The 287,736-nt window shown below is 46.2% G+C and overlaps 4 protein-coding genes and 1 pseudogene across 5 annotated transcripts; 2 read left to right on the top strand and 3 right to left on the bottom strand.

Annotated features, from left to right (window-relative positions):
- Nucleotides 1-63,562: 63,562 nt before the first annotated feature.
- Nucleotides 63,563-83,243, bottom strand: UBE2V2 (ubiquitin conjugating enzyme E2 V2). Its single transcript, XM_068983656.1, has 4 exons — nucleotides 83,213-83,243; nucleotides 70,168-70,316; nucleotides 65,753-65,878; nucleotides 63,563-64,568 (listed from the first exon to the last, which is right to left on the bottom strand). The coding sequence occupies exons 1-4, from the start codon at nucleotides 83,226-83,228 to the stop codon at nucleotides 64,422-64,424; spliced, it is 438 nt and encodes a 145-aa protein (XP_068839757.1). The 5' UTR covers nucleotides 83,229-83,243; the 3' UTR covers nucleotides 63,563-64,421.
- Nucleotides 83,244-83,547: 304 nt separating this feature from the next.
- Nucleotides 83,548-109,657, bottom strand: LOC138088299 (nucleolar RNA helicase 2-like; annotated as a pseudogene).
- Nucleotides 109,658-110,267: 610 nt separating this feature from the next.
- Nucleotides 110,268-121,318, bottom strand: MCM4 (minichromosome maintenance complex component 4). Its single transcript, XM_068983857.1, has 16 exons — nucleotides 121,255-121,318; nucleotides 121,044-121,133; nucleotides 120,768-120,931; nucleotides 120,581-120,682; nucleotides 119,579-119,674; nucleotides 119,402-119,497; nucleotides 117,386-117,524; nucleotides 116,250-116,470; nucleotides 115,753-115,873; nucleotides 115,079-115,338; nucleotides 114,447-114,812; nucleotides 113,895-114,022; nucleotides 112,980-113,187; nucleotides 112,013-112,241; nucleotides 111,476-111,609; nucleotides 110,268-110,829 (listed from the first exon to the last, which is right to left on the bottom strand). Exons 1-16 carry the CDS (start codon nucleotides 121,316-121,318, stop codon nucleotides 110,737-110,739), a joined length of 2,511 nt encoding a protein of 836 aa, XP_068839958.1. The 3' UTR covers nucleotides 110,268-110,736.
- Nucleotides 121,319-122,308: 990 nt separating this feature from the next.
- PRKDC (protein kinase, DNA-activated, catalytic subunit) lies at nucleotides 122,309-252,703 on the top strand. 2 transcript variants are annotated; one of them, XM_068983807.1, is made up of 86 exons: nucleotides 122,309-122,462; nucleotides 124,122-124,198; nucleotides 124,302-124,394; nucleotides 124,716-124,790; nucleotides 125,652-125,760; nucleotides 126,288-126,400; nucleotides 126,488-126,587; nucleotides 133,699-133,754; nucleotides 133,838-133,868; nucleotides 134,303-134,460; nucleotides 135,639-135,785; nucleotides 137,013-137,177; nucleotides 137,578-137,746; nucleotides 138,100-138,149; nucleotides 138,933-139,058; nucleotides 140,514-140,666; nucleotides 142,013-142,128; nucleotides 142,707-142,866; nucleotides 143,537-143,623; nucleotides 143,965-144,084; nucleotides 144,330-144,489; nucleotides 145,131-145,237; nucleotides 147,469-147,559; nucleotides 148,240-148,403; nucleotides 149,050-149,202; nucleotides 154,748-154,855; nucleotides 157,057-157,283; nucleotides 164,712-164,806; nucleotides 166,097-166,196; nucleotides 167,301-167,434; nucleotides 170,365-170,616; nucleotides 171,999-172,222; nucleotides 173,162-173,370; nucleotides 173,558-173,690; nucleotides 174,116-174,274; nucleotides 175,180-175,383; nucleotides 177,139-177,324; nucleotides 177,693-177,797; nucleotides 178,543-178,710; nucleotides 180,685-180,812; nucleotides 184,725-184,932; nucleotides 188,633-188,811; nucleotides 190,220-190,388; nucleotides 190,593-190,658; nucleotides 191,630-191,702; nucleotides 192,685-192,833; nucleotides 193,682-193,819; nucleotides 194,018-194,137; nucleotides 195,995-196,138; nucleotides 197,540-197,691; nucleotides 198,653-198,784; nucleotides 199,863-199,974; nucleotides 201,998-202,122; nucleotides 202,301-202,450; nucleotides 203,401-203,574; nucleotides 204,056-204,154; nucleotides 205,101-205,308; nucleotides 206,869-207,058; nucleotides 207,858-208,070; nucleotides 209,618-209,730; nucleotides 211,211-211,342; nucleotides 212,380-212,559; nucleotides 214,140-214,345; nucleotides 215,616-215,754; nucleotides 216,539-216,727; nucleotides 217,835-218,059; nucleotides 218,786-218,894; nucleotides 223,409-223,520; nucleotides 229,650-229,824; nucleotides 235,300-235,474; nucleotides 236,085-236,266; nucleotides 236,881-237,061; nucleotides 237,436-237,596; nucleotides 239,952-240,163; nucleotides 241,228-241,315; nucleotides 241,399-241,542; nucleotides 242,642-242,846; nucleotides 243,978-244,045; nucleotides 244,433-244,653; nucleotides 244,859-244,951; nucleotides 247,543-247,632; nucleotides 247,803-247,874; nucleotides 247,951-248,152; nucleotides 248,603-248,791; nucleotides 249,307-249,446; nucleotides 251,104-252,703. In XM_068983807.1, the coding sequence occupies exons 1-86, from the start codon at nucleotides 122,309-122,311 to the stop codon at nucleotides 251,306-251,308; spliced, it is 12,375 nt and encodes a 4,124-aa protein (XP_068839908.1). In that variant the 3' UTR covers nucleotides 251,309-252,703. The 2 variants fall into 2 exon arrangements, with proteins under 2 accessions (XP_068839908.1, XP_068839909.1); XM_068983808.1 differs by lacking the exon at nucleotides 244,859-244,951.
- A 3,303-nt stretch (nucleotides 252,704-256,006) lies between these two features.
- LOC138088526 (histone H3.3C) lies at nucleotides 256,007-256,417 on the top strand. The gene has a single exon (XM_068983802.1). It carries the CDS (start codon nucleotides 256,007-256,009, stop codon nucleotides 256,415-256,417), a length of 411 nt encoding a protein of 136 aa, XP_068839903.1.
- The last annotated feature ends 31,319 nt before the right edge of the window (nucleotides 256,418-287,736 follow it).

Raw genomic sequence — 287,736 nt, 5'->3', positions numbered from 1 at the left:
CCTGGACTCCGGCTCCTGGCCTGGCCGCCTCCCTGCAGATCTGCACCTCAACACTCCCGCCCGGCTGGGACAACCCCCGCCGGCCAGGGCTGTCGGCGCCAGACTGCGGAGTAGGTGAAAGTCCTGGACCCTTCACAGAAAAGTCAGTTCTTGTAAAACGTCCAGGGTGTTTTCGTTAGCCCCACAGGGAGGTCGCAGCTCTGCCCCTGCGAACGGGCAGCAGGACTTTCTTGGACGCTGAAGCAAGCCGCCCATACAGCCCGACAGGAGGTTAGCCTCACAGCCCACAGAAATACAGACCGCAAGCTGACGAAACAGATGCATCAGAAGGAAGACAGCGCAAAGCCACTCCCGCTGGGCCATGCCAGGCCCTGGACAGTGATCTCCAAAACGCCAGGGGGCAGAGCGTTTGACCCCCTGGTGTCCTCTGAGGACACAGTCAGATGGACAGAGGGACGAGAGGCCACTGAGAACGTGCGGGGAGGGGCATGTTTGTAGAGACGCCCCATGGGCAGCCACACCTGGCTCCCCTGAGGGAAGAAATATGGTCCAGCTCTAGCTCTCACTCATGAAGAGGGCACGTGTGCCTGACCAGGGCTGGACTTAATCCCAGACACAAAAGGGATGGGATCCCCCTGCATGGGAAGCATGGTTATCCTGTGAAGGACTACCTTCATCAGCTGAGCCCCCCAGTCTGTGTGCTCCTCAGCCTCACCCCTCTGGTCACCGCGGTCCTGGGTGGCCACCCAGCCCGTCCTCTGAAGATGGGTGAGGAGCCCATCGGTCAAGAGGAAAGAGCCTGGATTTGTGGATTTGTTCAGAGTGCTTTCACTTTCACTTTTCACTTTCATGCATTGGAGAAGGAAATGCCAACCCACTCCAGTGTTCTTGCCTGGAGAATCCCAGGGACAGGGGAGCCTGGTAGGCTGCCGTCTATGGGGTCGCACAGAGTCGGACACGACTGAGGCGACTGAGCAGTAGCAGTGGTGTAAATGCTCCCACCATGGACCAATTCAAGCCACCGGTGCTCAACCCCTGGGGACAGAGCTCGTTGGTCTCTGACAACCCACCCTCTCAAGTTGCTTCTGCCAGGCCCAGCCCACAGCTGTCTCCTGCCACATTCAGTCCCCATCTGGACGGATAACGACCACCACCACACCTCAGCACCACCCACCTTCCAGTTGGACCATCTCACACCCAGGCTGTCGGCACAGCCTCCCTGTAGGCGTCCACAGCCTCTGTCTCCTTGTCTGTTTTCAACATGACTTTAACGTTTTAAAGCTGGAACAAGAACATCACAGGCCTTGGCTGAAGCCCCGTCTCACCAGGGTCACAGCCAGTGAGCCTCTGCCACAACAAGCTCATAGCCACCAGGGCAGCCTTCCCGCCTCCTCCTGTGGTCCCCCAGGGATACCAGCGTGCTCCTGCCTCTGTGTCTGGGCCACGTGGTCCCAAGGCCACCCCCATGAAGGACTCCCTCATGTCCCACAGGAAAACTGTCCCTGACTGGTGCCCTACACTGGCCCCCTTCCCGGTTCATCTCGCCTTAGCTTTTCTCACCATCATCACCTGCATGGCTTATGGGTCTCTTCCCACAGAAGGCAGAGTCCACGGAGGCCCACGACTTGGTCTGCTTCGGCCACCAGAGGTCTGCAGCCTCAAGCGCCATCTGGTGAGTGGCTACCGCCCCACACTCACTCACCCCGAGCCCCGCTCCTGCGGCTCCCCCATGGGGGGAGCCACTCCTGGAGCCTTTCCAGGGCCACCTTTCCTTGGGGCACTCTCTCTGCCCTGGCCACTTAGACCGTCATATCACAGCCCAGACACTGGTCATCCTGTCATAGGACCAACTCCTTCAAGCAAGAAAGGAAAATAAGGAATCTGCCCACATGTGCCTCTGGGAGAAAGAACCCTCGTGAGCCCAAGGGCCAGCTACTCCCAGCTGGGCAGGCAGGAGAAAAGGGTCACCTTCCTTTCAGCAAAGGCCTATTCACAAAGCAAAGAGCCCTGCCAGCCGGGCCATGCTGACAGGCTTCCTCGCCACTGTCGGGGCCTGGACACAGGGAGCATGCATGGGTGGACGTGCAGACGTGCTGCTTTACCATCTTCGTCATTTCTGGCCACCCCAGCAGCTCCAAGCCTTCTAGATGAATATGAGTGTTATCTCTCCCACACAAACAACTGCTTCCAGTAGTAACTGCAGGTGTTCCTGTGTATACAATAAGAACAAATACTAAAACGGTGGAACACTACAGAAAGGTGTAACACTCAAGAAATACTTCTAAAAATTATCAGAAAAATTAATACAAGCCCAGGTCCATGCCACCCCTGCAACCAGCCAGGGAAACTGCAATCTTCCCTGAACCCCACCTCTGTCTCAAAGGAACGTGTTTCCAAAAGACTGGTCCCTCCACACGTAATTTCTTCTAAGGTTTCCCTTGGGGCAGGTGCCTCCCGCAGCTGTGTGACATCAGTTGTGGCTTCTCAGCCTCCCCCTTCACTGCACCCACCCCAGGACGGGTCCACGACCCCGCGGGGGCACCGAGCACTCGGCCTCCCGGGTCCGGAGGAAGAGCCAGCCCCGTCCTTTCCTCTCTCCTTGCGTTTCCTTCCTGCAAAGCGGAAACTGGTGGCGGGACTCCAATGCGCAGGTGTGGCCTCAGGGCGCAAGGGGCAGGTGAGGCGCGGTGCGCGTGCACTGCAGGTGCGGGGCGCGCTGGCAGGTGAGGGGCGCGCTGGCAGGTGAGGGGCGCGCTGGCAGGTGAGGGGCGGGGCGCGGGCAAGTGCGGGGCGGGGCGCGGGCAAGTGCGGGGGCGCGCAGGGCGCGTGAGTCCAGCGCTTGGTCCCGTGGCACATCCATTCGTGGAGCCGCGCGGGAAGCGCTCTAGCCCCGCCTCGCTCGCTCCTCGCCGGCCGGGGCCCGCAGCGCAGCCGCTAGACTCAGGGACATCTGCCGGCCCCGGGCGGTACCCACTCTGATAGACACACGTTTTCTGTACGAGGAGCAGGAAAGAAATCGCGAAAACGCTCCTTACAGCCTCGTAAACCCCCACCCCCACCCCGATTGCTAGAAAAGGGGCTGCGGGCGGTCCGTGCTCTGAGTCTCGAGCTGCTGGGCGGTCTGGCTTTTAGTCCAACTCCTGTTTGCAGAACAGCTTCGCGACCGCGAGCCGGGAATGCAGCGGGTGGACGGGCAGGTGCTCTCGGGCTCAGGGTGGGGGGTTGGGGGCGGGAAAGGCGGCCCCCAGGCGCTCGGAGGAAGGGTGAGCTCCACAGTCCGCAGGTCTGCGCACTGAGTTTCTCCCCCTTCTCAGCGCGACCTCCATCGCAAGGACCAGCATCTCCACGTGCTGCTGCGATGTAAGCCAAGGACCGCGCCTCTTCCGCCGGGACAGTCACAGCACTGAGCGAAGACGCGGAAGTATATCCGAGCCTTAAGTCACGCTTCATGCCGTTTACATTTGCAAAGACATTTATTACTTGGGGTGGCAGGAAGTTTAAGTGCATATGCCCAGTTACCACAGAGGGCGTTCTTGATATTAATACGTCTCCATATGGATAAAAATATTCATCACATAGTCAAAATTCAAACATAGAAAGTCAAGAAATGTAGAAAACTCATTTTTTAGAAAATAAAATATTTTAGAAGGTTTTTTTTTGTGGGGGGGGTGGCACTTGCTTATGTGACTTATGGATACTTGGAGCAGTATACTGTGAAATTCCTGTGTTCATACACCGCCGAGTGATGTCCCAGGAAAGTGCCAGTCTGCAACTGTGAACTGACCTGCTTGTGCTTGAATCTAAATGGTGTCCTGGAGTCTGAGTTTCCCTGATCTCAAGGGCTGCTAGTCTTTAGGAAAGAGAGTCCCTGGGAAGTATAACCACCATCCCACGTACACCTGTGATCTGCAGCGTCCAACTTCCAGAGTCCCTGGGCCATTTTTCAAATCACTCTGAGAACTACTACTGCTGCGTGTCCTAGTTACATGCCTCCCACTAATGAGCGCATCATACTATTACATAACAAGACATCAAGAAAATGTCCTTATTTAAGGGGGAAAAAAGTAATAGGACTTCCCTGGTGGTACAGTAGATAACAATGCACCTGCCAACGCAGGGGATATTGATTTGATCCCTGGTCCAGGAAGATCTCACATGCCATGGGACAACTAAGACTGTGTGCCACAACTCCTGAGCTGGCACGCCCTAGAGCCGGCGCTCCAAAACAAGAGAAACCACTGCAGTGAGAAGCTCATGCACCACAACTAGAGACTCACCCCCACTCGCCACAACTCGAGAAAGCCTGCCCAGCAGCGAAGACCCAGTGCAACCAAAAGTAAAATAAAAATAAATAAATAATTTTTAAAGCAAAGAAATTTTGAAGACAAAAAGAACTAAGGAAAACCCGGCTGACTGAAGACAGGACCAGTAAAATGTTTCCACCCCAGTCCTTCCCTGAGATGACCAGTGAATCAAGAAGACAGGTTATCCCATGCCCTCTGACCAGCGTCTTTGAGATGGAGACCTACCATGCCCACTCCTTCTATCGCCCTCGGGTAGAGAGGCCACTGGGTGTGTGTTTGTTTCCCCTTGGGGCAAAGTCGGCCAGTGTCATCTCAGAACAGAGTGTCCAAGAGAGCCTGCAGGGGAGGCGGGCAGCCGGACTCCTTTTCCAGAGGGAATCAGATGGGCAGAAGGGAAGCCCCACAGCCCAACCCACAGTGGGGCATTGTCCACCAGGCCCTCTAAGGAGGAGAGGGGCCCATCCCCTGCTTTTCCCGGTCCTCTGACAGCCCATGCCATGTCCTGGAACATTGACTCAGGAATGACTCAGAGAAGATTTCCCACTGCGTGAATCAGCGGCCTCAGGCCCTGCCTGTGCACCCTGGGTGCTCCTGGGAGGTCTTCCTTACATTCCTGGCCAGGCCTGGTCCTGCTCCGCTCATGAGATCACAGCCCAGGGTGTGGGCCTATCTCCCCACCTATCCCACTGAGGGGACCCAGAGCCTGCCTGCTGCACATCCATGTGTGCGTGGGTTCCTGTCTCCTCCTTCCGATCAGGCAACTGGGGGACCCTCCCCTTCTCTCCCCAGTGACCACACCCCTGCCCCAGGACCCTCCTGCATCTGCAAGGCCCATATGCTTACAGTGTGCTCAACTTGTTCACCCTGTGGCCCAAGGGTCTGGGGTTCTCGGAGGCAGGCTGGTCGCTGGGCTGTGTGGCCCTGACTCCAACTGGGGGAGCGTTTCAAACAGGGCAGAACAGGGAGCCATCTGCCCAGCCTGTCCTCACCCCCCTTCCTCCTGAGGGAAAAGGTCAGAGAGGCTGTTGCAGCCCGCATCCCACCCCACCCCTCTCCCCAGCCCAGCAAACATCAGCCCCTCCCAGCAGGAAAGGAACAGGAGAGCTTCAATCTCTCGAAGCCTCACAACAAAACACCCTGAACTAAGCGGCAGCCTTTCTGAGTCGATTTTCTTCAACAACGCGTCCCTGGACCAGGGTGTGAGCGGCCTAAACAGAAGTGGGGCGGGTGGGGCGGGCAGCTCACAGGGCACTCCAGGATCCCTCATGACTTGACGTGTTATGTAAATCCAGGTGCATTATCATTAATCTCAGTGTAGATTCATCTTTCTCTTCAGCCACCAGGTTAGTTTGATGATGCAGCTGCTGTGAGACATGGAGAGACACTGAGCACAGGCCCCAGAGGAGGAGAAGGGCTCCCCAGGTGGCCTGGGGCTACTCACGTCCTGAGCCAAGACCAGCCTTCACTCTGGGAACAGATAAATATGGGCTGTGTAACTGTCCGGAGCCCTGAAATTTTCTAGAGTACAGCCTGGGTGGTCAGGTGATGGCCAGCATTATTCTCTTACCACTCTCTGACTTTCTGGGTTTTGTTTAAAACATTATCGATAAAGTTTGCATGACTTTAATTGCTCAAGTTCTAACTGGCATCAAACATCTCAAGCATTTTGTTGTCCAGCACCTCCTTCCCACAGCCACCTGCTTTGATTGCGCTATACATGTCCACACGCACACACGTGTATACACACGTGCACACGTTCACAAACAGGCACACATGTGCATTTACATAAGCACACACATATGTGGACGTTCACACACAGGCATATGCACACACGTGTATAAGCATACAAACACACATGCACTCATGTACATGTTCACACACAGACACACACCTGCTCACACACAGGGAAATGTATCTTTTGGGTTACAAAAATAAGAGGAATGGGAAATGTCAGAAACTGTTGAAGCAAAGAGATTCAGAGAAAAAACCTCTTGTAAAATTACGGTGGCTCGCCAGGAAGTGGCGGTCTGCCTGGTGCATGGGGTGGGCACAGCCACATGCAGGTTCAGAGTCCCAAGGGCAGCCCTGAGTCCCCAAGTATCTTACTAGGAGGACCAGTGCAGCACCGCCTGCATGGGACTTACTCGATGTGTTCTCAGGATGCCTTCTCCACCTCCTTGCCTGCGGTCAGGAGTTTCCCAGATGATTCTCCAGGAGAGGGGTCTCCCTGTCTCCTTGAGCCTCCACATCTGTGCAGCCTGATTCCCTCTGGGTGTCCATATAAAACCAACATCAGCCTCCCCGGACCCTCCAGCAACTCACTCACTAGCTGAGCTGCCCAGGACTCAAGGCGCCTCATGGCTCTCCCTGCAGCCACACCATCCACACCTTGGCTGAACCACCAGCCCTGCCAGGGTCTCCTGGAGCTCCTGGTTGAGCCCAGGAGCCTCTCAGAGTGCTGCTGTCACCTGCACAAATCAGACAGCAGTGGGCAGCATGCGGCTGGCGCTGAACCCCCCGCTGACCTCCAAGGCTCATGGCTTTTGAACCTAATACTGAGTCTAAGTATTCCTTCAAGTTTTAGACATAAGCCCTCTTCTAGGGAAATAACTCTTTACTCATAACACTGTGTGGGAAAATCAGAAGTGAATACATCACTTCCTCTGACACATCTTCTTTCAAGAAGAGCAGAGCTGCCTTGAGGACAAGTGGCACTTTCTCATTCCTTTTCCTCTTGGACTGTCTGAGTCCTGTGGGGTGCTTTCAGGCAGGATGGTAGTAATGACAATCGAGAGGGAGAGGGTGGGGATTAGAGCAATGATGAAATGGAAAGGCACACGGACATAGAGACCCTGCGTTACACCCACCAGGTCATGCTGCTGTCCCAGAACAGAAGTAAAAAGCCAGATTTGGAGGCTGAGAAACCTCGATGCACAACGCACATGACCCCCAGCTTCAGAAGAAATTCCAAGTGACAAGAGATGTTGAAATGGCCATTATCATCACCACCCTTGTCATTAGTAATCTTTCACTCAGTTTCCCTCCACTCAGCAATTTTTATACTTTTTTATTGGAATATAATTGCTTTATAATGTTGCATTGGTTTCTGCCGTTCGACGACGTGAATCAGCCATATGTATACACATATCCCCTGCCTCTTGAACTTCCCTCCCGCCCCATCCCAACCCTCTAGATCATCACAGAGCACCGAGCTGAGCCCTCGTGCTATAGAGCCGTTTCCCACTAACTATTTTAAACACGGTAATGTATATATATTGGGGGCAGAAAAATTGAGAGAGTAGCATAGGGCAATGTTTAAATGAAAGTTTGAACTGCAATTTTTCTGTTTCAAAGAACATATTTCTGTTGTGCTTCCACGCAGAGAAGCTTTATTATATAAGCAAATCGAAGGTTCTGAGATCGTCACAGGCTGACGTTGAGACTTGTTCCTGGGAAACTGGTCCAGCCTGGGGTGGACGGTCAGCTCTGGACACTCCAGTCACCTGAAGAGCTGACGGGTGACAGGGAGCTGACGGGAGCCATCAGAGCAGCGTGCCCGGACCTGCTTGTGCTTCCCTTTGAAGTTTTAGACATAGTACCTGTCAGATAGTTCCCAGATAGGACCTCATTTCTTAATAGCATGCAGGGTAGTCACAGGAGAGAAAGCTTCAGAGCTTCAAAGATAGACACGCTACTGCATGCAGGTCTTCTCCTTTCATGAGTTGGGGGCTATCAACTTCAGAATTCTCTTTTATTGACACAAGGTCGCTCTCAGCGGCTCCTGGTTGGTCGCGCACACTCCCTGGCTCCCCCTTCCTGGGAGGTCCCCTCGGAAAATGTGACGCTCTTACCTTCATGCCTGAAGCCCCCTCAATGAGGCCAGTGTTTCACACCCGGCTCCCTCAGCGGGTGCGAGGTGTGAGGCTCAGCCTCTCGTTCATCACGGGGCTCCCTCTGCTGGTGACCGACGCCAGGAGCCTACAGTCGCCGAGGAAGCACAAGGAATTTTTCCTGGAAATCAGCCAAACACAACGTCTCCATAACCGTCAAAACTTGGAGAGTTGGGGACCTGTTTTCTCCTCCTTAGATGTCTCCATCCCACGGATGCTGAGAAGACCTGCATTCTGGGGTTAGAGACGCCGGCTCCAACAGTTGGGGCCCAGTGGTGGTCCTGGAGTCCCCAGGACCACACGAGATGTAGATGGAAGGATGTCCACATGCCGTGGGTTGTGTGGTGGCTGAGACCCCGGAGTGTGGGCGCCCACCTGCTGCAGCCCCCCTCTGTCCTGGAAGGAGACCCCACCCCATCGCTGAGGTTACTCACAGGGACCCCACAGAGAAGTGACTCAACTGGAGCCTGGTCCTTTGTGTCCCAGCCAGACCCGTAGAAGCTCAAAACCCACAGAGAGCGTCTTCCCCAATGCAGATGGGTTGTCACTCTTATCACTAAAGTTCCAGTTTCACTGACATCCCTGCCAAACTTCTTCTTGTGTTTTATAGGTGCTTTCCTTTTTCACACTATTTGTTAAACTATGTAGTTCTCCTTAAATACTTTATTTAATACTTCTCTTTATTTCTCTTGAAACAAATACTTCACTCCTTTTTGTCAAGTACTCTCTGGTCCATTTGGTTGATGGTGAGTGAGGACTAATGTTTTACAAAGTGTGAAAACTGACAACACAAGATAAAATGACCAGCACTGAGGTTCCTTGTCTACACATGAGTACTTTTCAGAGTATCTTTTGAAATACTCAGGGCTATAGAATTTTTGAAAGGGTTACAGTATGAGGCACTGAGAAGCAGAGGTCAGGCGATGGATGGAGGCCGGGCCGGGAAGCTGGGCTGCATCTGCACCGAGCTGCTCCCGCAGCCACTTTGCCCCATGCTCCATCCACAGAGGTGCTGGCCAGAAACAGAAAGCCTTACTCAGACTTACTTAAGTGGCAAGGAATTTACAGGCTCTCTGACCAAGCAGCCCAGGGAAGGTCAGTTCAGTGTGGCCAGGAGAAGGCCCCCTCTGCTTTCTGCCTCAATACAGTAAAGCACCCACGACCCCACATACCCATCACCCCCCGCCCAGCCACCAAGGAACATTCCTGAGCCCACCCTGCAGGCCAACCACACCGAGCTCTTCCACCAGACTTCACAGCATGGAGTGGCGCGGTGTCCACTCACAGGCATCCTGGAGAATGCGCACCACTCAGCACTCAACCCTCAGGGAGCTTGTCCACCTCCAGGCAGGGAGTAAGCCCCAGATTTGACCCCACAACCTTCCATCCACAAGTGCTGTGGCTGTGCGCCTTTCACAGATGAGGAAATCAGGGCTCAGATCAAAGAACTTGTCTAAAGGCACCCCATTTGGAGGATGGACACCCTTGACTTAAGCAGATGGGCTGACCCAGTGCCCATACAACCGTCTCTGACCCAGGGCCACATCCCATGTGCCCTCCCGGGAGGCACAACCACCTGAAGACAGGAGTATCTGCAAAAAAGGCACCACCCTGCTTAACCGGATATGTTTCAAACTCACGTTGCCACCAGGCTCTGTTTTCTGGCAGCTTTGGGGTTCATTCACTACTGGGTCCACTTTTCTGGCTTCAGTGGTCAACTTTGTCACAGGATGTTGCGGTGAAATTCATGGTGGTGAAGTTCCTTTCCTCAGAGAAGCTTCATTTTCATCTCTAGCTTCACTTTGGCTGCAAATTCCCTGAGGCCCAGAGTCTCCTGGTCTATTTACACCGGCCCAGCTCCCTACAGACTGTGGTCAAGGGTGCACTGTCCTAGCACCTCTCCTGTTGAAGACATGGTGCTGCTAAGACACAAATAGCAGTGCTAACCCTTTAGTCCCCAGTCTTCTTAGGAAACACACAGGAGTTCTCACTGAGCACTTGGTAAATAAAGAGCCTTGTGCCCATAGACGAACCCGAGGGAGAGGAAAAATCCCTGCAGCATCAGGCAGCTAGGGCCTGGCCAGGAAGGTGTGCAGCACATCCCGGCCCTGGGGTTTCCACAAGGGGGTCACACTCTCCACGGCCAAGCCCTCCGTCCCCAACCCCCATCCCCAAGCCCTCCCTGGGTGAGACTGAACCACTTTCTCATGCTTTTGAACGTGTCTCGTTCACAGGCTCGGCTGGCAGCCCACCACTGCCTCCCAGGTCATCTACAGCCCTGAGATGACTCTCCAGGAGCCTGGCCATCAGCTGGTGAACTGCTAGACATCCACGTGGAGCCCTCCTGGACCAGCTGACCTCAGACACACAGATAAGCCCACCAAGACCAGCCTAGCTGGACCCCCACCCAGAAGGTGATCAATGATGAATGGTGCTTGGTTTAAGCCAGTACATCTGGAAGCTGTTTGCACAGTTGTATGTATAAAGCTTTAAATTAATAGATTTTCAGCATTCAATAATATTAGCAGTAATTTTTCCCATCATAGTAATTTAAAAATATAGATTCTCATCTAACATGCAAATCTGAAATCTACAAAAGCACAATGGCCTTGTCTTCGCATGCCTTATTGCTATAAGGGACCATATTATTTGATTTAAATAGCCAACAAGCACTTTCCATTTAGCTGTGCAGACCTCCTGGGCCATCGCATTTCATGTTGAAGGCTGGAAGCCATGGGGGATGAAAGCGGACAAGAGAGTTAGTGAGCACGGCAGGTATTTTCATCACAAAGGCATGTGGGATGGGATTGGATGGTACCAGCAGGACTAAGTGATCTGCGATGGAGCATGGGACCACTTCCTGACACCTCTCACCCTTGGGGTTCCTTCAGCCTGGAGTCAGAGGCCCCGGGCATCATCAGGGACATGCCACCCGGTCCCGCCTTGGCCTCTGCTCGCATGAGCCAGGGGATGGTGTTGAGTGTGGTAGGTCCTGTTTCTCTCAGAACACATGTCCCCAGGACCTCTCTCTCTCAGCCTGATGTTGACATTCAGCTGTGCAAACAAGCTCCTGTTCCCGTCTTGGCTGATCAGAGAGGCATTTTCAGAGATGTCCCACCGAGGCCCTCACAGCAGGACCTAAGAAACCACAAGAAAGGATCCAGCGTCGAGTGCACACAGCAGGCAGCGCAGCCCATCCACCTAAGGGCCTTCTCTTGTTTTTTATCCACATAATCCCATTTCACCAGGGCCAACAACACACCTCATGCCCAGCTGCAAACCCTCGGTGCCTCCAGCTGCTCGCAGAGCAGGTGCAGCCGTGAGACACAAGCCCTCTGTGTGGTCACGTCTGTGACCAGGCGGCGCCCCCATCCCCAGTAGAACCCAATTCTAACTGACACACAACAAGGACTGCTACCTCCACACACACAACTCTACCTAAACCATAAGGTACATGATAAAAGAAGATGCTGGAACATGACTTAACACAGTCTCTCATGTGCCATGGCAAACAGTGACGCACAGAGCAGCCGAGAAGGGAGCGCTAGGTCTGCACACTGGCTTGTCCATGGTCTAATATTCTTCTAAGACCAAGCCATAACGTCCCATAATGCAAGGTCATTTCCAAACTCAGATCTTATTTGCAAAGGAAACCTAGAATCTTGAACTTGAATAAACATCTTTGCTCATCTGATGGCCAACCCAACTTCAAGAGCCAAATATAAACAGACTCCAACCTTCCTATTGATTTAGGGGTGTGGAGCAAAGATGCCCAGTTCAGCCAATTCACTCCATAAACACGACTGAGCACCTATTCTGGGCCAGACCATGGCCAAGCTCTGGAACATCAGAGGAACTTGTGGCTCCAGAAAGCTTTATTCCATGTCACCGGCGAGCAGAGCCAGCTTGGACGGGGGCCTTCAGACGTCTACCTGCCAAGGGTAAGTCTTCTGGCTGGTGAAGCGTCCCAGTGGAGGAGGTGGTAGTTTGAAGCTGTGTTTGCCGTGGGCCTGATGGATCCATGACTTTTAAAAATAATCTGTGTTTCTAACGTTATTCTAACCAGCTTTTAGTCTTCCTTTTATGAATCTGAACTCCGAAATCTGTCCAGGGTTTGGATCCAAAAATAGTTTCCATTTCTATCCCTCGTCAGAAACAACACATGAATGGAAAAGTTGGGTCTGAGGGCCCATTTCAGGAGACGTCAGTAGGTGCCCTGTCTTCACACCACTTCCTGTCTCTCGGGAAATCTGGTGACACTTCATCACACGCGGGCACTCACTCCCCGTTTTCCTCTGTGTACTTAACAGCAGCATCTGTCTCTATGGTGATCCCTGAGCACAGAGCCGCCCGCCCGCCTGCCAGGACCCGCGCGCCTTTGAGAGGCTCGAGTTCACTCTCCTTACGAGGTGGCGCAGGAAATCCACTAATGCGTCTCTTCCAGCAACAGCCACTTAAGCCCATCTCTGCTTGATGATGTGAACTGTGAAATAGCTGTGCTCAGAAGACAGGCCCCGCCCTTCCTGGAGCCTGCCGGCCTGGGCTCCCTGCTCCAGAAAGTCACCACCCTGTGCAGCAGCTTTTATGTTCGCTTTTGTCCACCTTGGCTGTCCTGATGAAATTCAATGCAAGGGACCCAGAATAACCCAACATAAATCAAGTATGTGCAAACTAAGTGCCTCCAGCAAGAGGCCCTTGGCACTGCAGGCAGCCAGAAGGGATTCCGGTCCTCTCTGGAGGTGACCTCGTTGGGCCGTGGTGGCAAATTTACGTACAAAGGCCCGGACTCTCTGCCTTGCACTTGCAATTTATACTATTTGGCAAAGACACTTAAATGTTAATAACACGTCTCTTGCTTCTGGGAAGACAGAGTTGGTGTACTTTCCTCTCCTGCCCACACGAAAACCCCTAGAGGTGAGAAGAGAGGCCAGACTGGCCGGCGACCTCGGGACCTGAAGGAGCACCACGCCTTATCCCTGGGTTTCTTTCTGCCTCAAACATCACAGACTTAGAGCTGAAGAACCCGGTAACCTGGAAATGCTGACTGACACGGATAAAGAAGCCCCTGCAGAAGCTGCTTTTTCTGGACAAAGGACCAGGCAAAGGGCAGCCCATCCAGAAAGAGAACTCTTAGGAAGCGGCCACTGTGCTCCAGCCAAGCACCACAGGCAAAGCCAGGGTCCCTCCCCAGCACTGTGCCAGGGAAGGCCGAGACAGGAGCCTAACACCCCCACCCAGGTCCCAGGCCCCAGGGTGGTGTCAGTGGAGATTACATGGGAGCCTAGATGGCCACCCCAACGTGGACTGTAGCCCCAGGGACCTTCCCTCTACCGTCTGGGTGGTGCCGGGGGAGGCCGAGGGGACAACAGGACTTTCAGCCCCAGTGATGGGGCTGCCCTGCCATGACATCAGTGAAGGGCATGAGGGGGCAGTCCCACCCCTCACAGCCAGGGACGTGCCCATGGAGGCCCAGGGGAGCTGGGCCTCTCCCAGAGCAACAAGGGATCCCCCTCGCTGTCAGGGGAGCCCGAGTGGGGATCCAGGACTTCACCCCACCTGGCAGTGATGAGAAAGCACACTCCTGGCCCCACAGGACCAGTGTTAGAGGAAACACCCGAAAACCAAAGGGTTCAGAACATAATAACCAGTGTTCAGGCTCCTGTCTAAATTCACTCATCATGCCAAGAACCAGGAGGATCTCAAATTGACTGAAGAAAGTCAGTCTACAGATGCCAACACTGAGATGACCCACGTGAGAATGATCTGACAAAGACTTTAAAGCAGCCAGTGCAGAAATACTTCAGTGAGCAAATAAAAACATGCTTGAAACAATGAAAAATAGAGCCTTAGCAAAGAGAGAAAGTCGCTGAAAGAAACAGAAGAAACAAGAACCAAATGGAAATTTTAGAACTGAAAAATATAACTGAAATGAAGCTTAATAAACATGCTCAAAGACAGATGGAGGGAACAGAGGAACAAATCAGTGAACCAGAGGACAGAGAAAGAGAATTCATCCAACCCAAGCAACAGAGAAGACAGGCTGAAACACAGCAATACCCAGAGCCTTCAGTTCAGTTCAGTTCAGTCGCTCAGTCATGTCTGACTCTTTGTGACCCCATGGACGGCAGCATGCCATGCTTCTCTGTCTATCACCAACTCCCAGAGCTTGCTCAAACTCATGTCCATCGAGTCGGTGATGCCATCCTACCATCTCATCCTCTGTCGTCCCCTTCTCCTCCCGCCTTCAATCTTTCCCAGCATCAGGGTCTTTTCTAATGAGTCAGCTCTTCACATCAGGTGGCCAAAGTATTGGAGCTTCAGCCTCAGTATCAGTCCTTCCAATGGATACTCAGGATTGATTTCCTTTAGGACTGACTGGTTTGATCTCCCTGCAGTCCAAGGGACTCTCAAAAGTCTTCTCCAACACCACAGTTCAAAAGCATCATTTCTTCAGTGATCAGACTGTAGCAAAAAATTCAACAATTGTGTCACAGGAATCTCAGAAGCAGAGAAGAAAGTTGAGGGGAGGGCACTGAAAATTCCCAAAGAAACTAGCTGAAAACATCTTAAATTTTGCAGAGGACATAGATTGGAGAATTAAGGGAATCCTGATCCCTGGGTCAGGAAGATCTCCTGGAGGAGGGCGTGGCAACCCACGCCAGTGTTCTTGCCTGGAGAATCCCATGGATAGAGGAGCCTGGCAGGCTACAGTCCGTGGGGTCACTAAGAGTCAGACATGACTGAAGTGACTAAACTCACACAAACAAGATAAACCCAAAGAAATCAATACCAAAACATCTCATAATTAAACTTCTGAAATCTAAGTCCAAGGAAACCCTTGAAAGAATCCAGGGGGAAAAAAAAACCCTCAGCAATAATGGGAAGGAACCCAAATGATCATGATTTCTCCTCAGAAACCAAGAGAACAAGAGGAAGTAGTTCAACACAAGTCAAGCTCTGAAAGAAAAAAGAACAAATGGAATTCATCGTCTGTTGAAACGTCCTTGAGGAATGAAAGGGAAACCAAAGACCCTCAGATGAAGGAAAACCAAGCAAGGTGTCATCCGTAGACCTGCCCTGAAAGATGGGCTAAAGGAATTCCTCTGAACAGAAAGGAAACAATAAAAGAAGGAATCTTGGGGTATCAGGAAGAAACAAAGAGCACAGTAAGCACAAATGTGGGAACACACACCAAACTTTTCTTCTCCTGAGTGTATTATATTATATTATACTATGCAGTTGAAGCAAAAATTACAGCGGTCTGGTGCGGTTCTAAATGTATGCAGAGGAAATGTTTAAGATAATTGTGTTATAAAAATGGGAAGATGAAGGGACTGGAAGTAAACTCCTACAAGTCATTCCACTGGCAGAGCAACAGGGGGGCCCCTGACCGGGTGGTCTGCCGCCGCCAGGGGCCACCAGCTCGGAGCCCCCAGGCCCCGAGGCACCCACAGCTCATCCCAAGGGTTCCTGTTCTGTACCCAATTGTTCATTTCAGGGCAAAGGTGCAATTATCCACGCTGCTCATCTCTGGGACCCACAGTACAGAGACTCACTCTCCGTATCCAAGCAGACCACACAGTACCTCATGAGGAAGGGTGAACCCTGCTGCTCCTTCTGGTCTGTTTCAAAAGACCCAGCAGCGCCAACATCCTTTGGAAGTTACCCCCTGGGTGCCTGAAGTAAAGCATGAAAAACTGATCAAATCTGTCTACAGTATCTGCAACCACAGCTCCCGGACTATCACATCTGACTCTCAGAACCACATCAGCAGGGACTTACAAAAATTCGCTGTTCAGCCCATTGCTACCAGACCACCTCCTCTGCCCACGGCCCTGCCTGGCCTGGAGGAAGGAGGCGGAGGGTGTCCCAGGCAGTTGAGGCAGGACTGAGGCTGCCCCACAGCAGCCACACAGGATGTGGAACGTGTGGATAAGTCACTAAACAGGTGAGGCTGGTTCACTTACAGATACGCTGCGCTCACCCTGGGCGTTTATGGCCTGGGAGCTGCAGAAGTTTGCATCAGGCTTGCCTTATGGTCTCTAGGAGCCAAACATGACATTGAAATGATCCATTCCACTAATATCGTAACATTTTGTCAATCTGGAACGCATTTTAATTGAAAGGCCCCTCAAAACGGTCTCCTTTGTTGTATTTTCTTGTTGGCTCATTCCATCAACATCTGCTCTGTTTAGACAATAAGAGTTAGAGCTGTGGATGCTGTCAGTACTCAGCCGCTTTTTGGGGGTGGGGAAGCCCACCCCAGCCTGGCAGTGTTTATGTAAATCAGTGTGGCTGACACAGCCTTCATAAACACACAGGGGAATGTAACAAACACGCGGTTCACGCAGGAAATGCTTGCCTGAGAGCTGGCTTTGGTCTCAGCAGACTGATGAGGAGCCGCTGACACGGCAGATCTGGGTTCCCCGCGCCCAGGGCTCCACCCACAGCTGCGCGGGACCAGAGGGGCCTGGCCCACCGAGGGGCCCTGGGGTTCTCTGGGTGGGACGTGGCCCTGCATGCCGGGCCCTGGGCCCCTCTCTGGCTCTGGGACCCCACCAGCTCCCATCACCTCGGCTAGAGAGGTTGTGGGAAGGCCCTTCTGACCCCAACCCTTCGTGTTTATTCAGGAAACAGGGTGGAAGGAACCATCACAGGCACATGCAGACACATGGAGACCAGGCTGTTCATATAAGCAGATGGGGCACCAGGAGGGGCCTGGTTCACCAGCTTAGGCAGCTGAGAGAAAGCAGGAGACTCGGGACACTTCGCTGTGCTGTGTGCTGTTGTGATGTGAAACCCACATGCCGTGCTCGCTGTGTGCACAGTGCTCTGCTGTGCTGACCGGCAGTGTACGCTATGCTGCCCTGTGCTGTGCTGCGCAGTGTCCTGGACTCTACACTGCACTCTGCACTCTGCACTGTCCACTGTAACAGCAACAGCTGCAGAGCACAGCACTGTGCAGGGCAGGACACCACGGTGCAGCAGAGCACAGCAATGCAGGGCAGCATGTGCAGTGTGGTCTAGCACCAGTGCGGTGTGTGCGGTGTGTACAGTGTGTGCAGTGTGGTGTGCGCAGTGTGTGCAGTGTGGTCTAGCACCAGTGCGGTGTGTGCAGTGTGATCTAGCGCCAGTGCGGTGTGTGCGGTGTGTGCAGTGTGGCCTAGCACCAGTGTAGTATAGTACGCCACACAGCACAGCCTTGGATAACACAGTGCAGTGCGGTGGAGTGCATGTGCAGTGTCCTGGGCGGCAGCACAGCCGTGCAGAGCAGCCTGCCCTGCAGCAGAACACGCATGTGGTCCTCTCACACCGCAGTGCCACAGGCAACTGCTCCCCACTGCCCCGGCCTCTGGCGTGGGCTGTACCCCGGCGGCCTGCACAGCCCTCTGCCTGCGCTGCGGGACCCTGTGCTCTGCTGGCTCTAGGCCCTCTGGTTCCTCCCGGCACTTCTGAAGGAAGGTCAAAGGCTGCCCTACTCGCGACACAACTTGATGAGACCTCAAAAGTCAGTCTTCTGAGCCAACTCTGACGGAAAGAGATACCCAGACACCCTTGGGCACAGGCAGGGGCCTAGCTCACCTACAGGATCATGAAGTGGATACCCTGGCCTCAACCCTCTCTGGCCGGGTCGAGTCACTGACTCAGACCTCCTGGTGCTCAGTCTAATTATGTCATCTCGATTCCAGAAATTTCCCTGGGCTGACGACAGCATAGAAGGAATGTCCAACAACTTATTCCTTTTTTGCAGATAACACAGACTGAGAAAAAGCTTTCAGAACATGGCACTGAATCAGACACAGGGACTTGCAGCTAGAAGTAAACCCAGAAAACACTTTAAGGCCCTCACTTCACAAAAGAAGGGACAGACTCAAAGCAGTTCATTCACCCCCATCACAGGCCATTGAATGTTCAGGCAAGGTTGAGCCCCTATGCTCCGGGTGCCTCCCCTGACCCTACACACCTGCTTGTCTGGGACCACAACATACAAGTCACCTGGCATCACAGACTTGCCTGGTCCCATGGGACCACAGAGAGCACCCCGACCACTGCCCCCCAGGCCAGACACAGAGGGGCAGGCAGAGGGCCATGCCGGGAGGATCCACCAGCACAGAATTTCCTCCCACTCAGAGGCCGAGATTCATGTCTTCTGAGTAAGAAAATCAAACTCCATCACTTCGCAATCAAGATTAGCCACAGCCCCAGAGGATGAATTACTCACCAGATTGCCATCTGGGAAACGTCCACAGCTCTATCTCTTCCTGGGTGAGGAGTCCCAGATGTCCAGATGTGGGGGCCGCTGGCTACCAAGGCAACCAGACCAACACAGAGCAGCCTCTCCACGCTGTGCTCCAGGGAGGTGGCCTAACCCGAATTCTCTCTCCTGCCACCAGACCCAGGCTTCCCACTCAAGTGGAAGCAAGTCCCTAAGAGGGTCTCAAATGCCCCCTGTCTGTCATCCACCAAAGCCCAGCTAGGGGTCCAATGGAACACCACACAGACCAGGAGCTTCTGGAAGATGGAGGGCAGACTCTTCCACCCTGGATCACTGTCCTGATGGAAGGTGAGGGGCTTAAGCACAAGGCAGGAGCTGCTGCTTACAGGCACCATCTTCCTTATGGGAAGTGTGTGATCCTACATAAATTCAGGGTGATCCTTGGGCTGAGTGGAGGCCCTGGTGCAGGGCCGCTGACGGCTGAGCCCGGCTTGCTGCCCAGTTAGGCTCTTCAGCTTCAGGAGCTCCAGAAGCCTTCTTATGAAGACAGAGTGGGAGGGAGAGAAGACCTTTCACTACAGCTGGGCTTATTTCTTGGCCCTAAGTAAAAATTTCAGAAAATATTTTTAACCTTATTTAAACAGAAAATGAACACTAAAAACACCTCCGTGCCCCCCGCCAATTCCTGCAAAGAAGGAGCTGCTTGGATAACACTGAGTCGTTATAAAATATTTATCTAAAACAGTTTACTTATAATTACATTAGACTCTGTGATATATTTCTGATCACAGGCTGCCCAGCACAAACCGACCAGACGGTTCTCGGAAGCCAGCACTTCTCAGAGGTGGGCCTGGAAAGGGCCTGCGTCAGCTGGTTCCTGTCTAACAAGAGTCCACACAGTAATTAGCTGCCCTGCTCCCTGGCCCAGCAGCGAACCTCTGGATCTGTTTTCTGATCTGTGGTCCGAGAGGCTGAGCCATGGGAGAGGCTGAGCCACAGGCATGGCCGCCTCTTCCAACACTGGTGGCCATGAGCACCCAGTCCCTCAGCCCAAGGGCCAAGATCGTTCCTGTAGACAAGCTCGGGAGTCTCTGGGGCACCCACAGGCACGTGTACTGTGGTCACTACCCTTGCCCTGGCTGCTGGGAAGTGCCGGGGACGCTGCCCCTTCATCCTCTTTGTTGTCCTGAGCAAACGCATCTCCGGAGCAGAGGGCCACCTGGCAAGGCTCAGGGAGCGTGTTCTGGGAGCTCGTCTTCTCCAGCAGCACCATGGGGGCGGCTCCTCGGTCTGTGACCGAGCCCAACGCCAGACCGGACCCCGTGGAATCTGAGAGGCACTAGCAGCACCCATGGGTGGCCCTGGCCAAACTTCACGTGCAGGGCCTCAGGTTCTGTGGGGTCAGAATCTTGGGCAGGTTCTTCGTTAGGAAGAAAAGTGCACAATCACAACTACAAAATGACACTGAGACTTGACCAGGATGAAAAAAACAAACCACACAAATTCAGTGAGCTCTGAGGACTCAGACCCTTTCTTCTGAAAGCCCTTCACCAGAAATGCTTATATACAAGGGGCCTCCTCTCCACCCAGAGCCACACCCACATCCCACCCACCCAGGCAGGGGGTCCCTGAGCTCAGACCCTCCCTGGGCTGTCCCTCCCGCCTCCCACACCTGCTCTGGCCTCTGTGATCCGCGCTGCTTCACTGTTTGAGTGACTTTTCCACCTACAGGAAACCCAGGGACACAGCAAGGGTCAACGGCAGGGTCCCGAGCTCCACATGTGGCCCCGACGTCAGCCTGAAACATGCACTGAATGGAAACAGACGCGTGAAAACGGGCTCGCAGGACGCGTGTCCCACACCTGTCACCTGAGTCCCAGCCCCGCAGCGCTGCCCGGGGCATCCCCGAGTCCCGCCCTCAGACTCGGAGGACTCCAAGCCATAAACGGCCGTGGAAACGAATACACACGTCCTCGTCCCAGCGGCCGTCTTCTAAGGGCTATTTCTGTGTGATCCAGCTTTAGGTTTTCAACTCTTGTCATATTTTCTAAACTCCGGTCTCTTGCATTTACTTTAGGTCTGCGGCACCGCCCTCCCCAGAGGGAAAGCTAAACAGTGCGGTCAGGACTTGGTGTTCCCACGCGGCCCGTGAAAGCCCCTGTCCTCGCTGTTGACTGTGGTGCTAAGAGCTGTGCTGACCCACCCCGCAAGGTCTATACCCCCCCACTGCCCGATGGATGGGCGGGCATGTGGGTCCATGTCCACGCATGTCAGGACCAGGTGTGTGGGAACTGGTCCACGCAGCAAGCAGCTCGGCTCCCAACCAGCAAAAAAACCCATGCAGAGAGCCTTCACTGGAGGTCCATGCCACATCGCTGAACGACAAGCTGGGCAGCAAGACCTAATACAATATTGCCTTCTTCATGTACATATCTATCTGCCTGTGTTTGCAAATTTCATACACACACATGAAGATTCTAGAATAGTGTTCAGTCAGCAAGTCAGCAGACTGATTACTTCTGAACAATGGGATCTTGTCTGACTCTGAATCCCTTATCTGACCCTCTCTCCAGATAAACACAAAAAATAGGCACAACGTGCAAAATATAAGTTTTACAGTGAACAGTGAATATTTTTCAAAAGTAGTAAAGCATTTAAAGATGAAGGTGGCAGGCCCGGCGGCTCAGAGGGAAGCGTATGGAGGAGCCCTTGGGGTGGCAGGGGCCGGGGAGGACAGGCACCCAGGCCAGAGGGATGCACCCGAGTTGCGGGGGGTGGGGGGGCAGCCTCAACTTCCAGCTACAGGTGCCCTGTGTTTTTGCTGTTTTCTCTCTCAGCATTGCTCCAAACTCCCAGTCCCACAGGATTCAGAGGAGATGGAGGACAAGAGGGGCTGATTACAGCGGGAGGCACCTGGGATCAACGTGGGGCCTGAGTTTAGAATCCAAAGACCTGGGTTCAGACCTGGTCTGGCTGCTGAGTGACGACAACGACAGAGTCAAGGGCACTTTCCAAACCTCTGTCTGCTTGTCAGTCCCATCTTTACCAGGAAACCCACAACACCACACATTTAACAATGTCATCTCCATCTCTAGGTTGTGCTAAACGGAAAACCAAATAATTTTACGACTGTATTTTGTATTTTCAGAGGCTCAGAAATAGCAGCCTTGGAAGTCGTGCCCACCTCCCCCTGGACCACGAGCGACCCTCACCCAGAGCGGCCCTGCCTGCACATATGAGAACCCTGCCCCTGCCCTGTGAAGCCCCCATGCTGGTCCACCAAGGTTGGCAAAGATTTTTAGTCACTAGAACTTACTAGGGGCTTTCCAGGTGGTGCTAGTGGTAAAAAAAAAAAATCTGCCTGCCAGCACGGGAGACATAGGAGACGTGGGTTGGATCCCTGGGTTGGGAAGATCCCCTGGAGAAGGAGATGGCAACCCACTCCAGTAACTCCTGCCTGGAGAATCCCACGGACGGAGGAGCCTGATGGGCTACAGTCCATGGGGTCGAAAAGAGTCAGACATGACTGAAGCGACTGAGCACACAGCACTTACTGAAGGATCCTCACAGAGAATGAGGATCATATGATGCCCAACTGATATATCTACGTTGTTATGTAATGACACATGAGGTGACAGTCAGCACCTGTGTTTAGAGGATGTGGCGGGGACTCTGTGGGAATTCACTGCTGTCTTGTCTCCTTCTTCTCCAACAGAAGAAGTTTTGCAGCTGGGACGGCCATGACCTGTCGGGGAGACGAGATGGAATTCTACTCAGTGGCTCTTCTAATAAAGCCATTATGTTCCTAAGAAAAGGGGCCCAGCTGGCAGATACCCCCTGCCCTGCCCTGCTCTTTCTTCCCTCCTGGAGCACAGAGGGTGTCTGGCCGTGGAGCCAGCACCCTTGGAAGCCAGACTGAAGCTCACACTGAAGGAGGAGCGGACTCTCGGCATCCACACCAGCCCCAGATTGCCTCTCTCTGGACGTCTTGAGAAAAGGGGAAACGGACACTGTCCCAAAGTGATGGACAAACTTCTGCTACTTCTGTCAAACACAGCTCTGCTGAGTGAGAAGACCTGCCTGTTCCCAGGCCTCCCCAGCCAGACCCTGAAATGGGGCAGGCCTCCCCCCAGAGTCAGAGGGCGCCCCATCCACCTAGCACCCTGCTCAAGAGCAGGGCGCCTGTTTCCTTGAGGTACCCAGCCCATCTCCTCTGGCCCCTCACCTCAATGGAGATGGCATGTCCCTTGTCACAGCAGCTGCCTCCTCCCTGGCAGGAGCCTTGCAGAACAGCTCAGTCCATGATGACTGTCCAGGTGACCATCCATGGTGACCATCCATGCCACACAGAGGGGGCTTCTGAGACCCGCGTTTCTGCCCTTCAGGGAGTCAACAGCCAACTCCTCGGGTCAGAAGGTACTTGTGGCAAAAATCACTGGCTGTCAAAAAAGTTCAGGAAGTATCTTCCACAAATCACGAAGACCAGATGTGTAACCAGTGGGAGAGATTTTTTTCCAAGGGGTTGATCACTAAAAAGTAAATGATCCAGCCCCCTGTGGGCACACCCACTGCCCCGGCTGCTGCCCCTCCCCCAGGGCTGCTGTCCTTGTGGTCACAGACACCTCAGGGTCTCTTCCCTGCTTCCTCTTTCATCTCATGTTTCATGGTCCATGAGCTGGACTAGGTCACAGGCCTGTTCTGTGTTTGAAGATCAGTAAGAATAAGAAGTTGTGCTGGACATAAGATGCAGTCCCTCGGTTTTACTACCAAACCAGAAACAAACTCCCAGTGGGGTTGGTGACATTGGGATGGAGTGGTTGCAGTCCCCAGCCCCTCCTCCACCCTGGGACCAGCGGTGACCTGATCTCTGCTGGGGGAGCCACACATACCCCCCTGGGGCACACCAGCTACTGTCTGGGTTCCTGACCCTTTATTCAGGCTCAGCACCACCTCGATGTAGCACAGCGCTTCTCTGTGAAACTGGCTCTGTGCGTTTAATTCACGATAATTCCTTCAGCTCCTCTGTCTCTCCTCCACCGCCAGCTTCGTTCCCATCCAGAAGTCTATTTTATCTGATAGAAGGACAGTTGCCTTGCTTTCTTTTAGTTTCCACTCATATGGAATATCTCTCCTGTTGGCAGATAGTGGGTTTTCATTGATTGGTGGGTTTGATCCATTTACATTTAGAGTGACTATTAATGCGTCAGGATTTTCACCTGCCTTCTTATTGTTTGCCTTCTGGTCGTTTGTGTTTCTCTCTCTTTTTTTTTTCTTTTCTTTTTCCCCTCTGTCTACCTTTGTATTAGGTTGGTACATACATAATTAGGATTTTGGATCATGAATTTTATTAATAGGTTAGTTTCTTTTTTCACTGGTTGCCTTTAAGATTCTTTATCATTGATTTTTGACAGTTTCATTAGAATCTGTCTTACAGAAGGTCTTTCTGAATTGAGATAATAAGATCTAATTAGCTTAATGGATGTGTACGTCTAATTTCCCAGATTTGGGAAGTTCTCAGCTATTACTCCTTTAAATAAACTCTGTCTCCTCCCCTTCTCTTCTCCTCTGGTGCACATTTATTATTATATCTGTCTTTCTGAGCAAACCTGATAGCTCACATAAGGTTTTTTCACTTTCTTAAGTCTACATTCTCTATTCTAATGGAATTATTTCTTCAATCCTATCCTTCAAGTCACTTATTCTTTCTTTTATCTGGTTTGCTCTGTTACCAATACTCTCTCTTGCTTCTTCATTTCATTCACTGAATTCTTCAGCTCTAGAATTTCTGGGTTTTGTGGGGTTTTTTTTAATAATTTCAGGGTCTGATAAAGAAATCCTCTGTTAATTTTATTCCTGAGGTCATCAAATTGCCTTCTGAGATTTCTTACGACTCATTGAATTTATTTATAACAGCTGTTTTAAATTCTTTATCAGCTATATTGTAATATTCTGTGTCCTTGAATTTAGTTGCTGAAGAACTGTTTTTTTCCTGATCTCATCTTTTCTTGATTTTTCACAGTATCTGACAACCTGTGCTTCTACTCTCACACCTGAATGAGCAGACATCTTCCTTAGTTGAGAATTTATTCTGTTTCTAACAATTCAACAAAGGTCTGTCTAGTCAAAGCTATGGTTTGTCCAGTAGTCATGTATGGATGTGAGAGCTGGACTGTAAAGAAAGCTGAGTGCCGAAGAACTGACGCTTTTGAACTGTGATGTTGGAGAAGACTCTTGAGAGTCCCTTGGACTGCAAGGAGATCCAGCCAGTCCATCCTAAAGGAAATCAGTCCTGAATATTCTTTGGAAGGACTGATGCTGAAGCTAAAACGCCAATATTTTGGCCACCTGATGCCAAGAACTGACTCATTTGAAAGACCTTGATGCTGGGAAAGACTGAAGGCGGGAGGATAAGGGGACGACAGAGGATGAGATGGTTGGATGGCATCACTGACTCGATGGGCATGAGTCTGAGCAAGCTCTTGGAGTTGATGATCCTGTCCTTCCCACGCCAGGACAGGGAAGCCTGGCGTGCAGCAGTCCACGGGGTCTCCAAGAGTCGGACACGACTGAGCGAATGAACTGAACTGAACTGAACTGAACAATTCAGCAGACTGGCAATTAGAAACCTTTCTCCTGTGTCCCAGAAGGTGGCGCTACAGCCCAGTCTTGAGGCCTCTCCTGAAGGCGTTCGGGCGGATCCACAGAGGCTTGTGCACCCAAGCTGCCTGAGAGGGGCCTGGACTTGGCACCGGGCCTTGGGGGACCCCGCGCGCGCAGTAAGGTGACCCTCCGGTAGGGTGCTCCCGGAGGTCCCGGGGGAGGACTTCGGGGCAGCAGCGGGAGACACGATCCTTCAGAGAGTGTTTCCTCTGCCTCAACCAACCCCCCACCCCAGACACCCCGCCTTCCCATTTCCCCTCCCCTCCTCCCCGCCGCCCCTCCCCCGTCTCCATCCCCGATCATCCATCCGGCCTGAGGAGTCCAGGTGCCGCTGGACAGAAACAGGTCCCTGCTGCCACAATCCCACCGCTGAGTCAACTAGATGGTCATTCGCAACGTCCCACCTTCTCGGCCAAAGCGATCCCCTTGGGGAGGGGAGCTGACGGTGTGAGTCCCTCCACCGCCCCTCCCTCAAAACCCACTGCCAGGTTCCCCATGGGCAGGCGGGACTGCCACCGATGCTCGGCCATCGGCAGACATCTGCCCAGTTTGCACCCGAGGCTGCCTTCCCATCACGGCACGTGGGGGTGGGGCAGGCTCCCCGACCCCCTTGGACCTTCTAAGGCCTGTCTGCTGACTGTCGGTGCACAGGTGGTTAAAGCTCCCTGGTTAGGGCCAGTCACAGGTGTCCAGCTAGTGGCAAGTCAAAGGGGAGGGAAGAAAGGAGCGACTCAAGCTGCCACGACGGTGACTCCACTCCCCCCCTCACGTTCAGCCTACTTGTGGCCTTGGAGCCAAAGTGGGTGTCTGGCTTGGGGCAGGTAGTTGGATCATGCTTCTGGTTTTCTGTTTTTTTAATCCCTTCTGCCAATCTCTGCCTTTTGGTTGGAGGGTTTAATCCAGTTAAATTTAAAGCAATTGCTCATAAGGAAAGACTTATTTCTGCCATTTTGCCATTTGTTTCTGTATATCTCATATAATTTCTTACCCCTGTTTCCTTCCGTTACTGCTTTTTATGTTAGGTGATTCTTTGTAATGGTGTTTTGATTCTTTTTTAATTCACCTTGTGTATATTTTATAGATATTTTCTTTTTGGTTGCCATGGGGGTTATATATAATACCCTAAAATTACAATGATCAAATCTAAAATGATATCAACTTCAATCACATTCAATAACTGCTGCTGCTGCTGCTAAGTCACTTCAGTCATGTCCGACTCTGTGCGACGCCATAGACAGCCTCCTACCAGGCTCCTCTGTTCCTAGGATTCTCCAGGCAAGAACACTGGAGTGGGTTGCCATTTCCTTCTCCAATGCATGAAAGTGAAAAGTGAAAGTGAAGTTGCTCAGTCGTGTCCGACTCTTAGCGACCCCATGGACTAGCCTACCAGGCTCCTCTGTCCATGGGATTTTCCAGGCAAGAGTATTGGAGATACAATAACTACTCCTAAGCAATTCTACATTATCAGTGTCACAAATTACATTTTTATACATCGTGTGCCAAATTAGATTGATACGTGATGTACACAGATTTTTAATTATTTTTATGTATTTATCATTTAAATCCTGTAGAAAATAGTTATAAACCAAAATACAATAATACTGTTCACATTTGCCATGTATTTATCTGTGCCAGAGATATTTATATCTTCTGTGACTACTATTTACATCAAACACGCTTGCATTCCACCGTCAGCAGTCCCTTCAGCATTGCTTATAGGGACGGTCTAATAGTAATGAGTCTCCTCAGCTTTTGTTTACCTGGGGATGTCTTAGTTTCTCCCTCGTTTGGAAGGGCAGATGGAGAATTCTTGGTTGACAGTTCACTCTAACACCCTACTGCTTTCTGACCTCCGCAGTTTCTTCTGAGAAATAGGCTGACAATCTTACAGAGGATACCTTGTATTTAAGGAGTCATTTTTTATATATTTTATTTCATTTTATCTCATTTATTTATTTACTTTTGGCTGCACTGGGTCTTCCTTGCTGTGTGCAGGTTTTCCCTAGTTTTGGTGAGTGGGGGCTACTCTTTAGTTGTGGTACACGGGCTTCTCATCGCATTGAGATTTCTGCCATTTCTGAGCTCTAGGCTCTATAGTTGTGACACATGGGTATAGCTGCCCCTTGGCATATGCAGTCTTCCCTGACCAGGGATGAAACCGGTACCCTTTGCACTGACAGGCAGAATCTTGACCACTGGACCACCAAGGAAGTCCTGAGTTACTTTTCTCTTGCTGCTTTCAAGATTCTCTTTTTGCCTTGCCTTTTGACAGTCTGATTATAATGTATCTCCATTTGGGTCTCTTTGAATTTATCTTACCTGGAATTATTGAATTCTTACTTGTAGACTCACATCTTTCATTAAATTTGGGGGTTTTAGCCATTATTCTTCACATAATCTCTCACTCTCGTGTTTGGCGACTCCCATAATGCAAACATGTATCTGCTTGATCAGTTCAGTTCAGTTCAGTTCAGTTGCTCAGTCGTGTCCTACTCTTTGCAACCCCATGAATCACAGCATGCCAGGCCTCCCTGTCCATCACCAACTCCTGGAGTTCACTCAAACTCATGTCCATCGAGTCGGTGATGCCATCTAACCATCTCATCCTCTGTTGTCCCCTTCTCCTCCTGCCCCCAGTCCCTCCCAGCATCAGGGTCTTTTCCAATGAGTCAACTCTTTGCATGAGGTGGCCAAAGTATTGGGAGTTTCAGCTTTAGCATCAGTCCTTCCAATGAACATCCAGGACTGATCTCCTTTAGGATGGACTGATTGGATCTCCTTGCAGTCCAAGGGATTCTCAAGAGTCTTCCCCAACACCACAGTTCAAAAGCATCAATTCTTCGGCGCTCAGCCTCCTTCACAGTCCAGCTCTCACATAGTTTCCCACAAATCCCTTCAACTCTGTTCACTTGAACCTGCCCCAGCTGCAGGCAGGAGAGGGGTGAGATAGGGAGGAACACCCCAGGACTCTCTGACCACTCTGAACATGGTGTGTTCTTGACTGGACATTGGCTTGGGGACTGTAAACTGCCGGTTTTCCAGAGCCCCAGTTGAGGTGGTTGAGGTGGTTTGTTTCCTTCAAAGCTTCTGTCAGGGAGCAAGAAGTATAAGCTTCTCAAACCACCATTCTGCTCATATCAACCCCTCTCCCAGTTCTTGTTCTTATTTTACCACTTTCATTCCATTTCTTGACCTTCTAGTGTAGTGACATTTTGAAACAAAGTATACAAATCTACCAGTTTACTCGCCAGACTTTGGCTTGCTGGATCTTCATCACACTGCCTTTCAGGTAATCATGTCCAGCGTGATCTTTGTCTCCACCAGCTTCCTGTCATCCACAATTCTCTGTTCAGAGTTTTAGAAAAACAGCATGCTTAGTTGTCATGTTCTCCTAGTCTTCTGCCCTGTTCTCTTAATGTTCTCACCAGCATCTGTCCCATAATCAGAACCCTGCATTAGAGCTATTTTGGTTTTTAATGAATCATAAACTAAGGTTCCCAAGCCATGAAATCTCCCCAGGGAAAACAGTCAGCAGGTGTCAACAGTCTTGTAGGTGCCAGAAGCGCTAAGAGTCAAAGGTGATAATTACAGATAGCCTCATGAGCGTATGCTTAGCCGCTAAGTCATGTCCAACTCTTTGTGACCCCGTGGACTGTAGCCCCACAGGCTCCTCTGTCCATGGAATTTCCCGGGCAAGAACACTGGAGTGGGTAGCCATTTCCTCCTCCAGGATAGAGACTCATCCATTCCTAAAATTCCATCATAAGAAATAATGTTTGTCCCCACTTAAAATTAAGTAGAACTTTATTTGCAGCAGTGAAAACCAGGAGGTAGTTTATCACAAAAACAAAGGCTTTGAAATAAAACAGACCAGTATTCAAATATGGATATTGGCACTTAACTGATAGCAAATTATACTTAATTTCTATAAAACTCTGTCTCTCATCTGAAAAATAAAATGGAAAAAGCAACAACTGTCTGGCAGGGATAACATGAAAATTAAATAAAATAGCAGATTCAAAGTTGTAATATTGAATTTCATGTTCCCTTCACTAAGAAAAAAAATGAAAATTTCCCCAAAGCTATGAATTCTAACTTTATTAAAGAGATACTACATGGACACCAGTCTTGGTTTATATACTTTTTCATTTGCACATGCTGTAACAGTGTATAAATGTGATGCAGTGTATCGGGAGGTTCCAGGGTGAAAGTCTAGGGTATTTCTGGAAGACACATGGAGTGGCCTACCAGCGGGATATTTTGCACAAGGGGTCAAGATTCCTAGGAAAGTTTTCTTATAAGAGAGGAAAGAGTCAAGGTCACAGATATGGCCCCAAGCTGGTGAGCACAAGTCAAGGTGAGGTTTTCCTGAGTGTTGCTAGCACAGTGATGTCTAACATCACTGGGTAACTCAGCACACCCTCCACCCGCTCCCAGCTCAGGACTGACTCCCAGGGGCAGAGGAACAAAGCACAGACCAATGAGAAATGGGAGCCATTTCCTCGATCTCCTTGGGACATGGGGGCACTCGTCCACTCTGGTTTACAAACAAATGAAACAGGAGTCCCGGAGAGAACTGTCTCCAACGTAGGCACAGCTTCAGACTTCAGACTGACAGGCAGAAGCCAGACCAGGCAAGAGGGGACCAACTCTGCTCATTGTAAATACACACAGCAAACTGAAGGAGCATGCAAAGGAGCAAACTGGGGGGCACAGCCTTCACGGGAGGTCCGGCCTGGCACATCCCCCGGGACATGGCCCCGCCACCACCTCCCCGCCTCCAGCCCACTCTCCTTGGCGAGGGCGGCCATGTCCAGATGTGGTGCCGGTCTGTGGGTTGAACCACTGTCCTCAGCTGGGACCAAGGCTGCCCTTGCACACGGGGGGACATGTGGGTGTGAGAATGGACGTACGAGTTACATACTTGTGTGAAAAGTTAACCTACCTTCTCAATCCCCCTCACCATAAGCACAGCAGACCTTGCACAGTGGAGCTGGACCCAGGGCGCTGAAAGCACTTCTCTCACTCTCCTGTGGTTCTGTCCACAGGTCCTGAGGGGTCGCTCAGCAGCCAGGACTCACCACTAAGCTGAGAACCAAGGGCACTGAGAAACAGCATGCCATCTCTAACTGTTCATGTTATTCATGAACCTGTGTGTGTCAGTCTGGACACAACATGCACAAAGCATGATACCAGATCTTTATGTCAGCAACGAGATGGACATCTAGATGGATGCTAGATACACAGATTGCTTTATATTGATAAAGCACAAATAACACAAATTACATATCATCAGACTTTATAAAATTAAATTTCTTTCAGCTTTATTTCAATCATTTTGATTTGAAATTAATATTCATTTGTGAAATTTTACATCTTAATGTTAATGTTGTAAAATAAAAATTGAAAGATTTTACTTTTTGTAATTTTCACTTGTTTTAATTTATATTTTTTTAGACATTTCCATCTTAACCGTTTAGAGCACTACTGTCAATTGAACACAAATTATGTAAAAATCATTGTTATATCTATATAATTTGTGACTTAGCTGAAATAAGAGAAAATAAATTTTATATGATAAATATATACTAATTATATAATTATGTATATTTTATTTTATTATTTATTCAAATATCCACAGAATATCCATATATGTAGGATAATAGTTAAAATCATCTTTGATATTTTGCTCTTAGTCATACAAAACTTGTACTTTACGTATATTTTTATTTTGTCATTATGAAGACACTTATCAGGATAAAACAACAGAACATGTACACTTGGTACCTGTCTACTGGTCTGAGTTATAAGCTTAATATTACATGTGGCATGTGGGGCCAACTGGATGGAGGGGCCCAGAGACACCCCAGGCCCGAGCCCCAGGGCCCCCACAGCCCCAGCAGCCCTGGGAGGAGCCGCTAAACCCCAGCAGCAAGCTGGAAATAACAGCCCAGCAGGTCCAGGCACCAGCACCCCCACCCCAATACTCCCAAGAAACAGCCAGAATCGGGGGTGAACTGGGGCCCAGTCTGTGATTGTGCTGAGAACAGAGAACACCTCTGAGCTTCTGCCCTGGGGACCACTTCTACCCCAAGACCATGTGGCCCTAAAAACATTAAATCACATAAAGAAACAGAAAAGTCCCTCTCTTACCAAGCCTTCCAGAAAAATGTGCTCTGCAAACGTCTAGACTGATCTTAATTCTGCTGTAATAAGCAACTTAGGGCTTCCCTGACAGCTCAGTGCAAAAGAATCTGCCTGAAGTGCAGGAGACTTGGGTTCAATCTCTGGGTCGGGAAGATCCCCTGGAGGAGGAAATGGCAAGCCATTCCAGAATTCTTGCCTGGGAAATCCCATGGACAGAGGAGCCTGGTGGGCTACAGTCCATGAGGTCACACAGAGTGGACATGACTAAGCAAACAAACAACAACAATTGAGACACCATGGAGTGAAGTAGGATCCAGAGCTGAGCTGAGCTGAGCTCTAGGAGAGGCAAGTGGTGCCTGACCCTTGCAACGCCCAGGGTCCTGCATAAACACATCCTCTCCAGCCAGGGCGGCCCCCTAGGAGTGGTCAGTGTTCACAAACACCGGCCTGCAACCCTGCTGTCTGGGGTGGAGGGGTTGGTGTGTCCAGGTCTCAGCTTCCTTGGCATTGAGTGGGGGTGACAATCTTCAGAGGCCCCCGCACCTGGGAGAGGACACAGTTGTCCCCAAGATAAGTCAGGCTCCTCTGGGACAGGAAGGATGAAGGAGAAAGCAAGGAGGCTCTATCTTCATGCAGGCCATGCCTGCCCAAGGGGCAGCCTGGACAGTCTGGAGACCTGTCCAGGACATGCCACTGGGTAGTCTCTGAACCCCAGACCTGCAGGAGGCTCCCTTTACTCTCTCTGTATCTTGCTGTCATCAGAGCATCAGTCACTGTCTGGAACTGTGTGGTTTATCTCTTGACATAATTCTCTCTCTCCCTCTCTGGAAAGTAAGTTCCAAGAAGGCCTGAACTTCCAAGTTGCCTTACCTGTGCCACTCTGACGTGATGAGGACTCAATAGAGATGCAGAAGAAAGTGGGGAGGGGAGAAAGGAGCTAAAACTGAGACAACCCCTCACATTCCCCCAAACGGAGACAAAGATGAGGCCATGTCATAACCACACCTGAGCACGCCCCCAAAGGTGTCCCCATAAACAGCTCCTGGCCAGGGCCCAGGCACAGCCCTGGTGGCATGTTTTTAACGGTTCAATTTTTATCTAGTAAAAATGAATTGGCACCAAACTGATAATTAAAACATTAAAAAGACTGTTGAGTGTTTTATTTAAATTTTTCTAGGCCTATTTTCTTAAGGAAACGTGCCTTTCAGCCAGTGATCTTGGCCGAGCTTTAACGACTTCTTTATGGATTGCATTTTAAATCCCCATTCTGCTGATTGAAAACAGCACTGTCTTTGGAGGGAGACTCCAGAGTGAGATAACTTCCTGAAGCTGGTGAACATTCACCAATGCCTCACTCAGAAGGCACTGTTACCTGATTTGGATTCGCTTAAGCCCACGTCCCCAGTTTCAACTCTATTAAGCTGCATATTTATACACCATTTACATTAAAGCCTCCAGACTTGATCACCAACTTTCTGAAGTCTGAACAGTCATGGTTGTGCCCTCCCAGCCCCTCTGAACCACATCTTTCTGGCCCTCTCAGTTGCCCCGTCCGCTCCTTCATGAAAATGACAGCTCCTGGTCCCTCGTCCACTGTGAACCTTCTCTGTCCTGGGCGGGCACTTCCATCCTTAGAGCCATCTGCCCATGAGAGACAGGGCCTGGGTCCTTCCCCTGAGTGTCCAGAGCGTGGTGGTGTGGGCAATCTCACCGTGGACAGCTTGCCCAGAGGAGGCAGTGCAAGAGTGAGGTGACTGTTGTGACCACGTGACATGAGGACTCCCTGAATTGAAGGCCGTCAGACAAGGGCACAGACAGCAGCAGGATCTGAGCACCTTGCCCTACAGCTTCAGAGAAGACCGCAGGGCGGCAGACACCTTGTTCCAGCCCAGGAACACCCCGGTTGGCTTCTGATATACAGAAACGTGAGAGAAACCGGGGTGTCTGAAACCACTATATTCGTGGCAATCTGTTATGGCAGCAATGGGAAACCAATATGCCATGGAGTGAAAATAAACTCTTTTGGAGAAAAATAAACACTTTGAGAAATATTTTTTAAATAAATTTTCAAATTCGGTCCTGGTTTTCCTGATTATTAATAAAACTTCTCAATAGGATAAGTTGCAAGAATATGGTAACTGGTATTCTTAATTTTTCCCCTTCCCCTCCCTCTGGCCATCTCTTGATCCAGCTTCCATGCTGTTCTAAGCTGTAATTTAATGTGAAGCTGAAAGACCGCAAAATGGAAAGCTGTCATAAGTGGTTCTCTCAAGTTGCTTGGGCCCTGGGACCAGAACCTTGCTGGTGGCTTTTTTGGTTTGACCCAGTTAATTCTCTGTTCACTGAATTCTTTATTATGAACATAAAATGTAATGACCACTTTCTATTTTTAAAATTGTTAATAGATCTTTGCATGAAAGCAAAAACGCAAACTCTTATGCATTAAAACTTCTCTTAAAATGAGAAGAATTTTTTCAAGCCTGCTTTTTTTTTCTTTTATTCAAAACTCAAGTTTTACTTTATATTTTTCTAAATTTCATGTTTGGTTGCCCTGAGTCTTCATTGCTGCAAGTGGGCTTTCTCTAGCTGTGGCAAGCGAGGCACCTCTTCATTGAGGTGCACAGGCTTCTCACTGTGGCTTCTCTTCTTGCAGTGCATGGGCTCTAGGGCACTCAGGCTTCAGCAGTTGTGGCACATGGGCCTAGTTGCTCAGAGGCACATGGAATCTTCCCAGACCCAGGATCGAACTGGTATCCCCTGCTTTGCATGGCAACACCACCAGCGAGGCCTGATTTTATTTAACTTTTATTGGTGTCTAGTTGATTTATCGGAGAAGGCGATGGCACCCCACTCCAGTACCCTTGCTTGGAAAATCCCATGGACTTAGGAGCCTGGTAGGCTGCAGTCCATGGGGTCGCGAAGAGTAGGACACAACTGAGCAACTTCCCTTTCACTTTTCACTTTCATGCACTGGAGAAGGAAATGGCAACCCACTCCAGTGTTCTTGCCTGGAGAATCCCAGGGACAGGGGAGCCTGGTGGGCTTCCGTCTACGGGGTCGCACAGAGTCGGACATGACTGAAGTGACTTAGCAGCAGCAGCAGCAGCAGTAGTAGTGTGAGTTGCTCAGTCATGTTCGACTATTTGTGACTCCGTGGACTGTAGCCCACCAGGCTCCTCTGTCCATGGGATTTCCCAGACAAAAACACTGGAGTGGGTGGCCATGCCCTTCTCCAGGATGTATAACATAACAGAAATAAAAACGCTAGATAATTTACCATCGTGTATGTGTCTGATACTATCCTGAGAGACTTACAGACATTTTAATTTTCACAACAGCTGTATGAGACAGGCACTATTAATATTATTACCTTTACTGATGAGAAAACTCAGGCTCAGAGAGATGGTAACTCACGCATGAGTCACACAACTCGGATGTCACAGTTAAAAGCATGACAGAGGGCGTAGGGCACCTCCCAGCCATTCCCCAGACCTACCTACCCTGGTCCTTGCAGCCCATTCGAAAAGGCAACCTCATTCGTCACCAACTACATCAGCCTGCAGTCCTCACCCCGGCAAGGGGTACAGGACACTGAAGGATGGACACACGTGGATATGTCTAGTGCTTGGACAGCTGCTCCTTTTCCTCTGCCCAACGGCTGTGTTTGTCCAGGTCCACACACCCAGCCTCGCAGAGAGCACGCCCGCATGGACCCCAGCCAGAGGGCAGTGGCCCTGACCTGGTCCTGCTCACACCGCTGGGGCACTGCTGCTGTGGTCCCATGGGCTTGACTAAACCTGGCCATCTAACTACATTCTTCAGTGTAATTTCAGAACCTGGTATTTCATGAGCACAGGCGCTGCTATTACAGCCTAGTTGCCAGGAACCTCTGTTTCCATGATGTGGAGCCTGCACAGGGATAGTCAGGCACAGAGACCCTGAGCTTCAGCCCAGAGGGAACTTTCTCCCCGTGAAACTGAGGGAAAACTATTTGGCTGTTTAAAAGCTAAAAATAAATACAACTTACTGGTTCCAAACAGTGTTTGCGGTAGTTCAGCTCCAAGATCATGGCAGTTTGGAAACGAGTTGTTTGTCAAACAATTAGGCCACAAGGTTACAACTGCTTTTGCTATTTTAAATAATAAAAAACAAAGTATTCTGATTTAAAAAATGGACAGCTGTACAGTAAATTCTCACTCATTTTCCTGAGGATATCAGGAACCTAGAGGCAGGGCCCTGAGATGATCCTTTCAGCAGAGAAACTTGCTCCACCAACCACAGCATTCCACCCAACATCACAGAAATCCACAGGCTCACTCACTCAGGATAAAAATTAGGCTGCACCCTCCACAAGCCCTCTATTCATGCCTCAGGACTGAACAAATGGTTTCTGTCTGTTTCAAGCTCCTCACGAGAAAGAAGGAGATTTAGAATGCGGATTAGCAAATGTAAATTCAATGGTTAGGCAATGGGAAGTTTAAGTGTGTTTTGATAACGTGGCCTGTAAGCTGAGCTCCAGCCTCCTCCACCCAAACGCACAACCTGGGCTGGGCCACCCGCCTCCCCTCTGCTCCTTCCCTCAGTCCTGCGACCCTGTGACCGACTGGGAACTGCCATCTCGGGCCTGTCCTCGCTGCGCCCCGCTCCCCACACCCTTCCTCACCGGACTCCAGGTGGGGTGAGTGACAGAGGCAGTCACAGGGAACCAGCTCCTCCCCGGGGTGGGGGTGCTCCCTGGAGCCTCCTTCCTGCACGGCAGAGACCTGGGCATGTCCCCTGGGCCACTGTGCTTGGGGAGAGTGTGGCCCTGCACGGTAGTTAGCGAGGTGGCAAGAGTCACCGCAGCCTCCTGCAGGGGCCACCATGGCCCAAGTGGCTGAGGCCTGCCTGCCCTCAGTGGAGACCCTTCTGGGAGCAAACCCAGGTACCTGAGCCCCAAGGTCTCAGAGCTCAGTTAGAGACACGATCGCGTCCCCCACCAACACCACACACACACACCACATACCACATACACAGATACACACACACACACACCACACACAGACATACAAACACCACACAAAGACATACAAAGGCATATACTACACAGACAGCTCACATACACACAGATACACATACACCACACAACCACATCACACACAGATACACACATTCCGTACACATACATAGAAACATGTACACCACACAGCTCACATACACAGAGATACACACAGACACATACCACACACAGATATACACACACCACACAACCACATCACACACAGATACACATACACCATACACACAGACATACAAACACAGATACTACACACAAAGGCATACACCACACACACATATGCACACACTACACAACCACATCACACACAGATACACTCACACCACTCACAGACACACATACACACACAGCTCACATACACACAGATACACACAGACATGCATACACACCACACACACAGAGATACACACACACCACACAACCACATCACACACAGATACACACACATCACATACATATACACACACACCACACACATAGACATACAAACACACACACCACACACACAGCTCACATACACACAGATACATGCACACACACACAGATACACACAGACAGACCACACACACACAGGTACACACTCACCACACACACACACCACACACAAAGACATACAGACACACATTTCACACGCACACCACACCACGCCAACACCACATATACACACAGACACCCAACCTCCTCTGCTCCCTTACCTCATCCAGCTCAACACCTCCTGCCAGCCCTGAATTCTGCAATCAGCCGGAGGGTCCTGCAGGCTGGCTCTGAACCTGCAGCCTCGCTGCACACACTTGCAGCGCTCCCTGCAGGCTCCACAGAGAAGACACACAACCGCACCCAGGAGCCCTCTTCTGGCACCTGCTCAGAGAAACTGAAGGATCAGATCCCATTTCCCCAAATGATGAGAAAGTGAACAAGTCTAAATTCGAGAATCTGAGCATGCCCTCTGACTGGTATGCTTCTGGACACACTCTGAAAATAAATCGCAGAAAAGGAAACATAAGACGTGGACTGGGGTCCGACACTGCACACTGTGCACACAACGGCCATAGTTTTTGAAGCGCTTTCACACCTGTCATCTTATTTGACCCTCACAACCACTCTGTACATAGAACAAGTATTTAATTTCCATTACTCAGAGTCAAGTGGAAGCTTGGTGTGGATGGGACCAGAATTCAGCAGCCTCAAATGAAGGTCGGTCCCACTGTTTAACTTTATATCTTTCCTGTTGCACTTTCTGTGAAACATGCAGGAAAAATTCCAAAACAGCACAGGCTGAGGTCTCTGTTTATCCAGTTTACATGTGGATTTCCCCCCTTTTCAAAAGTGACGGCTTAAATGAGAATTGCATGAGTAATCAAGTCATTTGTCTTCTTCATTAAACCACCAGCAAGAGCTGGTTATAAAAGTGCTTCAGCATGAGGAAGGGGTGGCCCTGGAGGGTCCTCACTCCCCCAGCCACCAGCCCCTTGTGGGCTTGGGAGACCCTGGGGTGGCTTTGTGAGGACACTTCGGGTGTGGCTGTCAAGATGGCAATATCTATCTGGGCCCTTTGTTTGGACCACTGTTTCTCCACTTTCCTTGTGTCTTTTGGTTGGTATCTGGACATTAGAAAGAACAGACCCTTCTCTTGGCCAGCACGACCTGACCGCTTCAGCATACAGAGAGGACCCCTCAGCCTGGCCAGAGACTCCGGAGGCTTCTTGGATCTCCGTGCTAAACCAAACCACCGCCTGCTTCTTACTGGCACCCTGGAAGCTGGAGCAAGCTGGGCCCTTGGACACCCCCAGGCCAGCAGGATGGAGACCGGCTGTGTTCCCACCCTCCCCTGCAGGAAGCACCTAGGAGCTGGGGGTCCCCTCCTCCTGCAGGCCTGGGTGGGGGAGGGATTATACCTGGAGGAGGTCTCAGACTTTCCTACCAGCTTGGACAGGCATGTGTACCTGCCAGTGCTGGGCACTGGTGGGCACAAAACACCACCTGCTTCACAGTCAGCCCTCGGCACAGAGGGTCCACCCACAGCCTTGGGCACCAGGGGGCCTCACTCCCCTTTTCTGGAGGTCAGCCAACTTCCTTCAGATCATCACCCTCAGCCCCCATGGGGCCACATGTGCCGCAAGCCCACCAGGCCTCTCCCCTTTTGCTCCGGAGCCACGTCCTGGTGGCTCTAAACTGCTCTGCTGGGTGTGACCCTGAGTCACACCTATGGGCTCCTCTCCACATCCCCAGACCAGCCAGAGCCAGCGTGAAGCCCAGGCGTCCAGGTGCCCCCAGCCAGGAGAGACCGCCCCCAGGAGGGACAGAGGCGGCAGGAACCAGGCTCCATCTTCAGAGGCGCTTGCCCTGGAGCCAGACAGCAGCCAGTATTCTGGAGCCAGGACGCTGGCTGGTGAGGAGAGTCCTGGGTGGGCAAGGCCAAGGGTGGGACCAGCCTCTCCAGCCTTTTCCAGTGAAAAGAACTGGGTTTGGTTCTCAAGACCCGACGTGTGGAAGCAGGAGCTGTGGCCAGGGAAGCGGGCAGCTTGGCAGCCCCTGCACTGGTTTCTCAGAATTGCTGTGTCTTCTTCCAGACCAGCCTCAGGAGAGCCACAATTTACAGCTGACTTCATCCGGGAGAGTCAAGTCATGCTGGCAGTTCTCTGCAAGGGGGAAGAAAGACAACTAACCACTTCCCAGCTCCCTCCCGTGGACAAGAAGCAAAGTCACAACACAGGGTTCTGGGAGCTGGAGGCAGAAACACGGGGACACCCGCTGAGCTGCGCGTGTGTGTGAGTTTGAAGAAGCAGTGCTGAGGCAAAGCATCCAGAGACTCTATTGAAGCGGCTCTTTGTCTTTGCCCAGCCAGGCCTGCACCTCAGGGTCACAGGAAAGGCCTCTGTGTCCTTTACAAATCAGGAAACTGGGCTGGTGGAGCAGGACCTTCGGACACCTGGGCCAGGAGGGCGGGGCCTTCGGGCACCTGGGCTAGGAGGGCAGGCCTTGGCTTCAGGAGCCTGAGGGTATGCCTCTGCACCCTGCTGAGAGAGGGTCCAGTCCAAGGCCTTTGTTAAGGAGACACACTCGCATTGTTAATGTACAAGATGCATGTCTGACACATGGCTCCACAATGCACACAAGGCAAAATCTCAGGCTCGCCCAGCATCCCCAGGCACTCGACCCTCTGGTGCCCACTCTGCGCTCAGAGAATGGCCAGTACAGCGGGAAGCAGCCCAGGGGCCCAGTTAGAATGGGGGGCGGGCTGTAGGGTGGGGGTGCAGCTTCTACTGGAGAACCATTTGGAGAAACAGTATTGTTCTGTTGTTCAGTCACTAAATCGTGTCCGAATCTTTGTGATCCCATGGACTGGAGCACTCCAGGCTTCCCTGTCCATCACCAACTCCCGGAATTTGCTCAAACTCACATCCATCGAGTCAGTGATGTCATCCAATCATCTCATCCTCTATCACTTCCTTCTCTTCCTGCCTTCTGCCTTTCCCAGCATCAGGGTCTTTTCCAATAAGTCAGCTCTTCGCATCAGGTGGCCAAAGGACTGGAGCTTCAGCTTCAGCATCAGTCTTTTTAAAGAATATTCAGGACTGCGCTCCTTTAGGATTGACTGGTTTGATCTCCTTGCAGTCCAAGGGACTCTCAAGAGTCTTCTCCAACACTACCGTTCAAAAGTATCAATTCTTTGGTGCTCAGCCTTCTTTATGGTCCAACTCTCACATCTGTAATTGACTACTGAAAAAAACCACAGCTTTAACTATATGGAACGTTGTTGGCAAAGTGATGTCTCTGCGTTTTAATATGCTGTCTAAGTCTGTCATAGCTTTACTTCCAAAGAGAAAGTGTCTTCTAATTTCATGGCTGCAGTCACCGTCTGCAGTGATTTTAGAGCCCCCCAAAATAAAATCTCTCACTGCTTCTACTTTTTCCCCATCTATTTGTCATGAAGTAATTGAAGGCAGGAGGAGAAGGGGACGACAGAGGATGAGATGGTTGGATGCCACCACCAACTCGATGGACATGAGTTTGAGCAAGCTCCGGGAGTTGGTGAAGGACAGGGAAGCCTGGCATGCTGCAGTCCATGAGGTCGCAGAGTCAGACACGACTGGGTGACTGAACTGAACTGAATGGGACCAGATGCCATGATCTTAGTTTTTGAATGCTGATGATGACAGAGCACAAATTATTAACCATGTAACGTCACAAAGAGTGGAAGACCCTGACAGGAGCCTCAAACTTCCCGGGACAAGGGGTGCCCTATGAACTTCAGGGGTTATTCAGCCTTAGTGGAGGGAGCAGGGAGTGCAGACACACAGCCTGTGAAGCTGTGGGCCCCCCAGGCAGGCAAACTGCAGGGAGTGGTGGGCCCCCTCAAGCCCACCTGGGGTCCTTCCCTCTCCTTGCCCCTCCCCCACATCAGCACGTCCCACCCTCCACCTCCTCTCACCTCCTGATGCCAACGCAGGGGTTTCCTCCGAACTGCAGCCCCTCCCTGCAGCAGTGAGAGTCCAACCATCTCTTCAGGACTCCAAAGGCTCCCCTGCAGCCACTAAAACACTGATGCCCATGGGCAGCTGGCCTGGTCCTGCCACATCGGGAGCCCCCGGCTCCAGCCCCTACCCCAGCCTGGGCCTGCGGGACCACACACTGTCTCAGTCCCCAGCACTGTGACCATGGATGACTTGCCTGCTCATGGCCCTGAGGGCCCCACAGTCAAGGTCAGAGCCACATTCAGACCTGGTGCTGGCTCCCCACGGTGGTGTGCAGATGGGAGAGGGAGCCAGGGTCTCACCCATGAGAACACTGATCAGGAACTTGGTCCACTAACTGCAGCATGGGGATGAGAGCCTGTCACCTAGCAACTGTTCCACAAGCATCTTTGGAGGAATGAAGATGGCCTAAGAACATGGCCCATCCAGGAGCCACGGTGTTTGTGTGAGCGGGAGGAGTAACAAGCAACAGAGAGCACAGGGGGGTGAAAGGTAGGAGCACAGGGGGGTGAAAGGTAGAAGCCCAGTGGGGTGAGACATGTTCTTCGTTCTGAAACCAGTAAAAAGCTACTGATGGAGCTTCATCCACTGCAGCAAATGACAGCAAATGATTCCCGAGAAACCAGAGTAGAGGCGGAAGAAGGGTTAGAAAACTGTTCCATCATCCAGGCCAAGAACATGGCCCAAACCAAGAGAGTGGCTTTGGGACTGGACAGCACAGACTAGGCTGGTTTGTGAGCCGTTAGTGATGAAAACTTGGCTAGGGTTCATCTTCCACTGGATGCCACGTGCAGAAGGGACGAGCCCAGGACAAATTAAAGGTTTCTGAACGGACAGAGGGGCAGGGCACTGAGAAGGGAGCCCTGGTCCAGGTTTGGAGAAAATGAGTCTGATTCTGAAAATGCTGAATCTGACATCACACACCCACGTGACGGCGGCTGGTTGCAGTTGGAGGCCCAGGCTTGGCGCTCGGAACAGTTTGAGCTGGAAGCACGGCACGTAGGTTGGATTTAAGCCACGAGAGTGGATGGGCTCATGCAGGAAGGCTGTAGAGAACACGGAAAGTAAGAGAAGTCTGAACACAAATCCTAATGAAAACTACACCGAGGGTGCAGGTAGGGAGCACCACAGGAACAGGAAAGCGGCAGAGAAAGACCAGGGTGTGGGGTCTCATGGACGTCTGGAGAAGGGTTCCAGGGGGATAGAGGCAGACGGCAGTCCAGTGACTTGGAAGTCACAGTCCAGTGACTGGGCAGTCTTCTGGAATCTCAGCAACATGACCTCAGGGGATGGTGGGAGCGGGGGAAGGAGGATGGAAGAGGAGAGGAGACTGCACAGCATCCTTGACCCAGCCTTCCAGCCTCCAAGTGTGTTCCCATCCACGAGTATAGGAAGTAGTGCTGATCGGGGAGTGCTGGCACCACTGCCCTAAAGCCACCAGAAAGCTGGCTTGACCTTGCCACGCTGACACAGCCATCTTTACTATGAAGCCACTGCATTTGGGAGGATGCAACTTTTTAAATTTCTAAGCTTTATTTTATTTATATTTCTGGTCACACCACGAGGGGATCTTAGCTTCCCAACCAGGGATTGAACCTAGGCCCTGGCAGTGAAAGTGCCAAGTCCTAATCTCTGGACTGCCAGGGAATTCCCAGGACACAGCTTAAAAAAAAAACAACTGATCACAATATAAAAATAGGAACCATAGAAGTGAGTGTGTGAGGTGTCAGTGGAGAATATGCCATGGAGAACTTTCTGTGTTTGTGTCTATATTTTGCAAAGCCCCACAATATTTCATAAGCTACATACTTGCACTAGAAAGCACTCACTATTCTCTAACAGACATGAAGGTGGATTCCAGGATTCGCTATGCAGCACTGCAGGGGATATTTAATTTTTATTCATCTTGTGTCCATATGCAAGTATTCATGCAAGTTGTATGCCAAATATGGAATGGCTGGGTCAAAAATATGCATTTAACATTTTTTCAGATTCTGCCAAATTGTGATGGTTATTGCCAAAAGCCAGCACGATGACCACAACAATATGCACCTCAGGACCTGACCCCACCAACCCCAGGACAATTTCTATCTACTTAGCTTCCACAGGGCTAACCAGTGAAATATGGCATCGTGCTGAGTTTTTAATTTGCAGTCCCCTAATTATTAGGGATGCCAAGCAGAAAGGAGAAAGGGGGCATTTCAAGAGAACAGCTCCTCCTCCCAGGGACTGCCAGGGAAGGTAGGAGAGACTAGCCAAATCCTGGTGCTCTGGGGGTGATGCAGCGGCTCCCATTACTTCTTCAAAGGAAAATACACGCTTTATTCTGAATACTGCTTTCATATACTTCACCAGCATGCGTGGCTCACCTCTGGTGACCATTCCAAGGCAACTGCCACTCGGCCCGGCTGCCACTTATGGCCAGCAGCCCAGACGTGTGTCACATCTCACTGACACTGTGACAGTCACACTTCCGATTGTTTTCACTGTAATTTTTAATTCCTCACAGGCCTGGGCCATGTGTGAGGCCTCTGTGTGTGTACCAGACCATCTTCCAAGGACCTGCCACCAATCAGACAACAGACACAAATGCCAACAAACGACCCCCCTCCTCCAGACCTCTGACATAGTGCAGCCACAGGCACGGACAGCTCAGATCTCTGTTGAGCCGGAAGAGGTAGGGACACTGAGTTTCAGAGTCCAATACTGCCCCCCTACCCCCCGCCAGCCTGAGAAACTCTCTGCACGAAGGTCGTCAGTTTCCTCACTTCAGGGTCCACGGAGCCACGTACTGGCAGACAGTACACGGGTGAGGCCTGTCACAGGCGCAGATTCGGGGAGCAGGTGGACGCTGGGGCCAGGCCAGGCAGGTCAGGAATTCTGCCCCCATGGCTGTAGACACTGCCCTCACGCGGGCATGCTAGGTGGCCTCTGGTATGTCATTACCTTCCCAAATGGGCAGTTTCCTTTCCTGAGAATTTGGGATAATGACCACTTTGGGAGACTCAGAACACCATGGGAATGATTGCAAATTCCAGGCAAATATTATTTGTGACTATTTCATCGCTGCAGTGAACATCCTCAGAGGTATAATCTACACACAGAGACGATGCTGCCAATGCTACAGCCCTGCCCTGAAAGGGGTGACGCCCTGAATGTCCTTCCTGGGAGTGAGGGTGGCCAGGTCTTGCTCCCGTGACTCCACCTGCCCCAAGGGTATGAGTAAGGGCTCGGGGATGAGGGGAGAGCTTTGTGAAGAGACGAAGTGAAGAAAATGAGAAGTTGTGACCAGACACATAACAGCAATAGGCCATTTCCTTGGGGTCCGGAGCCAAGGGGAGGGGCAGTGACCAGGTCACCAGGGTCTTAGGGAGAGCGACACAGGCATCTCCGGGCTTGGCCAGCCAGCGAGGAGCAGAGATACACACCCTGAGCTTGCACCTCTGCTCTCCAACAAACATCCCACTGGTCCTTCCATCGACTGAACCCCTAGAGCCCAGAAGGAAGCAAACCTGGACCCTGCAGTCGACGACAATCAGAAGTCCACGCCCAGAGCATGGAGCATAGCAGGAACGCTGGAAACAAGTGACCTGGACACTCAGGAAAAAGTAGATGTCATTCATAAATAGACATATTTTTCTTTTTGCTGCAGCAACAAACAGCTCCAAATCCCAGGGGCTTTTGGTAATGGCCATGCATCTGTCTAGGGATGAACCAGTGCAGGGTGCTCTACACCATCATCCCTGAGGCCAGCAGAGCCCCCTCACCCCCACCCTGCCAACCTGCCTCCCACTAGAGCACGTCCAGCCTTGCGGACAGAATGAGAGGTAAACCCATTCAGCTGCAACAGCGCCCCCTGCAGACGGCATCCACTGGGCCCCAGGATGTCGTGACGGATAACAGCACTGTGAGAGGCTTGTAGGAGGAGGGCCAGCGTATCCAACAGACGTGAGTATGATGTAACTGCCAGGGGGTGAGGGGTACCCACACCTGCCTGGTTCCCACACAGAGAACACGGCTAATTTTATGTTAATTTTACGTTACACAACTTACAATTTTTTAAAATGTATTTTAACTGCATGTTGATGCAATGTCAGAAATCTACTGAAACATCTTGGATGCTCGATTTAAAGAGGCAGATGTGGGTCTTGTCTGGGCCTTGGGCGCTCAGCCCCAGACCTGAAGCCCCTCCAGGAGGCTCTGAACCTCGGGGCTCTGAGAAAACTAAAGCCCATCTCCCTGCTTCACACAGAAAAGCACGGAGGCCCAAGGATGTGGCAGATGCTTAAGAAGCTCCGGCATTTGTGGAAGATCAGAGACACGTTCCTGGTTTCTCTCACGTGAGAAGACACCTGAGCATGGCAGTGTGGCAACACACAGAGGTGTGTGGACAGCTGGGGGGAGGCCTGCTCCATCACCGGGCAGCCTGCACCTCGGCCGTCACGTCTGAGGCCTGAGCTAACGCAGGGAAGGCGAGCGCAGGAGACGGTGGGGCAGGGGGTGGGGGGCACCGGGAAAGTGGTGTGAAAGTCGTGCACACACCTGGGCTTCAGATGAAAGACATTAACGTCCACTCGGGGGAAAGACGGACACACCCATGTACTTGGGGGTGATGATGATGTCACGACTGGCCGACACTCGGCCTCAAAGCTCATCACATGGAAGCCAGGCTGTGTCCCCACGGCTCCTGTAGCAGAAACAGCCACCAGGACCAGTGTCTGGACAGGAGGGTGTGGTCCTAGGCTTTGAGCAGGCAGAGTGACCAGCATGGTGTGGACTTAGTCCTCATGGTGACCGTCACACCCCCACCCACCCCGGCACCTGCTCCCACTCTGAACGCAGACCCTGATCACCAGTAGGGCCCAGGTGGAGGCAGTCGGGGGGCCCTGGGTCACGGCCTGTAGGAGTTAACCTGTAGGTTCTGAAGTCGAGAAGACAGGACACTTCACTTAGCAGACACACACACTGCCCAGACCCCTCTGTGCTTCCTTCACGGTTTTATTCAGAGGAACAGCGACGCCTCTGCCCCTGCAGAGCTGAGGTCGCCTTCAGCGAGGAGACGCTCACACTGCAGGGGAGATAGCAACACCTGCCTGCATCTGAGGCATCTGGGTCCCTGTGGACGGGCATCCTTCCCTGGGGAACTGTGTCCTCTGTTCTTTATGAGGGTGGGTACTGCCCCCTGCTGATGACTCAGAGTTGGGGGAGGACAACTGCCTGGTGCGGGCAGAGCAGGCATCTCCCTCACACCCTCCCTCATCTGTCCCCTCCCTGCTGGAGGGGGGAGGGGACAGGCAGGCAGACCCCCCGAGTCGTGTCCAGCCTGATGCCATCCGCTCATCACCAAGACCGCGCCCGTCACAGACTGGACCTTGGTCCCTGCAAAGCTCAGGGTCACCAGGGAGACCCCTGAGCACAGATGTGTCAGGGACCTAGGCTCCTCAAAGGGAACAGGAGTCCAGGGGCAACCCTCCTAGAAGTCACGGCCACATACAGGGTCCCTCTGCTTGGTGCCAATGCTAGGAGTGAAGACTGCCCCACACAGAGAAGCTTGTCACCCAGGACAGAGCGTCTTCCCCAACGTGGCCGTGTGAATATGTGTGTCGACCTCATGAGGCTCAGAGTGATGCCACCCATGGCCCCTTCCAGAACACGGTGCCCCCTTATGGACTGACACAGAAAGTTGAATAACACACATTAGATTTTCAAATACACGTGTCAGTGTTTAAAAGTAGGAAACATAATAAGAAAGGATCTTCTCCAAGTCTCTAAGGAGCCTGTGCTGTTTTCGTCTAAGTATAGAGAAACCATGTCCTAATATTTAATGGGGCTTCCCAGGTGGTTCAGTTGGTAAAGAACCCACCTGCTAATGTGGGACACTCAAGAGACAAGGGTTCAGTCCCTTGGTTGGGAAGACCCCTTGGAGGAAGAAATGGCAACCTGCTCCAGTGTCCTTGCCTGGAGAATCCCATGGACAGAAGAGCCTGGTGGGCTATAGTCCATGGGGTCGCAGAGTCAGACACAACTGAAAGAAAAGAAGTGGATTTGTTAAAATGAGTCTGTCTGGGTTAAAATTAAGATTTCAGAATATGATTTAAATTACTACAAATTCTTTCCTTGGAATAATACTTTAAAAAATATACTTTTATTTCTTGAGATCCCCTTAGGCTATGAAGTTAATACACTCAACAATGCTTGTTCTGCATTTAATTATCCACGTCCTCCTTATTCCCACACTCAGAAGTATTCTCTTCACTTCATCCCTATTGGGAAGAAACGAAACTTCTTGGCAGGCAACCTGAAGGAATAGCATCTAGGGAAGCAGCTCAGACCCGTGGGTCGCAAGAGCCTCAAGAACACCCTGCAGAGGCGGCGGCCTGAGTCATGACACAGCACTTCCCCTGGGTCCTGGGCTCAGCTGCATGGCCTCAAACCTCCGGTCACATCCTGGGCAGGGGGCCACTGTCACCGCCACTCTCCCGGAGCATCAGCTGGGCCTGGACCCGACTGGGCCTCCCTCCCACCTGGGGCCGCACTGAGCCACAACCCTCAGGCTGGAGACACGGCAGGAAATGTGCAGGGGCCTCGGCCCACCCCTCACTCAGGCCCCACAGCACCGTGTGCTTACACAGCAGCCCCAGGAACACCTGTTGAATGCCTATGCCTCAGGGGCTCGGCCTGGTACTGGCAAATCCTCCGCCTGTCTCCCACGCCCTGCAGTGACCACTTCAGGTGATTTTCAACAACAGGTAACACTGGTCTCACAGAATGAGTGGGAAGTGTTCTCTCCTACTTTTTTCAAAGTCTGTCTGAATTCTCCTTAAATGTTGGGTGCAATCCATCAGTGAAACCTTGAGCCTGGGCTTTCCTTTGTGGGAAGTTGTTTTTATTACTAATTCAGTCTCTCTCTTGTTCTAAGCCTGTTCAGACTTTTTCTTGGTCTGTAACTGATAGTTCACAGCTTTCTAGGAATTGGTCTTGGTTAGCTGATGTATCCCCCGGATCCCCTCTCAGCCCTTTTACTGGGGGCAGTGGGGGGTCTGAGAAGATTCCCCCAGGGTTATGGACGCAGCGTCCCCACACAACATGGAGAAAGACCCCAGCCTGGAAAGGTTCTCTATGTGGCTGATCAGCTGCGGGAAACATCCAGGCCTCTGGGAGAGGTCTCGGAGCCCCGGACCAAGGCCTGAGCCCGCCTGGGCAGGCGCCCCTGGCTGAGGGGCGGGAGGAGCGAGGTGCGGTCCCTCCACTCTGACCCTCTGTCACAGGGCCCCCCGTCCAGGCGGTTGCACCTGCTTGCTGCCCAGCCAGGTCCCACCCCTTACCTGGAGGTCTTCTTGCCTGAGGGCCTGGGCTCTGGGGACATAGTGAACCTCCATTGGCTTGGGCCATTGGGGGTTCCCCTGGACAGGCGCGCACACACACACACACACACACACCCTGTGCACTCTTGGGGGTTCCCCTGGACAGGCGCACACACACACACACACCCTGTGCACTCTTGGGGGTTCCCCTGGACCGGCGCGCACACACACACACACACACACACACACCCTGTGCACTCTTGGGGGTTCCCCTGGACAGGCGCGCGCACACACACACACACACACACACACACACACACACACACACACACACACACACACACCCTGTGCACTCTTGGGGGTTCCCCTGGACAGGCGCACGCACACACACACACACACACACACACCCTGTGCACTCCATGTGTCCCAGCACTGGACAGGCGCGCGCACACACACACACACACACACACACACCCTGTGCACTCCATGTGTCCCAGCACTGGACAGGCGCGCGCGCACACACACACACACACACACACACACACCCTGTGCACTCCATGTGTCCCAGCACTGGACAGGCGCGCACGCACACACACACACACCCTGTGCACTCCATGTGTCCCAGCACTGGACAGGCGTGCACACACACACACACACACACACACACACACACACACCCTGTGCACTCCATGTGCACACACACACACACACACACACACACACACACACACACACACCCCTGTGCACTCCATGTGTCCCAGCACCCATGTCCAGGGGCATGGTGGGGACAGTCAGTGGCTCTGGGAACATTCAGCCTCCAGCTCTGCCACGAGGCTCAGACCCAGAGAAGCCCCCAGTGCACTGAAGGGCCAGAGGACAGGAGCCAGGCATCCCACAGCGAAGCCCCTCAGAACCAGGCCTGCCCTATTTGCAACCTATTCTTCACCCATATTTCTCCTCCAGTAAATTTAGATTTTAAATTAGATTGTAAACATTTGGAGAGAAGCAGAGACCAGACCTCCACCCACACTGCAACTAGCGGACGGAGATACTCATCTGGTGGTGGGAATTAAGTAAACTCTTAATAGAGTGAAGTTGTTGGAGACTTTCTCAAAAACCTCTTCTATTGTGACACATCACAAACAGCCAGCATCACAGCTGAGCGAATTATCCCCTCAGTTCTCAGGAGCCTCTCTTGACAAAACAACAGGATCCACGCTCTGTAGCTTCATCCACACTCTTTGTATGCTGAGCAACATATGGACGGAAATACCACAGTGCGTCTCCTGCCCAGGGCCCAGCCACCACACACACCTCCAGTACCTGTTCCTTGGGGCCCATGCACAGCGGCTGGTTTTCTTGAGAAGGAACGACTGTGCCTTGGGGAAGGTGTATCCTAGATTTCAAAAGATGATGCAAGTTTCCAGCAAGTGTTTATGCGTCCTCCCTAGCTTTGCATCCTCACCAGCACTTGATGTCACTCTAATTTTAACCACTGGGGAAGTATCAGTGATAACTCATCGAGCACCTTTTTATGTTTCTGGGCCGTGTGTGTATCGTCTTTTGTGACTTGTTGATTAGTACCCACGCTCTTTCTTGCTGCTGATACTCTACATTTGAGTTTTCTGGTTATTTGCAGTGCAAATATCTAACTTTGCCTTTTTTTTTTATTGAAGTATACATGATTTACAATGTTTCAGGTATACAGGAAAGTGATTCAGTTACATACACACACACTTTTCCATTATAGGTTATTAAGAGACTAAATAGTAGGGCTGAGTCCCTTAGCTGTTCACCTGCAACTACCACAACATTGTTAATTGGCTATCCTCCAATACAAAATATAAACTTTAATGTTTGAAAGATAACTGAATATATTTCCCTGGGCTATACAGTAAATCCTTTTAATCTATTGTATATATTGTACTGTGTATGTGTTAATCTCAAACTAATTTATCCCTCCCCTGCCTTCCCTCTTGGTAACCAATTTGTTTTCTGCATGAGTCTGTTTTGTAAATAAATTCATTTGTATTATTTTTTTAGATTCCACATAGAAGTGGTACCATGCCTTCTCTTATTTCACTTGGTATGACAATCTCTAGGTTCCTCCATGTTGCTGCAAATGGCAATAATTCATTATTTTTTTAAGACTCAGTTATATTCTATTTACATGCCACATTTCTTCATACATTCATCTGTCAACAGACACGTTGCTTCCATGTCTTGGCTACAGTGCTGCTATGAACATTGGCCATTTTTGTCTTTTCCAGAATGTGAGACTGCTGGATCAGACGGTCATTCTATTTCTGGCTTTTTAAGGAAACTTCATGAAGTTTTCCATAGTGGCTGTACAACTTACATTCCCACAATCAGTGCAGGAGGGTACCCTTTTCTCCACATCCAGCTTTTATTATTTCTAGACTTTTTGATGATGGCCAGTTTTTTCCTTTTCTTAATGGTATCTTGGTTCTATCATACATTTCTTATTTATTGATCTCTATTATTTTATTTCCTCCCATCTACTTTCCTTAAGTTTAATTTTGCTTTCTATGACCTCTTGAGATGAATGTTTAGATGATCAACTTTCAGCCTTTCACAATTTTAAATATGTTTGTGTTTATACACTTTCTTCTACACAATATTTTTGCTTCATCTCACAGGTTTTAGCATGTAGTATTTTTGTCATCACTCAATTTAAGACATTTCCAGTTTCCATTGTGACTTTTCCACTGACCCACTGGTTACTGACACAGAATTCCTAGTGTCTAATCTCATCACCTTCTGATGGTCGTTTTGATTTCCTCAATGCTCGGAGAGCACACTCAATGGCAAAGACGTGCTTCCAAGGAGTGTTCACTCTGCAATTGGCGGGTGGCACTTTTCTACATTCGGCCTTCAGTTCAAGTCTGCTAATCGTGTTCAGATCTTCCATAAACTTCATGGCCTGTGCTATATCTTACACAAACAGACGTATGTTGGTGTGCGTGTGTTGTTTTCTTAAAGATCTCTAATTTCCTATCAATTTTTCCTGTGCCTATTTCAAGGCTATGTTTCATGGGTATGAACATAGGATGCAGATGTTTCCTAGTGACCAGTCTGCTTTATCTTCAGCAAGTTGTCTTTCTCTAGTGTTTGTATTGTTACCTTCCTCCATCCTTTTATTTTCAATCTTTCTGTATCCTTATTTTTTAACAGCTTTACTGAGGTAGAATACAATTAAACAGGATATGTTTAAACTGCACAATTTGATAAATTTCATGTTTATGTAAATGAAACCACCCCCATAATCAAGATATTATTACCCATTATCCCCAAGTTCTTTCACACTCATTTATGACTTCTCCCCTCCCAACGTCCTGTTACGAGGCAACCATCAAGCTGTAGGCGTGATGGATTACTACATTTTCTAGAACCTCATAAAATAAAATCACATAGTACGAACTCTTTGTCATCTTTCACTTATTTTGAAATTTCATTTTATTGCTGAATAGCACTCTATTTATGGATATATCAGTTTATCCATTCACTTGATGATAGACATTTGAATATTACATGATAGGTTCTGACTACTGCAAATATTCTGAGTATTCATTTCTTTGCATGGACATATGCTTGTCACTGTCTTTTGAGTGCATACCTGGGGATGGAAATGCTGTCAGATAGTAGATGTTACTTACAGAAGTCATACCATTTTACAGACCCACCAGCAACATATGAGAACTCGTTTACCTACATCTGCCCCAACATTTGGTATGGTCAATCCTTTTTAATTCAGACATTCATAGGTGTGTAATGCTATCTCATTATAGCTTCTATTTGCATTTCCCTAATAATGAATGATATTAACCATCTTATGTGATTGCCACCTGTATATTTTTGTTACCCAAGTGTCTGTTCAGTTTGTGCCTATTTATTGGGTTGTTTTCTTATTGGTGAGCTTTGAGAGTTCTGTATGTTTTCTTATACCAGTGTATCAGTTTTCAATTTGTCATCAAAACAACCAAACACAAACTTAAGTGCTTTAAACAAATATATTACCTTTCAGTTCTGCAGGTTAGAAGCCTGAAATGTCTCACTGTTTGGCTAAGATGAAGCTGTGGTTCCCTGCAGGCTTGAAGTGCGTGTCCTCTTCCTTTCTCCAACTTCTAGAGGCTGCTCGCCCTCCTTGCCCTGGGGGCCGGCTCCACCCTCACGGCCAGCTTCGCCCATCACACCACCCTGACCCTGACCCTTGTCCACGGTCAAGTGTCCCTGTGATCACTCCAGGCTCACACAGACAGCCTCTTCTCAAAGTCAGCTGATGAGCAACCTTGATCCTGTCTGCAACCTGACCCCCTTCTGCCTTGTGACGTAACATTTTCACAGATTTGCAGGATGGGGACATAGGTGTGTTCGGGAGACAATTACATGTGAGTCACAATGTTTTCTTCCAGTCATGGCTGGTCGTTTTCTTCTCTAACAGTCTTCAAAGAGCACAAGTTACTCATTTTAGTGAAGTTCAGGTTTCGAAATTTTGTTCTGCAAATCCTGTTGTGGTTTGTTATCTAAGAAATCTTTGCTGAGCTGCCCCAAGGTTAACATTTTTCTACTTTTTCCTCTAAAAGTTTGAAGAAAACGTAAACGCTTTACATTTCAATGATCCATTCTGAATTAACTTTTTTATGTGGTGTGAGCTATGGGTTTAGTTTTGCATAGTGATCCCAATGGTTCCAGAATCATTTGTGGAAAAAGATTATGGGAAGTGACAAAGGGTTCCGCTGGTCAGCAACGAGCCTGGCAGGAGTGTAGCTGGGAGGTCACAGACACAGGGGTCGGAGAGGCAAGCAGATGGTCCTCTGGGAGTTGGCACAAAGCATGAAGACCACCGATCACATGTCAATGCCCCTTAAGAACATCACCTGGACATCCAAGCAGACAGAACCGCCAGCTGGCTTGCTATCACAACCTCGGTGTGGGCAAAGGGTATGTGAAGAGTGTCCGTGGTAGTGGGTGGGGGCCACAGGTGGGCTTCTGCTCAGCAAGGCCTATCTCCAGCTGCACCACCACCCTAGATGGTCAATCAGACACTTTGGGGCAAGGATGAGTCCACGGGACCTGGTCCACCTTGGGGAAGGTTGGCTTCCTCCTCCACATTCCGCCTGCTTCCCTGCCAAAGCCACCTCGGATCTCTCATCAGCCACCTCAGAGCTGGAGGGGAGGGGAGCAGGCTCCTGGTGCCCGACTAGTACTAGTGCTCCTTCAGACTCAAAACAGAAACACACCTGAACGCTGTCAGGACATGAATCTGGCCTCTCACTAGTCTTTCAGGAGCAGCCTGCTTCTCACATACACTCGCTCCACCCAGCTTGGGCTCCCTTCACTGATTCCTACCGCGCAACATGACAACCTCAGTTCAACATGTCTGCACACCGTCACATCTGCCAAGTTCCGGATTCCAAACAAGTATGCTGCTTGCGCATTTTCAGCATTTATTTAACTAAGCCCACAGCAGAACAAATAAACAAATGCCCTATTTCGCTGAGAAACCTGCCTCCTCTGGTCAAGTACACGAATTTTTGCTCACAGATGGCCTAGATGGCCTCCATGTGTGTGAAGAGCAGAGGGGCATTCCTGAAGAGTGACGCATGAGGACGGGTTGTGTCAAGCTGCTTTCTCACTGTGGGCCTTGCATCTTCTCCAGTCAGTGTGGTCCTGCCAGGCACTGTAATCTCCACCAGATCATAGGAAACAAGATTTCTGTAAGTGGTCCTTCATCCTGAGTGCTGCCAGTTCACACCACTGCCCACTCAGGTTAAAGTTTTTCTGGAAACCGTCCAGGCTGTCACCCAACGCAAAGGAATATAAAGCACTGTGTTCAGGCTTTCTCGCTGTCTGGCCACTTCCCAATGCCAGAACCCTATTAGCTCCAGTTTCAGTGACAACCTCACACTGTCCTCTGCATCCTGCTACCCAAGTGGCCACTTCTTACTGGAGCTCTTGACTTGGGCACAAGGGGACACACAGATGGGGGTGTGGAGGACCCCTCACCAGTGCCTGGCTGCAGGAACTTGACTGCCTCCCTGCTGAGGAACTGCCGGGGTGGCCAAGGACACAGACCCGCTCCTCTCTGTGATTTGGAAAATCCACACCTTCACACAATACTAACAGACCCATAAAGAGCATTTGTCCCTACCACTGCTGATGTCACCTGCCAAGCGTCAGCCCTCCTGGACTTCAATCTCACTTGTACAACAAGGATCTCAAAAAAAACTGCTATTTTAAAGTTATTGCTTACTCTAATAAACTTGTTTTTTCCTCTCCTCTAGTTTTAGGACATTTTTATGTACAGAGAATATCTGTGTACCCCCGCCCCTTGCTGCTTCTCCTATTACTAGCAACAAGCCTTAGTTACTGTGGTACTTTTGCTACAACTGATGAAACAAACCTAATTATTACTAACTCAAGTTCATAATTACTCTGAGGGCTCACTCTCCATGCTGTACACTCTATGGGCTGGGACATGTCTCCACCATTAGGAACAGTGTCACTGTCCTAAGATCTCCACCAGTCATCCCTCTTCCTCCCCCATCCCTCCCCGAAGCCTGGGCAACCACATTCTTTTCATTGCTTATCTCTACCAGAAAGTCACATAATTGGGATCATACAGAATACAGCCTTTTCAGATTGACTAGACTTCTAGAACAACTTGTTCTCCGCAGTTTATCAGCTCCAAGTTCAGGGAAAGTTAGCACACACTGCTGGAAAGCATACTGAGGACTGAAGGAACACAATCCCATGGGCCAGTTGTAGAACACAGAGCATTTCAAGACTATACTCCCTTGGATTAAAACATAAACACAAACTAAGCCTTTTATCCAATTCATAATGAATGTTACTGCTAGAAATCTCTAGATCTCCAAAACAAAAAAAGTTCTTAATTAAGGAAAGGAAGAAAAAATGAGCTAGGAAACTTGAATTAGAAATTATGACTGCAAAAGATAGCAGAAGAGCAATTACGTTAAAAAAAAAGAAGACATGAAAGACATTCAGAGTGGAAAATAAGGATGACAATCTTTATTTGCAGATGACACAAACCTACATACAGAAAACCCTTAAAAATTTACACCAAAAACCTACCCACACTAGTAAGTTCAGTAAGATGGCGAACACAGGACCCCAAGCAAAGTGGGTACAAAGAGGATATACCTTACCACAGTGAAGGCCACAAAGTGCAAGCCCACAGCTAACACCTCACTCAGCGGTGAAAAGCTGAATCTTTTCCTCCAAGATAAGGAATAAGACAAGGTTGTCTACTTCTACCACTTTTATTCAACAAAGCACTGAAAGTTCTAGCCAAAACAATTAGGCAAGAAAAAGAAGTGGAAGGGATGCAAGTGAGAGAGAAGAACGCACAACTGTACTTGCGGACAACTTGCTATTAGTACACAAAACCTTAAAAGATCCCACCAAAAATATGTGTGAACCCATCAACAAATTCAGTAAAGTGGCAGGATGCAAAATCAATATACAGAAATCAGCTTCATTTCTATACACAAATAATTAGCTCTCAAAAAAAAGAAATTAAGAAAATGTTTCACTGAAAATTGCATCAAAAACTAAAATACCTAGGAATAAATTTAAACAACAAAGTGAAAGAACTGTACATTTGAAAATGTACAGGACCCAGAATAACCAAAACAATCTTGAAAAAGAACATAATTGGAGGACTCCTAGTTCTTGATCCCAAAACTAACTATAAAACTATAGTAACTACCTGTGCTTCTGGCATTAAGGCTAAATACATAAATCAATGGAACAGAATCGAGAGTCCAGAAATAAACTCATAAAGACATATGGTCAAATGATTTTCAACAAAGGTGAACCATTCAACAAATGGTGCTAAAAATGAATGGATATGTATATGCAAAAGAATGAATCTAGACCCCTCCCTCACACCATATGCAAAAACTCAAAACAGACCAAAAGCCTAAATGTAAAAGCTGTAAGAATAAATTCTTAGAAAATATAGATGCAAATTTCTATTACTGTATCAGTTAGAACACAACAATACAGATAAATGGCAGACAGAGAAAGAAGACAGAGAGAGACAGGCATAGAGATAGATTTATTTTAAGGAACTGGCCTAAGTGACTGCGGGGACAGGCTGGCAATTCAGGCAGCACTCAACACTACAATCCTGAAGCAGAACTTCTCCTCCAGGAAACCTGTTTTCACTCGAGGCCTTCGGGAGACCGGAGGTGGGTTCATCAGGTTGTTAAGGGTGAGGTCCTCTACTAAACACCTCCAAAGGACCCAGGTTAGTGTTTGATTTAGTCACTGCAACCTAGCAAAGCTGACACAAAACTAACCATCACAATGACTTTGGACTAGGCAATAATTTCTTAGACACAGTATTAAAATGACAAGTAACCAAAGGAAAAATAGAAAAATTATACTGCATGAAAATTTCAAAATCTGCACATCAAAGAAATAGTATCGGAAACAGTGAAAAGATAGCCTAGAGAACAGGAAAAATATCTGCAAACCATGTATCTAATTAGGTCTAATATCCAGAATATCTAAGACCTGGCGTGCATGCTAGTTTGCTTCAGTCATGTCCAACTCTCTGTGACCCCATGGACTGTAGCCCACCAGGCTGCTCTTCCACAGGATTCTCCAGGCAAGAATACTGGAGTAGGCTGCCATGTCCTCCTCCGGGGGATCTTCCTGACCCAGGAATCAAACCTGCGTCTGTCTCCTGCATTGGCAGGTGGGTTCTTTACCAATAGCACCACCTGGGTATCCAGAATATCAAAGACCTCTTACAGTTCAACAATAAAACAACAAATAAGCCAGTTTTTCATATGGACGAAGGACATGAGTAGACATTTCTCTAAAGAAAATATGCAAACAGCCAGTGATCTTGTACAAAGACACTCAGCATCATTAGTGACGAGGAAAACCTGCAATGTAAACTACTTTACACCTACTGGGATGGTGAGAATCAAAGAAAGTAACAGTGTCGCTGAGGAAGTGGAGACGTATGGCTTAGCCACTTTAGAAGACAGCCAAGCAGTTCCCCAAATGCCTGAACATGGGGTTACCTTATGACTCAGCAATTCTACCTCTAGCTATCCACCCAAGAGAAAATGACAACAGGTCTTCACAAACATTTGTACACGTCTGTAACAGTGTAACTTATCACAGCCAAAATACATAAATAGCCCAAATATCCATCATTCTGGAGTGTTCTACAGTTAGACAGTGGTGAAGTTTGCAGTCTTGTGGATATGGTAAGTCACTAAGCTGAACAGTTTAAAAAGTGAATTTTATGATATGTAATTTACATCTCAACTTTGCAAGAAACAGTAGTAATAAATATGACCCGACCTCCTCTCCCAGCTCTCCTGGCCTTGGGCCTGCACTTCCAGATGGGGTGGAGCCCCGTCCAGTGGGGCTTCAGCTCCAGGGAGCCCCCTCACCAGGTGTATAAGAGGATCCGACTGAGATGTCAGTCACTACCCTCCAGTAAGGAGCCTACCAGGCAGCATTTCACACCAAGTTAGCTCAAATGGCTCAGTCCCTTTGGTCCAGGGCTTCGTCTACACGCCCTGGACAAAAAGGATGGCCCAGCCTCTGCAGGCCTGCTCTAAGTTCCAGGTCAGGGTCTGTGCTTCTGGTGGGCCAGCGAGGTGTGTGACCCCACGGTGTTAGATGAATGCATGGATGAACCACACCCACTCCCCTCCAGGTCCACTTGTAACTTGTATTGGTCAAAACAATGATGCCAACAATCATAAATGCACTAATAATGCACATGACATGGGAGGGCAGGCATGGTGTCCCCCAGGGGTGGACCCACTACACCCAGAGGGTTGGGGGAGGGGTGCCAGGCATGCCAGGGCTCCCTAGCACCCAGAACACCATCTGTCTGTCTTCAACCATGAGCAGAAATTAACTTCAGACAGCATGAGTGGTTTAATGAAGCCTATAGAACCTCATATAACCTCTTGGAAAGTCCGCCTACCCCTTACACAGGAGGACAGACCTGATGTAAATACATATCTTAACATGATTTAAGTGAATGTTCTTCGATTAAGTAACTTTTTAAAATACAACCATTTATTGATAAGTCATTCTGCATCTGACTGTGATTAAAAGCATTTCTACTATTTCATGAAACCATAACTCTACAGGGTAAGCATAACCTCCTCTCAGGAGAAACCGAAGGACACAGGGCTAACTGGCCCAAAGCCATGGGGTAAAATGCCCTAGGATTTGCACCAGGTCAGCTTAGAACCTCATGGTTGACAGCGCTAGGGCTAGGGCTAGGGCTAGGGCTAGCCCTAGGGCTGTCAGTGAGGAGCTCCAGGGGAGGCCCCCAGGCCTCATCACTCACTCCATCACCAGGGCTGATTATAACTGGCAGAGGCCTGTAACATCCATAGTACTGTCTACCTTTATGTCTTCACCAGGACTTAACACAGGGAGGGCTGGAAAACACAGCCCAGCCTGTCTGCTCAACAGGACTCAGTAAAATCTGCATCACATAAAAAGTAACCTAGTTTCTGGCAGATATGTCAATAATTTTTAATCTAAATAAATAATTCCAACATTTCTTTGTAGCCAAGTACGTTGCTTTCAAAAATGTATTTCTAATAATCTTCAATATCTCAAATAAGAAAACACTTACTTTTTGATTTATAGTTTCAAAAAATATACTTTGGAGATTTTTTTAATTTAGAGAATATTAAATTATTAGAATACATTTATAAATATTAAAATTTTATTACTATGATGGGCAACTTAGACATAACTCTCAGAAGCAAATAAAGCAAGAACATCACACACAAGGATTCAGCTCAGGGTAGGGTCTGCGTTTCTGGTGGGCCAGTGAGGTGTGTACCCCCACAGTGTAAGATGCATACATGCCCTCCCATGTTGTGTGTCAAACAGGAGTGACAAGGGAGACCACCTGCAGATCAAGGCGGTAGCGAAGGTGTGAGAGGACCCAGGTAATGCGGGGATGGGGTAAACAAAGGGCACAGGCAAGAAGGAGCCACGCACAGCAGATGGTGTGAGCTACCGCTCACAGTGGTAGTCGCTCAGTCGTGTCCGACTCTCTGTGACCCCATGGACAGCCTGCCAGGCTCCTCCATCCATGGGATCTCCCAGGCAAAAATACTGGAGTGGGTTGCCATTTCCTTCTCCAGGGATCTTCCCAACCCAGGGATCAAACCCCGGTCTCCTGCATGGCAGGTGGATTCTTTACCATCGGGGCCACCAAGGAAGCCCCATCACGAGTCTTCTTTAAGTCTGAGGTGAGAGCTGATGTGCGGAGAGCACATCCAGGATGATGGGAAGAGCAGCTGAGAGAACAGATCCACTGACGTGACGGAGCACAGGAATGGGCTGATGAAGAGGGAGACAGAGACCACAGGTGAGGGGGACTCACCAGAGAGCCATGGATGACAGACTCACAGAGGGAGGGGCCACATTCACCTGCAGTTCACTTTCTAAACCAATAAATGCAGTCAGCAACTCGCAGCACTAAGCATGAGGAATTGCAGCACTTAGCCGTAACACACAAGGGATTAAACCGTATCACCCAGATTTAAAACAATGTTACTAACAGATCAATTTATCGACCATCACCAATCACAGATTATGTTATGTTTGTGTCTACAGAGGGCCACGAACACAGCAGTGAGTGTCACGGTCATTCTTGAGAACACAGGGTTTAAAACAACTATGGTCTCAGAGTGGAAGCCAAAAACTCAGGAGTTCTAGTTCTCTGGTAAAGAACAGCACAGAGGGGGACTTAATGCAGAAGTGTGCGTATACCAAATGAAGGTCAGACAACACAAAAAAGTTTTCTTTCTACCAGTATGGCAAGAAAAAAAAGATAAAGAAAAAACAAAACAAAACAAAACTAAGGTCCAGCAGCACATAGTATAGACATGGCAACAACAGAAAGCCAAGGAGAGACAACAATATTTACATTTCAAGTAGAGATTAATCCAATAAAACATTTTCAGTATTAAAGTCTTTTACATTTTAATTACTGTGTAACTTTTATAATTTTATTGGGCTTTATAATTTTATAGGACTAAGAAGTATATACATTTGCATTAACACAGTTTTATGCATTAAACAATATTTTAACAAAAAAAATTCAAGACAATATTGAGTCCAAAAGAATTATTTTTTTCCTTAAGGAAGTCCACATGTTACTCAAGGTAAAGAAACCCAGGCAATTAGATACTGCACTTTTCTTGTGAACTCAATTTTTTCACTTGGGTATTCAGATGATTTTTTTAAACTATAGCAATAAAAAGATAATCTATGTTAGTGGATATAATCTGAACGTCTGTCAATCACTACTTATCTGGACAACCTGGCTTAAGAAGCAGTCAGACAATACATTTCTCTTTGTCAATTATCAACTGTGTAGAAAATCTACTCTTCTCTCACGTTAAGGACAAACCACACAGGCTATAAGACTCCGCCCTGTGTAATACAGCGTTCACAATGACCAGGTGTGTTGACTGCAAAACAGTTGAGTCTTCGGACCCAAAAACATGACCGTAAGTACTATAACCAACTTTACATTTTAATGCAGGTGTCATGTCAAAACCTCACTTTACATTACATGGTTAATCTTCAGATTACTTGGTAAAGTTATCTACTGTTAAGTGCCTGTTAAAAAAAAACAAAAACTATTATATTAGATACAGGAAAACGATCCACTCAGTAGTTAGCAGTGTTTCCAGATAACTTTTGAACAATATGTAATTACTCAAGTGCAGTGAACAAACAATGCAAAGTTTCACTCTCAGTGTATTCAACAGTCAGCTTCTTTCCTGCCCACAGGTTTCTGACTTCTGCTGGCTCCTCAATAATTAGCCCTCCTTTGAAGGTGGAATATTAACTTCACTTTATAATATTTTAGCTGCCAAAACCTCAGACGTCAGCAGCTGTTCTTACAGAACAAAGACAAGATGAAGGAATTCACAGGAAGTCTACATCCTGAGCAGAGGGGTCAGTGCCCAGTCCTGACACGCTACCTGGTCAGTCACCACTGGAGGGAGGACAATTCCTGGACTCTAAGAAGTGAAATCCATCTGACTCTAATCACCAACTTCATAAATGAACTTGAAGATAAAATCTTGTACGGATCTTCAGACTGCATGTGAAAATGAGATGGAGCAGACCTTTAGGGAATCTTTAGTGAGACTGTCCTATTAAAGACATAAACTCCATGGGCAATCTCTTCAGATCCAGTGATTTTTTTTTTTTTAAATGACATACTCACTCCATGAGTTCCTCAAACTCCCTTACTTCACAGGATAATGGTTTTGACTTGTCATTTATTTTCTGTCATCAAACACCTTCAATACTTTTCTCTTCAGAAGATATTCGTGGTGTACCTTTTCTTTTCCGTACTCTACTATACTTATAAAATAACCAACATTTTCAGTTTGACCCATAATAACATTTCCATCTACAGTTTAATAACTTCAGAGGCATATTAATTTAGCATAAAAGACATTCTATTTCCATACACTTCCTGCTTTTCAATAAACACAGTACTGGGAAGGAGTTAACTGCTAATGCTCCTATCAATCCTGTAACATACTGTATCCACTGCTTTTCATGTTTCTATTTTTATATACAAAATATATACACTTCCCAAAATCTCAGGAGCCGGACTCTTTTTGTGAATATAACCAAAAGCCAACCAAGTTGTTACTGGAAAATCATATTGGTACTTCATAGTTTTCTGGTAGAAAAGTGAAATCAGTACCTTTTAGATCCTTCCCAGCAATTAATTATACTATAATGCTACACATATGCATCTAAAAAATATAAAAGGAAATCTGGGGGGAAAAAAATCCGTTAAGTAACTCACTAATCCTGTAACTCATGGCACCAGATGGTATCACACATACTTCTGATATGAGAGCATGGCTGTGTGCCCATCAGAAAGAACACAACTTTGACCAAAGCCAACAATTCACAAGGCTCCTTCCAGAGCCCGCCTGCTCCGTCACGCCCACGTCACCACACACCACATCTAGAATGGAAAATACATTGATATTTTCCAACTGTGTCCTCTAAATTTTCAAAACAACTGAATTTCATGTGTATTTATCAATAACAATATACACTTAGTGGAAAGTATTTAAGTCAATGAATCGGTATTAAGTAATCCAGACTATAAACTATATGCAAGTCAAACCAATTCTCCACACACTTACTCAAATTTGAAGTGATAAATTCCTTTAAAGAGATTTAAAATAATTTTTTCTATTTTATACCCAAAAGATCAAACACCACTGACTACCTGTAACAAAAGTTTATGTTCCAAAATCTTGAAAAGTCACACATAAACCTGCAACAACAAATGCCTTTAAAGTACTAGAAAAAATATTTTTAAAATAAGGGATTCTGAAAATTAGTAACTAAAACCATTCAAGAATAACACTGACCTAACAAGACAAACACTTTACTTTTGCAATTTTTATTAATGTATGATCAACCCCGAGGGTCTTACCTGCTAGCCTTTCAAAGGCAATGCACACCTTGGGGGGGAAGAGGAGGGGAGGCCTTCACAACACTGGATGTGGGGAAATGAAAGACAAGAGGTCAAGGTGCCCAAGTGATCAGCCCACTAATGTGGAAACAACAAACAGCATTCAGGTGGTTACTGGCGCCCATGTAGGATAGGACACACTCTCCCTACGAAAGGGGCCACTACACACCAATCCAGACCATCAGGAACCACCATTCTCACATAGGATGTCAGTGGGATTCCACTTAATCTCAACCAGTTAAAATTTTTAAAGAATGTATGCCAAGGTAACAGTCCATTTCAAACCCATTTTAACAAAGTACCCATGCACTAGTATGTATGTATACATTCTCTATGTGTCACTTTAAACATCTTCGCTATTTAAAGTCAGACTGATATTAGTAACTTTAGATATAGTGCTGCTAACTTTAATGTATTCTGGCCAAGAAAAGGTAGCTCAAAGGTAACTCTGAATGCACTTGATAAAAACACGTCAGTGGTTGTTTGAGAAATAAGTTCTTATTACACGACCACCTGTCTATTTTCTTCAGAAAGCAGAACTCTTAAGAAGGAAGGATTTTCAACAAAGTAGTACACCCAAGCTCTATGAGATGAGAAACAGTGACCCAAAGCCTCAAGTCACTGTGGTCAAAGCAGAGCACAGGTGAACTTTCAATTCAGAAATACACAGCTGCCAGAGTTAAGGTAAGTGGACAAAATTAATCCCAGTCAGTACTAAGAGCACTGGGGGCAGATACTATGAAGAAAACTAAAATGTATATTTGGATAATCTGTAATCTAAATTTTATAAAAAACTGCTAGAACTCGGACATCTCTTTTAATAATATTTCTAGTGAAATCAAGTTGAAAACATAATACCTGGGATTATTCCTAACAAGAAATTAAAGCCTATTAGGAAATCTGTACTCTGAAATACTCTGCAAATTCCAATTTGCAAGAAGTATACCATACGGGATAAATAATGAGAGGTGTGTATAGATGAACAGCTACAAGAATTCCAATTTTTGCAATCTCAGCAAGTTACTGTACACACACATCAATATAACAGAAATGGCACCGTTTCTGAAGACACATTCCACATTTTATTTACAATTTAAGACTAACTTTAATCTCCAAATCACATATCCATACACCTAATTCCTTTTTGATTTCATTTAAACGTAAATGCATGGTCTGTCCAACAAAGACTGTAAACAAATATTTACCACATCTGTTACATGGAACACACAGGAACAGCTTGTAACAGAAATTCATCCACCTCCCCCACAACATTTTTTATTATAAATACAGGTATCAAAACAATCCTGAACATATTTTTGATACTACTAGTAGTCAGCACCCATACCGCTTCAAAAGTGAACACATTTTGTGACAATATTCATTGTACCTGCTACTTTAGACAATTTCAACTGAAGCTCTTTCTCTAAGCAAGATGATGGAGCACGCCACTCGAGTTTCCTTCTCGGCTTTCTCGTCAGAAACACACCTGCCTGCACAGCCAGCCGACACTTCTTGCTGTGCTCTCACCTGCAAACCTGAGCTCCAGTGAGGACTCCAGGTGCGTGCTTAAGTGGTGGTGCCTTAACAAGAAAAGACTGCTGAATTTTCTTCCTGTTACCTGAAAACATAATGGGTGTACATATATTAAATATATTCTTACAAATGTCCAGGTCATGTTTACCAGCTGGAATTATCTTACTTTAATGTGTGGGTATTTTGGATTGTGATATTTAATCAAGACATTAACATGAGTAGAAGGTTGCTGATTTAAGACAAGTTTGAGATCCACTAAAATTAATTGTTGTATGTTTGTCCTTCTGGTGGCTGTGGAAGCTTCATATTTTCTTTGGACATCATTAGACGTCTTAGCTCTTGAAGTACAACTTTAATGCTATATGAATTTTGCCATTTTGCTAACACTGGTATGCTTCGTGCATCCACCTGAAAGGAGGGGAAAAGTACAGTTAACTACGAAGTTTAAAGTACTTGGGCACCAATTTACTAGATGAACTTTAATAAGAAGGGCTTTAAAAATCCACAGTCAGGTACTATTTTCACAAAAGCAAACATTATAAAACCACCGATCCACACAATACTTAGGGCCACAATCCAAGGCCTGGGCAGTTACTCACATCAGGGATCAGCAAATAGTGGTAACCCTGACTTCTGCTTTCAGATCCCACTCCAGCATGCTCTTTGCACTGTGCTGGACTCGTCTTCCACTGGGGGAGACGGACAGGCTGGGGCTACAGCCTCTTCAAAGCCTTAGCCACAGGTACATGCTATCGCCTGGCCTATCTGGCAGCTCCCTGGAAACTTGCCCACTGAGGACCATCTATTCCCCAACCACCCCCTCTCTACCCTGGTACCTGTCAAAAATAACCAGTGTCCAATGTGTAACAGCAGAGACACAGACTACTATGTAGAAAATACACAGGTACCACAGATGTGTTCTACAGCACAAGGAAAGATAGCCATAATTTTGCAATAACTTTAAATGGAGTATAATTTATAAACTACTGAATCACTACACTGTACATCTGAAACAAATATAATATTGTAAATCAACTATACTTCAATAAAAAATACAATTTTTTTTAAGTTAAAGAAAAAACTGTTTTTAGTTCTACTGCCTGAAGCAGCAGCAAGAGGGCAAGCAGGAAGGGAACCAAAGACGCCACAGGAAACGCTGGGAGAGGAGATGTCCAGTGAGGCTACAAAGTCCCACACACACCTGAGGGTCCAGGAGACACACACGTGTGCAGTGCTGCGCACAGGCTTCAAAGCCTGAGAAAGCTATAAACTCTCACCTATGGCTGACCCTGATCAACATACAGACATTTTGATTATGCACTATAACCAAGTAGAATTTATCCAGGAAGTGCAAGGTTGGCTCAACATACAAAGATCAATGTGACACACCATATTAACAGAAAAACCCACGACTATCTCCACAGACACACAACAGCTTCTGACAAAATCCAACACCTTTCATAATAAAAATACTCAACTAACTAGGATTATCAACCCAATAAACAGCTTCCACTTGCTTTTCTGTTGTTTTAATGTTCTCCTAACTATAAACTTATAGGTTGCGTAAAAATAAAATAACAACTTTAACTTACCATTCCACTGGAATTATTTATTCCATTCATATTAATTTTGGTTACAAATCTAACTGATGGAGGAGCTTCTGGGTATTTAGGTCCACATTCTACTTTCAAGCTATATATTCTGTTCTCATAATTTGTCTGGAAGGCAGAAATAATAACAACAATATTCAAGCGCTAATAAACTGGAAAAGCACAAGATAAATGTACTTAATACTGCCATGTGTGTGATCAAGAATTTACTTTTCAACAAATTTATTTTATCTATATGGTTAGCAAAAATACAGTTAGTGTGCAATTAAAACAAGAAAATAAAACATAAATGAAAGTGAAAAATTTAATACCTGATGATTCTTGTATAAATCTGGAAAAAAAGAAGCTGACCATCTATGGATCTCAGTCACCCCAACAGATCCATGGCTTTCTCTCTCATAGTAAGAGATCTCCCCAGTGGAGGTGGATCTCGGGTGTTAATAACCATGGTTTAAAATGTATACAACAATCTTGTTCATATATTAATAAATGTTTCAGTATTTTTAAAAAGTAAGCAGCTATATAAAACTCACCTAAGTTTAACAGCAAGCATATATTAACAGTATGCCCAGGACCCGGAGAGGCTAAAAAGAACTAAAAAGGTCAAGGAGACACCTGTCTGTCGCTCTCCACTCACATGCATACCATCCTCTCTAGCACTTGCAGTAAAAGTACAATAATTAGGTAACCAACAAGGGCCCCACTGTACAGCACAGGGAACTATACTCAGTATTTTGTGATAATCTTTAAGGGAAAACAATCTGAAATAAAAATAGACACATAGGTAGATAAAACTGAATCACTCTGCTGTACACCTGAAACTAAGACAACACTGTTAATCAACTACAAGAAAAAGAAAACAAAAAAAGCCCCTGAAAAATCTCATACTCTTAAAAATACTCAAAGTACATGGAAACAATCAGAATTCTCATACTTTGCTAGGAGTAGGGAATGGTATAACTATTATGGAAAAAATATGGGATTTTTTTCCCATACATTTCACTACACACATTCAACTCCCCTTCCCTAACTCCCCTGCTGCTACAGCTGCTAAGTCGCTTCAGTTGTGTCCGACTCTGTGCAACCCCATAGACGGCAGCCCACCAGGCTCTGCCATCCCTGGGATTCTCCAGGCAAGAACACTGGAGTGGGTTGCCATTTCCTTCTCCAATGCATGAAAGTGAAAAATGAAAGAAGCCGCTCAGTCGTGTCCGACTCTTAGCGACCCCATGGACTGCAGCCTACCAGGCTCCTCCATCCATGGGATTTTTTAGGCAAGAGTACTGGAGTGGGGTGCCCTTGCCTTCTCCGTGTAACTCCCCTACTATGCAGCAATTCCAACCCTAGGCATTTTTGATCCAAGAGAAATGGAAACAAACCTACGTTCACAAGATGACCTGTAATCACAGCAGCTTTATTTGCAATAACCAGAGAGAACCATGATCAGAGGAAGTGACAAGCACACTGCGGCATATCCCCACCATAATAAACAAACCACTATGTAGCGCATGAATGAAACAACGCAGGTCAACCTGAGGGGCACCAGTCAAAAGGAGCAGGCCTCTCGGTACACACACTACATGACTCCACTTGCATCAAGTTCTATGATGGGCAAAATACTCTAGGGCATAGAAGTAGTAACTGGGTCAGGTCTGGGGTGGAGGAAGGGCAAGGGACTCTCTAGGGTGACAGAAATGGTCTATATCTTGACACAGGTGCAGGTAACAAGATATACCTTTCGAAAGTCATGATAAGACCTATGCATTTAACTACATGCAAATTATAAAAGTTTTTAAGTTAAAAACAAACAAACTCTAAACTAACCTACAATGCTTAAAATTAAACATCCTAACTTTTGATACCCTGGATTAATTTCATCATCACTGGATTTTAAATTAACAGCCAATCCCTTCTGTTACCTAACAAAAGAGTAGAGAAGAGAGTAACAAGTAAAAGGAACTACGATTTACGAACTATATGCTAGAGTCAGATACTCTCCTATTGCCTAATTATTAATTTAATTCTCAAAATTTCTAAAGTGATACGGTACTGCACTTACATAAAAGTAAACTTGGAAAAGTTACTAAATCTCTAATGCTAAAAATTTAACAAATGTGGAAAAACAAAACTGGATTTATTTAAATCCAAATAAATAATAGAATAATATAAAGCAACCAGGGATCTTAATAACATAAAAAAAACAAGAAACAACTAACCAAGCAACAGAATGTTAAGGCAGCAATTTTCACATTACCCTAAAGCTGGGACAAAACAGTTCTAAATCTGGTACCCTGCAAAGAAAAAACAACCAAGATGAGATGCCAGCTCCTGCAAGTTTAATTAAAAGGCAGCTGAACGAATGGTGAGACCACAACCCCTCACCCAGCCCCCCAGCTCAGCGAGGGGGTCTGAAGCCTGGCTGGAGGACACAGTCCACTCAGGCTGCGCCCTCCTGCACCACAAGAAGGGGAAGGGGCTCCAAGTCGACCAACACAGAAAGTGGCAGGAGGCACACCTGTCTCTGAAACCCTGCCAGCTGGCCCACCCCCACGTTACCCTACAACAGCCAAGCCCCCAGTGGGCACAGCCGGACACAGGGGCTTCCTGTGGCTCAGTGACACCAGGGAACAGCCAGTGCGGGGCTCCTGCGGATGACCCGAACCGGGAGAGCAGTATCTGCAAACTAGATTATGGGGCTGAGGGTCTTACTTCACACAGACTCCAATACTCTTCAAGTTCTCTCAGAGGAACAAATGGGAGAAAAATCAAATCTAAGCAATTTCAGGACTTCCTGGTGGCTCAGTGGTAAAGAATCTGCTTGCCAATGCAGAAGACGTGGGTTTGAGCCCTGATCCAGGAAGACCCCACATGCCGCGGAGCAACTAAGTTCGTGCGCCGCAACTACTGAGCCTACGTGCTGCAACCACTGACTCCTAGAGCCGTGCTCCACAACAAGAGAAGTCGCTGCAATGAGAAGCCCGAGCACCAGAGCTAGAACGGAGCCGCCACTCTCCACAACAAGAAAAGCCGATGCAGCTGTGAAGATCCAGCACAGCCAAAAATAAATAATTAAAAAAGAAAAAATCTAAGTAATTCTGAAAACATACTCAGTTCAGACTGTCCAATCTTCAAGTTATTCATTAAGAATGCTCAAAAGTTATAAGCACTTACTTTTACCAAACAGACCATGGTGATACTGTTCACAGGTAGTAAAACATCAAGGTTTTCATTACAAATACTGAGTTATAAAACAACATTTTTAACCATCAGCATTTTATTTCCTTCCTTACATGTCTAATGGAAAAATCAGAGCAGTGGAGGAAGAGGGAACTTGTTAGTTTAGCAGAGTGCATGAATTCTACAAAGGAATATCAGAAAATGGTAAACAAACATTTGTCGGAAGTTATCAATGCTACCTGACCATTTTTCTTTTATAAAAATCAAAAAAACCTAAATTCTACCCAACAGCAAAACAGTTGAAAAAGTCCCATTACAGGTAGCAACCAGTACACAAAACCAAAGACTAAAAAGAAACTTCAAATTTGCGTTCTTTCTAACAAAGTCAAAGGTCATACAAAACGTATTTAAAAGACTTGCTGCAGGGCATGCCGCAAATGGGGCCTTTGAGTGAAGGATGCAAGGTACAAAAAAATTTCCCAATCTAAAAAAGATTTTGAGTAAAAATAAAAAGTCATGAACTTGAGAAAGACCTAAAAATAAAACAATAGGTCTGTGGCCAACAACAGTAGGAAACATGCAAGAATCAGCCTTTCTGACATATTTTACAGGTGAAGACATCGAAGCCAGAACATTTCCAAGGCCAATCAACTGTCACTGGCCAACAGCAATGTGCACTCAACACAAACCAGTTTAGGAACCCTGCTGATACACACGGCCGGTTAGCAGCGTGTTACATACAGCACATTGTTCGCTCTTCCCAAATACCCCTCCGCTCCGTGCCTCACCTTTTCTCCTCTCTATCTGGAATGCTCTCCATCCCCATCATTACCTTCTGAAATCCTACCAGCCAGTCCTTTAGGTATTCCAAAGGCAACTTCCTCCACTGTCCAGCCTTCCTCAATTATTCCAGCTAGAAGAGACATATTCTACAGTCCCACAGTGAACTCACTCTGCCACATTCGGTCTGTCGTCTGCATTCATGCCTTCTCCTCTACTGAATTGCAAACACTTTCACAGCAATGATCACACCAGTCTTCGCCCCCACTCCTCCAGAAAATCCAGCATCAACAAATGTACAAAAATAAGTAAAAAGTGAGGAACTCTTTCAGTTAAAGTTATCTTAACTATTTACTTTAATATTAATAACATAAAATAAAATGCATGCTCAAAAGTTACAATAAATATTCACAGGAAATAAATGTAATGTATGCACTGACCCGTGGTGGCCCAATGATCATGCCTGTCCACCTTGTGAGTGTCATGTCTTCATCATCTTCCAGGCCCCAGCTGACCGTACCGTCGCCCACTCCTTTCTGTCCTTCTTCAAGTTCTTCCAACAAACGAAAATTACGAGGAACTTTAACGCCTATACAAAAGGAAGCCAATGTAAGTAGCTCATAATTATAAGGGCTACACACAGTCAAATTCAGCTTTTCCCAAATTAACTGTTAAAAATTATCTACTAAAAAGGCAAAATTCTCTAAAAAGTCTTCTGCCCCAGGAAATGCTGAATCTAATAATAATAAGTCTTCAAAATGAAAAAGCTACAGACAACATTGTTCCAAACATAACAGCAGCACAGAACATGTATCTCAACACCTAACCAGTTTTACAGTGACATAAATCAATCACGAGGGAATCATTACAAGTGATTGTTTTCCCATAATTGAGATTTCTGCCAAGAACAATGCATCAGGTAAACAGGCATGACCAGAAAGTGTCATAAAAGTGTCACTGCATTAGCACATACTCTCCAGTGATCTGTAAAAAAGAGAACTACATTCCATTTGTAAAAAGGCACTAAGAGGCACTACTTTTTAGAATGCTGACCCCACCCTGGGTCCTCAACCAGTGTGCTGGCTGCCTAATAACGAGTGTCCTACCTCCCCTGTGAGCAGGTCTGACGCTGGAGAGCCAGTCTCCCGGTGGCTAATTTCCTATGACATGTCCGTCCCACCCTGGCCCAACCCAGCGACACTTTCACAGCCCTTCTCACATCTCCATTTCTGAACCTGTTAGACCTCATCACTCTATTTCTCAAATCTTAATAAAAAATCTTCCCCTCTGCCCAGAACCCCAGCCTTTCACAGTCCCCACCACCTCATTCTCACTGAACCCGGTTTTGCCACCATCACCACCCTCACCTCCAACCCCTGGAACCAGCAGGGCTGGTGATACAGCATGTGACTTGATCACAGCCTCTCTCAGGATCACTGGCCTGGCCTCTCCAGAGGATAGACCCTGTGGTCTTGCGAGCTCTCTACAGCACCCAGCCTGAAACACTTCCCAGCCCCACTGCACAAGTTCTGAGAAAAACCAAGACCCTTCCGCTGGCTCTGGAGCACTGCCTCCCTCCTTCCCTTCCCACTCTAAAAAGCAAGCACACACATAATTGCGAGGCAGGAAAAAACGGTGACATCTCTTTTAAGGAGACTGTCATTCTGCATAACTTATCTCTCCTGCTGAAACTAAAACACCTCTTTCAGGGTTTCCCTGGTGGCTCAGTGGTAGAGAATCCGCCTGCCAATGCAAGAGACATGGGTTCAATTCCAGTCCAGGAGGATCCCACATGCCGCAGAGCAACTAAAACATCTCTTTCAGTTACTAATTCATAGTAGTCCTTCCGGACAAATAATGAAAAGCCAATAAATATTGTAACTTAGAAATAGTAGCCATTTTATGTACTGTGCTTCAGAAAAAGCACTTTAAAATTTTGGGCCACAGAAACATGGATATGACAGAAACCACAAAACAAGAGTAAGCATTATTACAACTATAATAACTATTAATAACCATTTGCTTAGTGTACCCTCTACACTAAATAAACTATCCCATGGGATCCTAAAAGCACCCATTTTACAGTTGTGGAAAGTAGGAGTTTGAAAGAGTTAAGTGACCTACTCAAGATCACACAGTTTTAAGTGGCAGCTGTTGCTGTTGTACTAAGTCATGTCAGCCCCAGTATTAAAGCCCACTTTCCAGACCGAAGTCACTCTCAAGCATTAGGCTCTCCAGGCAGCACCGTGGGCACAGACCAGGCCTCCGATGGCCGCAGCCGCTCCCAGTGCTGCTGCCGCTCGGGCAGGGCCCCTGCAGTGTCCTCACCTATACAAGGGGAACCGCCACGGTCTCTACTTCACAGAGCCACTGTAAGGTGATCGATCTCAAACAGGATAAACGATGACTCTCATCATTTTAGTGTTCATATTAAGAAAAATTACACAAAGCTTCCATTCACCTTGACCTACGTTTTGTGAGAATTCAAGCTCTCTGCAGTCCTGAAGAATGACCTAGAAGGGGTCCCTGAGCCGAGGGTTTCTATGCACTCACACTGTGCTCGCACCCTGGAACAACAGCCACTCTGTCAGAATCTCCACAATCTGTTGCTCCTGAGCTGCTCTTTAAAGGAATATGAAAGGAGCCTGATCACCCTCACCATCTATGAAACCATTCCCCAAGACAAATTCTCAATTTATGTGTAATTTCCTTTCCTCCTTTTCAAAAACAATTCAGTCAGGAGAGCTTTATAAGCATCCAAAACTACAAAGTAAAAAATGTAAAGATGTTTCTTTTTATGTAAGTGCCATAAAAGCAATAAACTGAGTGACTGCTAAACTTCTCACCATTTCTCAAAGCAGCATTTTGGGAAAATAGTTCTAAGATTACCAGCAATGCTAACATTTAAAGGGCTACAGCAGCTAAGGTTGTTCTTTTTTTTTTTTTTTAAAAGTATAAGACTCAAACAAATATCAGTAAGCTCTGTTTTCAAACTGAGGCCTTGAGTACTCTGGCTTCTTTTCACGCACCAATGTCTGTAAAGAGAACACACCACAAGGTGGAGCTGTGGGGCTGTGAATGCTGCAGCAGGTGCATAAGCTGCCCTCTGATCGCTGGCTGTCTCTCAGCCCTTTCCTGTTACTTCCACTTGCCTTTATCCTGTGTGTGTCTATGTGTGCCTGGTGATGGTACTATTCTTATTTAATAGTTTTAAATATTTTAAGCCCTTAGTCTGAGATCTTCATTAAAGGGAAAAACAAAACAGCCCATATACATGATATGAGTTCCAAAGGTCAACCTCTTAGCCAGAACTCTCACTGCCTGGAAAAACAAGAACTAAACCCTAAAGACCATCCGCCGGACTGACAAATGTTAACTCTGGCAACGCCTGGTTTGACAAAGATATGGAGATGAAGGCTCTTCCACTGCTGAAGCTGGAATAAACTGGCACAACTACTTCAGGAGGAAACTGGTAACATTTACAGAAATGCTGGCACTGGGCTAGAGAAAGGCAGGAACACTCACGTACTGTGATTTCTAACTGTGAAAATTTAGAAACAACCCAGACATAACAAAGCATAACCCATGACACAATGCTACTGCAATTAAAATGAAAGAATCAGAGCTACAAGTATCAATTAATGCTGAAATTTTAAAACACATTGTTTAATGAGTGCACAGTTTCAGGTTTATGGCTGTACAACAAAGTGAGTATGTAACACTGCTGAACTGTACAGAGGAAGTTAAGACAGTACACTGTCTATTACATACACTTTACCAAAATCACAAAGAGAAATAAAAAAGCTATATATCAACAGATCTTTATACTGTTCTGAGTACATACACATCTAGCAAGAGTATAAAAATACTTGTGGAACAGACTCCAAAATCAGAATACTGATGACCTCTGGGCAAAGAAGAAGTGGCCTAGTACTTGGAAGGGTGCAGGTAACGTCTTGTTTCTCCAAAAAACAAAACAACCTGAAGCAAGAAAAATTTATTACCATTTGGGAGAGCTGGGGGTGTGGGTGTGGGGGGGTAACATGTATATTCATGCATTTTCTTGTGTTTTAAATCTTTTGTCTCAACAGAAAAGGAGAAACAGTATCCAAAAAAGGAGAGAGGGAACTGCAGGCAATGTTTGGGGACAGCAGTTGAGGATAAATGAGCAAAGAGCCAGAAACTGTCAGGAGGGACAGGTGTGCTTGCAAAGTCAGACTTAACCTGTGGTGACAAGGACCCAGGGAGGGACTGAAGCCCAGACTTGAAGGACAGGGAGGTGGGGTACAGTATCAGCTGTGACGAAAGAGGAATCAGGGAAAAAACACCACACGCCTCCACTAAGGAAAATGTGGTACATTTTATTGTAGTTCTGTGATTCTGTCATCTGACAACCAAAACTAAACGTCAAGTACGAGCTAGGAACTGCGCTAGGCCAACGGGATCTGACACTGACGGCCCTGCCTTCGTGGAGTGCACAGCACACCAGGGCAGCAGGACAAGGAAAACAAGGGGAGGAGCGGCGAGACGACCGCGGCGGCGGGCACGCTCCATAAGGCAGTGGATCTGCTCTGCCACAAAGGCAGACAGCTGCGTACTTTGGCATCAACTACGGAGCTAAAACTCACAGGTGATGACGTCCAACCGTTGCCCACTCCACCCCAGCTCAATGATCGACGTGTGCAAGCCTCCTTCTGGAGGGAGTCCACTGGACTGGGCAGAAAGGAGAACTCCTGTCCCTGGTCTCTGCCCCCCACCTCTATCCTCAGGTTCAGAATCCCTGCAGAACCACAGTATTCCCAAAGCTCCTCCCAGGTTTAGGACCCTTGAATTTCATTTGAAGGAGTTTTAAAACAAAAGACATGACTCGAAGAAGTTAAAAAAACACAAATGCAAAGGGGGGAAAAGTAATAAATATAAGGTGTAAAAATTTTAAAGAGTGAAAGTTGCTCAGTTGTGTCTGACTCTTTGCAACCCCATGGTCTATACAGTTCATGTAATTCTCTAGGCAAGAATACTGGAGTGGGTAGCCTTTCCATTCTACAGGGGATCTTCCCAACCCAGGGATCAAACAAACCCAGGCCTCTTGCATTGCAGACAGATTTTTAAACCAGCTGAGCCATAAGGGAAGCCCAAGATTACTGGAGTGGGTAGCCTATCCTTTCTCCAGTGGATTGTCCCAACCCAGGAAGTGAACTGGGGTCTCCTGCATTGCAGGCGGATTCCTTACCAACTGAGTTATAAGGGAAAAATTTTAAGTTGATTTTTAAACAGCTAAAACCCTATGTCAATAACCAGTTTCACTTAAGTAGTAAATGGATAATATATTTCACAGGTGTGAAACACAAATGATAATTAATAAAAATATGCAGATAAAAAATATTATTATTAAACTCCGATCAAAAAATAAAATTAACACCATGGTAAACACAATGCTGACAAAACAGTGGAAAAACTCTATTTATCCACCTCAACACATCACTGAAAACTGAATACACCTTGCTGAAGAGGTAAACTGACAAACCATCACAAGAATTTTTAAATATTCATGTGCATTGACTTAAAATCCCACTGAGTGAAATTCGCCCCCAAGAGCAAAGCACGAGGAGGCAGGCAGCCTCCAGCACAGAGTCAGTTGCGAGCAGTGGTTCTCGGGCTGTAGGCTGGGCCCCTCCCAGCCCCCTGACTCTGAGCTGGCCTTGCCACTTGTTCTGGCAGAATGCGACACTGGTGTGGTTCTGGGGCCAGCCTTGTTAGAGCCCTGATACCTTCTGTTTGGTCTCTCTGAAGCCAACCACCATTTAAGTTCTGACTCCCAGACACTACTGGGAAGTAAGTCCAAACAAGACGCCTAGACTAACCACATGGACGAGAAACAAGGTCCTGGGCAAAAGGCCAAGCCCGTCGTCAGGCGAAGGGAGACAATCAGGCCCAGTCAGTCAACCCCCAAATCATAAGAATAAATCTCTGTCTGAAGCCATATATCCATTTAAGATATTAAAATGTGTCTTAGAATTGATGAACTAATGGCACCCCACTCCAGTACTCTTGCCTGGAAAGTCCCATGGATGGAGGAGCCTGGTGGGCTGCAGTCCATGGGGTCACACAGAGTCGGACACGACTGAAGTGACTTAGCATCAGTAGTAAATAAAAATAAATCTGAAAAAATTTCAACTCAACGGTGTACCTGTGAAGCATCTGAATTTACCTTCAATCACCAGGAAAACAGACCTCTGCATCACAGGGTTTGTGAAGTACCTGGAACCAAGGTGTGGAGGCTGCGCAACATACAGCAGACGGTGAATGACGCTACTGGTACAGGTTACAGCCAAAACCACTCTGCCCCCAGCCACTCCCCAAATTCTGGAACTCTTCTTATATCCCATGTGCGATATACTAACTCAGGGAAGGAAGAAAACAAGCAGCTTCGTGTGTTTATTTAATGAATGCACCCGAACACAAAATATCCTTAGTACTGTTCATTTCAGAAAAGTAAGCTCAAAACAAAATTTATGAGTAGAGCATTATAATACACTAAGGAGGAAAGCTAGATTTTCCTTGAGTCATTTGTCTTCTCATCATTAAATCACTTACATAGAAACTGGACCGTAAGTAATGCCGAGACTACCAGAGGCGCTCAATAAACCTGGGGTGCGTTTCCGGCAGATGCTTACTGTCCACCTCTCTGTCTATACTTAAGGGCCTGTCCTGTAAGTGCTGCTGGTGGAGGACACAGCATCCTTTGCCTAGCATCTTGGCAGAGATGGCAAGCGAGGATGAGCACGGAAGCAGACGCATTCAAATGCAGTAAGCTGTCCCAAAAGATTTGCTCGAACACACTATTGGTATCTCCGTGCGACAGACAAGCCAGTGAGAACAGAGTGACTCAACGTTCTCCAGGAGAGCTGACAGCACCGTTTACTTCAGGGCTAAGGAGGAATGCCTCCCTCAGAAGAAACGGGGGTGGAGGGCGGTCAGGGCGTCTCTGGTCCCTCGCTAGCAGGGACTTCTAAGGGGATCGAGGGCCGGCACACTCTCCCCTGACAGAGACCACTTCCAGGAGCACAACTGCTCGTCTGGGACTCCCGGGAGCTGCAGCTAGAAACAAAGGAGTGATCCTGCCAAGTCGTTGCTGGTAGGTAAACACTTCAGAAAATTAAAAACTTCTCAATAACTTACATATATCCTCTCAGGAAACAACCACTTGTATCAATACTGGTTAGTCAACCATAACTGATAATTGAGGGAGCAGGTGACACTACCATGAGAAACAAACAGTAAACCAAGCTCTGCGCTGTTGGTCCTTTTCAACAGCATTCCAGTCACTAGGCGGAAAAAAATCTTTGCATGATTATATACATACAAAGAATAAACTGCTTGGAGCATGCCTGTTACCTGGCTATATTTCTCTTTAATGTAACCTTAAACCTCACACCTGGCAAGGCAGGGTTTAGACTCCTGCCCTCTGTCAGATGGTAATCATGTACAGTAATCACAACCAGACCATCACTGAGAACTCACATATATCAACATTATGTTTTTAAAACAGAGTCAAACAATGAAGCACATATCAAATGCCAGACTTCCCATCTTAATAAAGTAGAAAAAAATAAATTGGACTTTATCAAAATTTACAGCGCTGGGGTTTCAAAGGACACCATCAAGAAGGTAAAAGAAAATACAAACACATAGCTATGGAACCTGTATCCAGAGTATAGAAAGAACTTTTACTACTCAACAATAAAAAGACAGTTAACACAATTTTTTAAACATGGATAAGCCAGAAATAAGCCCACTCTTGCATGAGCAATTAATCTACAAGGGAGACAAGAATATACAAAGAAGCAAAGACAGTGACTTCAATAAATGGTGCTGGAGAAATGGACAGCAATATGGCCACGGATCATACTAGACTACTCCCTCATACCATCTACAGAAACACACTCAAAACTGATCGAAGACTTAAACCTAAGACCTGATGCCTTAAAACTCCTAGAAGACACACGGAGCATGCTCTCTGACATCAGTTTTAGCAATAATTTTCTAGATCTGTCTACTCAGGCAAGGGGGAAAAAAAGCAAAAATAAACAAAGAGACTACATCAACTAAAAGCTTCTGCAGAGCAAACAAAATTATCAACAAAAGAAAAAGGAAGTTTATGGAATGGAAGAAGACATTTGCAAACACTGAAATCTGACAAGCAGTTAATACCCCAAATATACAAAGAACTCATACAATTCAACATTAAAAACAAACAAACAAGAAAATTGGATTTTAAAAAGTGGGCAGAGGATTTGAATAGGACATTTTCCCAAAGACACATAGATGGCCAACAAGCACATGAAAAGATGATGCTCAACGTCACTAGTCATCTGGGAAATGCAAATGAAAACCACAATGAGACACCACCTCACACCCATCAGAATGCCTGTCATCACAAAAACAACAAATAACAAGTCAGCAAGAATGTGGAGAAAAGGGAACCCGTGTGTACTGCTCATGGGAATGTAAATTGGTGCAGCCACCATGCAAAACAGTATAGAGCTTCCTCAAAAAATTAAAAATACAACTACCATACAATTTAACAATTCTACTCCTGGGTATTTAATGGACGAGAACAAAAACACTATTTTAAAATGATACATACATCTTTATGTTTATTGCAGCATCATGTACAATAGCCAAGATGTGGAAGCAACCTAAGTTCCCATCAACACATGAATGACTGAATAAAATGTGGCAGGCATGCACACACACCACAACACTGCTGCTGCTGCTAAGCTGCTTCAGTTGTGTCCAACTCTTCTCAACCCCATGGACTGCAGCCTACCAGGCTCCTCCATCCATGGGATTTTCTAGGCAAGAGTACTGGAGTGGGCTGCCACTGCCTTCTCCAACACCACAACACTACTCAGCCATAAGAAAGAATGAAATCTTGCTATTGCAACATGGATGGACATACATAGTATCATGCTACGTGAAATAAGCTTCTCCAAGTGAGGCTTCAACAGTATAATTAGAACCGAACATGGAACAACACACTGGTTCCAAATTGGGAAAGGAGTATGTTAAGGCTGTATGTTGTCACCCTGCTTATTTAACTTAAATGCAGAGTACATAATGCAAAATCCTGCGCGGGTGAAGCACAAGCTGGATTCAAGATTGCCGGGAGAAATATCAATAACCTCAGATATGCAGATAATACCACCCTTATGGCAAAAAGCGAAGAAGAACTAAAGAGCCTCTTGATGAAAGTGAAAGAGGAGAGTGAAAAGCTGGCTTAAAGTTCAACATTCAGAAAATGAAGATCATGGCGCGTGGTCTCATCACTTCATGGCAAATAGATGGGGAAACATTGGAAAACACTGCAGATGGTGACTGCAGCCATGAAATTAAAAGACGCTTGCTCCTTGGAAGAAAAGCTATGACCAACTTAGACAGCATATTAAAAAGCAGAGACATTACGTTGCCAACAAAGGTCCGCCTGGTCAAAGCTATGGTTTTTCCAGTGGTCATGTATGGATGTGAGAGGTGGACTATAAAGAAAGCTGAGTGCCAAAGAACTGATGCTTCTGAACTGTGGTGTTGGAGAAGACTCTTGAGAGTCCCTTGGACTGCAAGGAGATCAAATCAGTCAATCCTATAGGAAATCAGTCCTGAATATTCATTGGAAGGACTGATGCTGAAGCTGAAGCTCCAATCTTTGGCCACCTGATGCGAAGAACTAACTCACTGGAAAAGACCCTGATCCTGGGAAAGATTGAGGCAGGAGGAGAAGGGAACAACAGAAGATGAGATGGTTGGGTGGCATCACCAACTTGATGGACAGGAGTTTGAGCAAGCTCCAGGAGCTGGTGATGGACAGGGAAGCCTGGTGTGCTGCAGTCCATGGGGTCGCAAAGAGTCAGACATGACTGAGCAACTGAACTGACTGAAGTGAAATAAGCCACACAGAAAAAGACAGATGCTGTATGATTTCATTTATATGCAGCAACCGAAAGCTTACAGAATACAGTGTGATACAGAAGCAGCACCAAAAAAGCTGAAATCAAGAAACTAGTTTGGCATCAATATCGAGCTAAATAATCTTGGGAAACTCACTTTATATCTATATATTCACTGTTCATCTATAAAATGAACTTAGCTAGAGCCTAGATGATTCATAATGTACTTTCCATGAGAACTATTATTCCAGTGTATGTAAGCACCTATAAAAAGCCCTAAGAATTTCTCCCCTTCTGTGGTCTGAAATTTTGCTGAGTTACAACTTAAACTGAAAATAACATCCACTTTAACACAAATCAGCGAAGCCCTTGTAAACAAGAACACACTCCCAAATCCAGTCTTGCAGTGCCATCTCACAGTATCTCAAACATCTTATAAATATACTGGCTCTTTTCTAACAGTCAATTACTTTTAAAACAAACTTTTAAATGCTGGGTTTCATTCCATTTATTCTATCAATTTTGAAGCTTTGTGTCAAAAAGCTCCCCAAATACTTGCTAAATGGATGTCTCCACATATGGGCAATCTCTGCTTTTCATGGTTTCCATATGCGTGACTTTCAGTTACCACGATTTAAATGCCAATCCCCCAACAAGAGGGTTTGGACTCCAGTCTCCAGGGTACATACACTAGGAATAAGTGCACAGAGTACACATGGCTGCTACTCTTCTGTCCACAAGACCAACAAGAGAACTCGGACTCCATTCTCCAGGGCACACACATTGTGAGTAAACGCACAGAGTATACACGACTGCTACTCTCTGTCCACAAGTCACTATGTGAGTAACTGCCGAGCAATCCTGACCAGCGGCCACACGCCACATCTCTCAGTCTGCAGGTGGTGGTTCACCACATGGCTTATTCAATTCATAGACAACAAAGCCTGTAGTAGAGCTGCCTCCTTGCAATTAAATTTTTGAATCACACGTACTAAATATACTAACAAATTTCTATTCTGTAGAGTCATGCCCTATGAAATTATCTTGATTCCCAGAGGTGACTGTCTCTTGGGAAAGGGAAACCTAGCCAGTGGAGTCTCCACCACGGCCCTACTTCCGTCCATGAGAAGCACTAGACAGTGTGAGACAGGAACCTGCAGAGAGAAGAGAAGTATGAAAGCCACTCTCAAGTCTCAAAGGAAGTAAGATTCTTCATTTCAGGACTATTCCAAATTCACAATTCCAGACTGAGTAAGACACCTGTATTCTGATCTGGACTCTATTGCTAACCAACTATGTAAAAGCTTATACTTCCTTAGGCCTCAGTCTTCTCAACTGCAAAACAAGAGAACCAAGTGGTATGGCAAAGTATTTTCCAGTTTAAAAGGCTCAGTCTAATTAGTACCAAGTCGCTTCAGTCATGTCTGACTCTGTGTGATCCTATGAATTGTAGCCTGCCAGGCTCCTCTGTCCATGGGATTCTCCAGGCAAGAATACCAGAATGGGTTGCCATGCCCTCCTCTAGGGATTCTTCCAGACCCAGGGATCGAACCTAAGTCTCTTATGTCTCCCGCATTGACAGGCAGAATCTCTACCACTAGCGCCCCCCTAGAAGTCCCAAGTCTAATTAAAATTCTTCCCAATTTTTCTTCTTAGTAACAGCAAGTGTAAAAGCATATGACTTAAATAATACATGTTAAAATAAAATGCTTTAAATAAGATATAAAAAAAAATCTGTTGGGTGTTTTTTTTCTTTCTGGCCAAACAGTTATTTTTACATTAATTTGGCTTAAATAAAAAACATGTACAGCACATCCATCTAGCTCATCTATTTTAAATTTCAAACTTTATCATATTTATTTCACAAACAGGTACTGTTTTCCTCCCTTGCTACCAAGAAGCAAGCAATACCAAAGTATAACTAAGCGAAAACGTAATTTAAAAATAGTTATTTACAAAACATAGCCTAAAACTGCTTCTGCATTCCTCTCTCTTCATGCTGGATAATACTGTCAAGCTTACAAAACACAGAAGAGGAATAAATATGATAATGACCAAGGCAATTTTCAGCAACAATGTCAAAACAAGTTCCAGGGTCTAAGAAAACATCCATTAACAGTCTAACAGTTATTCTTCCAAATTATGCTAAGATTTCAAAACTCATAGAACATAAAATCAGTGCAAATGTAAGAACTAGAATGCTGAAATATAAACTATAAAACTCAAGCTTCAGATGTACAACAAAATACGCTAATAATCTCTCCGCAACTTCTTTATAACTCATATCAACTTCCAAAAATGACTTAAATGTTGTTACCAAGAAGTATCTGCCATTAATATAACCTAATCACTGGTTTTTTTCAAAATATTTCCACACTCTTTCATATGTAAAATGGTACAGGAGAAAAAACTGTGTTTAAAAAATGAAATCTACAAAATGAAAACTATCAAGTTAAAATACACCATTTTATTACTAATTTTTCAAGAACCTAAAGATAGGATGCACAAGTCTTAAAAAAGACATGGCCCCATTCATGAGCACACTCGATTTCAAATAGCAAGGACAACAGCAGTCTCAACACTAAAACGTCACTTTTTAAATCACCTATGCTTTACCTCTTAGGTCTGACCCTAAGCGTGAAATAGTTCCGCAATGCTAAAATCGTTAAACAGCTTATCCTGACACCTGCACGGAACAGAGACACAAAAGACGCAATTTTTCATTAAAAGGTAGCTAGAAAGGTACTACCTCGAAAGTACCAATCGCAACATACAATGAAGTATTCCACTTAACGAAAATTCGTGCAATGATGGCAAGAAATACAAAACCACACTGTTCTCTAGTCAGGTTTCAATAACGACCAGAAAAACTAAAGACCACACGTACTAAGGTTTTAGGTTAATACAGCTTTCAACATTTTTAAACAGTCAAATTTCTAAAACCTCAGTGTTAACGTCTAATTTCAAAATCTGTGCTTACAGGAAACCAAAATTGTATTCAACTGGAGAGAAGAGTTGAAAAGCTAATCTAAGAAGTCGTTTTTTCTTCAATGAGCGTTCACCTCGCTCGTTGCTTTTACTTGGCACCGCAGCTATCCACTCAAGGGAGACAGACAACACGCATTCAGTCAGGTAAGAATGGGCCCTCCGCCCACGTTAGGGCGAACCGGAGGATCCGACTCGCTCCATCCACGACCCCCACACGAGCCATCGCGCGCCGAGGTGGACAGCAGGCCGCCCCAGACTCCTCTCCTAGCTCCCGCATCACCCGCGGGACTCCGCCAGCCGGATCCTGCACCGCCTGCCGGACCCCCAGCGAGCCCGGCCCAGCCCAGCCCCCCGGCGCGCAGCAGACGCGGGGCACGACCGCCGCCCCGACGGTCGCCAGGACCCTCCCTGCTCCGCCTGCGCTACGCAGGAAGTCTGGCCATCGAGGGGCCGTACTCTGGCTTCTCTCACACAGCCAGGCCGGTCGCCAGATGCAAGATGAGACGCCGCGCGGGCCGGGGTGGAAAAGCAAGCAGCCGGGCAAGGAACCGACCTGTGGAGACCGCCATCTTCTCCTGCAGCCCGACGCACCGCTCAGACGCACGCGACGTCCGCGCCACTTCCGGGAGCGCCACCACCCGCCCCGCGGCTTCCGGCTCCAGGCTCCCTCTGCTCTGTTTCCGGTGCGTCTCTGCGGACCCGCCCTGCGGCTTCCGACTTCCTGAGACGGAGCCGCTGAGTCTGAGGGAAAGGTTGAAGGCTAAGATCGTGGAACAGACTTGAGTCAGTCAACATGAAAGAGCAAGAGCGTGAGGCGAGAATGCTCTGTGAGGGGCTGATGCTCCGGGAGCTCCCCCCGGCGCCAACATATCACAGGCGTGCGTCGAATCAGGTGCGCGAGCGCCGTGCGCGAGCGCCGCCCAGAGGGCTGTCCTCTGTCTGGGAGAGGGTGGCTTCTGTGTTGAGGTACACCAAGTGTCTGTGGAAATGAGGCCCTGACTGGGGCGTTGACGGTTCTGCAGGAGTGACAGAATGTTTAAAGAGACCTTACAATTAAGCCGCCGTATTCATGTTTTCTTTTGAGATAGGCATGCTGGAAAAACATGATTAAGTCTCTGTGACTCTAGAAAGTTCTTTACGTTTCTGAGTGATTAGGGAGCATGACTCCGTCCGGAGAGCTGAGGTGCCCACGGGGCTTGGGCGGCCGCTGGCACGGGGCGGTTCCCGGCGGTGACAGCCAGGACGACCCCCCTGGGGCGCGCCGATCTCTCCCCGAGGCCCGAGCTCGCCCGAGTGGGACTTGCTCTGCGCAGGGCGGTGGTCCCTGCGGGGTGGACCTCTTTCCATCCTGCGCGCTCATTTACCCATGCCTTAGCACGAAGGAAATGGCAACCCACTCCAGTACTCTTGCCTGGAGAAACCCATGGAGGGAAGAGCCTGGTAGGCTACAGTCCATGGGGCCGCAAAGAGTCGGACACGACTGAGTGACTTCACGATAGCACGACCGAGGCCTGGGGAAAAGACAGGCCGTAGTCTTAGTTCTGAACGTAAAGTGTCAGCTGCTGCTTCTTCCGAATTGGTCCCAGCTACCCCCCTAATGTGAAGTGACACTGCTGGGCGCTCCGTTACTTTACTTTTCACTCTGGTGGAAAACTCTATCGTGGCTCCCCTCTTGGCTTTCCTGTTGTTCTTTATAATCCTCTCGCTTTGTGTGTGCGCTGGGTTTACTGACCAGCTTCCATTGAATAAAACAAGCGTGGGGAGGTGGGGTGGCGGAGGTAATCACTTCCGAAATTTTGTTTTAGAAGACTAGATCGCCGGGAATTCCCCGCAGTCCAGTGGTTAGTACTCAGCTCTTTCACTGCCAGGGGCCCTGGGTTGGAACCTTGGTGGGGAACTAAGAGAACTAAGATCCCACGGCCCTGGTCTGGGCCAAAAAAATTAGATTGCATGCATTGCTGTCCCTTGCTCCAGTCCTCTCTTTGAGGGAAGCCAGCTCTCAGTTATGACTCAGCTGCCTTATAGAGAAGCCCACATGGCAAGGAATTGAGATCAGTCTCTGGTCAGTAAACTTGACGATGTGAGGAGCTCAGTTCAACAGCCTGAGGAGCTGAATCTTGTCAACAAACAGGGCATGAGCTTTAAAGCAGATCCTCCCCAGTCAGGTCTTCAGCCTGCCCCAACATCTTAATGGCTACTCTGCTAGAGACCTTGAGACAGAGGAACCCATCTGGTCACCCCGTTCCTGACCCTTAAAAATTGAGATAACAAATGGTTAAGTGTTTCGAGCAAGGACATTTTGGGATAATATGTTATGCAGCAATAGGAAACTAATACACTCTTTATAGTAGCCAAGATATGGAAGCAACCTAAGTGTCCATCAACAGATGAATGGATAAAAATGCAGAATATGTGTGCAATGGAATATTACCCTTTAAAAAGAATGAGATTATGGGAGTTTCCTGGTGGTTCAGTGGTTAAGAATCCACCTTCTAATTCAGGAGATGCAGTTCAATCTCTGGTCAGGGAACTAAGATCTTAAATGTCGAGGGGCAACTAAGCCTGTGTGCTGCAAGTACTGAACCCACATGTTCTAGAGCCCCTGGGCCACAGTTAAGACCTGCTGCTGCTGCTAAGTCACATTGTCGTGTCCGACTCTGTGCGACCTCATAGACTGCAGCCCACCAGGCTCTTCTGTCCCTGGGATTCTCCAGGCAAGAACACTGGAGTGGGTTGCCATTTCCTTCTCCACAACTAAGATCTGACACAGCCAAATAAATCATTTTTTTAATGAAATTTGACCACTGTCAAGAACGAGTATGGACCTGGAGGGTATTACACTAAGTGAAGTGAGACAAAGACAAATACTCAAATGTTTTCACTTCTATGTGGAATCTAAAAAATGAAACAAGGAAATAGATACAACAAAACTGAAACAAACTCTGAGATGTAGAAAATAAGCTAGTAGTTACCAGTGGTGAGAAGGAAGGAGGAGGGGCAAGATAGGGGGAATGGATTAAGAGGTACAAACTACTATGTATAAAATAAACTACAAGAACAGGACAGGAAATATAGCCAATGTTTTATAACTTTAAATGGAGTATAACATAAAAGTTTAGAATCACTATGTTGTACACCTGAAACTAGTAAATCAACTCTGCCTAAATTTAAAATAAATTTTGTAAATTTCTCGAGATTTTTTTATTGTTGCCTCTGCTGTTATTTAGATGTGTGCTATTCTGTCTCCATATATTTTGGGAGTCAGTGAACTTTTTTGACGTATGGTAATGGTTATTATAAGATGAGCTAATTACAATAACAGTAAGTAGTTATATTCTTGCCTTCTCTGTTGTAGATTAATTGACCCTAAGTGCATGGCTTTATTACTGGCTCTTCTGTCCTATTGATTTATGTGCCTGTGTTTGTGCCCATTTCATCCTGTTTATGGTTTTTTGGCGGGGGGCACAGGGATGAAGCATCTGTACATCAGCCTCCTGGTAAGCCAGTGGTGTTTGTTAGTGGTTTTACCTTGTGCACCCTGGGTTAGGGGTGGAGGAGGAAGCAGACAGTCCAGGAGAAAGGGAATGTTCCACACAGCTCATCTAATGGGAGTTGTTAGATCTGGACTAGCTCTTGTCTTCAGCATTATCTGACTGTGCGGGCCTCTGTAGATCTCAGCTGCCTCATCATCAGCTGAGGGGTGAGGACTGAATGATGCTATCATACTGTTTTGATTAAGGTAGTTCTGTAGTGTAGTCTGAAGGCTGGAAGCATGCTGCCTCCTGCTCTGTTCTTCTTTCTCAAGACTGCTTTAGCTATTCAGGGTCTTTATTGTTTCTCTACAAATTTTAGAATTATTCTAGTTCTGTGAAAAACAGCATTGGTGTTTTGATAGTGATTGTGAGAAAGCTTTTTTTTTTTTTCTTTGCCACTCTGTGAGGCTTGTGGGATCATAGTTCCCCAACCAGGAATTGAATATAGACCCTGGAAATGAAAGTGCTGAATCCTGACCACTGGACTGCCAGGGAATTCCTGGGATTGCTGTAAAGCTTTTTAAATAAGTGAAAACACAACTTACCAAAATTTGTGAGATACAGTGAAAGCATTACTTAAAGGGAAATTTAACACCAGGCTCCTCTGTCCATGGAATTCTCCTGGCAAGAATACTGGAGTGGGTAGCCATTCCCTTCTCCAGGGGATCTTTCCAACTCAGGGGTTGAACCTAGGTCTCCTGTATTGCAGGCAGATTCTTTACGGTCTCAGCCACCAGGGAAACCCTAATGAAAAAATAGTATAAACAAATCTATGCCCCACATTTGACAACCCAGATGAAATGGATCAATTCCTTAAAAGGTATAGTCTGCCAAAGCTTACAGACAGACTGAATAGGTCTGTGTATATTGAAGAAGATACATTAATAATTAATCACCTTTCAAAACAAAGCACCAGGTGCAGATATGTTCACTGGTAAATTCTATCATATTTAATGGAAAAATTACACCAATTCTCTACAGTCTGTTTCAGAGAAAATAAACTGAATATGTTCTACTTCATTTTATAAGGTCAGCATTACCCTACCACCAAAACCAAAGACATCAGAAAACTGTGATCTGTCTCTTCGACATAGATAAAAAATCTTCAACAAAATATTTGCAAATAGATTCAGTAATACATAAAAAGAATTACACATTGCAACCAAGTAGGATTTATCTCTGGAGAAGGCAATGGCACCCACTGCCATTTTCCAGTAATCTTGCCTGGAAAATCCCATGGACAGAGGAGCCTGGTAGGTTGCAGTCCATGGGGTTGCTGAGGGTCAGACACGACTGAGCGACTTCACTTTGACTTTTCACTTTCATGCATTGGAGAAGGAAATGGCAACCCACTCCAGCGTTCTTGCCTAGAGAATTCCAGGGATGGGGGAGCCTGGTGGGCTGCCGTCTATGGGGTCGCACAGAGTCGGACGCGACTGAAGTGACTTAGCAGCAACGGGATTTATCTCACGGATACAAAGCTATTTCAACATTCAAAATCAATTAATATAGTTCATGATATCAGCAGGTTAAAAACAAAAACACATGATCATATCAATAGATACAGAAAAGCATATGATGAAATTCAAGATTCATTCATGACAAAAACTGTCAGTAAACTAGGAATAGAGGAAGGGCTTCCCTGGTGGTCCAGTGGTTAAGAATCTGCCTTGCAGTGCAAGGGACACCATTTCAATCCTTGATCCTTTTCAACATTGTACTGGAAACCAAAGAAATAAACTATTTGCCAATGACATGATTTTCTGTGTAAAAAATCTGAAAAAATCAAAAAATATTCTGGAACTAATAATCGATTATAGCCAGGTTGCAGGATACAAAGTTATCATACAAAAGTCTATCAGTTTCTCATATATCAGCAATGATCAACTGCAACTTGAAGTTAAAAACATAATACTAACATAAGTACCCTCCAAATTAAACACTCAGGAACAAACCTAACAAATTACATATAATATCTTATCTGAGTAAAGTTATAAAAACTCTGATAAACAAAATCAAAGAAGAACTAAATAAGTGGAGAGATATCTCATGTTCATGGATTGGAAGACAGTATTGTCAAGATGTCAGTTCTTTCCAAATTAATCTAGTTTCAATGTGATCCCCATCAAAATCCTGGTAAGTTAGTTTGTGAATTGTGGACAAGCTGATTCTAGAGTTTAGAGAGGCAAAGATCCAGGGTAGCCAACACAATATTAAAGAAGAACAAAATTGGTGGACTGACACTGCTCAAATTGAAGAGTTACTATGAAGATGCAATATTCAAGATAAAATCATTTTGGCGAAAGAACTGGTCATTGGAACAGAATAGCCATCCCATAAATAGACCTCTAGAAATAGAGTTAGCTGATCTTTGACAGATAGCAGAGGCAGTACAATGGAGGAAAGAGAGTCTTTTCAACAAATGGTACTTGGACAACTGAACATTCAGATGCAAAAAAAAAAAAATCTAGACACAGACCTTATATCCTTCACAAAAAATGAACTTGAAATGTATCACAGACCGAAGTATATAATGCAATACTATAAAATTTCTGAAGTTAACATGGGAAAAGCCTAGATGGCAATGGATTTGGCAATGACTTTTTAGATAGGACCCTGAGGGCACCATCCATAAAAGAACTGATAAGCTGGACTTAAGTACAATTAAAATTTTTCTTCTTTGCAATAAACGCTGTCGAAAGAATGTAAAGACGAGCCACAGGCAGGAGAAATATTTATAAAAGACCCATCTTGTAAAGAACTGTTATCCAAAATATAAGAACTTCAACAACAAGAAAACAAACAACCTAGTTTAAAAAATGAGCTGGAGATCCTAGCAGACCCCTCAACAAAGAAGAAATACTAATAGCAAGTAAGCACATGAGAAGGTGCTCCACATCATGTGTCATCAGGGAGAGGCAAAAACTAAAAGAGCAGTGAGATGTTGCTACACACCTTTTAGAATGGCCAAAACCCAGAGCCCTGACAGCACCAAATGCCAGCGAGGATGTAGAGCAACAGGACTTCTCGTTATTTGCTGGTGGCAATGAAAAATAGTGCAGCCACTTTGGAAGAAGTTTGGCAGTTTCTCACAAAACTGAACATATTCTTCATATATAATCCAGTAGTTTTGCTTCTTGATATTTACCCAAAGGAGCTGAAAACTTACGTTCACTTGAAACCTACACACTAATATTTATAGTAGCTTTCTTCATGATTGCCAAAACTTGGAAGCAACCAATGTTACTAGGTGCATGGATACATAAACTATGATGTATGTAGACAATGGAATACTATTCAGTGCTTTAAAAAAATGAGCTATGAAATCTTGGAAGAAACTTAAATGCATATTACTGCATATTAGGTAAAAGAAGGTAATCTGAAAAAGGTTATATACTAGTTGACCTTCTGAAAGTCAAAACTATGGAGTCCATGAAAAGATGGGTGGTTCCTCAAAATAATGGGAGAAGTAGGGATAGATAAACAGAGGACTTTAGGGCAGCGATTAGTCTTTATGATTCTGTAGTGGATTTGTGTCATACATTCATCCAACCCATGGAGTTACAACACCAAGAGTGAACCCTAATATAAACTGTGGACTTGGGTGATTATGGTGTTTCAGTGTACATTTATTAATTATGACAAGTTTGCCATCTTGTTAAGGGTGTTGATAATGGAGGCAGGGTCGGGGGGACTATGCATGTTTGGGCAGGGAGTTATATGGGAAATCACTCAGTTGTGCTATGAACCTAGACTGCTCTTTAAAAAAAAAAAAGCATTTTGTAAAAACCTTAACAGTGGCTTTTCTTGTCCTCAGCTAAGGTTCCTGCAGTGGACTAGAAGGTTCCACATTGTCTGTTCCCATGCCTGCTTCCTTATCTCCCATGCTCGCCTCTTGGTCTTCTCCTCTCCTCTCTGCTCTTTCACATATGGTCCATGTGCTTCCTCACTGTCTGTCCAACAGTGTAGATTCAGAGTCAGTTCTGGGTCTGTCCCCCGGCCATTGCTCCTACGTGGACCCCTTTCCTCCCAGTACATTGCAGCTGAACGTCCTCCCTGCTGGCTCCTTGCAGTGTGTTGCAAGTGCATCCTGACGCTCACTTGTTTTCAGTCAGGCTGATGAGAGCCCATCACCTGTGATTTGGATTACCGCTGGCTGTGCTCTGCTGAGAGCAGCCCCCAGGGGGATGTCTGCATGTTTCTGCTGCCTATTCCAACCATCCCTGGGTTAGAGCATCCTTTCTGGAGTGTCCAACCAGGCAGAGCTGTGGGGTGAGAGTAGATTCATCCTTCACCATCTACTGTGAGCTGACTGTTCAGGCTCCACAGGTAAGCACTTGCACCCCAATGGTGAGCGCTCTCAAGTCTCCTCTGGTTGGTTAGAACAGTGATTGGTGTCATGGTGTTAAGTTCAGATTTACTGGGTGCATTCTCCCTCCTCTCATTCAGCAACTGGAGTATTCTTAAATCTAAATAAACAGGAGATAATGAAAACTTAAGATAATACAGATGGAATTTGTTCTTACTCCAGTGTGTTATTTTCTCACTATGAAAGAGATTCTTAGAAACATTGATAACATTTGAAGTTTTAAGTCCATAACTGGAAAGAATGGACAACCACTGAAATAACATGAACTATGCACGCTAAAAGTAGGGAGAGGACTCAGGGTTACAAAGAACTCTGAAAGAGAGGATCTGACATAAAGTCATAAATTTCTTAAGATATTTAAATTCCTTCTTTTTAAAAAAAGATGCAATATTTTATTAATAATAATTCTATAATAATTTATTCATGACCATTACTTTGAAAGTGAAAGTGCTAATCACTCAATCATGTCTGACTCTTTGGGACCCCATGGGCTGTAGCCCGCCAGGCTTCCCTGTCAAAGGGATTCTCCAGGCAGGAATACTGGAATGGGTTTCCATTCCCTTCTTCAGGGGATCTTCCTGACCCAGGGATCAAACTCGGGTCTCCTGCATTGCAGGCAAATTCTTTACTATCTGAGATACCAGGGAAGCTAACACATCTATTTTTAGTTTCTTATACACCTTTCACATAAACATACTTTTTAATTACTGCTCTTCCATCCTACATATTACTACTTTCAGTAAAACATTTTTTCCACTCAGTTTTCAGAAGTACAATTTTAAAGGCTTTAAAATATTAATATTTATCATATTATCAAGACATTTTCTTCTCTGGTCATTTGTCACTGCTTCCAAGACTCTTGTAGAATAAGATCTTCTGTCCACATCCTTAGGCAGTTAGGGGAAAGGTCAAAGGCTCTTCCTGAGTCTTCAGGGCCTTAAACACAGTCAGCCTAAATTAATCCTCATGCTACCAAGCCAAACTCAGGTTTGCTCACCTGACGATCGCCAAAGCCAGTCTACCTGGTTGTGGTGAAGAAAAGTACAGAGTTTAGTCATAGGCGCGAAGCAAGGAGAACAAGCAGCTGGTGCTGGAAAGACTTGAACATCCCAAGGACTTCCAGGGAAGTTTTTAAGGCAGCAACTGGGGTGAGGGTCTCAGGGTGTGGGACCAGCTCAGGTACATTCTTCTGACTGATGGTGAGGTTACAGGGTGATGTTTCAGGAATATTAATCATCAGTCTTCTGGTTCCAACTGAAACCACACAGCTGGTCTCAGCTTAATGAAGCTTAGGTTCTTTATGTCTCAGCACAGAAGGAATTCGGTCAGAGACAAAGTGAGAGGTAAGAAGTGGATTTGTTAGTATAGGATTCTTGTGAAGGATATGAGCAGGCAGGCAGAAGAGCTCCACCCCAAGAACTTACTGGGCTACACTTTTATAACCAGAGGAAAAGTGGGGCAGGAGAGAAGGCCATCTTCCCTCTCATTCTTTGAATAAACTCCAAGCTTATATCGCTAGCTCCTTCGAGTCTTAAAAGCAGAAATAAGCAGTTCTGCATAACAGTTGGAGTCTTTGGCACCCCACTTCTGATAACAGAGACAACCATGAAGCAGAAGATTGAGAAAGAAATTGAGGACCAAGCAATAATATGGACAAGTTGGACAGTTGACTCAGCAACAGTATCACCCACCGTTTTCTCAAGTGCGCATGGAGCAGTCTCCAGGATGAGCATCTGTCACAAAACAAGTTTCAAAATAAATTTTAAAAGACAAGAACCATAAAAAGTATCTTTTCTTATCACAAATGAAACAAGTCATTAACAGAAGAAAATCTGGATAATTCACAAGTATATAGAACTTAATCAATACACTCTTAACCAGTGTATCAAAAGAGAAATCACAAGGGAAATTTTCTAATTTCCCAAGAATACAATTTACCAAAACTTATGGGATGCAGTGAAAGCAGTGTAAACAGGGAAATGAATAGCTTTAAATATTTACATTAAAAAAGAAAAATCTCAAATTAATTACCTAATCTTATAGCATAAGGAACCAGGCAAAGCACAAACTAAACCCAAAGCTAGTAGAAAGAAGGAAGATTAGAGTGGAGAAAAACAGAATAAGAAAACAATCAAGAAAATCAATGTAATCAAATGATGGTTCTTTGAGAGGAACAATGAAACTGACAAACCCTTAGCTATATTGACTAAGAAAAAGACTGCTTATGTTTCATGAAACTGACAAATGTTTAGCTACATTGGCTAAGAAAAAGACTACTTTGTTTCATGATTAAAATCAAAAATAAAAGTGGGTATGTAACGAACTACACAAAAATAAGTATTATAAGAGACTGTCATGAACAGTTGTACACTAAAAAAGTGAGATAACCTAGATGAAAGGGACAGATTCCTAGAAACACACAATCTCCTGAAACTGAATTATGAAGAAATAGAAAATCTGAATAGACCTATAACCAGTAAGATTGAGTCAGTAATTAAAAAAAAAAAATCTCCCAACAAAGAAAAGCCCCAGATCAAGATGGCTTCACTGGTGAATTTTACCAAGGATTTAGGGAAGAATTAATGCCAGTCCTCTCAATATTTCCCCAGAAATTAAAGATGAGGGACTTTATAATGGGTGTTATGAAGTCAGCATTTCAGTTCAGTTCAGTCGCTCAGTCATGTCTGACTCTGCGACCCCATGAATCGCAGCACGCCAGGCCTCCCTGTTTATCACCATCTCCCGGAGTTCACTCAGACTCACGTCCATCGAGTCCGTGATGCCATCCAGCCATCTCATCCTCTGTCGTCCCCTTCTCCTCCTGCCCCCAGTCCCTCCCAGCATCAGAGTCTTTTCCAATGAGTCAGCTCTTCTCATGAGGTGGCCAAAGTACTGGAGTTTCAGCTTTAGCATCATTCCTTCCAAAGAAATCCCAGGGTTGATCTCCTTCAGAATGGACTGGTTGGATCTCCTTGCAGTCCAAGGGACTCTCAAGAGTCTTCTCCAACACCACAGTTCAAAAGCATCAATTCTTCGGCGCTCAGCCTTCTTCACAGTCCAGCTCTCACATCCATGCATGACCACAGGAAAAACCATATCCTTGACTAGACAGGCATTAGTTGGCAAAGTAATGTTTCTGCTTTTGAATATACTATCTAGGTTGGTCACAACTTTTCTTCCAAGGAGTAAGCGTCTTTTAATTTCATGGCTGCAGTCACCATCTGCAGTGATTTTGGAGCCCCAAAAAATAAAATCTGACACTGTTTCCACTGTTTCCCCATCTATTTCCCATGAAGTGATAGGACCAGATGCCATGATCTTCATTTTCTGATTGTTGAGCTTTAAGCCAACTTTTTCGCTCTCCTCTTTCACTTTCATCAGGAGGCTTTTTTAGCTCCTCTTCACTTTCTGTCATCTGCATATCTAAGGTTATTGATATTTCTCTCAGCAATCTTGATTCCAGCTTGTGTTTCTTCCAGTCCAGCGTTTCTCATGATGTACTCTGCATAGAAGTTAAATAAGCAGGGTGACAATATACAGCCTTGACATACTCCTTTTCCTATTTGGAACCAGTCTGTTGTTCCATGTCCAGTTCTAACTGTTGCTTCCTGGCCTGCATACAGATTTCTCAAGAGGCAGGTTAGGTGGTCTGGTATTCCTATCTCTTTCAGAATTTTCCACAGTTTATTGTGATCCACACAGTCAAAGGCTTTGGCATAGTCAATAAAGCAGAAACATGTTTTTCTGGAACTCTCCTGCTTTTTCGATGATCCAGCAGATGTTGGCAATTTGATCTCTGGTTCCTCTGCCTTTTCTAAAACCAGCTTGAACATCAGGAAGTTCACAGTTCACGTATTGCTGAAGCCTGGCTTGGAGAATTTTGAGCATTACGTTATTAGCATGTGAGATGATGCAATTGTGCGGTAGTTGGAGCATTCTTTGGCATTGCCTTTCTTTGGGATTGGAATGAAAACTGACCTTTTCCAGTCCTGTGGCCACTGCTGAGTTTTCCAAATTTGCTGGCATATTGAGTGCAGCACTTTCACAGCATCATCTTTCAGGACTTGAAACAGCTCAACTGGAATTCCATCACCTCCGCTAGCTTTGTTTGTAGTGATGCTTTCTAAGGCCCACTTGACTTCACTTTCCAAGATGTCTGGCTCTAGATTAGTGATCACATCATCATGATTATCTGGGTCATGAAGATCTTTTTTGTACAGTTCTTCCGTGTATTCTTGCCACCTGTTCTTAATATCTTCTGCTTCTGTTAGGTCCATACCTTTTCTGTCCTTTATCGAGCCCATCTTTGCATGAAATGTTCCCTTGGTATCTCTAATTTTCTTGAAGAGATCTCTAGTCTTTCCCATTCTGTTGTTTTCCTCTATTTCTTTGCATTGATCACTGAAGAAGGCTTTCTTATCTCTTCTTGCTATTCTTTGGAACTCTGCATTCAGATGCTTATATCTTTCCTTTTCTCCTTTGCTTTTCCCCTCTCTTCTTTTCACAGCTATGTGTAAGGCCTCCCCAGACAGCCATTTTGCTTTTTTGCATTTCTTTTCCATGGGGATGGTCTTGATCCCTGTCTCCTGTACAGTGTCACAAACCTCATTCCATAGTTCATCAGGCACTCTATCTATCAGATCTAGGCCCTTAAATCTATTTCTCACTTCCACTGTATAATCATAAGGGATTTGATTTAGGTCATACCTGAATGGTCTAGCGGTTTTCCCTACTTCAATTTGAGTCTGAATTTGGCAATAAGGAGTTCATGATCTGAGCCACAGTCAGCTCCTGGTCTTGTTTTTGTTGACTGTATAGAGCTTCTCCATCTTTGGCTGCAAAGAATATAATCAGTCTGATTTCGGTGTTGACCATCTGGTGATGTCCATGTGTAGAGTCTTCTCTTGTGTTGTTGGAAAAGGGTGTTTGTTATGACCAGTGCATTTTCTTGGCAAAATTCTATTAGTCTTTGCCCTGCTTCATTCCGCATTCCAAGGCCAAGTTTGCCTGTTACTCCAGGTGTTTCTTGACTTCCTACTTTTGCAATCCAGTCCCCTATAATGAAAAGGACATCTTTTGGGGATGTTAATTCTAAAAGGTCTTGTAGGTCTTCCTAAAACCGTTCAACTTCAGCTTCTTCAGCGTTACTGGTTGGGGCATAGACTTGGATAACTGTGATATTGAATGGTTTGCCTTGGAGACGAACAGAGATCATTCTGTCGTTTTTGAGATTGCATCCAAGTACTGCATTTTGGACTCTTGTTGACTATGATGGCTACTCCATTTCCTCTGAGGGATTCTTGCCCGCAGTAGTAGATATAATGGTCATCTGAGTTAAATTCACTCATTCCAGTCCATTTTAGTTCGCTGATTCCTAGAATGTCGACATTCACTCTTGCCATCTCTTGTTTGACCACTTCCAATTTGCCTTGATTCATGGACCTGACATTCCAGGTTCCTATGCAATATTGCTCCTTACAGCACTGGATCTTGCTTCTATCATCAGTCACATCCATAGCTGGGTACTGTTTTTGCTTTGGCTGCATCCCTTCATTCTTTCTGGAGTTATTTCTCCATTGATCTCCAGTAGCATATTGGGTACCGAATGACCTGGGGAGTTCCTCTTTTGGTATCGTATCATTTTGCCTTTTCATAGTGTTCATGGAGTTCTCAAGGCAAGAATACTGAAGTGGCTTGCCATTCCCTTCTCCAGTGGACCACACCCTGTCAGACCTCTCCACCATGACCCGCCCATCTTGGGTTGCCCCACAGGCATGGCTTGGTTTCATTGAGATAGACAAGGCTGTGGTCCTAGTGTGATTAGATTGACTAGTTTTCTGTGAGTATGGTTTCAGTGTGTCTGCCCTCTGATGCCCTCTTGCAACACCTACCATCTTACTTTGGTTTCTCTTACCTTGGGCGTGGGGTATCTCTTCACAGCTGCTCCAGCAAAGCACAGCTGCTGCTCCTTACCTTGGACGAGGGGTATCTCCTTACCGCTGCCGTTCCTGACCTTCAACGTGGGATAGCTCCTCTAGAAGTCAGCATTCACTTTCTAATGTGTGTTATAAAGTCGGCATTACACGATATCAAAGCCTGACAAAGACAGTGCAAGAAGAGGAAACTGCAGACCAACATCCCTCATGAATATTGAAGCAAAAAATCTCAACAAAATACCAGAAAGCTAAAATCAGCTGCATAGTGAGATGACTGTACACCATGACCAAGTGGGACATATTCCAGGAATGCAAAGTGTGTTCACATGATACCCACATTAATAGGATGAAGAAAAAACTCACATTGTAGTCCCAATTGGTGAAGTAAAAGCATTAGACAAATTCACAACCCTTTCACGATTAAAAAACACTCAAAAACCTAGGAATAAAAGGAAACTTCCTCAATATCATAAAGTCCACATCTGAAAACCCTACATCTAATGTCATTCTCAGTAGTGAAAGACTGAAAGCTTTTCCCATAAGATCAGCAGTAAGATAAGGATGCCCACTTTGTCACTTCCTTTTAATGCATTGGTTTTAGAAGAATTAGGCAAGATAAGGGGATCAAAATTACCCAAATTGGAAAGGAATAAATAAAATTTATCTCTGTTCACTGGTGACCTGATCTTATGTGTAGAAAACCCTAAAAATGCCAAAAAACAACTTTTAGAACTAAGAACCTAATTCAGCAAAGAGGCAGGATACAATCATCACACAAAAGTCAGAAGCATTTCTATACACTAACAATGAAGAATTTGTAATGGAAATTATGAAAACCATTTCATTTGCAATAGCATAAAAATAAGACTGAACAATGTTGAAAACATTGCTGAAAGAAACTAAAAACGACATACCTAAATGGAAAGACAGCCCATATTCACAGATTGGAAGACCTAACCTTGTTAAGATGAGAGTATACTGACGTGGCTGCAGGTAAGCATGCAGGCAAGAACATAAGCAGATGTGCCAGGATCTGAAGGGAAGGAGGTGCCTCTGCCGCAGGGCTGTGTTCACACCTGCTCCCAAAGGAGATATCTGCCTCCTTCCCACAGGTGAGCCAGTGCTCTGCACCTGGGAAGGGGTGCAGCTGCGGACGGAGTGGCTGCTCCTTTACTGCCCCTGGGTCTCCGGCTGACCACTCCTGTGGCCAGCCCAGCCCAGACAGCCCAGGGAAGGAACTGCACAAAACACAGCTTCAGGGCTTCCCTGGTGGCTCGTGGTAAAGAATCTGCTGCTGCAGGAGACAGGGCTATGATCCCTAATCTGGGAATATCCTACACCCCACTAAGCCGGTGCGCCACAACTTTTGAGCCTGTGTTCTAGAGCCCGGGAACGGCAGCTACTGAGCCCACACCACAGCTGCTGAAGCCAACATGCCCTGGAGCGTGTGCTCCGCAACAAGAGAAGCCAACGAGCTGAGAAGCCCATGCACTGCAATGAGAGAGTAGCCCCGGCTCTCTGCAACTAGAGAAAGCCTGTAAAGAAGACCCAGCACAGGCAAAAATAATAAATTAAATTGTATTTAAAAAAATAGTTACAGCTTAACCAAGTTGACAGGGAACACAGCCACCACACATGGAATATTTATAACCCAAGAAAGAGAGTCTGTTGACAAGTCAGGAGGCTGCAAATGCTTCATGTAAGGCCATTGGACTGTGTTCTGGCTTTGATTGTAACTGACATCTCCTTCCAGTTGTCTAAGAAATTCAACGTGCAGATTTGAGGACACTCATCATGTTGGTTTGCACAGAGCCTCTTTTCCCATTCAAACTACTTTTATGCTTGAAGAGACATCAGAAAGATTTATTAAATATATTTTAGATTATTTCCAAATTCATAAAATTTTTTGATAGTTCTAACTTGTGTGCATATGTATCTGATTATTTTAGATACATCTGAGCTTACAGTGAATTCACTTTTTCTTTTTTTTTTTTCCCCACCTTAATCTAGAGTAGTTTTTTCCACATACTGCTTTCAAAACTAAATGTATCAGGCTTCCCTGATGATCCAGGGGTTAAAAATCTACCTGACAATGTAGGGGATATGGGTTTAATCCCTGGTACAGGAAAATCCCACATGCCAAGGGCCAAGTTAACTGGTGCACCACAACTATTGAGCCTGTACACTCTAGAGCCCATGCTTTGCAATGAGAGAAGCCACCGCAGTGAGAAACCAGTGCACAACAGCTACATAGTAGCCCCTGCTCACTGCAACTAGAGAAAGTCTGTGCACAACAAGGAAGATTTGGCACAGCCAAAATAAAAATAAGTAAGTAAAATTGTAAAAAAAAAATGCATCTTCTGATGGTTGAAATAGGTGTTTCAATTGCCATCTCCCTGCTGTTGCCATTTATAAAACACTTGAAAATTTTTTTAACATTTTTGACAGTTTCAAACTTAAAGCAGTAAAAGGAAAAACTGTAAAAAACAAACAAACTATGAAATGGACTGAGAAGCTCACTGGGTATGTACGATGGAAACATGTCTGGGTAACATGATTCTGCAGGTTCTCTGCTCATTTTGCTGTCTTTATGCTATTTTACAACTCATTAATTTGTAAACAAAAAACTGGTAGTGATCCATGATTTTTGTCCACAGAAATACAAATCAGTTGTGTCCAGTAGTTTGCTATGGATTATTCCCTGTGGTGGGATTCCCAGGTGACTCAGTGATAGAGAATCTGCCTGCACAGGCAGGAGACACAGGAGATGTGGGTTCAATCCCTGGGTAGGGAAGATTCCCTGGAGAAGGAAATGGTAACCCACTCCAGTATTCTTGCCTGGGAAATCCCATGAATGGAGGAGCCTGGCAGTCTACAGTCCATGGGGTCGCAAATAGTTGTACATGACTGAGCATACACATGTGCATTCCCTGTGTGTAGTTCCATTTTGCTTCAATTTATAAATTAATGCCAATATTCTTCCAGTTTTCATTTGAACCAACTGTAATTTCTTTTTGATTCTCTGATTAATAAGTTAAAATCTTTGACAATCATTTTATCTTTCTCCATGTCTTGATTGTATCTTTAAAAAGTCACCTTTTACCAACAGCAAGAGTGAACCAAGAACTTCCAGATGCCATCTGAGCCACCAGGAAGCCTACTAAGAGACATTTCTAAGTATAAAAGATCAACTTAAAAAGTATCAGCAGATACATGCTTGACTTTATCCTATAATCTATAGACAATTTATTAGAATATGTAATAAATCCATACACCTTTTCCAAAGGAATACCCAAGATAGAAGTAGCAATAAAGTTATAACTGACAGTCACCACAGATTAAATAATTTAGATAAAACTTATCTCTCTCAAAGAGATGGACTCTGGGCAAGTGGTTCAGAAGGAAATACAGTGTGCTTTTAACTTTGTATGAAAAACAATGTTCAGTCCCATGTTGCTGAACATATTTGTTTTTGCCAAATAAATCCTTTACTTCAAATTTCTGTCCAAATGTTTTATTAAAACTCCACTTCTGGCCTTTGTTTTGGAATCTGTTACTTTTGTTGCCACCTCCTGATTGCTGTCCTCTGAAGCTTTTACTTCCTTCCCACTGTCCCCTGACACCTTGGTTGTTCTCGGGCTGTCCCCTGAAGCCTCAACTGCCTTCCCCCTGTTGCGATATCGCTCCCGTGGTCCTTCTAGCTCTGGTTGCTCTGTGGCCACAGAAAGGTTCCAATCGCCATGAATCATTCCACTTTTCCTGTTCTTCTGTTACTGATGCATTAGGGATATCAAAGCAAACACCCTGCTTTCCTTCGAGAAAGACCATTCTCTTCACTTTGGAATCAGTATCCTCACCCAGCTGATCTTTAAGTTCTTTCCAAGCATAACTAATGTTTGGCGTCTCAGTTGAGCATCGCAGATCATGGTCACAAAGCCCACGTTTGAGTTGATCAAGGAGCGCTGATCTATTGATGTGGCACTGGAAAACTGGGCCAGGGCTGCTGCCAAGGCTTCCACAGCTCCCTTCTCCTCAATCAGCTTCTCAGCTGACTGCTTGAAGTGACCAATCGCAGTGGGAGGCACAGAGTCCAAGAGCCTGATGGCACCTTTGCTAGAAGCTTTTTTATTATCTCTGCTGCAGAAGAAATACCTGTTCGCTTAAATTTAATTCCCACTTTTTGCTCCACTTTGGCTAACTGGTATTCTTCCTTGTGCTGATAAAAGCAGATGCAAACCCTGGTCTCTCCAGCTGTGTTCACCCAGAATGGTGAATGTAGGACTCCACATCCTTTGGTGGGGATCTTGTAACAACCAGATCAACCTCAGGGATGTCTAACCTGTGTGCAGCAACATTGGTTGCAACCAGAACTGCAACATCATCGTTTCTAAAACCTTTCAGGGTGATTTCCCCTTCCTTCTATGGAATGTCTCTGTGTAAAGACTGGGAATCCTGCTTTATGGCCACATTCTGTGACAACTCCTGGGCTTCTTCCTTCGTTTCACAAAATGTGATAGTGCGCCCTTGATAACCACTGTACACTCAGCTCATGTCCCCAATAACTGCTGCCCTCTCAGTCCAGTGGCACTTGATAGCCAGAGGCTCTACAGTTATTGCTGTTTTCTGTGTCTTTTTACCAATCAGGACTGCCTGTTCATATGTAGATTTCATGTATTTTTTAGCAACATTATACACCTAATGAGGGCAAGTTGCAGAAAAGACCAATGTTTGGGGATTGTCTTCTGAATCTTTCTTGTATGCTACGTATAAAATCTCTTCCACTTGATCAGCAAAGCCCATGTCCAACATCTGGTCAACTTCAGGACATCATGCCTAAGTGTGTTGAGAAGCTTTGCTTATATTCCATATGGTGAATTTTAGCAAGAGCCCATGGGACTACAAGTGCACTCCAGTTGTATTTATGTATTTCTTCCACTCCCTAGAGCACTCAAGCCCTGCGCTGGGCCCTGAGGAGGAGAGAGGACACCCACAACAGTAGGTACAGAAGGTCCCAGAGAGGTGGGTGCAGGGCAGTGGGAGGACCTGGGGACATCCGTGATCTTGGAGAACAGGTGGGACTTGGTCAGATAAAGCATTTGTGTAGAAGCACCAAGTGGGGGAGCATAACACATCCAGGGGTGAGTTGGGGGCAGTGGAAGGAAGGTTGGTGTCTTCTCCACATGGGCTGCTGTAAAATGAAATACCAGAGACTAGATGGCAATATAAATGTATTTCTCACATTTCTGAGGCCTGGGAAGTCCAGGATCATGGCACCAGCAGATTCGGGGTCCGGTGAGGGCCCTTTCCCGGGTTGCAGAAGGCCTATTGTGTGCTCATGGCATGGTCTCTGGGGCCTCTGTTACAAAAGAGTGCTGCTTCTATCGTAAGGCTCTGCAGTCACCCCACCCCCCCCCACCCCCACCCCCCCACTCCCCCCACCCCCCACCCCACCTGCCAAATGCTACCCACTAATACCATCACCTCGGGTATCAGGTTTCAACATAGGAATTTTAGGGGGACTGAACATTCAGCCCACAACAGTTGGAGACCTGGATAGGCCCCCTCCAGCCTGAATGAAGTCCTCTGAAGGACTGCACATGGCAGGTCCTGCCAACAGGAGTCTGTTTTTCTTTGGGAAGATGTGGCCCTGTCTTTAGGGGTGGGGTAGGAGAGTGCCTCTGGAGAAGGCAATGGCACCCCACTCCAGTACTCTTGCCTGGAAAATCCCAAGGGTGGAGGAGCCTGGTAGACTGTAGTCCATGGGGTCACGGAGAGTCAGACACGACTGAGTGGCTTCACTTTCACTTTTCACTTTCCTGCATTGGAGAAGGAAATGACAACCCACTCCAATGTTCTTGCCTGGAGAACCCCAGGGACAAGAGAGCCTGGTGGGCTGCCATCTCTGGGGTCGCACAGAGTCGGACATGACTGAAGCGACTTAGCAGCAGCAGCAGGAGAGTGCCTCAACTGCCCACATGGCTCAGCTGCTGCCTCTGTGTACACTGTGTTACCCAGAATCCAGGGACAAAGGGCTCGGCCCCTCAGGGCCAGTGGAGCTGGACAAAATGGAAAAAAATTCTCATTTGCCTCTTCTTGACGCATCATCTTCAGTTTATCTGGGACATTTTTCCAAAGATGGCCAACAGGCACATGAAGAGGCCCAGTATTTCTAATCATGAGGGAAATGCAAATTAAAACTACAATGAGATACCACCTCACACCTCTCAGAATGGTTGTCATTAAAAAAAGAATAATAACGAATGCCAAGTGTTGGTGAGGATGTGGAGAAAAGAGAACGCTTGTGCACTGGTGGTAGGAATGTAAACCCATGCAGCCACTGTGGAAAACAATATGGAGCATCCTCAAGAACCTGAACAGCTACTGTTTGGTCTAGCAATTCCACTCCTGGGCATGCATCCCAAAAGGAACCAAGACAGTAATTGGGGGAAAAAAAACATGCACCCCAGTATTCATTGCAGCACTGCTTATAATAGCTCAGGAATGGAAGCAATCTAAGTGTCCATCAGCAAATGAATAGATAAGGACGATGTGGTGCGTATATAGGGTTGATATTATTCAGCCATCAAAAAAGAATCTTGCCATTTGCAATAACATAGATGGACTTGGAGTGTATTATGCTAAGTGAAATAAGTCAAACAAACTGTATGATATCATTTAAATGACTCTAAAAAATAAAACCAGTGAATATAACAAGAAAGACTCACAGATGTAGAGAACAAAACTGTGGTTACCAGTGGGAACCAGAGTGATACGTAGGGAGAATGGAGGAGTAAGAGGCGTGAACCACTAGGTATACAATAAACCAGCTACAAGTTCCCTGACCCAGGAATATAGCCAGTACTTTATAGTAACCTCTTAACAATTGTGAATCACTATGCTATACGCCTGAAACTGATATAATATGGTAAATCAACTGTGCCTTCCCAAAAAGTTGATATACCTATGGCACCTTCATATCTAGTTATTAATATGCAGAGGGCACAAGATGTAAAAGTAAAATATTATTACTGTTTAAATGGGCTTATCAACAGCATGAATTAATCTTTCCTTGGTGGATAAATGTCTAATTTCTTTAATAACAGCTATTAATTAAGCAACCCAATAGTTTGACGTGACATTAACTTTGTTCTGGTCTTCCTTCATTGCTCAGTTGGTAAAGAATCCACCTGCAATGCAGATCCCAGTTCGATTCCTGGGTTGGGAAGATCCGCTGGAGAAAGGATAGGCTACCCAATCCAGTATTCTTGGGCTTCCCTTCTGGCTCAGCTGGTAAAGAATCTGCCTGCAACGCGGGAGACCTGGGTTTGATCCCTGGGTTGGCAAGATACCTTGGAGAAGGGAAAGGCCACCCACTCCAGTATTCTGGCCTGGAGAATTCCATAGACTGTATAGTCCATGGGGTCGCAAAGAGTCGGACTTTCACTTTCTTTCTAACCTTGTTCTAAAAGAATCATTAAGGTGTAAAGTTAATAGTTTAGAAAGCACCTGGACCCCACAGTCAAAGCCTGTCTCATGGAACTGTCTGTCCTTTATCCATAAGAAGTTGAGTTTATGTAGGATCATCCACAGCCCAGAAATCTGACGTTGAGAACAAGTGAGTAGAGTGTTTCTTGAAAATTCTCCAATCTGGCATCTTTTCTTCTCACTTACAAATTCATTCTGAGCAAAAATTCACATTTGGCAGTGTTTTGATGTGGAAATCCTTCCAGATATTTTGCATCTTGACAGCAAACTCCAGAGTTAAACTGCGGCTAGGCTGATTGGGTAAGTTTAGGTCCTGAGACAGAGCCGCTGAAAGGGTCCGCTCAGGTCCCATGGAGCCATTATTATAAATGTGCAGAGACAGTTACTCAGTGAGTCACCGAGGACAGGCTGTACCTGGTTCTGAAGCTTTCTTCTCTGTGACTGTAATTTTTACTTCTTTGCCTGCCTTTACTGTATCCTTTTTTTAATTTTCAGGAGTCTTATAAGAAACAGTCATTGAACTTTATTCCTAAGTCAAATGTGGCTTTGCTGTAATGATGCCAAAAGTCTTAAGGAGCAACATGAAGCCAATTGAATCATTATTCCCCAGTGCTTCAGCCCTTTTCAAGGTTCAGAGGGAAGAGACTTCATCCGTTTAACATACACATCGCTGAGCTTGAGTTTGGCCCTCTGGTTGCGCAAAACTTTAGAATGTATCTGATATGGTAGAAATAGGTTTCAGGGATCTTTTACTGTAAGCCCTTTTTGAAATAATCACAGCAGATAGCTTATAGAAATCGTTAGCACAGATCCTATATGTTCTATAATATTACAATATAACCTTCCAACTAAGGGAAGACTGTTTTCACCTTTGTGAGATTATGTGTTCAGGGTTCACAGCAATTCAGGCCAGCAGATCACACACTCTGCCTGTGAAATCCCACTGAAGACAGAGTGGCCGTGCCGGAAGCACAGCCCTCAGAGGAATAGACAGGATGTTGGAGACTCTGAGCCGGAAATGTCACTGAATTGGATGTTTCCAATAAAGACTGATATTCTGTTGGGTAGAGCAGGGCCCCTGTTTAGCTACTCCCAGGTGGTTCTGGAGCAAACACTGCAGAAGGCTGTCCATTCCTCAAAGACAGCTCTCCACCGTTGCAGGAATCAGCCCTGCATTTCAGCCCCCATGCCAGGAGACCCCACAAAGGTAAGGCAGCTGGATCAGCTGCTTCTCTTTCACGAGGGAAGGAGCTGGACCAGTGTCCTTCTCCATCCCTCCCTTGTCCAGGGCCTCAGAGACGTGCCTGTTAAACGGGACCAGTGCTGCCCTGCGGAGCTGCTGAGAGGGGAGAACACTGCACATGGGCCGCGTGGTGTGTGTGTGTGAAATAAAACATGGAATCCATTACTTGGTCTCGGCAGAGCCTGATAAAGCCTTGGGAAACAGAAAACAGTGGAAGTGTTATTTGCTCAGGTGTGTCCAACTCTTTGCAACCACCTGGACGGTAGCCTTCTAGGCTCCTCTGTCCGTGGACTTCTCCAGGCAAACATACTGGAGTGGGTTGCCATTCTCTTCTCCAGGAGATCTTCCCTACCCAGGGATCGAACCCAGGTCTCCCGCATCGTGGGCACATTCTTTACCATCGGAGCCACCAGGGAAGCTTGAAAAACATAGAAGCAGATCTTAAATCCAACTTTCCATTTGCAACAGTAGACAGAGAGCAGTGAGAGAAAAGAATCCAAAGAATAAACACCTCTGAGGTTTTAAGTTTTGTTTTGTTTTAGACTCCACGTAAAAGAGATCATACAGTATTTTGTCTTTCTCTGTCTGACTTATTTCCCTTGGCATAATGCCCTCTAGTCCATCCATGTTGTCACAAAGGGCAGGATTTCCTTTTTTATGGATGAATGATATTCCATTGTGTGTATATGTACATACGTGTATGTATAATTACATATATGTATTTATATAGAATTTCACATCTTGTTTATCCACTCATCCACCAATGGACACAGGTCATTTCCGTGTGTTGGCTGTTGTGAATAATGCTGCAATGATCATGAGGCCCATGAGGTTTTATAAATTGTTCTTTTAATCTGGAAAACTTAAAAAAGGTCCCTGCCTTCATGGAGCTTACGTGCTAATGGAAGTAGACAAACAGCAGACTTAAACAGTACATACATGAGACACTTTCCCATCATGATAAGTACTGAAAAGCAAATGGGGCAACAGAAGAGCAACAGAGTTGGCCCCGTTCTTTAGTGCAGTCAGTGAGGGAGGGGCCCTCTCAGAGGAGGGTTGCAGCTCAGATAATAGGGCAGAGCTCCTGTGAAGCCTGGAGAGAACCCAGGCAGAGGCCGGCGGCTGAAAGAGGAGGGCCTGGGACCTGGGGAATGGGCCTCTGGGAGGGAAGCCCTGGTATCTGTCATAGGCCTTAGTAATGAGCTTATTTGGCCACCAGAGGAAGTCCGGTGTGACTGAAAGTGTGTTAGTGTTGTGTCCCTGAGGTCCCAGAGACAGCTGGAGCCAGATCCTGCAGTATTTTACTTATGAATGACAAGGAGTTTCTGTTTTAACTAGAATAGGCAAACTTGGAAAGGTTTTTAAGAACAGGATATGTAGTGTTAAATCATGTGGCATTGCCAGATTGCAGTAATGTGATTTGTTTTAAAATGATCAATGCTGATATTTAAGGGTTGTTGTTATCAGTTACTAACTAATTGTTGTCCAATTCTTTGCTACCCCATGGATGCACATCAGGCTCCTCTGTCCTCCACAGGACAAATTCACGTCCATTGAGTCAGTGATGCTATCTAATCATCTCATCCTCTGTTATCCCCGTCTCCTTCCTGCCCTCAATCTTTCCCAGCATCAGGGACTTTTCCAGTGAGTCGGCTCTTTGCATCAGGTGGCCAAAGTATTGGAGCTTCAGCATTAGTCCTTCCAATGAATATTCGGGACTGATTTCCTTTCGGATTGACTAGTTTGATCTTACAGTTCCAGGGACTCTCAAGAGTCTTCTCTAGCACCACAGTTCAAATGCATCAATTCTTTGGTGCTCAGACTTCTTTATGGTCCAGCTCTTACATCCATACATGACTACTGGAAAAACCATAGCTTTGACTACATGGACTTTTGTCAGCCAAGTGGTCTCTGCTTTTAATACGTTGTCTAGGTTTGTCATAACTTTTCTTCCAGGAAGCAAGTCTTTTAATTTCATGGCTGTAGTCACCATACTGTCAGAAGTGATTTTGGAGCCCAAGAAAATAAAATCTGTCACTGTTTACAGTTTTCCCCCATCTGTTTGCCATGAAGTGATGGGACCAGAGGCCATGATCTTAAGTTTTTTAAAGTTGAGTTTCAAGCCAGCTTTCTCACTGTCCTCTTTCATCTTCATCAACAGGCTCTTTAGTGCCTCTTCACTTTCTGCCATTAGAGTGGTATCACCTGCATATCTTAGGTTATTTGTTCTGGAAATCTTGATTCCAGCTTGTGATTCATTCAGCCCTCATCGCATTATGTACTCTGCATGTAAGTTTAAATAAGCAGGGTGACAATATACAGCCTTAATGAACTCCTTTCCCAATTTTGAACCAGTCAGTTGTTCCATATAAGGTTCTAACTGTTGCTTCTTGATCGCGCACAGATTTCTCAGAAGACAGGTAAGGGGATGTGGTATTTCCATCTTTTTAAGAATTTTCCAGTTTGTTGTGATCCACACAGTCAAAGGGGTTAGTATAGTCAATGAAGCAGATGTTTTTCTGAAATTTCTTTCCTTTTTCTGTGATCAGATGTTGGCAATTTGATCTCTGGTTCCTCTGTCTTTTCTAAATCTAGCTTGAACATCTGTAAGTTCTCAGTTCACACACTGTTGAAGCCTGGCTTGGAGAATTTTGAGCATTACTTTGCTAGTGTGCGAGATGAGTGTAATTGCGCAGTAGTTTGAACATTCTTTGGCATTGCCTTTCTTTGGGGTTGGAATGAAAACTGACCTTTTCCAGTCCTGTGGCCATTGCTGAGTTTTCCAAATTTGCTGGCATATTGAGTGCAGCACTTTCACAGCATCATCTTTTAGGATTTGAAATAGCTCAGCTGGAATTCCATCACCTCCACTAACTTTGTTTACAGTAATGCTTCCTAAGACCCACTTGACTTCACACTTCAGGATGTCTAGCTCTAGGTTAAGTGACACACCACTGTAGATATCCAGATCAATAAAATCTCTGGGGTTCAAATGTACTACTTACTCTCAAAATCTGACAAGAACAGAATATTTACATTGCCCCAGATTGTCTCCTCACAAGATACTTCTAATTTAAAAAGGAAAAAAAAAAGACACCAAAAACATAATTTACAATGAAGAAACCAGAACACCACTTTACTCAGGTGATCAAGTTCAACCTCAGCAGTAAAGGTCAGGTTCATGACCCCCTGGTGTGATGCGCTGAGGACACAGCCTCACCTGTGCTGCTGCTGCCAAAGGGTCCCCAGAATCCAACCAGAAAGATGTCAGTCAGACCCAAATTGAGAGACATCTCCAAAAGCTGTGGCCTGCACTCCTTAAAAATGTCAGAGTCGCAAAAAGATGAGATAAGACTGAGGAATGCTCCAGAATGAAGAGGAGAGACATGAAAACTAAATGCACCTTGTGATCCTAAAGCAGAAACCTGAATTTCTTAGTTTTACTATGAGCGTTATTGAGACATTTGATGAATTCTGAATGTCTGTAGATTAGGTAACGGATAACTTTTTAAAAAAAAATTAATTTTTGCCACTGCATGGCAGTGAGATCTTAACTCCCCAACCAGGGACTGAACCCACGCCCCCTGCAGTGGAAGCACTCATTAACCACTGGACCACCAGGAAAGTCCCTGAATTTTTGATTGTTATGAATAATTCTCTGGTTTTATATGAAGGCTACTGGATTTAGGACATAAATTATATTAAGGACATACTTATAAGTAAAGGGGCATCCTAAGTGTCTCAAATAAAATTTTATAGAGAATGTTAAAGCACATTTGAGAAAGTGTAACAGGAATTTGAGTGAAGGGTCAATGAGAATTATACTAACAACTTTTTTAAAGCCTGAAACATCAAAGTTTTAAAAATTGAGTTGCAGAGGTATTTAAGAAATTACCTCAGACTTAATAAGTAACAGCACTTTCTTAAACCAAACATTTCCTAACTTTGTTCTAAGAGTTACATTCTGAGCTTCTTGTCTTGCTGATCTTTGATTCCTTGGGTGGAGGTGGTTGTATTTATAACAGATGCTAGGAGTATCTGTGTCTGTGTCTAAATCCAGTAAGGATGCTCCAACTAGTAAGTCTGGGTCAAAATTAGAGGGAAAAATTCAAATTCAATTACATTATTTTACAGCATTTGAAACATGTACTTTTAGGAATTCAGCTGAATTGTACTGTCCTACCAAGAAAAACCTACGTTCTTTTGTTTGCAGGGACACTTGGGCAGGGACCACGTGCCAGCCCTGTGAGTCGGGAAGAAGAGGAACCAGGACCCCGGCCTGGAACACCCATACCTATGCTCAACAAACCACGTTCCACAGTTGGGAAGGTGTCATCCTTCCTGCCCCAGCACTTGGGGGTGAGTCCGCACGCTCACCCTCCAGCTCCAGCTCTCGGAACTGGGTCTGGCAGAGCTCTCCAGGGAGATGCATCTTCCTCCTCCACCTCACTGCCTGCAGACCCTCTTCCCAGCTCTGCCAACAGGACAAACCCCGCTATCCCCGTGGCTCTTGGGGACCCCCCAGACCAAAAGGGACCAGAAATGCACCCTAATAAGCTTGGATCCTGCACAACAGAACCCCCATTGGGTTCATTTGACTCAAATTCCCTTAAAATCAAACATCATTTGCAGCCTTCAGTTCCACGTTGGTACTGAATTAAGAGTTCAGAAAAACATCATTAATGTATTATTTCAGGGGAAGTCAAAGGTGACACTGCTCGGATGACCTCAAATTCCACCCCCGACGCCCAATGTAATGCTGTTTAAGCACTCAATTCGGTCTGGACACTTTCCCAATGAATAGTGACTTTAAGTTATAAGAAGGCCAAACTCACACAGTGACACGTTTCAGGGATTACTTGTTATAGTCGTATTTCTGCCTGAGATTGCAGCCAATAGTGGTTTTATGAGAATGACTGCTAAAACTGAAATTTTTAAATATGATGAAACTTATTAGTGACTTATAGGAAGTAATTAACATCATGAATTTCCGTAAAAGCAGTGTTTATTAAAGCTTTTTTCTTAGTGAAAAGTGCCAGATAACCAAGTATTACTTATTCTATCACTTATTGAGGAAGAAACTTTACACATTAGAGCAAAGCAATACAAGTTAACATAGAACCCCATTGTTACCAGCCTCTTGTAGGCAAGAAAACAAGCCTGGAGGACTCAGCGGGGCCTGTCGCCTCCTCATAGGGAGGGACGGGAACACCTGCGTTGCCAGTACCCGACAGAGTCCAGCACAGACCAGGACTGAGATTGCAGTCTGCAGAGAAAAGTGCGTCCTGCTGTCTGTAGGGACACGCTACTCAGCCCTGGTGCTCCATGGTACTCAGTCTCTGCCGCACACACTCAGATGGCCCAGGACGCTTCACTCAGTGTCAACAGATGAATACACGGGCTTCCTAGGACAGTGAAGCCACGTGAGAAAATTCTCATGGTGCCAAGCAATGACCTTGAAGCCCCTCCTCCTGCGGGCGGCAGGGCCAGGACCATGCTGCTCCTGGGCCTTCAGAGCAGACGCACAGTCTTCCCAGTTACTGTCAAGAAGTCGTCATCCGCCAGGGCGCGCAGCGCTTCTTCAAACATGTCCTTGGTGATTGCCTTCGGGGAAGAGCAAAGAGTTTACATCTGGAGCTGCCCTCCCCAGACACATAAGGAGCCCAAGTTCAGAAACCACTGGAGTCTCCTGCCTTCTGGGCGGCTGGACAGACATTTCATGCTCCAGCTCTTCCCCTAAAGGGCTTGATGCTAAGCACCACAGGCCTGGCGCCCCTGGTCTGTGTGCACCACTCAGCGGTCATGTGGGGCCAAGAAGGGGGTGTCAGGAAAGCAGGCAAGGGCTGGTCCCAGCCAGCAGAGCCCCTGCCGTGAACCTGGCTTTCCTAATAACAGCCAAAAACTGCAAACACTAAATGTCCACCAACAGTTGAGTACATGATGGGGAAGGCATGAGACAGAGCAAACATGTCGCAGTGGATTCAGTGTCACAGAGAGAGCTAAGACTGTCACTGATTAAAAAAGAAACCATTGACTCCGCTCAAAACTACTCATCTACATCCACACAGAAGACTGAAAAAATTCTCAATGTGATCACTCACTGTGGATGGGGACCGTACTTCTCCTATGTGTATCTACATTTATTACTCAAGCAGTAAATGAAGGGGGAAAGCTAGGGAAAAAAACTTTAAAGCAGCATCAAAGGAAAAGAAAACTATTAAACAAACAAAATGTCCATGTAAACACTTACTATGTCAGACTGTCCCCGAATATCTTCAAAGAGCTGCTGGTATTTCAGGGCTGGTGTCTTGCCCTTCGATAAAATAAGCTTTCTCAATGCTTCCGCTAACTCTTCTTTCCGCTTCCGAGAGGTAGCACTCATTCCTGAGTTAAGAAAAAGCAATGAAGATGTTTCTCCCATAATGAAGGGAACACCTTTCAAATCTCTAGTATTTCTTCAGCCATAAATCAACTTTAGTCTAAAATAATCTTTAGTCTTGTCACCAGACAAGGTAAGGGGATGGTGGCTGAATGCCAGAGTGAGGTCTGAATCCTGTCCCCAGTTTTATAAAAGCTCAGAGCCGCTACTGGCCACTGAGACACAGCCCAGCAGTCCACACAGGAGCAGAGTCCCCCTTGTGGGGGCCTGAATCACTCCGTGCCTGGACGGCTGGGTGGGACAGAGCTGGGCCGAGTGTGCCAGCGTCTGCCTCCGCCCAGCCCCATCGCGTGTTCATGGGGGCTCTGACTCGAGATAGGGCAGCAACCACGTTGGGAGAAGGCTGACCTGTGGTGAGGATGGAGATGTCTACAATGCCTGTCCGCGGGTCGGTGGCCGACTGCTTCAGTGCCTCCCGGTGCAGGCGCTTGGCCTCCTCCACGTCAATGGCCTCCACCTTGTTTGAAAACCGCACTTTCGCGTGGGCTTCTGCCAAGCGGATCAGCGACTCCAGCTGCCGGGGGTACGCAGACACCATCCCTCGGCTGCTGCCAACCTTCCTCATGTCCACGTAGGCCTGCAAGACAGGAGACAGGCTGACTCCTCACATGGTGACCGCAGGGAGGGAAGTCCTGAGGGGAACAAGAGCGTGGTCTAGCCTTAGGCCTCCACCCTCATCCGGGGGAGAGGTGGCACCAGTGGGGGGATTGTGGCACTGGGGAGGGAGTTGAGGACTTGGCCTGTTCACACCCTGGGAGGACCAAATAGCAGCAGGCCAAGGGGCGCTGACACAGAGCACGCCAAGGGTAAACTGTGAACTCGTGTGGATGACCTGATTCTCTCAAGATGACCCAGAGGGAAAACTATGAATCACTTCTAACTGTCACTTGAGCATCTTCAGAACTGTCAGGATGGAAAGCCCACCAAAGCACCAGGAACCTTCCTAGTGTCAAACGTCCATGCGTGTGTCACCAGGCACTGCTGCCCACTTAAAAGGTACTGAGAAGTGAACATAAAATACTTCAGTTCTTTAGAAATGAGCAAATGCAGCTCAGAGACCAGAATTACAAAGTCACTAAGTATTAACAGCCTCACCGATATTTCAACTCAGGCATCCTGGTCTTAAATACACTGTGCTTACAAGAACTTTAAAAAGAGCACACAACTTGTAGAAATAATCCTTTTCCCTCTTCCACACGTGGAAAAGTCAACTTTGCAACACAGGAAGGAAAACAGTTGTAGAAGACAGTGTTGTTCTTGACTAAAGACTGTTTCAGGGCTGAGCAGGGCCCAGCAGCACTTCGGGCCGTGGTACCTCGACGAGGGCCTGGCTGGCGTCCTGGCTAAGCCTTGGTGTCACGGTGCTGTGCGCGTAGGCGATGTAGTCCCTGAGCACCGCCATGTCCATGCCCTCCTCCTGTGCCTGCTCCTCACTCTGGTAGTACAGGGACACCAGGTGGTGAGCCAGGCGCCGGTCGTATGCCTCGTCCTGGGGGTCCAGCATGAGGAAGATCAAGTCAAACCTGAGGAGACATGGTGACGGTGCCCAGTCAGGACACCCACGCACCTGACGTGGACCCGCGGCCTCCGTGGGAGTGGCAGGCGTGCCCGGCCCACGTGGTCCAAGGAGTTCAGGCCCCCGGGTCTCCTGCCCTGGCCCTCAGTCTGCCTGGGAATAAGTGTTGGGCACTGAAGGTGAGTCAGAAGCAGGAGGCTCTGGAGGGAAACACTGCTGTGATTCTGAAGACTGGAGGAGGTGAGTGAAACACATTGAGCTGTGCTGGGGAAAAGGAACTATTTGTATAAGAAGTGAAGGAGCCAAATTCTAAAACCCATTTATGAAATACATCCATCCTTGAGGGGAAGCCTGGGTCACGTCTCCCCTCCCACAGAGGCAGCTCTCAGACCCTTGTCTATTGCAGGAAGCTGCTCTCTGCACTTTGCTGATTGTCTACAGTGGCTATAGGACCAAGAGCAGCAAGAGGTGGGCTTCTGACAGAATGGAGCAGACAGGCCCCAACTACTCCAAGAAACAAGCATCCGTCAAGGTGAGCAAACGCGTGGTCCTCACCTCAGGACCCATGACTAAGCAGACATGCAGACCACGCCAGCATGAAGAGATGACGATTGGCTGTGTTAACTCTGGTTATTTCCTTCTCACCCTCACCCTGAACCTTCCACAGATGAGTAAAATGAAAGCATTTGTTTGATGAACATGTGCTTATCATACCTTGATAAGAGTGTGTGGGGCAGCTGGATGTTTTCAATGGTGGTTTTTTTCGGATTCCACTGAGACTCAATCGGGTTTGCTGCTGCCAGGATGGAGGTGCGGGCGTTGAGCTGACAGATGATCCCAGCCTGTGGGAGGGACCGATAGCGCAGTCAGCAGCCTCACGCTGAGGCCAGCAGGAGCTCAGAGCCCCTGCCTCGGGTGGCCTTTGCCAGGAACCCCTGGCACCACAAGCACGGTACCTACAGCATCCACTGGGGAAGCCTAAGCTGGGTTTCACGCCAAGGATGGAGGTGGGGGTAAACATTTGCTGTGACTACATCCTTCTCAAAAACCAAATCCCTGGCATGAGATTTAGGACAAAAGTTCTGTGAGCACCAGGCATTAGAGGTTAGTACTGCACAGAGGACCCAGGTCCTGTAGAGGACACTCAGATGGGCTGGGACCTGACAGCAGAGTGTTGGCCAGCCTCCCGAGCTGCAAGTCCAGACGCTGTGGTCCAGGCCCCATCCCCCACCCCCATGCAGACATCAGAGCGGGCGGGTGGCTGACCTTGGCGATGGACAGTGTCTGCTGCTCCATGACCTCGTGTAGCACGGAGCGCGTGCTTTCATTCATCTTGTCAAACTCGTCGATGCAGCAGACGCCATTGTCGCTCAGCACCAGGGCGCCAGTCTGCAACACCAGCTGCCGCGTCTCAGGGTCCTTCATGATGTAGGCAGTGAGGCCCACGGCACTGGAGCCCTTCCCGGACGTGTACTGGCCCCGCGGGACCAGGTTGTGCACGTATTGCAGCAGCTGGGACTTGCTGGTCCCTGGGTCCCCGCACAGCAGGATGTTGATCTCCGCACGGAACTTGCCCCTCCCTGTGTGGCTGAAATCCTTTCTAGTCCCGCCGAAGAGCTGAAGCAAGATTCCCTGGATAGACGGACAGACAGGTCTCAGCACTCACCTGAGGTGGGTGGTGGAGAGGCAGGGGGCTGAGCAAATGGATGGTGAAGAGATCAGAGGACGAGAGCGGGTCAGAAGCCACGCAGGGCCTGCCTGGAAATGGGTGAGCTGGGGGTGGAGATGAGGGTGCGGCCCCTGTTCCACCCGAGGCTCAGCCTTTCCCGGTGTTCACACTATCTGACCTTGAGCCTTCAGGCCTGGCCTTAAGCAAGAAGCCTTTCGAGGTCAGTTACCTTCTTTATATCTTCATGCTCATAGATGCTTGGCGCCAGGGCAGATGCAAGCCTCTCATAGATGTCTGGCTTCCTGGAAAGCTCTTTGAGCAACTCCACACGTTTCTCAGAGAAAAGTTTCTGCTCTGCTTCTTCGTCAAGGCCATGCAGACGCTTTGAGTCAGTCTTCCGGTAGTGAATGACATCAATGTGGGTTTTGTAGACAGACTTCACATTGCTCACTCTGGGGTTGATGCGAATGGGGACGGCTCGATAGATGCCTGAGGGCACGAAGGACACCCTCTCACCTGCCTGCTCTCAGTCCAGAGCAGGGGGAACAGGGCTCTGGGGGCTCTGAGCACAGCCGAAAGGCTGACTGGGGAAACCCACCTCCACCCGGCGCCTGCCTGCTGCTGTGTTCAGTGTGAGACAGAGTTCTTATTTCTCTTTAAGGGAATGTACAGTTATTAATAATTTGACTAAAAATATTAAAATCCTGTTCCAAAAGCCTAAAAAGAAAGGAAATCCAAAAGGCTCACGTATTTAAAGTCACTCACTAGTTATTTCGGACAACAGGAAGACAACCTGTTGTCTGGGAAGGCACCACATTGGAGGTCAGAGGCTGGCACTGAAAACAGCAGCCCCAGGTCATCTGCCCCCGACTAGGTCAGAGGCCTGACGGTGGAGCCCCTCACCTGTGACGTGCACTCTGTCCCCAGGCTGGACCTTGTCCACGAGGTCATTGTGAGCAAAGAGGACGACCGTGTGCGGCGTCTGCCCCGCGGGCATGTCTTCGGGGGACTCCTGAAGCTTGATCTGGAAGGACAGGGAATGGACATCTCAGGACATCCAGATACCCGGCACCTCCACTGCCCCAGGGACGTTGCTCTGGAAGATGGCTATGCTCACCACAACACACCAGTCTCCAGCAACTCAGTCTCACCTCCATTCCGAGAGCATTGTTGAGTAAACACTCCCCTACATGGGGGTGGGATGGCCACATCAGGGTGGCGGTGGGTGAGCCTGCATCCCCCTCTGCCTGCTTTTCTAATCCGTTCTGGGCAGCACTCCCTTCCAGGTCAACCCAGTCAGGAAGCGTGGTTTTAGGGCCGCACGAGTGGACTGGTTACACTGGGCTTTGGAGGACCCAGCAGGGGCAGAACAAGGACGGGGTTGTGGAGGGCGCACGCACCATCTGCTTGTCGGAGAACACGGAGCGGTTGTGGATGAGGGCCATGCTGTGGCTGGTGTGGCAGCGCTCACACACGCAGGGCTCGGCGATGCGGCCACGGTCTATCTCCACGCGGGCCGTGTGGGCACACACTTGGCACTGGAAGAAGGCCTCCTGCATCTCTGGAATCAGCTGGGATGTCCTGATCACCATGCCACTGATGGCGATGAGCTGATCGATATCTGCAAGGCGGAGAGAAGGCAGCTCGTCCCAGCTGGGCGTGGGCCTCCCCAAGGTCTGGGTCTGCTGTCCAGCCCTGGAGGACCTTGCCGAAGGCCGCATGGGGATGCTGGAGTCACAGGAGACGCTGTGGCCAGAGCACCAACACTTCGCTGGGCACCCTCAGCTCTGGCCTGGGACGCCCCTCCTGTGTCCAGCCAGATTCCTCTCAATCCCTCAAGTCTACTGACCTGCACCAAGCTCAGCTGGCCCAAGGCTGCCTGGGGACGAGTGGACTTCTGACGTGGCTGCAACAGCCCATGTGCTTGTGATGTTCTTTATAGCCATAACCACCACCCCACTATACATGTGGGGTTCAGACTTACCAGTCCCACTAATACCTGGGGCCCTGAAACAGCGTTTCCCCAAATAAAGAACAGAAGCTTCAGGTCTGGTTTCCAAACCTTCAGCTGCAAACCCTCCGATGGGGGCCCAGAGTGCGCCATCTCCCTGAGCTGAGACCCCTACACTGTTTTTCTGCCTCTTCTCTTTCTTCCCAAACCAGACATTCTCCTATGCATCAGGGAAGGGACCATATTTTATAGATCTGCACTGATTCTGAGAAAGTGCCTACTTAGTAAAGTAACTAAAACTATCATCATTGGGTAAGTTTACCTTAAGATAGAAAACTGTCAAAAGTTACATCTTTTATATAATTTCATTTGTTATTAATAAAAATAGGTATGGTGGACCTACAAGCATATGGCAAAACAGAGCCTGCTCCCGGTTTCTGTCAACTCACACTCCACCGTCACTGTTACCAATTCCTTTAAGGTTCCTTGGTGAAGTGACTCTCACGTAAGATATTTTCCTGCTGTTAAAAACATTACCTTCTATATGTTAAGAGTATCTCAATAAAGCTGGGAGAAAGACAGTACCTTCTGGATTCAGGTTCCTCATATTCTTAGTCTTCAAGGCGTTGAATGGTCTCACTTGAATCTGATGCTCTAAGATTGAGTCAGGGTAGCGGTCAAAGAAGATCTCATTGACTGCCATGTCAAAAGTTGGGATGACTTCCTAAAAAACAAATGTGGGATGCCAAGCTATGCTTGTATTTTTAGCTTAGGATTAAATATAATAAAGCAACTGACATTAGCAAGGCATAAAAACAAAAGAACATGGTATAATCCAGAAGCATTATCCTAGAAATCACACATGTGCAGTTCACAAACCCTTGGGCATGCTGTAATCTCACACATCAGCACTTTCTCACTTAAAGAGGCGAGTCTACAGTAGTTCCTTCAGGCTGTGCTGACATGACTGTAGGCTTTTAATTAGTAACACAAGCCTAGACTTTCATGTCTTTTCCTCCATATCAAAATGATAGCAAGGTATGTAAAATTATAATTCTTACTCAAATTTGTTAACACCTGTTCTGTTCTGTAGATGAGGAAATGCTGCTCGGAAGCTGAGGAACTGAGTCAAGGTTACACAGCAATTCAGCAAAATCAAGATTTAATAACAAGTCTGCTTGCCTCCAAAGCCTACAGCTATTAATAGGATCAGTATAGCTGATGCTTTGTTGATAAAGCCTGGCCTTAAGCCCAGAGAAGACTGTAGTATGGTTAACACACCCTGTTAAGACATGGCAGGCGTGTGACCATTTTCATTCAAGATATTTCACATCAGCAAACCCAACACACTATTGTGAGCCACTATTACCTTATGCATATACTAAGAAACACTGCCAATCAAACTATGACATGCCAGCAAAAGTAACACGTATCTTGATTTTCAATGTTAATATGTAAAAAAAACAAGTGTTCAACTTAAAAAAGAAAGAACATGATTTAAGGAATTTGGGGGGAAATTCCCTGGCAGTCCAGTCATTTGGACTCCAAATCCCACATGCCATGAGGCATGGCCAAAGGGAAAAAGAGAAAAAGGAAAAAAAAGTCTCTTTGAAGCATATTCTATTTATAAAAAAATTTTTTTTAAAATTCTCATTGCCTTTTTTATTTGGGTAATTGTAGATCCACATGCAGGTGTAAGAAATATGAAGATCTGACTCTGCCCAGTTTCCATTAATGATAACATTTTGCAAACAGTCTAATATCACAAGCAGATATTAACTTGGTACAATTCACTTATATTCAGATTTCCCAGTTTTACGTGTATTCACCCTTGTATATGTATGTGTGTATATTAAGTTCTATCAATTCTATCACCTGCATAGGTTCATGAATCTGCCGCCATAGTTAAGGTACTGAATAGTCCTTCAAAGCCACCAAGATCCCTATATTGTCCCTTTGTCACCATACCGAGCTCCCCTCCCCTATTCCTTCTCTGTAACCCCAAGCAACTACTCATATGTCCATCTCTATAATTCCGTTATCTCAAATGTTATGTAAGTGGGAACCGTTATTAACATCACCTTTTAGATATGTATGTAACCTTTTGGAATTGCTCCCGTGGGATCCATCCAAGTCACAGTATGTTTTACCTCTGAGGCATGTTCCAGACTGGCTATACCACAGCTGTTTGCCCACAACTGACCTGAAGGACATTGGGGCTGATTCCAGCTATGAACATCAGTGTACAGGTTTTATGTGAACATGAGCTTTTGCTCCTCTGTGATAAATTTCCAGACATGCAATTGCTGTGTCATATAATGGTTATATGTTCACTTATTTTTTTCTAATTGGAGTACAATTACTTTACAGCATTGTGTTAATTTCTACTGTACAACATGAATCAGCCATAAGTGTACACACACACCTTCCTCACGACTATGCTCTCAATTTGTCCCATCCTCTCATCCCCTATAGTGTCCACACACACATACACAGGCACTCTGCAGGCATATTCTGTTACTGAGAAGACTGCTATCCAGGAACCCTGCAGGTGTTCTAGATATTTATTGTAGTCCGCCAAGGTCAAAGCCAAATTCTTACCTGTGGGTAACAGATGAGCTGTCTGTAGAGGTTTGTATCAAATGATTTTATGTGTTCACAGTTTACGTTTAAAAACGGCTCTCCAGTAACATTAATCTATAGGATAGAACAAACAAGTTATATTCTGCTAATTGTTTTAAAAGTTAATTGAATTTTTAGGTAAGCATATTTCATTACCTCTCCAAGTCGCTGCATGTACAGAGGTTCAGTAATGTCTATGCCAACATTTTCTTCTTCTTTAGCCAGAGGATCAATGAAACGCTGAAGAAATCTCTAAACATAGAGAAAGATTAAGCAGCTACTCAAGTTATGGGCACTAGGGTGCATGTATCTTTTCAAGTGCTCATCAATAAACAATTGGCTTAAGAAGATGTGATGAGACTTCCCTGGTGCTCCAGTGGTTAAGAATTCACCTGCCAATGCAGAGAACATGAGATCCACCCTTGGGAAGAGCCCACACGCCTCGAGGCAACTAAGTCCCACAACCACTGAAGCTCACAAAACCTAGGGCCCATGTTCTGCAACAAGAGAAGCCACAGTAGTGAGAAGGCTATGTACCGCAACTAGACATAGTTCCTGCTCACTGCAATGAAAAACCAGGCACATACACACACAAAGTGACATATATGTTTGTATAAAATGGAATACTACTCAGCCATAAAACAATCGGCCACTTGCAGCAACACAGATAGGTGCAGACAATATTGTACTTAATGAGTCTACATACAAAACAGAAACAGACTCACACAGAAAAGAAATGTGTGGTTACCAAAGAGGAGGGGGAGAGGGGAAGGGAGGGATAAATTAGCAGTATGGGGTTAACAAACACAAACTACCTGATGTAAAATAGAAAAGCAACAAGGATCTACTATAGCACAAAAAACTATGTTCAATATCTTATTAGTTACCTATAATTAAATAAAATCAGAAAGAAAATTTATTACGGCAACTGAATTACTTTGCTGTATACCTGAAACACAATATTGTAAGCCAACTCGACTACACAAAAATAATAGTAGGAGTAGTGTCAAAATTTGAAAACAAGCACTTTTTTTTCCTAAAAACTATATCTATGATTCTCACCCACATAAGCATCTGTGCCTAAACACTGGGGCACTTGGACATAGGTCATGCACACTTGCTCCCACATTTTCGAAGCTTGGAGGAATGACACCTCACCTGAAAGTTTTCTTTGCATGTTGCCACGTTTACATCTGTTCCCCAAATCACGAGTTTTTGGCCCAAAGACTGCTCGCTCGCCACTGTATCTTCTGCGGCCGGCTGCACAGGAAAAGCCGACGGGAGCGGGTTCGGGGGACCGCCCGCATCGCGCACCCCACCGCGCCCCGACCGGCCCTGGACTCACCCCGTCCGAGTGCAGGTCCACCTGCAGTCCCTTTCGGGCCGAGCCCAGGTCGGGTCTCTGCCGCAAGGGAGTGCCGCGCACGCCGCTCCTTGGGGTGCCCTCCACCCGCGAGCTGGGCGTGCCGTAGGTCAGCGGCGAGCTCAGGTCCAGGTCCAGGGGGACCGCTGGGGATCGCATCCACACGGGTGAGCAGGGGCGGGGGGAGGGGGAAGGAGCCCAGGGGGGCGTCCACCCCCCACCCGGGTCCCACCCCCGACTCCCCACCGGGCAGCGCACCTGCGGGCGGTGCGCGGGACGGGGTGCGGGGCTCGGCGCCAGGCGACGAGGGCAGCGGCTGTGGCTCTCCGGACGACAAGGGGTCCTGGCCTGCGGGGATGGAGGGGACCGCGGCGTCGGCGGTGGCGGCCCGGGCCTGCACGGGGGCTGACCCGGCACCGCCCGCCCTCCCCGGGGACTCCGCGGGGCACGGCAGGGACCAGACACTCACGTGGCTGAGCTGAGGCGGCCCGCCGGGAGCCGCGGCGGCTCGGGGTAGATGCAGGAGACGACATGGCGGGCTGCGCAACAGGGACGCGGGTTCGCGTGGACGCTCCCTATAAACCCCCCCGTCCCTTTTCCCTCGCTCCTGTCTTCCCTGCTCTCAACTCCTACACCCCCTCGCCGCCCCCGGCCAACCACAACCAACCCCCCGGACCCGCCCGGGCCCACCTAAGGTGCGCGTTTTAGCTCCGCTTCAGCAGTACGCAGATTTCCCGCCGGCGGCACTATTGGCTCCGCCCCCAGCGGCGGCCCGCCAATCGCGACAGCTTCCTCGCGCGGCCCCCGACCCCGGAAGGCACCACTGGGCAGTGATAGGGGGAACTGGACGGCCTCAGCCCGCGCCCCGCAGGACACCTACGCACAACTGGCTCGGCGCTCCCCTTCTAGAATGGTCTTGACCGCCACCGCAGCGCGATTTCGCGGGAAATCTGTGGAGGCTGCATTCCCGGCCGGCCTCCACGGCGGGGGTCGTCCCTGTGTCCCTTGGGATTCCAGACGACCGCCCTTACCCCGACCCCCGTTACCAAGGACTAGCGGTGGCCCCTGACCCGAGCCCTAGCCTGTCTCTGTCTGCCTCGGGCACTTGGTCACCTCCAACTCGCCCCTTGTCCTCCACATCTATTTCCGGAGGTCGAGCGGTTGGGTTCCTGACTCTCCCGAAGTTTGAATGCATTGTGCTCTGTGTATCTTAACTTAGGATGTCTAAGCCGCCGGTCCTACGGGGCAGGCCACCTCCTCGAGGATCTCCATCAGGGACCCGTCGCCCGCAACGAGTCCGGAGCACTACAGGGCCGAGGCTGGGTGTGCTCAGGGCTCATGGAATTCCCCTCCCCGGCCCACTAAGGCCCCATTCGGCCCAGCACCTCGCCCCCTAGTCCTAGGGGCAGGTCCGGGCCCAGGCAGTTGTGCGCACGCGCCGGAAAATCCTCCCATCCCCGCCCTTTCCCGCCCAGCGGCACTTCCGGTCCCGGCAGGGAGAGTGGTGTTCGCTGCTGGAGGTTATGGCTGATTCGGGATCCTGCGTGCGGGGCTCCCTACTGCAGCTACAGGAGTCCCTGTCCGCTGCCGATCGCTGCGGCGCGGCGGTGGCCAGTGGTCAGCTGCTGCGCGGCCTGGGGCAGGAGTGCGTGCTGAGCTCTGGCCCCGCGCTGCTGGGTGCGTACAGCTCCGGGCTCCGGACCGCCGGTGCCCGGCAGCCCGTTCGAGTCCGAGTGGGCACCCGGGATGGTGCTTGAACGGGTCCGTGGGAATTTGTGATCTGTGTAAAACTGTTTGTCAACTTCCTCTGTTCTTAACGCCAGAGGAAAGGTATTTCAAAGCCTGAGGTGGTGGAAATGCTCTGAATTTGGCATCACTGCTAACCACGGTGGGGAGCGACGATGAGAGGAAAGTTTTATGTTCTTCCACCTCATTGTCGCCTCAACCCACCAGCACCTTTTCCAAACCCCAGTTTTGCTGTTCCTTTTGAGAAACAAGTCATGCTCTTAACTTTTGATTTATGCCTGGGTAAGAACTTGACCCTTTGCAGCAGAAGTGCCTCTTAGCATTTTTAATGTGTCATTGCGTGAAAACTTCGGTTACACCCCCTTTTAAAAACACAAATATGCAGACTTCATGATGCGTCCTCTTAATTAGAGGATGAGATTTTCTTCCGAAAACGTCATTGTTAATAAAGAGGAGAAATAAAGCCTTAAAGAGATTGCTGTGTAGTGCTTACAGACTGCCAGGGTGTATTCATGAGGACAGCATCACTGTGGTAATGCTTTCCAATCTGTTCTACGAGTTCAGTTTTGTTCCTTTAGTAACCTTGTCGTAAAGCAGTTCGAGGTTCACTCTATCCAGGATGTGTCCTTTCACTTGAGGGATTGTAGGGCTGTGTACTAATTTCCTATTGGTCCTGAAATACACCGCAAAGTTAGTTTTTACAACAGCTCAGGTTTGTCGGTTACCGGTCTGTGGTTGGAAGCCAGCAGGGATCTATCTCATCAAGCTAAAACCGAGGCAGCAGGCAGGGCCACTCCTCTTTTGAAGCCCCTGGGGGAGAGTTAATTTCCTTTTCATTCAGGTTGTTAGCAGAATTCAGTTCCTTGCAGTTGTAGCACTGAGGTTCCTTTCTTCTGGCATTCCTTGTTTCCAGAAGACACCTACATTTCTTAGATCACGCTGCCCCCCTCCCCGCTTCCTCAAGCAGCAGTGTCAAGTAAGACGCCTGGAACCTGTCCTGCTTGCCTGCCTTCCCATCTCCTCTCCCTTCCACTTGTGAGGGCCCTTGTGACTGCATTGGGCCCATTTGATAACCCAGAAGTGAAGTGAAGTTCTCTCAGTTGTAACCAACTCTTTGAGACCCCATGGGCTATACAGTCTATGGAATTCTCCAGGCCAGAATACTGGAATGGGTAGCCTTTCCCTTCTCCAGGGGGTTTTCCCAACCTGTGGATGGAACCCATGTCTCCCGCATTGCAGGCAGATTGTTTACCAGTTGAGCCACAAGGGAAGCCCTGAAGACCCAGGGCACTCCCCAGTTTAAAGTCAGATGATTGGCAGCCTTAATTCTATTTGCAACCTAATTTTCATTTGCTGTGTAAAGTTAGCACATTCACAGGTGTGTCGCTAGGCATCAGGGTTCTGGCCTCTGGGACCATTATTCTGACATCACTGTGGAACATTGTCTAGAATTTCCCGTTTTCCGTGTCAAGGCAGACTTAGGCTTGTGTTTTATCACTTATGAGGCTGAATTGAAAAACAAGCATCACCTTTAGTGTGCATTTGTGGAGAATCTTGGCAACTCTCTCTCTCTCTTTTTTTTTTTTCCAGCATTACACACTTCCTTAGTTTTTTCCAAAGATTTTGGTTTGCTTGTATTTGTTCGGAAATCACTTAGCATTGATGAAGTAAGTTGACCATTTCATTTTGCTCTTCTAGTGTATGTCTCTTCATGTTGAGGCGACTTTTTTTTAGCCCATGTTTCCGTAATGTTTATTTCTTTTATTATAGTTTCGTGATTGTAGAGAAGAAGCCCTAAAGTTTTTATGTGTTTTCTTAGAAAAAATTGGCCAGAAGATCACACCTTATTCTCTAGATATTAAGGTAAGAAGGAAAAAACCTCTTTATATATCAGCATCTCTTGACTTACATGGAAAGTTACATGGTAACTTGTAACTTAACATGGTTAAGCTTAATTTTATTTCTGCCTTTCTTGTTGAGGAGTTTACTTATTTTTGCTTGATTGTATTAGAAATTAAGTGGCTAATTTTTTAAAAATTTAACAAGCTGAGGCCCTTGTGGAAAACTGTTAAAGTGTAGTATGTCAAGTATTGGTATTTCTTCTCCCAGGTGTAGATTTAGCTATTAAGTCTTAGTTATAAGAAAATCTTGTTGATGATTTTGTGGTCTCCTTTTAAATCCTAGAATACTTGTACCAGTGTTTACACAAAAGATAAAGCTGCTAAATGTAGAATTCCAGCCCTAGAACTTCTTATTAAGGTAATTAAAAAAATATTTCTAAGTGCACGTATTTTATGGTACACATATAACTTGAACTGAAAGTGAGAGTTGTGGGTGAGAGATGCTGAGGACTCCCATTGGTGTGAGAAAGTGTCTGTTTCCAGCCATCACCCAGCAGCACCTTGGTGTTCTCCCCTCACACCGCTCTGGGGAGCAGAGGAAGAATTTGGTCTGTGAGGGGCAAGAAGTGAGAAGTGAAAGTTGTTCAGTCCTGTCGGACTCTGCTACCCAATAGACTATATAGTCCATGGAATTCTCCAGGCCAGAATACTGGAGTGGTTAGTCTTTCCCTTCTCCAGGTGATCTTCCCAACCCAGGGATCAAACCCAGGTCTCCCGCATTACAGGCGGATTCTTTACCAACTGAGCTGTAAGGGAAGCCCTTACTCTGAAAACCTAACGCTGCTGAGACTTGCCCAGATTCACCTCATTTTGTCCTTGAATGTTTTCTTGAAACCTTACACTCACACTGTGAAGGGTCTGTGTGTTGTGTGTATGTGGTCGTTGGGCTCACTCTCACCTGGGTCTCTGCTTAGATGCGTATCTTTTTTTTTGTAGAATTTCTCTGGGTTTTGTTGGTCCTTAAGTGCCTCTGAGAGAAAGGGTCTAGTCACAGGATAATTTTCTTGGGAAGGTGAAATTACGTCTACATCCCTTTCCACTTGGTCTCCCCTGTTTTTCCACTACCCACCTCAGCCCCTCATCCCCCATAACCTAGCTTGATGCCAAGCACGAGTGCCTGGAGACCATGGCTGTGGAACATGGCTATGTGCGAACAGGTGCAATAGATGGAAGCCTTCCGCTGCTTCCTCCTAGACTCTGCTAACTCGTGTTCTCTCAGTTACTTCAGACTTTGAGGAGTTCTAGACTCATGGATGAATTAAGAGTTGGAGAGTTATTTACCAAATTCTATGGAGAACTTGCATTGAAAGCAAAAATACCAGATACAGGTAAGATGTATTTAAATGTGTCTTTAAAATGCTTTAACAAATTTAACAAGTTTTTAGTGTAAAACTTGGATTTTTTTCTGCCAAGGTATTTATATTTTACAGATGAACTTTGTTTTAAACTTCTGTTGGAGCATTGTTGCTTTACGACATTGTATTAGTTTCTACTGCACACAAAAATGAATCAGTTCTCTCTTTTTTTGGATTTCCTCCCCGTTTAATACAGATGAATTCTTTTTGCTGAAAAGAAACCAAAATGGAAACAGAAATAATGTGTTAAATGTGCTTATAAAAATTTTAATCTATACAAAATGATTTCTTCAAATAGAAAACTCACATGTCAAATGTAATTTAGCTTATAATAATACATTCACATAAAACATATCAGGAAAGATTCAGTACATAAAACTAGATAGTTTGTGTGGCTTATTGTTAAATTATTTTGAAGTGAAATCCTCTCCTTTTATTTGGGGATTTTTGCTTAATTTATTTAATTTTAGGCCTTAATTTGTCTAAAATTTATTTTTCAGTTTTAGAAAAAGTATATGAGCTCCTAGGAGTATTAGGTGAAGTTCATCCTAGCGAGATGATAAACAATTCGGATAAACTCTTCCGGGCTTTTCTGGGTGAACTTAAGTCCCAGGTATGATAAACTTTATAATCTATTCTGCTTCCTTGTATCTGGTGGGCTTTTCTCTTTTTATGGTACCTTGTTAAACTCTCCTTTCAGATGACATCGACAGTGAGAGAACCCAAACTTGCGGTGCTGGCGGGGTGTCTGAAGGGACTGGCGTCACTTATGTGTAACTTCACCAAGTCCATGGAGGAAGGTATCGCTTGATGGCACTTGAGTTTCTTTCTTTATTGAAGAACTACTAGTCTGAAATGAATTCCTGTGTGATTTTTGAATTTTGTACCAGTTGTGGATTCACATGCAGTTGTGAGAGGCAATGCAGAGATCCACGTGTGTCCTTCACCTGGCACCTCCCAGTGACGCCTGTCATGACGTAGTGCAGCCTGATAAACCTTCGGGTCTTGCTTGGTTCCAGTTGCTTCCCATGCACCCACTTGGGTGTTGAATTTAGTTCTGTGCCGCTTTATCGCATGTGGGCTAGTGTGTGCCCATGACAGTCGAGGCCCTGGCAGCCTGCCACAGGAGCAGCCTCCCTCCTGTCCTTCTGTAGCCACATCTCCCTCCCCTCCCCTTCTCTCCCCTCCCCTACTGTCCTCTCCCTTCCCCTCCCCTCTCCTCCCTTCCCCTCCTCTCCTCCCACAGCCACTGCTCAGTCTCGCATCTTGAGCTTTGTCCTTTCACGTCTGTGCAAATAGACTCATAGCAGGTAACTTCCTGGCTGCCTTATTTCATGGTGCTTAAGGTCTTCAAGGTACACCCCTGTCGTAACAGAATCCCGCTGTATGAATATAGTACACGTATATCTATTGGGCCATCAGTGAGTACTTGGGTTGCTTCTGCTTCTTTGACTGTTGTGAATGATGCTGCTGGACATGGGTGTGTGAACGCCTGGAGTCCCCGCGTTCCCTTAGAGCATCCCCAGGAGTGGGCTTGCTGGCCCACGTGGTGGTTCTGTAATTTCCAGGGGCTGCACTAGTTCCTGTTCCCCCCATCAGGGCACAGTCTCTTCACGTCCTCAGGGTACTTGTTTTCTGTTGATCGTAGCCTTCCTAGTGAGTGTGAGGTGGTTTCTCACTGCATCTCCCCTATGGCTCTTGGTGTTAAGTGTATTCACAAGTGCCTCTTGCCCACTTGGGTGTCATCTCGGTTGAAATGTCTATTCAGGTTCTCTGCCCATTTGAAAAATCATATCATTTGACATTTTGTTACTGAGTTGTATGAGTTATTTACGTATTCTGCATGTCAGTTCCTTATGGGACCATAATTTGCAAACATTTTCTCCCATTCCCTTGGTTGTCTTTTCACTCTATTGATTGTGCCATTTGATGTGCAGAGGTTCTTCGTTTTGATAAAGTTCAGTTTTTCTCCTTTGGTTCTCCTTTGGTTGCTTGTGATTTTAGTGCCACATCCATGAAATCATCACCAAATCACTGAATCGTTGTGTCTTTGTAGAAAGCCAGTTGGGCATTAGCTGATTGGCTCATCACTTGTGGGGATGGATCTTGGTTCTCTGTTCCCCTGCCCACACCACACTGTCTGTATGATATAATTATATAGTAAGCTTTAAATGTCCAGTGTAGTTCTCACATTTTATCCTTTAAAAATCGCTTGGGTATTATAAGGTCTGTGCCTTTCCATGTAAATCTTAGAACGAATTGGTCTGTGTCGACGAAGTCTTGCTTGGATATTTGTGGTCTTTGTGCTAAACCTGTGGATCAGTTGGAGGAGAGTTGATGCCTTAACCATGTTGAGTTTTCTAGCCCATGAGCACAGTGCACCTCTTCATTTAGTTGAGTTGGGTCCTCTTTGATTTCTTTCATTAGCATTTTGTAATTCTTGTGCTGCAGATCCTTGCCTGTTGGTTTTAAACTCTAATACAATTTTCTTTGTAACTGTCAGTAGTGTTCTTCTATAGTATCTCAAATTTAAGCTTAGAGGATAATCTAGCTGTGAGAGCATTATAATGAATTCATTTGTTTTTAAAGGACAAGTCAAACAAAATTCTTTAAAAGAACTTGTTTGCTGTTGCTTACCATTTTTGTTCAGATAATTGTCAGATTTTTCTACCTCCTGCATGTGTTTGTTTTTATTGAATTGCAATTTAAGAAATTGCCAGATCTGATCATTTCAACCTGAGGAAGCAGCGGTTTCTAACGTATCAACCAGGTGTTCCCAGTCTTTGCTGCCTCTGAGTAGAGAAGCTGGCCCAGCTGCTCCTGCTTCCCCTCCTTGGTCTCTCTCTCCGGCTCCCTGTCCATGGAGCATCCCGCCCTCTCAGCTCCCTGCTCAGGGATCTCCTGTTTTCTGAAGCCTCTGTGCTTCCTCGTGTGAGCCGCTTTCTTGGGCTTCTGTAGTCCTCTCTGTTACAGCACTTTCTGCGACATGTTTTTCATCTCCTAGACTGTCTATTTTGTCACTTGACCTCGGTGGCAGGTGGCGTTGCTTATTTCTGTTTGTCTTTGCTTGGCGTAACTGACATTCGGTGAACAAGAAAATTAGTAGTGCTTATTGCTCATTAACCATGTGCTAAGGATTATCCTGTTCATGTTGCAAGGGAAATTCCTGTGACAACTCACTAAAGCAGGTGATAATATGTTTGTTTCCTGGATTAGAACACTGGACTGAGGTGGACAGAATGATGGCTTCCAAAGATGTGCCATAGGTCTGAGTCAGAGGGGAATCAGGTGTGGATGGGACGTTGAGACGAGGCTGTCCAGGTAAACCCAGTGTGATCACCGGGACACTTGACTGTGGACGAGGGTCGGGGTCAGGGTGCTGTGACGGGAGAAGCTAGCTGTGAGGATGGGCCTGGGGCCCCAAGGCAAGGAGGGTGAGCAACTTCTAGAAGCTGAAGGCAGCCCTCAAGCCTCTAGAGAGGAGCACACCCAGGGACTCCTTCCTTTGTCTTATTTTAATGACTTATTCATTTTTCTGGCCGTTCTTTGCAGCTTGTGGGATCTTAGTTCCCTGACCAGGAATCAAACTTGGACCCTGTCGGTGAATGCACCAAGTTCTAAGCCAGGAAGTTCCCTATTTTATTTTTTAATTGAAGCGTAGTTGCAGACCAGTATTGTGTTACTTCAGGTGTACAGCATAGTGATCTGACGATGAAGCACCTTAGGAAATGACCACGACAAGTCTCATAGTGTCTGTCACCAGAGTTGTTATGACAGTGCTGACTGTACTCCCCAAACTGTGTGTCACGTCCTGATCTGCACCTGGGTCTCTCATGCTCCCCGCTCGCTTCCCTCTGGCAACAAGCAGTTTGCTCTCCGTATATGTTTCCGTGTTTCTTTGTTCTTTTAGGTTCTGCTTTTAGGTGAGGTCACGTGTTACATGTCTTTCCGTGACCCTGCGTCGCTTAGCATAATGCCCTCTAGGTCCATTTGTGTAGCAGCAGATGACAAGACCTCATTCTTTCTGCAGCTGAATAGTATTCCTACAAATACGTATACCTGCACATTCGCCACATTTTCTTTATCCGTTCTTCTGTCTGTGGGCACTTAAAGGTTGCTTCCATGTTTTGGCCATTGTCAATAATGCTGCTATGAATACTGGAGTGTGTATATCTTTTCTAACTACTGTTTCTGTTTTCTTTGGATCAGTACCCAGAAGTAGAATGCTGGATCACGTGGTAACTGTAGTTTTCTAGGAACCTCCGCTCAGTTTTCCGCAGTGGCTGCACCAGTTTTCATTCCCATCAGCAGTGCATGAGGTTCCCTTTTCTCCGCCTCCTCATCAATACTTTTTATTTGTTGTCTTTTTGATGACAGCCATTCTGACAGGTGTGAGGTGAGATCTTGTGGTTTTGATTTGCATTCCCCTGGTTAGTGATGTTGAGCATCTTGTGCCTGTTGGCCATCTATGTGTTTTTGGAAAAATGTCTATTCAGGTCCTCTTTCTCATTTTTTATTTTTATATTTTTTCAGTTTTAAATTTATTTGTATCTAATTGGAAGATTATTGCTTTACAATATTATGTTGGTTTCTGTCAAATATCAGCATGAATCAGCCATCTGTGTACATACGTCCTCTCCCTCTTGAACTTTCTTCCCACCCCATCCTGCATCTCTGTATTGTCACAGTCTGCTCATTTTTCTTTTTACTGAGGTGTTTTTTTTTTATATTGAGTTGTTAAGTTCAGTGTGTTCTTTGGATGTTAACCCTTTATTAGACCTATCATTTACAAATATCTTCTCTCATTCAGCAGCCTGCTTTTCTGTTTTGTTGCTGGTTTTCTTCACCGTGCAAAAGCCTTTTAGCTTGACGTAATCCTGCATGTTTCTGCTTTTGTCATCCTCTAGTGAGGTAACCAGAGAAGGCAATGACACCCCACTCCAGTACTCTTGCCTGGAAAATCCATGGACGGAGGAGCCTGGTAGGCTGCAGTCCATGGGGTCGCTAAGAGTCGAACACGACTGAGCGACTTCACTTTCACTTTTCACTTTCATGCATTGGAGAAGGAAATGGCAACCCACTCCAGTGTTCTTGCCTGGAGAATCCCAGGGACGGGTAAGCCTAGTGGGCTGCTGTCTATGGGGTCGCACAGAGTCCGACACAACTGATGCAACTTAGCAGCAGCAGCAGTGAGGTAACTCCAGGTGGCGCCAGTGGTAAAGAACCTGCCTGCCCGTGTAGGAAATGCAAGAGATGCAGGTTTGATCCCTGGGTTGGGAAGATCCCCTGGAGTAGAAATGGCAACCCACTCCAGTGTTCTTGCCTGGAGAATCCCAGGGACGGGGGAGCCTGGCAGGCTATAGGTCATGGGATTGCAGAAGAGTCAGACATGACTGAGCACACATGCATGCATGAGGTAACAGAGCAAAAACAGTACTGCTAAGACTCATGTCAAAGAGTACAGTGTATGTTTCCTCTAGTTTTGTGGTTTCAGATTTAGGTTTAGGTCTTTAATCCATTGAGTTTACTTTTGTGTGTGGTGTAAGAAAAGGTCAGGTTTCATTCTTTTGCATGTAGCTGTCCAGTTTTCCTACCACTATTTGTTGAAGAGGCTATCTTTTCTCCATTGTATATTCTTGCCTCCTTTGTCATAGATTAATTAACCATATTTGTGTGGGTTTTTTTCTGGGCTTCCTATTCTGTTTCTTTGATCTATGTTTCTGCTCTTTTATGCCAGAACCATAACGTTTTGATTACTGTAGTGCAGTTTGAAATCAGGGCACACGATGCCTCCAGCTTTGCTCTCCTTTCTCAGAGACTATTTTGACTATTTAGAGTCGTTTGTGTTTCCATTCAAGTATTTTGCTTAACTGTTACAGTTCTGTGAAAAATGCCATGGATACTTTGATAGAGATTGCATTAAATTTGTCAGCTGCTTTGAGGAGTGTGGACATTTTATCAAAATTAGTTCTCTCTACCTGTGAGCACAATATACGTATGTATATTGTATGTATGCACACGTATGTATATTTGTGTGTATTGCACAACACATGTATGTATATTATATATATACATATAATATGTATATTTGTATGTATGCATATATGTATGTATATTTGTATGTATTTTTATATGTATATTTGTATGTATTGTCTTCAGTTTCTTTCATTAATGTCTTAGAGTCTTCAGGGTATAGATCTTTTACCTTCTTGGTTTAATTTATTCCAAGTATTTTATTCTTTTAGATGCGACTATGAATAGGATTGTTTGTTCAGTTTTTCTTTATGATAGTTTATTATTAATGTGTAGGAACACTATAGATTTCTGTATATTAATTTTATACTCTGCAGCTTTACTGAATTCATTTATTCTAATTGTTTTTTGGTGCAGTCTTTAGGATTTTCTATATATAGTGTGTCATCTGCAAATAGTGACAGTTTTACTTCTTCCTTTCCACTTTGGGTTCCTTTTATTTCTTGTCTGATGGGTCTCACTGGGACTTCCAATACTATGTTGAATAAAAGTAATGAGAGTGGTCATCCTTGTGTTGTTCCTGATCTCGGAGGAAATGCTTTCAGCTTCTCACCATTGAGTATGACGTTGGCCCTGGCTTTGTCATGTACGACCTTTACTGTGTTGAAGTACATTCCTTTTTTTACCCACTTCATTAAAAGTTGTTATCATAAATGGGTGTCAGTTTTGTCAGAAACTTTTTTCTTAATCTATTGAGATGGTCATATGATTTTTAGTTCTTTGTTGAAGTTCTTACTGTGTTCTTCTATTCTTCTCCCGAGTTCATTGAGCATTTTTATGACCATTACTTTGAAATTTTTTTCTGGGAAGTTACTTACCTCTGTTTTGCTCAGTTCTTTTTTTGAGATTTTGTCTTCTTCTTTCTTGTAACATGACCTTTGGCCCCTCGTCCTGCCTAATTCTTTATTTGTTTGTATTTGGTAGCTCAGTTACGTTTCTTGGTCTTTGTGTAGAAGGTGTCCTGTGGGGTCCAGGAGTGCAGCTCTCCCCCTTCCCTGGACTGCCCTGGAGCTGGGCACTCCAGAAGCCGGGCACTCCAGGAGCATCCCCTGTGGTGGGTGGGCCAACCTGGCCTGGGGGCAACTGTGCTGCAGTTTCTAAGGCCTGGTTACCGCTGTGGCTGGTGCTCTGGCGTGTGAGGGCAGCCTGGCGGAGGGAGCCACTTTGGGGGATGCTGGTGCTGGCTGAGGTGTTGGCAAGGCAGGGGTCACTTTGGAGGGGTCCTGATGCTGGCCAAGGGCCCGCATAAAGGGCTCCTGGGGGTGCAGCTTGGAGGAACACCAGCTGTGTCGGGTGTGCAGATAAAGCCGGGTGGGGTGGGTGGTGCTGCTGGCTTAGATGGAGAGTCAGACCCTGCACCTCATCTTCTGGGTGCAGGGTCTCCAGCTGGGGAGCTGAGGTGGAGTCCAGACCCTGGGGCCCCAGTGCTGGGGATGGCCTGACAGCACCGCCTTCCTCCAGGGGCCACTCCTTCTGTCTCCACTTGTGGAAGGTCCATCCTGCTGTCTTCAGGTCATTCTCGGGGTTTTCTGCTTATGTCTGTGATGTTGGTTCCAGATTGCTCACCTCCAAAACTGGGTGGTAGTAAGTTTGTGTTGTTTTAAGGCATAAAGTTGGTGAGAATTGATTACAGTGGTGACAGGAAACTGATGTAACCAGTGCAGGACTGGGACTTGAGCCTTGGTCTGAGGCTAAAATTCAGGTTTTTGGGCATGCTGTGATTATGTGACTCCAGGCAGTAGTACTGGGTACTAGCATGTTCATTAATGGAGGAAGAGGTCCTACTGTCTGCAGCAGAGCGGTGGGTCGTGAGTCTCATGAGCTTTGCCAGACACACCTTATGATCTGTGACAGTGGCTGCTTTCTGTCTTTCCTCAGATCCCCAGACTTCAAGAGAGATTTTTGATTTTGCATTAAAGGCAATCCGTCCTCAGGTAGGATTTAGTATTCTAATTCTTGCACGACTGAGCCTTGTGATTGTCAAACATTGATGGCAGTTTTGTTTTTTTTTTAATAGATTGATCTGAAGAGATATGCCGTGCCTCTGGGTAAGATTCTACTTTTAAGGAGGTTATTAGGTTGGTGTCTGCTTAAACTGTGAGTGAAGGTGGCGCTGTGACCCCTGTGATGCTCCCACGTGGTCACTGATGGCAGCTCTTGGTGCTGTTCGAGATGGTCACACTAAGATTGCACCATTTCAGAAGAAATTACTTTAGAACAATCCAGATCTTTTGATTCTGTCTTTAAATAAACCCTGATCCTACCTCTGACCTTTGTTTTGGGGGTCACTGGCCGGATTGTGGGCCTCTTGATTCAAATAGAGGGTAGAGGCATCAGGTGTAAGGGGACCCTGGGCCCCTGAAGTAAGGATTCGGGGGCTTTGTGAGCACAGTTGTGGTTTGATGTGTGGCTGAAGCTTCCTAAGTTCTTTGTCCTGCCCTTTGTCATCCTGTTTTAAATACGGTGTGTTCTGTGTTTGCAGCTGGGCTGTCCTTATTCACCCTGCACGCATCTCAGTTTAGCACCTGCCTTCTGGACAACTATGCTTCTTTGTTTGAAGTCCTGTCGAAGTGGTGCAGCCACATGAATGTGGAATTGAGGAAAGCTGCACACTCAGCTCTGGAATCTTTTCTGAAACAGGTACTATGTAAAACTCTTTCTATGCAAAGACATAAATTCCAGTCTTCTGCATGAACATTTGAAAAAAAAATACAAGTTGGTCCATTAGCTTCTGTAGTACTTAAAGAGGAAAGTTGGTTATCCCTCTGCCACAGGAGTGGCAGCAGGTTTGGAAGAAAGAAAGCTTCAAAGACATCAAGTCTGATCAGGTCCTCAGAGCCAAGGGCGAACAAGAGAGTGAGGAGGTGGGACAGAGGGAAGGCTGGCGGTCAGAAGGTCAGGGCTCCCTGGAGGCGGTGGCTGGGTCAGGGTGGGAGCAGGGAGGGGAGGGGGGCGGTGGCGGGGTCTGCTGTCCTGTTAGACTGGATGCTTGTGTCTCTGTGGCTTCTCGGCTGAGGTGAGCTCTCCTGCCCCAGGGTGTTTCTATCTAGGTTGGGTGTGGGTGCAGGGAGCCTGCAGGTGGCCTGCTGTCTCCGGGTGCTGAGATCTGGGGCCTTCATACAGGTCTGGGCGCGGGCTGCAGGTCGGCAATGTGGATGCATGTCTTCCTTCTCCCTTTGGTGATTGTCTGGCTTCTTCCCATCCTTGTCTCGGACGGTTGTGGGCAGGTTGCGAGAGCTTCCTGATGCCCTTGCTGGTCTTGAGTTCTGGCAGGTGTCACTGTGTATGGTGCATCGTCATCTGCTTGCTTCTCAGAGTACTTGCTTTGGCTCACGTAATTATTGTAGCTTATTGTTTTGAGAAATGAGACACCTTTTTTTTTTTTCTTCCCCTGGTTGTTAGTTCTGAACCCTCTCTGTGTTCCCTCCTGGGGGTCCTGTCTGTGGGTGACTCTGAGCTCGCCAGCTGCTGGGCCTGCCCAGCTCTGTGTCACCTTGAGTCAAAGATGAGTCTAAGGAAGCTTTCTGCTTCATCAGGGAGCTTTAGTCTGGAGCCTGTGTTTTGTGCATGTCTTCCTGTGTCTACCTGGTCTCTCTCTCAGTCCGTTTCTCTAGGAAGAATGCATCACGTGTAATAAAGGCTTACTTAAGGAAGTGGCTTTTCTGAACCTGATGGAGACTAAGTGGATTGAACAGATGGTTCTTTACAAGTAATAGCTGCTGTGGACCTGTAGTAGCACACTGATGTTGTCCCATTCGGCTGTTCCAGCCTTTTCACGTTTGGATGGATGCCTCTAAAGTGAACGTTGTGTGATGCAGGTTTCCTTGTTGGTGGCACACGATGCCGAGGCGCACAGGGGCCCACTGCGCTTCTTCATGGAGCAGTTCTACAGCATCATCAGGAACATGGACGCCAACAGCAAGGACCTGTCCATTGCCATCCGTGGATATGGGCTCTTCGCGGGGGTATGTCTCACTTATTGACCCCTTTTACTTTCATTTGAATGTTTAAATGAATATACTTTAGTATATTTTGAATAGCATCTCACACTTTTGAAAATATTGTTTGTTTTGTTGTTAATGTGTTTTTTCAGTGCTTCCTCTGTATTATCTCAAATATTCATAACTCTCCTATAAGCTTTTAGGAATATTATTCCACTTTACAGATGAGGAAAGTGAGGCCAGACGAGTTAGGGGACTCATGTAAGGGTTCAGCCAGCAATAGACAGAACCGAGACATGGCTGCAGCCTGGAGACGAGGAACACCATGTTCTCCTGGCCATGCCTGGCCGCCCATCACTGATGAGCCCCTGTGCTCACTCTGGCATGAGCCCCTGAGCCCGGGTGAGGTCTGCTGGGAATGCTGGGATTTGGCGTGGCTGCATCCTCCTAGAGGGGTCTATGGCTCCCACTGGCGGATTACGTCCTCTGCTGTTTCTCTGTACAGATCCCCATCAGGGCTACTCCCCTGTTGTTGGGATGGAGAGTCTCTTCCAGCCCTCTGCTCAGTCCTCCATCCTGATGCTTCCTCATTTGCTTCTTCCCAACACTCCTTTCCCCTTAAAGTCTTCATCTCCACATGTTTCTGTGGCTTGTTTATATGAGCTTAGGGCAGAGGAAATGTGTGTGAGGAGGCTCAGAGGTGACCGAGAGCATGGACTTTGTATCCTCAGACCCTGAGGTCTGGCAGTGGGGACCTGTTCACTATAATGAGCTGGTGTAGACAGAGTAAGGTGGAACAAGGGAGAGGATGCGGATCAGGCGCTGGTCCAGGCCCGTGAGGAGGCGGGACTGGGGCCGGCGTCTGAGGAGCCTTTGGGACATGTGCGGCTGGACTGTCTCCGAGTTAGGAGGGTGTGGCTGTGGGTGCCGCTGCTGTGCTGTGGGGGAATTGGGCCTGTCCCTCCTCTGGGCATCGGGCCTCTGCAGGGATGGCACCCAATTGTCTGCAGTCTGCCCCTGCCAGAAACACAGGTGACAATCAGTAGGTGTTTTTTGTGTTAGTAACTGTTTAGAATGTATTTACAGGTTTTTCGGAAAGCATCTTTCTGATGTATAGTGCATTCTATATCTGTATTCTCCACTGAGAAGTTGTTAACATTCCATTATAATAACGTGGCCTAACGAGATGCCTTAGGTGCCATCACCCTGAGGTGGAACAGGTTGATGGAGACTGGTTTTGCCTCCCTGCAGCCATGCAAGGCAGTGAATGCCCGCGACGTGGACTTGATGTTTGTGGAGCTCATCCAGCGGTGCCGGCAGCTGTTCCTCACGGAGGCGGATGCTGCCGAGGACCACGTGTACCAGCTGCCCAGCTTCCTACAGTCTGTGGCGAGCGTCCTGCTGCACCTCGACGCCGTGAGTGAGGGGGTGGCCTGCTGAACATGGGCTTGGCGAGATTAGCCCAGGTCTTCAGCTGGTTTGATGCAGTTCAGGCACCAGTATGACCAAGGTGACCTCTTTAGCTAGTACCTTGTACAGTTTTTTGGTATGGTTTTTGTCATGAAACTTGATGATTTGTTTCCAAAGCAGAAAAGCTATCTGTTACTCTTTTCATATTTCTAAAAGATTAGGATTGCTGCTTGAGATAGAATCGTAGGTAACATGTCATGCAGACAGTTTTACTCCGCTGTGTTCAGGCAGTCCCAGCGAGGAGTTAGTCCCCTAGGTAACAAGCTGCTTCTTCATGGATTCTGCCCCCTGTGTCTGCTGTGCCTGTTGTCGCAGCCCCGACCTGCGTGTGCTCTCGTCCCTGCAGGTTCCTGAGGTGCACTCGCCGGTCCTGGAACACCTCGTGGTCCTGCAGATGGACAGTTTCCCCCAGTACAGCCCCAAGATGCAGCTGGTGTGCTGCAGGGCCATTGTGCGATTGTTCCTGGCCCTGGCGGAGAAGGGGCCCATCCTCTGGAGTTGCATTGGTGCTGTGGGTGAGTTTAGAGCTTACTCCTGAGATGATGCATGAAGAATCTTACCGTGTTATTTGAGATAAAGAACATCCAGTTGCCAAATTCTTTTTTGTCTTATGATACCTCTTGTAGAACTGCTAATATTTTGGTGAACCAAAATCTTTTTTTCTCTAGTTTTTTGAATTTCTTCATCTTTTCCTTTTGAATCTTAATAGTCTAAAATTTGAAACTAAACATTAAAAAAAAGAAAAAAAAATTAAAGTGTTAGCAAACTTAGAGAAAAAAACAAGAGGTACTGTATATTCAAATGGCTGTCTGTTGAGTTTAGTATTTTTCAGTGTAATTTTTCATTTTTGTTTTATTTTCTTTTTTAGTACATCAAAGTTTAATCAGAATATGTTCTAAGCCAGTGATCCTTCAAAAGGTAAATTCTGAATTTATGCTTTGAAAATTAGTCTTTTCTCACCCTGCAAGTTAGAGATGTTGCTGGAACTTTTAGTCTGTAAATATACAAAAGTGGCCTTTTTGATTGCCTGAAAGATTTTTTTTAATGAAATTGTCCAATAGGATGGTTGTCACTTAAACGAATAACCATTACTTTCTATAGTATGTGATAGCTGCTTTCCCAAATGCAATGTTAATATTATATTCAGGTGTTTGAAATTGCAGACGAATGTGTGAATTACTTGCAATGATTGGTAATTCTTATGGGGGAAAAAAATGGCGTTTCTATTATTAGCAATGCCTTAGATTTTGGTAAGTGTAGGATGTCATACCTATTTTTTCAGATAAATAAACTTCTGGGTGTGAGACATCTTTAAACATAACCTTATTACCATACGTACATTTTTACAAAAGGATATTTTCCCCTTGAAACTCTAGGACAAAATACTTAGTATATAATGGGAGGCTTGTTTTAAGTTTACTTCAGTTAGAGAAAATAGGATGAGATGAGAGATCTGTGTGAGGAGGTGAATTATTGGGTATTGTTTTGAAGCTTAGTTCGTACATCACCATTTCCGTCCTAGAGAATGGTGACTTTTTCCTAGCTTTTTTATTGTGCTTTCATAACGTGCTGTCTTCCTCAATCAAGCTGCATGCTTCAGCCGGGGGCTCCCTTAGCTCCGGGAATGCACATTGGGAGGCACAGCAGTGCTGCTCTTCTCCGTCCCTCCTCAGCGTGGCTGGCTGTCTGTTTTCCCGCCAGGGAGCCGAGCCCGAGTCTGAGGACCCCGGAGTGTTGGGGGAAGTCAGGACCGGCAAGTGGAGAGTGCCCACCTGCAGAGACTATGTGGACCTGTTCAGGAGCCTGCTGAGCTGTGACCAGACGATGGTAAACACTGCAGCTGAAAGCCACTGAAGCGCTTTGGCTCCCCTGAAGTGTCCGTAGTTCACACTGGAGGCTTAATTATTTCAGAAGCCTGTTTTACTTTCAGTCAGTTTTTCGTTTTGTTTTTTAAAGTACTTCAAGTAATGTAAATCAGGATAAAGTGAGACTTGGAAAAAAATCAGATTAGAGGAGCAAAGTCATAGAACTCATTTGAAACTAATGAGTAGTTGTAGCCAAGTCCTCATTTTAGCTTAAGAAACTGCGTACAAGGTATCAGAAATGTGGCAGTGTTACCATGGTGGGAGAGCTGTGCTCTCTGTATTTGTTAAGGGTGATGTGACAGGATGGAGACGGGCGCACAGTTGTGTCAACATTAGAACCACCCCTCCTGCTTCCTGTGTTGCTGGCAGGTGTTTCTGCAGTATCTGCTCCAAGCCAGGTTGGTCACCATTTCATGTAGTGTCTGACAGAGCATGGGTATTCTAGGAAAAGCAGTTTTTGTCAGTAGATGGTTCCTGTCCTGTGCAACCTCAGGAGTTTTTCTTATTAACTTATTAGTAAAGTAGTATAGCAGTATTACTAAAATGTTTTTTCTTATATGTGATAATAGGTATATTTTGAGGTTAAGTTCCATAGACTGTTTTGAGTGAAGACAGCGTAACTGGTCTATGTTTTTGGAATGATAGAATATTTCACTTTGAAAGAGATAATAGATTATAGAGCTTTTCAGTCCCTTCTGAGGATAGATGTATATTATACATATCTATATATGCATGTGTATGTGAGTACATGTGTGTTTACAAGTGCACGTGTATATACGTACATGCATGTGCATTTGCATATAGACATACAGAACGTGTGTATATAGTGTATAGAAGTGTGTATACACACACTGCTTGTGTATAGTCTCAGTCGCTCAGTCGTGTCCAGCTCTTTGCAACTGCATGGAGTGTAACCTACCAGGTTCCTTTGTCCATGGGATTCTCCAGGCAAGAACACTAGAGTGGGTTGCCATGCCCTCCTCCAGGGGATCTTCCCAACCCAGGGATTGAAACCACATCTCTGACATCCCCTGCATTGGTGGGCTGATTCTTTACCACTGAGCCACCAAGGAGGCATCTCTCTCTCTCTCTCTCTCTCACACACACACACATACACATGCATTAATGGAGTAAATACTTGGACAAGGTTGGCCTAAACCTTCTCAACTCACTACTGTTTATGTGTGTTACGTGACTGTTTAAGTCATGTCAGACTGAAATGGTGTTGTCCTAATAATTAGAAAGATGTCTGTATTTTACAGCTTGAAAACTTAGAGGTAAGTCTGCTCTAGTTTACACAAGTGTTTCCATAAAACCTAATTACACGTGTACGTCTTTATGTGTCATAATGCTGATTTAATACTCGTACTGACACTGTTTTGTGCAGCATTTTGAAATTTATTTTCTTTACTTTCAGGATTCTCTCTTAGCAGATGAAGCATTTGTCTTTGTGAATTCCTCTCTTCAAAGTCTGAATCGTTTGCTATATGATGAATTTGTAAAATCAGTTTTGAAGATTGTTGAAAAGCTGGATCTTACGCTGGAAAAGCAGAATGTTGGGGAACAAGAGGTTAGATGATGTTGTCAGTAGCAATTCTGCATCATTTTTGTACCAGCTGTATCTGCATGCTGCAGTATTCAGGAGCAAGTCTTTCATTTGTAGAGGATGGCAGGAAATTGGTTTATCAGCATTAATACATGTCATTGATACTTTTCTATTGATATTTGAATTGCCCAGTGTGCAGAATATATTCTGTATCAGATTGTTCAAGAAGTAATTTATATGTTTAATAAGTTAAAGCAATTTTTTGGAAAAAGTTGTTGGGAGGATTAGGACTCTTGACTTAACAACAGTAGAGACTAGTCTTATTTTGTGTAGAGGTGGGTTTTTGCAGAGGGTCTGGGCACCCTGGTGCTCCTCGATTTATAGCCAGGGGGACTCCAGGCTCTGGAGACGGTAGAAGGGAGGGCAGGAAAGGCCATGCCTCCCATGTTTCTGCACCGTTTTTCTGGCTGGGCTCAAAGATCAGACTGGGCATGAGGTTGCTAGCTTGGAGCTGCTGTCCCTCTGAGGAGACAGGACACTCAGGTAGTGAGACTGTTACCTAAGGTAGTTTGTTTCTGAGTCCAGTGGTTCCTGGAATCAAGTTTGCATGTTGGCTTCCACGGCTGAGGCCGTGTGGTCAGGGGTCCTACAGGGGCAGAGCCCTGGCCTTGGCTGCACTTGTCAGGGCCAAGTTTTTGTGCTGGTTGTCGGGGCCATTGAGGAGTGGCCTGTCACTCTTCAGGCTTTTTATTCATTCACGTCTAAAGTAATTTCATGAGCAGACGTGCTCACTCCCTGAGACGGTTGGCCACATGTCTGCGTGCAGAGCACCTGTCTTAGTCTCTGTGTCCCTGGTCCCCCACACCCCACCGCCGGGTCACCGTCGTCTCTGTTGGTGTTTCCCGGGACATGCCTGGTCTCCAGCCTTGCCCTCCTTCCTGCCTCTTTGACATTTCAACCTGGGTCTGAAACACAAATTGAACATGTTTATATTTATGTTTTACCTAACAGTAGCCACTGGTCCTCTGTCTCTCATTTTGAAATCTCGTCACTACTGATAACTGTTTTGTGTTTTGAGATTCTGCCTCTGTCTGGGCACTGTGGCTCCTGTGAGAAGTTGTGCCCCACCCTGCCCCCAGATCTTTCTGTGTTTTCACTTTTATTCCTACTTACCGCATCCCTTGTGGCCTCCTGTGTAGCATGTTCTGAGGGTTCTGTCATTTTTATCTGACTGTGAGTTTTGGGCCCATCTCTGCCTCCTCACTGTTGCATTCCTTGCTCAAAGCCTCACCCATGTCTGTGGGTCACTTGCTGAGTCATTTGTTGAATGACTGAACGGTACCGTGTTTTTGGTGCAACTGATTTTCAAGGATGAAAACAAAGCTGCTGGCATTTGGGTGATCCCGACCTCAGATCCAGCTGCTAACCTGCATCCTGCGAAACCCAAAGACTTCTCTGCTTTCATCAACCTGGTGGAGTTCTGCAGGTATTCATAAAGTTCTGTATACTTAAGAGTAGATACTATCATTTGTTGGCTATGACATAGGAGAATCACTTATGTAGTACAAGAAATGAAATAGTAGGACTTAAAATCTAAAACAGCTTATATGAAATTTTAAAATAGATATAATAGCTGTTGAATTTTTTTTTTTTAATTGTATTTAAAAGATCCTCAGGTAAGGACAATAAGGGGGCTTCCCTGGTGACTCAGACAGTAAAGAATCTGTCTGTCTATGCGGGAGAAATGGGTTCAATTCCTGGGTTGGGAAGATCTCCTGGGAAGAAAATGGCAACCTACTCCAGTATTCTTGCCTGGAGAGTCCCATGGACAGAGGAGCCTGATGGGCTATAGTCCATGGGGTTGAAAAGAACTGGACATGAGTGAGCGACTGAGCACAGAACACAGCACAGCAAAGAAACTAAAGAGTACAGATACACCCAAAAATGGGGTATAATGGAGTCACAGATAATGATTTTGTTTTGATTATGTCACTTAGAATTTCAAAGCGGAGTAAAAGTATACGATGAGGATTTCTTTGTTAAGCTTTACATTTGTTTTTACAGGGAGATTCTTCCTGAGAAACATGTAGAATTTTTTGGGCCGTGGGTGCATTCCTTCTCATATCAGTTAATTCTGCAATCTACACGGTCGCCACTCATTAGTGGTTTCTACAAACTGCTTTCTCTTGCTGTGAGAAATGCCAAGAAGATAAATTATTTTGAGGTAAGTGTTTTTTGAGGGACATTGAATATTCCTATGTATTTTAGATTGCACGAGTGTGTATAAATACATTCTAAAATATGGTATTGTACAGCATGTTGCAGTTTTAAAGTCTGCTACTTTTGTTATTTGTATTTTGAAAAACTGATGTGAGTGGCAGTTGCATGACACCGTTTAAAAGTTTAATGGGGAATGTTTTCCCCATTTTCCCATCTGACTGGCGAGCATCTGGCTGGTGCTGTGAGCTCTACAGAGGTTCTGATGTGTGCATGGCACCAGGACCCACCTGCAGCATCACTGGCGCCCTTTCCAGACTCAAGTCCTCAGAGCCTCTGGGCACGGCTGCCCGGGGATCTGGTAGCTCCTAAGGATGGAGAGTGGCGCGTCAGTGTCCAGGGGCTCTAGTTGTGAGCAGCTGTCTCAGCTCACAGGCGTGCACGTCAGATGACCAGCACGGGGAGTGGACTTGGGCCCCTGACTCCTGGCCAGTGGTCCCCCTCCCAGCTCACATGTGCTTCTTCATGGGCCTCTGCCTGAAGTGTCTTCCTCTCTGTGTGAGGCCTCAGCAGAATGAGAATGGGTCCCCTCACAAGGACCAGTGGGAACCGCCAGATTAGAACATGGGACTATCTGGTTATCATTCCCTGAGCTCATTGCCTGTTTTATCTGACAGGGCGTAGGTCCAAAGAGTCAGAAACCATCTCCTGAGGATCCAGAGAAGCATTCCTGCTTTGCTTTGTTTTCAAAATTTGGTAAAGAGGTAACTTTCAAAAGCTTTATCCAGTCTTATCATATATTATTTAAAGATGAAATGGGTTGCTTAATCCACGTGGGGATTGGGGGGGTTGAAAACACTGGCAGAGAAAGTCACTGTGCTTCCGAAGTCCCCTGAAGTTTCTCACAATAATTTTAGTGATGATGACTCAGGGTCCATAGATTCTTTAGCTTTTCCACATGATGGGAACTAAGTACTCAACACAAACTTTTGCTGGAGATAAGTACCTTCATTTTTCGTATTTGCAAATCAGATGTTTCGTAGTCGATGGTGGAACTGAAGGCTCTGTTCAGGTGCATAGCACTAACCTTGTCTTTCCTGCCGAGGTGTCAGTTAAGATGAAGCAGTACAAAGATGAACTCCTGGCCTCCTGTTTGACCTTTGTCCTATCCCTGCCACATGACATCATCGCACTTGACGTCAGAGCCTACGTCCCCGCGTTGCAGGTGGGCACATCACTTGTGGGGGTCATGGCTCCGAGAAACGGGGCCGTCACAGCGGCACTCACATGTCAGAACCCCCATCCCCACCCCCCGCCAGCATCCTGCGTGGTCGGGCCTTCCTGAGGGGGCTTCAGTGCCCCTTCTCTCCAGCCTGCATGGTTCCGACAGAGGAAAGGCTTGTCATTTAAGAAGCCCTCTCTCAGTACTAAATTCCTGGTGTTCATTATCTCATTTGTTCTCATGTACAGATGGCTTTTAAACTGGGCCTGAGCTATGCCCCACTGGCAGAAGCCGGCCTGAATGCCCTGGAAGAATGGTCAGTTTATATCTGCAAACATGTAATTCAACCCTATTATAAGGATATTCTGCCTAGCCTTGATGGATATCTGAAAACTTCAGCCTTATCAGGTAAAGTATAGAAGAGTTTTGATGTGTATCTTAAAATGGTAATCTAATACATGTGTTGGTATTTCTACATATTATGCATTCAAAATACATTTGGTTGGTATTTTTGTAATCTTTCCAATTCATTTCAGTATAATTGGACATAAGTATAACTGAGGTATTAAAACTACTTATAGGTTACTTACTCATGTATATCCTAGCAAAATTTATAAAATCTTCAAGGGGAAGAATTCTTAAACATCTTGAGCATCTTATAAATTCTAATTTATTGTCTTGCAAAGAAAACTTTATTTAATAAATCAAACAGGGATTAAAACTATAAGAATATCCAATAGTAAAGTTATATTTTGACCTAATTTCACCTGATTTTTATTGGTTTTTCAAATATGACTGATTTAGTACTGCATTGGGAGTGCAGAGTCCTAGCCACTGAACCACCAGGGAAGTCCCTCCAAGAAACTGGTAATGGTGTCTAAAACTGAGACAACCACTATTAGTATTTTTGTTCTAGAAATTTCATTTTTAATCATACTTTAAATTAGGATTTTAATGTCTCTGTATGGTAGTCTAGTGTCTTTCCCCTTGTGTTTATTAACTAAATAAATGAGTGTTATTTAAAATTGACTTCTGTTTACCCTTGACAGATGAGACCCAGAATAACTGGGAAGTGTCGGCACTTTCTCGGGCTGTCCAGAAAGGATTTACTAAAGATGTGTTAAAGCATCTGAAACGGATAAAGAACATTTCATCTGTAAGAGACCCTTATATTTTCTTTACCTTAAATAGTGGAGAGATCAGATTCTGATGCTCATGAGTAGTAAAAATCTTCATTTAAAATATCATTGTTACATATAAGTTGGTGTACAGTATGAAAATAATTTCAGTATGTATTTAGTGATAAAAATGTAAACGATGTTAACATGTAAACCGTGTTATTGTCTTGATCTTGTTTTTTTTGTTTGAAATAAGCAGTTGCCACACTGATATTGAAGTATAAGATTGCCTCATTTACTTATTATATCTGAAATAGGTCATTTTGTCGAGTTTAGTTCATGGCAGTTTTTATGTTTTTTGCCCAGTGATAATTTCTTACGACCGGTTTTTTTAGATGTGGCACATAATGTAAGAGATAAAAATCATGTAAATAGAGAAAATTGAGTTAGTGTAACGTAACATCTCGGAGAAGGCAATGGCACCCCACTCCAGTACTCTTGCCTGGAAAATCCCATGGATGGAGGAGCCTGGTGCGCTGCAGTCCATGGGGTCGCTAAGAGTTGGACACAACTGAGTGACTTAATTTTCACTTTCACTTTCATGCATTGGAGAAGGAAATGGCAACCCACTCCAGTGTTCTTGCCTGGAGAATCCCAGGGACGGGGGAGCCTGGTGGGCTGCCATCTATGGGGCCACACACAGTTGGACACGACTGAAGTGACTTAGCAGCAGCAGTAGCAACTTAATATCTAGAACTGGTATTGCAAGCTTTCAGGAAGTTTCCTCTGATCTCATTATTTTTGACAGTTTCTGTTATAGGATCAGAAATGCATTTATTTCTTTTTTTAATTTTTACTTATTTTTCGCTGTGCTGGGTCTTTGTTGCTGCAAGGGCTTTTCTCTACTTGTGGCAAGTGGGGGCTACTCTCTTGACAGCTTTTGATTGGGAGACTGGAAGGAAACTAGAAGTGGTGTCTAATAGTTTTAAATTATTTTATCATATTTAGGTAAAGGAAGATAAAGTTTCTTGAGACTATCTCTAGTTTTGCACGTTTCTTTACAGGCATAGGGCCCGGGGGTCCCAGAGTGCAAGACCAGAACTGTTGTCACTCGTGATTGTTTGCACTGTGCAGTGGTGGGTGGTGCTGTTCCTTTAAGCTTCACGAAGCCTCGACCCTTGAGCACACACGGTGTACCATCTCGTGTGCTGGGGCAGGAGGCGCTGGTGGTTGGCCTCAGGGAGCATCGAGCAGCCGCCTCCCCCGTGAGCACCACTGTTACTGGAAGCATGGCAACGGACTCGTGGCTGCTCAGTGTCTGGCTGACGTTTTCTCTGGAATAGAGAGCGGGCCTGTCACTTCAGGAGCACATCTGAGAATCTTTGCTGCCGGTGAACCGGTATCTCCAGATGAGCAGTACATTGTGTTCCTAAACCGAGTGTAAGATAAAGCCAGCGGATTGTACAGTAATAGACTGCATAAACTTCCCTGATGTGGGCTCACACTCCACATTGTAACTAACCTGTAAGAAACTACTGCTTCAGTTTTGGAGTAGTAGCAAAGCAAACCCTAGTTTCCTAGAAAAACTATGAAGTCCTCCTCCCTTTTCTAGTCATAGCCCAGAAGTCTGTCGCAGACACAAAATGTGAACAGCCCCACTTGCCTGAGGTTGTTTATTTGGAATATATCCTTAGTTTTTCTAAAAGTATGTAATTTGTTAACATGTCATGGGTTCAGTGTTTTTAAATAAAATTATAAGTATTTAAATAGTAAAAAGTAAAAGTGTTAGTCCATCAGTCGTGCTGACTTTTTGCAACCCCATGGACTGTAGCCTGGCAGGCTGCTGTGTCCAGGGGATTTTCCAGGCAAGAATACTGGAGTGGGTTGCCTTGCCCTCTACCAGGGGATCTTCCCGACCCAGGGATGGAACCTGGGTCTCCCTCATTGCAGGCAGATTCTTTACTGTCTGAGCCACCAGGGAAGCTAAGTTTTAACAAGATAAATACTGGTAAATACGACCCACAATAACAGAAGCTCTGTGGGAATCCTCAGTATTTTTTAAGGGTATAAGGACTCCCGAAACAGGAACTGCTGACCTAGAAAATGGACATTGGCTGAAAAAGTGGAAGAATTGTGGCTTTTTTTCATGATTTTGCAGTAAAATGACAGCAGTGCTGTGGAGGATTATAAGGAGACATTGAGGGCATCAGCGGTAGAGAGGGTCTTTCTTTGAGCTCAAGGTTGTTTCTTATTGTCTCCACATTTGCAGAATGAAGCACTGTCCTTAGAAGAAACACGGGTTCGAGTAGTGCAAGTACTTGGCCGTCTCGGGGGACAGATCAACAAAAACCTGCTAACAGGTGACGTTTCCTGAAAGTAACTCAACCCCTGAGGCATGCGGGCCCCTCAGCTGAATGCATACAGGTCACAGTGTCTTCTGATACTTGCTCCCGTGTGTCATTTATGTCTTTCAAGTAAGATTTTGAGGAACTGTATTTTGTCTAATGGAGTGAATGCTTCCGCCATGCCCTGAAGTCTGTGGGTTCCTATCTTCAGGGTCTGGCATATGTTCATTTTTTAAGCAGAGTCTAGCTGGATAGGCCTTTATGTTAAACATCGTGTCAGGAATTCAGAGTTATCTCTTTGAATACTAATATTCTTAATGTTTGGATATTTTTAGTTGTTTTTGATCAGAATTAGTGTTTTTTGATGAGTAAAAATTATATTTTTAGTTTTAAAATTTCATCCTAAATGTACTGGTGATTTTGGCATTTCAGCAGTTAGAATGTATATTAGAAAAATATGTGTTATAAAGAGGAACTATTTATAAAAGTATTGTTCGTTTATCATTTTTTCACAGAAGAGTAACTTAACTGAAATTGAAAATTAAACATTCCAGACTATTAGACTTGTTTAAAAATAATCTGACTTTCAGTCAGATTAGAAGCAGTATGTGGTGGTTTCTGATGTTGCTGCCCCATGTGTGTGATAAACAGAGCAGGAGGGGGTGGGCCGGGGCTGACCAGCATCTCCCCTACAGCGGCGTCCCCCGAGGAGCGGGCCAGGGGCTGTGTGGCTTGGGACCGAGAGAGGAGGCTCAGCTTCGCGGTGCCCTTCGTGGACATGAAGCCTGTCATTCACCTGGACCTGTTCCTGCCACGTGTCACAGAGCTGGCGCTCTCGGCAGGTGACAGACACACCAAGGTACTCATCACTCGCCGTGGTCAGCCATGTGCTCCTTAGGAGAGATGTGTTTCATGGGCTTTGTGTTTTCTCTAGCTTAGTGATGGGAAACTGCTCAGTTATCAGAAGTCGGTATCCTTGGAAAATGGAAATTAAACCTAAAGAGTCTGAATAGATGATAAAACATTAACGCACTAGAATTCTTCATAGTAGAGAACACAGGGCACAGGGGGTTGAGAAAGGATTTTTTAGTCTGTGCTCAATTCTCTATTCAACTTGGGAGATTCAAAACAGATGGTCTCAAGGTTTTCTATTAATTTGTACATTGCCACATTTTGTTCATTAAAAATAGATTTTCAGGAAGTAACAGTTAAGGCGTGCTCACAAATGGAGCAGTGTTCTGTGATACGGCACCGTGGGACTGTGTCTCTTATGAGTGTGTTAGTCCCAGTGCCTGGATCTTTTACGTCTCTGTTCTCAGCTCTTGGCTCCAGAGCAGAGTGAACAGAAGCATTAATCTTGTACAACAGGAAGTGTTGCTTAATGTTAGTTCGTATATAGGTGGGATAGTTATCTGCTGCACAGGTTTTTCTTTTTAAAGAAAGGGCTGCGTTCTGTAGCATTTCAAAATGCTCTTGACCTTTGTTGGACCCCTGGCCTGTTTCAGGTTGCGGCCTGTGAACTTCTGCACAGCATGGTTATGTTTATGCTGGGGAAAGCCACTCAGATGCCTGATGGTGGCCAGGGCCCCCCACCCATGTACCAGCTCTATAAGCGCACATTTCCTGTGCTGCTTCGACTGGCGTGTGACGTGGACCAGGTCAGTGCATGATCGTGAATTTGAAAGTTACAGAATTTGGAAAAATGTCGCATCGGGTCCAATGATCATCTCAGCTTGTTGCATGTTGGGACAACTCTTAACATCCTTGAAACCTGCTGCCCGGCGCTGCCCTCCCACTTCTGGATAGGACCTAGGACTCAGGACTTCTCAAAGCGCCCGCAGTCCCTAAACATGTGCCTCAGGGTTTGGAAAGAGTCCCTGCTGTGGCACCTGCGGCTGTGTGTGCTGATGGCCCTGTGACATCAGCCCTCATGGTCTTGCACAGAGGGGAGGTTGGGGAAGCCGTGGCCAGCAGTTGGGGGCTCGGAGATACTAGCAGGGTGCTCTTTCCTTGTGGCTTTGTGGACAGGGACACAGCCTTTGCTGCTGGGACACAGAAAACATTCAAGTTCTCACTTTATTTTGTGAAGCAGTAGAGGGTTCACACATAAAAAAGAAAATGAAAAACCCACTTATAAACATGGATGGAAAGTCCCTTGGAATATGTGAACCAGTACAGTCCAGCAGTGCAGTGAGATGCACTGTGATTAAATAAAGTCTGGGGGTAAAACTAGAAATTTACCACAGTAGATTTCGTTACTGGTGATTCTCTCCATATAGGCCAGAAAAATATTTGTGTTGGCAAGCCAGGAATAGTTTACTTTTGCCTTTAAAATGTCATTTACCTGAATGACACTGTTGTGTCGCCCCCAGCCTTGAAGCACCGTGCTGCCTCTGTTTGGGCCGAGGTTGAGATGTGGTGAGACGTGACTCTACACCCAGAGTGGGGCCTGTGGGCGGCCTGTTTTCAGAACGGCTTCACGTGTGTCTAGGAATTTATTTTCGGGGGTTGCTGTCTGTGTCTCTCATCAGGCCACGTGGTCCCTGAGGGCGTGGATGTCAGAGAAAGGAAGAAAGAAGTTATTTTTTTGAATACAGTTTGTAAAAACTCTGGAAGGTTCAGATGTCAACCAATAAATCTAAGAATCAATGAAGGTGAAAGCTGATGAATTACAAAATAGGACTCTCATATATCAGTGTTTTAATATAGCTCATATTTTAGTATTGACCCCTTGGGAAATGTGTCTACAGTATGCCGTTCATAACAGCATCAAAGAATATAGTGAAGCATCTGGGGGAGTTCCCTGGTGGCCTAGTGGACAGATTCCGGGCTTTCAGTGCTATGGTGCAGGTCCGTCCCTGACCTGCAGACCACGTGGTGCGGCTGTAATAAATACAGAAAGCGTCTAGCAATAAACTTTAACGTGCCAGGCACTCGTGTATTTATTGAATATAAAATGAATGTGATGTGTGCCTGAAGAACCAGTACCGAGGGAATTTCCAGGTTGTCTAGTGGTTAGGGCTTGGCATTTCCACTGGTGGAGCCCAGGTTTGACACCTGGTCAGGGAACTAGGGTCCTGTGTGCTGTGTGACTTGGCAAGAAGAAAGGATCAGTATTGAAAAAAGGCTGAATCTTCCTCAGATCAATCAGTAAGTTTGGTATCCTTCCAGCAAAAATCCTGAAAGTATTTCATTTTGAACATGAAAAGCAGTCTAAAAGAATAATTCCTTGAATCTAACCCCGAAAACTTGTGGGCGGGTCAAGTCCTAGAGGGAGTCCTGCCCTCGCAGACATCGGGAGGAAGGCACTCTGAGTATAGTGGTTGGACTACTGCACAGGTGTCAGTGGGGCTGTCTGGCAGTGGCTACGTGGGCCCCTGTGTGCACATAAAGTGTGTGTGTGGTGCATGGGGTTTTCTGGGTCAGTGGGAAATGGATCGTTTAGTATATTCTTTTAGAGTTATTAACATATGAAAGGTTAATTTCAGATTTAAAAGATACAGAAGGAAAAACAAACTGAAGATATGAGAGAGAAATGCAATGAATTATAGCCTGTGTGAATCTTTGGATAGGGATGGTCTTTTTCACTGGTAAAATATATTAATATGGAAACATAGGTTGCTAAAAGTAAACTCCCCACCGTCACCCCTCGCCCCCTATCACTCCCTAGGAAAAGGCGTGTCATCCTCTGCAGAAAATCTGGGAAGCTTCCCCAAGATCTTAGTAAAACACATTCTTACAAACATATGTATAAATTTTGTTTTATAGAGAAAATAGGGTCACAGTGTTCAGAAATTCTTTTATTTAAAATGCAGTCTGCTACTCTGGTGGACTTTATCATTACATTGTAGATTGTAGGTGTCTTTCTGTAAAGTTTGTGTACAAAGGGAGATTTTCATACAAGATTTGAAGGCAGATATGTGGAAGAAAATTATTAGTATATTGACTTGATTAGTGTTTAAAACTGCTGAATGACACAAACCCCACAATTTTGATATGTATGTATTTAATGTGGGAGAGTCTCTTGGACAGCAAGGAGATCAAGCCAGTATATCCTAAAGGAAATCAACCCTGAATACTCTTTGGAAGAACTGATATTGGAAGCTCCAATACTTTGGCTACCTGATGAGATGAGCTGACTCATTGGAAAAGATCCTGATGCTGGGAAAGATTGAAGGGAAAAGAAGAGGGGAAAAGAAGAGGGTAAAAGAGGACAAAATGGTTGGATGGCATCATTGGCTCAATGGACATGAATTAGAGCAAACTCCAGGAGATAGTGAGGGACAGAGAAGTCTGGCATGCTGCACTGCAGTCCACGGGGTCATGAAGAGTTGGACATGACTTAGGAACTGAACAACAGGATAAAGTAGAAATTTTTTTTGCCATTTTGTGCTAAAGAATGTAAGATTTTAAAATGGACAAATGGATAAAGAACAAAAATGGGAAGGTCATGAACAAAGAAATATGTGTGGCCAATTAAGTACATTTAAAATATTCAACCTTTTAAAAAAAAATTCAACCTTTTAGTAAATAAGGAAATTCAAAATTATATTTTTTGTAGCAGTTGTAAAATAATTTAAAAATTGGCAGTGTTTAGTTTTAGTGTTGCCGGTGTTCATTGTTGCTTTATTGATTACGCCAAAGCCTTTGACTGTGTAGATCACAACAAACTGTGGAAAATGGGGTGGGAGGTGGAAAGGGGATTCAGGATTGGGAGCTCGTATACACCTGTGGTGGATTCATGTCAATGTATGGCAAAACCAATACAGTATTATAAAGTAAAATAAAGTAAAAATAAAATTAAAAAATAAAAATGTATAATAATAAAAAAAAGAGATGGGAATACCAGACCACCTTACCTTCCTCCTGAGAAATCTTTATGCAGGTTAAGAAGCAACAGTTAGAACTGGACATGGAACTACAGACTGGTTCCAAATTGGGAAAGGAGTACATCAAAGTTGTATATTGTCACCCTTCTTATTTAACTTATATGCAGAGTACATCATGTGAAATGCTGGGCTGGATGAAACACAAGCTGGAATCAAGATTGCTGGGAGAAATATCAATAACTTCAGATACACAAATGACACCACCCTTGTGGCAGAAAGTGAAGAGGAACTGAAAAGCCTCTTGATGAAGGTGAAAGAGGAGAGTGACAAAGCTATCTTAAAACTTAGCATTCAAAAAACTAAGATCATGGTATCCGGTCCCATCACTTCATGGCAAATAGTTGGGGAAACGATGGAAACAGTGACAGACTTTATTTTCTTGCACTCTAGTCACTGCAGATGGTGACTACAGCCATGAAATTGAAAGATGCTTGCTCCTTGGAAGAAAAGCTATTGCAAACCTAGGCAGCATATTAAAAAGCAGAGGCATTACTTTGCCAACAAAGGTCCATCTAGTCAAGGCTACGGTTTTTCCAGTAGTCATGCATGGATGTGATAGTTGGACTATAAAGAAAGTTGAGCACTGAAGAATTGATGCTTTTGAACTGTGGTGTTGGAGAAGACTCTTAAGTCCGTTGGACTGCAAGGAGATCCAACCAGTCCATCCTAAAGGAAATCAGTCCTGAATACTCATTGGAAGGACTGATACTGAAGCTGAAGCTCCAATACTTTGGCCACCTGATGTGAAGAACTAACTCATTTGAAAAGACTCTGATGCTGGGAAGGATTGAAGGCAGGAAAAGAAGGGGATGACAGAGGATGAGATGGTTGGATGGCATCACCAACTCGATGGACATGTCTTTGAGCAAGCTGTGGGAGTTGGTGATGGACAGGGAGGCCTGGCTTGTTACAGTCCATGGGGTTGCAAAGAGTTGGCCACGACTGAGCGGCTGAACTGAACTGAACTGAGTGTTGCCAGGCCGGTAGGGAAGGGGGCTGTGGTCCTGGCAGGAGGGAGTGCGGATGCCATGCTCGTCCAGAGAGGCATTCAGAGTGTGTGCACGTGGCTGTCACACTTCTGAACCACCTGTGTTTCTAGCAATCGGTCCTGCTGCGTCCATACAGGAGATGCTGGGCCTCTATGAACATACAGATACAGCCCATGTGTTTATGTGAAAAGTATTCAGACAAGAGAAAAATAGGTGGTTACAAAAGTGTGTATTTTTACAGTCATGTATATTCATATATTTAAGTGTAGAAGTGTATCGTGTTAACAGTGATTTTGAATGTTAACAGTGGTTACGTTCAAAACCTACATTGGATGTAGGATTATAGACAGATGGTTTTCTACATTTTCTATATGGAATATGTGTGTACATATATATAATTTATGTACTAGGAATGCAAAATAATTTTTTTTGGAAACAAAAAGTAACCCTTTAAGACCAGGTTAATTTCCAAACTGAAAGGTAAGACTCTTTTACTTTGATTTAGTTTAAAATTGTTTCAAGTTTAGGAAGATAATTTTCAGATAAATATCTGGGTACAAGAGGACCTGTTTAGCCTGAGCCCCAAGACATGCAAGTGAGTTTTGATGTGGTGTGCATACCAAGTGCTTCCTTCTAGAGCACAGTATCACTGGGGAGGTAAAATTCCCTGGACTGTGTGGGGCACCTGTGGGGCCAGCCTGTAAGACACAGAGGAGAGAGGTCTGAACATGGAGGATGTTCACCTTCACTTGGACTGTGAGCATTTACTCCTCATAGAGAAAGAGGAGTAGCCGCATAACCACGTGTCTCGGGAGATTGCTCTGATCCAAAAGGACACTGCAGCTTCTCCCCAGGCCTGGACTGTGAAACCGAGAGACCAGCAGGCTGTCTGGGTCCTGGAGAGACTGTGTCTACATTTGAGCTGCTTAGGGTGAGAACCTGGGATGCCATAGAGTGAAGAGTTGCCCGGGGTAGTGCCTCTTCTGTGATGCGTGTGAAAGTGTATCCGTGGAGGACGTGGGAACGGACTGCCTCCTGTGCGTGCTCAGGGCCAGGTTAATAGGATGGGTGTGGGAAGCCTTTGCTGTCAACCCTGATTGCCCTGCTTAGGAGAGGAACAATGACTCCTGCGACACATGATTTTTTTTGCAGGCCTCTTAGGCAGGGAGAAGTTAGATCATGTTCGTCACAGAATTTAGCTGGAGAAGGACACTGGTATAACCACAGCAGTGGTATTGCTTAATTTTGCTGCTGTCATAGAAATGAAACTTTCTGCTATAAGATCAGCATGAAGGAAGTGAACTGTGATGGTCTTGCTCTTCCAGGTGACAAGGCAGCTGTATGAACCTCTGGTCATGCAGCTGATTCACTGGTTCACCAACAACAAGAAGTTTGAGAGTCAGGACACGGTTGCCCTGCTGGAGGCAATACTGGTGAGTGTGATCCCCTCCTGCCGTTCCTGTTGACTGGCTTATGTGGTCAGTGTTCAGGACCTTAAGCTGCCCATTAGGGTGTCAGAGTGTAGCATCTTGCTAGATTCATCATCTTTTTCTTTTGTTTTAGATAATCGGTGAGACACCATTTAATGAACGTGGTGCCATATTTATTATCTTGTGATACTTTTATTTTTTTTTCTTTTTCTTTTTTTTAAAGTGATATGCAAACAGATTTTTTTGCTTTGTTTTGGGAGGATAACTATAAATTTGACAAACTTCATCTACTTTGAGGGACTGTGTGTGTGTGTTTGGAGGGTAGAAAGGGTGAACAAGAATGTTCCTAGACTTTTATCAGAGTTGCAGTATCCTCTTGTTTTTAAAAACATGTCTATGGTATAATAGTTACGAGTAAAAGGAATTATTTGAGTTTGTCCCATTTTCTCCTGCATTCAGATTCAGTTCCTCAAAACCCCTAAAAAATCTTAGCTCAGCGTTTACATACGAGGGTCCTGAGCCACTGGAGGTGGCATTATTGGGCTGTGGTCTCTCGCTCACTGAGGCAGAAGGCAGTGGTCACCTAAAGCCTTACTGTCTTTCCATACTTATTTTATTTTCATTTTCTGAACTTGTATAAATAACTATATGTGATTTCTTTAAATGTCATATTGATTTTTACCTATTATAACAACCCATAGTTTTGTTTTATCATATGCTGACTTTGAAGTCAAAATCCTCAGTTGAACTCATAGCACATGTGTCCAAGCGAACATCCTTTAGTTCTGTGTTTTTGAAAATTGATTTCTTTGAGTCTCTGTGTCACTCTCTGCTGAGTGAGTAGTGTCATCGCATGGAGGGCTGCCATCCGCTCCTGCTGGCCCAGGCCAGGCCTGGAGTCCCTGTTAAATGTGTCGTTACTCACAGGGCTCCTTTTGCTCTCAGAGGCCCCTGACGAGAGGTCACGTGTGGGTGGTGGGCGTTAGTGAACACGTGCAGTTAGGATGGTGGCGTCAGTACAGCTGTGGTTTACTTCCAGCAGGGCCTGTGACAGATCCAGTTAATTCAGTTTCACTTGTGGATATTTCAAGCAGACGGATTTATTCTGCTGTTTCTATAGTCGCTATCTTAGCTGATCACTGAAGGCAGTTTAAGTCAGGGTGAGAATGGAAATGTAATGCGAGCTGGTTGTGGAGGTGCGAGCTGGTGGTGGAGGTGAGAACTGATGGTGGAGGTGCGAACTGGTTCTGGAGGTGTGAGCTGATGGTGGAGGTGAGAACTGATGGTGGAGATGAGAGCTGGTACTGGCTCCGGCACCCATGTGTCTCTCCCGTCTGCACCCCTGCCATTTCTGCTGTGTGTGACCATCAGCTCCTTGACTCTGGTTGGCACTGTGATCAGAGATTTTGTGTATGGCAGGGAACCAGTTGTGTTAGAATCCTCTTATTTCATTTTCTGAGTACTTTCTCAAGTTAAACTTCTCCTTTGTGGATCAAAGAGGGAAACAAACACTCAAGTTTCCTTGACAGTTTTTTCTAGGTGTTCGGAGACCGTGGGCTTCGGTGGTGGCTCAGCTGGTAAAGAATCTACCTGCAACGTGAGAGACCTGGGTTCAATCCCTGGGTTGGGAAGATCCCCTGGAGAAGGGAATGGCCACCCACTCCATTATTCTGGCCTGCATAATTCCATGGACTGTATAGTCCATGGGGTAGCAAAGAGTCGGACACAACTGAGCAACTTTCACTTCACTTCCCGAGACCGTACCATTGTGGAGCATACTCCAACAGAAAGTTATATTTTCAGAACCGCATCTGTCAGATTTTTCTTTGTGTAGCATTTCAGTTTCCTTGAGACTTGCAAGGTCTTTTCTTCATCCTCAACAGATAAGCATCCCAGGTGCTTTTACTGGTAGAATCAGCAGCAGAAGGTTTCAGGATGCAGCCATTGTGTTTCTTTTGGGAACGAGAGACTGCTTTGTTGAGATATAATTAAAGTATTCTCTCTCTTCTTACAAATGTTTCAGCTTCTCAGTCTCTGTAAAAGACAGTTTCATTTTGTCGAAAGAATTTATTAGAGTCTAGATGCTTCCTGTGAAGCCTCTTGACTAGTGTCTATTTGTTCCTGAATTGAGCTCTAAATTCATTCCCATAAATTTCTCCAGTTATGTTCAGGATACTCAACTGTCACTTTATGCTTTGTTTCAGGATGGAATTGTGGACCCTGTGGACAGCACTTTAAGAGATTTTTGTGGTCGGTGTATTCGGGAATTCCTCAAATGGTCCATTAAGCAGACAACGCCGCAGCAGCAGGAGAACAGTCCAGTAAACACCAAGTCGCTCTTCAAGCGACTGTACAGCTTTGCACTTCACCCCAACGCTTTCAAGAGACTAGGAGCATCGCTTGCTTTTAATAATATCTACAGGGAGTTCAGGTGCGTGAGTTCCCTGTCTGGGGTACGAGGGCGGGGCAGGGGGGCGGCACGGGGAGAGTAATACTATTTACAGGGAGTTCAGGAGTCACGTGCTGGGAAGAGTGTAGAGGTTCTTACGTTTCCAGTAGTGATTTTGTGAAGTCACTTGGTGTTTATGCATCCATGTAATCATGTATCAAGCACTTAGTGAATACTTATATTCTGGACACTGTACTGTTTTCTGGGGATTAAATAATGAATTAAAATGCTGTTTGCATTCAAGAGGAGGCTCAGAAAGTGTTGAAAACTACATTCAGGCTTAATAAACATAGTCTGGAAAGTGTAGCAAAAGACGTCATAAGAGACTTGTGAAGCACGTAGAGGAGTCTGACACAGGGTGAGTAGGTGGCACGGGAGTGAGACTGGAGCCGTGTGGAAAGGCTCAGGCCCAGGTCAGAGGGACATGCAGAGATAAGAGACGGACGGGGTCTGAGGAGACACATTTTCTCTTCCTTGCTGTGGGGATTGAGGTGCAGATGTGAGTGAGGCGAGGCTGGCCACGGGCCTCTCTGTAGAGCTAAGATCTGAAGGCCATGGCCAGGCCCGGAGTCATGGGAGCAGGGAGCACGGTTGGGCTTGTCCTGAAGCTCACCTGCCAGCAGCTGTGTGGGGAGTGGTCTGAGTGCCAGGACACCGGGGAAGAGGCTGTTTCATGGTCCGTGGAAAAGATAGTCCCTGACCTGAGGTCATGGTGATGCTGGCTTGTTCCTTCATTGAGCATTGGTTGCTAAGTTAGACTGCAAGTGCCAGACACCATGCCAGATGTGAAAGGTACAAAGATGCAGCGCTTCGTGACGGTTGCATTTAAAAAAGAGAGGCAGGTGATAGTCACTTAGATAAAGGTAAAATTTGTAGCTGAAATCAATGCCTTAGTAGTAGTATAAGGGATTCTCTGGTGGCCCAGTGGTTAGGACTCCATGCTTCCATTGCTGAGGGCTCAGGTTCCACCCCTGGTTGGGAAACCAAGGTCCCATGAGCTATGCCGTGCAGAGGAAAAAAAAGAAAAATTCAGTAGTGGTACATGATTACTAAAGGATCTTATAACAAATAATCAGACCTCATTTAGTCAGAATAGCTTCTCTCAGGAAATGGCACTTAGATAATGACGAGGGAGCAGTTGTTAAAATAAGAGATGATGGATGGATGGGGAAGGTAGATGGGTGGTAAGTAGATTGTAGATGGATGGGTGGTAGATGGAGATATGACGGATGGGTGGACTGATGGATGTCTGTATCTGCGTGTGGGGGCATGTTCACATTTATATGAGAATTGACTGGAATTTGAAGTCATTGTTAATTTTTTAGTTGAGGTGGAGTTGTAAAATGTTTGGTGTACAGTGTGATTCAGTTTTTAAAGCTTATGCTTCATTTGGTGGCTCAGAGGTTAAATCGTCTGCCTTGCAATGCAGGAGACCTGGGTTTGATCCCTGGGTCGGGAAGATCCCCTGGAGAAGGAAATGGCAACCCACTCCAGTATTCTTGCCTGGAGAATCCCATGGACGGAGGAGCCTGGTGGGCTACAGTCCACGGGGTCGCAAAGAGTCGGGCATGACTGAGCGACTTCACTTTCACTGTAGTTATGATAAAATACTGGCTATATTCCTGTATTGCACATTGCTTTTCTGTGTTGTACATAGCAGTTTGTGTCTTGAATTCCTCTACCTGTTTTGCCCCTCCTCCTTCTCTCTGGTAGTCACTGGTTTGTTCTTTATATCTGTGAGTCTGTTTCTGTTTTGTTACGTACATATGTTTGTTTTATTTTTTAGAGTCCCCATATAAGTGATATTATGCGATATTTGTCTTTGATCTGTTTCCCTAAGCATAAAGCTCTCCAGGTCCAGCCATATAGCTGTGAATAGCATCATTTCATTCTTCTTTATGCTGTGCAGTAGTCCATTGTCTGTATACACATCTTGCTCATCCTTTTATCTGTCAGTGGAAACTTAGGCTGTCTCTGTCTTGGCTGCTGTGATTCGGGCTGCTGTGAGCACTGGGGTGCCTTTATCTTACTGAATTGAGGTTTTCTCAGGTGTATGCCCAGGAGTGGGGTTGCTGGGTTGCATGGTAGTTGTAGTTTTAATGTTTCGAGGAACCTCCGTGCTATTTCCATGGTGGCTGCACTAGTTTACGTTTCCACCAGCAGTGCCCAAGGGCCCCCTTTCTCCACATCCTCAGCAGTACTCGGTATTTCTGGTCTTCTTGGTAATAGTTATCTGACAGGTGGGAGGTGATATGTCATTGTGGTTTTGATTGAATTTCCCAGATGCTTAATGATGTTGATCGTCTTTTCATGTTCCTGTTGGCCGTCTGTGTGTCTCCTTTGGTGAAGTGTCTGTTCAGGTCTTCTGCCTATGTTTAAATGGACTGCTTTTTGATACTGAGGTGTCTGTGTATTTTGTATACTAACCCCATATTTATCATATCATTTGCATATGTTTTCTCCTGTTGCGTAGGTTGTCATTTTGTCTTGTTGATCCTTCCTTTGCTGTGCAGAAGCTTAAGTTTAATTAGGCCCCATTTGTTTCTTTTTGCTTTTGTTTCCTTTGCTTTAGGAGACAGATCCAAGAAAATATTGCTACAATTTAGGTCAGAGCGTATTCTGCCTGTATTTTCTTCTGGGAGTTTTATGTTTTACAGTCTTACATATGATTGCATTTATAGTCACATATGTAGTCTTTAAAGTCTGTTAAAGATCTTACATATAGGTATTTAATTCATTTTGGTTTTTTTTTTAATACATTGTTAGAGAATGAACTGATTTCATTTTTTGTATGTAGCGGTCCAATTTGCCCAACAGCATTTATTGAAAACCCTGTCTTTTCTGCATGTATATCCTTGCCTCTTTTGTCATAGATTGACTGACCGTAACTGGATGGTTTTATTTCTGGGTTCTCTACTGTGTTCTGTTTATCTATCCATCTGTTTTTGTGCCAATCTCAGGCCATTTTGATTACACTACAGTATAGTCTGAACTCAGGGAGTGTGATTCCTACACTTCTGTTACTCTTTCTCAAGATTGTCTCAGCTATTTGGGGTCTTTTATATTTCCATACAAAATTTAAAATTATTTGTTCTAGTTCTGTGAAAAATGCCCTTGGTATTTTGATAAGTTTTTTTTTTCCTTTTAGTTTTTTAAGTTGTGAAAACCTATTTGTACATAAGAATGTTTAAAACATATGGCCACACCACATGGTGTGTGGGATATTAGTTCCCCAGTCAGGAATCAGACCTGCACCTCCTGCAGTGGAACCTCGGATTCTGAACCACTGGACTACCAGGAAAGTCCACAGATGACATGATAGTTTGCATAGAGAACCCTAAAGACTCCACCAATAAAACTGTTAGAACTGATAAACTCAGTAAAGTTGCAGAATACAAAATCAGCACAGAAAAATCTGTTGCCTTTCTGTGTACTCATCACAAACAATCAGAAAGTAAAATTAAGACAGCAGCCTCATTTACAGCTGTATCAAAAGGAATAAAATGCCTCAGAATAAATTTAACCAGGGGGGTGAAAGACCTGCACACTGACAACTGTAAGACACTGACGACAGAAATTGAAGAAGACCCCAATAGACAGAAGTCTGTTCTGTGCTCACGGATTGGAAGAATTAATATTGTTAAAATTGCCATACCTCCCACACAAGTCGTGAGATGCAATGCTGTCTCTCTCCAAATCCTGATGGCTGTTTGCACAGAAATAGGACCAGCAATCCTAATATGTGTGGGGAGCCGCCAAGACCCCGAATAGCTGAAGCAGTCCTGGAGGAGAGCCAGGCTGGAAGCATCCACTGGGTCTCGAGACTTGTCCAGCCTTCTCTCCGCCCTGTCTGACTTGCCTCTGGCTGTGTGCTCCTCTCGCCCCTCCCCATCCGCCCCCCGCCCCCTGTTCTGGTGAGACCTTGTTTCCTTTACCCTGTTGCTGTCTTTCTCGGATACCTGGGTTTGCTGGGCTGCATTCCAAGTGGCTCTGAGAGAAGATGCCGAGGGAGCTGTGTTGGGGGTGTCGCGTGTTGGGTGATATAAATACAGGCTTGTACGCTTCCTTCCTGCATGCTCCGGGGCCGTTCTGGAGATCTTTTTTGGGGAGCAAGGTTTTAGAGTATCATTTGTCTTGTCATTTATCTTCTCACTACTTTAAATGGATTTGGTTTTTGTCTTACTGTCTTTTGTTCAGGATAAAACTACTGTAGTCACCCTGGCCCTCTGAGATTGACTCCAGCTCTGGCAGTTTGACCACATGATGCTGTTCAGGGGAACCTCTTCTTCCCGCTCTGACACCCATGTTCCATCCTGCCTCACACCTTTGCCCACAGCCTGTATTTTCAGTGTCAAATCTGGGTGTGTGACAGGCTATGCGTGTGGAAGATGAGGGGCCTGTGGAACCATAAGAGGCTTCTGGGATCCCCTTCTAGGATTCAAATTAAAAAAAAAAATTAGGGTAATATTCCTGCCAAACCAGACAGCAAAGTGCAGTCTTGTCCTGATGCCCCCATCCTCGAGCCCTGCTGGTTCCTCACTCTGGTCCCTCACTCTCGTCCTCACTCTGGTCCTCACACTCGTCCTCACCCTGGTCCTCACTCTCGTTCCTCACTCGTCCTCGTTCTCGTCCTCACTGTGGTCCTCACTCTGGTCCTCACTCTGGTCCTCACTCTCGTCCTCACTGTGGTCCTCACTCTGGTCCTCACTCTCGTCCTCACTCTCGTCCTCACTCTGGTCCTCACTCTCGTCCTCACTCTCGTCCTCACTCTCGTCCTCACTCTGGTCCTCATCTCGTCCTCACTCTTGTCCTCACTCTCGTCCTCACTCTCGTCCTCACTCGTCCTCACTCTGGTCCTCACTCTGGTCCTCACTCTCGTCCTCACTCGTCCTTGCTCTCGTCCTCACTCTGATCCTCACTCTCGTCCTCACTCTGGTCCTCACTCTGGTCCTCACTCTCGTTCCTCACTCGTCCTTGCTCTCGTCCTCACTCTGGTCCTCATTCTGGTCCTCACTCTTATGCTCACTCTCGTCCTCACTCTGGTCCTCATTCTGGTCCTCACTCTCATCCTCACTGTGGTCTTCACTCTGGTCCTCACTCTGGTCCTCACTCGTCCTCACTCTGATCCTCACTCTGATCCTCACTCTCGTCCCTCACTCTCATCCCTCACTCTTGTCCTCACTCTCGTCCTCACTCTCGTCCTCACTCTCGTCCTCACTCTGGTCCTCACTCTGGTCCTCACTCTCGTTCCTCACTCATCCTTGCTCTTGTCTTCACTCTGGTCCTCATTCTGGTCCTCACTCTTATGCTCACTCTCGTCCTCACTCTGGTCCTCATTCTGGTCCTCACTCTCATCCTCACTGTGGTCTTCACTCTGGTCCTCACTCTGGTCCTCACTCGTCCTCACTCTGATCCTCACTCTGATCCTCACTCTCGTCCCTCACTCTCATCCCTCACTCTTGTCCTCACTCTCGTCCTCACTCTCGTCCTCACTCTCGTCCTCACTCTGGTCCTCACTCTGGTCCTCACTCTCGTTCCTCACTCATCCTTGCTCTCGTCTTCACTCTGGTCCTCATTCTGGTCCTCACTCTTATGCTCACTCTCGTCCTCACTCTGGTCCTCATTCTGGTCCTCACTCTCATCCTCACTGTGGTCTTCACTCTGGTCCTCACTCTGGTCCTCACTCGTCCTCACTCTGATCCTCACTCTCGTCCCTCACTCTCATCCCTCACTCTTGTCCTCACTCTCGTCCTCACTCTCGTCCTCACTCTTGTCCTCACTCTCGTCCTCACTCTGATCCTCACTCTCGTCCCTCACTCTCATCCCTCACTCTGGTCCTCACTCTCGTCCTCACTCTGGTCCTCACTCTCGTCCTCACCCTGGTCCTCATCTCGTCCTCACTCTGATCCTCACTCTCGTCCTCACTCTGGTCCTCACTCTGGTCCTCACTCTCGTTCCTCACTCGTCCTTGCTCTCATCCTCACTCTGGTCCTCATTCTGGTCCTCACTCTTATGCTCACTCTCGTCCTCACTCTGGTCCTCATTCTGGTCCTCACTCTCATCCTCACTGTGGTCTTCACTCTGGTCCTCACTCGTCCTCACTCTGATCCTCACTCTCGTCCCTCACTCTCATCCCTCACTCTTGTCCTCACTCTCGTCCTCACTGTGGTCCTCACTCTGGTCTTCACTCTCGTCCTCACTCTCATCCTCACTCTGGTCCTCACTGATCCTCACACTCGTCCTCACCCTGGTCCTCACTCTGGTCGCTCACTGTGATCGCTCACTCTCGTCCTCACTCTCGTCCTCACTCTGGTCCTCACTCTGATCCTCACTCTCGTCCTCACTCTGATCCTCACACTCGTCCTCACTCTGATCCTCACACTCGTCCTCACCCTGGTCCTCACTCTGGTCCTCACACTCATCCTCACTCTGGTCCTCACTCTGATCCTCACACTCGTCCTCACCCTGGTCCTCACTGATCCTCACACTCGTCCTCACCCTGGTCCTCACTCTGGTCGCTCACTGTGATCGCTCACTCTCGTCCTCACTCTCGTCCTCACTCTGGTCCTCACTCTGATCCTCACTCTCGTCCTCACTCTGATCCTCACACTCGTCCTCACCCTGGTCCTCACTCTGGTCGCTCACTGTGATCGCTCACTCTCGTCCTCACTCTCGTCCTCACTCTGATCCTCACACTCATCCTCACTCTGGTCCTCACTCTGATCCTCACACTCGTCCTCACCCTGGTCCTCACTGTGGTTCTGGGAAAACACCCCTTCCCAGAGTGGGGAGTGGTGCCTGTGTACTTGGTCACAAGCTGGAACACCCATGAGACTGTGTGTCTCTGCCTGGCAGTGTGTGCACAGTCATTCCCTGTCCTGTGTCAGAGGAACAGATTTTCCAGGGGGAGGCTGACCTGTGCCCTGACCCCCCGGAAGTGTGCTGTCACTGGATCATCCGAAGATGTTGGTGGTCTGTGTAACTGTTACGTGTGGTGGGTATGCCTGTGAAAGGCCCAGAGATGACTGCTGGTGTTAACTTGTTTTTGGATGGGTAGAGAGCTTTTGAAGTTGCTTTGAAAGAATGAATGTAGGACCAGATCTTCCTTTCTGCTACATGTAATGGTGGGGAGATGCGTGGAGTGTGGTCAGAACAGTGGTTCAAGGACCTGTGCTGTGAGTAGGTCCACAGGTGGGGGAGGGCTCTTGTCATGAAAGGCCATGTCTCTTGGGTCTGTCCTTGGCCAGGTTTTCCTCTTTGAGATGTGTTAGGTTGTTTTCTGTTTTAGAGTATTGGAGCCGTTTCTAAAGACAGATTCAGCTCAGGTGTATTCTGTCTGGTAGCACTGCTGTGTCCCTGTGTTGTGGGTGTTTTCCGATTCTCAGATGACACTCGTGTTCTCTGTTGCAGGGAGGAGGAGGCTCTGGTGGAACAGTTTGTGTTTGAAGCCCTGGTCACGTACATGGAAAGCCTGGCCTTAGCGCACACAGACGAGCGGTCTTTGGGTAGGTCCATTCGGGCTTACTGTGCACGCTGGCCTGCACAGCTCGCCAGCTTGTCCACGCAGGGTGGGGCCAAGGCCACTCCCTTGTGAGGCGCTGTCTTCTCTTGTCTCCTGTTTAGGGTGATGAGTGAAGCAAGGATGGGCCCCTCACAGCCTCTAACCCAGTTTATACAAGAGGTGTCTGTACCCCCACCCCTAAGACTCACCATGTCCCCCTGGCGGCCACTCAGGTTGACCTCGGTCATGCGGGGTCCTGCCCGGGGTGGGCAGGGCAGTTTTACAGTGAAGCCCCAGTGAAGCCAGCCAGCTGCCGTGGTGACTCAGCTTGTGGAAACGCACAGCTGGTGCAGGGCAGACAGTGGACCTGATAGGCTCAGAGAGGAGGACAATGTCTCTGAACTCACTAATTGTGGTCTACAAGGTAGGAAATAGCTTTCCCAACAAGACTGTGATAAAGCTGTTGTGACAGTCATGAAGACAGTTTTAAAATACTAGGCCAGACATAGGCTACATTCTGTCCAGAGCTGTCAGGATCATCCTCAGTTTTCTAAGACTTCTTGGCGATCCCCTATTCGGTCTGCCTGGGAGTCTGGCCCAGGGTTCTGACGTGGCTCTCACGTGTGGAGAACCCCGCCCTCACTAGGGAGGTGCCTGTTTTTAACAGACACATGGAGCCCTGTTGTCCTCCATGTTGATAGCCCTACTAATGAGTAAAAACATCTAAAATTCAGTCCTGCCAGCATTACATTAAAATTGCTTCATCTTGACGTCGTATACAGGTGACTTTTCTCAACAGGAGAAATTTGACTCTTAAAAATCACTGTCAGGTAAAAAGTGTAGAGAGAAAATGCTTTCTTGGTAACAGGGGAGGCCTCTTTCCTAACCACCCTAGATGCCTGTGGATGATTTCACCATTTTACTTCTGTTCTGCAATGCTGTATTATCAACTATAACAGAGTTTAACCTACAGCAGAGAAGGAGGGTCAGGGAGCTCCCCCCGAGATGACAGCCTGCAGTGGGGGGCGCGTGGGCTCTGGCCAGCTTGGTGGGTCCCGCGTCCCACCCGGAACTGAGGCTGCCTCTGGCTGGCGGGGCTGTTGTGTCTCTCTGTGTGAGTGCGCACCATGCTGACGTGCGGTTTCTTAAACATGGGTTTTGGTTGTGGACATGCAGTGTTGTATTTTATAAAATCACCTGTTTAATTACAAACGTCGGCCAGGAAGCCTAGTACTGCTGTGATGATGACTATCAGCTGCGAATCTCCGTGGCGATGTCTGTGTGTTGAGAGCAGGTACGGTTCAGCAGTGCTGCGATGCTGTCGACCACCTGGGGCGCATCATCGAGAAGAAGCATGTTTCCTTAAACAAAGCCAAAAAGCGACGCTGTCCCCTGTAGGTGATGTTCCTTCCTTTCTCTTTCTCTTTCTTTTTTTTCCCCCCAAAATAAAACTAATTCTCAGTCAACACATGTTTAATATCTGTGAGGAATTTATAAAAGTATAGAGTCAGTTTCCTAAAGTCATTTAAAAGCGGTATGTTTAAAAGTGCTTCATTTAAGGTGTAATCTTGGTTGGGGTGGTAGATGCATTTTTAGAGTCATTGTTGGAGCTGAGATATGTCTGCACTAAATAACAGCTCTAATGTGGAATTCTTTGACATGCTATGGAGTAGGTTTGGAATGTAAGATCCAAAATATTAGAACAGTAGGATTTTGAGAGACATGAAGTTACAGGAGTTTGAAATGAAGTCCTTCAAAACCAAGGCTGGCTCATCGCCCAGTGATTTTCTGTCTTTAGTCCCATTTCCATCCTGCCAGGTCCCATTCTCAGACGGGGTCATGGTGTGCCGTGCCCCCTCTCCCCCGGGTCTATGCACAGGCCTGAGGAGCCCTGGCATGTGCTAACACTCTGCAGAGGCATAGCCTGTGGACTGGACATTGATTCTCCCTCTGTGGTTTTAAAATCAATTCTCCCCTACCCTGGGCGTGGCATCCCTCCAGGTTGCTCATGCTCACTCTTGAGCAACAGGATTACTTTGAGGTCTGGTAACAGCGTGGATCACTGGGCCCTGCCCTGGAATTGGACTTCATAGGTTTTCAGGGGGCTGAGAATTTGCCTTTCTGCTGAGTTTACAGATGACTCCGATGAAGCTGGTCCAGGGAGCACAACTTGAGAAGCTCTGCTTCAGATCCTTAACCCCTTTTGTTTTAAATTGCACTTAACAGAAAACATGAAAATACGTGGTACTGTTCTTTTAAGAAATGCTTTTTAATTTTTCCCTCAATTAAAAAAAGGCAATGAGCATTTAGAATTTATTTCACCTGTGACATTTTGATTGTATTCTAATGATAATACATTAAAAATAAATCAAATGCCTTTTAATGAGGTTTCCACATGTATTAAGGAAGCAAAATTAAATTTATGGTTTATGGACTCTGGGGTTGGCTAAATGCTGAATGTTGAGGCAAATACTGAATGCAGTGTGTTCTCCATACAGAGGCTTCCCACCTGTGGCGTCCTTGTGCCTGTCGGACATGGTCCAGTGGCTTTTCACCAACTGCGGGAGGCCCCAGACGGAATGTCGACACAAGTCCATAGAACTCTTCTATAAGCTTGTTCCTTTGCTGCCAGGTATGGCGATCACTGTGCTCTATAAGTGTCTTTTACCAGTAGTCTAGAGATGTACTTATATAAAACGTGATCTTTCCATTTAGAGAAATGTAACATGCCTCTAACAAACAAAAAGTAAGTATGTTCAATAATCATTTCAGGTCATTTGTGTGACAGCTGATAATTATGGCTACAGAGTTCCCAAAGATTTATAGAAGGGAAAATGCTGTTTTGATGTTAGATGAAACAGAGGAAGTAAATTTAGGATTTCTTAGTATCTTTTATTTTCTTCTACAACATTTTTGCTTTTCTATTCCACTTAAAAGAAGGAAGAGTTGGATGACCATGGTGGTTGTTAATGTGATATTCAATTAAGATTTAATAAATCTTATTAATAGTTAATGAAGTAGTGTAGTTGTTTTATTTTCACATGTAAATTAATAAGGAATTCCAGACTCCCAAGTCTGAATGATCTCAGATCTTTGTGATATTAAAGGAAAGCAGTGGACCTGTGCTTTTTAGTAGTTACTGTGCTGAGCCATTAAACTTGAGATCATGTCTCAGTTTCTTAGGAGTGAGTGTCTTGTTCTCTCCAGTTAGTCCATCCTCAGGTTTGGTGGCTGAGGCATGGGGACGCTGGGCTTCACGTGTGCCGGGTGCGAGTCTGGAACCAAGTGGCGCTGTGCCACGTGCATCTGCGTGAGGCAGCGCCCTGCACCATGGCTCCTCAGCCTGTTCTGTTTAGCAAGTGGCATGGAGAACCACTGTGGGGAACAAGAGGCAAGATACCTTCCTGTCATTCTGGGAGTTAGAAGGGTTGTGCATTTTGTTATACTGTGGAATATAGTACAAGTTGCTTAGTCATGTCCGACTCTGTGACCCCATGGGCTGTAGGATCCTACATTCATGGGATTTTCCAGGCAAGAATACTGGAGTGGGTTGCCATTTCCTTCTCCAGGGTGCTATGAAATATGTGATGATAAATACTATATAATTTACATACTACATATCATGGTTTTATCCATGCTGTATATTTGCATATACTATGTAAACCTGTAGTATGTATTTATCCACTGTACTATTATTTAACGTACGTGATAGAGATGTATGCTTGTGCTTTTCATTTTTAGGGAATTGTTTAAAAAGCATTAGTATTTTATATATGCTTTTAGTTAGCAAAGTTTGTTTCACATGTTTCCATTCTCACAAGGAAGTCAGTGCAGAGTGGATGGACGGGGTAGAAGGCAGGGCAGAGGTGGGACTGCTTCCTGCAGGCCCCACGCCCGCTAGTGGTGTCAGCGCGGCCACTTTTCCTCCCAGCTGCCTGCTGCAGGCCCTCCTGTACTTTGGGGAAATATCAGGGCTCTACCCCTCAGAATGATCTGTGTTCAGCACTGGACACTGGGTTCGCCATCTGACTTGTCCTCCTGTGTCCTCTAGGGGGCCTCTGCCCACTTCAGGGATATTTAAGGTCCTGGGACCTGCAGAGGTGCCCTGTGCACTGGGCTAGGCACGTGGACACCCAGATGCATGGGGTGCGATGAACAGTGCAGGTTTGCTCCCCACCAGGGAATGGTGGTGGAAAGGCCCCGGCTCACGGGGAGTGGGAGCGAGAGACCCCCCCCATCTTGTTTCCCTCTAGGCCTGTCCTCCTGGGCCCTTCATTTCTGCATCTTTGCCGCCACCACTCTCAGCTAGCACTCGATGTAGAATTTACATATCTTCTTATGCTTTACTCACTGTTACGGTTTTCTTTTTCTCTTAGTGAAAATAATGGACTGGTAATTTTTCTTTCTAAAACTCTGAAAACATGGTTCTAATCTTTTCTAACATGGCTTGTGATAGGCATTTTCTGACACAGTAAAAAACATTTCTTCTTTTGCATCAGAAATACATTTCTGTTTCAGTTTCTAACTTCATTAGAATCAGAATGACTTGACATGTTTAAAGGCACTGATTTCAGAGCCTACAAAATACACTTTGATGTTCTTTGTTTAATTTAGAAAATAATTAATACCTATTAGAAAAATATCTTTTATTTTTATTTATTTATTTTTACTGTATTTTACTTTACAATACTGTATTGGTTTTGCCATATATTGACATGAATCCACCACGGGTGTACATGCGTTCCCAAACATGAACCCCCCTCCCACCTCCCTCCCCATAACATCTCTCTGGGTCAAAACGAATCGCCAGTCTATGTCTGATGCAGGATACAGGATGCTTGGGGCTGGTGCACGGGGATGACCCAGAGAGAAAAATATCTTTTAAAAAGTAGATCATTTAATTCTCTTATTTAATGAACACTGGACTTTGCCATGTGGTAGATGCTCTTCCGAGCACTGTTTCAGATATTAGCTGCTTCAGGTCATGTAATCTTGGCGACAGCCCCAGAGGCGGATGTTGTGTGAGTCACTGGACAAGGACACAGGCCAGAGGGCCGCTCCCCATGGCGCCGGGTGGAGAGGCAGAACCTTCAGAGGGCCTCACTACTCTGGTGCTTGTTCCTTCAAAAAAGCAATAATGGTTCTCAAGAAAGAGGGCAGGAGGAAGAGTCTGAAGTTTATAGGTAGTGAAATGGTATCCAATTAGGTTGCTAATGGTTAAAGACACTGAGAATGACTCCTGGTGGAAATAACCTTCTTGTCTGTGAGCACAGGGAGTGAGCTGTGAGTGCCACAGTTAGAAAAACACTATCCTGGATCATTTTGGAATTTCGTTGCATTGGTAGGTTTGTTTATGTGAGTCTTTTATGGGGGGCTGTATTTGAAATATTGTGATACTGCCCATCTTGTTATGGTCTGATTACATTTTAACCCTACCAGACCTTTTTTTGTTCTTTTTTGTTGGGAGAAGCTATTTTTTTATTTTCGTATAGCGATTAGCAAATGATTTTAATCACATGAGAGTGACTGATGTGTGTGTTTAAATCCTGTTTCTCTTTTAAGGCAACAGGTCCCCTTCCTCATGGCTGAGGGACCTGGTCCAGAAGGAAGGCATCCCCTTCCTCGTGAGCACCTTCGAGGGTGGAGGAGCCCGGGACCGGCCGGCTGGCCTACTGGCCCAGCCCACCCTCCGCCACCTGCAGGGCCCCTTCAGCCTGCGCGCCACCCTGCAGTGGATGGACGCGCTGCTGGCCGCGCTGGAATGCTACAACACCTTCCTGGATGCGGGCACCCTTGGCGCTGCTGAGGTCCTGGGTGGGTAGAGCCTCCCGGCTCGGCTCCACGGCTCTGCCCGGAGCCAGGCTGGGGATGAGATGGGACGTGTGACTGGACAGGATCACGGATGTCATTCTCGGCTCTGCCTGCTCCCTCCGTCAGGGAGCATGGCCCACACGGGCAGGTGCCACTCTGGGAGGGGCGTCCCCAGCATGGAGTGTGTGCAGCCGGCCAGTGGCTGCCAGGTGCGCTCTGCTGTGGGGCTCAGAGCAGCCACATTTAGTGTCTTGGATTTCTCCTGGGTCCTCGCTTGGGTGGGCCAAACTGCAGACTTGTCCACAGAACAGGTTGGGCTTTTCAAATGATTGAACCGGGGGCATCTGCTCCAGCTGTGGTGACAGCTGACCCAGGTTACTGCATCCTCCCCCAGTCCTGTCAGAGGTGACAGGGTTACAAGGACTCAGGTGGCCCCTGGTCTGTTGCACTCAAGGGCACCTGGGGTTTGAGACTGTGATTCTGACCAAATGAACTCTCGGTTACTTGAATACATAATGACTGGTCCAGAATTACTCAAGTGACCTGTCAGATGGCAATTTGATTAACTTTCCTCAAATCTAATGACACAGAGAACTGGAAACCCCCACCCGAGAGGGTCTCACCCAGCCTTCACCTTTGCTCTTCTCTCAACTTAGGCACCACTGGGGTCAGTTGTCCCCATCTTTATGCCCAGATGGTGAGCTGCACTCCGATCACAGAGTGGAGAGCTTGTGTCTGTCCTTCTGTGGCAGACGGGGTGGGCCAGGGGAGTGTATCTCAGACTCAAGAGTTTTGTGGGAAACCTGTCTGGGAGTTGGTCTGAAATTGACTCCATGAAACAGCCAGTCAGAGCCCCCTGTTTAAGGCCAGGATGTGTCTCCCCCACTGCCCTTTGGAGGACATTTAGGTGGTTTCTTCTTATATTAAATTGAAAACATTGCTAGAATGAACATCCTCAAAGCGCATATTTGCGGTTCCACTATTATTTCATGAGGATAAAATCTCAGTGCTGGATCAAAGGATATGAACTTTTAAACCTTTGATAGAAATTGGTGTGCACATTTTTTTAAAGCTTTTAGTATGATTGAGCAAATAGCCCTTCAAAAAGATTGTGTTAATTTATGGTCCCGTGGGTAGTGTTTGAGAAGCAGGATCTAACCTTCCATAGGTGTGTTCTTACTGTATGAGTCTGCAGCTGACTTCTAGGTGGGTTGTGTTTTGAAATGAGAGGAAATAACTGCCCATTTTATTCAGCTTTTATTGAACCTTTAAAAATTTGACTGAAAGTGTATATATCACACCCATACTTAAAGAAGAAATTTTACGTTAATCTTAGTGATTTTAGAAGGAAGTGTATGCTGATATTTTACTATAATTTTTTCTAGGTGCTGAAACGCAGTCTTCGCTTTGGGAAGCAGTGGCTTTCTTCTTAGAGAGCATCGCCCTGCACGACATCACAGCAGCACAAAGGTGCTTTGGCATGGGGACCCCAGGTGACAGGCCCAGCCCGCAGGAGGGGGACAGGTACAGCTACAGCAAGTGCACGGTGGTCGTCCGGATCCTGGAGTTCTCCACGACGCTGCTGGGCGCCTGCCCCGACGGCTGGAAGGTGGGCCTACCCTCCCACCGGCCTGCTTTCCCAGAGCTGTCCCTGTGTGGGAGCAGGCTGTTCTTGAGAATACCGGACTTCAGGTGCTCGTGTGGGAACAGAAGACAATTTTCTAAATATCTTACTGGCTCTTGGGTTTTATGCTGTGACCGAGCACCTGCCTGAAGAAATGCACATCAGCCAAAGTTTGTAAATGTGTCTGTTTGGCTGAGACCCACAGCCCACCCGTTGGCATCTACTGTGTGCCTGCTGTGCACCTGGCCTGCCCCTCCCAGGGCTGGGGACCCAGGCTGCCCCATGAGGGTGCCACAGGGGCACCTCCAGGCCCGCCTCTCCCAGGACTGGGGGCCCAGGCTGCCCCATGAGGGTGCCACGGGGGCACCTCCAGGCCTGCCTCTCCCAGGGCTGGGGGCCCACGCTGCCCCATGAGGGTGCCACAGGGGCACCTCCAGGCCCGCCTCTCCCAGGGCTGGGGGCCCAGGCCGCCCCATGAGGGTGTCACGGGGGCACTTCCAGATCCTACTTTCCTGGGGCTGAGGGCTCAGACCACCCCATAAGGGTGTCATGGGGGGCACCTCTTGGCCCACCTCTCCCAGGGCTGGGGGCCCAGGCCTCCCTGTGAGAGGGTCATGGGGGGCACCTCCAGGCCTGCCTCTCCTGGGGCTGAGGGCTCAGACGACCCCATAATGGTGTCACGAGGGCACCTCCAGGCCCGCCTCTCCCAGGGCTGGGGGCCCAGGCCTCCCCATGAGTGTCATGAGGGTACCTCCAGGCCTTGCCTCTCCTGGGGCAAAGATGGAGTGACCCCAGGAGACTGGAATGTGTGCTCGCTGAGCCTCGTGGAGAGCAGGTGCCAGCCCTTCCCCAGGCAGACGGAATCCCATGTGCCTGGCCGTCCAGAGTGCTGGGAGTCCCATTGCTGCCATTGTGTCTGTCCAGCTCCTTGGGAAGGACTCATGCAGCACAGACCTCATGAGGCTCCTGGTGAGGACATTGTGTGCACCCTCGAGTGTGGGCTTCAACGTTGGAGATGTGCGGGTGATGGAGCAGCTCCCCGACGTGTGTGTGGCCCTGCTGAGGGCCCTGAAGACGTCCCCACACCGGGACATGCTGGAGGCCCGCCTCCGGGAAGAGGTCACAGCAGAAAGGTGGGGCTCCGGACGGGCTCTGTGTGGGGGCAGCGTCAGCCAGGGCATGCCCGGCCCCAGGATAGCCGCCATGGCTGGGCCCTGCAAGCTAGTAAATGCATTCCAGCAGGACTCATGATTGTCAGAGTCCTTACAGTAAGGAGGCCAGCACTCACCTGGTTTTTCTTTGTTTTCCTTGGCTGGCCAGCATTGCGGAGCTGTGTGCTGTTGACCTGTATGGCCCAGACGCGCCCACAAAGAGGGCCAGACTGGCTTCTCTCGTGCTGGCTTGTAAGCAGCTGCACAAGGCTGGCTTTCTGCATGTCGTAGTGCCGTCTCAGGTAACTGTGCTGCTTTGTTTTACATTTCTCTTAGCTTATTATGCCAGTTAGTCTATGTATGTGTAGTCTTTTTAAGACATCGTTATGTACAGAGCTTGCTGAGATGGGAATTAGAGAAATACTTGCTCCAGACACGTCATTGTTGCCTCGACTGTAGATGCAACAGTGAATGCTGAAGTTTGTGAATGTAAACTGGAAATCCAGTGAAGGACTACTGAATGTTTTCAGCAGCCTTCTGAGACCTTTAGGCACTAACTGCTGTCCTCTCTTTGTGGCAGGAAGCAGAGGTGAGTGAAGTTGCCCCTGAGAGTCGGAAGGCAGTGGTCAGTGTTAGTGAACGTGGCTTTTTATGAATGAAAGTGGTGAGGTGGTGTTTTCCTCTCAAGCGTCTCATTGCTGGGTATCTCAGTGTTGCTTCACTTCAGTCTCCAGATGAGCAGCATTCTCTTGGCATGAAGCTTCTTTCCCTGGTTTATGAAAGCATCGCCCCTGGACATGAGGGGCTGAGCCTGTCCTCCCTGGACCCCAGCTGCCAGCAGTTCGCGCGTGAGCTTCTGGAGCTGGCCTTCGCGTGCGGAGGACTGGTAGGAGACGCGCCCGTGTGCACATGTGCCTTCTGGTGACCTCGGGCAGCGCTCGCAGCGTCCCTGGAGGTGGGAGTTTAGTTGGGGACCCTCTCACCTGCGGCTACCCACTGCTGAATTCTGACCTGGAGAATTCTGTGGACTATATAGTCCATAGGGTTGCAGAGAATCTGACACGACTGAGCAAGTTTCACTTTCATTTCACTTTTCTCAGCCGCACAAGGACTTTAATAACTGATTTAGGTGAGATGACTTTTTCTCCTGTAAGGAAAGAGTTTTCCTTTTTTTTTTACAAAAGTAGAACGATGTTCTTCTCGAGCTGAGGTTCGGTCTTTCTCAGGCAGAGAACGCTCTGTGGGTGCAGAGCCACCCTGCGCTGATGGAGTGGCTCTTCCTCCCCTGTCCTTGGTGACTCGAGAGGCTGGTGTGGGAGGCGCAGCCAGATGCCCCAAGTGCTCACAGCCTCGGGATCTGCCAGGTGGCCTTGGATGATCTCGCTGGCTGAGGGTCCCTGTCCACCGCCCCCCTTCTCCTGCCCTCCCCTGTACTCCCTCAGCACAGACAGAATACTGTCTAACGTCCTCACCTGAGGGTCCCTACCCACCATCCCCTTCTCCTGTCCCCTTGTCCTCTTGGAACAGACACAATTATCTAATGACCTCACCTATCCCAGATGCTCCCCTCAAAGCAAGATTTTGGGGAGCTCTGGGAGACACAGGAGTCAGGAAGAGTTCTGATCCCAAATGGAACCTGGGAAATGGAGCCTGGGGAGGGTCTGCAGTGCAGAGCAGATGAGAATGCTGCTCATCTGCTGACTGACCAGGCCAGGCCCCTGTGCTTTCCATGTCAGAGTTCCCTGTCGCCCAGGGAGTCTTGACCCCTGCTGTCCCCTCTCCTCCTTGCAGTGTGAGCGCCTGGTGGGTCTCCTCCTGGACACAGCCGTGGTGTCCACGCCATTCTTGGGAGGCGCCCAGAGGAACATTGTTAGCTTCTCTCATGGACAGTATTTCTACAACTTGTTCTCAGAAACAATCAACACTGAACTGTTGAGAAATCTGGATCTTGCCGTATCAGAGCTCATGAAGTCATCTGTGGATAATCCCAAAATGGTAATGGATTTTTCCTCTTAGGAAAGTATGTTTTATTTAGTAATGCTTATAAAGGGGTTGCCGTACTGCTGAGAAAATGCATCATTAAAACAAAGTACAGTCTCTGCCTGGAAGGTCTAAAACTCCTGCCCAAAGCCTCTCCTTAGTGAGCAGTTAGTGGTGTAGTGGATATGAGACGTTGACCCTTGTTCTCATCTCGCAGGCCCTGTACAACACGGCTCAACTGTGGGAGCAACTGGCCTTAGTCTCCCCCGGCTACGGCTGGGCCAATGCCACAGTCCCCGTCACAATGCTGAGTCCTGATTCGCACACATTCATGTTCTGGCTCCTCTGCCCCTCACACTGAACCTTTGCAGGTCAATATTTAATATGTAGTTGACTTTGGCCTGCTAAACTTAATTTTGAACTTGAAGTTGGTTGGTAGACCATCAAAAATTGTTAACTGTTGCAATGGCCATTCTAGGGCCATTCTAGAGGCATAATTTCCTGCTGAGTTAATGAGCTGTTATTGCAAGGAGACTTTACAGCTGGGGCCCGAGTCAGCAGGTTGTTAACTATGTGAGAGTCAAGAGCAGGTGTTTCCGATGCGCCTGGTCTCCATGGGGTCTGTGTCCTGTGCGCCTCTCCCTGGAAAGCTGCTGGGGCAAGTTCTGCACCAAGACGGTGTTGCAGCGGGGACTGACGAGGACATGGGTCTGGGAAGTGGACAGTCTCCCGGGGAGGGCGCTGACCCCCATGCAAGCCCCAGGAGGCACCCCACCCCCCGATGGTGCACAGCCTCCCTCCTCCCCCGCAACGTGTTTGATGACAGCAGTGACGGTCATGAGAAAGGCTCAGGAGGGAGACACACTGGGGCGCTGTCCCTCTGCCTGGTGAGAGTCCACGTGCAGCCTCTGTGCGTGCGGATCCCTCCCACGGACCGCAGCGCTAGAGTGCATTTCCTCGTCAGGGGTACCTGCGCCATTCAAACCGTGTTGTTCATGAGTCAGATATTAAATTCATGGCCATCAGTGTTGCCAAGGAAGGAGACTCCCTGTGGCTGGCTCATCTGTGAGTGGTTTCATGGTAGCAGGGATGTTGATTCATGGATCTCAGTGGACTTAGGAGAGTGCTGTTGGGAAGGTGATTGGACGGGAATACATGTACATGTGTCCCTGTGTGTGTGCCTGTGTCCCTGTGTGCATGTTCCTGTGTGTGTGTGCTCCTGTGGGTGTATCTCTGTGTGCCTGTGTCCCTGTGTGCATGTGCCTATGTGTGTGTGTGCTCCTGTGGGTGTATCTCTGTGTGCCTGTGTCCCTGTGTGGATGTTCCTGTGTGTGCATATGCCTGTGTGTGTGTGTGCTCTGTGGGTGTATCTCTGTGTGCCTGTGTTCCTGTGTGCATGTGCCTATGTGTGTGTGTGCTCTGTGGGTATGTCTCTGTGTGCCTGTGTCCCTGTGTGTGTGCACATGAACCCTGTGGTAATGGTGACTGCAGAGAGCTGACTTCCCCTCTCATGGAGAATGCCCCCACTAAGAAGACAGTAGTGGTGTAAGCCTGATTTAGTCATGGGGCTGGAGACCACTCTGGGCCTTTGTAAGAAAACTCACATGTTAAGTCACATGTGAACTTCAGATTTGAGGAGCTGTGAGGTACATGGTTCTTCTAGAAATACCGTATTCATTTTCCAGGAAGAGCTTTGAATGACAGTAAATTCTGTTGCCCATCTGTCGGCCTGGATGCTAAGTTTCCCTTTCTTTGCCCACACTGTTCTAGGTGAGCGCTGTCCTGAACGGTCTGTTGGATCAGAGCTTCCGGGACCGAGCCAGCCAGAGGCACCAAGGCCTGAAACTGGTCAGCACTGTCCTGCAGAGCTGGGGGTGCTGCAGCCCGTGGTGGGCCGGGGACGCCACCCCTGACAGCAAAACTGCAGTGCTCACCTTACTGGCAAAAATTCTGCAGGTATTTTCAGAGAGCTTGAAAATGTAATTGTGTCCATTGCTTGTGTCTTTGAAAGTTTGATGGAGGTTTCTTGAAAAGCTCATTAGTTTGACTGATTTCCGATTCACTTACATCCTATGTTTTTCTGTTTTTTTTACTGTATTGTCGTTTATTCTCATTGTTTCTTCTTATACTTTATCTTCTCAGTGTGCCCTTATGTGCATTGTCTGAAGGATAGTTTTAAAATATTTCCGAACAGAAATTGTTGACATCCTTTTGAAGCCCAAGAACAAATTTATAGATCATTTCTGAAATTTGAAAAGTAGAAAATATAGTATAGGAAATTGGAGGCACAATGTAGAGATCTGACTTTATTTTCCCTCTGTTAGATTGATTCATCGGTGTCCTTTAATACAAGTCACAGTGCCTTTCCGGAAGTTTTTACAACATTTGTGAGTCTACTTGGTGATCCAAAATTGGATCTACATTTAAAGGTAAGAGATTAAAAAGATTTTTTTTCAGATTATGGTCTCCATTTGTTTCCTGTTTTATATTTTTGTGTATTTGTGATATTTTCTGTTTTTTCTTTAAATTTTATTTTATGGAAAATTTCAGGCATTCTCAAAAGCAGAGGGAGCACTGGTTTTTGTAGCCATCAGTCATCTTTCTACTAATTAAGAATCTAAAACATCTCAGTAACTTGGGTCCAGAACTTCATAGACTATAATTTTAGAGTCCTGTAACAGATTTTACTCCAGTAAAGTGTAACCTCATAAAAGTGTCTCACTCCTGGATCACAAGGATGTTTCTCTGGGATTTTCTGCTTCATGTGCTTAGTCAGGTCTCACATTTCTCAGCATGAGGGAACTGATGTCCCGCCCAGGGAGGAAGGCCCTGCCTGGAATCTCCAGGGCCCTGGTGGAGGAGAGTCAGCTCTGCATTCACCCTGTAGGCTCTCCACAATGGTCTTTCCTCAGTGACTTGGGCAGCAGGTTCCTAGTAGTGGTTCTGCTCGTAGGAGGAGAAATCACACAGACACATGCTGCCCTGTCCCATGCTCTCGGGTGGCCCTGACTTGGCCACCAAGACGAGAGTGGAAGCCTGGATGCAGGGCACATCCCACCGTGGGCTTGGTGTCCTGCAGTGGTCATTGAACCTCCTGGGTCCATCTGTAGAGAGCAGTCATTGCTCTTGTCCATGGGGCCTGCGACTAGTCTCACGCTTGTGCTTGCTCTGCAGGGCCAGGCCGTGGCACTGCTCCCCTTCTTCTCCAGCCTCACGGGCGACCGTCTGCAGGAGCTCAGACACATTCTTGAGAAGCTCATCGTCTCTCATTTCCCCATGAGGTCTGGAGAGTTTCCCCCGGGGACTCTGCGCTACAGTAACTATGTGGATTGTATGAAAAAGGTTAGTTCTCAGTAGTAGCAACCAAAGGTAAAACACTGCTTGTTTCCTATTAACATTTCTTAGAGAGAAGTAAGTGAAATATTGAGAGAATGTTCTCGTTTTAAGGATTCTGTTGAATTCATTTTGAAAGCTGGGTGTCTGTGGAGGCAGAAGTGTTATCTGAATCCTTTGTAACTAATTGTTCCTCAGGCTTCCCTGGTGGCTCATACGGTAAAAGCGTCTGCCTATAATGCGGGAGCCCTGGGTTCAATCCCTGGGTTGGGAAGATCCTTGGAGAAGGAAATGGCAACCCACTCCAGTACGCTTGCCTTGAAAATCCCATGGACGGAGGAGACTGGTAGGCTACAGTCTGTGGGGTCACAAAGAGTCAGACATGACTGAACAACTTCTCTTTCTTTTCCACTATAAAAATTGTAAGGTATTTTATGTATATAAATATTGTGCAATATTTTATGCATGATGTGTAATTTTTAAAGGATAATACCTAAAAAAGCTTCAAAACAGAATGTTACATATTTGGTACAGCTTCTGAAGTTTGAGTAGTGGTTGAGAAGCATCCATATAACCATCTCCCGTATTCAGCTGTTAACTTTCTGTCACACTTGCTTTGTGTGTGTGCATGAGGGGTGGGTGTGTGTGTGTCTGGCTGAAGCCTTTGCGAGCTAGCTGCACACGTCCTGGAGCTTCGCCCCTGGGTGCGCCAGCGGTGCGTCCTGAGCGGGAGGTGCCGCGCTGACGCCAGGCGCAGGGAGGCCCACACTGCTCTCAGACCCTCTGCTCTGCCGTCTGTGGCCCCACTTCTGATGTCCTTGTGTTTGGCTGGATGTTCCAAATCAGGATCTAATTAACAGTTGCTTTGAATTGTCATGTCTCTGGTGTCTTTACGTCTGTAACTGCTTCCCCTTCATCCCTTTTGTTTCTCTGTGATGTTGGGATTTGGAAGAAAGCAGAGCCTGTTCTTAGAGGCTGACCCCGTTTGTCCGATTGGTTCCTTGAGGTGCTTTTTTGTTTCCCTCACCCTCTGCATTTTCTCTAAACTAGAATTCAGGCTGCAGGCATGGCCATGATATTCAGGCTCACCTTTCTGGCAACAGCCCCACCCCAGTAGGCCTTGTGAGCGACCTCACATCTGCTGGCTGGTCGCAGTGATTGCCGCCTCACTTCTCTGTTGGACGGTGTGTTCTTTCTGCAATTTGGAAGTCATCAGTGGGTAGCAGCACCATTGCGCCAGTACCATCTGTGTTTCCTGCTCCACAATCTGCCAGCGACTTGTTATTGAGTCCACAAAGGTTCTGAGTAGGTCTATAGTACCTTTCTCTTACCGTAAGTGCAAGGGCACATAATCATGGAACGTTTGAAGAAAGCTTCTGGTCTAAAAAAGATGTAAAACAACAGGAACCGAGAGGGAACAGAGTCAACAAGTCAAGATAACATCAAAGAGACTGTTCTGAGTAACTTCAGAGACTAGAGATGGTGTCATGTTGAGAAAGAACAAGTGAGAGCTCTTGGAAATTAATTACATGAGGGCAGAATTAAAAAACCTTCACCAAATGGCAGATGAGATTGCAGCTGTCTCCTGAATCGTAGAGAGAGCAGAGGGACATGGAGGTGGAAGGTGGGACGTGAGGTGAGAACGCTGGATCCTCAGCCTGGAGTGTGTGCTATGTGGTGAGGCTGGTGTGAGGGGACACTCACACCCAGGGGCTGGAGCCCAGGAGCGGCATCGTGGAGGGGAAGTGAGGACCCTAAACATGGTCAGAGGGAAACTATCTATGAAACTCTGAGGGAATCAAAACTCAAGTATTTTGTGAACATTATATGCCAGGCATTCACTGTAGCCACAAAAATGACCTATATTGGCATTTGTTAATCTTTGTGAAACTGTTATAATTTTCTCTTTTTTATTTGAACTGTCAAAAATCAGTCCAACACAGTTATCATCATCATCACCATTGGTGTGTGTTTCTTTCCTAGTTTCTGGATGCATTGGAGTTATCCCAGAGTCCTATGTTGATGGAGTTGATGACAGAAATTCTGTGTCGGGAACAGCAGCATGTTCTGGAAGACTTATTTCAGTCTACTTTCAGGAAGATTGCCAGAAAGTAAGTCACTTCTAGTTTGTGATCCCAGGAATCATAAATGTTTTATTTCTGTGGGAGATTATTATTGCTGTGCAGAAAATAGTGCCTTATATCAGTAGATGTAGGTAAATTTTTACAAAATCCAACACTCATTTATTCCTTTATGATAAAAGTGGCAAAAGGTCATCTAAGAAAAACCAACAGCCAACAAAATATAGTGAAAGGCTGAATGTTTTCTTCCTGAGTTTGGGAACAAGTTAAGGATGTCTATTCTTTTCTACTCGATGTAGTACTGGAGGTTCCAGCCATTGCAATCAGACAAGCAAAAGAAATAAAAGACAGTCAACGTGGAAAGAAAGAAGTAGAACTGTATTTTCTCACAGATGGCCCAAGGTAGAAAATCCTGAAGATCACAAGAAACTATTAGAACAAATAGACAGTTATAGAAAATTTATCACATACAGGATCAGTATTCACAAGCCAATGGTATTTCTATATATGAACAGAGAACATTTGACACTATAATTAGAAATGTAATTCCATTGATAATAGCACAGAAAAGAATAAAACAGATGGGAATAAATCTAACAAAAGAAGTTCAAGACTAGTACACCGAAAATTACAATCTGTTGGTTATTGCTGCTGCTGCTGCTGCGTCACTTCAGTCGTGTCCAACTCTCTGTGACCCCATAGACGGCAGCCCACCAGGCTCCCCTGTCCCTGGGATTCTCCAGGCAAGAACACTGGAGTGGGTTGCCATTTCCTCCTCCAATGCATGAAAGTGAAAAGTGAAGTCACTCAGTTGTGTCCGACTCTTAGTGACCCCACGGACTGCAGCCCACCAGGCTCCTCCATCCGTGGGATTTTCCAGGCAAGAGTACTGGAGTGGGGTGCCATTGCCTTCTCCGATCTATTGGTTAAGGAAGTTAAAAAATGAAAGATCTAAATACGTGGAATGATATTCCATGTGCATGAATTGCAAGATACAATGTTGTTAACATGGTTATTTCCATCTGCATTGGTAGCTTTCATGCAGTCCATATCAGAATTCCAACAAGTCTTATTTTTTTGTGTATACGAATTGTCTAGGGGTTTCTAATATTTTATGGAAGTGCAAAATACCCCTTAACAGCCAAAATAATTTTGATAAAGAGAGATAAAATTGGAGGATTTTTCACACCCCAATTTTAAAACTTACTCCAATGCTACGATTGTCTCTGTAATCTTTTTCATTTTTAGAGCTTTTAAGACAAAACAGAAGTAAGTGTCAGTCCATTGCCATAACTTTTCTTTCTGATGTTCCTGCTATCCCGTCTGTGGCCAGTGGGTCCCCGGTAGCTAGTTAGTTCCTCAGTGTTTGGGCAGCTCTCCACTGGTCTCTGATTGTCTTTCAGATGCTCTCTGGCTCCGCAGATTGTCTCAGGCTCACCTGCACCTGAGTCACACCATTTCCCCAGAGGGTCCGTGAAACGGTGTTTAGAGACCACAGTCTGGGTCCTAGGTGAACTTGGTGCAGCTAGGTTGCAGTGCTACTTTCAGTTCACACCTAAGGAACAGTTTGTTTAAGGAAAAGAAAAATACTCTGATCTTTCTCTTTCAATCTTAACATTATGAGTTTTTTATTATTTAACTTTTTAAATTATTTTTTCCCCTTACATTGTAGATCTTTGTTTTTTCTGTTGAGTATTGAGTTAAATAACATTCCATCATTACATAATTGTTTTATCCTATAATACACAGAAATTATCTTCAAAAATAACTAAGAATAATCATAACTGGATGAAGTTAACATTTTAAATTTTATTTATATTTACTTATAGAGTATTCTCTGAGGATATAGTCACACTTTATGTTCACTTGAGTATTTTTCAGTGTGTGGTTATTACACCACTTCATTAGGTACACTTTAATTAATTTTCAGATCTTACAAGTTATTTTCTTTTCATTTAATTTTGTTTTTGAACACATGAGATACATACATGCATTGAACACTGAAAGTAAGTAATGTGCTGTGTTCCGGAACCTCCTTCCATCTTGGTCCCTCTTCTGTCATCTTATGCTCCTTTACCTTTTTTTCTACTTCTTGTTTTCTACAGACACTCCAAATCAGCTATAGAGATCTCTGCTTTCCTTTTTTTTTTTTTTTTAAAAAAAAAAAGCAATTGTGTAATTATTCACGGTGTGGAAGTAGTGTGTGGATGCAGTCCCTGCTGCTGGGCTCTGTGTCAGCCTTTTGCTGTTGAGAGTAGTAGCTCAGTGACTAGAGGAGTAATAGTGCAGTGACCAGAGGAGCAACAGCCCAGTGACTAGAGTAATGGCACAGTGACTAGAGTAATAGTGCAGTGACCAGAGGAGCAACAGCCCAGTGACTAGAGTAATGGCACAGTGACTAGAGTAATAGCACAGTGACTAGAGTAATGACTCAGTGACTAGAGGAGGAATAAGTGCAGTGACCAGAGGAGCAACAGCCCAGTGACTAGAGTAATGGCACAGTGACTAGAGGAGTAATGGCACAACGACCAGAGGAGTGACTGGAGTAATGGTACAGTGACTAGAGTAATGGCACAGTGACTAGAGGAGTGACTAGAGTAATAGCACAGTGACCAGAGTAATAGCTCAGTGACTAGAGTAATAGCCCAGTGACTAGAGTAATAGCACAGTGACTAGAGTAATAGCGCAGCAACCAGAGGAGCAATAGCCCAGTGACTAGAGTAAGAGCTCAGTGACTAGAGTAATAGCGCAGTGACTAGAGTAAGAGCTCAGTGACTAGAGTAATAGCGCAGTGACTAGAGTAATAGCGCAGTGACTAGAGTAATAGCACAGTGACTAGAGTAATAGCGCAGTGACTAGAGTAATAGCACAGTGACTAGAGTAATAGCGCAGCAACCAGAGGAGCAATAGCCCAGCGACTAGCCCTGGGCCTGCGCTGTTGTGTGTTGCCAGTGCAGCTTTGCAGTGGATCCCTAAGTGTGAGAGCAAAGGTAAATGCATCTTTAATTGTGCTAGCTGTCATCACATCCCCTTTGAGGGGATGTGTTATTTGTATTCCTTTCGGCAATGTATGTATCATCACAGTTTTGTCAACAGAGTATACTGACAAACGTGGATTTTTTCCAGTGATAACAGGTGAGAAAGAATCTCTCAGTGTCACTCTAATGTGTCTCTTTTGTTATGAGTGACGTGGAACATGTCTTCATAGTGAATGCTCACTTCCATTGACTTTTCAGTAAACTGTGTGGTGGCCATTCTTGCTCTTTTCCCCTTCCTCCTTCCTTTAGCAGGATAGTCCTGGAGAATTTAGGTCTGGAACAGAGTCTGGACTCACACTGCAGAGCTCTTATAGGTCCAATCGTGTTCTGCAACCTCAATTTTTTGTGACTGAATTACCTTCAAGTCCAGTATTTTGTCTCATATCTAACTTCTGAGCATCAGGATTTTAGAACTGGGAAAGATTTTAATGGCCATTCAGTTGTAACCTCTTATTTTTATAGGCAGGGAAACAGTCTATCCTTAACTTAAAGATTTATAGACTGAATTGTTTAGGCAGTCATTCATAGACCATGTTTCCCTGATGGCTGAGTCTCTACCTGGAAAGTACAATGGTGGGTCCTTGGTTCATGAGTTTCAGGGTCTGGGATGCGTGATGGTCTTCAGCCTGGGGCTCTTCGAAGCCTTGGAGGTGTCCTCTGAACTGGACCGAACTTGAAAATAAATGAAAATATCCTTTTTCCTAGGCCTAAAAAGGCACGAAGGTTTCTGGGGATGAGTAAGATCACATGGCTTATGTGCATATGGTTCTTGTATTTCACAGTTTTATATACATAATCTTTAGTTTCTAGTTCATAATCATTAGCATTTACTTGTAGCATACTGGGCCCTCGTGGAGTATTCGTTTAAAGCTGGCACGTGCATGTAATTTTCCTTTGTTCTTAGGAGTTCATGTGCCACTCAGTTGGGCCTTCTGGAAAGCGTGTACCAGAAGTTCAGCAGGGACGACCCACTTCCCAGCACCACCCGCCAGGCGTTAGTGGACCGGGCCCTCCTCACTCTGCTGCAGCACTGCGGCCTGGGGGCGCTGAGGGACTTCTTCAGCAGAACTGTGGTGGAGGCTATCGATGTGTTGAAGTCCAGATTTACAAAGGTATCATAGTCTGTTACTAAGTTGAATGTTAGTAAGAGACGACAGCCCTCCTTGGTCAGGGTCACTAGAAACTGCCATGTATTCAGCCAGGGTGTCAGCAACTCAAGCGTCCCCTCCGTGCTCTGATCTCAGCCTTTGACCATGTGGCGTCTGCGTTAGTCTCTGGAGACGTCTGTAACAAATGACTGGGAGTGTGGCTTAGACCCACAGGGCTTTCTGTCTCATGGTTCTGAGATCAGAAGTAGAAATCCGCTTCCTGGGGCTGTACTTGCTCTAGAGGCTCCAAGGAGAACACGTTTCTCTCCACAGTCTCTGGGCCCAGCATCCCTCAGCTCATGGCCATGGTGCTCCTCCCTCCGAGTCTTGGTCACTTGACACCCCCCCCTTCCTCTTCTTTTTTAAAAAAATCCGCTATTTTTCTTTTTTTTAAATTGATATATAGTTGATTTACAGTGTTGTGTTCATTTCAGGTATACAGCAAAGTGTTTGTTATATTAAGTTGGTGCAAATGTAATTGTAGTTTCGGGCTGTGAATTTTAAAACATAACTAGGCTCAAACACATCTTTATTAATCAAAGTAGGAACCATTACAGTTGTTCACTGTTGTTGCATAGAATAAGAGAAGATGACTCTTCAAAACAACCAAGCTTTTTCACCTTTCCAGTTTGCTTCACATACTGAACAACCATAGAGTGGTCGACAATGAGTTCTTTAACAACTTCTCGTGTAGTTTTAAGAGGATCAGCTTCAGTGATGGCTCTCAGTTGGTCATTGTCAACATCTGATGTCTGGGTACTTCACTCCTTGTCTGCAAGGCTCTCATCTCCTTTGCAGAACTTCTTGAACCATCACCTCACTGTACATTCATTAGCAGTTTCTGGGCCAAAATGCGTTGTTGATGTTGTAAGTTGTCTCCTCTGCTTTATGACTCATTTTGAACTTGAATAAGAAAAATTGCTCGAGTTTGCTTTTTGTCTAGCATCATTTCCATAGTCTAAAATAAATATAAATTACACAGCTATAAGTCATTAGCAAAAATCTTAATGAGAAATGTGCATTAAAATGATGTAATGATATATAACATAACCAAATTAAGAATGTATTCCAATATCAAACGGCAGAGTTCAACAGTGCAAAACCCCAATTACTTTTGCACCAACCTAGTACATATATGTGTGTCTATTCTTTATTTGATTCTTTCCCATTAGAGGTTATTACAAGATACGGAGTATAGTTCCTGTGCTATACAATGGGTCTTTGTTTATCTGTTTTATGTATAGTTATGTGTGTGTTAATCCCAAACTTCTAATTTGTCTCCTTCCCCTCCTCACCCTTTAGTAACCAGAAGTCTGTTCTCTGTCTTTGAATCTATTTCTATTTTCTAAGTTGACTGTCTCATAGTTAAGATTCCACTTATTAATGATACTATATGATATTTGTCTTTGTGTGACTTACTTCCCTTAGTATGATAATCTGTAGGTCCGTCCATGTTGCTGTAAATGGCATTATTTCATTCTATTTTATGGCCAAGTAATATTCTATCGTATTGATGTATGTACCACCTCTTTATCCATTCCTCTGTCAGTGAACACTTGGGTTGCTCTGGCCTCCTCCTTTCTGTGTAGTGTCTCTCTCTGCCTCTCTCCTGTAAACAGGAGTGCATTTAGGACCCTCTTGGATAATCTCAGAATTCTTTGGTTCATTTCATGTGTCTCATTCCTTCTCTCATGCGAGGTGACAGGCCCAGGTTCCAGGCACTGGAGCGTGGATGTCTTTCCAGGTCTTTAATTCAGCCTCACACAGTCCACCTGTGCCAAGCGTTTCTACTTGCAAAATACGTTTCTCTCATTCCAGGTCGAAACCCATTACAGCATCAACTGCTATGTCCAAAAGCTCACCTTAAGATTGTTAGCACCAAGTCCCAGACCTCATCATCTAAATCGGTATGGGTGGGGTTCTCAGAATGGTGCATTCTGAGGCTACACCCTCTCCGTTTGTGGACCTGTGAAGCTAGAAAACACATTATTTGCTTCCAAAATACAGTGGTAGGACAGGCATAGGACCATCGTTATAGACATTCCTATTCCAAACAGGAGACAGTGGAAGGAAGGAGTTTGTTTTCCAAAGCAGTTTGAAAATTCAGCCGGGCAAACCCATTAGGTTTCAAGACCTGAGAACAGTGCTCTGTGGCCTGGCGCTTATGCTCTGGGCCAAAGACTCCGTCCCCGGAGTCATCTCCTTTTTCCTTGAAGGTTAGCATTTGTTTTCAGCTGAGCAGTTTTGTCTGTTTCTTGCCTGTAGCATTTGGGGAATACAGCATCCTTTTTTTCATTTTATCTTGTCTCCTTCCCTTTCAGTTTAAACTGGTCTGAGCTTTTCAGAAACCTTCTGTCCGTCTCCTGCCCATCTTGGAGATTCCTGCCACGGCCCCTCCCTGGTCCTGGGTCTTGCGGTGGTGGTGGTGGGGCAGTGGGGCAGGCTGAGGACAGCCGTGAGCACAGGCTTCTTTCCCTGGCTGCCCCTGTGGTCTTCTCCAATCGACTTCCCTCACCGTGGATCTCGTCATGGCAGCGTCTTCTACAAGCTGGATGGGCTGAGAATTTCCCACATCATCAAGTTCTGGTTCTTTTTGCTTAACAGTTCTGTCTAATTTCTCACCCTCACATTTTCTTATGAGCAGCAAAGAAGAAGCCAGGCTTATCTCCAACAAATTTACTTAGAAATCCTTTCAGCTCCATATTCAAGGGCACAGCCTACATTATCTGCTTTCTGCACAACCTCTGAACATTCTTCAGCTAAGCTTTCTCCCACCATATAGCACGGATCCTCTTTCCTCCAGTTTCTAAATACTGTTACCTACTTCATTCTGAGACCTCACCACCAATTACTTTTAACGTCCATATTTCTACCAAAAATAGGTTTGTGACGATGGCCATTCCCTGAGACAGCATTCATTGCTTTTCCTGCCACTGGCTTGCCCTCCACTTCCTTCTGAGTGCTCACCATCAGTGCCTTCAATGTTGACATTTCTAACAACACTCTCTACAAGGCAATCTAGACATTTTCTATCATGCATGGTGAAATTTTTTTCCTCCTCTCTTCCCTGTTCAATTCCAAAGCCACTTACGTATTTTTTTCATTTTGAAGTAGCCCCCCCACTCTTGGTACCCAAATATATATTAGTTTCCTTAACCTGCTGTAATAAATTACTATAAGCTCGGTGGCCTAAAACAACAGAAGTCTATTGTTTTGGAGGCCAGAAGTCCAGAATGCGTTTCACTGAGCTGAAGTATTTGCTGCCACACATCAGTACTTATGTTCATGCTTTAGTCCCTGGGCTGTTTCTTACTGAAGTGGTTTAACATCTTTGTTAAAATTATTTTCAATTTAAAAGGCACTGAGTATTGACAGACAGAGATTCACTCAGTCCTGTCCTACTCTTTGTGACCTCACAGACTGTATAGCCCCCCAGGCTCCTTTGTCCATTTAATTCTCCAGGCAAGAATACGGGAGTGGGTTGCCATTCCCGTCTGCACGGAATCTTCCCAACCCAGGGGTTGAACCGGGGTCTCCTGCATCACAGGCAGATTCTTTACTCTCTGGGCCACCAGGAAACATTGGGTATTAAAGTTGATTTATTCAATAAAATATTTTCCATGTTTGATAGGACCAAAGATAATCATTTGTTATATGTTTTTAGCTGAATGAATCTGCCTTTGACACTCAAATTACCAAGAAGATGGGATATTACAAGATGCTAGAGGTGATGTACTCTCGTCTTCCAAAAGATGATGTCCACTCCAAGGAATCTAAAATTAACCAGGTGTTCCACGGCTCGAGCGTCACAGAAGGAAATGAACTTACAAAGACATTGATTAAGTAAGATTTTCCTTAACTTTAGATTGTAGTTAATTTTTTTGGTGCATGTATTTTTACATATGTGTATGATATGAATACATACCTAAACACTGAATCTTAGTAGTTTTCCTGTGTGCAGACTACTTGGTGGTGGTGGTGCCTCTGTCCATGGGATTCTCCAGGCAGGAACACTTGAGTGGAGTGCTGTTTCCTTCTCCAGGGGATCTTCCCAACCTAGGGATCAAACTTAGGTCTCCTGCATGGCATGGCAGGCAGATCCTTTCCCACTGAGCCACCAGGGAAGCCCCCACAGAGTACTTGGATGGAGCTAATGCAGCATGTCATTGGGCAGCATGTTTTATCCAATGCACATCGTCCATAAAGAGTATAGCTTTTTCCCTTACTGTTTCTCTACCGTTCCTTCTCCCTCAACAGCTCAATATGTTTCCAGTGTATGATTTACAGTAAGGCAGGATTGAGTGTGTTTTATTTTCTCTCTCATTTGAAACTGAAGGCATGTTCAGCATTTCTAAGCAGTGGTTCTGTAAAGCACGGAATAGTCAGACGTGTCATCTCTGAAGCCAACTTTCTGTGTGGCTCTGTCTTAGTGCTGAACACAGATGTGTTGGGTCTTGCTCTACAGAGTCCCCTCCACCCCTGTGACCCCTCCTTATGTGTGCGCCTTGAGGGTGATGTCACCCCTAGGCATTGGCATCAATGAAGGTCTTGAGGAGCACATTTTTCCTTCTGAATCCAACCTCTGAGCACACCCCCCAGGGCTGGCGGGTTCGTGTTGCTGGTCTCCTGGAGCCAGCAGCCAGGAAACGTTGGGCTTGCCAGATGGAGCTGCACAGGCCTCCTGGTGACAAGTCTTGCTGCCCTGTGGTCACAGCGACCATCCATGTATTACTGGAACCTGATCATTTGCTCCTCGGCCTGCAGCCCTGCAGAGGGACCCTGTCCCGCAGCTGGGGGTTTCCTGTAACTGGAGAGGGCATGGCAGGGCAGGGGTGTGTGGTCCCCTGGCTGGGTCCGGTACACTTCTCCCGTCAAGGGCTAGCCAGTGATCCCTTCCAACTGCAGGCTGTGTGGAGCAGCTGGGAGCAGTGTAGACGGAGGGGCAGCTGTGTTCTGATGGCAGTGTGCTCACAGGGCTGGCCGCTGTGGGCAGGGCCAAGACCGGGCTCCTGGGTGTGCTCGGCACCTCTGTCACCGCTGCCACCCACCCTCCATGCCCTCACACAGACCTTGGACTGTCATTCAGACCCAGCCTCTTGGAGCCCCTCCTGCTCCTCGGGCTGGGTCCCCCACCCCAGCTTCCTGTGCAGTACAGCCCAGGTGTGGGTGCGGGTGTGCAGGGCAGGTCCCGTGCTGTGGACTGGAGCCGATCTCCCCTGGAAGGACTGACCCCCCACCTGGCTGCCCACAGGCTGTGCCACTATACCTTCTCGGAGAACATGGCTGGGGAGGCCCAGCTGCTGGAGCGCCGGCGGCTGTACCACTGTGCCGCCTATACCTGTGCCGTTGCCCTTGTCCGCTGTGTCTTCACGGAGCTCAGGTTTTACCAGGGCTTTCTGTTCAGCGAGAAACCAGAGAAGGTAGGCCCCTCCAGACCGCTGGCTGTGCTGCCTGGGTCCCGCGGGGTGGGGTTGGGGGTGCTGCTGGGTCCTGCGGGGCAGGGAGGGGTGGGGTCGGGGGTCTCCCGGAGCTGGCCGCGGATGCAGACGGCAGGTGCTGCAGTGACATCAGCACCAGGCCTCTCCGCCGCTGGGGCATCGTCACAGGACTCTTTGCATTTACAGAACTTGCTCATTTTTGAAAATCTGATAGACCTGAAGCGCTGCTACACGTTTCCCATAGAAGTGGAGGTAAGTGAGGCTGGTCATGGTGTTTCCAACGTAAAAACACTTACCAGGGCTTGTAGGGAAAAAGGTACATGGTGCTGAACACTAAATGCCCTCTACTCAAGTCTGCTGTGAACTATAAACACAGGCAGTTTCTTACAGTTCTACCTCAGGTATAATCTCAGGCAGCTGTAAAAGGTTGGCCCTGACTCACGTTTTCCCTTAACTTGTAAAGGAGAGAAAATGCCAGTAAAAGGAGCTGTTTGCATACATCCCCCGAGTGGTCTTCTGAGTAAGCTCCTATGGTCAGTGAGTTGAGGTCTGCCCCGTGCAATGTTGGGCTCTGGTGGAGGCTCACCCAATCCTGGGCTCTGGGAGCAGGAGTAGGGTGATGGGGAGGACACTGTGGCCTAGGGGTAAGCTCAGTCTCTGCCGAGCTCAGCGGACGCTGGGGGTGCTGTAGCCTTTCACAGCCCAGGGCAGTGGACGGACAGAGCAAGTACGAGGGGAGGCTGGCATTCTGTCCCGCACCACTGACCTCCACCCTGTCCTAGTGTGGCTCAGTGGCTCAAAGTTCAGGTAAGTGGTTGCTCCCTGCCCTTGTGCCCTGTGCCTTTTTGGAATAAAGCTAGGACTGTTTTCTAGGCCTGTCTTCAGAGAACTAAGACATCACATAATCACACTAGTCTATGGGGCACTCGGACACTCTGTGTGTTACCTGTGAGTGTCTGGGAGCAGCTGGGAGCTCTGTGGTCTGTCGCAGCTGTGCAGTCGAGGGCCTGAGGCTCCTGGCCAGGCCTGAGGCTGGATGAGTACCACCCGCCGAGTCCCAGAGCCAAAGGAGCACCAGCTCCCAGGCTTTCGGGGTCTGTCTCTGTGGGTGTTTTAGTTTTGCTTAAAATGAGTAACAGTGATTTTTGTCAGATTGCTGCAGAAACAGAAACTATGTGACCCCGAGTCTAAAAGGTTTTAAATTGTCTGTTTTTGCCGAATAGGTTCCTATGGAAAGAAAGAAAAAGTACATTGAAATTAGGAGAGAAGCCAGGGAGGCGGCAAATGAAGATTCAGGTAGGACACTTTCAAAATGATGAGGAAGATTCTGGTATATAGATAGTATTTTAAATACCCCAACCTTGAATTGGATTTGGAAATTTTTATTTTCAAGTGGTAAATAGAATTGTACTTTGAAAGAAATGCAGTCAGTGAAAGCAGCACGGAAGCATCTCAGGGTAGCCAGAGGAGTTCAAATCTGGTTCACTTTCTTAACACATGCAAGATAGGTGTGCTGTTTGCTTTTGGATTCTGTTTGTGTGTTACTTCGACTCGTCTCCCTGCGTTTGCTGCAGTGTCCCCGAAGGCAGAGTCTTGGCCCCCAAGGTCAGCATTGGCCCACGATGCTTTGTGTAATGCCACCCTCTGAAGAGAGCTCTCCTGGCCTCTGTATTTACTACTTATTTGCCTGCGTCAAGTCTTAGTTGTGACGCTCAGGCTTAGTTGCTCCGTGGCATGTGGAATCTTTGTTCCCTATGCAGGAATTGAACCCGTGTTCCCTGCCTTGGAATGCAGACTCTTAAACACTGGACCCTCAGGGAAGTCCCTAGCCTTCCTATTTGGAATCAACCCTCTGTCCTTCCATGTGCTCCTGGTTTCAATTTTCGGCTTAATTTTTCTTTATGGCTTTTTCTTCCCCCACCCCTATTCAAGGATAAAATTTGAACCAGTTTTCTAAATTCCTTACAGACTTTGAATTAGTTATTTATCAGTAATACCTCTAGCCACATTTGTGTTAGGCTTTATGGGCAGAATGTGCATCATCAAAATTTTACATGCAAGAAGTTCTGTTAGCATCATGTCCAAAAACTGGATCTAATTTGACTTAATGTCTTTGTTTTTGCTGAAGAGTAACTGCTCAGGGATTTCAGAGCACCTGGATGGTGGGTGAGGAGTACAGATTTAATGAAAGTATCCTAGATGCAGGAGTCACCTGAGCTTCGAGACACACGTGTCTTACTGACTCGAGTGACGGTAGCTCATCCTCTTTTTCCTTCAGGTGGCCCCCAATACATGTCTTCACTATCGTATCTGGCAGACAGCAGCCTGAGCGAGGAAATGAGTCAGTTCGATTTTTCAACTGGAGTCCAGAGCTATTCGTATGGGTCCCAAGACCCTCAGTCCAGCGCTGGTCATTTCCGGAGACGGGTGATTAACGAGTGTTGTTGGTGTTGGGAAGGAACGGGTGCCTCAGGATAGAGGGGCCCCAGCCTCTAGTCCAGGCGCAGGATCTAACGCCGCCAGCACAGGGAGGAGGCAGTGGGGGGATGGTCACATTCCCGGCTCCTCCCGGGGTCAGAATTGATGTCAGAACCGAGTGTCTGCCATCAGCGATCCTGGCGCAAGCAGAGCCTCCCCCTTGGAGGGCGGGCCTCCGGGGAAGGAGTGTCTGGCAGTGGGGGCAGGCTGGGACCTTCACCTGTCCAATATGTCCTCTCGGGGTTTCCTGGGCTGCTTTTTCCTGGAAGTGATCTGTGCTGGGACACGCCCAGATCTGTTGCTCTGCCCCGAGTGTGTGACACCTCAGTTCAGCATCCCATGTGTAAAATGATTATCCCTGCTCTTTCTTTCTTAAAAAGGATCAGGAATTTTTAAAATTCTATTATTGATTAAAATTTTGAAGCAGATTAAGTTCACAGAAGTCCTCAGTACTTTTCAAAGTACTGACAACACAATAGGAAACCACGTACCCTGTGATTATCCTTCAGTTGCTCTACTTTTCTACGTAAAGTGGCAGCTGAGCATCGTGGGGACTGTTGCTCTCAAGACGTGGAGTATTCTGGGGCCACCAGAACACGTCTGAAGAGACGTGTGTGTAGAGAGCAGCAGCTCTTCAGTGATGCCCCGACTTCGGTGTGGCCCCAGAGAGAGCTGGGCAGACGGGGGCAGGGGGACACTTCTGAGAACATGAGGAAGGTGTGAGGTCCCGACTGTGTGCACTGTGTGATGGAGCAGGCAGTCAGGTGCTTAACCCCGCATGGTCTCTCTCTCTCCAGGAGCGTCAGGACCCTGAGGGCCCAGGCGACGTGCTGGACCTGGACATGGATGAGCTCAGCCAGCATGAGTGCATGGCCCCCCTGGTGGCCCTGGTCCAGCACATGCAAAGACTTGAGGCTGCGCTGCCTGGAGAGGAGGTCTCTCTGCGCTTTCTGGTCTCACTCACCAAAGCTGACCGTGACTGACCATGTCCTGTTGAACGAGTATTTGACATCGAAGACTAAACTGAATTCCATCTCTAACACTCGTGATGTCTTGTCACTCATGTCCTGCTTTGTCACTGTTGTGTCATAATGCCACTTTCTTACTAAGTAATATTGAGTGTGTTATTTCAGGGTTCAATGCCAAGAAATCTTCCTCCTTGGATGAAATTTCTTCATGACAAACTGGGAAATCCATCAGTGTCATTAAATATCCGTCTTTTCTTAGCCAAGCTGGTTGTTAATACAGAAGAAGTAAGTTATTTATTTCTTTAAAAACTCTTTTCAATTATATGCATCTCCTTAGAGAAGCAAATGGCAGCCCACTGCAATATTCCTGCCTAGGAAATCCCATGAACAGAGGAGCCTGGTGGGCTACAATCCATGGGGCCTCAAAGAGTTGTATGTGACTTAGCGACTAAGCACAAGAGTGCATATGAATCTACTTTTAAAAAACCCACAATAAAGGAAGACGTTAAGGGTCACAGCATGGCTTTATTCCCTGAATAAATTCGCCAGCCTGTATTACTTATTCAGCATGTGGGTCGGCAGCCAGCCTTCTTGGTTTAGAGTAACAGAGAACGTGGTAAAGAGATTCCTGGTAACTGTGTGAAGAGTAGCTGACGTGTTTGCATCATGGGTCTGTTTATCTCTCGGTCATGCGTGGCCCTGTCAGGAGGGGCCCTCGGACAGGTTTATGAGCGATCCTAGGCTGACCTGGGTGGGGCAGGGGTTCACATGCAGCTCAGGAGGAGCGAGTGCCAGGAGGGGGCTGCCCGGGCAGCAACTCGCGAGGCCTCAAGGCCATCAAGTAGTGACAGGCCCTTCCTCAAAGTCATGCTTGACTTCTGGCTCCTGTGGCTCAGACAGCAGAAATGACCCTTTTGGTTCTGGAGCTGGAAGCCCGAGACCGGGATGTCAGCCAGTTGGCCCCGATGATGTGTGACCAGCTGCTGTGCACCTTGGCCATTTCTTGGCCTGTGGAAGGTCTTCTCTCGGCATCTGTCTCACGTGTAAAAATTTCCCTTTTAATCCTTTTATCAAATAAAGACACTGTCACTGGTTAAGTCCCCCACTAATGACTCTTAACCTGATAATCTTCCAAGACCCTGTTTCTAAATCAGGTCACATTTACAGGTTCTGCGAGTTGGACCTCAGTGTCCTCTCAGGGCTCGCAGGTCAGCCATAGTACTTGGGATCATGTGACTTCCAGCTTATGTTCCTGTAGTGCTGGCTTGATGGCTGGAGGAGAGGAGCCGGCGTCTAGTGTTTAGTTCAACAAGGGGGCTGCTGAGCTGTGTGCACTCGTGCAGCATGAGGGGCCTGCAGTATTGCACACGTCCTGAGCTCAGGAACCTTCAGGGCCCATTGTCTTAATAGAACAAAAACATAGAACTTGTATTTACAATTCTTTTTAAAGTTGGAACTTTTATCTTTTTTTATAGTTTCATAATACAGTAAAGAAGTTTATATTTAGAATTCATAAACCAGTAGATATATATGGACAGTGTAAACATTATTTACCTCTGGGGTACTTGAACAAAAAGATTTGAGACCGCACAGATTTAATTGTGAGCATAGATTTGAAATCCCTGAGAAAACATTTGGAGAAAGAAGAGGGTGGCAGAGGGAAAGAAGGCTGAGAGTCTTGGGTTACACTCGGTCTGAGTTTCTAAAGTAAATTCAGTGGAATTTAGTGCATGAAGATGCTCTGGATTTCAGACTTTGGGTGTGTGAAAAAAATTCGCCACATGCACCTCGCTTCTATATCCTTCTTTTCCACTTCTCCTTGCTTCTATATCCAGTAAGAGTAGTATCCTACAGCTGTATGCTGTGTGGAGGGTGAGACTGGTGTAGAACGTTACTACTCTAAGCATAGTTGGAGCAGATCTATGCAAAGAGCAGACCAGTTTGAATCTGTCTCCACTGAGCTGTGGTTTCAGGGCCCACAAGGAAGACGTCAGCTGAAAATCTAATTGAATCAAGCAGCCTAGTTGTTGGCATTCACGTCTGTTTTGAATTTAGATAGAGTCGTAATACAGAAGGATGTTCCTGAACTCCCATCTTGGTTACTCAGCAGTTCTGATATCTGACCGTTGAACTCTTGCCTAGGTCTTCCGGCCTCATGCAAGGCACTGGCTGGGCCCCTTGCTGCAGCTGGTGGTTTCTGAGAACAACGGCGGGGACGGGATCCACTACCTAGTGGTTGAGATCGTGGCCACGGTCCTCTCGTGGACGGGAATAGCCACCCCTGTGGTAAGAGCAGCTACGCCTCTGGTGCCCCCTCCCCGCACGGCACCCAGTGCCTCAGCATCTCCAGCCCAGATCCTGCCCATCTGTGCTGCTGAAGAAGGCCCCATTCTACTCCCTCACTTCTGTCTGCTTTGCTTTGCTTTTGATAATTCCCCTGGCTTTGCTTTTATTTTTAAGATGCTGGATGTTTGTCCTATTTTCTTTCTGCTTTAGCTTGCTAGGAGCACTGACCCTAATAATTGGTTTATTAAAAGTACATGTGAAATATCCAGCCAGGCTCCCCTGTCCATAGGTTTCTGTAGGCAAGATTACTAGCGTGGGTAGCCATTCCTCTCTCCAGGGGATCTTCCTGACCCAGGGATCAAACCCAGGTCTCCTAGCATTGCTGGCAGATTCTTTACTGTCTGAGCCACCAGGGAAGAATATTTTATTAAAAGTACATGTAAAATAGATGTTGGCAGACGCTGAATGTGAGGCTGAGGTCATGGTCTCCAGCATCCGTCTTGTCAGCCTCCCCGCTCCTGGTGATGTGGTGTGACTTGGTGACCTCTGGTGTGATGGTGACCCTCAGTCCCCACACTGTCCTGATGCAGGCTGTGGTGTCCTCCAGCTCTCTGGCTCCACATGCTGGAGCTCTCTCCCATTTGCTTACTGACGTCGGCCCCAGTGGTGTGCAGAGTTCTAGGAGGATGGTCTGGCACGTGCTTACTGAACAGAATATGCACCCATGAAGCTGTCACATGTGTTTGTGTTGGAATGTGGCTATCCCATTTCACAGCAAGCTGAGGAACCTCTGCAAGAGGTTAACTCCCATGTCAGGCATTCAGCTCGGCTAGGAGGGCTGCAACAGCCAGGTTGAAAGTCACAGTGAAATTTCACTACTCATTCCAATAGTTTGAGCAAGAGGCTAAAAGCAGAGGGAGGGTGTCCCCTGCCCCATTCTGTGTACCCCATGGAACAGCATCCTGGCAGTGGGTCAGGTGACCAGCACAGATCTGGGGTCACCTCACCATTGAGGGGGAGCCCTAGTGGGAAGGCACCAGCAGTTGGTGGGATCCTGGGGTTGGGAGGAGGTGGGGGCAAGGCTGAGTGCCCAGTCAGAGCAGGGAAGATGTCTTCAGGGACCCCATAGGGAGGTCTCAGCAGAGGCCCCAAGAAGCTGCAGGACCCTGTACAGACCTGCAGGAGTGCAGCCACCCTGGGGTCAGGGCTACCCTGGGGGTTCTGGGGGAGGCCTTCCAGGGGAGACCTTAGTGTTACAGTCATGTGTCATCTGAACAATCATGGGAGCCAGACTCCTCAGTACAACGCCAGCTTTCTTTTATAGACAGACTTCTGGGTTAAGAAATGCTTTCCCAGAAGGGAATGCTACATATTTACATGAGATTTCTCTGCATTTTTCAGGGGGTCCCTAAAGATGAAGTGTTAGCGAATCGATTGCTCCATTTCCTGATGAAACATGTTTTTCATCAAAAAAGAGCTGTGTTTCGACATAACCTTGAAATCATAAAGACCCTCGTTGAGTGCTGGAAGGATTGTCTGTCCATCCCTTACAGGTATGGGTTTACTGGGGTTTGCAGTGTCCTTTAACTTGTTACACATTGTGCACGGTTAATTACCGTGAGACTTAATGACTTCAGGGCTTCCCTGGCGGCTCAGATGGTAAAGAATCTGCCTGCAATGCATGAGACCTGGGTTCAACCCCTGGGTCGGGAAGATCCCCTAGAGAAGGGAATGGTTACCCACTCTAGTCTTCTTGCCTGGAGAATCCCATGGACAGAGGAGCCTGGTGGGCTGCAGTTCATGGGGTTGCAAAGAGTCAGACACGACTGAGCAACTAACATACTAATGGACTTGAAGTGCTGGAAGGATGGTTCCTGGAATGGAATCTGTTGGTAGGGTGTGTTGTCACTCATGATCAGCCCCCAGCATTTGTCACTAGAAGCATCTCTGGACGGCACCGCCCTCAAGTAGCCCTCCATCTCTCTGGGTGTTCGGCATGTGCTCTGCCGTTCTCTGCCCACAGGGCTGATTCCTGTCATCATAGCCTGGGGCAAACCAGAATTTCCCAAAGGTTCACCATCAACCATGGGCTTCCCTGGTGGTTCAGGTGGTAAAGCATCTGCCTGCAATGCAGGAGACCTGGGTTCAATCCCTGGGTGGGGAAGATCCTCTGGAGAAAGAAATGGCAACCCACTCTAGTACTCTTACCTAGAAAATTCCATGGACGGAGGAGCTTGGTAGGCTAGTCCATGGGGTCGCAAAGAGTCGGACGTGACTGAGCAACTGCACTTTTCTTTCTTTTCTCACCATCAACCACGGGAGCATTAAGGTAAATAACTAGATTGTGGGAGATGCAGAGCTCCCCGTGTCCCAGAGGCAGAGTAACTGGGTGTGAACAAAGTAATGGGAAGCAAGGGGTTTCTCACCTGACAATCAGCTGTGGAAGCTCTTACGTCTGTCTTCCTGCTCCTTACATCTGACAGCTTACACTGTTTCTTCACACTCACATTTCAGGTTAATATTTGACAAGTTTTCCAGTAAAGATCCTAATTCTAAAGACAATTCTGTAGGAATTCAGTTGTTGGGTATTGTAATGGCCAACAACTTGCCCCCCTACGACCCAAAGTGTGGCGTGGAAAGTGTCCGGTAAGTGTCATGTTTTTTTGCTTTGTTTCTTTTTTGGGTAAGGTGCACCTGATTCTGATTGGAGACTGGAATATGGTTTAGTTTTGAGAAATTTATGGACTAGAACCCATATTAGTATTTCCATCTAAATTAAGTAGTTGGGTTTAGAGATCATTTGGGAGGAGAAATATGTTAGTGGAGTGAATGGGAAAAGTGAGTTTTTAAAAACTGTATGGTTTTTTCCCATGCAATTTAGACAAGGTGTTAGCTATTTCTGTTATTTTCTAAGCTGCCATTTTCAGCATCCACTCCGGAAACCAGCCTAAGGTCCAGAGACCCTTCACCACAGGGTATGGCCACGAGGGGGCGCTGCAGCTCTGCCGCAGGTGCAGCTTGCCGGCCCCTCATCACCTGGGGTGGGGGAGGGTCCACGTGGCGGGGCCTTAGCAGGACAGCCCTAAACTTCGCAGAGAGGGGCTGGATCCCTGCAGAGGCGGTCACTCGGTCAAGTTCACTGTCTCTCGGGAAAAGTTTGCTGTCCAGTTGGTCCTCCTGGGTCAGCCTCTGAGGCACCAGGGGCTTCCGCCGCCTGGTGCCGTGCACGGACGCGCAGCTCAGCACAGCATCAGCGGGAAGTGGTTAACTTTCGGACCAGTGGCTTTCCTGATCCCCAGTCCTGCTGTCACGAGGCCAGGGTGCACCGCCCCCCACCCCACCCCTGTGTGACTGTGTGTCCTCCTCCTGTCATATAGACAGCTTTAGAGGGGTCAGAGATCAGGCCGCTGCTGATTTCTGCGCTGTCAGTGTCTATATCTGGAGCTGTGCGGGTGGGCGGGGCCTGCCCAGGGGTCATTCGTCTGACAGCAGCTTCCCTGGTGGCTCAGCTGGTAAAGAATCGGCCTGCAATGCGGTCTCCCTGGGTTGAGAAGATCCCCTGGAGAAGGAGAAGGCTGCCCACTCCACTATTCTGGCCTACAGAATTTTACGGCCTGTATAGTCCATGGGGTCACAGAGTTGGACACGACTGAGCGACTTGCACTTCCTGTCGGATAGCAGGACAGATTGCCCTGTGCTCACTGGCTTTCTGTGTTTCTCGCAGGTACTTTGAAGCTCTGGTCAGTAACATGTCCTTTGTCAGATATAAAGAGGTGTATGCAGCGTCAGCAGAGGTCCTGGGGCTTGTTCTCCGGTATCTCAGCGGGAGAGAGAAGGTGAGTGTGCGCACAGGGCATGAACGCCTCTTCTTCACTGTTGGCTCAGCCTCGGTACTTCGTCCTCTGTGCTAGGAACCAGAGTGGGCAGTTTTTTTTAAAGAGATATTTGTTTTGTTTTGTTTTTTTAATGCCTGGAAACTTTGCAAGCGTTAAGGTTGTTAACCTGCTTCTTATTGTAAAGTTGGGATGTAAGCATTGGAGCAGCTTTCATTCCTCTGACCTTGGCATCAGGGGCCACTTTGGAGAAACTGCCCTGATGGAGCCTTGCTTTGGTTTAGGGGAGGGTGAGCAGGGGAGGTTCCCCACTTCCAGTTTCTGGCATAGTGCAGCTGAAGAGCAGGGGTGGCCTCTGACTTGGGCGCCTGGTGTGTGCCCTGCCCCTCCCGCACCCCTAAGCACACAGTCTCCACATCGGCCCGTGTGTGGAAATCGCAGGTTATAACTAGCTGCTACTTGGCTGACCCCCATGGGTTAGTGCAGGGGGCTTCATGCTAGCGTCTGCAGAGCCTGTTGCCCACGCTGACAGGATGCGGGGTGCAGACTGTCCAGGATGGTCTGTGCTGGTGCCTGCAGAGCTCGTAACCCATGGGGACCAGGTGCAGGGTGCAGACTGTCTAGAATGCCACACTGGACCAGTCCTCGACCCTCTGTCACTGCTCAGAGGACACTCTCCCTTCTTCACTGGGGTGTCATCCCACCGGCCTCCCCCACAACTTGGAGTGTGGGCCCCTAGCTGGTCACCCAGCCTCATGGCTTGAGAACTCCTCAGGCTCCTAATCCCCAAATTCGTGTCTCCAGTCTCCTCTCCTCCTGCAACGAGACAGGATGTGGAGAGGCTGGGGAAGTCGAGGGATCCTTAGGGCAGAACAGTCCCCCCACAGCATGTTGGAGCCCGGCCTGTTTCACCAATTAGGCCTTTATTTGGATTTAGAGGAAAATTAAACTGAAAGGAAATAGGAACCCTCTCACCTGAGAATATCAAACTTATAATTTACTTTAGGGATTGCCAGCTATTTTTATAAAATAAAAAACATGTTTCAAATTCAGGATAACGTTGTGATGACAGGATTCTAATGCCCCTAAGTGGTGGGTTTCAGTTCACATAATGTGCTCAGTTATCACCACAGATGGAGCACACAACGGCAGATCGAAAGGTTAATCTCTCATGACTTAAGTCTCAACTTAATACAAATGATACACCCTTTGGTTTGACATAGCTCTTTTCTGAGTATAAAATGGTTGATTTAGCATGGAAGATGGGGGAGCAGTGTGGGACACAGAAGTGGGGGTCACTTGTGTTCTGACCACTGACCAGCACGGCTCCAGACCGTGGTCTCCAATCCCAAGGGCCCTCGCGCTCCTCGTTTCTCCCATGGGGTCAGGGCCCCCTGTTCTGTGGATGGGTGCTCCCTGGGGATGCGGCTCTCGGGGAGCAGTCAGGAGAGGCCGGGCCTGGAAAGTGGGCATAGGGAGATGGGCAGGCTGCCTGCAGATGGAGCTCCCTGAAATCCTGGTTTGTGTGAGTCTTTGCCCAGAGACGTGCACACTGACATAATAAAATGCGTCTTTTTTTTTTCTTAAGATTTTTCGATGTGGACCATGTTTAAAGTCTATTGAATTTGTTGCAATATTGCTTCTGAGGCTTGGGAGTTCTTGGCTCCCCGACCAGAGATTAAACCTGCACCCCCTGCATTGGAAGGCATCCCAACCACTGGACCGCCAGGAAAGTCCCTCAGATGCATCCTAAACAGCATTTAGTCCCTGGTCTTTGTTCAGCTGCTCAGATGGCTCCCTGGCAGGGTTTTGGTGTCAGAAAGAAGTATAGTCTTGATCATTCTTTCACCTGATGTGTGGCCAAGGCCTGGGTCACCTGAACTCACGGCCACCGAGCCTCTGGTGGTGCCCAGTGGTCAGGGCCCCCACGGCCTCCTCGAGATGGCGCTCTGGGTGGTCACCTCACTCTTCTCAGTTCCTCCAAGTTCCCACTTGTGTGTATTTGAAAGGAAACTTTGTCTTCCAGATGCTAGAGGAGTCTGTGTATGAACTAGTGGTAAAGCAACTGAAGCAGCATCAGAACACGCTGGAGGACAAGTTCATCATGTGCCTGAGCAGAGCCACGAAGAACTTCCCTCCTCTGGCTGACAGGTGGGGGTGGTGTCTGCCTGCCCGCTGGGGAGGGTCATGTGCGGGGGAGGGTGGTTGTGTCCGTCTGCCTGCCCCTGCCTGCGGAGAGGGTCGTGGGGTGTTGTCAGCACCTGCCTGCTGGGGACAGTCCTGGTGGGGGTCAGTGCCCCTCCGCTCACCAGCCCTGGCTGCTGCCCAGGTTCATGAACAGCGTGCTCTTCCTGCTGCCGAAGTTCCACGGCGTGATGAAGACACTGTGTCTGGAGGTGGTGCTGTGTCGTGCGGAGGAGACCCCTGACCTGTACCTGCAGCTGAAGAGCAAGGATTTCGTTCAGGTCATGAGACACAGGTGAGTGGCCGCCGCCTGTGTCCTTGGATGCAGCTGTTTGTTCAGCTGTCCCCTCAACTCAAGGGGACTTGTGAATCACCGTGACAGGAGTGTTTGTTCACTTTGACACCTGACACTTGAGAGGCCCCGTCTTGGATTGTCCAGGGCTGTTTTCAGATTCAAAATGTGTGGTTTTGAGTTCTGTACCTGTTTTGTCAGCTAACAGGCTTCCATTATTTGTTAAATTTGTTTATTTTCAAAACGGTAACATGCTGTTAAGGTAAATGCTGACAGAGTGCTGCTGATGGCATCCCATGTGTTCCTCCGGCCTGTGTGCACACTTTTACATGGTGATAAACTGTCTTTGTGTTGATTTCCTCCAGTCAGCCTGGTTCAGTGTCTACTATGTGGAGCATTCAGCTGGTGCTTATTTAAGGAGGAAATGGGGGTGCACCACATTGGGCCCTGGCTGCACTTAACCCCTGGTGCCTGACCAGCCCTGGAAACCATTTTTTAAAGTCATGAAATCCTTTCTAGCTAGCTTATTTTGTTTGACTGGGTCAGTTTTTTAAAAAAATGAACTTTTTATTTTGGAATAATTTAATTTTTACAGAAAAGTTAGAAGTACACAGAATTCCCACACACCTTTCACCTAGCTTCCCCATCTCACGCCATCATGGTGTTTGTCTAAACCAAGAAGTTAACATTAGTGTACTTCTGTCTATTTGAAATCACCAGTTTCCTCATCCTCTTCCTAGGATCCAGGCAAGACACTACAGTGATAATTTCCTTTTCATAATCTAGCCCATGATAATTATTTTCAAGAGCTTAATTTTTATATAAATGTAGTATTAGCTATAATAATAAAATCTGAAATACAGAACAGCACAGAGAAGAAAAATGTTACCTGTCACGTCTAAAGGTATAGTAATAATGGTTAAGTCTGTGTTTTTGAAAATTCCTCTTTATAGAGACGATGAGAGACAGAAAGTGTGTTTGGACATAATTTCCAAGATGATGGCACGGCTGAGACCTGCAGAGCTCCGGGAGCTCCTGAGCGCCGTGGTGGAGTTCCTGGCTCACCCTGCAGTACCGTGCCGTGAGCGGATGTATGCCATCCTCATGTGGGTCCATGACAACTACAGGTGAGCGCCTCACCTGTCCCTGTCAGACGCTCGTGTTCCGTCTCTTAGGGAGCATCTGGGTGCCTCCAGCAGTCTGGAATGACTATAATAAATGATAAGACATTTAAAAATGTGTGGTTATTAACTGCAACAAGTTTGGTATGTTGAAATGTATTCTCATCCTACTGCATTTCGTGAACCCGTGGGAGATATTCAGAGCACGGTATTACTGGCTGAGCTAAAAGTGTACTTTGTTTTCCTTGTTTTCCCTTACAGTCTGACAAGGTTAAGTAAAGAACTCCTAGGATGTTTCCTCCTTGGGGACTGTGGTCCTGCTCGTCAGCTGGCCACCAGGACCCGGGTCAGGGTGCAGGCCCCGCGGGGTGGGTGGAAGGTGGGGAAGAGGCAGGTTTCATTATTTTCATCCTAGACAGCGTTGTTGGGTTGAGCCAGTGCAGCGGAAGGAGCAGTAACGGTTTTATTGTCTTGTGACTTCTCTCAGAGACCCAGAGAGTCAGGCAGATGAAGACTCGCGCGAAGTATTCAAGCTGGCGAAAGATGTGTTGATCCAAGGGCTGACCGACGAGAACCCCGGGCTTCAGTAAGTGCCCCTCCCGGAGCAGCGTGGATGCGTGGGCACATTCAGGGCTCTTTCTGGGCCAGTGTGGGGTCTCTCTGAGGTGTCAAAGGGCCTTTGCTGTATTAGCCTTTTCTCTGCCTCTTGCTGGCATAAGAAAAATGTATTTTAAATCACATTAGAACCTGAAAGTCCTGGCATGTTACTTAAATATACACGTCTTGAAAAACTGGTGTGGGTAACGCTGTCTTGACTGTGCTGTGAGTTACAGCATCTCAGGATGAGAAACCTGTAATGAAAAGTGAGTTGTCATTCCCCATTTAACCCCAAGTGAGCTCCCACTCTGCACATCAGTGTCAGACGGCCTGTGGAAACCAGAGGGCGCTGCGGGGTCATCACAGATGCCCAAGAGCTCATTATGTTACAGCAGGCCTGGCGGAAACCCTGATGAGTCTGTGCGTCAGCTAACTTTCAGCGTACTGCAATTTTTAATTCATTGAGCTTTTAAAAATTGTATTTGGATTTCTCAAACATTCACAAATTATAAAGCCTGATCTGGTTTTTAACTTGTTTAATAGTTTGACTACTTTCTGTTCATATTATGTTTTGAATATTTTGTGGCACTAATGTTTAGAGTAAATTGTCTTAGTAAGGCGATGAAGGACGATATATATAATTTCTCATGGTGTTTTCTGAGTTTCAGAGTATGTAATGTAAAATTCTCATCTTTGCAAACTTCTGGGTAATAGAAATGAGAATAGAATGACGCAGCTTCTCACCTCCTGTTAAGTATGCAAACATTCTGGAATATTTCCCCTTCAGCACGTACCTCATCTGTTAGGCAGCTTACCTGTGGATGGAGGTCTGCATGTGGATGGAGTCCCAGGGCTGATCTCCGGTGGAAGAAGAGGATCTTCCTCATGGGGCACACGTAGAGACCTCCTCTTCTTCTTTCTTCTCTGCCTTCCAGATTAACTATTCGGAACTTCTGGAGCCATGAAACTAGGTTGCCTTCAAATACCTTGGACCGATTGCTGGCCCTGAATTCCTTATATTCTCCTAAGATAGAAGTGCACTTCCTGAGTTTAGCGACAGATTTCCTGCTTGAAATGACCAGCCTGAGCCCTGACTTCCAGACTTCCCTATTTGAGCACCCTCTGTCAGAGTGTGAGTTTCAGGTGAGCTCTGGCCCTGTGAGCTGACTTTCCCGCCTATTGGTCAGCAGACTTTGTCCACTGGTGTTAAATCCTTGCTTTTTTCTTCATTTCAGGTGTAATTAGGATTGTATTTGTTTTCAGTGCACAAAGTAGTGATTTGATATTTGTATACATTACAGAATTATGGCCACAATAAATCTAGTTAACATACATCACTGCCCATAGTTAGATGACTTTTATCTTGCAGTGAGAAGTTTCAAGATATACTGTCTTAGAAACTTCACGTATACAAATGGTGTTACTGACTGTAGTCACCATGTGTACGTCGCCCCCCAGATCTTACTTTACAACTGTAAGTTTGTGCCCTTTGACCCCTTTCACCCATCTCCACCACCCCTCACCTCTGGCAACCACCAATCTGTTCTCTGTTTCTATGAGCTTTTTTGGTTTTGTTTTGTTATGTTTTTTGTTGAGCGACTGAACTGAACTGAAGATCTTGCAGTATTTGTGTTTCTCTCTGACTCATTTCGTGTAGCATAATACCTTCAGGGTCCATCCATGTTGTTGCAAATGGCGGGATTTCGCTCTTTTTCAAAGCTGAGTAGTGGCCCATCATTCGTGTGTGGCGTGTGTGCGTGCACACTCACCGCGCGTCTTCTTTCTCCTTTCATCTGCTGACGGACGCTTAGGTTGTCTCCATATCCTGGCTGTGTAAGCAGTGCTGTTTTGAACACTGGGGTGCCTGTGTCTTTTCCCAGTAGTGTTTTTGTTCTCTTCTGATAAATACCCAGCTGTGGGGTTGCTGGGTCCTCTGGTGGTTCTATTTATAATTTCCTGAGGAACCTGCACTCTGCTGTCCACATGGCAGCAGCAGGTTGCACGCCCACCCACAGTGCACAGGGTGCCCTTCCCGCTCCTCAGCTGCAGGTGCCATCTCTCGTCTCCTGGTCACAGCCACGCGGCAGGCGTCTGGTGATGCCTCATGGCAGTTTGATTGGCGTTTCCCTGACGACTCGTGTGCTGGCTTCTTGATTTTACTTGGAATCCACACACATTCTTCCCGAGACGCCCACTTGCACCTCACCCCATTCGCCCCCCGTCCTGCACACAGCTCACCCTTGTCCTTTCAACCTCCATGGAGGCATTTCCCTCCCCCGCTCCCCCGACATGCCCCGTAGGTGCTTGTTTGCACTTCCGCCTGGCAGCACCACTGATGAGCCACATGATGACTCAGAGCCCCCCCACCCCATCCCCCCATGTCCCCAGCATCTCCTAGTCTGGTTACATGGTGGGGGCAGTGGGGTCAGAGGAGTCGAGTCATTCCCTGAGCGTGGCAGTGAGCCTCTGAATGCGGGATGTTAGGAGGAGAAAAGCAGTTTTTGTCCCCAGTACTGATTGGTTTTATTTGTTGACAGATAATTGTTCTGTTAAAATTTTTAAATTTGAGAAAGTTGTTCTTCAGCTGCTTCTTGCAGAGCTACATGGAGTATAGTAGTGTTTGTGGAGAGGACTGTGAAGTTGTAAATAAGCATTTGCACGTTCTGAGAAGGGCCGTGACTCACCTGACCCTCCCTCTGGCAGGAGTATACCATTGACCCCGACTGGCGCTTCCGGAGTACAGTCCTCACACCAATGTTTGTTGAGACTCAGGCTTCCCAGAGCACGCTCCAGGCCCGGACCCAGGACGGGTCCGTCTCAGCTCGCAGGGCGATGGCGGGGCAGGTCCGGGCCACCCAGCAGCAGCTCGACTTCACGCCCACACAGAGTGCAGGTACTGCCTCCGCTGTGGGCATGCATGCCGGGGGCGCCGTGAAGGCCTCGGTGGCGGGAGGGAGGATGGGCTGAGTCCCTGGGTTGTAGATTCGGGGGTGGGGTGGCCTCGAGGGGCCCTGGGGACAGAGGTGGGGATGGCTGTGCAACCAGCAAACGTGCTGGGCTCTTCAGAGTGCATGACATCGTCCATTGGACTTTCTGTGTTTTTACCACAATTTTTAAAAAGGGGAGAAAAGCATTATTTCTGACTGGAGAAAACAAGAAAGATTTCAGTACATGTAAGTTTTAGTTTGATTTTTGTCCGGGAAGATCTGTCCAGTGCATCCAGTTTAAAACCGCTTGTCTCAGAAGCAAAGCCGAGCTAAACCAGACTCACTCACTGTTTGTAGTTCGTTAACCTGCCCTTTCTCAAACGGTTCAGCCGTTTCCTTTGATCAGCAGAGTATCAGTTGTAGAGTAAAATCCCCAAGTCGTTTTTATGGAAATACTTCAGTGTTTTTCCTTTATGTAATTTTTTCACACTCTGTTTGTTGTGGAAATAGGACTAACTTGGCCAATTACTGTGGGACCTTTAGACGCTGATGTTAGACATCACAGACCTTAGTGCCATGTAGATGCAGTGTCATCCTGACGGGCATGTGGTGGTCTCCCTCGTGCCCACAAGGAGAGGAGGTCTGGCCGCCGGGCCTTCCTAGGGACGTGGTGGCCTACCCTGGTAACTGCGGGCGGCCCTGCTCTTGAGCGGTGGGTCCTGGCTGAGGCACTGGCTATGACCCGCGCATCGTGTGTGTTTGCAGGAGGAAGAGTGCTCTCCCACTGGCTGACGGTGGGCAGCACCGACCCTCTGGGGGGCAGCCTGGCCCCCACTGCTGAGGCCTCGTCTGCGTCCCTGCTGTTTGCCCATAAGAGGCCCGAGAGGCCCCGGGGGATGCCCGTGAAGTCCGTGGGGCCTGAATTTGGGAAGAAAAGGCTGGGCCTCCTTGAGAATGAGGTGGACGATGGAGCACAAGGTAAAAGATCATTGAGCTGTGTTGAAACACCTGCCTCCACAAGCTCATGACTGTTCCTGAGTCCGGGTGGCCTGCGTGGGAGCCTGGTTTGGGGTTCAGAAAGCAGTTGCCTGAACTGGCTTGGCCCCTCACTCAGGGGTCTCAGGGTCTCGGGGCCATGGTACGAGCAGGATGGGGAAGCTGAGTCAGAGAGTTTAGGTCCGGGGGCTGGGAGGGTCAGGGCAGGCCTGAGGGCGGGAATGAGGATGCAGACATTCAGCTCACCAGGGGTGGGGGTGTGCTCTGGGAGGGGCCTCGGCCAGATTCCCCCCAGGCTCTCGAGAAGCCCCCAGCCCCATCCCTTGGGGCCCCTTCCCCAGTCAGCCTCATCTGCTCAGCCAGGCCCTCAGTGTTGCTTCCACAGCTTCAGTTGGCGTTACTGTGGCCCCCTTGCCTTGGGGTCTTGGTCACTTTCTCCCTTGCCCCCCCCACCACACACACACTGCCACCAACGTCCTGAACAGGTCTTGCTGTGGCTTGGCTCACGTGGGGCTTCTCTCCTTTCTCATGCGGTCACTGTTCATGGGCGTTAATGGCCTCCGTTTCTTTTTTTGTTGAAGTAGAGTTGTGTTGATTTCTTCTGAATGGCACAGTGATCCACCTGCATGTACGTATATGTATACATGTTCTTTCTCATTAGGAAACGGCTTCCCTTTTCACCCATGGGTGTTTTTGCCAATGATTTCCAAACGTCAGTTTTCTCTTATAGGAATTCCACCTTGACTGTCAGACCCGAGGGACTATCCTTCTGATTTTCCCTTCTTACCATCTCTGCTCGGCTCTGGGCACAGCATTACCTTCTGACTGTGCTTGTGCATGACGACGTCCAGTCTCTAGTTCCCACGAGCTTCTGTGCTCTCGGAAAGTCCCTTCTGTGCCCTGTTACAGGACCTACTCTGCTCTTGTGATAAAGGGTCATTTGAAAAATTTTTTCCCTAGATGGTCTGCTTTCAACATTTTCTCCCCCTCATTGCTTTGGTTCCTACTTTTCTTATTTGAAGCTTTGCTGAAATGTCTGCTGATTTTCGGCTTTTGCTGTGTCCAGGCAGGCAATAACCAGCATTGGGAGTGCTGGTTGCACACTGGATGTGCTGACTGGCCTCATCAGACGTGGAGGCCCCCATTTTGTACTGGGTGGTCCCTCTCCGAGGCCAGGTCTCCCCCTTCCTGCCTGCATGTCCAGGCCTGGTGCTGGGTCAGCCCTGGGTTCCCCAGTGGTCCTGACTGTGGGGGCTCTGCTCTAGCCATGTGGCCCCGTACCTCCAGCCTCAGCCTCGCATTTCCAAGCCCCCTCTTTCCCCGAGATGTCCGAGCCCTGCCTGCTTCCTCCGTGCAGCCTCAGTTCTCCAGCTTCCAAAACTGCGCTTCACAGGCTTAGGTTGTTTTGGAAATAGAGCTGCGGGGAGTAGGAGATGGAGACGAGCAGATGCCTCACTTCATGTCAGCAATTCTGGGGAGTTGGGGATGGACATCAGCCGTGCATAACCAACCTGCTGTCTGTTCTTCAGGTCCAGATAATCGTGCAGAAATACTGCGATTACGCAGACGATTTCTAAAGGACCAAGAAAAGCTGAGTTTGATTTATGCCAGGAAAGGTGTTGTTGAGCAAAAGCGAGAAAAGGTTTGTACCCATTTCTGGAGTTTGGTCGGAAATAGCTGTTTCTGTCACAGGATGTGTGCCCAAGAGATGTCTTCCTGGCTCGCCTAGGCTGGATCGCAGAGGTGGCCCATGCGACCCCATGTCCAGGTGTTGCCTGAGCCCCACTGCTCTGCTGGGGGGTGGGAGGTGCTGTTCTCTCTGGACAGATGGGTCTTCTGCACGAGGTGGAGACCAGAGCCCCCCGCCCCCGGTGTCACGCCTCTCAGGTGCAGTCCGCACAGCCTTGAGGCCAGAGCCCTGACGCCGTGGCTGAGGGCAAACAAACAGCGGCTATGCTCCTGGAGGCTGGTGGGGGGCCGGGTGAGGAGCATGGCCAGTCCCGAGCTGCCCACTGCAGACACACGTGTGGCATGGAGGGATGGTTGAACGTTTCTCCCAATGTGGAAGTAACAGCAGAAGTTGTTCAGCCCTAGAGTCAGTGTGAGATACAGATCAGTGATGTTGACAGGCTGTTCTAGGATTGGACTGTGGGTGAGACCCTATTATAACCCACAGAGATGACGACAGGCTGTTCTAGGACTGGACTGTGGGTGAGAATCCTGTCTCCATTGTGACTCAGTTTAAATCCCCAGCCACTTCACTTCCAAGTCTGAGTGTGAAATGGTCAGAAGGTTCCACTATCTTCTGTGGAAAGCCTGGACTTCCCTGTATCTCTGTAACCACAGCACTGCAGGCCGAGGGCCGGCCCCACCCAGCCTAGGGGCCTTTGCTCCAGCCTCCTCATTAAGTCTGAGTCCTGCCTGGGCTTCTTGAAGGGGCAGGGCGGGGGTGGGATAGAGGCGCCGGGCTGATCGCTGAGGGTCTCCGGGAATGGATGGGGTGTGGCCTGGGACCGGGGGTGGCCTTGCTGGGTGTCGTCACCACTCTGAGCAGAGGCTTTTGGGGGTCCCCTCTGCTCCTGGAGCTGCAGAGCAGCGTGCAGCAGATGGAGAAGCTGGGCAGCCTCGGGCTAGCCAGGATGCACGCATGTGAGGGCGCGCCCTGTCGGGGGAACAAGGCTCACAGGGGGAGCCCGGCCCCGCGGGGGTAACGGGCCCTTGCCATTGGGACCGGTATCCGCCGGGGGAGTGGGGCCCGAAGGGGGAACGGCTGCAGAGAGCAGGGCCAGCTGGGGCCAGTGGGCTCTGTAGCCAAGGTTTGTCTTGAGAGTGACAAAGAAATACAGTCCTCTCATTTGTGGGTTGAAAAAGTTTAAATCAAGTTCTCTAATTTCAGAGAAACTCAGATTTCTTTGTAATAGATCTTTAAATAATCTTCCCGTTGTGCATCTGACACTGGTTTTGGGCTTGTCTGCCACATTGATCGAGTGTAGCGGCTAGAGTGTCTTAGGTAGAATTGACCTTGATTCACTTTTGTCAGTGGCGGGCGAGGACAGTTTCATCACCCAAGCACTGCTGGTTAGATGAAAGTTGTAACCTTCCTGTATTGCTGATGATTGTAGGAGATCAAGAGTGAGTTGAAAATGAAGCATGAGGCCCAGGTTGTCTTATACAGAAGTTACCGCCGTGGAGACCTTCCTGACATCCAGATTCCACACAGCAGCCTGATCACCCCGCTGCAGGCTGTGGCCCAGGTCAGTGCGGGACCGGCACACACTCTGGGACTGTTGCCTCTTGCAGGGTGACCTTGCAAGGGTGACCTGTCCCCCACACGGGCCTCAGTGCTGAGCCTAATCCCAAGTCCTGGCTCCCAGGGACCCCGCCATGGGGTCTTATCCAGCACTTTGCTTTGGGCCCAGTGTCTCTGTGTGCCAGTCACACCGCAGTCTTTTTCTCACCAGTGATGGTGGTGGGAATGAAAAAGTATGTAAGTAGCTGCACCACTTAAATCATTGATTATACAAAACCCTCTTGTGGGGGTGATGGGGAAGGTCAGTGGTATCAGCATCCTTCTCCGAAATTCCCAGGCACAGAGGCACTCCTCTGTGTCGTTAGGGTGACCACAAGCTTCAGGAGTGAGTGAGATTCTGTAGCTGAGTGCTCTGAGATAAACGGGATATTTATCCCTCAAAAGTCTGGTTAAGATTCCTTTGACTTTAATTAAGTAATTTTAAAGATCTTTATACTGTGTCATATAGTACATAATTAGGTAGTGAAACTTGATGCCTCATAATTTTACTATACTTAAGTTTGCGGTACTAATATTGATCATAAGTGTTAAGTGAAAGTCGCTCAGTTGTGTCTGACTCCTTGCGACCCCATGGACTATACAGTCCATGGAATTCTCCAAGCCAGAATACTGGAGTGGGTAGGCTTCCCCTTTTCCAGGGAATTTTCCCAACCCAGGGCTCGAACCCAAGTCTCCCGCATTGCAGGCTGTTTCTTTACCAGCTGAACCATTGGGAAAGCACAATATTGATCATAATAATAGGTTACATCTGTGTAGCCCATTACTGCTTTATAAGCTTTTTACTTATCTAACTATTTATAAAGTGATAGGAATTTGCAAAATAGCTTACAGCCCCGTGTCCCTTCCCAGCTTTCCTCGGTGGGCACGGTCCTCCAGTGACGTTGCCCAGCGTGGTGACTGGTGGCAGCACTTGATGTTCCAGGCCGGGCTCTGATGCACGTGCAAGTCAGCGCACCTGTCCCCCTCGGGAATGTCTTACAGAGGGACCCGCTCGTCGCGAGGCAGCTCTTCAGCAGCCTGTGCTCGGGGATCCTGAGGGAGTCGGGCGAGCACAGGACTGCAGCTGAGGGGCGGGGCGCCGCCCAGAAGCTCCTGCAGGACTTCACGCACTTCCTGGACACCAGCTTCTCCTTCTTCCCGCCCTTCGTGTCCTGCATCCAGGTGAGGTGGTCGGCACGCCTGTGTCTCAGTGGCTCTGCTGGTTTCCCAGTTGCAGTGTGGATTTAACACAGCAGCTGGACTCTGGTGTGGCCACTTCCTCCCAGGTGGCTCGGGGCAGCTTATTTATTCTTTTTGGCTGTGCTGGGTCTTCCCTGCCGTGTGGGCTCTTCTCTGGTTGTGCTGGCTGGGGGTGCCAGGGCCTGCTCTTTGTTGTGGTGCACGGGCTCCTCGTTGCCGTGGCTTCTCTTGTGTAGCTCAGGCTCTGGGGCACGGGCTTCAGTAGTCGTGGGTCCCGGGCTCTAGAGCACAGGCTCAGTAGTTTGGCACCTGGGCTTAGTTTCTCCACGGGATGTGGAATCTTTCCAGACCAGGGATTGAACCTGTGTCTCCTGCCTTGATAGGCAGATTCTTTACCACTAAGCCACCAGGAAAGCCCCAGTTAATTTGTATTTTTTTAAAATTTTATATATGACAGAATAATCTGAGATCCAACTTAATACAGAGTTGCTCTGACTGTGTGTCAGCTCGTCCCTGTAGGGTTCTGGTCACACCTGCATGTCACGTGGCACCCAGCCCTGCTGTCACCTTCGGGGATATTGATGGAGTACGTGCCTACCTGTGCACTGGGTGGGGACCAGGCAACAGGGACACAGAACTACACTTGATGTGGGCAGGCGGAGAGCAGGCAGAGGTAGAAGGTCACGAGGGCATGGCATGTGATGCAGAAGTGGGTGGGGTGTAGGGCCTGGTGGGCACATCAGCAGGCCACCCCTTGCTGGGAGGTGAGGGGTGCTCTGCACCATTGCAGACACAGGGGACACAGGTGTCAGAGAAGGTTTGAACAGCAATGCAGTTCAAACAGAGGACTAGTGTAGATGTAACCACTAAGCATACTTATTAGGGGATTAAAAAATATTTTCTTTATACTCAAAACGTGGATAATTACAAAGCTCCTAATAGAAAATCATCTGGATTCATGTCAGTATTTTTGTAATTAGTTACTTCCTTGGAATATTTTAAAAATTATGTTCTTTAATGCTGTTTATCAGTAGCTGTGGTTTGCAGACTGGGTAATAATTCCTTGAGATGAAGTATTTATTATGCCTACTTTGTTCTCTTCCATGCAGCATGAAACTGTTAATACAGTTTCTTTTTATGTACTCTACTTTTATTGGTTTATAATTTACACGTAGAATTTTTTCATTGGTTTTCTCCTGGCAATACTAAAGACAGGGTTTGAGAAGTTATATTGCATCAGCCAGTGTTTCAGAGTAAGTTTCTCTTCACATTGTATTCTGCAGTGATTTTTTAATATCTGAATTTCTAGTTTTGCAGTTTTGTCCACTGCTGTTTAAGGAAGTCTTGATAGGTAACTTATCGCCCTGCAGCTTGCCTTCGGGCCCGGAACTGGGGGAGCCACGTGGGAGGGATGCACGTGCAGACTTGGTCTGAGACTGTGTGTGAAGTGCTCCATGTCTTTCTCCCCTGACTGCTAACGCCAGAACTTAGTGTTTGGTAAAACGAGTTACTCCTGGTTGGAGACCCTCTCACTGAAGGGCTGTGTGTCTGTGTCTTGCCAGGAGATCAGCTGCCAACACGCCGACCTGCTGAGCCTCGACCCAGCTCTGGTCAGTGGGGCCGGCCTGGCGGGCCTGCAGCAGCCTGGGGCCATCTGTCTGCTGGAGGAGGCGCTGTTGCGACTGGCACCCCAGGAGCCGCCTGCCAAGCGTGTGCGGGGGAGGCCCGGCCTGCCCCCCGACGTTGGCAGGTGGATGGAACTTGCCAAGTAAGCTCTGGGCCCCGACCCTGCTGTGGCCAAAGTGATGTGTCTAACACAGTTACTTTATCTGGGCAAGACACATCCTGTCTGAGACTTCTCTTACCTGAGGTTTATCATGAGAAACCCAGGGCCTAATTCTTAGACACTGGATTCTGAGGGCTCTGGATTAGGGTGAGACTGGACTTGCACTTTTCCTGTAGCACTGGTTTTGAGATATTCCCGGTTCTGGGAAAAGCGTAAAAGAATGTCTCTGTCGTGTAGTCGCTCCTGTCCCTGTGCCTGTGAGAGGTGAGCAGTAGGCGCTGTGTCGCTGCTGAGAAGCCTCGCAGCCCGGGTGTGGCCCATCCCCTGGGGGATGACATCCTGGGGCTGCTGCTCTGCCCACAGGCTGTTTCCACCCCGTCTTGTCCTCCGTAGGCTTGGATGGTTGTGACACCTTGTGTGGGCACGCTGAAGACAGGAAGAAGTCTCCAGGGAGGACGGAATGGACTTTTAGACACCTGAGCCTGTCTTCAAGTGGGAGGCTTGGCTGATGGGCCAACAAATTTGTGTTGACATCAAAGTCAAAACTCTAGCACATGTTCAGGCTCTCAGTAACATCGAGACAGCCATTGCATGTGGAGGACATGGCATCTGTAGGGCCAGAACTAGTTTGCCTGCTTCTGGGTTTTGGACCAGATTCCAGAAAGGTCACCACAGATAAATGTTTCAGTGATGGAGTGACATAGAACAGTCTCATTTAATGAGTCAACTTGTGCATTGTAAACCTATGATATTTTCAGATTTTACATTAAATGCACTTTAGAATGGGCTTCCCAAGGTGATGCTATTGGTAAAGCGCCACTAGTGGTTAATGGCAAAGAACCAGCCTACCAATGCAGGAGACATAAGAGATGCGGGTTTGATTCCTGGGTCGGGAAGATCCCCTGGAGGGGAGGGCATGGCAGCCCACTCCAGTATTCTAGCCTGGAGAATCCCATGGACAGAGAAGCCTGGCGGGCTACAGTCTGTGGGGTCACAGGAAGTCAGATGAAACTGCAGTGACTGAGCACACAGCCGTGTACTTGAGAATAACTCCTGCCTTCTGTATGGCTCAAGTATTAAAACTTACTGGTAACGTCAACGTTTTTAAGATTTTATGTTTTAACAAATCAATATGACATCTTTTTTAGTTATTATAATTGTGGCATCTTGGTTTAATATCATTTCAAGAAAGACTTTAAAAATATTGGGCAATCACTGATTTGTCCTCTTTTTTTTTTTATCTGTTTCATAGACTGTACAGGTCGATCGGGGAGTATGACATCCTCCGTGGTATTTTCAGCAGTGAGATTGGAACAAAGCAGATCACACAGGACGCGCTGTTAGCAGAAGCAAGAAGTGACTATTCTGAAGCTGCCAGGCTGTATAACGAGGTAGAGTTGATCTCCAGCAAGTGTGTCCGTTGCTTTACCGCTTTTGTTCTCTGGATGGAAACACTGTCGACTTTAGAATTTAGACCTTCAAATATTCAGCTATATTCCTTAACTTTTACACAAAGATTACTACCAGAAAATGGTTTCATAATAACTGAACGTGAACTAGTTATTGTTCTGTCTCTTACTCTTTTTAAGAAAATACTGAATCAAAGAGAAAGTGTTTTTTACCAAGTTAGTATGAAATTGTAAAATGTCATTTCAGTATCTGGTATTGTTATATAGTTTCTGTTTGAGTAGATTATTTCCACTCTGCAAGTAAAACTTATAAAAAGGTAGATGAAAGCTGGTTTGGGGAAGTCCAGTTTTGCACGTCTTGTGTTGGGAGTTGTCCATGGCTGAGTGTGGATGTGTGGCAGGTCACACTTGCAGTTGAGGGCCTGTGGCCTGTGCGAGACATCTAAATGGTGAAACCTTCTGCAGTTTTCTATAAATGTCCTGTTTTCTAATTTTCATTCTAAGAACTTTTCAAGTAGTGAAGACTCTACAGTATTTACATAAAATTAAGGGCCGTTTTCAGTTTTCAGCTTATTAATTGACTTTATAGTTAAGTTCCCCAAAGAAGTGGTTCTGTCCTAGCTGGGTTTTTTAATATTCATTTGACAGTTAGGTTCCCTCAAGTTAACTCTCTTTTCCCTTTTTTCTATACCTGTCATAAATCTGACAGTGATTATTCTTAGTGTGAATGTTACATGTATCCAATTTGGTAAAATAATCTTTGCAGGCCCTCAACACACAGGAGTGGGTAGACGGTGAGCCCACGGAAGCCGAGAAGGACTTCTGGGAACTTGCATCCCTTGACTGCTACAACCAGCTGGCCGAGTGGAAGTCGCTGGAGTACTGCTCCACGGCTAGCGCTGATGGCGAGGGCACCCCAGACCTGAGCAAGATGTGGAGCGAGCCCTTCTATCAGGTGCGGGGCTATCTATGAGGTCACCCAATTAGATGTCCTCGATAGTCAAGTGCTCTCTCATTAATGAGAGTGAAGTTGCTCAGTCGTGTCTAACTCTTTTGCAACCCCATGGACTGTAGCCTCTCAGGTTCCACCATCCATAGGATTTTCCAGGCAAGAATACTGGAGTGGGTTGCCATTTCCTTCTCCAGGAGATCTTCCCGACTCAGGGTTTGAACCTGGTTCTCCTGCATTGTAGGCAGATGCTTTACCGTCTGAGCCACCAGGGAAGTCTAATTAATGAAGGTGTTTAAAACTTTTCAGGAACAGGAAAGTGGTTGTAAAGCATTAGGCTGTTTAAATAACTTGACTCCCCCAAACTCCATAATATCATTAAACCACTGTGCTTCCCTCATAGCTCAGGTGGTAGAGAATCTGCCTGCAATCCAGGAGACCCCAGTTAAATTCCTGGGTTGAGAAGATCCGCTAGAGAAGGGATAGGCTACCCACTCCAGTATTCTTAGGCTCACCTTGTGGCTCAGCTGGTAAAGAATCCGCCTGCAGTGCGGGAGACCTGGGTTGAATCCCTGGGTTGGGAAGATTCCCTGGAGAAGGGAAAGGCTACCTACTCCAGTATTCTGGCCTGGAGAATTCCATGGACTGTATAGGCCATGGGGTCACAAAGAGTCGGACATGACTGAGCGATTTTCACTTACTCACTCACTGTGCTCTTAGCTAATGCTTTCAAAATAAGAAGATGCCTTTACAAAGGAATGTTAGCCTCCCTGGTGTGACCGTAGGGAGAGTGTTTCCTGTTGTGTCTGCACTGCACATGGGCCTCACTGGGCCGGTCTGGCACCCATCTGCACCGCTGCCCTCGCCCGGCCTGCAGGTCCTCACTTGGTACTGAACGTCTGGTTCTCTTTCAGCTACAAGTAGTTTCCGTTTTCTATAGAACGTGTTCCTGTATGTTTTGTGGTTATAAAATGAGCAATTGTAGGTGAACTTGCTTTAAAGATTGTGGCCTTAGGTTTGAAACGTTAAGCGCCATCATTTGAACCTGTGAAGTGACGCCACAGATGCATGGCGACGCCATCTTGGGATGTCACACCCATTCTCGCTCTGCAGGAGACCTGCCTGCCGTACATGGTGCGCAGCAAGCTGAAGCTGCTGCTGCGCGGGGAGGGCGACCAGGCACTGCTGACCTTTGTGGACGAGGCACTGACCTCGGAGCTGCGGAAGGCCCTGCTCGAGCTCCGCTACAGCCAGGAGCTGAGTCTCCTCTACCTCCTGCAGGACGACATTGACAGGGCCAAGTATTACATCCAGAACTGCATCCAGATGTTCATGCAGGTAACCTGGGCGCGCCCGCCAGGGCTGCGCTATTCTGTGAGCTTGGGTCGACATGGGCAGTTCTCTGGCCACTTAACCCTGATTCCCTGCACACCAGCCAGTGGCCTGGAGCCTTTTAGTGCCTGTTTCTGATTTAGAAAGTTCCTTTTGTTTTCCCTTGGGGTTTTCTTTCTTTCCCTGGACGAGTACCTGAGAACAGGCCCCACCCCCAGGCATCTGGGTGGGAGGTGGTCATGCAGGAGGGTCTTGCGGCCCCACCAGCCAGAGTCTGTCCTGCCTCTGAGGTTGGCTGTTACGTTGTTAAAGCCGATTCTTGCGTAGAGTCCCTGAATGTTTGTTGTTGCTGAACATAGACATTCACTGTCTTTATTCTAGTTTTTACACATGCTTAAGGTTGAGTAGCAGTCCACTCGAGGAAGGTTATGGAAAGAGAAAGGTTGGCTTTTATAGTTGGCAGTTCTGTATTATAGGATATTGTGATTTTTAAGAATTGGTGGGGAATGGAGGCAGCAGCACCTGATTGTATTGCTCTTATTGATTTTGTTGAACCAAAATGTGACTGAAAACCAAAATTAAAAAAAAAATTAGACCATTTAATTGCTCCTGTGACCAGAGACATCTCGTGTAACTGATCTGTTTACAGAGTGGTTACTGTTTCATGTTTAGACTGTGTTAAAATCTGAAGCAGTACATTGACCTGTAACCAATGCTAAATAACTTTTCCAGAACTATTCCAGTATTGATGTCCTCTTACACAGAAGTAGACTCACCAAATTGCAATCTGTACAGACTTTCATAGAAATTCAGGAGTTCATCAGCTTTATTAGCAAACAAGGTAACTTTTTATTTATATGTATCTTTTTTCCTTTCATAATTAGGAAGAGTTTTGGTATCTGATTGATTTTTTTTGTTTTTGTTTTGCTTGGTGATAGTACATGTTTCTTAATGTATGGGTTAGAAATTGTCTTGAGTTTACTCCATGAATGTGTATTTTGAGATTGTTGAAATAAGTGTTTAAAATAGTCCAGTGCTTTTCTGGGCACTTAAGAAGCTTCCAAGGAGCAGACGCTGTGGTCCCCACAGAGCAGAGCAGTTCAGACCCCCCATGAAATATTGGGGTGATAGAATCTGCTGGTAGGGCTTGACTTGGCTATGGTAGGAAGAGAGGGGTTCTCAGAGGGCCAGTCTGAGCCTGGGGTACTGGCGTGACTGTCCTGGGTGAGGTGAGGCCCAGGTGGCTGTGCCCAAACCAAAGGCCTTTCTGCTACTGCTGAGTGGGCTTAATCCTGATGCCGATGGAAGATCCCCCAGAGTCAGAAGTAACGTCTTGTTTTGAATTCAAATTTCATTTCTTGAAAGACTTCTTAGAGTACTGATAAAAGTTGGTGTTCAGAATTATCTATCTGACTGTTCTCTGTTTTAAATTTGGAGAATGGTTTTTCAAGTATGTGTTACTAGTGGTGTATCATTCTAGGAGCTGTGTTAGTTTCTTTTCTCTGTATTTTACCCAGTTTTATAACAGCCTATGAGATGTAGGCTCTAAAACTAATATCATGGCACCTGATGACTGATGCTGAAGCTGGAATACTATGGCCAGGCGATATGAAGAACTTACTCATTAGAAAAGACCCTGATGCTGGGAAAGACTGAAGGCAGGATAAGAAGGGTACGATAGAGGATGAGATGGTTGGTGCATTGATGACTTGATGTGCGTGAGTTTGAGCAAACTCTGGGAGTTGGTGATGGACAGTGAAGCCTGGTGTGCTGCAGTCCATGGGGTTGCAGAGTCGGACATGACTGAGCAACTAAACTGAACTAAACTGATCAGGTTTTGTATTTATTATGTCAGCAAATCTGGAAGACCCAGCAGTGGCCACAGGACTGGAAAAGGTCAATCCTCATCCCAATTCCCAAGAAGGGTAGTCCTAAAGAATGCTCTAACCATCAGACAATTGTACTCATCTCCCATGCTAGTAAGATCATGCTTATAATCTTACAGGCTAGGCTTCAGCATTATTCAGACCAAGAACTTCCAGGCATCTAAGCTGGTTTTAGAGAAGGAAGAAGAACTAGAGATCAAATTGCCAACATTCACTGGATTATAGAGAAAACCATCTCTCTCTGTCTCATTGACAATGCTAAAGTCTTTGACTATGTGGATCATGACAAACTATGGAAAGCTCTTAGTTGGGAATACCAGACCATCTTACCGGTCTCCTGAGAAACCTGTGTGCGGGTCAAGAAGAAACAGAGCCCTGCATGGAGCAACTGATTCATTCACGATCGAGAAAGCATTGTGACAGGGATATCTGCCGTCACCCTGTTTGTTTAACCTATACACTGAGCACATCATGAGAAATGCCAGCCTGGATGAGTTACAAGCTAGAATCAAGATAGGCGGGAGAAACAACCACCACCTCAGATATGCAGATACCAGTCTAATGGCAGAAAGTGAAGGGGGAGCTAAAGAACCTCTCGATGAGGGTAAAGGAGGAAAGTGAAAGAGCTGGCTTAAGACTGTTAAGGAAACTAAGATCATGGCCTCTGGCCCCATACTTCATGGCAAATAGAAGGGAAGAGGTGGAAGTAGTGACAGATTTCCTCTTCTTGGCTCCAAAATCACTGCAGACGGTGACTGCAGCCGTAAAATCAGAAGATGCTTGCTTCTTGGCAGGAAAGCAATGACAAACATAGATGAAGTGTTGAAAAGCAGAGACAAAAGTCCGCTATGGTTTTCCCAGTGGTCACGTACGGTTGTGAGAACTGGACTGTTAAAGAAGGCAGAACATCAGAGAATTCATGTCTTTGAACTGCGGTGCTGGAGAAGACTTCTGAAAGTCCTTTGGATAGCAAGGAGATCAAACCAGTCAATTTTAAGGGAGATCAACTCTGAACTGGAAGAACTGATACTCAAACTGAAGCTCCAGTATTTTGGTCATCTGATGGGCACAGATGACTCATTGGAGAAGTCCCTGATGCTGGGAAAGATTGAGGGTAGAAGGAGAAGAGGGTGTCAGAGGATGAAATGGCTGGACAGCATCACTGAAGCGGTGAACATGAACCTGGGTAAACTCTGAGAGATACTGAGGGACTGAACAACAAATGAGACTTAGATTCTTTTTCCTCATTTTATAGGGCATTAGAGATTAAGTAACTTGCCTGAACAAGGTAAGCACTGCTTTCTCACCATAGAAAGAAAAGCAAAGCTTTAAACATTGTTATTGTTGTTCAGTTGCCCAGTTGTGTCTGACTCTTTGTGACCCCGTAGACTACAGCATGCCAGTCTTCCCTGTCCTTTACCATCTCCTGGAGCTTGCTCAAACTCATGACCATTGAGTCGGTGATGCCATCCAACCATCTATCGTCCCTTTCTCCTCCTGCCTTCAATCTTTCCTAGCATCAGGGTCTCTTTTTACAAGGTAGCTCTTCCAATCAGGTGGCCAAAGTATTGAAGCTTCAGCAACAGTCCTTCCAATGAATATTCAGGACTGATTTCCTTTAGAATTGACGGGTTTGATCTCCTTGCAGTCCAAGGGCCTCTCAAGAGTCTTCTCCAACACCACAGTTCAAAAGCACCATTTCTTCAGCGCTCAGTCGTCTTTATGGCCCAACTCTCACATCCATATATGACTACTGGAAGAACCATAGCTTTGACTAGAAGGACCTTTGTCAGTAATGTCTCTGCTTTTTACGATGCTGTCTAGGTTGGTCATAGCTTTTCTTCCAAGGAGCAAGCGTCTTTTAATTTCATGGCTGCAGTCACCATCTGCAGTGATTTTGGAGCTCCCCCAAAATAAAGTCTGTCACTATTTCCAGTTTCCCCATCTATTTGCAATGAAGTGATGGGACCAGATGCCATGATCTTTATTTTTTGAACGTTGAATTTTCAAACCTTGATGGCATCATCCTTTAGGGATTTGAATGGTTCTGCTGGAATTTTATTAAGAGCAGTGCTTCTTAAGGCCAACTTGACTTCGCACTCCAGAATATCTGGCTCTGGATGACTAGCCACACCATCATAGTAATCTGGTTCATTAAGATCTTTTTTATACAGTTCTTCCATGCATTCATTCCATCTCTTCTCCATCTCTTCAGCATCTACTAGGTCTCTACCATTTTTATCCTTTATTGTGCCCATTTCTGGGCAGAATGTTCCCTTGATGTTTCCAGTTTTCCTGAAGAGATCGCTAGTCTTTCCCCTTTTGTTGTTTTCTTTGATTATTAAGCACTGTTCATTGAAGACGGCCTTCTTGACTGTTATAGCTGTATTTTGGAACTCTGCATTTAATTTGATGTACCTTCCCATCTGTCCCTTGCTTTTCGCTTCTCTTTGTTCTTCTGCTATTTGTAAAGCCTCCTCAGATAACCCCTTTGGCTTCTTGCTTTCCTTTTTCTTTGCAATGGTTTTGTTTGTCACCTTCTGTGGTGTGTTGCGGCCTCTGTCCCTAGTTCTTTAGGCACACTGTTAACTCAATCTAGTCCCTTGAATCTGTTTGTTAACTCTATTGCGAATTCATATGGGATTTGATTTAAGTCATACCTGGTTGTCCTATTGTTTGTCCAGTGTGGTGTTTTTTTTTTTTTTTTTTTTTAGTTTAAGCCTGAATTTTGCTATGAGAATTTGAAGATCTGAGCCACAGTCAGCTGCTGGTCTTGTTTTTGCTGACTGTGTACAGATTTTCCATTTTTGGCTATAAAGAATGTAATCACTTTGGTTTCGGTGTTGACCATTTGGTGACGTGCATGTGTAAAGTCATCTCTTATATTGTTGAAAAAGGTTATTTGCTATGACTAGTGCATTCTCTTTAAATATTAGTGTTGTGGGATTTAGAAGCCCTTGAGCCAGGTTGTTTGGGGGCTTTTGTCATGGCGACCTCATGTGCACACCAGGTCTGGGTTGGTGGCCAATCCTCCAGCAACGGACAAGTCTCCCCCTCCTCTGGGCACTCCCACGAGTGACATGAGCAGATTCAGTTGTCCTGCGATGACTCATATTAGATTTTATAAACAATAAAATTGGTTGCAACCTTGTGAATAGCTTGTCAGTTTTCAGTGCTTTTTAGATTTTGGGATTGTGAGTGGAGCGTTGTGACTGTAGACCTGTGGTGAATGTAAAAATTACACGTGTTTATTTCCTCCTCTTTCCTTGATGGCCTGAAGACATTAAGTTTTCATGCCAGAATATATTAAACATGGTAACTTTGTGCTCCTGTTGTGAACAATAGGGCCAAGTGTTATAATTTGCACAAGGAATCTGAACTAAGTTTCTGTTTACAGATGGCAGCTCACTTTGTAAGGTGGTCTGATCATTGGGCTGTGGCCACACTCACACCATAATGTCATTTTTAGGTAATTTATCATCTCAAGTTCCCCTGAAGAGACTTGTGAAAACCTGGACAAATCGATACCCTGATGCTAAAATGGACCCAATGAACATCTGGGATGACATCATCACGAATCGGTGAGATGTAATCCCCCAAGTTGATGTGGTCTTTTTTCTGAAGTTTCCAGAATTGTTTTTCTCCCAAACTGTGGTTGAGCAGTGTGGAGTCTGAGCCTTGCGTGCGCCCGTTTCCACTGAGGTTGTCCCGTCAGCAGCCTCCCTGCCTGTGTGCGATCATGTCCCCTGTCCGTCCTGTGCTGGGTGGTGAGCTGTGGATGTGCTTGGAGGTGAGAGAAGGCAGGGCAGCCCCTCTGCTCCTGGCTCAGGGCTGCCTGATAGGGAGCGACACCCTGACTTCTCAGCCCTGTTATGCACCATATGCCTCACTTCACCAGGTCTGAGGCTCTCTGCCTCCCTTGAAACAGCTCTTGGTGGTCCACAGGCAGATACTTGCCACACGTATCCGTGGGAGGAGCAGGGCCAGAGAGGCTATGAGTTGTTTTATGCAGAAATGCAGTCAGCAGGACCGAAGGACTGTGACCCCTACAATTGCTCTTCGTGCCATTGGACCCTGTTTCCTCTGGTACTATAGCTTTTCAAAGATTCACTTTTAATACTTCCTGTTTTTCAAACTTTTTTACTTTTTATTTTGAGACAATTCTTTTCTATAAAAAAAAAAAACAAGAAAAGTGGCACTCCTCTGTGTGCCTTTTTCTCAGATTCATGGTTTTTTAAAACATTTTAAATAGATTGTATATTAGCCTTTTTTCCTTTCTCTCCACATATATATACTTAACCATTTGAGGATAAGCTGCACACATCTATTTCTTTACCTCTTTGTTTATCAGTGTACCTTTCCTAAGAAAAAGAGTATTTTCTTAGAACCACAGTAGAATAGTAACTTCTCTGTTTTCACTTTAATGTACAGCCTCAATTTCAGTTTTGTCATTTCTCCCATTAATGTCCTGTAAAGCATTCTGGCCTTTAAGACAGGACGCAGCAGCATCGTATATGCATTTATTTAGCTGATATGTCTTCTTGGTCTTCTTGAACCTGGGACAGCTCTTCAGCCATCTTTCAGGACACTGATGCTCTGGAGGTGTTTTCCATAGTTTGGGTTTAGCTTTATGTCGTCACGACTGTCCAGGTGAGATGCCTGTAGTGGGAATGCAGCTGAAGCAGAGTGTGCGTCCTGCGGCATCCCTCCTAGAAGCACAGAGTGTCCCCTGCCCTTCTTTTCCTGGGAGTAGTGGTGTTGGCTGTCTGGTTAAAGCAGTGTCTGGCCTTTCCGGGTGTCAGGCCTATATTCTCCTCTCCCCAAACAGATGACAGGGGAGGTGCTCTGCGACACGCCGGTCCTGCTCGATGAGGCTGCCTCCTCCACACTGTGTCTGGATGACTTTGGACAAAGCAGCCTTGGCAGCGCTGTCCGGTGACCATCGTCTCCCCCCGCCAATGTGCCCGAATTTGTCTGCATCTCATAGGAAGCCCTCCTTCTCCCCCATCTGTTTATCTACTCATTTACTTAAATTTTAATTATTAGTATATAATCGTGGAATCAAATTTTATTTATGGAATATAATCCATTACTGTTCTTATTTATTTCATGTTCAGAATGTCTCAGGTTTGGTTAGTGGGAGACCTTTCGATCTGGTATTCCAGGCTCATCTTGCAAAATTATCCTTCTGTATTTTCTTCTAGAAATGTTATGGTTTCATTTTTTATGTCTAGGCCTGTGATCCAGTGGAAGATGATCCTGTGGATGGTGTGAGGCAGGGGTATAAGTGCACTTTTTCCGTGTGGATATCTGATTGTGTAGTCCCATTTGTTCAAAAGTCCTAACTTTTTTTTCGTTGAATTCCCTTGGCACCTTTTTTGAAAATCAGTGGCCATTATATTTGTGGGTCTTTTTTTGAATTCTCTGTTCTGTTTCTCGATTTTTACGCTTATCTTTTCACAATATCAAGCTGTATTCATTACTGATGCTTTATAGTAAGTCTTGAATCAGATAGGGTGAGTCCTCCAACTTTGTTTTCCTTAATGAAAATTGCTTTGTTTCTGTTAGGATACTTATATTTATATATACATTTTAGAATCTGTTTATCAATTTCTACCAAAAAAAAAAGGAAAAACATAGTTTGATTGGACTTTTGTTGACTATAGATCAGTTTGGGGAATTGCTGTCTTAATAGCATAGAGTTCTCTAGTTCAGGAATGTAGTATGTCTCTTTGTTTACTTAGGTCTTCTTTAATTTCAAAGATTTGTATTTTTTCAGTATGGAAATCTTAGATGTCTTTTGTTAGATTTGTTTCTAAGTATGTGTTGTTTTTTCAGCACTCTTGTAAATGGATTTTTTTTTTCATTCTATTGGTATTTTCCAATTATTTGCTGCTCATATACTGATTTTCTGAAAGTTTTTTTTAGTAATGAAGAGCTATTGAATTTTGTCATATGCCTTTTCTTTGCATCATTTAATTGATCATATTTTTCTCTCTTTTTCATGTATGTATCTGTTAGGTCCGTATTGTCTATAGTATTGTTCAAATCTGCTATTTCTTTATAGTTTTTCAGTCTGGATGATCTATCCACTGTTGGTGGTGGAATATTAAAGTCCCAACAATAGCTGGATTGCTGTTTATTTCTCCTTTTAGTTCTATTACTGTTTGCTTTATAGGTGTTTTGATGTGGGGTGCATAAATATTTGTAATCATTACATTTTCTTGACAGAGTGGTAGTTGGCCCCTTTATCCTCATGTAATGACCTTCCTTGTATCTTTTTACTGCTGTTAGCTTAGTTTGCTCTGATAGAGTAGAGCTTCCCCTGCTCTTTGGGGTTACCATTTACTTGAAATATCTTTCTCTCCCTTTACTCTGTCAGTGTGTCTCAGAGCAAAGGTGAGTCTGTAGTAGACATCATATCGTTGGATCTGTTTTGTCTTCTGACTGTGTCATGTGGCTTGTGGGATCCTAGTTCCCTGTCCAGAGATGGACCTTGGGCCAGGACAATGCAGGTGCCGAATCCTAACCACTAGACCTCGAGAGTTCTCCCTGGACCTTAATTTTATCCATTCAGACATTCTGTGTCTTTTGCTTGAAGAATCTAACCTGTTTGCATTTGAAACCGTTATTGATGGGTAAGGACTTACTGTTCCCATTTTGTTAATTGCTCTCTGACAGTTTTGTGGGTCCATGACCCCTTTTTGCTTTCCCTGTTCTTTCTTGCGTGATTTGATGACTTTTTGTCTACTGGGTTTTGACTTCTTTATCACATCTTTTGTGTGGCTACTACAAGCTTTCCTTTGTGTCTAGCATATGGCTTACACAAACTATCTTGTAAAAGGATTCTCTGTGCTGCCTGGATTTTCTGATCAGGCTTCCTGGGTGGTTGGAACAGGGTCCTGTGCTCAGCAATAAGGTGGGGTACTGTTGAAGGGTGGGGAAGACAGCAAGATTGGCCCAAAGGCCAGCACAACTTATCATTTGGGGACCCAGATCAGGTGGGACTGCACACCAGTTCCCTGGCCAGACAGGGCGGGAGAGACACTGGCCGAGCTGTCTGCTGCAGGACTGCTGTGTGCTGTGCTGTGGGTGGGCCCCACAACCCACATGTTCTTGTGAGGCTCCCTGGGTAGCTGAGCTGAAGGCTCTTCCACAGGTCAGTTTCCTGGTCCATGCGGGGACACCACGTAGGCCCCTCAGCTGGCAGGACTCTTGTTTGGGAACCAGATGCAGCAGAACCATGAGCCAAGCTACATGGCTCTGTGGCCAAGCCACTGTCCTGGCTCTGTCCACAGGCAGGGCCTCCCGATGGGCCTTCCCATGCTGCTGTGAGCAGGGTCACGGTGGGCTGTGCAGGTCCCCGAGCTCCAGTTAGGCTTCTGAGTGGGGTGGCTGGGGCTGTGAATTAGCTTCTCTGCCCAGGCAGAGGACAGAACACACTCTAGGACTGAGGACGCTCATTGTATGGGTCCTGAATCAGGCAAACCTGCACCCTGCCCAGCTCCCTGGTCAGACTGGGCCAGCATCTCGGCTCAGGTGCATAAAGCCACTGGTTAGGATTTCTGTTCAGCCACCACTGGGAGCAGGGCCCTGCCTGCCTGGATCCATTGCTGGTTGCTGTAATCCCCCCAGCTTTTCTGTCATGGTCTGAGCCCTGAGACCCCTAGGAGGTGAGACCCGCAGCCCTGGGACCAGGCATCCCCCCAGTCTCTGGGGTACACTGTTGTGTTGGGGGATTTTTCCAGAGGTGTCTTGTCTGTGAATGTTGTTTGGTTTTCCTGTGAGGGGACCAAGGTCAAGAATGACCTGTGTCACCATCCGGATAATATTGCTCGTCTTTGCTGTGTTTTTGGTGTAATACATTGCTTTTGATTCTGAAGTAGATGGTGCATTTGAAGGTAAACCTGTGTGGTTATGGTGATCTCTTTTCCAATCTCTTTTCCATATTCTTGGTTTGCTAACATCTTGTTAAGAATTTTTTCTGTTTGTATTCAAGTGGGAACTGGTCTGTAATGTCTCCCTTTTTTGTAATGTCTTTGTTAGGTTTTGATGTTAGGGTTATGCTGGCCTCATAAAATGAGTTAGGACAAGTACCCTTCTTTCTTTTTTGAAAACAGTTTGTGTAAGATACTTCTTATTTCTTAAATATTTGATATAGTTCATCAGTGAAACTGTATATACCTGGAGGTTTCCTGTGGGGCAGATTTTTGATAATATATGTAATTACTTAAGTAATGTAGGGCTGGGACCTCTGCAGTGGCCCAGCAGTGAGGGCTTCGTGCTCCCAGTGCAGGGGGCCGGATTCATTCCCTGATGGGGGAAGTAGGTACCACCTGGTGCAACTAAGACCCAGCACAGCCAAATAAAGAAATACTGGGGAAAAAACTCATCATTTTGAAAAAAGATATATAGGACTATTTAATTTTCTATTTCTTTCTGTAACAATTTTATTAAATTGTATTTTTCCATTTCATGTCAAATTGTTGGGATAAAGTTGCTCATATTACACTCTAATGTTATTATTTATGATATCTGTAGTGGGAGATCCTTATTCAGTCCTGATGTTGACGATTTGTGTTTCCTTTTTTTTCTTCATCAGTTTCTCAATTTTAGGTGTCTGTCAATTCTGCTGATTTTCTCAAAGGATCTGCTTTGCTGATTTTATCATCAATCTGTTTTCTATTTCATTTATTTTCTGGTTTCATCTTTAGTATTTTTTTCTTTGTTCTTTAGATTTAGCTTTTCCTTTTTCAGTTTCTTAAGGTGTAAACTTTGATCATTGATTTTATTCTTTTTTCTTCAGTACATTTAAAGTTATAATGTTCCTCTAATCACTGCTTCAGCTGCACACTGCAGATTTTAGTATGTTGGTTTTGTATTTTTATATTATCTTGTAGTTCAAAATATTTTCTCATTCTTCTGTAATTTCTTTTTTGATCCATAAAATAGTTATAAGTGAGTTTCTGTATCTTACTGATTTCTGAATTAATTCCTTGTGGTTATAAACATACTGTATGGTTTCGGTCTCTTTAAATTTATTGAGACTTGATCTATGGCCAAGCACATGGTCTATTTTAGTAAATATACTTGTGTACTTGAAAACCCAGTGTATTCTGCAGTTCTTGGAGATAATGTATATAATTTTCAGTTAGATCAAGGTGGTCAATTGTGTTCTTCAGATCTTCCATGTCTTTAGTGATTTTTTGGTGTGTCAGTGTTACTGAAAATTAAAACACTGAAATACAATCACAGGAACCAAATCAAATGTGTATAAAATTGGCCATATGTGTAACACAGCTACTGAGAACAGTGGTTAGAACCTGCCTACCACTTGACACTGTCTGACTTTGGGAGGAGGACCTTTGGAGATAGAAGAGAAAAATGGTTTTGACCCAACACCAGATGTGCTATCCCTTCATTAAGAAGGCAGGTTGTGAGTGTAAATACTGTACTTCGTGGAGGTGGAGGCAACAGATGATATCTGGAAAGTTAAAGTATCCTCAGTGATCTTCAGAGGATCCTCAGAGTTGGTCAATAAAAATGCAGATTAAGTCCAGTTCCGAGAGTGTAAGATTAACCGTCTAAAAAATGAGCAAGATTTCAGTAAGTGTAGAATTTCTGTCTAAATGCTATCCAGTAGCTTCCTGTGTGTCAGAGATTCCTTTCACAAGTCCGGCTTAACTCTTACTTTTCTTTGTTTCATGCAGATGTTTCTTTCTCAGCAAAATAGAGGAGAAGCTCTGTCTCCTTCCAGACAGTGAAGGTGCGAGTGAGGACGGGGCTGAGATGGATGCGCAGGCTCAGGAAGAAGACACACGGACCCTGATCACGAGCTGCAGCTTCTCCATGAGGATGCAGATGGCCGAGAGCGCAAGGAAGCAGGTGGGCACCAGGGCCACAGACTCGAACCGGTGGTCTCTAAGCTGAGCTCCTCTTTAAAAACTGATGCTTAGAGGTGATGGAGTTGTTAGTATTTCTTTTCTTTATAAGAAAGTAAGCTTGAAGAAAAATTAAAGTTTTCCAGAAAGCCTCTAAAGTTTATTCTTTACTTGTCATTTCAAAATGATTATTTTCTGTTACATATAAAGAAAATAGACCTAACATCAGGTTTTCTCTTGTTTAACAAAGTAGTGAGTGCTTGACAGTTTGTTACAAATTGTATTTAAGTTTCAAATTGTATTTTCAGATTGTGAAAAGTCTGTCCTTTGATAATAAGATCCTTAATTGATACAAGTGTGCTTTGTTTAAAAGTGGCATATTAACATTTTAAGTATTAAATTTTTCATGTAATCGTATTTAACTATACTAGAGAAACTTTCTGTTTTAATGACCCTATGTTGATTTGCTGTTATAAAGCAAAGAATATTATGCCAGTAGAAATAATTAGTATTTCTGTTTTGTGGGTTTTAATGCTCTTGTATAATGTTTTTCTTTGAGGTAAGTATTGTATAAGGAATTTTTCTATTTTCAATGAGAAAAAGCCCAGCTTGGAACAGCCTAAGTGAACACAGGAGCTGTATCAACCGCTAAATTATACTCTAGAGGAGCACGCTTTCAGATGCTGTCAAATTCCCCACCAAGGAGGATCTGTCTCCTGTCCCAGTCTCCCCCGCCACACACACACGAATCTTGTTCTTTGTGACTCTGTTAGCTCCAGGCTTCCCTTGGAGTTCGAAATGCTCTTGATGCTTTGTGTATTGCTTTCCCACTGTATCTTTCTAGAATTAGGTAGTCTCTCCCTGACTATTTCCTACAGAAAAGAAAGAAGATTCTTTTTTTCCAGAAGGTCCTGGCCATTTCTCCTTCTGTCTCCTTAGCTCTGGGTGCAGCAGGAGTGGGGTGCATGTGGCTTCTCAGCAGAAAGTGGGGCAGAGCAGGTGCTTTCCGCTGCTGGGGGCGGGTCACGGGGTCGGTGGGGAGAAAAGCTCCAGGGAGAAGAGGCGCTTGGGAATGGTAGGAAAGAAAGGTGCTGAGATACATTTTTAAACAATATCCCAAAGGTGAGAAACTGGGAACTGCAGAGCCTGCTGTGAGGGGAAGGCTATCTCGTGATGCTGACTTGAAGTGGACCATGAAGCTTGTGGCCCAGAATTAGGGACTGGAGACTCCAGGAGGTTCTGGAAGGTCTTGAGCATGCTGGTGGGAAAAAAAAACTGTGTTAAAGAAGACCAGAGACGGCAGGAGTGATGAGGGCGACCTGGACTTCTGGTCTAAGTGGTTGCAAGGGTTGTAACACAGTCTAATGTCAATGTCCTTGAAGCTTAGCAGAGAATTAGATTTAAGAGATGTCTGTAATACAACCAAATAAGTAGTAGAGAAATTGTACATTAAAACTAAAAGTTTCTGTGCCTCAAGCAACACACTAAAGAAAGTGAAGAGACAGCCCATACAATGGGAGACAATATTTGGAAATTGTATATCTGATCAGTTCAGGTCAGTCGCTCAGTGGTGTCTGACTCTGAGACCCCATGAATTGCAGCACGCCAGGCCTCCCTGTCCATCACCAACTCCCAGAGTTCACTCAGACTCACGTCCATCGAGTCAGTGATGCCATCCAACCATCTCATCCTCTGTCGTCCCCTTCTCCTCCTGCCCCCAACCCCTCCCAGCATCAGTCTTTTCCAGTGATTCAATGAGGTTGCCAAAGTACTGGAGTTTCAGTTTTAGCATCATTCCTTCCAAAGAAATCCCAGGGCTGATCTCCTTCAGAATGGACTGGTTGGATCTCCTTGCAGTCCAAGGGCCTCTCAAGAGTCTTCTCCAACACCACAGTTCAAAAGCATCAATTCTTCGGTGCTCAGCCTTCTTTATAGTCCAACTCTCATCCATACATGACCACTGGAAAAACCATAGCTTTGACTAGACGGACCTTTGTTGGCAGAGTAATGTCTCTGTTTTTTAATATGCTGTCTAGGTTTGTTTTATTCCAAGGAGCAAATGAATTTTAATTTCGTGGCTGCAATCACCATCTGCAGTGATTTTGGAGCCCCCCAAAATAAAGTCTGACACTGTTTCCACTGTTTCCCCATCTATTTCCCATGAAGTGATGGGACAGGATGCCATGATCTTAATTTTCTGAATGTTGAGCTTTAAGCTAACTTTTTCACTCTCCACTTTCACCTTCATCAAGAGGCTTTTTAGTTCCTCTTCACTTTGTGCCATAAAGGTGGTGTCATCTGCATATCTGAGGTTATTGATATTTCTCCCAGCAATCTTGATTCCAGCTTGTGCTTCTTCCAGCCCAGCGTTTCTCGTAATGTACTCTGCATATATGTTAAATAAGCAGGGCGACAATATACAGCCTTGACGTACTCCTTTTCCTATTTAGAACCAGTCTGTTGTTCCATGTCCAGTTCTAACTGTTGCTTCCTGACCTGCATATAGCTTTCTCAAGAGGCAGGTCAGGTGGTCTGGTATGCCCATCTCTTGAAGAATTTTCCACAGTTTATTGTGATCCACACAGTCAAAGGCTTTGGCATAGTCAGTAAAGTAGAAATAGATGTTTTTCTGGAACTCTCTTGCTTTTTCCATGATCCAGCAGATGTTGGCGATTTGATCTCTGGTTCTTCTGCCTTTTCTAAAACCAGCTTGAACATCTGGAAGTTCACGGTTCACGTATTGCTAAAGCCTAGCTTGGAGAATTTTGAGCATTACTTTACTAGCGTATATCTGATAAGCGTCCACTTATCCAGAATACATAAATAACTCTTTACGACTGAACAACAGAAAGTCAAACAATCTAGTGATAAAACGGGCAAAGGATCTGAATGGATGCTTCTCCCAAGAAGACACTCAAGTGGCTAGTACACACATGAAAAACGCAGCACCATGAGTCGTGGGGGGAGGCAGGTCAAACCACAGCAAAGGCTCACCCGCCACCACCCTCAGGACGGTTGGAGTAGAGGTGCACCCTGCTGTCACCGGTCTGGCAGCTCCTGCAAATGCCAAGGGTCATCATGTGACAGTAGTTCCCCTCCTCAGAATATACCCACGGGAAAGCAGAGCTTAGGTCCACATGGAAATTTGTATCTAGGGGCTTAAAGTTAAATTACTCAGTCATGTCCAACTCTTTGCGACCCCATGGACTGCAGCACGCCAGGCTTCCCTGTCCATCACCCACTCCCAGAGCTTACTCAAACTCATGTCCCTCGAATTGGTGATGCCATCCAACCATCTCATCCTCTATCGTTCCCTTCTCTTCCTGCCTTCAGTCTTTCTCAGCGTCAGGGTGTTTTCAAATGAGTCAGTTCTTTGCATCAGGTAGCCAAAGTATTGGAGTTTCAGCTTCAGCATCAGTCCTTCCAATGAATACTCAGGACTGATATCCTTTAGGATGGACTTTTGGATCTCCTTGCAGTCCAAGGGACTCTCAAGAGTCTTTTCCAACACCACAGTTCAAAAGCATCAATTCTTTGGCACTCAGCTTTCTTTATAGTCCAACTCTCACATCCATACATGACCACTGGAAAAACCATAGCTTTGACTAGACGGACCTTTGATGGCAATGTAATGTCTCTGCTTTTTAATATGCTGTCTAGGTTAGTCATAGCTTTTCTTCCAAGGATCACATGTCTTTTAATTTCATGGCTGCAGTCACCATCTGCAGTGATTTTGGAGCCCCCCAAAATAAAGTCTCTCACTGTCCATGGTTTCTGCATCTATTTTCCATGAAGTGATGGACCAGATGCCATGATCTTAGTTTTCTGAATGTTGAGTTTTAAGCCAACTTTTTCACTCTCCTCTTTCACTTTCATCAAGAGGCTCTTTAGTTCTTTGCTTTCTGCCCTAAGGGTGGTGTCATCTGCATATCTGAGGTTATTGATATTTCTCCCAGCAATTTTGATTCCAGTTTATGCTTCATCCAGCTCGGCATTTCGCATGGTGTACCCTGCATAGAAGTTAAATAAGCAGGGTGACAATATACAGCCTTGATGCATTCCTTTTCCAGTTTGGAACCAGTCTGTTGTTCCATGTCCAGTTCTAACTGTTGCTTCTTACAGGTTTCTCAAGAGGCAGGTCAGGTGGTCTGGTATTCCCATCTCTTTAAGAATTTTCCAGTTTGTTGTGATCCATACAGTCAAAAGCTTTGGCGTAGCCAATAAAGCAGAAGTAGATGTTTTTCTGGAATTCCCTTGCTTTTTCAGTGATCCAATAAATGTTGACAATTTGATCTCTGGTTCCTCTGCCTTCTTAAAATCCAGCTTGAACATCTGGAAGTTTATGGTTCAAATACTGTTGAAGCCTGACTTGGAGAATTTTGAGCATTACTTTGCTAGTGTGTGAGATGAGTGCAATTGTACAGTAGTTTGAACATTCTTTGGCATTGCCTTTCTTTGGGACTGGAATGAAAACTGACCTTTTCCAGTCCTGTGGCCACTGCTGAGTTTTCCAAATTTGCTGGCATATTGAGTGTAGCACTTTCACAGCATCATCTTTCAGGATTTGAAACAGTTCAGCTGGAATTCCACCACCTCCACTAGCTTTGTTCATAGTGAAGCTTCCTAAGGCCCGCTTGACTTCGCATTCCAGGATGTCTGGCTCTAGGTGAGTGATCACACCATTGTGGTTATCTGGGTCATGAATATCTTTTTTGTTTATTTCTTCCATGTATGCTTGCCATCTCTTCTTAATATCTTCTGCTTCTGTTACATCCATGCCATTTCTGTCCTTTATTGTGCCCATCTTTGCATGAAATGTTCCATTGATATCTCTGATTTTCTTGGCAAGATCTCTGGTTTTTCCCATTCTATTGTTTTCCTCTATTTCTTTGCATTGCTCACTGAGGAAGGCTTTCTTGTCTCTCCTTGCTATTCTTTGGAACTCTGCATTCAAATGGGTATATCTTTCCTTTTCTCCTTTGCCTTTAGCTTCTCCAGGGGCTTTATTTCCATTCAGATTAGCAAAGAACATTATTTGAAATAGCCAAAAGGTGGCAACAACAAAGCTGGACTGTGTATCAGGAGGAGGTGGGTGATAAATTGTGGTTCACCCTGAGAGAGAGCATTGCTCAGCTGTAAGGAAGAGTTGGGAGTCTGACTCAAGTCCAAGATTGTCTGCTGATTTAACGATACCAAGGGTCTGGAAGAGGCAGATCCAGGAGCAGAAAGCCACGTCACCAGCAGTTGGGGAGGGGAAACCCCTTTGGACAGAGCTTTTGTGGTTGAGGAATATGTTGTGAACTCGGTGGCCGTGACGCTCTCCCAGCCTCCCTGGAGTGCATGTCGTGGCTGTGACTGTCCCTACAGTAAACACAGGGACACCCCATGGTTTCAGCTGAGGTGATGGGTCTCTGTTCCCTGCTGGATTGTGTGCTGCGGGCCCCATCTTATCTCTCTGCTTCCTCTCTCTCCCCTGCAGAACAATTTCTCACTTGCCTTGAAGCTGCTGAAGGAGCTGCACAGAGAGTCGAAAGCCCGGGAGGACTGGCTGGTGACGTGGGTGCAGGCCTACTGCCGGCTCAGCCATAGCCGGGCCCGGGCCCAGCGCCGGCCTGAGCAGCTGCGCACGGCACTCAGGACTGCGTCCCTGCTGGGTGCGAGCTGCTTTCCAGGCTGCGCGCGTTGTGGATCCTGCCTTCTCACCTCTTCTTTGTGCTGCGCTGACATTTGGGAACTCAGTTTTATAAAAATGTTTTAAAAGATAACTTTATTTATTTTTGGCTGTGCTTGGTCTTCATTACCACACGAGCTTTTTTCTAGTTGTGAAGGATGGGCTCTGGAGCGCTCGGGCTTCAGTCATTGTGACATGTGGGCTCAGTAATTGTGTCTCCCTGGCTCTGGAGCACACGTTCAGTAGTTGTGGCCATGGGCTTTGCTACTCCTTGGCATGTGGAATCTTCTTGGCTCAGGGATGGGACCTGTGTCTCCTACATTGGCAGGCAAATTCTTTACCACTGAGCCACCAGGGAAGCCCTGTAAAATTTTTATTTAATGTTTATTAGATATTTGGAGCCAAGGTTCTTTGTATCCTAATAATACTATTAAATATGACTTTTGGAGCTGTTATTTCTTTAAAGTTGAAGTTTAAAATGTTCTTTTTAATACTTAGCTAAGTTTTGGGTTTAATAGTTTAATTATGACTATATTCTTTTAATCTGTGTTTTTACTGACTTCTAAAACATTTGTGTGTATGTAATCCAACAGCTGAGAACACATCGCGCACAAGCACCCTGGCTTCCTGTGACCATCATGTCCTCCTGGGCACCACCTACCGGATCCTGGCCGATGCGCTCTGTGACGAGCCCACCTGCCTTGCTGAGATCGGGGAGAGTAAGGCCAGGAGTGTCGTCGAGCTGTCTGGGTCCAGCTCGGAGGATGCAGACAAGGTAGTGACACTGGGGACCTGAGCTGCTGGCGTCGTGTGTTTGTCCTGACCGTGACGGTTCTGCTGCACGAGAGCAGCATCAGGTCTCGCTGTGTGCTTTTAACACGTAGCTGGCAGTTACTCGCAACTGAGTTTGCCACTGGGCTAGTGACACCCTCCATGTGCTTCCTGTTCATTCAGATAACACCTTTCCTTTAGTGTCAAGAATGAGGAGTCTGTGTTGATCCCTGCACAGTTTTTCCATGCACTTTGCTGTAATCTTGCCACCCGTCATCATCCAGACGCCCTAATAGCTTGTGGGGAAAACCAGCTTTTCTGCTTTTTTGTGTAGCAGCTGCTCTGTTGGCTTTTTTCAGGTGATTCTATATTATCAGTAATTCCCATGTGCTCCTCATGTCTCTTGTGTCCCCAGCCCTTCCTCAGCCCCACTCTGGGGCCTAGGGGGCCCACCTCATGTTTGTTTTCAGGTCCTGAGGTTGTATGAGGCTCGTGTCTCTCTCCCGGTCTGGCACTAACAGCTTTGTGTTCACTGGTGGCCCATGGGGTCCAGGTAGGGAGAAGGGTCCTCAGGAAGCTCTGGGCCCACTAACAGTTTTCGGGGTCTCTGAATTCCAGGTTATGGCAGGTTTGTACCAGAGAGCATTCCACCACCTTTCTGAAGCTGTGCGGGCGGCAGAGGAGGAGGCTGGGCCCTCGGCACGGGGCCAGGGACCTACAGCCGGCGTGATCGTGGCTTACCTGACACTCGCCGAGTTCTGTGACCAGCAGCTCCGCAGGGAGGAGGAGGGCCCGTCCGGTGAGCCTCACGTTGTGTCAGCACGTGGTTTGTCTGTTTGAGGCGCAGTGACATGGACACACCCTGTGGGCAGCCTGTGGCCGGTGGCAGGCTGTCTCTGTCCCTTCGTCTACTTACCTGACGTGAGCATGACCGGCTCCTGTGGCTGCCCTCCTTTTGCAGCCCAGGACTCAGACAGCTTCACCCAGGAGTAGGGGTCAACCCCCGAGAGAAGCCCTCACACGCGGACCACTCCCCAGGGCCGCATGTTCTGCATTAGCTGCTGCAGAGGGAACATGACGATTACAACGTGCAAACCCTGGGAAGTGAGTGTCAGTCGGTCACTGTGTCTGCCTGGGGGTGGTGACCGCATCTCCCCTCTTCTGTCCCACTAGTCCTTGGGTCTGCAGAGCTGCTCATGTATCCAGCCCTTGTGGTGGACAAGATGCTGAAAGCATTGAAGTTTCACTCAAGCGAGGCGCGGCTGAAGTTCCCCCGGCTCCTGCAAATCGTTACACGGTATCCGGAGGAGACGCTGGACCTTATGACCAGAGAGGTCAGTATGTTCATTCCAGCAGCTGGCACTTACGTCCAGACATGCACCGTGTGTGGGGCATGGGTGATGGCTTTTCCTAACCACAGCTTTCTGCTCCATTCTAGAATGTGTGTCAGTGAAATGCTGAGAGTGAGCTCCCAGGCCTCGTTTCCCTCTGGGGGTGTTGCTGTGAAGACTCTGTCTGCAGGGGGACCCCAGGGGCAGACAAGGGGCGAGGCTGGCACGTGGCCTCCTCTCCCTTCAGGGCCGAGCCTCGTCTGTGGCATCCGGGGCCTTAAGCTCAGCTCACTGTTTGGCGGCGCCACTTTCTGGCAGGGGATGTTTTGGGTGCCGGCCCATCACACCCTGCATCTAGGGGACCCTGAGGTCTCCTGCAAACATCCCACTCCCCTGTTTATGTCCCGTGCCGGCCTCTCTGCTGGGGCCAAAGGGAGGCAGGGTCCTCAGAGAGGCTCTTTAGTGACTTCTGTGGAGCTGTAACTGGAAAACTGGGCCAGGCTTTGAGTTGACAGTGTTCAGAAAGGGTGACACAGTGCTGTTAGCTGAGCACAGCAAGCTTGTAGATGGTGCTGTCTCAGAACTCAGAGTCAGTTCTCTGCACACTTGGGCGGGTGAGTATTTCATTAGGTTCAACACAGGAAATTAAGGTCAATTTAGTGTGCAACACACAGGCGTTTTTCTTAAAGATAAGAGATTTCAATAAGTTATGATTTTATTTTTCCCCAAATCATAGTTACATATAATAAAGATGACATCTTGAGTTTGTGTGGAAACAGACAGAGCGGTGGGTCTATATCAAGACCCTTGAGAGGGGCAACTGGCCTCATGCTGAGGGTTCCATAAGCTGCCTGCCCTCCCTCACTTTACACCAATGTTTCAAGTGCATCAGATTTTATCCTGAAACAAATGGCTGGAAAAGCACTGGAGGAAAACCTGGGCGAAATTTTAAAATGATCTTGAAGTTGAGGGACAAAACCCAGGAGCTATAAAGGAAAATAATTTGACACTTCTATCGTTTAAAAAAAAAAAACAACCATATACAAAGTTTAAAAGAAAACTCAAGAGAAAAATATTTGCAACATATAGTAGAGATGGAGAGCAGTTGTCTCAGGTCTCCAAAACAGACTAATAAGAAACAGGAGATGCTCACATGATTAAAGTATATGAGGCCAAGAAGTGCAGGCTTCTAAAAATGAAACATGCAAATTACAATTAGATACTTTTTTATTTCTCAGATTACAATAAATTTTAAAAGTTGATTGTCCTCAGTGTCGGAAAGGATTTTGGAAAAGACTTTTAGAGGTGAAAATTTGAAAAATCTTCTTGGAGGAAAATCAGTGATTTTTACTGTTGTTAGTATTAAAGTAAGAAGGGATTTAGGAATTCCTCCTGTGGGCGTATAGCACAGGTACAAAGAGATAAACATGCAGGGATGAGCCCTGTAGGACTGTCTGGAAAGCAAGAACTGTAGGCACCCTAAAAGTTGATGATGGAGCACAAGGAAGATGACATGGGATACAGTACAGCTGGTGAAGGGAATGACGTAAATCTAAGGAGGACTGTAACCATGAAATTAAAAGATGCTTACTCCTTGGAAGAAAAGTTATGACCAACCTAGATAGTATATTCAAAAGCAGAGACATTGCTTTGCCAACTAAGGTCTGTCTAGTCAAGGCTGTGGTTTTTCCTGTGGTCATGTATGGATGTGAGAGTTGGACTGTGAAGAAAGCTGAGTGCCGAAGAATTGATGCTTTTGAACTGTGGTGTTGGAGAAGACTCTTGAGAGTCCCTTGGACTGCAAGGAGATCCAACCAGTCCATTCTGAAGGAGATCAGTCCTGGGATTTCTTTGGAAGGAATGATGCTAAAGCTGAAGCTCCAGTACTTTGGCCACCTCATGCGAAGAATTGACTCATTGGAAAAGACTCTGATGCTGGGAGGGATTGAGGGCAGGAGGAGAAGGGGACTACCCAGGATGAGATGGCTGGATGGCATCACTGACTCGATGGACGTGAGTCTGAGTGAACTCTGGGAGATGGTGATGGACAGGGAGGCCTGGCGTGCTGTGATTCATGGGGTCACAGTCGGACATGACTGAGCGACTGAACTGAACTGAACTGAAGGAGAATCAGCAACAGCAGTTCTGTCTGCTTCCATTCTTATAAAGAAAGGGGCCCTGTGAGTGCCCAGAGAAGGCTCGTGGTGAGTCAAAACCGAAAGGGCAGGAGAAGGCCGACCTCCGTCAGTGCGTCTGTCTGCTTTTACGCTGACAATCGCAAATGCAGCTGTGCTTTGATGTTGGACACACAGCCCCTGTGTAGGGAAGGAACATTAAATGTCCTGCTCTGTGTTGCAGATCTCTTCTGTCCCTTGCTGGGAGTTCATCGGCTGGATTAGCCACATGCTGCCCTTGCTGGACAAGGAGGAGGCGGTTGCCATCCAGCGCACCGTGGAGGACATTGCCGACCACTACCCGCAGGCCATCGTCTACCCGTTCATGATAAGTAGCGAAAGCTACTGCTTCAGAGACACTTCTGCTGGTCATAAAAACAAGGAGTTTGTGGCCAGGTGACACAGAAAAATTAGGTTGCTCAAACACTGAAAGGTTGTAAAAATGACTGTGGGCCAAGCAGACGCACGGATGCTTGTTTGTCCTCAGATGAGTTAGCGCTGCCCTGGGGCGAGAGGCCTGGGCGTCTATAGGCTGGGTGCATCCACCTGTGTGTTATTTGCTGTAGAATGTCTTTTCTTTTGTAAGCACAGTTCATCTTACAGTGTTAGTCAGGAGAGGGTTGTGCTAAATGCTAGTGATCTCTTGGTTGAGACAGACTCGAGATGCATTCTGAAATCAGTTCCTGAAGTTGTTCTGAAATTGAAAGTCTCTGGGAAGCCGCTCTTAATTAGGACTCACAAAATAGCCCAGATGTTATCCTTTTGGCTTCTTTAGTTGATTTGTGAGTGAGCACACATGCAGTGGTGTTTCACTTTAGAAAGAGGACTTTGGTAGACAACAGTATTGTAGCCGCCCTTCTGTGTCAGGAGCTGACGTGCCTAGTTATTTAGAGTGGTGAGCTTCTGAGTGGCAGTGTGGGGGAGCGCAGTGCCCTGATGGGCTGGCCACGCACCCACCGCCCTGTGATGCCTACCGCCCTGTGGCACCCACCTCTGTCTCAGCAGAGGCAGCTGTAGCGTGATCAGTTCCTTAGAAAGAGAAGTTGCAGGTTTGTTGAGAAAGGGACCTTTTAACCACAGAAACTGTATGTGTCAGCTTGTGTGCATCAGAATGTCGAGGATTTGCTTTCACTTCATCTTTCTTTCTTTTTTAGTAGTATCTGTCTTTTAAAAAAAAAGTTCTTTTACTTATTTGGCTACACTGGGTCTTAGTTGCGGCATGTGAGGTCATGTTTCCTGAGCAGGGATTGAACCCCAGACCCCTCGCATTGGGAGCACAGCATCTTCGCCCCTTGTCCAACCAGGGAAGTCCCTGTTTTAATTTTTAAATTGCTCCTTCTCTGAACTAGGTAGCTGGTTAAATATTTTCCTATATGTAAATATAGTTATATACATATAAACATTGTTGGCCTTGATCTTTGGAAGATGTTTGAGCACCTAAACTTTAATTTTTGTAACAGGATTAAAGCTAAGCTGGATCGAGAAGGCGTGGTTCAGGATTTCATTAACGCCCTGGAGCAGCTCTCCAACCCTGAGATGCTTTTTAAGGTGAGCTGACAGCTCCTGGCATAACACACGGAACTCAGTGAGACTTGCCTGTGGTCCCGCTTGACATGTCTTTTTCTGTGCAGGACTGGATGGAGGATGTTAAGGTTGAACTAGGGAAAACACCTGTGGATAAAAAGAACATTCAGAGAATGTATGAGAGAATGCACGCAGCCCTGGGAGACCCACAAGCTCCTGGCCTTGGGAGTTTCCGAAGGAGGTTTATCCAGGTACGTGGATGACAGGCTCCTCGAGATTACAGAGTCGTGTGGAGACCAGGGCTTATACTTGCTGGTTCGTTGATAATTCTGGTTTTAAAATGTCTGTTGAATTTATAAACTTTCGTTAGATCTGTGACTTTCTGGTAGACATTGATGGCATGTTTTTAGGTCACTTAGTGGCACGTTTATTACATTCTGTTCTTCGTGGCTAGATTCTTAGATGTAAAGGTTAAGTGTGGTTTAATCTTCTTGGTTCTCAGAGTGATCCTGGATACCACACATGTTTGTACCATTGCCACTCAGAATCCCAGATGGCAGGTGGGCGGACTGCAAGGCCGGCAGGGTTCAGCAGAATTTGGGTGTGAGGTCAGGCAGGGGCTGGCCCAGGGTCGACCAGATAGGGCGGCAGAGTAGGTACTGCAAGTGGTCACAGAGCAGCCTTCCAAGGAGAGGAGGGGCCCGCCCGCTCCTCCTGGGGAGGGCTCCTGCAGGGTCACACCCGGGCCATGCCCGTTGTCACTCTGCACACTGGGTGTCCTTTCCTTCCTGCTGAGCTCGTCAGCTCTGACCCAGAAACTCTGGCCCGACTGGGTTGAGCACAGCCCGCTGCCCACCTGGGCAGAGCCCCTATAGAAAGAAACCTTGCTGCAGCTCCAGCCACGGTTTGTCCTGAGGTTGGTTTCTATTACCTGGGACCATCCATCTAGAACTTTCTACTTCATTACAAATCAACACTTAATTTGCATCAATTAAAAGGATAATCCACCAGAATAGGGTTGAAACATTCAAGGAAAGTGAAACTATTGATTAAAGGCACAGAAAAAAAAGCAATGTAACTGAGTACCTATTTGTTATAAAGATTTGTAAACCTAGAACCTTTCCAGGAGTTCAACTTCACATTAATATTAAAGATAAAAAAAAAGATAAATTAGATGGACATGTATAGACTACTGTGTATACAATAGGTAACTGTCGAGAACCAACGATATGGCATAGGGAACTCTCCCCAATGCTCTGTGGTGACGGCAGAAACTAACACTGTGAAGCAACTGTACTCCAATAAAAAATTTTTTTTTTTAATTTAAGGTAAGTTTAATATTATTTTCAGGCTTTTGGAAAGGAATTTGATAAACACTTTGGGAGAGGAGGCTCTAAACTCCCAGGCATGAAGCTCCAAGACTTCTGTGCCATCGCTGGCTCGCTACTGGGAAGGATGTCCAGGGCCTCCAATGCGCCGGGGAACCTGAGGGAATGTTCTCCCTGGATGAGCAACTTCAGGGTGGAATTCCTGAGAGCGGAACTGGAGGTCCCTGGTGAGTTCACCTGTGGGCAGACAGCATGGTGCTAGGGAGAGTCGGGCCAGAGCAAGAGCCTCTGTTTCTAAGAGGGTGAGATCAGAATCATAACAGTTTTCTTTCTTTTTTTGAAAAGATTTTAAATTCCACATGTTTTTCATCATCAGGAAAATCTGTAGTTTCTATGATCAGTACACTTAACCACATTACAAGTCCCATCCCATTCCTGAGGACGAGTGCTCAGCTGGCCCCCTGCTGTCATGGTAGTAAGTAATGTCCTCTGAATCTGCCCACGCATTGCCCTGCAGAACTTTTTTTCAGAAATAAAATTCAGGCAACCCCCCTGAGATGTTGTGTGGTATATTCCAGCCCCTGCAGCAGAGCACATCAAGGTGGGTGGCTGCATTGTAAGTGCTGCGTTTATACCACACTGTGCAGTGGGGTCCTGTCTAAGAAACAGAGTACATACGAAAGTTAAAACACACTGTTTCTGAAAAACGCCGTCTCCTGACAACTCAGGGCCGACACCAAGCCTCCATTTGTGAAAACGGCAGTGTCTGCAGAGCAGTAAGATGCAGTGTGCCTGCACCCCACTTCTTGGGAGACGTGCTGGTTCCACCTGAAGTGAGGGGGTGATGGCACCTGACATGCCGTCAGGAGGGGCTGACACAGCAGGCAGGCGGCAGCGTGCTGGCCACATGTGGGCACCGTGTGATCCTCACGTCCCTTCTTCCCCCTGGAATTTGCCAGACAAAAAATTTCACAGTACAGTGACTTGTATCCTTACTCCAGTGCGGGGACAAAAAAGATGTGGAGAAAGACTTTTCTTTGTTATTATTAACAGCTATGCCTCCCAGACCGTGAGTTTCAGGAACATTGAAGCATAGCCTCCTGATACACAACCTGACTGAAATCAGGGCTGAGGTGGAGGGCTCGCCCAGCCCTGTCTCCCCATTTGCTTCTGCTCCACCAAATAGGAAGCAGCATCCATTAGTCAAATGAGAAATAACAGCATTTTAGAAAAATACATCCACTGAAAATTTTGAGTAAAATTTTTTCTTGTGTTAGACTGGGCGGGGGGGATGAAGGGGGGTGTGAAGTGCATGCGCTGTCCCCGCAGCATCTGAGGTGGCTCTGTGTCCCTCCCAGGTCAGTACGACGGCAGAAGCAAACCAATGCCTGAACACCACGCACGGATCGCAGGCTTCGACGAGCGGGTAGGTGCCAGTTCCACCAGTTCCATAGCCGGGGTTGGCCCCTCAGTTCACTCCCCACCTTGGTCTCAGGCGCGTGGAGTTCTCTGAGAGTTGTGTTATGAGTTTTCTGATGGAATTTACTGACCTTAATGTATGTTTTAATTTCAGTCATGTGTAAGGGTCTAGTAGACTTGAGGCATCAGCTCTGTGTGTGTCCATTATAGACGTAACGCAAGTGGACATGTCATGTGGCTTGTTCACAAGCACGTATGTGTGTCAGTGTAACTCGTAATCAGGGCAACCAGGGGCCCCACAACCTGTCTGTCACCAACCTGCATCCCTCTGGGGACAAGACCCAGGCCACCTGGTCTCTCAGCTGCACCTGAAGATGCTGTTCAATCTCTAAAGGTGAAAGTGATGGCCTCGATCAGGAAACCCAAGCGCATTGTGATCCGCGGCCACGATGAACGGGAGTATCCCTTCCTGGTGAAGGGCGGCGAGGATCTGCGGCAAGACCACCGCATCCAGCAGCTGCTCCAGGTCATGAACAGCATCCTGGCCCACGATGCCGCCTGCGGCCAGAGGGGCCTGCAAATGACCACCTATCACGTGGTGCCCATGACCTCCAGGTGCGGCTGCCCCTCTGAAGTGGGGGGGTGCAGTTCCCCTCTGTGGGCGGGGACAAGGGACAGCTCAGGTTTCAGGTGTCACAGGACAGAGACCAGCAGCACAGACTGCTCTGCTGTGAGGCTCCTGCTTGAGAAGGAAGCGAAGGCAGAGCTGTTTTATAGAGAAGGCGAGCAGTGGGGGCTCATGACTGTACCTTCCTTTCAGGCTGGGGCTAATCGAATGGATTGAAAACACCTGCACATTAAAGGAACTTCTTCTGAGCAGCATGTCACGGGAGGAGAAGAAAGCCTACACCAGGTGACCTGAGGCCCAGGGCCCATCTCCCACTCCACCTGGCCACCCCAGCCCACTGCCCCCCTCCCCCTGTTTCCAGGGATGTTTTCAGGCCCTTTTCATTACTGCCCTGCCCAGCCTGTGTTTCAGTCTGCCTCTAGGTGGGTGAAGATGACCTGGAGTCAAGGTTTCTAAGCAATCACTCTGTTGCTCAGTCATGTCCAGTCGTTCAGTCATATCTGACTGTTTGCAACCCGGTGGACTGCAGCACTCCGGGCTTCCTTGTCCATCACTATCTCCTGGAGTTTGCTCAGACTCATGTCCATTGAGTCAGTGGTGCCATCTAACCATCTCATCCTCTGCCTCCCGCTTCTCCTCCTAAGCAATAGCTGCATATATTTTATCACAATTTTAAAAATAGAATTAACCTTGAACAAAAAGAAAAGTGTTTGAAGAAGATAAAGCAGATACTAAGATTTCAGCTAACATTTAGTTATGTGTTTTCTGTGGCACCATTCTCAGTTTTTACTGTGTATGAAGTTATTTTTTACCAAAACTTACACAGTGAGTACTACTGTCTCCTCTGTGCAGACAAAGCAGCTGAGGCTGGAGAGGTGAGGTGTCCCTGGTGTGGAAGGGGTGCAGGTCAGAGACTGCTGGGCGCAGGTGGGTGACTGGTGGGTGTAGGTCAGTGCAGGAGGATGTAGGTTAGAGTATGTGAGTGACTGGTGGGTGTAGGTGGGTGACCGGTGGGTGTAGGTTAGCACAGGAGGGTGACTGGTGGGTATAGGTTAGTACATGTGGGTGACTGGGAGGTGTAGGTTAGTGTGTGACTGGCTGGTGCAGGTGGGTACAGGTTAGTGCAGGTAGGGGACTGGTGCTGAGTTCCAGGTCAAAATACAACAACTTTATACTTTCCTTTATCCTTTTATATTTTCCAAGTTTTTTATAATAAATATATTTTTGTAATTAGTAATTTAAAAAAAAAATTGTTCGTTTCTGTAAAGAAGGGAAAGAACAGCGTGGCTTATAGCCATTTTGAAGCGGGAGTCAGGAGTTTGGGGACCAGCGGGAGGATGGCAGGGAGGAGATGATCATAAAAGGCCTCAGGCCTCTCCCCCTTCTCAGAGCATTTGCGTAGGAGAGCGCTCTCACCCAGGGACGGGAGCCTGGTGGGCTGCCGTCTAGGGGGTCGCATAGCGTCGGACACGACTGAAGTGACTTAGCAGCAGCAGCGCTCTCACTGCCTCTTTCTTAACATAGGAGCACTGCTCTTTTCAGACTCTCACGCCTGGGTAGTAGTTGCTACATGGTGTTTACCCACTTTAAATTCCAATCACTGGAGTCCTTTGCCTGAAATGACTCCTGCTGCCCCTGGAGGACTGCGCCTGGGTCAGGGATCTGCTCTAGGATCTGCTAACGCACAGTGAGCCCGACTGGCCCCACGGCCCCACTTGTGAGGAGAGAAAGTGTGAAAAGCACACGGTACACAGATGTCCATGGAGTGTAAAGTGCTTTTCAAATTGGGCTTCCCTGGTGGCTCATCTGGTAAAGAACCCGCCTGCAATGTGGGAGACCTGGGTTCGATCCCTGGGTTGGGAAGATCCCCTGGAGAAGGGAAAAGCTACACATTCTAGTGCTCTGGCCTGGAGAATTCTGTGGACTGTATAGTCCATGGGGTTGCAAAGAGTCAGACATGACTGAGTGACTTTCACTTTCAAATAGGAATCATATAAATTAGTTCCCATTACCTTTTAAAAACAGCCCCCTATTCCTAAAATCCTTGCTATTTTTTCCTTAATTTGTACGTTGCAATTTTCCTGCCTACACATTTTTGTCCAGTTGTAACTGGGAGAGAATTTAGATTGAAATCATCTCTTCCTGAAATTAACCTAGTGGCAGCTCAGAAAAGCTTCACCTGAAGTGATTTAATTACTGAGTAGCACATGTAACCCTGTTTCGTCTTCAGCTTTTGATACAAACCCCAAAGTGGTTCTACAAGGACCACGGTGTTTCCACCTGTTCAGACACTGCCTTTTGTCTGTGAAGCATCGCTGAAAGCAGCTTTTCAAATTGAGCTCAACTCCATCGTCATTTAAGAAAATGCTTTTTTGCACTTACTGTGGATTTTGTCTGTATTTCCTTATTGGAAATGTTTTTTAAAAACGTGTGGCAATGTTTAAATAATGACAGAAGCAGACAGTGTGCCATCAACAAGTAATTTGTGGCTGTTTGTTAGTGACTGGCCTGCTGTGAACAGGTTGTGTGTGGTGCTGCCGTCCCCCCTCCTTGGGGCCTTCGGAACCATATGCCTGCGTCATCAGCTCATCTTCCTCTGTGTGAAGCGGGATGTCACTTGTATCTGGTGGTCTATCCATGCATTTTTGCATAGGAAGTAGCCATGGGTTTTGAGGAGTGATTCAGAATGAATAGTGGTATGTTGAAGTTCTTGGCCCAGGGTGGCAGGAATGCAGTGTTAATATTAAATATGATTTAAGTCATATTTGTTTTTCCTGCCTCTTCACTACTTTGCAGTGAGTCCCTGCTGGTGGGCCTCTGAAGTTAGCTGCCCTCGATACCTTCCTAACATTGGTTCTCTTTCTCCTGCATGTTAGTGACCCCCGGGCGCCTGCATCTGAGTACAGAGAATGGCTGATCACGATGGTGGGAAAGTGTGACCCTGGGGCCTATCCCCTCATGTTCAAGTACGTGGTATTCTCATCCCCTCGTTCCAACTAGTTCATCCTTCTCAAAGTTGTACATTCACTTTGTTTCTGAGAAAATTTTGCCTTGGAGCTTCAATTTAACAAAAATTTTAAATTTTATGTCATGGGAAGTTTGTTCTAATCAGACATTTCCTATGATTAAATTGTAGAGTAGCTAATCGCACTGAAGCAGTCACATCTTTTAGGAAAAGAGAAAGTAAAGTGCCTGCAGATCTCTTAAAGTAAGTGCCTTTCTGACTTTACACCTGTGGGGGAGGGGCAGGGTTCAGGCAGAGGCCACATGACCGTCCCCTGTAGGCGGGCCTTCCTGAAGATGAGCACTGGCCCTGAGGCCTTCTTGGCCCTTCGCAACCACTTCACCACCTCCCACGCACTCCTGTGCATCGGCCACTGGGTTCTGGGCATCGGAGACCGGCATCTGAACAACTTCATGGTGAGCCTGGAGACGGGCGGCGTGATCGGGATTGACTTTGGACATGCATTCGGCTCTGCCACCCAGGTGAGCTCGCCCTGCTCTGTGCTGGGGTGGACCTGTCGTCAGCTTTGCGACCCGTCTATGGACACCCCTCTATGGACAGTTGGCCTGCCGTGATCATTAAAGCGGTCATTCTTGCAAAATGGGAGAGTCTCAGCTTTGTATCAGCCTTGTTCAGGTGGTTGTGGACAGTGTGTTGATAGATTAATTACATCACTTGCTCCTGTAAAAGGGTAGGAGGCTCATCAGAACGTCTTGCGTGAATGAGATGCACACGTTTCCTGATGTCAGACTCTAGCTCTCCGTCTCTGGGCTGTGTGGCTGCACGCACAGACCGTGTGGTTGCTCCGGGGCACAGTGACCTCATACCCATGTGGCCAGTTCCAAGAAGAGGGGAGCAGATGTGCTCTGCATGCATGAGCGACAGCTGCAGGAGGCCTCACTCATCCGCCGTGCATCTCGTTTGCTCTTTAGGTTCTGCGGGTCCCTGAGCTGATGCCTTTCCGGCTGACTCGCCAGTTCATCAACCTGATGTCACCACTGAAGGAGACGGGGCTCATGAGCAGCGTCATGGTGTGCGCACTGAGGGCCTTCCGCTCGCGCACCGACCTGCTCACCACCACCATGGACGTGTTCGTGAAGGAGCCGTCCTTTGACTGGAAGGTCGGTGGTTCTCCCCCCTTTGGAGCTTTGTTCCAGCGTGCTCATGACTGACCGCCTTTCCTGTCTCCTGGTGGGGATGTGTTTACCAAAGTACTTACTTGGTTCAGTAACAGCTCTCAAAGTTAACATTTGGGATCATTTAGCTTGAAAATTAGACAAGAGACCTGCCTTTCATTTGGAGGACACTGTTAGACTTGAGAGTATTTGTAATCCTTTGGTGATGGGGTTTGGTTTCTTTTAGACAAGTTTTAGTTTTGAGTCTGTTCCATACAAGGTCAGCGTCCTTCTCCGCTCAGCCCCCAGGAGGAACCTCAGGGAGGGCCGCGGTAAGCCCAAGTGTAGACCCTCGTGGTCAGCATCACCATCACATGTGCTGCAGGGAGAGTGTGTGCAAAGAGCTGCAGAGCCCTTCCCGGCTGGAGACTCGGTTTATTTTGAGATCACTACCTGTTGGGTCTGTTTGAATGTGACTGTATATACCATTAAGCAGAGAAAATCATGTTCCTTTCCCTCAGAATTTTGAACAGACAATGCTGAGAAAAGGAGGATCGTGGATTCAAGAAATAAATGTAACTGAACAAAATTGGTATCCACGGCAGAAGATTCATTATGCTAAGAGAAAGCTAGCAGGTGCCAATCCAGCAGTTATTACATGGTAAGCATTTATTTGTGGAAAAACACACATACACACCAACATGCCGCTATTCCCGAGAGAGTCACTAAACATATTTGTGTGTGTGTGTATATGTACTCAGCCTGTGCCATCAGCCTGTCACCCCCACTGACAGTGGCGGGGTGCAGCATGCAGAGGCCACCTCTCACTGCCCGGCCAGGTCCTGACTAAAACACACACACATGCCCTACACCCCGGTCAGCCCGGCAAGGTCCTAACTCTGAAACCCACACTCACACCACACATACACAGGCACACACCAGTCGGCCCAGCAAGGTCCTGACTCATAAACACACACAACACATAACACACCCCCCCACACACATACACCACCCCCCGTCAGCCCAGTGAGGTCCTAACTCTGAAACCCACACACCACACATACACAGGCACACACCAGTCAGCCCAGCAAGGTCCTGACACATAAACACACAAAACACATACCACACTCCCCTACACACACACACCACCCCCCGTCAGCCCAGTGAGGTCCTGACTCTGAAACCCACGCGCGCACACACACGCACACACCAGTCAGCCTGGGCCCCCTCACCACAGTCCTGGACTGTCGCATGAACATCTCTGCCTGCATGAGGAGATGTGTTTACCTTTGCTCCTGTCTTTTCTCAGGACAAATGTGGCCCTGGTGGCAGAGCCCTTGGGTGCACAGAGCGTAGTGGCGGCTCATTAATGGGCATGCAGATCAGGTGCCTTTAACCTAGCTTTCAGGTTTTTCTGGTTGAGGTCTGCAACAGATACAGATTTTCAGAAATGATTCACAAGAAGGAAGAAAGTTGGCCTTTCCCATTAATGGTAAATGATGACCATGGTCAGTTGTTTTTTGACAAAGATGCCAAGACCATTCAGTGATCTTTCCAGCAAAGATCACTAAAAGGAATGAAGGTGGAACTCGCACCCCAAACGATAAACAGAGTTAATTCAAAGCAGGTCAAAGACCTACCTGTGAGAGCTAAAACTATAAAATCCTTAGAAGCAAACATAGGGGTAAATCTTTTGGACCTTGGATTTGGCAATGACATTTGACATTCTTAAGTCTAAAACCAAAAGCACAAACAAGAGAAGGAGAAAGAAAAGCATAAATTCATCAAAATTAAAAACTTTTGTGCCTCAAAGGATACCATCAGGAAAGTAAAAATACAGTCCACAGAATGGGGTAAGATATTTGAAAGTCATATAGCTAATAACGAACTTGTGTATAGAATCCATGAAAAAATTCTTAGAGCTGAATAATAAAAAGACCACGCAATGAGAAGAATGACCAAAGGACTTGAACAGACATTTCTATAAAAGAATATAGACAAATGGCCAATAAACAAGTGGAAAGATGCTTAAAATCATTAGTCATCAGATAAATGCAAGTGAGACTCCACACCCACTAGGATTGCTATTAATATAATCAGAAACTGGAATATAACAAGCTGTTGGTGAGGATCACACACACACGCACACACTTGCAGACAGATGTTCCCAGCAGTGTTCTGTTTTCCTGCGGATGGAATCTTGACGTTGAGGACGATGAGCAGCAGAGAGTATGTTGTGTGACCAGATGGAGTGTCTGGTTTGGACTGGAGAAATAACCTGCAGTTGGTGTCTTTGTGTTGCTTGATCTTTTTTCCAGTGATGAGCTTCTCCTGGGCCATGAGAAGGAGCCTGCCTTCAGAGACTATGTCGCTGTGGCACAAGGAAGCCGAGAGCACAGTGTTCGTGCCCAGGAGCCTAAAAGTGGACTTTCAGAAGAGGCCCAAGTGAGGTGCCTGGTTGACCAGGCAACTGACCCCAACATCCTCGGCAGAACTTGGGAAGGGTGGGAGCCCTGGATGTGAGATCCCCCAGAGGCAGCAGACAGGGCCCCTGTGTGTATGTTTAGAGACCGTCCTGAACTCTGATCCAAGCCACCAGTGACTTCATCTTCCCAAAGCCCCAGAGAGCAGGTGTCTGTGTGTGACTTCCTCTCGTATCACAGTTTAATCCAGTCATGATGAAGTGAATGCCGACCCGGGTTAGGGACTAGGCCGTGGTCAAGGATGAGCTCAGGGTCACAGTGGACATAGAAGGGCAGGTGTATCCAATCTCATGCAAGCACCGAATCATGGCACAGCAAACAGGTGCTATGGCTGGATGAACAGCTGTCAACGTTAGTGGCGTGTGTTAGCATCCCACGTGCCTTGGAAATTACTCCCAGAAGACTTTGTCCCGCAGACTTTGTGAGAGTAACTGATGGGATGTTAGGCTGTATCAGCAGCACAAGAATATGAACAGGTCAGGGTGAGATTGTGGCTTATATTTACACATATTTGTGTAATGTGTGAATGGAAAGAATCTCTTTATTGATGTCTGGAATTGTGGCACCATCTGTTACCCAGTGGCTTTAGAAAATTGATAAATAAACACAAGGGAGTCAGAAATGATGTTCCCTAAGTGCTATGAGAACTTTATAGATGTTTATCCCCAAATTTTCTCCTTGATTGTGATTTGACGTGATTGTGTTTGACATTGTAGGATATTTTTGTAGGTTTTCTCTTTCCCATTTTCCCCCTCTGGCTTTGACATTTTAGGATAGCGTTGTCCTCTAGAAGGTAAAGTGTTGAGGGGTGAGAAAGCTCTGGTCTTAGCTTTGCTACCTTTGCTACTCTGGTCACAGCTGGAAGGTGGATACAGGAGCTTTGCATCCCAAACTCGGGAAGTCTGCGTAGGCCTGGCACTTGACATTCCCGTTCTAGGAACATGAAGAAAACCCTTGCTTGAAATGAGTCCTCCTTGGAGATAAAGCATGATTCTGGGGCAGCCAGGTCAGGTTATGAAATGCAGGATGGGAACAGCTTCCTGTCCACTCACCAGCCTCGGTCCCCACGCCTCCCTAGCTGGAGCCTGTTTCAGGCTGACTTGAGCTTTGTGTTACAGCTTTCCAAACATTTCTAATCACAGATTCTTCGATGATTTGGGGAAATGGTGAATCTTAGTGCCCCGACCAGGGATCAGATCCACATCCCCTGCATTGCAAGGTTGATTCTTTTTTGGGGGGAAGAGTTTGGAAGACCATTTGTCCTTCAATTTTATTTTCACTTTAATTATTGTGAAATAATATTTAAGTGTGAGCCATATTCTCCACTTCTAGCTAAAGAGATAAGCATGTTTGTATATGTATGGACAAGCTTGCAGATTTCTAATTGTTGTCTCAACACTTTGAATCACAACACTTTAAAATCGCAGGTCCCTCCTTGGAGAGATTAAGGGTTTTTCCTATTGCTGCTGGCAGGGGTAATCATGGACTGACAATGTAGATGAACGAAAAGGATCTCTTTATTGTTGTCTGGAGCTATGACACCATCTGTTACCCAGTGGCTTTCAGAAAATTGATAAATAAACACAAGGGAGTCAGAAGTAATGTTCCCTCAATGCTATGAGAACTTCTTTACAGATGTTTATCTCCAAATTTTCTCCTTGCAAAACATTAGTTATAGAAAAACACATACTTACACCATGTTCAGTTGTGAGGCTTTTGAGCTCTACCCTATATAATTCAGAATTGGTCTCTCTTTGGTTGTAATAAAATGTAGGCGAGTTGCCCTTTAAACTTTGTTTGGCATCATGAATTTGAAAACAGACTGGTGTTGTCCACCTGGGCCTCTTGAAACAGTTCAGATCAGTGGTGTGCCAGAGCCCTCTTGTTCCCATCCACACGAGCAACATTCAGAACATCAGGAATTTTGCCAGCGATTGTCAAGCTCACTCAGAAAGTCAGCAAGCGCTACGAGTGAGGGCTTCTGTTTATCAGAATCTGTGCTCCAGTGGACGGCTGGCACCCACGGTTAGGGTGCCGCCAGTCCAGACTTGTGTGCATCCAGCGTGACTCCTGCAAGCTCCTGGATGCCAGTGTGTGGCGGTCACGTCCTAAGTGTCTCCTGCCGTGTCCCCTCTCGTCCTGCACCTCTCCCTGGTTCCTCTCTTTATGGTCTTTGCCCAAGATCACTGCCACTGCCTCCCAGCAGACTCTCTACTACTGGAGGGACTTCCCTGGTGGTCCAGGAGCCAAGACTCTGTGTGCCCAGTGCAGGGGGCACAGGTTCAAGCCCTGGTTCAGGGAACTAAGATTCCCACAGGCTGCACGGTGTAGCCAAATAAATAAATAAATAAATCTAGTACTAGAATACAGTTTAGGAAAGAACCCTGCTATCCTGGAATTGAAGAAAAGATAGTTATCTCCAGCTGTTGGGGGAAATTGCTATATAAACAGGGCACTTTTGATTGACTGTAAAGTAGGTGTGACTTTTGTGAAGTAGTACCCCAAAAAATTGTTCTACAGACTGAATCTATGACTGTAGAATTTATTTTCAAAACAGTTGGCCAGTGCTAGGTTACAGCCCGTGACTGTATGACAGCGACAGTAATACAGTCACAGTGCTGCTGACCCTGAGATTTCTGACCTCATGATTGTCCTGTTCTGGCCGGCTGATCAGAAGCAGTTTCCACCTCGATCTTACTCTGCCCGAGCCTGGGCTGGGGGAGACCCTCCAAGCTGCCTCAGCTCCAGTGTGCTATCACCCAGCCTGCTGTAAGCGTGTCCGTAATTAACACTGGCTGTTGTCATTTTAATTGCTAAATCATGTCCAGTCCTTTTGCGACCCCATGGACTGTAGTTCTTTAGGCTCCTCTGTCCATGGGATTTTCCAGGCAAGAATACTGGAGTGGGTTGCCATTTCCTTCTCCAGGGGATCTTCCCCACCCAGGGGTCAAACCTGCCTCTCTTGTGTCCCCTGCATTGGCAGGCAGATTCTTTTCTAAGAAACCGAGCTAATTAACAGTGTTAGATGTGCAGAAATACGAGAATGCTGCATTTTCTTCTTTATTTTTTTTCCATTTTCACCATTTTAAAAACATTTTTATTTTTTAAGTGAAGGATAATTGCTTTACTGAATGGTGTTTGTTTCTGCCAAACATCAACTTGATAGCCACATGGCCTCATTAAGAAAGTAAAACATTTGTGAGTCTCCTGCAGGTTTTCTTCTCTGGATTGTAGAAGCCTTCTGTCAGCACAGCACTCTGGGCCTGGAGAGTTCAGAGAATCACTTCAATAATGTGACAGCCTCGTCCATTTAAAATGGAATTCAGTGCCAGCTTCCCTCAGAGGCATTCATTGAAACTCTGTGCATGAGCCGTTCCTGTTGTCACTTATGTCTCTCATGTCTGCCAGCCAGTGACAGCATTGCTCAAGGTCATTAGGCTGGACTGGGCTTCCCTGGGATGTGTGAAGCCTCCCACAGCTCATTCTGCATCTTGTTTGGAGCAAGGAGCAGCAGCCCGTGCCATGCTGGTAGGGGCGCGAGGAGAAGTGGGTGGGGTCCGGGGCTGACCCCTGCAAGGTGGATTCTTAACCAGGTGGTTTGATATTTAACAACAGTAAATCTTCCAATCCACGAACACAGTGTCTTTCCTTTTATTTAACTTCTTTCAGCAGTGTTTTGTAATTTTTACTAGTTTTTGTTGTTTCTAATCTTGAATTCCATTTTTTGAGACAAAGGATGGTATATGAAAATGACATACCGATATTTTCTATAAAGTTCACGAAGGATATGTAGCCCAGGTAAGCATGTACAAAGGAGAGCATGTCACCCTGATCCCTTACAGAGCTGGGAAAGGACATTGTTTTTAAGTTACACTGTTAGCATCAGAAGGAAAAGAAACACTGATCTTGATGGCTGAGCAGGCACTCCACCTTGAAGGAGCTGTAGTTAACGTGTGATCAGACACACCTTGCTGCTGCTGCTGCTAAGTTGCTTCAGTCGTGTCCGACTGTGCGACCCCATAGACCACAGTCCACCAGGCTCCCCTGTCCCTGGGATTCCCTAGGCAAGAACACTGGAGTGGGTTGCCATTGCCTTCTCCAATGCATGAAAGTGAAAAGCGAAAGTAAAGTCACTCAGTCGTGTCTGACTCTTAGCGACCCCATGGACTGCAGCCTTCCAGGCTCCTCCCTCCATGGGATTTTCCAGGCAAGAGTCCTGGTGTGGGGTGCCATTGCCTTCTCCCAGACACACCCTACATCCCTCTATACACTAAAGGGACGGCAGGGAGGGAGGAGGCCTGAACAAAAATTTTTGTTTAGTTCTTCTTGTCCTGCCTTCAGGTAGAAATTTTTATTTCATCACATTTTAGCGCCTATATTAGAAAAGAAAGATTGCAAATAAGTAACCTAATGCTACATGTTTAGGAGACTAAGAAAAAGAACAAACTAAACTTGGTGCCAGTAAAAAAAGCACAAAAAGAAGCAGCAAGCAAAACATTGATTCTTTGAACAGCTCATTGATAAACCTAGACTGATTCAGAAAAAAAAAAGACAAACCCGCAAATATCTAATATCAGAAACGAAAGTGGAGCGCAGAGCGGTTTGGTTGTTCGTTGGAAGGAGTTCTTCCGTTCGTTGGAAGTTTTTCCCGTAGCTGAGTTATTGCTGCTCTTTCGGCAGCAGCAGCGGCGCGGCGGTCGGAGAAGCGGCCTAAAACTTCGGCGTTGGGTAAAAGAAGATGGCTCGAACCAAGCAGACTGCTCGGAAGTCAACGGGTGGGAAAGCGCCCCGCAAGCAGCTGGTCACAAAAGCAGCCATGAAAAGCGCCCCCTCTACCGGCGGGATGAAGAAACCCCATCGCTACAGGCCCGGGACTGTTGCGCTTCGAGAAATCCGTCGTCACCAGAAATCCACCGAGCTTCTGATCCGGAAACTGCCTTTCCAGAGGCTGGTGAGGGAGATCGCCCAGGATTTCAAAACTGACTTGCGGTTCCAGAGTGCCGCCATCGGTGCGCTGCAGGAGGCTAGCGAAGCGTACCTGGTGGGCTTGTTTGAAGATACTAATCTGTGTGCCATCCACGCTAAGAGAGTAACCGTCATGCCCAGAGACATCCAGTTGGCTCGCCGGATACGGGGAGAGAGAGCTTAAGTGAAGGCGGTTTTTATGGTGTTTTGTAGTACATTTCTGTAAAATACTTTGGTTTAATTTGTGACTTTTTTTTGGTGAGAAATTGTTTATAATATGTTGCATTTGTACTTAAGTCATTCCATCTTTCTCTCAGGATGAAGGCGAAAAGTGACTGTTCACAAACCTGAGTGATGTGAGCACTGTTGCTAAGGGGTGACAAATTGCTAATATGCAGAAGGGATCGGTGATATTTCTTGCTTCTCATGATGCACGTTTCTGTGTTAATGATTTGTTGAGTAGCTATTAAGGTACTAGAATTGATAAATGTGTACAGGGTCCTTTTGCAATAAAACTGGTTATGACTTGATCTAAGTGTTTAACAATTGGGACTGTTAAGTCTGACCATAAATCACTGTTAGAATGTGGGCGTTTTCAGGAGCAAAGATACAAGTCTTAACCACAGTGTAACTTACAGTTTCCTTAAAAAAAAAAAAAAAGTAAACCTGGCAGCTATAGAATACACTATGTGCATTTAAAATAGCTATTTTATATATTGTAGTGTCAACATTTTTCAATTAAATGTTTTACATTGACATGTGCTGGGGAGGGTTGTCTTTAAGGTATGTGATTGAGAGACTGATAGGTTTTCTCCTGAGTAGACTGCACTTGTGTATGTAGTAAAGTGCTTTGTGTGTTATGCCTTACATAACTCCTCGTTATACCACATGTTAAACTAACCCTCTAGCTGATAATGCAAACACTAACGGGGAGGGGGATTTATTTATAAGGGCTCTAGACTATAATACAAGTTATTCACCGCAGCAGCATCTGTTACTAATATAGTAGTTAGCGCAGCTTTTCTTTGTGTTGTGATTGGTCTGATAACTAGGTTGAACTTTTCTCTACCAAGGAGGAACAATACCGAACTTTTTTTCCTAGGGTAAACTTGCTGTGGGGGGAGGGACACAGCTTCAGCTTATGGAACCTCTGCCAGTTAAAATGGTGTTCATGTGGCATAGATTCTAGGAAAATCACATCATAGAGATGGCTTTCCAAGTGGTTTAAAATTTATCCTTCTATTGAAGCTTTTAGGTCAATTATATATGTTGACTAAATTTACAAATAAACTTGTTTATTCGAAAAAAAAAAGAAAGTGGAGACATCAGCCTTACAGAAATAAAAATTCCTAGAAATATAAATTGCCAAAACTGACTCAAGAAATAGAAAATCTGAACAGATCTGCAATGAGACTTAATTAGTAATTAAAAACCACCCCCACCCCCAGCCAAAAGAAGCAGACAGTATACTGGTGAATTCTACCAAACACTGAAAAAGGAGTTAACACCAATCCTCAAATGCTTCCAAAAAATATCAGAAAGGGAAAAGCTCCCTAACTGATTCCAGGAACCCAGCATTACCTTCAAAGCCAGAGACTCAAAAAAAAAAAAAAAAGCCAGAGACTCTATAAAACAGTAGACCAATATCCCTTACGGACACTGATGCAGAAATCTTCGATAAAACACTCGGAAATGGAGTCCAGCAGCACTAAGGATTACTCACAGGCACATAGTGCCATCCCAGCGCTACAGGGTTGCTTCAGCATCTAACACCCATTGTTGTGATGCATAACATTAATACACAAAGGGAAAAACAGGTTCATCTCAATGCAAAAAAGTATTTGATAGATTCAATACAGTTTCAAGATAAAAGTCACACGGCAAACCAAGACTAGAAGGAAACTTAATCAACCTGACAAAGGACATCTGTGAAAATCCACAGGTAACATTCTACTCATTGGCGAAAGAGAAAATGTTCTGAGGTCAGGATCAAGAGAAGGATGCCCACTTTCAACACTGCTGAATGTTCTAGTCAGAGCAGTCAGACAAGAAAAAAGGACTCAAATTAGGAAAGAAGAAATGAAACTATCAGACAACTAACAGAAAACATGATCATATATACAAAAAAAAAAATCCCAAAGATTCACAAAGTACTAGAGATAGTAAATTAATCCAACGGTAATTAACTGTTCTTACCCTTTCAATACATCTGTTCTCAGATTTTTTGCTCCAGAGAAGTGATGGAACTTCACTGCTGGAATCAGCACTCCAAAAGAGGTACCCTTATCAGTGGGTGATTGTCCAAATATTTATTCTTTGGGAGGATAACAATAGAAAACTCTTACTCCACCATCTTGCTGTGACATCACTCTCCATAGCTCTCTTGAAAAGAAGGTTTCAACATATAACTCAGCAATGTAGTACATGCAAGATACACTGCTGTACACAGTTTCATAGGTATATAAGCACAACCAATAACACATGTACCTTATAGTGTTTCAGCATATTTCAGTTATAAAAATTGTACATATATAGATACAGTAAAAGGATGAACGTGCAAACATACAGCTAAAAACAATTTTTAATTCCAAAAAATAGTATACACCTAAGTTGGAGAAGGAAATGGCAACCCACTCCAGTGTTCTTGCCTGGAGAATCCCAGGGACAGGGGAGCCTGGCGGGCTGCTGTCTACAGGGTCGCACAGAGTTGGACATGACTGAAGTGACTTAGCAGGTTGCTTAAACACAGAGGTTCGTACACTTCAGTAAAGAAGGAAGCAAATAACTCACCCTATTGAATATGTTAATTATGCCCAGTTTTTTTTGTATACCTATATCTCAATAAAGCTGGAGGGGAAACAAAGTATGTTTCACACATATACTTCTATCCATAGTAAGGCACCCACCAGTTTTAAATACACTGAATTATGATATACCATTTAATAAAGGGGCAGCCATGCCATGCACATGTAAACACAATGTCCCTAACATCTCAATACTGATGAACACTCTCCTAACACTGTTAAACACACTGTTTAAACAAACACCATTCAAAGGCCAGAATAAGACTTAGGCGCGGAGTCCAGTTTAGAGTCAGACTGAAGGTCAAGGTCAAAATTGGATTTAGGGTACTTGGAGTGTGTGGTCCAAGGTCAGCTTCAGGGTCATTATGCGGGTAAAGGTCAGGGACAATCAGGAAGAATCAAGCAGCAGATGAGATTCAAGCTCATGCGGTCAGGACAGGTTCAGGATTTTGGTGAGGAGGTGAGGACAAGGGTCAGAGCTGACGAGATGTTCATTGTGAGGTATATATGGTCATCAGGATCTTCATGGTTAGGGTCAAGGTCATGGCAGTAGGGTCAAGGTTATGGCAGTAGTAAATGGCAGAATCAGTGTCAAGGTTAAGTTTAGGATGAGGATCTAGATCAGGGTCAATGTCAAAGTTATGAGGAAGGTTCTGTTCAGTATCAGGGTGATTATCAGGGTTAGGAAGATGGTCAAAATCTAGCCTGAAGTGAGTGTGAAGGTCATAGGGTCAGGGTAAAGGTCAAGTTCTGGTCTGTATGAGGATTGAGGTCAGTTTCATGTTAGGGTGGGTATAATGGTGATGGCATCATTGACTCAATGGACATGAGTTTGAGCAAACTCCGAGAGATAGTGGAGGCCAGGGAAGCCTGGCATGCTGCAATCCATGGGGTGGCAAAGAGTAGGACACGACTGAGCAACTGAACCACAACAAGGGAGAAGGCTCGGCCATGGTAAATGTTAGATTCACTTATGGTGAATGAGGGTGTATATTAGTTCTTAGGTCTGTGTAACAAATTGACACAAACTAGTTAGCTTAAACCAAAAGAAGTGTATTCTCTCACAGTTGCGGATGTCAGAAGCCTGCAACCTAGGTGTGGGCGGGGCCATACCCTCTCCAAATGCTCCAGGGGAGGAGCCTCCGTGGTCTCTTGCAGTTTCTGGTCTCCTTGCCATTCCTGGGTTTGTGATGGCATCACTCCAGTCTCTGCCTCTGTCTTCATGTGCACTTCCTCCATACCCGTGCTTTCTCCTTTTCCATGTTTCAATGTATATTACTAAACAAACTAGTACATGCTCCACCCACAATGCAACGGTGTTCAGCGTATCTCATCTTGAGATCCTTAATTCTACAAAGGCCCTATTTCCCAGTAAGGTTACATTCACAAGTACTGGTATTAGATACATGTTTTGGGGACTACTATTCAAGCCAGCATAGGGTTAAGGTCAGGAACATTTAGGGTCAGACTCATGGTCAAGTCTCATACAGGCTTAGGTTAGCTTCAAGGTACAGCTGAGAGTAAGAATTAGCATGTATGAACATTCAATTCAGTTCAGTTCAGTCGCTCAGTCATGTCCAACTCTGTAACCCCATGGGCAGCAGCATGCCAGGGTTCCCTGTCCATAACCAACTCCCAGAGCCTACTCAAACTCATGTCCATTGAGTCAGTGATGCCATCCAACCATCTCATCCTTTATCGTCCCCTTTTCCTCCCACCTTCAGTCTTTCCCAGCATCAGGGTCTTTTCCAATGAGTCAGTTCTTTGCATCAGGTGGCCAAAGTATTGGAGTTTCAGCTTCAAAATCAGTCCTTCCAATGAATATTCAGGACTGATCTCCTTTAGGATGGACTGGTTGGATCTCCTTGGAATCCAAGGGACTCTCAAGAGTCTTCTCCAACACCATAGTTCAAAAGCATCAATTTTTCGGCACTCAGCTTTCTTTATAGTCCAACTGTTACATCCATACATGACCACTGGAAAAACTATAGCTTTGACTAGACAGAACTTTGTTGGCAAAGTAATGTCTCTGCTTTTTAATATGCTGTCTAGGTTGGTCATAACTTTCCTTCCAAGGAGCAAGCATCTTTTAATTTCATGGCTGCAGTTACCATCTGCAGTGATTTTGAAGCCAAAAAAAAAAAAAGTTTCTCACTGTTTCCACTGTTTCCCCATCTGTTTGCCATGAAGTGATGGGACCAGATGCCATGATCTTTTTCTGAATGTTAAGTTTAAGCTAACTTTTTCACCTTCTTCACTTTCATCAAGAGGCTCTTTAGTTCTTCTTTGCTTTCTGCCATAAGTGTGTCATCTGCATATCTGAAGTTGTTAATATTTCTCCTGGCAATCTTGATTCCAGCTTGGGCTTCATCCAGCCCGGCATTTCGAATGATGTACTCTGCACGTAAGTTAAATAAGCAGGGTGACAAAATACAGCCTTGACGTACTCCTGAACATTAGGATTACAATAAGGCCAAGGGTTAGGTTCAGGATTAGGTCTGGGTGACATGAGGGTCCAGTTTAGGTGTGGGTCAGTGCTGGAGTGAGGGTAGGGTCACATGAGGGTCTGGGTCATCATGGTCAGTGTTGGGTGTTAGGGAGAGAGTCATACTGATGGCTGCAGTTACTGTCTTAGGAAGGTCAGGATCACAGGTCAAGGTCGGGTTAAGTTTCAGTGTCAGGTTCAGGGTCGGTGTCAAGCTCTGGGTAAAGAGTGAGTATTGTGATCAGTACAGGGTTATGGTAAGTGTGGGTCAGGGTGAGATTCAGGGTATGTGTTAGGGTCAGCATTAGAGTGAGGGTGAATATCAGCGATGTTTAGGTTCAGGGTTAGTTAAGGCTCAGGAAAAGGGTTAGAGTCCAGGGCAGTTTGAGTATCAGGGTTAATGTCTGTTGGTTCAGTTGTAAATTCCTCATAATTACACTGCGTTATGAATGGCATAATGTAGAGAACATAGACCTAGGTGTCACACTCGAGTCTAATTCTAAACATTACTAGCTCTGTACCCTTAGGCAAGTTTACTTACTAATTATTAGTTCATTTATTCATTCATATCTAGTATTTATTTGAGTGCTTTATATGTGGAAGAAACTGTGAAGTGCTTTGGATATAAAGGTCAAGAAGACAGAAATGGTACTGCTTCACATAGGTGGAGCCAGATGATAATTATTTAGGTGATGCGTATTGTAACATCATCAAAGGAGCATAGGGTTTGTGAAAATGAAGAACAGGGAGGTTCAGCTTCCTAGGAGTTCAAGGAAACTGAGAACAGTTTCAAGTTCACTTTGTCTTGTTTTTTTAAACCTCAATTGAAATAAAAAAATATTATTTTCAAATATATCAAGGAATATTATAGTGAACCTCCATGTGATGATCTCCCAGCTTCAACAATTTTCAGGAACTGTATATAAACTGGCTTGGCAGAGACCAGAGCCTTTCAGGAAATGGAGTAGCAAATGTGAAGACTCTGAAGCCCCATGCACATCCAATAACTGCAGGTAAGGCTCCCGTGAAGAGCACACACATCCCTGGGTATCTGTGTGGAGAATGGATTGTGTGTGCTTATATGCACACAGATGAGGGCAAGAGTGGACCAGGACCAGGGGATACTGCTTATGAGGCCACTGAGTAGACTGGGTAAAATAAATCAGGGGCCTGAAATACATCCATGGAGGAGTAGGATGGGTGGAGAGACTCAACACAGGACAGACAGGGCTTCGACAGGAGAGCCAAATGTGCTTATGATAGTTCTCAGGTTCTGTTACTGATCCCCAGCAGGTTGGTTCCAGATCTTGCAGATCTTCATAGAATGGGTCAACTTCAGCTTCTTTGGTATTAGTGGATGGGGTATAGACTTGGATTACTGTGATGTTGAATGGTTTGCCTTGGAAATGAACCAAGCTCATCCTCAGTTCACTCCGAGATCTACAACACCTTCTAGAACTAACACCAAAAAAAGGTGTCCTTTTCTTCATAGAGGATTGGAATGCAAAAGTAGGAAGTCAAGAGATACTTGGAGTACACAGCCAAGTTTGGCCTTCGAGTCCAAAATGAAGGAGGGTAAAGGCTAACAGGGTTTTGTCAAGAGAACACCCTCGTCATAGCAAATACCCTTGTCCAACCACACAAGTGATGACTCTACACATGGACATCATGAGATGGGCAATACTGAAATCAGATTGATTATATTCTTTCTAGTTGAAGATGGAGAACCTCTATTCAGTCAGCAAAAACAAGACCTGGTGTTGACTGTGGCTCAGATCATGAGCTCCTTATTGCAACAAATGAAAGTCACTCAGTCATGCCCAACTCTTTGCGACCCCATGGACTATACAGTCCATGGCATTCTCCAGGCCAGAATACTGGAGTTGGTAGCCTTTCCCTTCTCCAGGGGATCTTCCCAATCCATGGATTAAACCCAGATCTCCTGCATTGCAGGTGGATTCTTTACCAACTGAGGTATCATGGAAATTGCAACATTCAGGCTTAAATTGAAGAAAGTAGGGAAAAATCACTAGACCATTCAGATATGACCTAAATCAACCTCTTATGATTATACAGTGGAGGTGATGAATAGATTCAAGATATTAGACCTGGTAGACAGAGTGCCTATAGAACTATGGACAGAGGTTTGTAACATTGTTCAGGAGGTGGTGATCAAAACCATTCCCAAGAAAAAGAAATGCAAGAAGGCCAAGTGGTTGTCTGAGGAGGCTTTGCAAATAGCTGAGAAAAGAAGAGAAGCAAAAGGCAAGGGAGAAAGGGAAAGATACATCCAAATGAATGCAGAGATCCAGGAAATGGCAAGGAGAGATAAGAAAGCCTTCCTAAGCGAACAATGCAAAGAAAAACAGGAAAACAATAGAATGGGAAAGACTAGAGATCTCGTCATGAAAATCAGAGATATCAAGGGAATATTTCATGCAAGAATGGGCATGATAACAGATAGAAATTGTAAGGACGTAACAGAAGCAGAAGAGATTAACAAGAGATGGCAAGAATACACAAAGCTATACCAAAAAAAGTCTTAATGACCAGGATAACCACAATGGTGTTGTCACTCACCTAGAGCCAGACATCCCAGAATGCGAAGTCAAGTGGGCCTTAGGAAGCATTATGAACAAAACTGGTGGAAGTGATGGAATTCCAGCTGAATTATTTCAAATCCTAAAAGATGTTGCTGTGAAAGTGTGGCACTCAATATGCCAGCAAATTTGGAAAACTCAGGAGTGGCCTCAGGACTGGAAAAGATGAGTTTTCATTCCAACCCCAAAGAAGGGCAATGCCAAAGAATGTTCAAATTACCATATAGTTCCACTCATTTCACATGCTAGCAAAGTTATGCTCAAAATCCTTCAAACTAGGCTTCAACAATATGTGAAACAAGAACTTCCAGATATTCAAGCTGGATTTAGAAAAGGCAGAGGAACCAGAGATCAAATTGCCAATACCCGCTGGATCATAGATAAAGCAAGGTAATTCCAGAAAAACATCTACTTCTGCTTCATTGACTATGCTAAAGTCTTTGTGTGGCTCACAACAAACCGTGGAAAATTCTTAAAAAGATGGGAATAACAGACCACCTGACCTGTCTCCTCAGAAACCTGTATGCAGGTCAAGAAGCAACAGAACTGGACATGGAACAACAGACTGGTTCAAAGTTGGAAAAGGATTTTGATAAGGCTATATATTGTCACCCTGCTTATTTAACTTCTATGCAGAGTACATCATGCAAAATGCTAGAATGGGTGAATCACACGCTGGAAACAAGATCGCCAGGAGAAATATCAACACTTCAAATATGCAGATGATACCACTCTAACGGCAGAAAGTGAAGAGGAACTAAAGAGCCTCTTGATGAAGGTGAAAAGAGGAGACCAAAAATCTGGCTTGAAACTCAACATTCAAAAAATAAACATCATGGTATCCAGTCCCATCACTCCATGGCAAGTAGATGGGGAAAAAGTCAAAACAGATGAATTTTATTAGGATCCAAAATCACTGCAGACAGTGACTGCAGCCATGAAATTAAAAGATGCTTGCTCCTTGAGAAGCTATGACAAACCTAGACAGCATAAGTTATGTGGTTATAACTTTAACCATATAGTTAAAGCTAATGTTTTTCCAGTAGTCATGTATGAATGTGAGAGTTGGACCGTAAAGAAGGCTGAGTGCCAAAGAATTGATGCTTTTGAACTGTGGTGTTGGAAAAGACTCTTGAGAGTCCCTTAGAGAGCAAGGAGATACAATCAGTCCATCCTGAAGGAAATCAGTCCTGAATATTCATTGGAAGGACTGATGCTGAAGCTGAAACTCCAATATTTTGGCCATCTGATGTGAAGAACTGACTCATTCGAAAAGATTCTGATGCTGGAAAAGATTGAAAGCGGGAGAAGGGGATGACAGAGTATGAGATGGTTGGATGGCATCACTGACTCAATGGACATGAGTTTGAGTAAACTCAGGGGATTGGTAATGGACAGGGAGGTCTGGTGTGTTGCAGCCCAAGGGGTCGCAGAGTCAGACACAACTGAGCGACTGAACTGAACTGAAGAGAAGTTTAAGGGGTAGGAGGCAGACTTGTTAGTGGGGTTCTAGGAAGGGCTTCCCTCATCGCTCAGTTGGTAAAGAATCTGCCTGCAATGCAGGAGACCCAGGTTCGATTCCTGGGTCGGGACAATCCTCTGTAGAAGGAAACGGCAACCCTCTCCAGTATTCTTGCCTGGAGGATCCCATGGACAGAGAAGCCTGGCAAGCTACTTGAGGTCCATGAGGTTGCAAGAGTCAGACACGACTTAGCGACTAAACCACCAACCAGGAAGGGGATGGAGATTTGCGAGGGCAGCCAGGTGGGGCGGGGGTGGTGGTGTGTGGAGTGGCCAGGGCTTGCACACAGCATGAACTGTGCCTAGCAGAGTACAAGTCTCCACCCCTGTCCTTGGATGGAGATCTTAACATAGTAATGAAGCAATGGTAACTTCTGGACACCTCCGAGTCTCATCTGCAGAGATGCATTCCTGTGGTCAAGTCAGAGCCAGTTTGGAGCACTTGATCACTACATACCTCTGAAAGCACAGCTGCAAAGTCTCTGTCAAATATCAGATTCTTCCAAAACAAACATAGAGGTAAACTGAGGCAATGATCCTTTAGCTGTCAGAGGCTGGTATGGGTGACAGTTTATGTATGAGCTACTGGCTGGATGTCAGTGCCACCACTGAGATGGAGATTTCTGAAAAGGAAGCTATTTTGGGAAGAGAAGAATTTAGGTTAAAGTGTCTCTCAGACATTCAAGTGACAATGACCAGAAGTTAGTGCAATGGGACTTTAGTTCAAGCATCAGGAAGCGGTCTGTTTGCAACTTTTGAGAGCCAAGAAAGACACAGTGAGATTGTTGAGCTATGTCATTAGGCCTAACTGAGGCAACCATTTGTGTGGTGTCCCAGTCAGAGTCCCAATATTCTAAATCCTAAACTAGCTACATTTAGAGTCCAGTTTATCTTATGCTAAGTGCTGACAATAATAGTATTAGCAATATCTCTGTGTGTGTGTGTGTCTGTGTGTCTGTGTGTGTGTGTGCATGCTCTTTGCGACCTCATGGACTGTAGCCTATCAGGCTGCTCTGTTCATGGAATTTTCCAGGCAAGAATTCTGGAGCAGGTTAATATTTCCTACTCCAGGTGATCTTCCCAACCCAGGGACCAAAACTGTGTCTCTTGGCTCTCCTGAGTTGCAGGCGAATTCTTTCCGCTGAGCCACCAGGGAAGTCCCAGTAGAAATGTCTACCTAGACATTTCTTTCTTTCTTTCTTTTTCAAAAATCGCAGTGTGGACATCTTTATACAAAGCGTTTGTGCTTTAGTGAGTGAAACTCAAATGCAATATGCTGAAAGAATAGGGACTAGGCAGGAAAGACGGAAAATGGATCAAGTGCAAAATATTGGTATTCTTACAGAGGCATGAGAAAGTGCTTTTAGAGCAGAAAACCAAACTCCACTTCCGCCAAGTTCAGTTCAGTTCAGTCACTCAGTCATGTCTGACTCTTTGCAACCCCATGAATCACAGCATGCCAGGCCTCCCTGTCCATCACCAACTCCTGGAGTTCACTCAAACTCATGTCCATCAAGTCCGTGATGCCATCCAGCCATCTCATCCTCTGTCGTTCCCTTCTCCTTCTGTCCCCAATCCCTCCCAGCATCAGAGTCTTTTCCAATGAGTCAACTCTTCACATGAGGTGGCCAGAGTAGTAGAGTTTCAGCTTTAGCATCATTCCTTCCAAAGAACACCCAGGACCGATCTCCTTCAGAATGGACTGGTTGGATCTCCTTGCAGTCCAAGGGACTCTTAAGGGTCTTCTCCAACACCACAGTTCAAAAGCATCAATTCTTCGGTGCTCAGCTTTCTTCACAGTCCAACTCTCACATCCATACATGACCACTGGAAAAACCATAGCCTTGACTAGACGGACCTTTGTTGGCAAAAGTAATGTCTCTGCTTTTGAATATGCTGTCTAGGTTGGTTATAACTTTCCTTCCAAGGAGTAGGCGTCTTTTAATTTCATGGCTGCAGTCACCATCTGCAGTGACTTTGGAGCCCCCCAAAATAAAGTCTGACACTGTTTCCACTGTTTCCCCATCTATTTCCCATGAAGTGATGGGACCAGATGCCATGATCTTTGTTTTCTGAATGTTGAGCTTTAAGCTAACTTTTTCACTCTCCTCTTTCACCTTCATCAAGAGGCTTTTTAGTTCCTGTTCACTTTCTGCCATAAGGGTGGTGTCATCTGCATAGCTGAAGTTATTGATATTTCTCCTGGCAATCTTGAATCCAGCTTGTGCTTCTTACAGCCCAGGGTTTCTCATGATGTACTCTGCATAGAAGTTAAATAAGCAGGGTGAGAATATACAGCCTTGACTAACTCCTTTTCCTATTTGGAACCAGTCTGTTGTTCCATGTCCAGTTCTAACTGTTGCTTCCTGACCTGCATATAGGTTTCTAAAGAGGCAGGTCAGGTGGTCTGGTATTCCCATCTCTTTGAGAATTTTCCACAGTTGTGAGGGTACAAATCGGAATCCTTTCCTCCTTCCCAGGCTGACGCTTTTCAAGTCACTATTGTCGTTTTTTTCTTCAATAGACACCTTTATTTAGACAACAGCCTTCCTGGTGAGTTTGTAACCTAATTATGTCTCTCCTCAGCTCCAACCCCTCCTTTCCATTCCATTTCCTTTAAAATCTCTGCCTCCAAGTGTTGGAACACTTAAGCAAACTCATGTGCAGGGTCTAAGGAAAGGCTCTGCTTGCGGTTCTCAAAATGATGCGGGATGGAAGCAACATCACCTGAGAACTGTCAGAAATGCAAGTTCTCCGGCCCCAGTCTGTACCTTCCGAGTCCGAGACCCAGTCACAGGCTGTAGCAGGTCCCCGGGGATTCTGGCGTCTCTGAACCTGAAAACTGCTTTGGATACTAAGCCCCAACCCGACCCCATCCCTTCCTCCGCCTCGGCAGATGGGGCAATAAGACCCCTATCTCCGGCTACCCACGGCTACAACCATTCCCTAAGCACCGCTTGCTGAATTCATAGCCCACTTGGGGTTATCATTTATTTTTAATTTCGGTCCTTATTATTAATGTCGGTCCTTGCCTGACAAAGCACACCCCGGACGAGCTTTATTTGGAAAACCCCGCGCGGGCTTTCCAGCAGCTCCTTCGCCAGGAGCCGACCGCGAGGCTGCGCGTGCTCCGTTAATCCGGGCCCAGCCACAGGTTGGGGCCGCAGCGCAGAAAGTCCGTCCCCGGAGCTGCTGCCCGTGCCAGACGCCACGGTTCAGATCAGCGCCAGGGGGCGCGAGTTAGCAGGAAAACCACGCCCCTCCACGAGCATCAGTTCAGTTCAGTTCAGTCGCTCAGTCGTGTCCGACTCTTTGCGACCCCATGAATCGCAGCACGCCAGGCCTCCCTGTCCATCACCAACTCCCGGAGTTCACTCAGACTCACGTCCATCGAATCAGTGATACCATCCAAACATCTCATCCTCTGTCGTCCCCTTCTCCTCCTGCCCCCAATCCCTCCCAGCATCAGCGCTAATCTCAACTGTAGGGCAAGGCGCGCGCCGAGAGTGGGGGGGCGGTGCGCCGGAGAAGCCCCGCCCCCAGCCGGAACATCTGCCAATCGCAACGCTCGCGCCGGTAGGGCGGTGCGTCCGAGGAAGCCCCACCCCCTACCCGAAAGTCCGCCAATCGCAGCACGCGGTGCGGCCTGGCGCGCCGAGTTGGTTCTGTGACCCACGGCCTTCCGGTGCCTTCAGAGGGCGGTGCACCCTTGAGGAGGAGGAGCGCCCGGAGATGCCCCGTGGGGGCCTGTCTCGAGGCCCTAAGGTAGGCTGTGGGCTTGTGGGCGCCGTCTCCCTGGTCTCCGTATGTTGGAGGGACGCGCGGAGCGCGTGTGGCCGACTCTGGACTGGTGGAAGTTTGTGGAATGGACGCCGCCTGCGTCTGGCCGCCTTCCTGGAGAGCGAGGGTCGCTGCCCTAGGGGCATGAGCCTCGCTGGTGTTCAGGGTTTCTGCCTGGTCGAACCATGACAGCGGTGTCTGGGGTCTGGGAGACCTTCGTCCCTGCTGCGATGCCTCTCCTGCCCCGGCTGCAAAGAAGTCAGTTCTTACTCCGTGTTGGAATTGTTTGTGGCTGGCTTTTTGTTGCTTTTGTTATTATAATCGTACTTAATACCTTGCCTCAGAGAATCCTGCCCCTCTACCTGACTGTTAACTAAAGTGCCTTTGTTCAGAACCCTGTCTCCCTGTAGATGGCAGGGAGGAAGAAATTTAACACATCCCTGCTTTTCTAGGAGATGTGTGCAAGATTAATGGCCTTTTTACTTTGCTTCCTCACCTCTGCCCATCAATGATCTGTAAAAGAACCTGGCATCCAGACCCCCCAAAAATGGTTATTTTGAGGTGCTGGCCTGCGATCGTCTCCTCAGTTGCTTTCCAAATAAAGTGTATTAACTTTCCTCAACAACTTCTCTGTAGAATTCATCAACCTGTTTGGAGAGCAGAGAGAGCTAGGATTCAGCAACAGTTTGGCAAGCCAGCTGAGGGCCTAGCTGCTTGGGGCTAGCTGGCCCTGGTCAAGGAACACTGGGGCAAGACCCTAGCAGCTGCTAGGACTGTCCTGAGGTTCTTTCCTTCAAGATTCCCTGAAGCAACACCAGCTGCCCCCAGCTCTTGGCAGTTGAGACAAGGGATTGATAAACTTCTAGAGTTGACGGACTCGATTTTGTTTGTGGTGTGAATGAGTGATAGTTGCTCAGTCATGCCTGACTCTTTGCAACCCCATGGACTGTAGCCTGCCAGGCTCCTCTGTTCATGGAATTCTCCAGGCAAGATTACTGGAGTGGGTTGCCATTTCCTTCTCCAGGGGATCTTCCTGACCCAGGGATCCTGCATTGCAGGAGAGTTTTTACCATCTGAGCCATCAGGGAAGTCTACTATTAAGAGAAATTTCTAAATATAAAGACAGGTCAACTTAAGTATTAGCAGATACATGCTTGACTTTATCTTATAATTTATAAACAATACATTAGAATATGTAATGAATCCATAAATCTTTTCCAAAGGAATACCCAAGACAGAAGTAGCAATAAAGTTATAAATGACAGTCATCAATCAGATGAAATAATTTAGATGAAGCTTTTCTCTCTCGAAGAGATGGGGCCTGGGCAAGTGGTCAGGAAGGAAATACAATGTGCTTTTAACTTTGTATGAAAAATAATGTTCAGTTCCACATTGCTGAACATAGTTCTGTTTGTGCCAAATAAATCCTCTACTTCGAGTTACTGTCCAAATGCTTTATTAAAACTCCACTTCTAGCCTTTGTTTTGGAATCTGTTACTTTTGTTGCCACCTCCTGATCGCTGTCCTCTGAAGCTTCTACTTCTTTCCCACTGTCCCCTGACACCTCGGTTGCCCTCGCGCTGTCCACTGAAGCCTTGATTGCCTTTCCTCCAATTCGATAGCGGGTTCAGTTGGTCCACTTGTTTTATGTGTTCTTTTGTGTTAAGAGCGATGGGCTCGATTTTGGAGGGTAAGTCGCTTCGGTGTCGGGGAACGTATTCTCCTCTCAAGTTGGGCTTTTCCCTCATGGGACAAGCCAGTTTGGTTGGGGTACCCTGTTGGAGAAGGGAAGTGTTGGATGCTACTCTGAACCGGTTCACTGGGGAACTAGTTCTTGTGGGGCAAGCCCACCCTAGTTTGAATTAGCTTATTTGTTGAGCAGGGTAAATTTCTTTATCTGATTTGGGAATTGGTTCAGTTGGAACTGGTTCATTGGGGAGCTAGTTCTTGTAGGGGTGGGTAGCCTAGTTGAAAGTAGTTCATTTGTTTTGTAGGTTAAATTTATTTACCTGATTTGGGAATCGATTCATCTCTATGCATCGATGCTAGAATCTGTTCATACCATTTTTGTTGGCATTTATGTGCGTCTTTCGTGTTTTGATGTTATAAAGCTTATAAAAATGGGAAATATTTCATCTGTCCCAAAGGAATGATCTTATTAGATATGTTAAGATCAGAAGAGCAATGGCCCCTGAATGGCTCACAGTTAAACAATCTGGCAATCAGAAGGAGAGGAACACTCTGATAATAAACAGGCCCAGGGGGTCCCTTGAACTTGAGGCATCCAATTCTGATTTCCCCTACAGGAGCCTCTGGTAATTGTGACAGTAGGGAACAAGTTGATTGACTTTCTAATAGGCACTACTTTCCTTTGTAAATTAAGTGCTCAAATAACAGTTTCCCCAGAACAGCCTGACATCAGAGTCCCTACCAGAGCCTTTTTGACCTCCAGCCTGGGGAGCTTTGACTCCAATTTGGGGTGTTCTCCCTGTGAAAGGAAACTGTTTATAAGGCGCTTTGGAGAAAGGTCATTAGTCTAATGGGACTGGGAAGTCATGTTTAATGTGACTTTCCAGCTGTTAGGTTTTGGTTTATTCTGGTTACTTTGGTAATGCACAGACATCTGGTACTGTTTCCTCTAAGGCTTCTTCTACAGTTTTCTCATTTCTTTCTTCTTGAACCGTCTGCACACAGGTGAGTGGCTGTGGAAACAGTTGAAGAACTCTGGCCAGGGTTACCCTGGTGTGTTCCAAAGGCTTCCCCCAACCCCCCCACCCCCTGCCCCAGGTTCGTGGCTGAACCAACCATTCTAATTATACCTCAGGATGCATTTCAGCAGAAACCATCAGGGGACTCTGAGAAACAAGATTCATAACTCACAGATCCTGAAGGGTACATGGTACATCCAGGGGCTACACAGTGAGGTCAGAGGCAGAGAGAGACACAGAGGGAGAGAGGGGGGTGCACCTGGGTTTGCCTTTATTAGGGTCTGAGGGCTAGGTGTCTAGAATTTCATGTGCTCTCTCTTCATTGGCTAGTTTAAAGCAATAGCTGGGATTAGGGTGCAGGAATGGAGAAGTATGGTCACTCAGACAGTCATTTATCTAGGTTACCAGGGCTTTTTGAAATCGGGACCTTCATGCGTGGAGGCAGGCTAGTTCCTTGCCTTGTTGTTTTGCAGTACAGCTGACCAGGAGCTGACAGTGCCACTGTGGCCAGTTCTGCAGGGATACTTTTATTCGGGTTGGACTTTTGAAGTGGATGCCACTTGGCAATCAAATGATTAATGTCAGGCAATTACACTACATCTTCACTTAGAAATACTCATGTTTTTGACCTGATACTCACTTTTTCCCCTAGTCATTCTATTAGTTTTCAAGACCTTATCATTTTTTTAAAGTTGTATTAATTAACTATTGTTCAAAAAACAGATTTGTCTCAAAACCAAAGCAGCTTAAAAAATGTTTATTTTCTCATAGTTTCTGAAGGTCAGGGATTGGGAAGGTTCAGCTGTGTGGTTCTAGTTCAGGGTGTCCCACAAGTTGGAGTCAAGGGTCATCACAGCTGGAGAATCCATTTCTAAGCTCACGCATGTGCTTCTTGACAAGTGTCAGTTCCTTGCCACTTCCATAAGGCAGCTCATGACATGGCAAGTGGCTTTCTCTCCAAGAGACCCTGGTGTCTTTAATAACATAATTTCTGAAGTGACATACCATCTTTTCTATTAATCACATAGATCCAACTGATAGTGTGAGAGGGAACTGTAGAGGTTGTGAACACCAACAAGTAGGGGATCATAGGACGTTATCTTAGAGACTGGCTATCAGGATAGTTTTGCTCCAGGATTTTTTCTTTCTTTTTTTTTTTTCATTTCTCCCTAGGTTGGGTACAGAGTAAATACTTTATGCATAGAGTGTTTGTGTGTAACAGGTAGCATGCTCCCATTCCATCTTCTGAGATGCTTTCCCATAGGAACCACTTTAACTATATATAATTAAATATGTCTAATTCCTGTGCTTCCCAGGTGGCACTAGTGGTAAAGAATGCCCCTACCAATGCAGAGGACCGAAGAGATGCAGGGTCAGTCCCTGGGTCATGAAGATCCTCTGGAGAAGGAAATGGCAACCCATTCCAGTATTCTTGCTTGGAGAATCCCATGGACAGAAGAGCCTGGTGGCCTACAGTGCATGAAGTGGCAAAGAGTCGGACATGAGTGAGCGCACACACACATTCCTCTGCTTAAGCATCATTTTACTTCTTATTGACTGCATAATAGTTTTATTTTGGGCTGCAGTCAGTCAGTCAGTCCAGTCTCTCAGTTGTGTCTGACTCTTTGCGACCCCATGGACTGCAACATGCCAGGCTTCCTTGTCCATCACCAACTCCCAGACCTTACTCAAGCTCATGTCCATCGTGTCAGTGATGCCATTCAACCATATCATGCTCTGTTATCCCTTTATCCTCCTGTCTTCTATCTTTCCCAGCATCAGGGTCTTTTCCAGTGAGTCGGTTCTTCACATCAGGTGGCCAGAGTACTGGAGTTTCAGCTTTAGCATCATTCCTTCCAAAGAACACCCAGGACTGATCTCCTTTAGAAGGGACTGGTTGGATCTCCTTGCAGTCCAAGGGACTCTCAAGAGTCTTCTCCAACACCACAGTTGAAAAGCATCAATTCTTCGGTGCTTAGCTTTCTTTATGGTCCAACTCTCACATCTATACATGACTACTGGAAAAATCATAGCTTTGACTAGACAGGCCTTTGTTGGTAAAGTAAGGTCTCTGCTTTTTAATATGCTCTATAGGTTGGTCATAGCATTTCTTCCAAGGAGCAAGTGTCTTTTAATTTCATGGCTGCAGTCACCATCTGCAGTGATTTTGGAGCCCCAAAACATAAAGTCCGTCTCTGTTTCCATTGTTCCCCTTCTGTTTGCCATGAAGTGATGGGACTGGATGCCGTGATCTTAGTTTTCTGAATGTTGAGTTTTAAGCCAACTTTTTCATCCTTCTCTTTCACTTTCGTCAAGAGGTTCTTTAGTTCTTCTTCGCTTTCTGTCGTAAGGGTGGTGTCATCTGCATATCTGAAGTTATTGATATTTCTCCCGGCATTCTTGATTCCAGCTTGTGCTTCATCCAGCCCAACGTTTCTCCTGGTGTACTCTGCATATAAGTTAAATAAGTAGGGTGACAATATACAGCCTTGATGTATTTCTTTCCCAATTTGGAACCAGTGTGTTGTTCCATGTTCTGTTCTAACTGTTGCTTCTTGACTTGCATACAGATTTCTCAAGAGGCAGGTCAGGTGGTCTGGTATTCCCATCTCTTTCAGAATTTTCTGCAGTTTGTTGTGATCCACACAATCAAAGGCTTTGGTGTAGTCAATAAGGCAAAAGTAGATGTTTTTCTGGAACTGTCTTGCTTTTTTGATGATCCAACGAATGTTGGCAATGTGATCTCTGGTTCCTCTGCCTTTTCTAAATCCAGCTGAACATCTGGAAGTTCATGGTTCATGTACTGTTGAAGCCTTGCTTGGAGATTTTTGAGCATTACTTTGCTAGCGTGGAAGATGAGTGCAGTTGTGTGGGAGTTTGCAGTTTGCAGTGCGGTAGTTTGAACATTCTTTGGTATTGCTTTTCTTTGAGATTGGAATGAAAAGTGACCTTTTTCCAGTCCTGTGGCCACTGCTGAGTTTTCCAGATTTGCTGGCATGTTGAGTGAAGCACTTTCACAGCATCATCTTTTAGGATTTGAAATAGCTCATCTGGAATTCCATCACCTCCACTAGCTTAGTTCGTAGTGATGCTTCCTAAAGCCCACTTGACCTCACATTCCAGGATGTCTGGCTCTAGGTGAGTGACCACACCATCATGGTTATCTGGGTCATGAAGATCTGCAAGTATTGCAGATTGGGGAAATAATCTGCTCAGAAGACTTCAGTACCAGCCTCAGCTCTCCAACTAACTAATTTTATAATTTTTAGCAAGCTATATAGGAATCTTTCTGGACTCTTAAAATGAAAGTTGATATGGGCCTGAACTAACATGGTAAAATTGGAAATAGTATTGGGAAAGGACTGAGTAGACAGATAAAAAAAGGAAGATGAGATTTAAGCACCTGAAATCTCTTGAAAAGTGAAGAGGGAAGGGTCAGTGTTGACTCAAAAGTTGAACCTATGAAAAATGGGAAGCTTGAGGAGAGTTAGTTGCTTCTTAACCTGATGTTAGGATACAGCGATACATGAAATTTAAGGCCCAGGGAGAGCTTAGGGCAGTCAGTTGCAGAGTATTTTACTTCTTCCTTCTCTCTTGCCTTAGCTGCCCTTGCTGTCCTTTCAGGTACTATGACTCTTATTCCCTTTATGCTTTGTCTTCTTTCCTTGCTAAGTAGCCACGAATGACCTCAAATCCTTTATCAGTTGCTTGCCTCCTGAGAATTCCTGATCCTTCCCTCACTCTCACAGATCCTTTTGCCCCCTCAGACTCAGTCTTGGGTGTCCCACTTCTGTTTCCCACTGAAAGAAAACCTGTATCTTGGTAAGATCATAAAAGAGATCTTTCTGATAATACCCTCCTTCTCTAATCCTTTGGGTCCTCATTACAAAACTTTATTTCTGATGCTTCTTGTATAATGTCAGCAAGCGAGTGAGTGAGTGAAGTCGCTCAGTCACGTCCGACTCTTTGCGACCCCATGGACTGTAGCCTACCAGACTCCTCCGTCATGGGATTCTCCAGGCAAGAATAACATTGTAATTACTAATTAAATTAAGTGTACCTGTCATTTCAGAGAGTTTTTCCTTTTTTAAGAAAGAGAAACATGGCTTCTTTGAAGCAGGAAGGGAGGAGCCAAGGGGAAAGTAAGGACCTGGCTTCTTTTATATTACTGAAAGGAGTCAGCTTTGGGTAACAGGAGCATTTTTCCTCTGGGACTGTTGGGGAGAAGGAGAGTTCAGTAGATGAGAGGTCTGCTGAGTTTCGTGGTGGCTCATTTTACCCTTCGGGAAGATGAGACAATCAGAGCTACGATGGTGACATGGAGAGGTAAAGGCAAGCCTGAGTGTGGAACTTGTGTATATGTAATTGTGTGTGTGTAAGAGTAGAGGAGTGGAGAGTGGAAACAGTGTTTACCAGCATTGATCAAGGACAAGTAATAAGAACATTTGAAGAGGGCTGCTCTCTTTTTGGGTCTTTTTATGGTAGCCCTGTGGGTTGGTGACTGGTAAAGTGAACTGGTAGAAGGGTGGGAGTCTTAACACTTGAATGGCCCCTCTGAAGTCATTGGCCATCAGAGTGCAGAGTGGCAGAAGAGTCTTCATGACTAGGGAGGCTAGTGATGACAGTGTGATTGGGCTTGAGACTCAGAAGTCCCAGTGAATTCCCAGGTATTCAACCCAGTCAGAAGCCCAGATGCTGGTATGTACCTTTATGAGGGACAGTTTTGTTAAAGTGAGATAATGCAGAGTGGCTAGAATCTTTATTTCTGGGAATTAGACTTACATGGGAGAAAATCCTGACATGTTGCTTACTAGCTCTCCGACCAGTACAATATACCCAGCATTTCTAAGTTGTAGCTTCTTTGTCTATAAAATGGGGATAATACCTGCCTTGAAAGGTTGGTATGAGGGTTAAATGATGAGAATGCATGAAATGATATACTGAGCATATAAATGTTCAGTTACTGTTAGTGATAATGAAAGCAATTAATAAAATACCATGATAATGAAAGTATCTTTTAGATGTTATTGTGAATCCTCTACTGTTTTCCGTTTAGCTTTCCCTGGGATTGCTTGACTCAACTTGTTGAACAAGGAATAGGAAGAGGGCTTCATTTTAAAGTTGTTCAGTGATGGTGAGAGATTGTCTCATAGTTATTTTGGTGGGTGTACCTTATGGTTCCAGTTTTAGCCCTTGGTAATGCCACTGGATGACTTACTAGTAGTTCTGCTTAGAATTAGGCTGCTTAGTCCTGATTTCTTGGTCTGCAGGTTGTCTTATCCTTAACATGGAAGGAAAGGAGAACTAAAATTCATTGAAGACTTTTCATATGACAGGTACTTCACATACATCCCTCGTGTAGAGGAAGAATATTTTCTTTTAAATCAAGCATACATAGATAAGATAAAGTAGTATGAAAAAACCTCTCATGGAAACTAGAAATCATTGCCCTGGTCTTTTCTCCACTTAGTGCTGACCCTGTAGGCAGTCTGTCTTTAAAGCTGCGATATTTGTAGAAGCACTTACAGTTGTAAAGCATGACAGAGATCTCATTTATTCTTTATCCAGTTTGCCCCATTGGTGACATTGTGCAAAACTGTAGTACAGTATCACCACCAATATATTGATCTGAATACAATCCACCTGCCTTATTCAAATCTCCCTAGATGTGTGTCTGTGTATGTATTGTGTGTGTTTCAGTTCAGTTCAGTTCAGTCGCTCAGTCGTGTCCGACTCTGCGACCCCATGAATTGCAGCACGTCAGGCCTCCCTGTCCATCGCCATCTCCTGGAGTTCACCCAGACTCATGTCCATCGAGTCCGTGATGCATTTAGTTCTGTACAATTTTGTGACTTGTGTAGGTTCATGTATGAACTACCACAGTCAAGATACTGAACAGTTGCACAAATATACCTTTTCTAATCACACCCACTCCCTTCCAGTAACTCCCACCCCAACTCCTGACAATCATTCATCTAAATTTTTTGTCATTTCAAAAATGTTACAGGGAAAGAGTCATTCAGTTTATAACCTTTTGACATATTTTTGTTATTTTTCCCACTCAGTATAAGAGTCTTATCCAGGCTGTATATATCGGTGGTTTGGTCATTTTTATTGCTGAGCAGTAGTCCTTTGAATGGATGTACAGCAGTTTACTTAGCATTTTACTGTTGAAACATGACTGGTCTGTTTACAGTTTCTGGCTATTAGAATAAAGTTGCTGTCAACACTTGTGCATGGACTTTTGTAGGGTTTTATTTCTCTAAAATAAATGCCCAGGAGTGTAATTGCTGGTTCATATCATAATTGGATGTTTAATTTTATAAGAAATCAGCAAACTTTTCTAGAGTGGCTGTATGATACTACACTTAAATGTATGAGTGATTGTATCAATTTCATAGGTAATAAATTCATGTTTTGAAAGTATGTAATTCAGTGAGTTTTTTTTTAGTATATTCACAGGGTTGTGTATATATTTTTAACTATAGAATATTTTCATCACTCTAGAAAGAAACTCCACATCTGTTAGCAGTCATTCCACATTCTCTCCTTACCCATCCCCTGGCAACCACTAAGCAAACTTCCATCTGTATAGATTTACCTACTCTGGAAATTTCATGTAAATGGAATAACACTTGGTCCCTTGAGATCAACTTCTTACACTTAGCCTACTGTTTTCAAGGTTCATCCATTGTTGTAGAATGTATCAGTACTTCATTCCCCTTTGTGATTTAATATTTTTACATTGGAAGGTATACAACATTAAATCCATTCATTTGACGGATATTGCAGTATTTACACATTTTGGCGGTTAGGAATAATGCTACTATGATCAATTGTGTACTAATTTTTGTGAAGATGAAAGTTTTCATTTACCTTGGGTATAAACGTACCAAGAAGCTAAAGGCAAAGGAGAATAGGAAAGATGTATCCATCTGAATGCAGAGTTTCAAAGAATAGCAAGGAGAGATAAGTGATCAATGCAAATAAATAGAGGAAAACATCAGCATGGGAAAAACTAGAGATCTTTTTAAGAAAATGAGAGATACCAAGGGAACATTTCATGCAAAGATGGGCACAATAAAGGACAGAAATGGTATGGACCTAACAGAAGAAGATATTAAGAAAGGGTGGCAAGAATACACAGAAGAACTGTTAAAAAAGCTCTTAAATGACCACAGTGGTGTGATCACTCACCTAGAGCCAGACATTCTGGAGTCCGAAGTCAGGTGGGCCTTAGGGAGCATCACTATGAACAAAGCAAGTGGAGGTAATAGAATTCCAGCTGAGCCATTTCAAATCCTGAAAGATGATGCTTGAGAATGCTGCACTCAATATGCCAGCAAATTTGGAAAACTCAACAGTGGGCACAGACTGGAAAAGGTCAGTTTTCATTCCAATCCCAAAAAAAGGCAATGCCAGAGAATGTTCAAACTACTGCACAACAGCACTCATCTCACACACTAGCAAAGTAATGCTCAAAATTCTCCAAGCCAGGCTTCAACAGTACATGAACTGAGAACTTCCAGATGTTCAAGCTGGATTTAGAAAAGGCAGAGGAACCAGAGATCAAATTGCCAACATCTGTTGGATCATAGAAAAAGCAAGAGAATTCCAGAAAAATATCTACTTCTGCTTCATTGATTACACTAACGTCTGGACTGTGTGGATCACAACAAACTGTGGAAAATTCCTAAAGAGATGGGAATACTAGACTGCCTGACCTGTCTCTTGAGAAATCTGTATGCAAGGCAAGAAGTAACAGTCAGAACCGGACATGGAACAATGGACTGGTTATAAATTGGGAAAGGAGTACATCAAGGCTGTATTTTGTCACCCTGCTTATTTAACTTCTGTGTTAAATTCCAGCTCAGCTGGAATTCCACCACCTCCACTAGCTTTGTTCATAGTGATGCTTCCTAAGGCCCACCCAACTTTATACTCCATGATGTCTGGCTCTATGTGAGTAATCACACCATTGTGGTTATCCGGGTCATTAAGATCTTTTTATATAGCCTTTCTGTGTATTCTTGTGTATCTTCTGCTTCGCTTAGGTCCATACCCTTTCTGTCCTTTATTATGCTAATCTTTGCATGAAATGTTCCCTTGGTATTTTTGATTTTCTTGAAGAGATCTCTAGTCTTTCCCATTCTATTGTTTTCCTCTATTTCTTTGGATTGATCACCGAGGAAGGCTTTCTTATCTCTCCTTGCTATTCTTTGGAACTCTGCATTCAGATGGGTATATGTTTCCTCTTCTCCTTTGCATTTAGCTTCTCTTCTTTTCTCAGCTACTTGTACAGCCTCCTCTGACAACCATTTTGCCTTTCTTTTTCTTGGGGATAGTTTTGATCACTGCCTTCTGTACAAATATCATGAACCTCCACCCATAGTTCTTCAGGCACTCTGTCTATCAGATCTAATCAGTTCAGTTCAGTCACTCAGTCCTGTCCTACTCTTTGTGATCCCATGGACTGAGCATGCCAGGCCTCCTTGTCCATCATCAACTCCTGGAGTTTACTCAAACTAATACCTTGAATCTATTTCTCACTTCTACTGTATAGTCGTACGGGTTTTGATTTAGGTCATACCTGGATGATCTAGTAATTTTCCTTAGTTTCTTCAGTGTAAGTCTGAATTTGGCAATAAGTTCATAATCTGAGCCAGTCAGCTCCTGGTCTTGTTTTGCTGAATGTATAGGGGTTCTCCATCTTTGGCTGTGAAGAATATAATCAATCTGATTTTGGTATTGACTGTCTGGTGGTGTCCATGCGTAGAGTTGTCTCTTGTGTTGCTGGAAGAGGATGTTTGCTATGACCAATGTGTTTCCTTGGCAAAACTCTGTCAACCTTTGTGCTCCTTCATTTTGAACTCCCAGGCCAAACTTGCCTGTTACTCCAAGTATCTCTTGACTTCCTACTTTTGCATTCCAGTCCTGTATCATGAAAAGCGCATCTTTTTTGCTGTTAGTTCTAGAAGGTCTTGTAGGTCTTCATTGGACTGTTCAACTTCATGTTCTTTAGCATTAGTGGTTGGGACATAGACTTGGATTACTGTGATATTGAATGGTTTGCCTTGGAAACAGAGATCATTCTGTTGTTTTTGAGATTGTAGCCAAGCACTGCATTTCAGACTTTTGTTGACTGTGAGGGCTACTTTATTTCTTCTAAGGGATTCATGCCCACAGTAGTAGATATAATGGTCATCTGAATTAAATTTGCCCATTCCGGTCCATTTAGTTCACTGATTACTGAAATGTCAATGTTCACTCTTGCCGTCTCCTGTTTGACCACTTCCAATTTACCTTGATTCATGGACCTGACATTCCAGCTTCCTATCCAATATTGTTCTTTATAGCAATGGGTTTTACTTCCATCACCAGTCACATTCACAGCTGGGCGTTGTTTTCACTTTGGTTCAGCCTCTTCGTTCTTTCTGGGGCTATTTGTCCACTCCTCTCCAATAGCATATTGCACACCTCCTGACCTGGGGCGTTCATCTTTCACTGTCCTGTGTTTTTGCCTTTTCATACTGTTCATGGGGTTCTCAAGGCACGGATACTGAAGTGGTTTGCCATTCCCTTCTCCAGTGGAACATGTTTGTCAGTTCACATGTTTTATAGTCTCACCAGCACGGAATGAGGATTCTAATTTTTCCCATGCTTGTGAGTACTTCTCATTGCCTTCTTTTGACTTTAGTGTGTTTAGTCATGTTTGACTCTTTCCAACCCCATGGATTCTAACCCACCAGGTTCTTCTGTCCATGGAATTTTCCAGGCAAGAATACTGGAGTGGGTTGCCATTCCCTCCTCCAGGGGATCTTCCCAACTCAGGGCTTGAACCCTCATCTCTTGAATCTCCTACACTGGCAGGTGGATTCTTTATCAGTATACCATCTGGGAAACCCTACTTTAATGAGTAGAAAATGGTATTTCATTGACTTGGTTTTGATCTTGTATTTCCCTAATGACTGATTACGTTGAGTATCTTTTCATGTGCTTATTGGCCGTTTATGTATCTTCTTTGAAGCAATGTGTATTCAGATTGCTTGCTTGTGTTTTAGTTGGATTTGTCTTTTTATTGTTGAGTTGTAAGGGTTCTTTATAAATCCTACATATAGATTTCTTATCAGATATGTGACTTACAAATATTTTCTCCCAATTTGTGGACTTTTAAAATTTTCTTGATTAGGTCATTTGAAGCTTAAATGTTTAAAATTTTTGATGAAGTTCAGTCTTTTTACTTTTGTTGCTTATGCTTTTGGTATCACATGTGAGGAATCACTTAGGTTTTTTGTGGTAAAGGTTTATTCCTATGTTTTCTTCTGAAAGTTTTATCTCATACATTTAGGTCTGTGGTTCAGTTTGGGTTAATTTTTGTATGTGATTTAAGAAAAGGGTCTGCTGCTGCTAAGTCACCTCAGTCGTGTCTGACTCTGTGCGACCTCGTAGACAGCAGCCCACCAGGCTCCACCATCCCTGGGATTCTCCAGGCAAGAATACTGGAGTGGGTTGCCATTTCCTTCTCCAGTGCATGAAAGTGAAAAGTGAAGCCGCTTAGTCGTGTCCGACTCTTAGCGACCCCATGGACTGCAGCCTACCAGGCTCCTCCATCCATGGGATTTTCCAGGCAAGAGTACTGGAGTGGGTCGCCAGTGCCTTCTCCGAGAGAAGGGTCTAGCTTCATTCTTCTACATGTGGCTATTCAGTTGTACTAATACCATTTGTTGAAAAGATTATTCTCTCTTTAATTCTCTTTACATTTTCTTTTTAAGATCAATTGAACATAAATTTAAGGATGTATTTTTTAGTATGAATTCTGTTCCATTGATTTATGTGTTATGCTTATGCCACTACCAAATTTAACTACTGTAGCTTGGTAGAAAGTTTTAAAGTTACAAAGTCTCTCGCGTGTTCTGCTTCAAGATAATTTGAATCATTCTGGATCCCTAGCATTTTCATGTGAAAAGTGACATTAGTTACTTTCTGAAACAGCCTTCTGGTTGTTTTTTTTTTTTTTTTAATTTGGTTAACTCTGCAGAAAATTGGAGAGTATTTCTATCTTAACAGTATTAAGTTTTCTAAGCTGTGAACATGGGATGTCTTTCCTTTTTTCCCCTTAATTAAAGCAGTTCTTTATTTTGTATTTTTGGCTGCACAGCATGTGGGACCCTAGTTCCCCTGATCACAGATCTAACCCGCACTGCCCTGCAGTGGAGGGTGGAGTCTTCACCGCTGGGCCACCAGAGGAGTCCCCTCCATTTTATTTAGCTCTTTGATTTCTTTCAGCTATGTTTTGTAGTTTTCATTTTAGTAAGTCTTGCACTTTTTGGTTAAATTGATTTCTGAGCATCTTATTCTTTTTGATAGTATTAATGCAATTAATCATTTTTCTCTTGGTCACTGCTAGTGTATATAATGACAATTGATTTTTTTTTTTGACATTTAACCAAAATTTATTTCTCTCCCTCCAGTCTCCAGAAGAGCAATAGAAGGAAGCATTCAAAACAGTTAATTTTTTATATTGAGATTGTGTCTTGCAACTTTGCTGAACTCATTCATTCTAATGTATGTGTGTGTTTCTTAGGATCGTGTGTGTGTGTGTGTGTGTGTGTGTGTGTGTGTTCGGTCACTCAGTCATGTCTAACTCTTTGTGACCCTGTGGACTCTAGCCCACCAGATTCTTCTGTCCGTGGAATTTTCCAGGCAAGAATACTGGAGTGGGTTGCCATTTCTTCTTCCCGGGGATCTTCACAACTCAGGGCTCGAACCCTCATCACTTGCATCTCCTGCATTAGCAGGTGGATTCTTTGTCAGTATACCACTTGGGAAGCCCCAGGGGTGACTATATCATCTCTGAGTATTCAGAGATAGTTTTACTTCTTCCTTTCCGATTTGAATGTCTTTTATTTCTTCTCCTTCCCTAATTGCCATGACCAGAACCTCTAGTACAATCTTGAATGTAAGTGGTGAGGGCTGGCATCCTTTTCTTGATCCTTATCCTAAGGAGAAAGCATTCAGTATTTTATTATTGTGTTATTGTGTATGATGCTCTCTGAGTTCTATTTAGAATGCTAATATCACGGAAGGACGTTGGCTTTTGTAAGTTGTTTTCCTGTTGATCCTGTTTTTTTCCTCCCTTTTATTATATTGTTACAGTATATTGATTGAGTGTTGGATGTGGCATCGATCTTGCATTGCTAGGGGGAAGATCCCTACTGGTCACTGTGTATACTCCTTTGTATATGCTGCTGGATTCAGTATGCTAGTATTTTGTTGAGGATTTTTGCATCTGTATTCATAAGTAATAATGGCCCATAGTTTTTTCGTGATGTCTTTGGTTTTGTTATAAGGATATTTGATTTCATAGTATGAATTAGGAGTTTATGAAGCATTGATATTAATGGGTTTTTAGATGTTTGGTATAAATTATCAGCATAGCCGTGTGAGCCTTGCTTTTCTTTGTGGTAAGCTTCTAAATTACTCATTCAATCCGTTTGTTATGTCTGTTGAGGTTTTGATTTTTACTTGAGTCAGTTTTGCTAGTTGTGTCTTTCTAGGCATTTGTCTGCTCTGTGGTAGTTATCTACATTTTCATCACGTGGCTTTTTCGTGTTACTCTCTTGTCAGTCAGTCTCTCAGTTGTATCCAACTCTTTGCAACCCCATGGACTGCAGCACGCCAGGCTTCCCTGTCCATCACCAACTCCCGGAGCTTGCTCAAACTGATGCCCATCGAGTCAGTGATGCCATCCAGCGATCTCATCTTGTGTCATCTCCTTCTTCTCCTGCCTTCAGTCTTTCCTGGCATCAGGGCCTTTTCTAAGGAGTCAGCTCTTTGCATCAGGTGGTCAAAGGATTGTAGTTTCAGCTTCAGCATCAGTCCTTCCAATGAATATTCAGGCCTGATTTCCTTTAGGATGGACTGGTTGGATCTCCTTGGAGTCCAAGGGACTCTCAAGAGTTTTCTCCAACACCACAGTTCAAAAGCATCAGTTCTTTGGCGGTCAGGTTTCTTTATGGTCCAACTCTCACATCTATACGTGACTACTGGAAAAACCATACTTTGACTAGATGAACCTTTGTTGGCAAAGTAATGTCTCTGCTTTTTAATATGCTGTCTAGGTTGGTCATTCATAGCTTTTCTTCCAAGGAGTAGGCATCTTTTAATTTCATGGCTGCAGTCACCATCTGCAGTGACTTTGGATAATCTTATAGTGTTTCCTATAATCCTTAGTTTGGTAGTGTTTCTCTGCTTTCATTTCTTACTTTTGCAGCTTGGATCTTCTCTCTGTCCCTATTTTTTTGTTTTTTTTTTGGTCAGTTTAGCTAAAGTTTTGTCAGGTTTTAAAAAATGTTTTTCATATTTATTTTTGTTTATTTATTTGGCTGCAAATAATCTTTAGTTGAGACATGCAGGATCTAATTCCTTGACCTGGGATTGAACTTGGGTCCCCTGCATTGGGAGCACAGAGTCTTAGCCACACCACCACCAGGAAAGTCTCAAGGTTTATCAGTTTGGTCTTCTCAAGGAATCAACTTTTGGTTATATTTATATTCTTTATTATTCTGTTTCCTATTTTATTTCTGCCTAATTGTTCTCATTTCCTTCTTTCTGCTTGCTTTGCATTACTTACTCTTTTTTTCTAGTTTTCGAAGATGAAAGGTTAAGCTGTTACTTTGAGGCCTTCTTTTTAAAAATAGGTATTTACAGCTATAAATTTCTCTGTAAATGCTGCTTTTTCTACATCCACAAGTTTTATCTATTTTTTTTTCATTTTTCTCATAGTGTCTTTGATAATTTCCATATTTTTGTGACCTTTGCAGTTTTATTTCTGTTGTTAATTTCATTGTATTATTGTCTTCAGTTCAGTTGCTCAGTTGTGTTCGACTCTTTGTGACCCCATGAATGGTAGCAAGCCAGGGCTTCCTGTCCATCACCAACTCCCGGAGTTCACCCAAACCCATGTCCATTGAGTCGGTGATGCCATCCAACCATCTCATCTTCTGTCATCCCCTTTTCCTCCTGCCCTCAATCTTCTCCAGCATCAGGGTCTTTTATAATGAGTCAGCTCTTCACATCAGGTGGCCAAAGTATTGGAGTTTCAGCTTCAACATCAGTCCTTCCAATGAACACCCAGAACTGAGCTCCTTTAGCATGGACTGGTTGGATCTCCTTGCAGTCCAAGGGACTCTCAAGAGTCTTCTCCAACACCAGAGTTCAAAAGCATCAGTTCTTCAGTGCTCAGCTTTCTTTATAGTCCAACTCTTATATCCATACATGACCACTGGGAAAACTGTAGCCTTGACTAGACAGATCTTTGTTGACAAAGTAATGCCTCTGCTTTTTAATATACTGTCTGGGTTGGTCATAACTTTCCTTCCAAAGAGTAAGTGTCTTTTAATTTCATGGCTGCAATCACCATCTGCAGTGTGGAGCCCAGAAAAATACAGTCAGCCACTGTTTCCCCATCTATTTGCCATGAAGTGATGGGACCCGATGCCATGATCTTAGTTTTCTGAATGTTGAGTTTTAAGCCAACTTTTTCACTCTCCTCTTTCACTTTCATCAAGAGGCTCCTTAGTTCTTCTTCACTTTCTGCCATTATTGTCTTAAGAATAGTAACAATATGATCTCACTCCTTTATGGTGTATGGAGGCTTGTTCTGTCTAGGAGAAGTTTTCCTCTGTGTGTGAGAAGAATGTATTCTGCTCCTCTTTGTTTGAAGAGTCCTCATGATTTCTGTGAGCAGTTAGCTGTTAATCTTACTAAGGGTCCTTTTACACGGTGAGTCGTTTTTCTCTTGTTGCTTTTATTATTTCTCTTCGTCTTTCATTAGTTGACACGATGTGTTTATAGTTGGTCTCTTTGAGTTTATCCTCAAGAGTTTTTTGAGTTTCTTGGGTATATATTTAATAGCTCATCAAATTTGGGAAGATTTGGGTCTGTATTTCTTGAAATACTGTTTCTACTGCTTCTTTCATTTTCTTACCTGATGGTATCCCACACGTCTCTGAGGTTCTGTTCATTTTTCTTCGTTCTATTTTCTTTCTGTTCTTCACCTTGGATATGCTCAATTTTCCTGTCTTAAAGCTTGATGACTTTTTTTTTCTGCTAGCACAAATCTGCTATAGAGCCCCTCTTAAGATCTTATTTCAGTTATTGTACTATTTAAATCTTGAATTTCTATTTGATTGTTGTGTTTTTTTCCTTTTTTCCTAGAGAATAATTGTTATGGCTTTATATTCTCTATTTGCTGAGGTATTTTCTTTAACATTTTAAGACAGTTTCCTTTTTGTTTTTTCTTTGAGCATATTTACAGAGCTATTTTAACATTTCTGTCTAGTGCATCCCACTTCTGGCCTTCCTCAGGTACAGCTTTTCTTGACTGCATCCTGTTTCTTCATGCGTCTCATGATTTTTTGTTGAAAACCAGACATTTAAGATATAATGTGACCACTCTGAGCATTGAGTTCTCCCCCCATCTCCCCAGAGGATATTTTTGGTTTGTTATTGCTATTTGTTTTGTTTAGGGATTCCCAGGTGGCACTAGTGGAAAAGAACCAGCCTGCCAATGCTTGAGATGACCCTCCTAGACCGGTTTTGTG

The sequence above is a fragment of the Capricornis sumatraensis genome, chromosome 11 (assembly GCF_032405125.1).
Source record: "Capricornis sumatraensis isolate serow.1 chromosome 11, serow.2, whole genome shotgun sequence".
NCBI classification, from domain to species: Eukaryota; Metazoa; Chordata; class Mammalia; order Artiodactyla; family Bovidae; genus Capricornis; species Capricornis sumatraensis.
Note: the sequence above shows the minus strand (reverse complement) of the source record. Positions and strands in the feature narration are given on the sequence as shown.

Bases quoted from the DNA above. Each gene is read 5' to 3' on its own strand.
- PRKDC (XM_068983807.1), top strand. From the start codon at position 122,309: ATGGCTGATTCGGGATCCTGCGTGCGGGGCTCCCTACTGCAGCTACAG. The intron at 192,834-193,681 runs GTGATTAACGAG...CTCTCTCTCCAG, and splicing joins CTGGTCATTTCCGGAGACGG to GAGCGTCAGGACCCTGAGGG. The intron at 202,451-203,400 runs GTGAGTGGCCGC...TCCTCTTTATAG, and splicing joins GTTCAGGTCATGAGACACAG to AGACGATGAGAGACAGAAAG.
- LOC138088526 (XM_068983802.1), top strand. From the start codon at position 256,007: ATGGCTCGAACCAAGCAGACTGCTCGGAAGTCAACGGGTGGGAAAGCG.
- UBE2V2 (XM_068983656.1), bottom strand. The intron at 65,879-70,167 runs GTCAGTGCATAC...TCTGCCTTCCAG, and splicing joins TGATCATTGGGCCACCACGG to ACAAATTATGAGAACAGAAT. The intron at 64,569-65,752 runs GTAAGTTAAAGT...CCCTCCTTTCAG, and splicing joins TAAATAATTCCAGTGGAATG to GTGGATGCACGAAGCATACC.
- MCM4 (XM_068983857.1), bottom strand. From the start codon at position 121,318: ATGTCGTCTCCTGCATCTACCCCGAGCCGCCGCGGCTCCCGGCGGGCC. The intron at 117,525-119,401 runs GTAAGAATTTGG...TTTGTTTTTTAG, and splicing joins AGCTCATCTGTTACCCACAG to GAAGTCATCCCAACTTTTGA. The intron at 114,023-114,446 runs GTCAGCCACCCG...TCCCTCCCACAG, and splicing joins AGACACTGTCCATCGCCAAG to GCTGGGATCATCTGTCAGCT.